The 288,358-nt window shown below is 41.6% G+C and overlaps 1 protein-coding gene across 2 annotated transcripts; it reads left to right on the plus strand.

Moving 5' to 3' along the window:
- The first annotated feature begins 39,693 nt into the window (after positions 1 to 39,693).
- On the plus strand, positions 39,694 to 242,022 carry LOC126354582 (cationic amino acid transporter 4). 2 transcript variants are annotated; one of them, XM_050004328.1, is made up of 10 exons: positions 39,720 to 39,819; positions 57,326 to 57,400; positions 149,609 to 149,760; positions 172,145 to 172,393; positions 184,723 to 185,094; positions 188,672 to 189,003; positions 196,783 to 197,028; positions 211,555 to 211,780; positions 218,476 to 218,637; positions 238,509 to 242,022. In XM_050004328.1, the coding sequence occupies exons 2-10, from the start codon at positions 57,390 to 57,392 to the stop codon at positions 238,742 to 238,744; spliced, it is 1,986 nt and encodes a 661-aa protein (XP_049860285.1). In that variant the 5' UTR covers positions 39,720 to 39,819; positions 57,326 to 57,389; the 3' UTR covers positions 238,745 to 242,022. The 2 variants fall into 2 exon arrangements, with proteins under 2 accessions (XP_049860287.1, XP_049860285.1); XM_050004330.1 differs by lacking the exon at positions 57,326 to 57,400 and having other exon boundaries at positions 39,694 to 39,819.
- The last annotated feature ends 46,336 nt before the right edge of the window (positions 242,023 to 288,358 follow it).

The following is a 288,358-nucleotide window of genomic DNA, read 5'->3' on the forward strand; positions in this document are numbered from 1 at the left end:
TTGATTAGGAGGCTAGTTGAGGGCCTGCAGCCAACTTGTTTTTGTGCTAGACACACTGGACCAACTCAGAGCTATATTCTGGTGCGCGATTTCTTGTGACAGCAGGAGCACTCTTGTGGTTATCCCACGCACCCTGTCTGCAAATCTGTACGTCAGTCTGGTGATTCGACCTGTTGTGCTGCCATCCATGAACAGCATTTCAGGGTGTGTTTTCCAAAGCTCGCCCACACACCACTGTTGTAACACAATATTCTCTACAGAGGGTCGACATGTTGCCTCGACCTGCTACATCACCAGATATGTGTGCAATCGAGCACTTATGGGACAACATCGGACACCAACTCGAACGTAATCCACAACCAGCTTTAACGTTCCCTGAATTGACCGACCAAGCGCAACAGACAAGGAACTCCATCTCACAAACTGACATCCGACACCTGTACCACACAACTCATGCGTGCTTTTGCCTGCATTTAGCATTATGGCAGTTACATCGTTTATTAATGTACCAGCGTTTCATACCTTCAGTGGCTTATCTCGTGCTTACATTCACCTGTGATCTTGTAATGTTAATCACTTCGTTACTCTACATTAATTATTTCTTGGTCTTGTGATTTTTTTCCGTCAGGGTATGAATGAAAAACACGGATGTGTCTTTCACAGCGTTTAGCCAAATATGATCCCCCATACGTTTGTTTTCAATGTTTGGCTACATTAAGCATACATATCAGTTTCATTTCAACACACAAAGCGGTGGTTAAACAGTGAATATTCTGTGTGGTATAGAGAGACACATCAGTTGGTTGCTGGGTATACACGGCAATACTTATGTGGCACCCTCTCTGCAACTTTACATTTTCAGTTGAGTTATGAGTTCTGATTATTCTGTTGTCGATTTTCTACTGTGATTTAATTCATTGTCGAATTGTCGCTTATATCTGCATTTTTCTCATATTACAGTATGTACATGACCACTGTGTTAAAAATGTCATACAGAACAAATACCACACACATAATAATACGTATGCTTCTTGATGGTATGCACAATACGTCTGAACTCTTGAGGGAATCAGGTAAAGCTGCTAGAAAACACGAAAATGGATGGTGGACGCCAGATGTGCAGTGTACGAGAAGTTGAGAATTTGAGTTGGGTATAAAGCGTGTCCAGATAGCCGAAATGATTAAGGAGGTCGTTCACGTAAAGCAGGAAATTCGGGTTCGAGTCGTGGTCCGGAACACGTTTTCACTAGTCGCCACTGAATTTAATTCAGTGCCCAGGGTGCGCCTGAGATTTGTATTTCTCTTAAATGAAAGATGATATATGTCTTACACAGAAATGTTATATTAAATTAGGAGAAACATTCTTATCTGTCTAGACACCGTTCTCCACAATACCATCAAATGTAGATATTGACGGTTTTAGTCTGCTATCAATAAACAAATTTGTTCCACAAATTTTACTGTGAAAAAGGGAAGAGCTCGAATTAAAAAAAGAGGAAACTGGAGTATACGGCTGAAAATGCGCCGTAAAGGAGTAATATAAACTGCAGTTGGTAGAAGAAGAAGAAGAAGCAAGGTTCACGTATGGCTTTAAACACAATGTTTGAAAAAATCTGGTTATAAGTGAAGAATATAAGATACCTGCGTATAGTATTAAAAGCAACCGTGAGTAGCCTTACGTTGGAGTGTTCGCCGACAAGACGGATTCGAGCACCGTTACTGCGTTAAAGGAAGCACAAAAAATCTGTCTATAAAGCCTCGCTCCTGTTTTTTGGATCAGCTTAATAAGGATGCTTACATTGTATCTAAATGTGGGTAATTGAACGTTGTACACCTAGCATCAGAACAGCCGTTCGTGGAATTTAAAGCTGATGGAATAACTACATTTTATGCACACTGTTTTGCGAAAGTTGTAAACTTTAAGTCCTATGCAGAAATTCCACAAGATACTCTAGGAGGAGAGATGTCAGTGTGCACAGGAGGAGATGTGGAACGCTTTAACATTGACATGCAGGGAATAAGAGGCAAAATTAAAATACCCAAATGCTCTCGCCTTGAAGAATTGTAGGAAGAAACGAAGCTAACCGTTAGAGCTACAAAACAGATATCTTCAGGAAAAAAATTAGATACGTTTTGAATTCGAGAACATACTTTTTTTGTAGTTGTCAGATCATCGGCTGGAGAATGAATTAGAGCATTCCAATGTATAGTTAATTGTAAGTTAAAAATTAAAGCAGATATTATTAAAACCACACCAAGAAAAAATAAAGAAAGAGGTGATTTCTGTGCGTAAATACTTATGCAGAATTTAATAAAGATGTTGTACAAGAATATTTGTTTTTGTGTTCTCTGTGTCGCCAAAATTCCTAAAAGAAGACTGCTATTTACGATTATCTATGTATAGAGGGGAGGGAGGCTGGAAGAAGCTGTTGCAAGTGCCAAGCAAGGTTTATGTACAGCGTGTCCAAGTTCCAGTTTCAAAACGCTGCGGAAGGGAACCACTGCGCAGAATGACGTCAAATCCGAACAGCATATTATTGACACAGGAGGGAACGTCACGGAACAAAAAGAATTAGCGAAGATTTGATCAATAAATGGCGCTGTAAGCGATATAACGTGCACACCTACAGATGCGCGGCACACAGATTGCGGCGGGGTGTGGTCGTCGTCTGCATTCTTTCTTTCACTTATCGAAAGCCCACGTACCTCGATATGCTTCTTTCCGACGTCCCTTCAGTCTGTAGTAGCAGATACATGCTAGGCAGTGTAAAGCACCGTTGATGAAACCTCTACCTAATACGTACCACACAGGGGCCGCGTAACTCGAGTTGAAAGTCAGTTCCTGAAAGTTCAATTTTAAAAAATCGGGCGTTCGGAGGATGCAGTCTACTTGCAGAGAGCATTTAAAATTAGATCGAATCTGCTTTTACTCATATGGAAACACATGAAATGGCTATCAAGTCCGTATTTACTATGGTAATACTCTATCATTCAAAGTTAACTGTCTGTACAACATAGTTTCACTCGATAAGCAGCCAGAGTTTTTGCAAGTCCAACCCGACAAATTTTTATGTTCTAACAGTCACAGACCCACAACTATTCGCGAGTTAAACATTTGGTCGCTTCAGTAGTCTTCTTACTAAGAAGTGCTCACCAAAGTATTCCGTACAGAGCACTAAGTATGCGACAAGAAATTGTTACTACGACCAGAAAGTTCACACGCTCATAAATCTCCACTGTTTAATTTAGAAACACCAAACTTTCATTAAAATGTTCGTAACTGCAGTCGCTTCAGTCACGACACTATCTAATCGAAATGAACTCACTAGGTCTTCATCTTAAAGACTATTTTTTACGGAGCTGTCTAACATGGTGTTATCCGTAGGCCAGTTACCAAGCGACTCTCTCGAACTACTCTATTCATTGCCCACTCCACTACTTGGTGCAGGAACAGCTTAATTCTGATTGGCTGTTGATCTAAACGACCAATCAGAATGTTCCTTCCAGATCATTCTCGGAGTGAAACTTGCCTTATTCAATCACTAATCTGATAGTAATTATCGTCATTAAAACTTCAATTTCTTGTATATTGTTTAATCACAATAAACGAAGTGCAAAATATCCTCCAAATTAACAAATAAACATATTCCGCCTCAAAATTTCATTCTGGCTGCTTTCATACAAAAGCAAGCTTATACCGACGTACGTCATCTGAATTGTGGTTGCACCATAACTTTCCCACGGTTCGTTTGTACAAGGATTTACATAAAACGACATAAGTTTTAACGTATGTCCCACATACACTTTCTGACTCATGCTCATGCACTCATACAGGAGAATTATAAGCAAATAATAATTCTGAGCGATTTTTGTATTACGTAATGTAAAATAACTAAAGTTTTGAAAGTAAAATACTAATTAATTCATTTTATGCACTGATAAATTTGTAATGACTTCAATTGATAGTGGAAGTCGATTTGTTATTGTTCCTAACTGGGTTTTAAAACATAAGCGTCAGTTTTAGGACTTTTAGGTAATTTTCATTATCTCTGGAACTATAAGAAATAAAAATCTGAAATTCTGACAGCATCATTCCATTAAGAACAAAAGGCTGCGTACCAAATTTGAACAAAATCGAATAATAACTAAAATGGGTTTCGATTCGTAGAGGGTATGAATCTTCGTACCGACTGCAACGAATGTCATCCATCTCGTAATAACTTGCTGCGTTACACACCCCCTACGAACCCAAAATTATTTTTAAGTGCATTTAAGGTTCATATAATGGCAATGTTATTACTAAATTCTTTAACTGAACCAACAAATTTAACTATGGGATTTCTAATGAAAATTGTTCCTACTTTCCAATTTTTTTTCCAAATGAACGAAATATCAAAATTACGTTAGTTTTTACAATGTTACATCAGATTTCAAAGGCCTGGACTTCATAGCGAATAACAAAATTGATTTACAAAATTTCCTTTTTTCCTTTAGAAATGATAATTTTATACAAAATGCCGCATTTTAACATTTACCAAAAAAATTATTAATCAAACCATTTACATTAGTAAATGTTCAAGTTTTCCTCGAAATTAAACTTTTCTTTGAAGAATTACTTTACAACCTTTTATATCGTTTTGAAATAAATTAAACGCTTCACAGTCGCTATGTTAGCATTCGTGAAACCTAATATATTATTTTAACAGCTTTGGGGAGCGTCCTTTTATAAATTAAAAAAAAAGAACGCTGATTTTCTGTAGCAGCACTGGGGTACAACAATTTACTTTTTCACATTTACACTTGGGTTGATTTAAAGGCACTTCACTGTGATACAGTGTCTAGTCCACAGGCCTCGACCTGGTTTCTTATAGTCTCTTATTAGGTTTTCCAACATGCAAAATATAGTACATCTAAGCCATCATTTTTAATTTCTCAACCCTAACTTTACACATACACACACATCATTCTTTGTATTTTTTCTCAAATTTAAAGAAAAAACTTTGTGAGAGAATTCCTAAGCAAGTTCCTGCCGAAAGTAATACTCATTCCTATGTAAGCAAGCTAGAAATTTATAAACATTTTCTTCATTAACTTTTCTTTCCAGAAAAAATATTTACTTTACAATCACTATTAAAATCTCATTACTTTACATAAAATAAGCTATTGTACACATATTATGCAGAATTACTGGAAAGATTGAAAATATTTACGCCAGCTTATGTGGCTCTCAGAAACAGATCAGATACATAATCTATTTACTTAATTCTACCAAAAACATCTTCCAACAATTATTCTACATGTTCCGAAAATTGCTTAGACATCACTTATTACAGAGTCACATTACATTATTCCTTTCAGTATCCCTTTTTCCATCACTTTCATTCCATGTTCTTGTTAGCTTTTTGTCATCATTTAATTTCAAAAATGTCTTTCTTTAACCCGTTCTCTTATTTTCTGATGGCATCTATTCTCTATGTACATTTTATATACATTATTTACTACGATAGGGAATAAGGAAGGAAAATAGCAAAAAAGTTCTGAATGATGATGAGTTAGGTTGACAATATGAAATGGAAAGGAAATAACATTGGCAACAACTCAGGATGCCTGGTGTTCGTCAAACACCTGATGACGGTAACAATGTGCGTCCCCTGACACCTGTTAATTACTACTGTCCCCATCATCCTTATGTATGTCAGGTTCATGTAACAAATCTTGCACTACATCCCGTCTATTGAATCCTACACCTTCTGTGGAAATTACGCATGTATTCACTAGGTCTTCGTCCTCTTTAACTGTGGCAGCTTTAATTAATCTGTTCACTGCTGGCAAATCAAAACGCTTCTCCAAATACTCTCTTTCTTTAATAATAATATCAAATTCTACAACCCTTCCTATCGTGTTGTCAGAATTATCAAAATAACGCCTCACTTCCTCCACTTCTGTTTCTTCTTTGTCATTATCAGAAACTACTCCTTCTAACCTACGTAAAACTTCTCTACATGCTTGAAAAATTGCATCTTCTTCTTCTCCTCTGACAAAACATGTCGAGAATTTTTGTATCAAAAGTTAGGCACACCTGACTTAGGGCCTTGTATTACTTTTTATTCCATGCTGACATGTATATCACCTTTTGTCAACAATGATCTAGCAGTTTCATTAATGCAGCCTTAATGATATGCATGTATTTATAACTGCTGTTGGAATTTACTTATCTTTAGGTAAAAATGCCTTGCTTATGAGCATTGGTAGCTTTGAGGATTTGATCATAATTTTCAAGATCTCAAGTTGTGTAACGTTTTTCAGGGTTTTATTTTAAACAATACTTTACATAATCCTATCATTCCTGGGCATTTTACATTGCGAATTATTAAATCATCTCCATCAACATGTGTGAGAAAATCACCAATTATCCATACTTTTGCTGTTGGTTCAAGTCTGATGCCGTTGCATTTTGTCCAATAGTTCGACAAAAAAGATACCGCTGATAGTGGCTGTGTCTTCTTCATCTCCATCTTATATGTTGTACTCATTTTCATCATATCATCGTAATAACCATCACCATCATCATCTTCTTCTTCTCCAATCCCTCTGCCTTCTTCTTTCATAAATACATTGCTTTTAACATCTTCATGCTTCTTCTTTCTGAATAGCTGCCCCAGTCTCTGTAGAAGTTGAGAAACGAGTTCAAATACATTTTCCAGTAAAGAGTTCGGAGCTCCAGCTTGTCTTTTCTGCTGCAATGTCTGCAGACATTCCTTCGAAATTTCAGTACCTGACTCTTAAGACTGCTCTTTCGTTCAGTCGATCTGAGAGACATGTTGGCAGCTACAATGCTCAATCAAAGCTCAGACGATTATAAGCAAACGTCTCAACTTGCACAACTCACAGCGTTAGACAGTGGCCATTGGTCGTTAGGTGTTACTGGGTACTAAATAATATTCTAATTCTAGATCGATGTCAGCTTCTGCTATTTGCAAATGGTGCTGGTGTAAAAAGTGTGGGAGACGACATAGAAAGTGCAATAAATTCGTATACTTCCACTTTGTGTGACAGTCGAAGTTTTAACTGTGAATTTTTTAAATAATAGAATTAGTGTTTTTTATATATTGTTTTTTGCCTTTCATGCCTTCAGTAATACGTAAAAACGATGAGGCAGGTGTGTCAAGAGAGAGAGAGAGAGAGAGAGAGGGAGGGAGAGAGAGAGAGAGAGAAAGAGAAAGAGAGAGAGATCACATGTGTAGTGAGTACAGTATTTGACATATGAAATATATATATATATATATATATATATATATATATATATATATATATATATATATATATATATATGTGTGTGTGTGTGTGTGTGTGTGTGTGCGTGTGTGTGTGTGTGTGTGTGTGTGTGTGTGTGTGTGTGTGTGTGTGAGAGAGAGAGTGAGTGAGTGAGTGAGTGAGTATGCAAGAGAGAGAGAATGATTACTCTGCATGCTAGAGGTCACAGTCGCGTAAGCAGCAAAGCATTTTGATTTAAAAAATACGGAGAGATCACATATCTGCAACGACTACAGTATTTGATCTATGAAATAAAGAGATATGTGTGTACGTGTGCCATTTTATGTATGTGAGACATATCTTTTACCTTGGAGTCTTTTTCAGAATTACACCAGAAACTTTTATGTAAATAATGCCAATACTTTAATTTTATGTCAGAGGTATGTACTTGCACTTACATAATGTTAGTTGACACCTTTTAATGCGAGAAACAATGCTATATTTGACTTTCAAGTAGAGATCATTAAATTTTTTACTTCATTTAAAAATCATTTAAATTCTATGCTCAGATTGGTTGCAAACAGTAAAGGATTATAAAGCACAATTGGTCTATTTACATCATATTGGATTCTTTTCTCATTTTAATACTGCAATTTGACTGAGTGAGGATAAGGAGAATGATTGAGAGGGAGAGGGAGGGGAGAGCGTTTCTCAATTCCAGTTATTGATTGATTGATTTGATTGATAGTGACATGATGAGTTCAACGTCATTGATGTCCTGCATGACGTTCGTGATCATGTAATGCTCACAGGGTGATCTACAACGTCATTTTAAATGTCAAAGTGATATGAACAGTGTTATGATGCGAGTCGGTAACGGTTATATTCCGAGGAGCCTAATGTTACGTCCTAGCTGCTGATGATAAGCGAGTAGAAGGCAGCCAAAGGATCTGTCGCCCTAGGAATCTGGACAGGCAAGCAAAAGATTAGTTGACACAAGTGCACTTCAAATAAATATAATTTACTCAGTTTATGCAAATGAATTGCTACACTGTTGACAACGTGTGACAGACGCGGCTAACTACAAGCAGAGGCACGACACGGGCGTGCGTCTAATGAGGAGAACACTGCAAGTACCATCATCCGATTTGCCAAGAAATTCCGCTCAGAGGAAGAAGAGCCAAAATAAGTGAACACTTGTCTCGGCGTATTCGTAGATACTCGACCGCTTCTGAAAAAACGATGATCCAATTTTTAGAGGTGTTTTCCATGCATATTATGTGCATTTTACCTTGATTTATCCTCAGACGAAGTGGTTAGCATCGCGGCTTGTTAATTTTGCGCAGTCTGAATTACCTAGAGGCGCAGCTTGGACCTGTTGTCCTGACCGCGGACACGCGTGGAAGAGAAACTGTTTACACCGCAGATACTCGCGCATGTTGTGTCCGAACAGATCGCCAAGGTACATAATTTCAGAAGACTACGGTCCAATGTACGTTTGACAACGATGAAATAGTGCCAAGGCCTTTGATATAGTGCTTTTTTGAGGTAGGAAGTTGTTTTACCTACTAAGGACATAGTTAGGATACACCTATACATTGTAAGCAGAACAAAGTACGTCAAAATGACGGATGAAGCTGCATATTATCGTCGTTGCTCAAAGGCGATTCAAACTTCGACACTCTGAAGGCCATCTCAACGATGTCACAGTGTCTCCTTCTGGCTTCGAGAGTGAGAGTCATTCGGATCTTTGAACTGTCGTTTCAGGTACCAGAATCCATGGTTGTTGAATCGCTGCGACCATATGGGGCGGTACTCAGTCATATGTCTGAATGCTGGGTGAGTTTTAACACCTATTTCGTGATAATCGGTGTCTGACAGGTGCCGACCTTCCTTAAAAAACATTATTTTATCTATCTATTGTGATTTGCGATGGCCAACCGAGGACATGTTCTGGCCGCGGTGGAGAGGAACATACCCGCTCAGAGCGCGTACAACGCCGCATCATGCTACTGCCACATGGAGCAGCGTCACAGCAAGAAGTTCCAAAGCAATTGCCGTTTCCGTACTCCTAGGTGGCCCGCCGGGGGGTGTTGCCGAGTTCGGAGCGTGATGCGGACGTGTTGATTCAAAAGCGGACCGAGTTAGTGGAGCAAGGAGGTGACAGGGAGGATGACCTTACACATTCCTCGCGGCAGATGACGAAGGAACCTTCCGCAGTCTCACAAGTAACACGCAGCTTGAAAGTGGAGGTCGAAATGAGGCGACAGCAACTGTTTTTATCTTTGATGTGAATCCTGCAAGTGAGCCGTCACAAGTGGATGTGCCGACCCTAGTACCTCGTCAGCTTATCTGTCCAGTCACATGTGTCATCTCAACCACAAACGCCCTCTGCTGCATTTTCATGTAACTGCCGGGATGCAGTCACTGAGTCCTCCATTGGCACCACCAGGTCCATCAGCATCAGTGAAGAGAGACCATCTCAAAGGCAGGGCATCGGGTCACCATCTGAAGGAATCCTGTCAACAACAGAGATTCAGCACAGTTTGTTGTGTGGGTTGCCTACATCGGGGGCAAGCATACATTCAGGAGAAAACCTATTGCTCTTTTTATTGACAGGACCATAACCTATTCTTCTCCTAAGAGGATTATGACCACCTGGGAATAATACGTACTTTTGATTGAAAGGCCCTTAACCTGTTGTTCCACCTCTCTCTCCTCCTCTAAATCCCCCAGGAAACTTCCAACCTTCCACCCTACCCATCGCTGACACAGGTACACTTTCAGCCCTGAGCTATTCGAACAGACCCCTCTCACATCTTCAATTTGATTGACTACTTAATTAAATTGCTCAATTAATCAATCCCTCCCCCAATGCTAAACCCCCCAACTTCCCTTCCAGTCCCCCTCCGCTTCCTGGAAATTGATGGTTCTGTGCTGAAGAGGAAGGATCTCGCAACAGGAAATTCAATAACATAACAGAAGTTATATTACATATTTATAAAAAATTCTGTTTGCAAAGGTTGGCTCTCTCTTGTTCATCATTCTCTAATGTTTGGGAGGATGCAGATTTTGTAAAATACATTGAAATGAATTAATTAAATCGGTCGTTTTTTCTTATCCCAAATACATAAGGAAGTATGTAATTATACTGTTAAAAACCTTGTGATTGCTAAACATGCACCCACTACTGTCCCCTCTGCACTGGCCTGCACCCAATGCTGCCCAGCGTACATGCAGCCTCCTCGGGGTCCTGCAAAGTGACACATCTGTCTGTGGCCATGCCAGGCTCCTGTCCAAGAGTGCCTGGTTGGTCACCGTGTCTGACAGACCGGATGTCACACTGATCTCCAAAGAACCGCACCAGAGAAATTCCTGTCACAACAAGTTCCCCTGCAGGAAGCCAATGCCTGCAAGAACTCCTTCCAAGACAAATGCCTGACTTAGAATGGATTCTGACGTGGACTCTAAGCTGCTGTCTATGCTGGGTCTCATGACAAGAAATTCAATTATATAGCATAGTATATATCCTGTTTATTTATAAAATTCGATTACCAGGGGCTCGAACTCACTTTCATTTGGTGGGAATAGCTCACATCTAGCAGCTACATGATATAATTATGTAATTACACTGCTGCAGATTAGAAGTGTTATAGTGTTTGTAACGCATTCTATCTCAATGCCATGTCAGAGGTTCTGTGATACATCCACTAGGTTATAGATGAGGGAGGATGAAAGTTGATTGAGAATAATCATGTACAGTAAATGGTGTGCTATGCGACACATCACTAGATTGAGGTCATAAGGTTCTGTGACACATCCACTAGGTTGTAGATGAGGGAGGATGATGTTTGATTGAGAATAATCACGTACAGTAGATGGTGTGCTGTACGACACGTCACTAGATTGAGGTCATAAGAAATGCAAGAAATGTACAAGATACCCTGGCTTTCCAGATCTATGGTGTTACGCTTTCCGGTAGATATGCTGTTTGCGATTTGGAATCAAGTCTTTCAATCCAGCCATGTACCTGCATTGGATCCTATGGAGATGTCTTTTACTTATTACTGCCACTGGTGAATCATATTCGTTACACTCTCAGGTCTCGAAACGAATCACCCTTTCCGAACCTCTCTGCTACAGTAAAATTCCAACTTGGTATTTGATAGTTGCTATGAATATTGTAACTGCTCCACAGACTCTGTCCCGCCATCCCTGCAGCTTCGTGCATGTGATTATTCCAATTTAAATCAGAACTGAGCAGAGGTCAGAGAGTGGTTTATCTACCACCTTCTCCGAACCGTGTAGAAACAGGGTGAGCTAAGTTTATGTGACACGACCACTTGGTGGAAATGGGAATATGTTGTCATACCTCTGCCTACCGTGTAAGATCTATAATGTCAGCGCCACAGAAATTTCTCCTGCAATATGATGTAGTATAAAAGACGGTGCAAGTACTGTAGGAGGAGGGCCACATCCGTAAGGCTATCAGTTGCAAGAGAAGGTCCCCATGTCCCTGTGATGACGTTTAAAACATTGCTTATTTCTGCTGCAACATGATCAAGCAGTGTATCACAGCTTTGTACAACGCCATACATTTTGTTTTTTCCACAACGACTTCGGGTCTATGTCAGGTTTTAAACTGACATTAACATGTTTTGAGCCATTGATTCCAACTGAAAACTGGACATCGCGAGGTGTAAAACGTGTTGCTGCTGCTCCCACAAAACACATAGTGGATGATTCAAATAAGAGACAATCACAGTATAAGGAAACTGGAAGAGGTTTGCGGTGTTGTGGAGCATTTCCAAAGAGGTGTCCTAAGGTTATTGATGACCTCTACATTTAAACTCAAGTTTCATAATGATGGGATAGCAGATGGCTCGATGTTCTCTTTCGACTGACTCCTTACACTGAAGTCATGTACGTGATCACTGTTTCAATGCTAGTGATCCCCGGAAGGCGTTGCCTCTCTCCACCAATACTCTTTCTCCATCTCAAAAAAGTGGTGTCAGTCAATCATTATATGATAATCAACCACATACCTGTGGACAGGTGGGATGGAAAAGATACTGCCGTTGTAATTTACAAGCTTCAGATTTGATAGTGCGATTAATTTTATTAATTTTACCAGTGATTTTTCCATAATATCAACGCTGACGAATGACATGGCACCATACTTCCCAGTTTCTATATCGTCAATAAACCTAGCCCTCCGCTACTATGCGATGACCATATACTAGACTGCGAATGTAGAATTAATTTGCGAACATATACACCACAGTATACCAGATGGTGATCTATATATTCCTAGCACTTCGATGATAGTGCTTAATTTATGATTACGACTGTCCATCTTGCCCTATATGTATGGGAGTCACAGAGCATTCTCGCATTCTTAGGATAAATTTAGAGATTGAAAGATCTCACATTGTGTTTGACCAGTCCCCCCTGCAATACTGTTGAATCTGCAGATAGCTAGAAGTGGACCACATCTTGTGAAGGAACAGAGCGAGCCGAGTCTGTAACCGCTGTTCCGCGCTAATCTCACTTATGTTGTCCGCCCAAGTGCACAATATCTCTTCAGATGTGAGCATGTCGAGGAGGTTAGCACCCGTTATCGATGTATGGTAGAAAATATGAAAGTGTTGTGATGGAATAGCAGATGGTTAAGAAGAAGAAATGAGTGGCTTTAATTCATGATAGAGCTCCAGACGGATCTAGATCTAAGCATTTAATGTAAATCAACTCTGCTATGAATTCTACAGTATTGTTCTAGTGTATGGGATCAGTACAAAGAAGGTATTGGTAAGAGAGAACATAAACATATGCACTCCTAAGGCTACACCATTCTGCACTTAAAACATGCTATAATATTACAACGGCGCAGATTCCGACCTATTAGACATGTAGAATGCAACGCTGTTACTATTCTAATGTAAGAAATATATTTCCAGCACATGACGTACACCCTCCTTGCAAGTTTCTCTACGATAAACTATGGTGACAAACAGTAAAATCAAAAAACCACTTCCTTAAAACATCGATTCTTTGTGATACATATCAATATAGACTTCCAGAGGTGTATAGCGCCTAGTGCCAATAATCGTTAGGAACGGAGGATACCTCTTACAAGGGAAGAGAGAAACACGTAGCAACGGTGTTTGTCAAGTGAAATTACATTTCATGTTGCCACTAACTCCGTAAACATGATATCTGTCAAGCAGATGTACAGAGGGGATTGCAGTACGTCACAAACACCTGTCGCTAACTTACAATCGCCGTAGTTGTGAAATCAAAGACTCGGTTTTATGACAAGATGCAGCAGGAGAATGGAGCACATCAAATAAATCTTCGTTCGAGGAATGTGCCGAAACAGGATGGAAATGTTGCAACATCATCATCACACATGAGATGGGATGCATCTGATGCCTCAGAGAGGTTTTCTGTTAACGGTCGCAAGTACATAGTGGTCTAAGTCAAACACAATCAGAACATGGAATTGTATAAAGTCGAGCGAATGTTATGCCACAGAACTGATACACTCTGACAGGACAACGGAAAAAATGGTTAAATGAGCTTCAGAAACATCCCCTTCTCTCTCTAAACGGCATAATCAGTCTACCATTAAATCATACCTCGTTTCGACTGTGTCTCAATCGATCCCTCCAACAACTTTGTCATCCTTCAATGCAGACGCAAATAAGTTTAGAGGCAGATGGTTCACTTTTGTCCTGGAAAGCATAAAAGACTGCAATGATCTTGTATGTATAGCTATTACCTCAACAGAAATACAGTAGAATGTTGCCATAGAGCAACAGTTTGCTAGCTGAGACCACAAGGTTGTGATTGGCGGAGAGTACAGAGGACCATATCGTAAATACTGTTTGTTAGGGTTCAAAACACCTAATCGGTCCTGCACAGGGTGAAACACACGATCCATTCTGTAGTTGTATATTGCTTTGTATAAGAACACACAGCGTCTTGCAGCCTGCCGACCTGCAACACGAGGGAGAAATGCGAGGAACTGCAACAGTACGTGCGTGTCTTCTGCTTGGCGCAGGACAACTCTTGTGTGTTCCAGCAAGATGAAGACACGCATGTACTCCAGCATTTCGGTGTATTTGTTCCTCAATTTATGCGTATTTTCCTCAGTTCTTTCGTAACTTTACGCCACATATGGCGACGCCATCTTCCCACGCCCGGGTTCCAGGGTTCCATTCCCGGCGGGGTCAGGGATTTTCTCTGCCTCGTGATGACTGGGTGTTGTGTGATGTCCTTAGGTTTAAGCAGTTCTAAGTTCTAGGGGACTGATGACCATAGATGTTAAGTCCCATAGTGCTCAGAGCCATTTGAACCATTTTTTTGGCGACGCCATCACGACGTCACTTCGCTCCACGTCTTCTAAAATTGCCTGTAAATGTGGTACTATAGCCATCAACACCTAGCACAAATGATCTATTTTCTGATTGGACGGTAGAGTATAGCACTGTACTCGAACGTCGTTGTATAACATTTGCTCTGTTTTCTGTATGTCTGTGTACCACCGATCGTTCAGGGAGGAAGGCGTAGTGGCTTCAAGTCTACTGGCGGCTTCATTTGGTCACAAAGAGGGAAGGTTGAGGTATTTCCCGAGAGACAGGAAGTGTGTCTAGGATTAGCATCTGACCGAGCACGCACCCCAACCAGTGTCTCGGGGCCTGGTAAAAGACGCTTGTTGCAGGCCGGCAGACTGCGAGACGCTAGGTGTCATTAGCTAAAGAGCGTTGGGTTACGAACTACAGTGTCTGCAATATACAGCTACTGAATGGATCGCATGTTTGACCCTGTGCAAGACTGAGCAGGTGTTTTAAACCCTAACAAACAGTATATACAATGTGGTTCTCTGCATTGAAATATGGCAGAATGTGGATGGAGTGATTGGTTGAGGCAGAGTGGAAACGAGGCATTATTTAATGTCAGACTGATGACGCCATTTAGAGAGAGAAGGGAATGTTTCTGCAGGCCATTAAACCATTTTTTCCATTGTTCTGTCAGGTAGCATCACTTGTCTGCCATAACCTGCATGCGACTTGCGTACAACTGCGTGTTCTGTGTGTGTGTGTGTGTGTGTGTGTGTGTGTGTGTGTGTGTGTGTGTGTGTGTGTGTATCTTACATCACCAACTACTTGCGATCGTTAACAGAAGATCTCTCTGAGACAGCAAAGGACTTCCATGTCATGTATAGTGGTGATGATGATGATGATGATGATGACGATGATGCTTATGATGATAATGGTGATGATCAAACATGCCCATCCTGTTTCAACCCTTTCCTCTGGACAAACGAAGATTTATGTAATGTGCATCTTAGTATAAAATCGAGTCTTCGCTTTCATAACTTTCGTGACTGCAAGTCAGCGACAGCTGCTTATGATGTACTGCAATCCCCAGTATACATCTGCTAGACACGTGTCCTGTTTACGGAGATAGTGGCAGCATGACATGTAATTTCACATGTCAAACACCGCTGCTATGCGTATCTCTCTTTTCTTGTAAGAGGCTTCTTCTTTTACTAACGATTATTTTTTTATATGACTGATGAGAGCACAGCATAATTTATGAACTGTGATCAGTTGCGAAAACTGGGCGCTATACACCTTTGGAAGGCTGTATTGTGCATCTTCCCATCCATCCACAGGTATTTTGTTGGTTATCAGATAATGATTGACTGACACCACTTTCTTGAGATGGAGAAAGAGTATTTATTGGTGGAGAGGCAACGCCTTCCGGGGATCACTAGCATTGAGACAGTGATCACGTACATGACTTCAGTATAAGGAATCAGTCGAAAGAGAACCATCTGCTATTCCATCACTGTGAAACATGAGTTTAAATGTAGAGGTCATCAATAACCTTAGGACACATCTTTGGAAATGCTCCACAACGCCGCAAACCTCTTCCAGTTTCCTTATACTGTGACTGTCTCTTATTTGAATCATCCACTATGTGTTTTGTGGGAGCAGCAGCAACACGTTTTACACCTTGCGATGTCCAGTTTTCAGTTGGAATCAATGGCTCAAAACATGTTAATGCCAGTTTAGAACCTGACATAAGCCTCGAAGTCGTTGTGGAAAAAACAAAATGTATGGCGTTGTACAAAGCTGTGATACACTGCTTGACCATGTTGCAGCATAAAAAAGCAATGTTTTAAGCGTCATCACAGGGACATGGGAACCTTCTCTTGCAACTGATAGCCTTACGGATGTGGCCCTCCTCCTACAGTACAGGCGACGGTACTATACACTGGTCTGTGCAGGGGACTGCGTGGATAAATACCTGTATATTTAATGGGTGTCGGCACATATGCTCGATGCCAGCACACAGGCAGTCTTTGATTCCGATATATGTATCGAGTTCTCTGTTGGAGGAAGTTAGTGGAGCTTTTGTAGTTTTTTTATTCTCAGTTACGAGGTACATGATGGAGAGAATGTTTGGATGACAGACGCCAATGGACCCTGAGAGGCGCAGATGTGTTTTGGACTGCAGTACCTGTATGTAGTTTGGAGACTCACTGCAATGAAGTACCAAATCTTCGTCCTTCTCCCAATTCCCGTAACTACTTGCACCGTCTTTTATATTACATCATATTGCAGGAGAAATTTCTGTGGCGCTGACATTATAGATCTTACACGGTAGGCAGAGGTATGACAACATATTCCCATTTCCACCAAGTGGTCGTGTCACATAAACTTAGCTCACCCTGTTTCTACACGGTTCGGAGAAGGTGGTAGATAAACCACTCTCTGACCTCTGCTCAGTTCTGATTTAAATTGGAATAATCACATGCACGAAGCTGCAGGGATGGCGGGACAGAGTCTGTGGAGCAGTTACAATATTCATAGCAACTATCAAATACCAAGTTGGAATTTTACTGTAGCAGAGAGGTTCGGAAAGGGTGATTCGTTTCGAGACCTGAGAGTGTAACGAATATAATTCACCAGTGGCAGTAGGTACTGGGAGATGAAGCAGCTTGCACAGGATAGAGTAGCATGGAGAGCTGCATCAAACCAGTCTCAGGACTGAAGACAACAACAACAACAGTGGCAGTAATCAGTAAAAGACATCTCCATAGGATCCAATGCAGGTACATGGCTGGATTGAAAGACTTGATTCCAAATCGCAAACAGCATATCTTGTACATTTCTTGCATTTCTTATGACCTCAATCTAGTGACGTGTCGTACAGCACACCATCTACTGTACGTGATTATTCTCAATCAAACATCATCCTCCCTCATCTACAACCTAGTGGATGTGTCACAGAACCTTATGACCTCAATCTAGTGATGTGTTGCATGGCACACCATCTACTGTACATGATTATTCTCAATCAACCATCATCCTCCCTCATATATACCGCGCGGCTGCTACGGTCGCAGGTTCGAATCCTGCCTAAGGCATGGATGAGTGTGATGTCCTTAGGTTAGTTAGGTTTAAGTAGTTATAAGTTCTAGGGGACTGATGACCACTGATGTTAAGTCCCATAGTGCTCAGAGCCATTTGATCCATTTGAACCCTCATCTATAACCTAGTGGATGTATCATAGAACCTTGTGATCTCAATCTAGTTATGCGTTGCATAGCACCCCATCTACTGTACATAATTATTCTCAATCAAACATCATCCTTCCTCATCTATAACCTAGTTTATGTATCACAGAACCTCTGACATGGCATTGAGATAGAATGCGTTACAGGCACTATAACTGTGTTCGAGCCCCTGGTAATAGAATTTCATAAATAAACAGGATATATACTATGCTATATAATTGAATTTCTTGTTATGAAATCCAGCACAGACATTAGCTTAGAGTCCACGTCGGAATCCATTCGCAGTCAGGCCTTTGCCTTGGAAGCAGTTCTTGCAGTCATTGGTTTTCTGCAGGGACACTTGTTTTGACAGGAATTTCTCTGGTGCTTTTCTTTGGGGATTAGTGTGAGATCTGGTCTGTCAGTCACGGTATGGCTACTGATGGATGCGTCGATTTTCAGGATCCCAAGTAGGCTGCATGTGCATTGGGCAAGCCAGCATTAGGTGCAGGTCAGCGGACAGGGGACTGTGGAAGGTGCATGCTTCGCAATCGAAAGATTTTTGACAGGGTAATTAAATGTTTCCTTATGTCATCGGGATGAGAAAAATCGATCGATTTAATTAATTCTTTTCAATGTATTTTACAAAACGTGCATCTTCCCAAACAGCAGAGAATGATTAGCAAGAAAGATCCAACCTCTGGAAACTGAATGTTTTACAAATTAATAATATACCTTCACCAGCTTCGACATAATCGTGAATACGAAAAGTGATCCAATACTGTCAAATGTTCTTTATTCCAGTCTTTGATTACAATATCTATTCTTTTGGTGATGGCCGTTTTCAGTACGTAATGACCATCCTCAGGTCTACAATACAAAAACATATACACCTAGTGGGCAGTGTGTCTTTCAACACAATGAAGCATAATGTATCACAATTTACTATACATATACTGTATTGTGATACGTTATGCTGTATTGTGTTTTGTAGATCTGAGGATGGTCATTACGGACTGAAACTGGTCATCGTCAAAAGAATTGATATTGTGATCAAAGACAGGAATAAAGAACATTTTCTATACCTTCTGCTATGTAGTTGTATTTCCTGTCGTGAGATCCTTTCTCTCCATCCCAGAGCCATCAATTTCCAGGTAGGGGAGGGGGGATGGAAAGGAAGGGTTGATCGTTTAGCAGAGGGGGAGTGGTTAATTAATTTAACAATTTAATGAAGTAGTAAATCAAATTGGTAAAGTGAGAGTGTGCTGTTCGAATAGCTCATGGTTAAAAGTGTACTTGTATCATTGAGGAGGAGGGTGGGGAGTTGGAAGTTTCCCGAGGGATTGGGTTGAGGAGGGGGAGGGGGAACAATAGATAATGGACCTGTCAATTGAAAGGGTGTATTGTCCCCAGAGGGTCATAATCCTCTCAGCAGAACAAAAGGGTAACGACCTGTCAATCAAAAGAGAGCAATAGGTTTGTCCCTGAATGTATGATTGCTCCTGACATAGGCAACCTGTACTAACAAACTGCACTGATTCTCTATTTGTCCCACTACTGACGTCGAAAGGATTCCTTCAGATGGTGATCGCATGTCCTGCCTTTCAGACGGGTCCTCTTGGCTCACACTGATGGACACAGTGATGCCAATGGAGAATTCAGTTACTGTATCCTAGCAATTACGTCGAAATGTGGCAGAGAGCGTTTGTGGTTTGGATGACAAATGTGACTGGACAGAGCAAACTGACGAGATAATGGGGTTGGATCCCTACTTACGACAGCTCACTTACAGGATTCACATCAAGGACAAAAACTATGGAGGCAAGCCCATTGGTGGGCAACACTCTGAGCATGAATAGTTGACTACTGCCTTTGGAGTTTGCAATGGTATGACAAGAGCAGGACAACGGCTACAGATTATGCACATGACGTGGGGACAGTGAACATGATTACCATACGATCACTTGCAATGTTGCAACTTTTCCTGGACATCATCTACACCACAGATGAGGATACTTTTCTGTTGCAGGAAACTTGCAGTGCTGCCCTTCGTGATGTGTGTGGTTAAAACGCTTCCCTAGCACCGACTCCAGACGTAGGACGTGGCACGGCGATCTTGATCTGGGAAGGGATTCTGGTGCGTGACCTTGGTTGTCTCCCTTCCTCCCGGGGTTTGGCGATGACCGTGAATGGTATTAGTATTGTCAACAACTATGCATCCTCCAGATGTGACGGTCGACAGTCGCGTGTGCAGTTCTGTTTGGAGGTGATTGCGTCCCTATTCCATGACAGATATGATCACATCTTGGCAGGAAGGGATTTTAATTGTGTTCTCACGCCGAAGGATCAAATCCCGAATTTTAAGTCCTGCTATGCACTGCCCACGATCTGCCGGGATATGATACTAATGGACACATGGGAAAAGATCCATGGGCAGCGTGAGCGCTACACTTTTTTTACTAACCAGCTGGTTGGATCAGATTTATGTTTCTGACGGATTACGAGATCACATGTTGGATGCTAAACGTTGACCTGCAGTTTTTACGGATCATCTTGCATATTCCAGCACATTAACCCTACGGCAACAGATGAAGTGGAGCCGTAGTTCGTGGAAATTTAATTCATCCTTATTGATGGATCCGGAATGTCGCCTGCGGATCGAAGAAGCGTGGCAGATATGTACACGCCGTCTCCCAATGAACCATAGGGTTCTGTCAAGGTGGCTGCAATGTGCAAAACCGGCTATACGAAGGGCTCTAATAACTTACGGAAAGGAAAAAGCGAGATGGCTCAAAGATACTCTTGAATATTACTACATAGTGCTTCGTGACCTGTGCTTCAGGGCTCCATCGCCTGGGCATCAATCGGAAGTCCATCGCTTTCAGGCTTCCTTTTTATCGATCACGAGACGTCGATGGAGGGACTTTCGATTCATGCTCGGTGCTTGAACAACGTCGGTGGGGAACATATTTCCATACATCATATGTCCAGAGGTCGTGCACATAATCGCCAGTCGTTGGTCACAGAGCTCCATGATGGGAATGATCGGCCCTTGATATCATAACAGGACATTGCTGCTGGCTTTCTGGAGCATTACCGCCTTGTTTTCGGTAGGACGTCGACGGACGATCGGATGGGAAAAGTCATATTGCGACAGATACATATGGAGTTGGATGGTTCAGATGCAACGGCGTTATTGGAATCCGTAGCGGAAGATGACGTAACGATGGCACTCAAGAAGGGTGCGGTGGACAAATCCCCTAGGCCAAATGGGTTGACAGTCGAATTTTATCACGAATTTGCAGATCTAGTGTTGCTGGTGTATAATGAGTTTTTCTGCCCAGACACGGACGTCCCGTCGCAATTCATGGCGGGAATGTTTATAACAGTACCGAAAGCGGCAGGGAGTGACAGCTCCCACCAATTTCGACCTCTTACAATGCCCAATACTGACTACAAAATCTTTGCGCGAATGTTGACGGAAAGGCTCGAGACTGTAATACCCAAGACATCACCATCAGACCAAGCTTGTCTAAGAGTTTGGAGCAACATCCACTCTGCCCTTGGTGAATACCGTTATATCATTCCGATGGTGGAAGCATGTCGCATGCGAGCGGCCTTCATATCAGTGGATTTTGATCATGCCTTTGACAGGATCCAAAAAAAATGGCTCTGAGCACTATGGGTCTTAACATCTTAGGTCATCAGTCCCCTAGAACTTATAACTACTTAAACCTAACTAATCTAAGGACATCACACACATCCATGCCCGAGGCAGGATTCGAACCTGCGACCGTAGCAGTCGCGCGGCTCCGGACTGAGCGCCTAGAACCGCGAGACCACCGTGGCCGGCTTGACAGGATCAACCATGCTTTCCTTGGCTCGGCCATGCAAGCATGGCGATACCCCAGACTTCATTACCGTCCTCATGCGCCTCATTCACGGCGCTCCTTCACTGGTGAGAGCCAATGACAGGAAGTAGCCATGATTCCTGTTTACGGCTCAGTTAGCCAAGTATGTCGTTTGTCGATAGTACTGTTTGCAATAACACTCGAACCACTGATGCAGACTCTTCGACGGGCCCTTACAGGCATCCGGCTCCGTGCTAGTTCCTTCCCGAGTTGCGCATATGCCGACGACTTTATGACCCGATCGGAGAACGAAGTACGTAAGATGATTGCTCTTCTTACTACATATGGTGTGGTGGAGGGTAGTAGCGTCAATACGAATAAAACCAAGATATGCACATCGGATGGTGGCTGGACGCTCTGCACAGTCCTTTTACGATGGTGGACATTACGCAATACTTAGTGGTTTTCTTCACCCGATCGCTAAGGCAATCAGCGGTGGTGAGCTACCAGGGCCTGCTCCAGCACGTCCGACTGCGCATACACAACGGTTCGCTCCGAACGCTCGACCTGCTCCAAAGATTGGAATATACAAATGTTCGTCTTGCCTCACGACTGCCACACCAGGCACAGGTATTGCTAATGCCACATGCTACTCCTGACAGGTTAATGGCGGCTTTTTGATGCCATATCGGCCGAGGGACGCTGTTTAAGGTCAAATGGGAAACTTTAACTCTCCGACATCATTCTGGAGGACTTAATCTCACGAATGTGCGTAGCAAAACTTTCGCTATATATCTGCGAGCGACGGTACGGACCTGGAACCGACGCTCACAGTCATCAGGTCGGCGATCCTGGAGGTTCTTCTTCCTCCGTCCGACGAACCGCCGATGGTGGTAGGCACAATATCACCTTCTTCTTCCCACGTCACACAATTCTTCATTGATTTTAGTTATGTTCAGTTACAAACGATCCCTATCATCCGTGAGATGTATCGGTACTTGAGGCGTCATCATGGCGACAATGTTATCGAACTTTAATACCCAACGAGGGATTGGCGGCAGATTTGCCGAGCTGTCTATACCCCAGGGCAGGGATATCTTCTTGTTACACATTTATCAACTTGTAATGTCTCTTGCAGCGGTCTCTCCGCGATATTTTAGAAATTTTATAAATTATATAACTCAGTACATATCTCGAAATATCTCTTCTTATCTTAGCGATTATCAATGCAAAGTACTTTCAAGCCCAGTTATTCCTTGGAGCGCCCATTTACTCCATGCAATAGCTTCTTTGCTATCTATGTTTTCTCTTTTAAAAAAGAATGAAGGAATTCTTGCCGATTAGTCGTGAAAGAAGGAGGATGTATATGTATGTACTGTTGAGCTAGTAGCCATCTTGATGAGATTCTGTATGAGAAGGAATTTAATACATGAACTAAACTAAAGTAAGTGTGTTCGCGTATTATTTAACTGATTATTATTGACAGAGTCTGCTTACTACGCTGTGTTGTACGGGATCAGTGGGGAACGTCTGATTTACACTGGACGAACTTGCCGTTTTGTATGCTCAAGATATCCAGCTACTTCAAATAAATAGGCTAACACGGTCTTACCAGCAGATCTCCGGTCTTCCACATGTGATCACCGAAAGTTAATAATTATTACAAATGTTTCCAGGAGATCGACTGACAATTTTCGTTTCACCGAAACTTCGAAATTGCTTCACTGCCTTATGGAATTTAAGTTAAGCTCGATTTAATCAGGATAGAACAGTATTAAACTGTGTGAATGTGATAAGTCTGCTTTGTGAATGAAAATTCCCTTAACATACACATGTTTTTACTATCCTGATCAGTGAAGCTAAATCAGGCCGGTATGAGAGAGGTTTTTAAATTTTAGATTCCACAAAAAATATTAAAAACTGCAAGAGAGTCATACGCGTACGTCTGTACGATATTCACATGGTGGATTTCCGACTCTGCCTGATATGCGGCAAACAGGACACCGACGAACATTGGCTGCAGTGTGGTGAGAGGACGGATTTTTGGCGACTGATGCAATGAATGAGGGAACTCGAACGCACCGGTGACTCCGCGGTCACGACGGACGCTTTATTCTTCACAGAAAACGTCGACAATCCGTTGTACTGCAAGACACGCACCGCACTACGTGCTCCCGCGGATCAAGATATCCGGTATGGTTTATACGCTCTATCTACAAGAAAAACATGTGATCATTCAACGTCGCTCTAAACATAAAAATCACTTTGCGAACTTTCTAGGCATGACTGTAGGGAGCGGTAGGGAGTTCCAGGTTTGCTTAGTTTCACATGCTAGGATATTCCTCCTAGTGGAGTGACGTGGATGTCACTCCGGGCCGCCGGCCGCGGTGGTCTCGCGGTTCTAGGCGCTCACTCCGGAACCGTGCGAGTTCTACGGTCGCAGGTTCGAATCCTGCCTCGGGCATGGATGTGTGTGATGTCCTTAGGTTAGTTAGGTTTAAGTAGTTCTAAGTTCTCGTCGACTGATGACCACAGATGTTAAATCGCATGGTGCTCAGAACCATTTGAACTCCGGGCCTTCTTTTCTTTCTTTTCTTTTTAAGACGTGACTGGTTTTCCTTTTTTTCCTAGGATATAAAAATTAAAATGAAAATAAATAACTAAAAAATAATTTAAATAAAGGTACAATGTATCCTTCCCGCTGCCTCTTCTCCGTTATCCTGTCGGGAGACGAGGACACCGAGTCCAGGCCTCCAAGTACGACATTTGCCCACTCGCCCCCCGAGCATTCCTTCCCCCCCCCCCCCTCCCCCTTCAAAAAATAGGTTAGTGTCGCGGCTTGTTAATTTTGCGTCCCGTGTACGAAACCCGATTACTGTTTCTGTGTTGCTGTTTTATTTTATTCGTTTCATTTTTTTACTCATGTCCATGGAAGGTTACTTCATGAATGTTTCTTATCAAATTAGAGGATATATTAACTGTGAAACTGAAACTGAATTTCTCATTAAGTACCGCATATTTATTGTATAATACACTATGCGATCAAAAGTATCCGGACACCTGGCTGAAAACGACATACAAGTTCGTGGCCCATCCCCGAATTGCTCTTCAACAGTGGGAAGCAATAAGGTTCTTAAAACTTCAATGTAGGCCTGTGCTGTGATAATGCCACGCAAAACAACAAGGGGTACAAGCCCCCTCCACGAATAACACGCCTCCGAATGTCACTGTTGGCACTACACAAGTTGGTAGATGACGTTCACCGGGCATTCGTCATAGCCACACCCTACCATCGGATCGCCACATTGTGTACCGTGATTCGTCACTCCAAACAATGTTTTCCCACTGTTCAATCGTCCAATGTTTACGCTCCTTACAACAAGCAAGGCTTCGTTTGCCATTTACCGGAGTAATGTGTGGCTTATGAGCAGCCGCTAGACTGTGAAATCCAAATTTTCTCACCTCCTGCCCATCTTTCATAATACTTGGAGTGGATCCTGATGCAGTTTGGAATTCCTGTGTGATGGTCTGGATTGATGTCTGCCTGTTATGCATTACGACCCTCTTCAAGTGTTGGCGGTCTCTGTCAGTCAACAGACGAGGTCGGCCTGTACGCTTTTGTGCTGTATATGCCCTATCGCATCGGAAACAGTAGCCCTGCGGATGTTTAGGAGGTGAAAATCTCGCTTACAGACGTATGACACACGTGACACCCAATCACCTGACCACTTTCGAAGTCCGTGAGTTCCGCGGAGCGCCCCATTCTGCTCACACGATGTCTTCGTATAAATCTCATCATCACTTTTGAAGGCTAAATAAATATTACAAAATAATGTGTTACAGAAAATAAATATTGCAAAATATGTGTTTACAATAAATAATAGTCAGGATTACAAATGTACACTACTGGCGATGAAAATTGCTACACAACGAAGATGTGCTGCAGACGCGAAATTTAACCGACAGGAAGAAGATGCTGTGATATGCAAATGATTAGCTTTTCAGAGCATTCACACAAGGTTGTTGCTGGTGGCGACACCTACAACGTGCTGACATGAGGAGAGTGTCCGACCGAGTTCTCATACACAAACAGCAGTTGACCGGCGTTGCTGGTGAAACGTTGTTGTGATGCCTCTTGTAAGGAGGAGAAATACGTACCATCACGTTTCCGACTTTGATAAAGGTCGGATTGTAGCCCATCGAGATTGCGGTTTATCGTATCGCGACATTGCTGTTCGCGTTGGTCGAGATCCAATGACTGTTAGCAGAATATGGAATCGGTGGGTTCAGGAGGGTAATACGGAACGCCGTGCTGGATCCCAACGGCCTTGTATCACTAGCGGTCGAGATGACAGCCATCTTATCCGCGTGGCTGTAACGGATCGTTCAGCCACGTCTCCATCAACAGATGGGGACGTTCGCAAGACAACAACCATCTGCATGAACAGTTCGACGCCGTTTGTAGCAGCATGGATTATCAGCTCGGAGACCATGGCTGCAGTTACCCTTGCCGCTGCATCTCAGACAGGAGCGCTTGGGATGGTATACTCAAAGACGAACCTGGGTGCATGAATGGCAAAATGTCATTTTTTCGTATGAATCCAGGTTCTGTTTACGGCATCATGATGGTCGCATCCGTGCTTGGCGATATCGCACTGAACGCACATTGGAAGCGTGTATTCGTCATCGCCTTGCTGGCGTATTACCCGGCGTAATGGTATGGGGTGCCATTGGTTACACGTCTCGGTCACCTCTTGTTCGTATTGACAGAACTTTGAACAGTGGACTTTACATTTCAGATGTCTTACGACCCGTGGCTCTACCCTTCATTCGATCCCTGCGAAACTCTACATTTGAGCAGGATAATGCACGACCGCTTTTTGCATGTCCGGTACCGGCCTTTCAGGATACAGAAAATGTTCGACTGCTGCCCTGGCCAGCACATTCTCCAGATCTCTCACCAATTGAAAACGTCTGATCAATGGTGACCGAGCAACTGGCTCGTCACAACACGTCAGTCACTACTCTTGATGAACTGTGGTATCGTGTTGAAGCTGCATGGGCAGCTGTACCTGTGCACGCCATCTTCGCTCTGTTTGACTCAATGCCCAGGCGTATCAAGGCCGTTATTACGGCCAGAGGTGGTTGTTCTGGGTACTGATTTCTCAGGATCTACTGACCCAAATTGAGTGAAAATGTAATAACATGACGGTTATAGTATAATATATTTGTCCAATGAATACCCGTTTATCAACTGCATTTCTTCTTGTAAGAACTTTAATGGCCAGAAGTGTAGATTTGTGCATATTTTTGAAGTTAACAATACAAGAAATTCTGAACACTTTAATTCGGGAACTCTTCTATCATATAAAATGACGTTGAAATAGGAACTACCTTAAAGTTTTTTTTTGTTTTTTTAATCAGAGCTCATCTTCTACCAAACACTTAATTCTTGAATGGAGGACGTTAAGACTCTTAGAGCCAGTGAAATGGACTCCTTTCTGTGCCTTACATAGATTTGCCTGTTCAAAGTGGATGTCATGTTTTCTTCTAGTTTCATGACTATAATTCTCACTATACAGTTTAAAAACGGATTTTCCTTTCCTTGTGAAGCACATAAAAGAGAATATATATTTCGCAATGGATGTAAGGATTCCTAGTTTCTTAAAAAGATTCCTGCATATGGCTCTAGGATGGACTCAAAAGTGATACTTATGGATCTTTTTTGTGCACACAGTACATTTTTAGCCAGTGACTGATTTTCCCAAAATATAATTCCATATGTCATAACGGCGTGAAAATAACCATAATAGGCTGACTTCATGGTTTCCATACTTCGGTAAGAAGAAACAATGCGCAATACGTAAGTATCTGAACTCAATCTTTTGCATAGATCCAGGATGTAGTTTAACCAATTCAGTTTGCTTTCAATATGCAAGCCTAGGTATTTTGAGGTACCCACCCTGGTTATCACTTGATCACCTGTTTTTACTACTATTACTTCATCTCTGAAAGCTGTGTGGAACTGAGGCCATTAATGTTAAACCAGTTCACTGTTTCACTTAAAACCTTATTTGCTTTTTCCTCAAGTTTATCTAGTGAATTATCAGTAACTAGTGTAGTGTCATCAGCAAAAATGGTGCATCTACAATATTCCATACAGATAGGCAGATCATTCATAAAGATAATAAAAAGTAGGGGCCCTAGAACTGAGCCTTGGGGCACTCCACATATGATGGTACCCCATTCTGAAGATAATGGTACTCCATTTGGACTATCCACTACAACTTTCTGTTTCCTGTTTGACAGGTATGAGTCAAGCAATTTCCCTGATGAACTACTTATACCGACATGCACAGCTTTTTATAAAAGAATCTGGTGACTGATATAGTCAAGCGCTTTTGTTAGGTCACAAAAAATTCCAACAAACTTTAGTTTTTTGTTGATAGATTTCAAGACTTTGTCATCAATTGCAGATATTGCATCAGCTGTTGACAAACCTTTCTGAATCCAAACTGACTTTCGCTGAGGATATTTTAATCTTGAGATACTTAACTATCCTAGCATGCAATATTTTCTCTAAAACCTCTGAAAAACTTGTCACTGGTGATATTGGCCGATAGTTAGCAGCATCCAGCTTATCTCCCTTCTTGTACAGCGGTTTTACAACTGCATAATTAAGCCTCTCAGGAACTATTCCTTGCTTAAGTGATGCATCAAAAATGAGGCAAAGACTTTACTTACATGGCTGCAGCAGACTTTAATAATTTTTTAGGAATATTGACAATTCCAGTATAGTTTTTACTTTTCAGGGATTTAATAAGTCTTTCAGTTTCTTGAACAGTGGCTGTTGTTACCTTCATGTGTTGTACTGAGCTAGGTATTCTAGCTTTCAAAAGATTGATGGTTTGGTTCATGGAGCCTCGCATACCTATTTTTTCTCTTACTGTTAAATATGTTTTTTAATATGTCTGCAACTATATTTGTATTGCTAACAAGATGACCCTCACTTTTTATTTGGGTATTTCCACTACAAACTGCATTTTTCTTTGTTTCCTTCTTTACAAAATTCCAAATAGTTTTTACTTTATTGCTCGATTAAGCAATTTCTGCCATCAAGCACATGTACTTTGCTGCTTGTACATCTACATCTACATTTATACTCCGCAAGCCACCCAACAGTGTGTGGCGGAGGGCACTTTACGTGCCAGTGTCATTACCTCCCTTTTCTGTTCCAGTCCCGTATGGTTCGCCAGAAGAACGACTGCCGGAAAGCCTCCGTGCGCGCTCGAATCTCTCTAATTTTACATTCGTGAACTCCTCTGGAGGTATAAGTAGGGGGAAGCAATATATTCGATACCTCATCCAGAAACGCACCCTCTCGAAACCTGGCTAGCAAGCTACACCGCGATGCAGAGCGCCTCTCTTGCAGCGTCTGCCACTTGAGTTTGCTAAACATCACCGTAACGCTATCATGGTTACCAAATAACCCTGTGACGAAACGCGCCTCTCTTCTTTGGATCTTCTCTATCTCCTCCGTCAATCCGATCTGGTACGGATCCCACACTGATGAGCATATACTCAAGTATAGGTCGAACGAGTGTTTTGTAAGGCACCTCCTTTGTTGATGGACTACATTTTCTAAGGACTCTCCCAATGACTCTCAACCTGGTACCCGCCTTACCAACAATTAATTTTATATGATCATTCCACTTCAAATCGTTCTGCACTCATATTACCAGATATTTTGCAGAAGTAACTGCTACCAGTGTTTGTTCCGCTATCATATAATCATACAATAAAGGATCCTTTTTTCTATGTATTTTCAATACATTACATTTGTCTACGTTAAGGGTCAGATGCCACTCCCAACACCAAGTGTCTATCCGCTGCAGATCTTCCTGCATTTCGCTACAATTTTCTAATGCTGCAACTTCTCTGTATACTACATCATCATCCGCGAAAAGCTGCATGGAACTTCCGACACTATCTACTAGGTCATTTATATATATAGTGAAAAGCAATGGTCCCATTACACCACTGTGGCACGCCAGAGGTTACTTTAACGCCTGTAGACCCGTGGTCTAGGGGTAGCGTCTTTGATTCATAATTAATAAACGTCACGGGTTCGATCCCCACCACTGCCTAAATTTTGATAAATAATCAGCATTGGCGGCCGAAGACTTCCGGCATAAGGAGTCAGCCTCATTTCTGCCAACGGCCTTGTCAAAGAGGGCGGAGGAGCGGATAGAGGTTCAGGGCACTCTCTTGTCTTAGGGGTGGGAAATTGCTCCTAAAGGCGGAAGAATCAGCAATGATCAACGACATGAGGATGCAGAAGGCAATGGAAACCACTGCATAAAAGACACGTAACGTGTATCCACAGGACATGTGGCCTGTAGTTGAAGAAGTGTCATGATGATCTCTCCATTGGCAAAAGATTCCGGAATAGTCCCCCATTCGGATCTCCGGGAGGGGACTGCCAAGGGGGAGGTTACCATGAGAAAAAGATTGAATAATCAACGAAAGGATAATGTTCTACGACTCGGGGCGTGGAATGTCAGAAGCTTGAACGTGGTAGGGAAACTAGAAAATCTGAAAAGGGAAATGCAAAGGCTCAATCTAGATATAGTAGGGGTCAGTGAAGTGAAGTGGAAGGAAGACAAGGATTTCTGGTCAGATGAGTATCGGGTAATATCAGCAGCAGCAGAAAATGGTATAACAGGTGTAGGATTTGTTATGCAGAGGAAGGTAGGGCAGAGGGTGTGTTACTGTGAACAGTCCAGTGACCGGGTTGTTCTAATCAGAAGCCACAGCAGACCAACACCGACAACGATAGTTCAGGTATACATGCCGACGTCGCAAGCTGAAGATGAACAGATAGAGAAAGTGTATGAGCATATTGAAAAGGTAATGCAGTATGTAAAGGGGGACGAAAATCTAATAGTCATGGGCGACTGGAATGCAGTTGTAGGGGAAGGAGTAGAAGAAAAGGTTACAGGAGAATATGGGCTTGGGACAAGGAGTGAAAGAGGAGAAAGAGTAATTGAGTTCTGTAACAAGTTTCAGCTAGTAATAGCGAATACCCTGTTCAAGAGTCACAAGAGGAGGAGGTATACTTGGAAAAGGCCGGGAGATACGGGAAGATTTCAATTAGATTACATCATGGTCAGACAGAGATTCCGAAATCAGATATTGGATTGTAAGGCGTACCCAGGAGCATATATAGACTCAGATCACAATATAGTAGTGATGAAGAGTAGGCTGAAGTTCAAGACATTAGTCAGGAAGAATCAATACGCTAAGAAGTGGGATACGGAAGTTTTAAGGAATGACGAGATACGTTTGAAGTTCTCTAACGCTATAGATACAGCAATAAGGAATAGCGCAGTAGGCAACACAGTTGAAGAAGAATGGACATCTCTAAAAAGGGCCATCACAGAAGTTGGGAAGGAAAACATAGGTACAAAGAAGGTAGCTGCGAAGAAACCATGGGTAACAGAAGAAATACTTCAGTTGATTGATGAAAGGAGGAAGTACAAAAATGTTCCGGAAAAATCAGGAATACAGAAATACAAGTCGCTGAGGAATGAAATAAATAGGAAGTGCAGGGGAGCTGAGGCGAAATGGCTGCAGGGAAAATGTGAAAACATCGAAAAAGATATGATTGTGGGAAGGACAGACTCAGCATACAGGAAAGTCAAAACAACCTTTGGTGACATTAAAAGCAACGGAGGTAACATTAAGAGTGCAACGGGAATTCCACTGTTAAATGCAGAGGAGAGAAGAGATAGGTGGAAAGAATACAATGGACGCCTCTATGAGGGGGAAGATTTGTCTGATGTGATAAAGAAGAAACAGGAGTCGATTTAGAAGAGATAGGGGATCCAGTATTAGAATCGGAATTTAAAAGAGCTTTGGAGGACTTACAGTCAAATAAGGCAGAAGGGATAGATAACATTCCACCAGAATTTCTAAAATCATTAGGGGAAATGGCAACAAAACGACTATTCACGTTGGTGTGTAGAATATATGAGTCTGACGACATACCATCTGACTTTCGGAAAGGCATCATCCACACAATTCCGAAGACGGCAAGAGCTGAAAAGTGCGAGAACTATCGCACAATCAGCTTAACAGCTCATGCATCGAAGCTGCTTACAAGAATAATATACAGAAGAATGGAAAAGAAAATTGATAATGCGCTAGGTGACGATCAGTTTGGCTTCAGGAAAAGTAAAGGCACGAGAGAGGCAATTCTGACGTTACGGCTACTAATGGAAGCAAGGCTAAAGAAAAATAAAGACACGTTCATAGGATTTGTCGACCTGGAAAAAGCGTTCGACAATATAAAATGGTGCAAGCTGATCGAGGTTCTTAAAAAAGTAGGGGTAAGCTATAGGGAGAGACGGGTCATATAGAATATGTACAACAACCAAGAGGGAATAATAAGAGTGGACGATCAAGACCGAAGTGCTCGTATTAAGAAAGGAGTAAGACAAGGCTGTAGCCTTTCGCCCCTACTCTTCAATCACTACATCGAGGAAGCAATGATGGAAATAAAAGAAAGGTTCAGGAGTGGAATTAAAATACAAGGTGAAAGGATATCAATGATACGATTCGCTGATGACATTGCTACCCTGAGTGAAAGTGAAGAAGAAATAAATGATCTGCTGAACGGAATGAACAGTCTAATGAGTACACAGTATGGTCTGAGAGTAAATCGGAGAAAGACGAAGGTAATGAGAAGTAGTAGAAATGAGAACAGCGAGAAACTTAACATCAGGATTGATGGTCACGAAGTCGATGAAGTTAAGGAATTCTGCTACCTAGGCAGTAAAATAACCAATGACGGACGGAGCAAGGAGGACATCAAAAGCAGACTCACAATGGCAAAAAAGGCATTTCTGGCCAAGAGAAGTCTACTAATATCAAATACCGGCCTTAATTTGAGGAAGAAATTTCTGAGGATGTGCGTCTGGAGTACAGCATTGTATGGTGGTGAAACATGGACTGTGGGAAAACCGGAACAGAAGAGAATCGAAGCATTTGAGCTGTGGTGCTACAGACGAATGTTGAAAATTAGGTGGACTGATAAGGTAAGGAATGAGGAGGTTCTACGCAGAATCGGAGAGGAAAGGAATATGTGGAAAACACTGATAAGGAGAAGGGACAGGATGATAGTACATCTGCTAAGACATGAGGGAAAGACTTCCATGGTAGTAGAGGGAGCTGTAGAGGGAAAAACTTGTAGAGGAAGACAGAGATTAGAATACGTCAAGCAAATAATTGAGGACGTAGGTTGCAAGTGCTACTCTGAGATGAAGAGGTTAGCACAGGAAAGTAATTCGTGGCGGGCCGCATCAAACCAGTCAGTAGACTGATGACCAAAAAACAACATGCTGTGTTCTGTTTGCTAAAAACTCTTCAATCCAGCCACACGGCTGGTCTGATATTCCGTATGCTCTTACTTTGTTTATCAGGCGACAGTGCGGAACTGCATTGAACGCCTTCCGGAAGTCAAGAAAAACGGCATCTACCTGTGAGCCTGTATCTAATATTTTCTGGGTCTCATGAACAAATAAAGCGAGTTGGGTCTCACACAATCGCTATTTCCGGAATCCATGTTGATTCCTACAGAGTAGATTCTGGGTTTCCAAAAACGAGATGATACTCGAGCAAAAAACATGTTCTAAAATTCTACAACAGATCGTCGTCAGAGATATGGGTCTATAGTTTCACGCATCTGCTCGACGACCCTTCTTGAAGACTGGGACTATCTGTGCTCTTTTCCAATCATTTGGAACCTTCCGTTCCTCTAGAGACTTGCGGTACACGGCTGTTAGAAGGGGGGCAAGTTCTTTCGCGTACTCTGTGTAGAATTGAATTGGTATCCCGTCAGGTCCAGTGGACTTTCCTCTGTTGAGTGATTCCAGTTGCTTTTCTATTCCTTGGACACTTATTTCGATGTCAGCCATTTTTTCGTTTGTGCGAGGATTTAGAGAAGGAGCTGCAGTGCGGTCTTCCTCTGTGAAACAGCTTTGGAAAAAGGTGTTTAATATTTCAGTTTTATGCATGTCATCCTCTGTTTCAATGCCATCATCATCCCGGAGTGTCTGGATATGCTGTTTCGAACCACTTACTGATTTAACGTAAGACTAGAACTTCCTAGGATTTTCTGTCAAGTCGGTACATAGAATTTTACTTTCGAATTCACTGAACGCTTCACGCATAGCCCTCCTTACGCTAACTTTGACATCGTTTAGCTTCTGTTTGTCTGAGAGGTTTTGGCTGCGTGTAAACCTGGAGTGAAACTCTCTTTGCTTTCGCAGTAGTTTCCTGACTTATTCAGAACTTTATTGTCGAGTTTCTAGTGCATACTCCTACAGAGATCATTTAATGTCTTGGCTGCTTCTTCTTCTACAACAAATTTTGATGCCTTTAGGAATCCAAGGCTTGTTTCCAGATTTTAACAAATTTTCTGTCACCGACTTTTTTTGGAAAGGTTTCTTCAGAAAGACTTGTAACTTCACTGATAAATATATTAAATTTTGAGTTAACAATAATTGCAGCATATACAGGGGACCACTAGCTGTAATTTGCTGATTAAAGCTTTCAATGGTATGTGCATTTACAATCCTAAAGTTTTTCCAAATGAAATTTTCTTTCCTGTGTACATTTATTTGGTTTAGAGTGAGGAATAGCCCTATATGATCAGAGAGACCTTTTATAATATTTTTCACAGTTAAATTATTGTACATATCCTTATCTACAGATACATTATCTATTAAAGTGCTAGAGCCGGTTGTTACTCTAGTTGGAGTGTCCACCACTGGTACTAAATTGTAACAGTCCATTAGGTGTTCTAGGTTCGTTTTGTTTCCATTTTCTGTTAAAAAATCCACATAGAACTCACCCATAACAATGGTTAATTTAGTTTTCCTACATAAGTGGGTCAGAAGCGATTCTATTTGTCTCAGAAATACATTCAGATTTCCAGCAGGTGCCCTGTAAATAGTCGGTACAATAACTGTTGCACTTTCTGCTGTTACCTCGATGCCACACACCTCAAAATGCTGTTCATCACAGTATTTGCTTAAATCTAGAGATTTATACGCAACATTGTTTTTTTACAAATACTGCAAATCCACCTTTTCTCACAATAGATCTACAGTAATGTGCAGCGAAACAATAGTTCTTAATTTGTAGCATGCGGATTCCACTCATAGCATGATGTCCTGAGAAACGAAGTATATCAGGCTCACTTTCACACTTGTCTTTTAAATTTATTAACAACTGGTCTATTTTATTGTTGAGACTACATATATTTTGGTGGAATAAAGAACCCCCCCGCGCATTTGCAATTTGCACGATGTTTGCTAGGAATTTCTCCAGTGCACTAGTTGATAGTAGTGCTTGAGGTGTGGAAGACTCATACTGAACGCAAGAGAGAGATGTTTCACGCAGCTTGGAATCCTTTTCTCTAGTGTTATTCACCATAAAAACACTGGGTTTGCTTTCTGTTGCGTGTAGGAGGGCCAGCAGTTTCTGCTGCATTTGTTGATGTTTCAGATGTTGGTCCTGCAACTGACGATTCTGCTGCTTTTGATAATGCTACTTCTTCTGCTGCTGAGACTGACTGGTCCCATACCGGCACATGGAATTTTGCTGTTCGCTCTCTATCTCTTCGCAGTGATTTCATTTATCATTTTACACACAAAGTTTTTTTTTTTCCTTCGTAACTAAGATGCATTTCATATTTGGCATGCTGGCATCTGTCCAATTTACGTATATCAAGGGAGATACATTTTCCAAACAATGAACACATTTGTTTTATTTTAATGTTAGTTTTTCGAATTTCTTTACTGACACACGAGTGATACATTAGATCTTATCTGTGTGGTAAAGTTGCAACTAGTATATTTCGTTGTTTTTGCGTTTCAGGAACTGTTTTAGTTCCATTAGGCAGTTATTTGCTTCGTTTTCTGCAATGTAATTTGCATCCGCTACACGAACGACATAGTCATTTTTTCCCGACATTTTATCGTGTAAGTCGACGCCAGTAATATTTTTCGTTGTTGCTCCTGGCTTCACAATACCTTTTGCGTCGTATTTTTTGTGTTCTTTGAAATGTCTCATCATGTTTTTGCCGTGACTCTCCGTTATAAATAATACACTACTTTCGTGTTTGCACTGTTGTACGTTTTTGTTGATATTGTCTTTCTCATTCGTCCCATTACTACGTGCAAAAGATGGCATGCTCAATTTCTCACCGTCACTGTTTGCCTTAATGCTGAACGTAGAGCCTGTATCACCATTCTGTTGATAAGGTTTGTTTAAAAGTTCATCTTCCCTTACCGATGTTAGGCCTAAATCTACCTCTTCACTCACGGAAAGAACATGAAATTTGTTTTTAACCGCCAACTGTTCGGTGTTTTCATTCCCTGACGATTTTTTCGTCTTTACATCTCTGTTTTTATATGATATTTTCGTCCAGTTGTTAGAGTTTTTTGCGGAAGAGTCATGGACTTTTGTTTGACTAATGGCTCACTTATTTCTTTTGGAAGTTTAGACATCTCACTACTCAATTCACTGATGATTTGCTGAAGGCTGGAAATACGATCATTTAGCTTCATAATTTCATCTCTACAATTTACACATGCTGTATTTTTACCGACATTATTTTCGTTTATCTCAAGAATACTGCTCACTTGTACACACAACGTCTCCGCCATCTTCTGTACACTTGCTGCTTCCTAGGGATATCAAATTTTGCCTCCCCCAGTATTCTCCTGACATAAGGACCAATGACTTCTTGGACTTTCCTCAATAAAGAAACCAAAGCTTGGGAGATGATTTTCGTGATGAAATATTTCCTGAATAGCCACAATGCAATCTTCCGCGAGGAAGGCGTCCACTAAGTGATCCATCGTTCGAGTAACCGGAATTTCCCTATAGACGGTGCTAGCCGTCAGTGTAGGACCCGTGAGACAGCGTCTGCAGCGCCATCTGCTTCTTGTAACGGGTGACGAATGTAAACACACAGTAATCCAAGTTCCATACATCGGTATCTGTTTCAAACCCGTAAACATGTCAAATTTTGTGCCTACGAACTGCGATTTGCGGGGAGCATTGGTTATTTGTTATCATTTGAAGATAACTGCTGCAGAATCGCGTCGAATGCTTGTCGAAGCTTTCGGCGAAAATGTTCTTGGGGAATCACGGTGTTTCGTGTGGGTCATAAAATTCAAAAGTGTTGATTTTTAACGTGAGAAGCGACGAGTGCCGGAAACCACCGAAAAAGTTCGAATACAACGAATTGCAGGCCTTACTAGATGAATATGATACTCAAACTCAACAGGAACTCGCGAAATAATAGAATGTGACGCAGAAAGCCGTTTCTCTTCGGTTGAAAGCTATGAGAAATGTGCAAAAAGTAGGAAAATAGGGTTACGAATGAACTAAATGAAACACAGCAAGCAAACCGAAAGAGCTCTTGTGAAATGGTGCTCGCCAGATACAAAAGAAAGTCGTTTCTCCATCGAATAGTGATAGTTGATGAAAAATGGATATATTTTGAGAATCCTAAGCGTCGTAAATCATGGATGAATCTAGACAAACCATCGACATCCACTGGACCAAATCGCTTTGTAAAGAAGACAATGCTCTGTGTTTGGTGGAATCAGAAGGGTGTCATCTATTATGAGCTGCTAAAACCTGGTGAAACCGTTATCACTGATCGCTAACGACGGCAAAGGATCTGTTTAAATCGAACATTACGTGAAAAACGACGGGAATATGGGAAACGCAACACAAAATCTTATTGCTCCTTGATAACGCCCCATCACACACAGCAAAATGGGTCAGGGAAACGATCGAGGCGTTCAGTTGTGAAATACTGAGGTATGCGGCTTATTCTCCAGAGTTGGCTCCGTCCGATTATCATCTATTTGCATCACTGAGACACGCTCTCGCTGAACAACGCTTCAATTCTTACGAAAATTTACGAAAATGGCTGGTTGAATGGTTCGCTTCAAAGAAGAACTATTTTTTTTGGCGAGGCGTCCTTAGCCTGTCGGAGAGAAATATATAAATACAGTATTAAAACTGCTACAGCAAGAAGAAATGCAGATGATAAACAGGTATTCATTGTACAAATATATTATACTAGAACTGACATGTGGTTACATTTTCACGCAATTTGGGTGCATAGGTCCTGAGAAACCAGTAACCAGAACAACCACCTCTGGCCGTAATAACGGCCTTGATACGCCTGGGCATTGAGGCGAACAGAGCTTGGATGGCGCGTACAGGTACAGCTGCCCATGCAGCTTCAACACGATACCACAGTTCATCAAGAGTAGTGACTGACGTGTTGTGACGAGCCAGTCGCTCGACCACCATTGACCAGACGTTTTCAATTGGTGAGAGATCTGGAGAATGTGCTGACCAGGGTAGCAGTCGAACATTTTCTGTATCCAGAAGGGCTCGTAGAGGCGTACAGGACCTGCAACATGCGGTCGTGCATTATCCTGCTGAAATGTAGAGTTTCGCAGGGATCGAATGAAGGGTAGAGCCATCTTTAATGTAACGTCCACTGTTCAAAGTATGGCGATGACGAATACACGCTTCCAATGTGCGTTCAGTGCGATGTCGCCAAACACGGATGCGACCATGAATTGCTGTAAACAGAACCTGGATTCATACGAAAAAATGACGTTTTACCATTCGTGCACCCAGGTTCGTCGTTGAGTACACCATCGCAGGCGCTCCTGTCTGAGATGCAGCGTCAAGCGTAACCGCAGCCATGGTCTCCGAGCTGACAGTCCATGTTGCTGCAAATGTCGTCGAACTGTTCGTGCAGATGGTTGTTGTCTTGCAAACGTCCCCACCTGTTGACTCAGGGATCGTGACTTGGCTGCGCGATCCGTTACAGCCATGCGGATGAGATGCCTGTCATCTCGACTGCTAGTGATACGAGGCCGTCTGGATCCAGCACGGCGTTCCGTATTACCCTCCTGAACCCACCGATTCTATACTCTGCTAACAGTTCAAATGGTTCAAATGGCTGTAAGCACTATGGGACTTAACATCTGAGGTCATCAGTCCCCTTGACTTAGAAACTACTTAAACCTAACTAACCTAAGAACATCACACACATCCATGCCCGAGGCAGGATTCGAACCTGCGATCGTAGCAGGGCTGAAGCGCCTGCTAACAGTCATTGGATCTCGACCAACGCGAGCAGCAATGTCGCGATACGATAAACCGCAATCTCGGTAGGCTACAATCCGATCTTTATCAAAGTGGGAAACGTGATGGTACGCATTTCTCCTCCATACACGAGGCATCACAATAGCATTTGACCAGGCAACGCCGGTCAACTGCTGTTTGTATATGAGAAATCGGTTGGAAACTTTCCTCATGTCAGCACGTTGTAGGTGTCGCCACCAGCGCCAACCTTGTGTGAATGCTCTGAAAAGCTCATCATTTGTATATCACAGCACCTTCTTCCTGTCGGTTAAATTTCGCTTCTGTAGCACGTCATCTTCGTGGTGTAGTAATTTTAATGGCCAGTAGTGTAGCAATGGAGATTGTTCTAAATAAAATATTGTTTACCAGTTTCAGATAATAGACGTGTAATTATTGCAACCAAATTTCGGTTTCGTATTTCTACACCTGGCATTTGGAGAAGGACTAACAGTAAGTTTGATAGTTGCAGCCTGATTTTTCGAGGTGATAATTAAAGCTTTGTGGGTACCCCTCGTTATTTTGACCCTAGAGCTTGGAAAATCCCATATTTCCTTCCTTTAGGGAATCCAGTGTATAGACGTACTGAGGGCTGTTAATGAAGGTACAGATTCGGCCAGGGTGGGGACTAGGGGTTTCGATGTGGTGCTGAATTTCAGGTTGCGTCAGAGGGCCGTGTGGGCGTGTGTCGGGGGCGGGCAGGTGCCGCTGCTGGCGGCGTGGGCGTGGGGCCGGCAGAGGGCGCGGGGCGCGTGCGCGGTGTCCCGGCGCACCTGTCGTGTCCTCCGGCAGCCGGGCATCATTGATCCGCCCAGCTGGGAGCACCCGGGCCTGCGCGCTCAGCCCAGTGCCGCCGCCTCTTCCGAAGACGCCGCACGCAGCGCCAGCTCCCAGGTAAGGCTGCCTTTCCTCGCACCATTTCCCACCTCGCCGTGCGCACCTTTTCACCACCCGACGCACACTATACGCCTCCCTGTCACAACCTAGTGTAATACGTAAACATTTCTTCTGAAAATTTGGAACTCCGAAAGGAACTGCGCGATTATCCCGTTGTTCGCCCCACTAATAATCTTCCATTTATTTTCCACCTTCCCATATCCTTCCCAATTTTCACATTTAGAAAACGATACATCTGAATGACACCCTGGGAGTGCACTAGGCACTCTGAAGTCTCCTCTAAATCGTTTACAGTTGTACCATATGGTTGCTCTCCTAATGTCTCAGACGATGTTTTCGATTACGCCAGCTGTGACAGTTGCAATTTAATCGAAACTCACATAATGTATTGTCGCCAGCCAAGGTTCTGTTTGTTATTTGGACTGGCACAATCGTAGAAGTTGTGGCTTTGCGATGAAGACACCTGTTGCGAGCAGCAATGTGGCGATGGACTCGCTTTAAATTTGTCGATTTAATGTTATGGACGAGGGAGGGCCTGGGTCGCAACGAATACTCTGTCGGAAACGATACTATTTTCTACGTGACTGATTTCGTTATGGGGAACACAACCCGTACTCTTACTACTTTCCTTCCATACACTTGTGTTTGTTCTAATTTTTTGCAATGGTTTTTGAAGCAACTACGCTTCATTATCAGGGACATGAGTACTGTTAATTCTCATATACCACCGCAAGTATATCCTATTAACCTATCTCAACATCCTACCCCTAGTGTGTTAAATAGAGGATGTCTCTACTAAGAGTCACCAGGCGCATTTTCTCTGCTGTTTCGGCAGATATCAGCAATTTCATGTTTGCAACGTGTGGTAGAAGTCAGCACAAACAGTTACAACTTAACACGTATTTCATGAAACGTCTAACGTCAATAGAAAGCGCCTGTTTGTTTCGCGTTACAAAGAAAATGATTTTTTAAATGGTATTTTAGCTGCCTATTCGACAGTTAACTACGGTATTCCTTTTATCGATGTGTGTTAACAGTGGCAATAAAATACAAAGAATGACCAGTCCTGCAGCAGCGAAGGCACCGCCCTGGCCTGCACTGATTGCTACCGCCATGCAGAAGCGCTGCTCAGTCGCTATTGGCGTACTGGCTATTCTTCGTGTGTTACTGTTCCCGTTAATATAAATCGATAAAACGAATATTCAATAGACTAAGTGGGGATCGCACGTAAAATACCACTTCAAAAATCGTTTTGTTTGTAATGGGAAACAAAGCGACGCTTTCGGTCGACGCTGGACGCTGGACATGATGAGCAGGATTTGTTTGGGTTGACTCCAGCTACATGTTGTAGAAACAGTATTGCAGACATCTACCGAAAAACCACAGGAAATGCGCCTGACGACCCATAGGAAAGACACTCGGCGTAATACTCTTATAGTTACCACACTTTTGCACGCATTAACACTGTATACATGCGGTAGTATATCACGGCGATAACAGTGATAAAGTGCCTGTATATGAAAATGCAGTTGCTTCGAAATCGACTGAAAGTAAATTGAAACAATAAACACAGTTGAGTGGAAGAAAAGCGGTAAGAGAATAACCTTTGTTCTCTATAACAAAATATTTCACAGCTGACGTCTTTTCAGTGCTAAGGAAGCAACAAGACTATTAATATCCTTCTCATATACATGCAAAATTATTGGTTCATCATCATTGCCGGTATCCATCTGTTAGCCAACATTCGTCCAGTAACTCAGGCTTACTGTTTCCCAGTAATACAGTGGTATAAGCTGCAGCCTTTCTTTCCTTCACAACAAATTGGCAGGCAATTGATATCCATATGCTGTGCGCTGTGCAATGGAATTAAGCCATTGTTTTTTCGGTAACTGTGTCCCATTTAGAGTCCGAAGTTTGACTTTTGGTTCAAGGGGTGCCTGCAATCTTCCCGTGTAACTGTGCGCAAGCGTGGCCCCCTGCCACGTCACCTTGCAGCTCGACTACCCTTCAGAAAGCAAGGTGTCCACATTTTCGAAAAACAAGGCCAGGCTCAGAATTTCATTGATTTGTAAATTGATTTAATAATAATATTCATTAAAAACTTGGTTTCAGATAAAGCACAGTTTCTAAAGAAGTTTTAAAAATTTTTTGGTAGCCAACTCCTTCTAATCTCTAGACGAATAACTTAACAGGGACTGTTAGACCAGCTTAAGTAAATATGTCTGTTAGATTTCAGTTTCGATAGCATTTGCACACAGCTGTCAAGATTAGGTGTTTTGTGTATGATAAATTTGTTAAAAGTGCGTAACTATGTTTCGTTCTGGTAGTGTATTAATTCTGTAAATATTCATAGTTCCAGTTTATTGTAATGTATTCACGTATCTTGACAATCTCCTGATGAATAATCATTGAAGTGAGTATTATAGTCAAATGTTATATGCCGGACTGAGATTTTCACTCTGCAGCGGAGTGTGCGCTGATATGAAACTTCCCGGCAGATTAAAACTGTGTGCCGGACCGAGATACGAACTCGGGACCTTTCATTTTGGCAGTTGAGTGCTCTACCATCGGAGCTACCCAAGCATGACAAGTACGAGACGAGGTACTGGCTTAAGTAAAGCTGTGAGGAGGGCGCGTGAGTCGTGCTTGGGTAGCTCAAATGGTAGAGCACTTGCCCGCGAACGGCAAAGGTCCCGAGTTCGAGTCTCGGTCCGGCACACAATTTTAATCTGCCAGGGAGTTTCATATCAACGCACACTCCGCTGCAGACTGAAAATCTCAGTCTGGAAACATCCCCCAGGCCGTGGCTAAGCCGTGTCTCCACAATATCCTTTCTTCCAGGAGTGCTAGTTCTGCGAGGTTTGCGGGAGAGCTTCTGTGAAGTTTGGAAAGTAGAAGACGAGGTACTGGCTTAAGTAAATCTGTGAGGACGGGGTGTGAGTCGTGATTGGGTAGCTCAGATGGTAGAGCACTTGCCCGCGAAAGGCAAAGGTCCCGAGTTCGATTCTCGGTCCGGCACAGTTTTAATCTGCCAGGAAGTTTCAAATGTTATATGCTCTTTATGTTATAATTTCTGACATCTTCCACAGCGAGGAGGTCTATGGGACAGAAGTTGACTCTAATCTATTTGAAGCGTCTTCGAGCCCGAGGGTGACGTCACATAGTGCCAAGCTTTTGCACCACTACAGAGGAAGGTTGGAGGCATCCTTGAGCCGAATTTCTAACTTCTGACTCGAAATGGGACACGGTTAAGGGGTTTCGAAACATTTATCGTTTAATTCCGCTGCACAATGTAATTACAGTTCTAATACTAAAACTGATTGCACTAGCAAACCCTTAGCTATAGCTCTAATGATTGGAGGATCATCCGAAAGATTATTTCATCGAAGTGACGGGCAGCGGATCAATTTACATGTTATTCATAACTGATTAATGTTAACATATTATTTTTAGTCCTGTTCATACATTCGTGCAACAACACTTAAAATCCAGATCTTTTTTCAAGAAGAGGCAACCAGTTGTGAAATAAAAATTCCGCAGTGGAGCAGTGGGAGCTGTCCAGAAGAAATGATTTTGAATTAGATTTAAAACTTGCTTCCCTGTCTGTCAGGCATTTTATGTTACTGACAAAAGATCAAAAACGTTTTGTTGCTGCATATTGAACTCTTCTTTGAGCCACTGACAGCTTCAGTGGTGGGTAATAAAGGTAATTTTGTTTCCTCTGGTGTATGGGCATCATTATTCTTCTCAAATTGAAATGGATTATTTACGACGAATTTCATTAGCGAATATATCTATTGTGATGCTGCAGCTAAAATGTGTAACTCCTTGAAGAGGTACCTACATGACGACTGGGGTTCGTGGTTATAGGCTATATTCCTGTATAATGCCATTTGTTTTTTTCCATTGGTAGTGACAACATATGCGCAGAGACTTCCGTTATAGTCATGAATTGACTTATCTACAACTGGCAGGAAATGATGGTACGCAGTGAAATTTTCTCGTCATAATCGGGGACAAAAATATAACTGGACCGAAGACTGTGTACAGAATTTTGCGACGGAGTAATCAAAACATCAAGAGAAATTTTAGAAAAACAATATGAAACGAAGCACAACGCGAGAAATATTTTCAACGGAAAGATATCCTGCAGAAAATCGGAAAAAATCACGTCAGTAAGTTGTGCACGTAGGAATTGAAACAGATATTTCGTCAGGGACTGTCCGTAACTATCTCGTATGTTTTGTATTTTTTGTTATTAATATGTCATTAGCCAGAGTATTTCATTTTCTTCTTTTAGTCCAAAGCGCTTCGGAGATAAATCACCAGTAAAGTCCGTGAGACCTGTGTTGCAGCTCTGAAAAGCGGCGAACTGAAGGAGGTGTTTCTGTTGTGAAATGAAATGGCACCGCAGACGATCACTCCGTGTTGTCGGGCCATATTCCGGCTGACATTCAGGTTGGTATCCCACCGTTATCCAGGATATTTCCAGACACGTTTTCGCTGGTCGTCGTGGCTCAGTTCGAAGCGCGACATCACTCAAGGCCCGTCAACCGGGGGTGATACTGGCGGGGGGGGGGGGGGGGGGGGGGTTGCCATTTCATTTCACAGCACAGCAAGGTAGCAAATTGTATGCCGGATCGGAACACAGGTTCTTTGCCTCCACGGGGAATTGCTCTACCGACTTTCCTTTTTTTTAAATCATTTGGCCGAATAATTAAAGTAAGTTAGTCCAAGATCAATTTAAAAAAAAGAGATTCTTTGCTTGGTGGCAAAAAGGATCAATGCATTTGTTCTACCTCTTGTATAAGGGAACTGAACAGTAAATTAAAACCAAATGCATCGCCCAGGAATCGAACCTGGGTCGGCTACCAAGTTTGAGGAGCACAGTCTGCTGGAGGAGTCAAGGTGGGCAGGGGTCGAATTCCGAGGCTGGCCACGATGTCCCCTTCATCCTACGACCGAAGCGCACTGTCACATTTTTTGTTTTTTTATATAATAATCAACAAATACAAGGGAGCCATACGCCAAAAATTATGACGATAGTGTGAACGAAAAAGGGCCGTCTTGCCCACTGAGATCACCTTATCGAAGCGGGCGGCCAGTAAAAGGGGGTCACCAATTAATGGGCATCACCAGTCGTCAAACGTCGGAGTGTCTGGGGCCACTGCACACAGTCAGGGCATTTCAGTTACCGTATGCGAATCGTGGAAACATCACGTCTGCAAGTCAACTTGTTCTCACACCTGGGCGGTGGGTCCGTAAATGACCACCTCAAATAGTTAACAAAAGGATTCCGGTATTGCGTTCTGTTCAGTAAGACCGTGAACTCGTCCATCATGTATTGCCACAAATCGAAGACTTCCTCTTCGCCGTCGCGGTACGTATAGTATATCGCCATTCCTTGTACCCATCTGTCCGCATTCATCCGGGTTATCGGGAAACAGACGACGTTGGGATGAAAGAAGTCCATGAGCACAATCGAAACATGGGGGCGGCGTAGGAGGAAAGCCAGTATCTGGCGGATCAGTTTACAGCACTCGCGTGCGAGACCACAGTTCAATCTGTGTTCGTCCATGTATACCATCGCGCAGCGGGGGCACATGGGATCGTCATTTAGGGGCACGGCATGTAGCCTTCGTCAGGTCGGAAATTTCTCGTTAATGACCATTTAACACGTCGACCGCACAGGAAAGGCGCGTGGATGGCTCGCCATACCCGCATCCAGCTGACCGTGCGTGACGTCGTACAATGTCGTTAGCCGGATTCCAGCCTTGGAGAACACTATAGTAAATCTTTGCTGTCTGATTCTTCCTCTCCGGTATAACTCCCAACATATAGCTGTGTTCAGGGAAAAACGTCCTACTATGCGATGGCGAGGCCGATAAATGTCCAACAGGTACTGGTGGGCACAGCGTGTGTGGAGCCACCTCTGCTATCAGGCTGCCATGAAGACTGTCTGTTGGAGGAAGCCAGAGTCGCCGCATTGAGCGAAGGTTCAGAACCAGTGCTTTGTGCTTAATATGGGTCCAACACCTCCTTTATGGAAGGGTAAAGAAAGAGTAACAAAACGGATCTTAAAAACTGCACCAGCGTTCACCACTTGTCCGAACATTGCCTGCATCCTGGAAGCCATCATATCTGTCGTCGATAACACGTGATCTAAGGATAGCGTCTTTGATTCATAATCGAAACGTCCTCAGTCCCGGTTTCAAAATTCTGCTCCACTTAAATTTTGATTAATAATCAGCATTGGCGGCCGAAGAATTCCGGCATAAGAAGTCACCCTCATTCTGCTAAAGGCCTTGTCAAAAAGGGGGAGCCGCGGACAGAGGTTCGGGACACCCTTGCCCTTGGGGTGGGAAACCGCCCCTAAAGGCGGAAGAATCAGCAATGATCAACGGCATGAGGATGCAGAAGACACTGGAAACCACTGCATTGAACACACATAACGTGTATCCACAGGACATGTGGCCTGTAATGGAATAAGTATCAGGATGGTCTCTCCACTGGCAAAAGATTCCGGAATATTTCACCATTCGGATCTCTGGGAGGGGACTGCAAAGCGGAGGTGACCATGAGAAAAAGATTGAATAATCAACGAAAGGATAACGATCTACGAGTCGTGGTGTCAAATGTCAGAAGTTTGAACGTGGTAGAGAAACTAGAAAATCTGAAAAGGGAAATGCAAAGGCTCTATCTAGATATAGTAGGAGTCCGTGAAGCGAAACAGAAAGAAGACAAGGAATTTTGGTCAGATGAGTATAGGGTTATATCAACAGCAGCGAAAAATGGTATAACGGGAATAGGAAGGTAGGGCAGAGACTGTGTTACTGTGAACAGTTCTGTGACAGGGTTATTCTTATCAGAATTGACAGCAAACCAACACCGACAACGATAGTTCAGGTATACATACCAACATCGCAAGATCAAGGTGAAGAGATAGAGAAAGTATATGAGGATATTGAAATGGTAACACAATACGAAAAAGGAGATGAAAATCTAATAGTTATAGGGGACTGGAATGCAATTGTAGGGGAAGGAGTCGAAGATAATGTTACAGGAGTGTATAGGCTTGGGACAATGAATGGGAGATGAGAAAGCTCAGTGAGTTCGGTAATAAATTTCAGCTAGTAATAGCAAATACTTTGTTCAGGAATCACAAGAGGAGGTGGTATACTTGGAAAATGCCGGTTGCTACGGGTTCAGTTACATTACCTCATGGTCAGACAGAGATTCGGAAATCAGACTCTGGATTGTAAGGCGTACCCAGGAGCAGATGTCGACTCAGATCACAACGTAGTAGTGATGAAGAATAAGCTGAATTTTAAGAGATTAGTCAGGAAGAATCAGTACGCAAAGCAGTGGGATACGGAAGTACTAAGGAATGACGAAATACGCTTGAAGTTCTCTAAGGTAATAAAGCAATAAAGAATAGCTCAGTAGGCAGTACAGTTGAAGAGGAATGGACATCTCTAAAATGGGTTATCACAAAAGCTGAAAAGAAAAACATAGGTACAAAGAAGATAACTGCGAAGAAACCATGGATAACAGAAGAAATACTTCGGCTGATCGACGAAAGAGAGAAATACGAAAATGTTCAGAGTAATTCAGGAATACAGAAATACATGTCGCTGAGGAATGAAATAAATAGGAGGTGCAGGAAAGCTAGGACTATATGGATCAATGAAAATGTGAAGAAATCGAAAAAGAAATTATTGTCGGAAGGACTGGCTCAGCACATAGGAAACTCAAGACAATCTTCGGTGAAATTAAAAGCATTAAGAGTACAACCGGAATTCCATTGTTATATGCAGAGGAGAGAACGGATAGGTGGAAAAAGTATATTGAAGGCCTCTTTGTGGGCGAAGACTTGTCTGATGTGATAAAAGAAGAAGAAGAAGAAGAAGAAGGTGTCGATTTAGAAGAAACAGGGGATTCAGCATTAGAATCAGAATTTAAGAGAGCTTTGGAGGACTTAAGATCAAATAAAGCAGAAGGGATCGATAACTTTCAACCAGAATTTCTGAAATAATTAGGGGAAGTGGCAATGAAACGACTATTTACGCTAGTGTGTAGTGTGTGTATGAGTCTGGCAATATACCGTCTGACTTACGGAAAGCATCATCCACACAATTCCGAAGACTGCAAGACCTGACAAGAATTATGGCACAATCAGCTTAACAGCTCATGCATCCGAGTTGCTGACAAGAATAATATACAGAAGAATGGAAAAGAAAATGAGGATGTGTTAGGTGACGATTAGTTTGGAATAAGCATAGGTAAAGGCATCAGAGAGGCAATCCTGATGTTGCGGTTGATAATGGACGCAAGACTAAAGAAAAATCCGGACACGTTCAAAGGATTTGTCGACCTAGAAAAAATGTTCGACAATGTAAAATGGTGCAAGATGTTCGAAATTCTCAGAAAAACACGTGTAAACTATAGTGAGAGGCGGGTAATATACAATATGTACAAGAACCATAAGGGTGAACGACCAAGAACGAAATGCTCGGATCAAAAAGGTTGTAAAACAAGGATGAAGTCTTTCGCCCCTACTGTACAATCTGTATATCGAAGAAGCAATGATGGAAATAAAAGGAAAGTTCAGGAGTGAAATTAAAATTCAAGGTGAAAGGGTATCAATGATACGATTCGCTAATGACATTGCTATCCTGAGTGAAAGTGAAGAAGAATTACGAGATCTGCTGAACGGAATGGACATTCTAATGATTACAGAATATGTATTGAGAGTAAACAGAAGAAAGACGAAAGTAATGAGAAGCAGCAGGAATGAGATCAGCGAGAAACTTAACATCAGGATTGATGATCACGAAGTAGATGAAGTTAAGGAGTTCTGCTACTTAGGCAGTAAAATAACGAGTGACGGACGGAGCAGTGAGGACATCAAAAGCAGACTAGCACTGGCAAAAAGGGCATTCCTGACCAAGGGAAGTCAACTAGTATTACACATGGGCTTTAATTTGAGGAAGAAATTTCTGATAATATACGTTTGGAGCACAGTATTGTATGGTAGTGAAACATGGGAAACTGTGGGAAAACCAGCAGAAAAGAATCGAAGCATGTGAGACGTGATGCTAGAGACGAATGCTGAAAACTAGGTGGACTGGTAAGGTAAGGAATAAGGAGGTTCTGTGCAGGACTATGTGGAAAACACTGACAAGGAGAAGGGACAAGATGAAGGACATCTGTTAAGACATCAGGGACTTCCATGGTACTAGATGGAGTTGTAGAGAACAAAAACTGTAGAGGAAGACAGAGATTGGAATACATCCAGCTGATGATTGACGACGTAGGTTGCAAGTGCTACTCTGAGGTAAAGAGGTTGGCACAGGGGAGAAATTTGTGGCGGGTGGAATCAAACCAATTAGAAGCCTGATTCCTCAAAAAAGAAAATCAAGTTGAGAGGCCATGTACACATTGACGTACTGAGCTCCTTGCAAAATGTAAGTTTGTTGAGGCGCGCCTATGAGCGGAGGTATCGCAAGAGCTTATTTTATGTAAAGGCCGTCGTACGTTGTATTTGTCGATAGAGCAATATCCCCAAACTTTTGTGCATTGGGAGCTTTGTCAGGGGTACATCCAGTTGTGCAGGCATGCCCTGTCCCACCTTGCTTCGTCCCACCTCCATGTAGCGTGATTTCCGTAGGTTGAATACACTGCCTACCACCGTCCCCTACTGTTGGAGACAGGAAAGCGCCCTTCGTATTTTGTCACCAGTCCGCACTAAGAACATCACATCATCAGATTACACGCCACATCGAAAGGTCACGGAGCTTAGGCTAAGACCTTCCAAGCGTCTCCACAGTCCGTGAAGTGCTGGTTCGAGGGCCATGGCGAATAATGTGGCAGAAAGAGGACAGCCCTGACTGACGACACTGGACTCGCATTCGGGAGGACGACGGTTCAATCCCGCGTCCGACCGTCCTGATTTAGGTTTTCCGTGATTTCCCTAAATCGCTCCAGGCAAATGCCGGGATGGTTTCCTTCAAAGGGCACGGCCGACTTCCTTCCCCGTCCTTCCCTAGTCCGATGAGACCGATGACCTCGCTGTCTGGTCTCCTTTCCCAAAACAACAACAACGCCTGACTGACGAACCTGTTGAAACGGACGGACCGACAGCCGTTTATCATAATCCTCGTGATCGCCCAAGGGACCAAACCTAGCACAGCAGATATCGCCACGCACGGGATACCGATGTGTTCCATAACTGCACGCAGTAACCATGCTCGACGCGATCGAAAGCATGGTCAAAATCCAGCGCCGTGGAGACGGCAAGTTTGCATCAGCGCCACGACGTCTCTACAGGTGCTCGCAGTCGTAAGTACATTAGTGTTCCTCCGAGGCAGTTTTGATCAGTGTGAATGGCCGCCATTACCATTGATGTGAGCCTCTCAAGGAGGATGCGTGCCAACAATTTGTAGTCGTTGTTTAGCGTTGTCAGTGGTCGAAACTCAAGTGGGCGATAGCATCCTTTAGGTTTGGTCACCAGAGTCAAGAGGCCCTCTGTGAATTCAGATGCACTTAAAAATCGGGGTTCAGGAGTTCTCTATACATCCTGACCCACATTGGGCTCATAAGATCAAAAAACCTTTTGTAAAATTCTAGAAGGAGTCCGTCAGGGTCTGCAGTTTTATTGGAAGCACAGAGCAACATAGCCTCTCCTAGCACTTCCAAAGTCACCTCCGACAAGAGCGTAGCATCATCGTGTGGCTTCCGAGAGAGGGTAGGTCGGTTAGGACTTCCCTGACTACCACTACCACTCTCTCTTGTATATGACTGTGTGAACGCTCGGACTATATCCATTAGCATTTCAGCTCGTCGTCCATCCTCCGTCTCGACCTCCGTAATTAGCTTCCTCTTGCGTCTTCTCCTGTCTCGAATGAAATGGTGGAGGGAAGGTCGTTCTCCATTAACATCATTGGTTGTTCTCGACCGCACATCCGCGAGACGTACCGCGGTGATACGTAGCAATTGTGCCTTGACGTGGTGTTCTGCTGATTGTCGTTCCGGCGACGGCAATTGCACAGCCAATTTGCAGAGCGCAGTGTAGTAGAAATTAGTGGTAGCAGTATACCAGCGCGCTCTATCTCGTCCGTAGCTGGCTAATGTTCGGCACAAGGCGGGTTTGACACACCGTAACCATTAACGAAGTGTGGAACCGTAGGCGGGTAATCGCCGTTGGCATCTGCTCCAAATGGACTCAGCTTCGCGTCTGCAATTTACCACAGCAAGAAGGGCCACCATATTGAGGCGCCACGGACCCCTACATCGTCGGACGCATTGGCGGGGGAGGGTGAGAGTACACACATCTCAGCGTCGACAGCTGCCGATCGCAGGCCGCGTGTGACGTAAACACGATCTAAACGGCTCGCTGAGTGACTGGTGTAGTAGGTGTATGCCTTTCGGTCTCCGTGTTGTATGACCCATGTCTCTGACAAAGCCAAGTCCTTTATAAGGGCCTGAAGCGCCAAGCAGGACGTGCAGTGAGGCATCTGATAGGATGGTCTGAGCACACAATTGAAATCTCCTCCTAATGCCAAGTGGTCGGCATTGTCCTGGGAGAGCAGTGCTATGTCTTCGTCATAAAAGGTGCTGCGTTCTCTCCTTCTGTCAGTGCCTGAAGGAGCATACAGGTTCACCAGACGAACTGTACCAACCGTGAGTGTGATCCCTCAGGGCGACGATAAATGGGATAATCCCTTCCCCGAAAAGAGTCTACAGCTCGTGGTCGTGCGGTAGCGTTCTTGCTTCCCACGTCCGGGTTCCCGGGTTCGATTCCCGGCGGGGTCAGGGATTTTCTCTGCATCGTGATGACTGGGTGTTGTGTGATGTCCTTAGGTTAGTTACGTTTAAGTAGTTCTAAGTTCTAGGGAACTGATGACCATAGATGTTGTCCCATAGTGCTCAGAGCCATTTGAACCCTGAAAAGAATAGTCGTATCTCCTCCGCCCACATCTGAAAGCATAGCGTAATCTTCGTATCCGTAGGTATGGACACAGAGTCCTGATCGGACTTCTTGAAGGAAAACAACATCCAGATCCGCAGCTCGTTATGTACGTAATGTGTCTTGCAGCATACATGTTTTGAGAGCAGAAGTAACGACGTTGACATTGATCGTGGCGAGGTGGTATGCGTGATCCATCAAGTCACGGGGGCTGTCCTTGGTATTACAGTTGGGCAGTAGTCGCGGTGTGGAGTGTCTTCAGGATGAAGAAATAGGAAGCGGCGGGTGTAAGTCATGCCGGCCTAGGCGGCTGTCGCCGTCAACGTAGACCCTGCCAACGGCATCGGTGTATCGTCAGGGTTCTGAAACGCATGCTGCACCTCCATCTCCTGCGGCCAGTCCCCCAGGGAGGTTTTTAACTCTGGATCCTGAGAGGAATACGTATAGTGGGTGCATCCTTGGGGGTGGGGCTTCGGTGAACTCCCACATCCCCACAGTGCTCGGTCCCGCCGGTAGCCGGGGAAGACTTTTTTTTCACTTGCTGCCCTGATTTTACGACCCACCATAGAATTGCTTAAGGTGGGTCTTTATTTACCACTTAGCCGCTGCGATCGGTATATGGGCGCTGGTATGGCTGAACCTGGGAAGACATCGAGACATGTGTTGCGTTAGGATCGGCCGAGTCGGATCGGTGTATCGGCTGACGCATCTCGTCATTCTTCGTTGCTACCTCAGGCCGTTTACTGCCTCTGTCGTCCATGCACCATTTCTCACGGCGCTTCGGCGATTTCTGTTTACGCTGTCTCGCCTCTGTATCCGGCGCAGGGCAGGTGGTGGACGCGCCATTCTGTTCAACTTCCACATCACCGTCGGTTTGTCATTGTAGCGGTGGAACTGGGCCCGACGAGAGGGCGACAGAAGCATCGGTGCGAGAAGACGCTGGAGGCTCCGCAGGAACCGTCGCAGGGGCCTCCAAGGCTTGAACCAATATAGAAGGGTCGTCGTAGACAGTTGGCGTCTTCCGTCTCGCCCCCGCAACATACGTAATCGTCAATGAGGTCACTCTCGACGGTCGAATATGATCGTCTGAGGGCGTCTGCACGAGACATCGTTGCAGGTATTCCTTACATACGTGGTCTACCTGTCCACATCCAGAGCTGGCCTCGGCTGTTCGTCGTAAATAATTATCTCCCGGCAACCAGCGATCGTGAGATACGAAGGTATAAAGCCCCGGAATTCAGTACCGATCTGTCGCTCCCCGTTAAGGACAGCGTAAGTTTGGAAGGTCTTATATTTTTTGGCCGTATGGCCAAGGACTGTGCCATATGGTCAAGAGTAATGGTGACCAAATCTGCTGGAACTTCAAATGGTAGCTCAAACATGAACACATTTTGCATTCCCAGTCCAGTACGTTCAATTGCTACCACACCCACGTTTCCGTCAGAGTGGCAGAATCTGTAACCTCCCGACGAAAGTCTGAGAAGTTTGTCACAGACCTCATCGTCAGTGAACTTACGATATACAACGCTGGAGATAACAGACAAGTGGATACCCAGCAGCTCTTTCGGGTCAACATGTATCACGTCTCGAAAAATCTCTGTACTTCGTGGGCCTTGGGTCTAGAGTACGTTGCGTCAAATTGCAGCTTGATAACTGCTTTGCGATACGAAAGAGCCATCGAATGTCAGAACCGTAACTATGACACTGAACACTAGCGCGGTGGCACGGTTAACAACAACAGACCCGGAAACGTGACACGGAATGGCCGGGACATACCGCACCGCTCCACAGCCTAAGGCCGACTACCGACTGACCTATCCAAACAAAACTCACGACTCCCTCCTCACAAGTTTACCTTCCGAACTTCACAGAAGCTCTCCTGCACATTTGCAAGACTAGCGCGCCTGCTAGAAAGGATACTGCGGGAGCATGACTTTCGCAAAGAATCTTCTGTGAATTTTGGAATGTAGGAGACGAGATACTGGTGGAAGTAAAGCCCAAAGAAGTGGTCGTCAGTCGTGCTCAGGTAGCTCAGTCGTTAGAACAATTACCTACATAAGACATTGGTCCCGAGTTCGAGTCTCGATCCGGTGTACAGTTTTAATCTCCCATGAAGTTTCATATCAGCGCACTTTCCGCTACACAGTGAAAATTTCACTCAGAAAACCTTCTCGCTCTAGTCTTGCTAAGATCGCAGGAGTTCTCTGGAGTTTGGAAGGCAGGAGAAGAGGTACTGGCGGAAGGAAAGCAGTGAGGGCGTTGGCAGCCGATCAGCGCGGAAGTTCCGTATTTCCCCCAACGGAGAGCGCTTGCTAATTTTGTTCATCTCCTGCGGCTGTTACTTGCGCGCCGTCCAGTACTCCAGAGCAATGGCGAACAGATTCCGTAAACCAACACCCCGTTTCACGTGCTGCACTGACAGTGCAAGACCAAAGACGCTCGACGTAGAGCGCTTCCTGAGTGATGTAGCCAAAATCCCGGCGAACGACATAGTGGACATCCACTTACCAGTACTGAACAGCACAGCGTATGTAAAAATAATCTGTGTAGCGACTTGTCGTAAGATCCTTCGGAACGCGCAGCCGGTGACGGTCGACCATGCAGGTTAAGGCACTCGGACAACTCGGGTCTTTGAACTGCCTTTCGAACTCCCAGAAGCCGACGTCATGGACGCCTCCCGTCCTGTTCGCGGCTGTGTATCCGAATGGTGGGTACAATTTCGAACATACTCGGTCCTCAAAGACGTACGCCAGATAACCATAGGCTTCCATTAACATGTGCTATCTAACCTCCACAAACGCGGCTGCCACGCGGTGGTCATTTACGACGACCAATTCCGGACTGTAACAATGCGTGAATGGAGAGTAGGTTCGTCGACAACAGCAGCTGAATACACGAGAGACTTTACGTATCCCCACAGGTGGAAGTCCAGTTCAAGTGAACGGGGTGACCAAGCAGTCAGTCCACCGCTGCCTGTCCTGCACTCAGTGAAACGTGCGTTCAGGTGCCTCGGGGCAAACAGACTGAAATGTGCGGGAGCACCACCGTACATGACATACAGCTATTGATGGGACGCAAATAGCTGTCCTCTAAGTACTCAGGCAATGCAGTACACAAGAAATCTGTGAAGACTGTCCAGTAAGTCTCCTGGAAGGACGTAGGGTCCCAACAAGCAATCGTCAACAATGGCTGCCCATATGTTAATGAAGAACCTCTGTTGGTGAGACGAATGGCTACTTGATAGCTACATAGGGATTTGTATCCGCCCAGGTGTGCTCGTTGTGAAATATGCATAATAAAAGACATAAAAATAAGAGACATTCAGTCCAAAATTAAAGTTATCACAACCATAGAACCATTTAAATTAAGAAGTTTCTTGTGAATATCGCTTCATCTATGAATAAGACAACAGCTGCGAAATTGGGTATTAGAACACATTGCTGCAGGAACCACTGGTGAAACGTTACTCTTGGAGGTTAATCCGCAGGAGACAAGGCTTCTACACGATGCAAATAGTATGGATACAGCACGTTTTCACGTAAACGTCTCCAGATGTGATGTTCGGCATATTCCTCTGCAAGTCTGACCGCCTTGTGCTGATTCCAGGAGTTTCCCCCAAAGCGTTGAGTAGGTTTCCTCACCCTATGCTCCCTCACCTCGTGGTCTAGTGGTTAGCGTTTCTGCCTCTGGTCCCGTGTTCGATTCCTGGACGAGTTTGAGATGTTCTCTGAACAAGGAACTGGGTGTTTGTGCTGTCCTCATCATTTCATTATCATCATCCTCATTCGTGACGGTGGCTAGACTGGACTGTGCAAAAAACTGGACTGTGTAAAATTTGGGATTTTCTCCCGGCGCTGACGACCGTGCAGTTGAGCGCCCCAGAATCGAACATTGTCATCATCATCATCCTGTGCTGTTGTACGTCTTGGCCGACTCCCCCCCGCCTGGCGGACGTTAGGAAGTGTCGCATTCACAGAGGCGGCGATGAATTCCTTCAAATATCTTTCTGTCTGGAAATCTTTCTAAATGGTAGCATCCTGGTACAAGAGACGTGCGTCCCATGCATTGCCATCCACAAAACCGTTCATGTAATGCATGGTTGCGAGCTCTTGGTCGGTGTACGTTTCCGCAGTGCAAACCACCCCTACACAATTTTACTGATGGCTACGGGTACATTTAACGTTCCTCTTGCTTACGAGTTACTTCAGAGCAAATACACACCACTATTACTAACTACAGATATGCTAACAGCTACGTATCTAACTGGCTGTCACTATACTTCCTCTGCGCATGCTGCAGATATTCAGACCCATGTCACCCTGATTAACGATTTGATCCTTATGTAAAATTGTAACCAGCGTCGTACCTATTTCTCCTGCAAACAGTACTTTTCAGCATACACTAGGTAACAGTAACATACTCTAATAAGTCGGTAATTATGCAGTTCCAGACCCATGTGGATTATATAGCCTTTTTTTTCTTCTTGTTATATGAGTAATCCATTCGTGAAGTTTTACCGTCGTGTTTTAAAATACCCTGTACAATTCTAGTACCCCTCTAAGAAGATGACATGTACAATTCTGAGGCGTAACGTCCAGTCCGTATCGTCGGTGACGAACAACAATGTTTATAAAGCTTTTTTTGTCACCTGAAAAATGGTACAGCACAGTTTTTTGATAAACTCTTTACATTTCCTTTTAAATTCGTTTTCTGCTTATTTACATTCAATAGCTATGAGTACAACATAACCGTAAATAATGAAGCATCGCCAACACCGAGCTGCTGAAGAAGGCCGGAGGACAGCATCAGCGAGACCTTGCCAAGGGAACAACCTCCATGTAAATGGAGATGGGTATTGGGTTGCCTTGAATCCCTGTTGCCCAGTAATTGTCATTCTTTCTTCTTCTTTTCCCCTTCCGTTTTGGTCAATTAAGAACTACATGACAATTTCAGTTCCTTCTCACTTGTTCTTTTCTTTACCTCCTTCAGTATTCTTTAATCTTTTCAGACCCTTTCACTCCAGTCCTCTTGATGCTTTTGCCTTATGATTCATCTAAATTTAACACTTTTCTTCTGAAAATACCTTTTCTGCTGTGTCTTCCGCTTTTATGTTGTGTATTTCGAAATCTTTAACTTCTGTGATCCTACTTGTCATTATTTGTTCCCAGAGCTTTGTCAGCCTATTGTCATTCATCGTATATAAATGTAAAAAACATCAATCTTCTTTTCCTTATTGTTTCTGCTATTTTTTTTCTACACTTCGATGTATCTCATTACAGCTTCTTAGTTTGCAGACTTCTGTGATCTTTATTGGACCAATAACTTTGCTCGTGCTTCTTCTCTCCAATATTTCTTGCTTGTCTAAGTTAAAATAATTCAGTGCCACGCATTCCTATGTGTATTGGCATGCTGATTTCACAACCAAGTTGTAATGTCTCCTGGATGCCTGAAGTTTTTGACCTTTCTATTTGACCAATGTCTGAAAAAACTTTGTTACATTTTATATATTAGCGATAAATTTGCTTTTTTTTTCAGAGATTATTGAACGTGGTCTACTGACTATCTGTTCTAAGAGATTGACTTGCACTTCTGCATCCTCATGATTTATAGGTAATATAGAAAAAGTCATTTTGAATGTCAGATAGTTTGCTTCAATATTCTCTTTCTTTCTTCCAAGTTTTACTGATAATACTTGATATTCCTTTAATTTCTTGATATTTTTCATAGCTTTAATTGCTTTTGTAATGTTTTCAGTGTTTGGTGTCATATCTCCTTTATTCTCACAAAATCTGAAAATTCTAATTTATAACTTGAGTCATGGCAGTTTAACGGTTTATGAAAATATTTTGAAAGTAATGAAAATATTTTCCAAGTAATTCACAATTTTACGTATTATTTATGCCAGTGTTACCTCTTTCTGCGACTGCTTTTTGAAGCAAATTCTTAGTGACTGCAAGGCCTTTCGTTTGTTACATTACCCGAATTTTTTGTCAGTTCTTGGAAGAACAGGACAAAAAATATTACATAGGAAACACTATCCTAATGTTCTGATTAAATAATTGTGCAAAGTGTTGCATTATTTTTGTGAAGTTTTCTTGCGTCTCATCAAGCTGTCATTTTTCAAACAATGTTTTGATTCTCTGTGTTATTCTAAATATTTCTTTTCTTTGTTTTTGAAACTGCTCGTAGTTTTCAGTGTTTCTCGAACTATTCCATTTTTCTATTTCTATGATTTTCTTTTTGTTTCTGCCTAATCGAAGTGTAGAGTTCTCTGTAGTATTGATTTTACTTCTATGTGCCAGATGATATAATGCTGTTCTAATTTTTTTCTTTGGTATTTGTGGGTTCGAGTCGCCTAACTGTGTGATTTTACATTTTTCGGTTCGCACAAGATCTCAGAATAATTCTTCTTTTCTAGACTCTTCCTACTGCCTTTCTTTATTGGTGCATGACACTTAAGGAATGTGCATGCCTTTCTTTTCTTTTTTCATTTAACTGTGAGAAGAGATATTTTTAAGATCTAGTTTAATATATGTTATACTATCTATTATCTCTTCTTGAAAGTTAAGAGCCTTACCTAATAACACCATTCCTTTCATAATCTGATACTGGTTTATCTTAAAAAATTCTGTTATTTTGAGTATGCCGTAAGTTTTCTTCTATGAATCTGATTTCCTATATTGCTAAAATCAGGATTTCATTATTAAGCAAAGGTATTAGCTCCTTCTGTTTGTCAGTCTTTAGCAAAGAATTTACGTTCCTTTTTACATTTAAATCTCGAGTGATCCCGAGGGTATTCCGACTCACCCTGAGTGCACATATCAGGAATTGTTTTTGTTTTTTACTTATCTATTTTCAAGAGGAGTTCAACTGCACATATAGTTCAATCCACTTTACTCACAACATAACCAGAGAAGGAATTGTTTTATTTTACTGAGAGTACGCTACGTGCAATAAAAATAGACCGCCTCCGCTGGGACAGAAGTATGCTGAGATCTGACATCAGACAGAACACGGTCAAGTTCTTCGGCGTCATCGAATTGATTGTTTCCATCAGTTACAGGTAAGTGTTCGATAACCTTGCTGTCAGTGGATTGCGTTATATGTAGCTAACTGCTAGAAGAACCTACACTATAAGAAAGAAATAAAGAAAGAAAAAGAAAAACCGCAACGTGAAGGAATGATCCGAATGGGGCGGAAATCGGTACAAATCTGTCGAATTGGCGCGTTGGATCGTCAAAATACCGAGATGGTGAGTCGCGGGTCCTGCCCGTAATATTTCCAATGTTTTCAATTGGGTAGAAATTTGGCAAGGACGCAGACAAATAGTAGAAACTTTCGCCTTGTGCGGGCGTGCTTAAACTTGCTGAAATGTAAGTCCAATATGGTTTGCCATGAAGGGCAACAAAACAGGGTGTCGACGTACCGTTGTGCTATAAGGGTGACGCGGATGACAACTGAAAGGATCCTGCTGTGAAAATAAATTACACACCAGAACGTCACACCTGGTTGTCGGGCGTTGCGGCGGGCGATCGTCAGGTTGGTACTCCACTGCTGTCCGGTGAGTCTCCAGTCGCGCCTTCGGAGTACAACTGTCGTCAGTGATGAGCCCCGCTTCGAATTGAGCCCCGATGACCAGCGAAGGCAGGTCTAGAGACGTCCTGGACAGCAGTGGGATACCGACTTGACTCGCCCGCTGTACGGCCCGACTCTGGGGTGCCAATTCTTTTCATAGTAGGATGCTTTTGGTTGTCTTCAGCCTAGAATCTCATTGACTGGGGTAGAATTGTCTTCAGTGATGAGTCCCGCTTCGAACTGAATTCCGATGACCAGCGAGGGCGTGTGTGGAGACTTCCTGGACAAATACTCGCCCTCTCTACGTCCCGACAACCATGAGTCATGGATGGTCTGGGGTCAAATTTTGTTTCATAACAGGACCCCTTTAGCTACTGACCGCGGCGCACCTGCAGCACAGCGGTATATCGATGATATTCTACTCCTCGTTTTGTTGCCCTTCGTGGCAAGCCATAGTGGGTCTACATTTCAGCATGATAATGCTCACCCATACACAGCGAGAATGCCTATTGATTGCCAAAACCTTCTGTGGCCAGAAGGGTCACCCAATCTCTCCTCAAGTGGGGGCGTTGGGCTCGCTATGGACAGGGCCCTCGAACCTGCATCAGCTTTTGAGGATCTAAGGCGTCACGGAGTTTGGCAGGACTATGCTTCAGGAGTGCATCCAACAACTGTCAATCAGTACCACGCTGTATGGCTGCTTGCATTGGGGATGGAGCTGGGCAGTCGCGCTGTAGAGTTGCTAAATTTGAGACGCAGTTTCTCTTGAATGTATCATCCAATTTGTCTGATAATTTCATTTGACTGAGGGCTTTTACGACCAACAGATATGTGGTGAGGTTTGTAGCTATACAATTTTGCTAGCAACAATGTACGACTGCGAGAAAGACAATGCTACAACTCTCAACATTTCGTTTGTCATACGGTGCGATTTCTGATTGTAATCATAAGAGTATGTAACAGTTTGTTTAACCAAAGTGAGTTACCTTCACAATAATTTTCATGTGTAAAAAATAATTACTTCATCCGACTGAGTTCAAACTTTGAACAGTTGCTGTTGCTTTCTCCGTGAAAATAGCATGCCTCCTAAACTCGCTTCGATCGGTAGATGTACCGGTCAGGCACGAAAGAGAAGGAAGTGGCGATTGCCAAGCAAGCAACGATCAGGTCGTCTGCAGTTTGCTCAGTCACGTGCATCAGAATCGGAAGACCAACCCACAACAAAAAATTCATCTGATCGTTTACGAGCAGCTCGATGGCGTACTTTGGAGTTTGGAATCAGAAGGGCAACGCGCAGCAAAAGATGTAGCTGACAGTTTACAAGACATTGGAATCAGCATCTCGACCTCGACCTTCAGTGCATGTTGACTCAGTTCTTTCTGCGTTCCAGTACAGTATATATTACGTGTCTAGTCCGCACACAAGTGTAAACAGCGGCGCCATCGATAAAGTGTGTGCGCATTGTGGTGCACGGATGTTCTACATTGAAACACCATGGAGAAATTTCCGACTTTGCGTACATCATCTGAACCTCGGTCGTCATTGCTTTCTGGCGACTCTGCCGATTTCCTCAGCACGTTAGCAAATACAGTTTGACGATTTTATTGATATCGCTTGGAGCTGACAAATTATTCACAGACGAATATATGACAGTTTTTAAAATTCGAGGCCACCTTTGTCATTGCGTATGAGCTCTTCTTCCAGTTCCTGGCGATGAACATAAATTTCTACAAAATTACTTCATGCGCGACGATAATGCGCAAGTTTATGAGCCATGCGATAAGATTCCAGGCACCAGACGTCATATATTATCTACTTTGCAAACTTCTTTGCACCGACACAGCGTCCTGATAAAATTTTACAAATGCCACCAGATAATTATGCAATCTATATAAAAGCCAACGAAACACCAATTGCCGGCCGAAGTTGCCGTGCGGTTCTAGGCGCTGCAGTCTGGAACCGGGAGACCGCTACGGTCGCAGGTTTGAATCCTGCCTCGGGCATCGATGTGTGTGATGGCCTTAGGTTAGTTAGGTTTAACTAGTTCTAAGTTCTAGAGGACTAATGACCTCAGAAATTGAGTCCTATAGTGCTCAGAGCCATTTGAACCAAAACACCAATTGCGCAGTATATCAGACGCTACAATGCATCTACCATCAATGAAATAAATTTTATGAATGGACAAGAACGCGATAAACATGATATAGCTCTACAGTGGCGTTATAACAGACACCGATGTTACTTTGCGTTGCAGTTTCCCATAATATTTTGGGATGGGGTGGACTGTTATCACTCTGATAATATGCAGACTACCCCAACTACAGGTAAGTGCATTCATTATGATTGCAGATATTTCATCACATAACACAAAAAGCTATCACTACACAGTTCCGCACATCTGATTTCCATTTTTCTAATCACTTCCTTTGTTTTTCCTTCTTACAGGTCACGAACTTAATAAATAAAAAAGGATCAGTAATGAATTATTAACAATACCGCTTACCGATACGTCAAAACGGAACAAATCATATTCCGCAATGTCAACTGTTTCACCAATACGTGGGAGATAAATGTGCAAAAACTGAACGTGTCCTCTTTATTCGATTAAATAAAAAAATCATTGTGTCCAGAGTCGTACATTCACTTCGAGGTGCGACTGCAACCGACGCAAAGATCAACTACACTGGTAAAGTGGTGATACTTTCATCGACGTTCACTGGCAGTCCGCGACACGTGAATATGCGTGAGACGCCGTCACATACGTGCGTTCATATGGACGTACCGACTTACTCATCACATTTACATGCAATCCAGCATAGGATAAGATAGAATAGTGTCTATTTCCAGGCCAAGCCCCATCTGATCGACACTATTTGACTGCACGCGTTTTTAAATAGTATCTCATTAAACTAATGGATTTAATTAGTAAAACTCTGTGCTGGATGTATTCCGCGGTCTTCGATATTGTCATCAAACATATGGTGCATGAAGTTTGTGGTGCTATGAACCCACAACCACCATTCATGGCAGCAAACAAATACAAGAATAAGTAGTCAAGAGAATTGAGTCATGTAACTCGTATTGCTGGTAAAGAGTATCCTCAAGACAGCCGCCACGAACCAGACGATAGAGGTCGCACAGCTATAACCAGAAAGAGAAATACCGGTATTGAAACTGACGACAGAAAGGTTGTACCATATTCACCTTTGTTGTCAAAAACATTGAAAGCGCATATAAATGTGGAATACTGCAATTCAGTTAAATCAATAAACTGCGCATGCAAATACGTGAACAAGGACGGCGATATGTCGGTATTCAGTTTCGATAATTCCGGCGCATGCACAGACGAAGTTAATGTCAAACCGGTCGATACATCAGCAGCAACGAGGCAATGTCGCTCATTCTTAGTTCCCCCATTCACAGTCGGCACATAAATGTTTCCTATCTTACTGATCACCTCGAAAATAAACAAAGCGTATATTTCGCAGAAGAGAACACACGTAGTGTTCCTGCTGTACCAGGGCACACAGTTCTGACTGCGTGTTTTACGCTGTGCCAAAAAGATGTATCTGTCAAAACATTAATTTGTGCAGAGGTGCTGAAGTACCACGCATGAAAAACTACGCTAAAACGTTTCAGCGACGTAAGCAAGACAGGCTGTCAGAACCTATATTCCACTGACGCACTGGGGTGTATTTACGTAGTACATCCAAATAATACCGAATACCACTACTTGAGAATGTTCCTGATTAACGTGAAGAGTCAAGTTTCATTTGCAAATTTTACGGCGTAGAATGTCATATACACAGGGGAGCTTCCAGAATCTTTAACTTACTCGAAAGAGATGAATATTGGGAATCGCTGCACGGAATAAGTGTGCTTTGTCCAATGTTGTGCATTGTTTTAGATTCTTTGTAAATTGGCAAACACTGTTAGAGCAAGAAACAGAGAATTTTCTTGTTTTGCTTATTTTGTATTAATGAAAACTGTTGCTTTAGTTTGAGGCATTCGGTTTAGTAACGCAGACACTAACAGTTTATAATTTATACTGTATGAATGAATACCACACCTGAGGATGCAAGACAGAGATCTTCACATTGCAACAATGTTAGGAAAAGCAAGTAGGAGGGCGAATGAGTGCAGTCAGGCAGAAATTAAAGGTTGAGTGGCACGAACTAGGAGAAGACTGCTAGTTAGTGTGTTGAGGAAGTGCTGAAGATAGATCAAATGTTATAAAAAAATTAATGATTAGGAAGATTAGTATGAACAATCGTTGCAATTGACAGACGTCATTACAATAATTCCAGTTCACAGAAGGCGATTAAGGAGGAATGGAGCACAGTTTCGAGAGTGTAATCTGAACTACACAGTGAGAGCGAAATATGACGAAATTGTACATGAAGTCTCTACATGCAGAAAAGCCTTCATGGCAATACATGTAATAACAAGGTGATGATTAATAGCTGTTCAAAAATTTATGAAGTTGTGCGTGTCTCCACGTGATTAAAGGGGTAAACACAGGAAAAGGCCTTGAAAAACTGAGTAAGAACTAGGAAGGAAAGTTTATGATCACACTGATCACTGAAGGGTAGATCTAGTCACCACAGCAATGAAAAGACCAAGTAGTTGTACCCCAGAGAGGAACTCTCGGTGGAAAAAAAAAATGCGTGAAATGTTCCAGGAAATTACCCGAATTTTGACATTTCACATGAAACGTTCAGAGCACTATAGCTTTTGGATGTCCGAGGAGTGATACATGCTCAACCTGCGATAAATATAATGCTGAGATGAAACTGCTGAATGTAAGATTCTCTGAAAATTTAGATAGTGATATGAAAAAACAAGTCTTGAAAGAAATTGATAAGATTACCATTTACTATCCTCCCCCCATGAACCATGGACCTTGCCGTTGGTGGGGAGGCTTGCGTGCCTCAGCGATACAGATAGCCGTACCGTAGGTGCAACCACAACGGAGGGGTATCTGTTGAGAGGCCAGACAAACGTGTGGTTCCTGAAGAGGGGCAGCAGCCTTTTCAGTAGTTGCAAGGGCAACAGTCTGGATGATTGACTGATCTGGCCTTGTAACACTAACGAAAACGGCCTTGCTGTGCTGGTACTGCGAACGGCTGAAAGCAAGGGGAAACTACGGCCGTAATTTTTCCCAGGGCATGCAGCTTTACTGAATGGTTAAATGATGATGGCATCCTCTTGGGTAAAATATTTCGGAGGTAAAATAGTCCCCCATTCGGGCCTCCGGGCGGGGACTACTCAAGAGGATGTCGTTATTAGGAGAAAGAAAACTGGCGTTCTACGGATCGGAGCGTGGAATGTCAGATCCCTTAATCGGGAGGTAGGCTAGAAAATTTAAAAAGGGAAATGGATAGGTTAAAGTTAGATATAGTGGAAATTAGTGAAGTTCGGTGGCAGGAGGAACAAGACTCCTGGTCAGGTGACTACAGGGTTATAAACACAAAATCAAATAGGGTTAACTCAGGAGTAGGTTTAATAATGAATAGGAAAATAGGAATGCGGGTAAGCTACTACAAACAGCATAGTGAACGCATTATTGTTGCCAAGATAGATACGAAGCCCACACCTACTACAGTAGTACAAGTTTATATGCTAACTAGCTCTGCAGATGACGAAGAAATTGAAGAAATCTATGATGAAATAAAAGAAATTATTCAGATAGTGAAGGGTGACGAAAATTTAATAGTCATGGGTGACTGGAATTCGGCACTAGGAAAAGGGAGAGAAGGAACCGTAGTAGGTGAATATGGATTGGGGCTAAGAAATGAAAGAGGAAACTGCCTGGTAGAATTTTGCACAGAGCACAACTTAATCATAGCTAACACTTGGTTTAAGAATCATGAAAGAAGGTTGTATACATGGAAGAAACCTGGAGATACTAAAAGGTATCAGATAGATTATATAATGGTAAGACAGAGATTTAGGAACCAGGTTTTAAATTGTAAGACATTTCCAGGTGCAGATGTGGACTCTTGGTTATGAACTGAATAAACTGCAAAAAGGTGGGAATTTAAGGAGATGGGAGCTGGATAAACTGAAAGAACCAGAGGTTGTACAGAGTTTCAGGGAGAGCGTAAGGGAACAATTGACAGGAATGGGGGAAACAAATACAGTAGAAGAAGAATGGTAGCTTTGAGGGATGAAGTAGTGAAGACAGCAAATAATCAAGTAGGTAAAAAGACGAGGGCTAGTAGAAATCCTTGGGTAACAAAAGAAATATTGAATTTAATTGATGAAAGGAGAAAATATAAAAATGCAGTAAATGAAGCAGGCAAAAAGGAATACAAACGTCTCAAAAATGAGATCGTCAGGAAGTGCAAAATGACAAAGCAGGGATGGCTAGAGGACAAATGTAAGGATGTAGAGGCTTATCTCACTAGGGGTAAGATAGATACTGCCTACAGGAATATTAAAGAGACCTTTGGAGATAAGAGAACCACTTGTAGAGCTCAGATGGAAACCCAGTTCTAAGCAAAGAAGGGAAGGCAGAAAGGTGGAAGGAGTATATAGAGGGTCTATACAAGGGCGATGTACCTGAGGACAATATTATGGAAATGTAAGAGGATGCGGATGAAGATGAAATGGGAGATACGATACTGAGTGAAGAGTTTGACAGAGCACTGAAACACCTGCGTCGAAACAAGGCCTCCGGAGTAGACAACATTCCATTGGAGCTACTGACGGCCTTGGGAGAGCCAGTCATGACAAAACTCTACCATCTGGTGAACAAGATGTATGAAACAGGCGAAATACCCGCAGACTTCAAGAAGATATCATAATTGCAATCCCGAAGAAAGCAGGTGTTGACAGATGTGAAAATTACGCAACTATCAGTTTAATAAGCCACAGCTGCAAAATATTAACACGAATTCTTTACAGACGAATGAAAAAACTGGTAGAAGCCGACCTCGGGGAAGATCAGATTGGATTCCGTAGAAATGTTGGAACACGTGAGGCAATACTGACCTTACGACTTATCTTAGGAGAAAGGTTAAGGAAAGGCAAACCTACGTTTCTAGCATTTGTAGACTTAGAGAAAGTGTTTGACAATGTTGACTGGAATACTCTCTTTCAAATTCTGAAGGTGGCAGGGGTAAAATACAGGGAGCGAAAGGCTATTTACAATTTGTACAGAAACCAGATAGCAGTTATAAGAGTCGAGGGAAATGAAAGGGAAGCAGTTGTTGGGAAGGGAGTGAGGCAGGGGAACTTGCTGTTCCAACAGGACAATGCACGTCCGCATGTATCCCGTGCCACCCAACGTGGTCTTGAAGGTGTAAGTCAACTACCCTGGCCAGCAATATCTCCGGATCTGTCCCCCATTGAGCATGTTTGGGACTGGATGAAGCGTCGTCTCAAGCGGTCTGCACGTCCAGCACGAACTCTGGTCCAACTGAGGCGCCAGGTGGAAATGGCATGGCAAGCCGTTCCACAGGACTACATCCAGCTTCTCTACGATCGTCTCCATGGGAGAATAGCAGCCTGCATTGCTGCGAAAGGTGGATATACACTGTACTAGTGCCGACATTGTGCATGCTCTGTTGCCTGTGTCTATGTGCCTGTGGTTCTGTCAGTGTGATCATGTGATTTATCTGACCCCAGGAATGTGTCAATAAAGTTTCCCCTTCCTGGGACAATGAATTCACGGTGTTCTTATTTCAATTTCCAGGAGTGTAGATTAAGAAATGAGACACTTAAAGTAGTAAAGGAGTTTTGCTATTTGGGGAGCAAAATAACTGATGATGGTCGAAGTAGAGAGGATATAAAATGTAGATTGGCAATCGGAAGGAAAGCGTTTCTTAAGAAGAGATATTTGTTAACGTCGATTATAGATTAGAGTGTCAGGAAGTCGTTTCTGAAAGTATTTGTATGGAGTGTAGCCATGTATGGAAGTGAAACATGGACGATAAATAGTTTGGACAAGAAGAGAATAGAAGCTTTCGAAATGTGGTACCACAGAAGAATGCTGAAGATTAGATGTGTAGATCACATAACTAATGAGGAAGTATTGAATCGGATTGGGGAGAAGAGAAGTTTTGGAGGGCAGCGTGGAGGGTAAAAATCGTAGAGGGAGACCAAGAGATGAATACACTAAGCAGATTCAGAAGGATGTAGGTTGCAGTAGATACTGGGAGATGAAGAAGCTTGCACAGGATAGAGTAGTATGGAGAGCTGCATCAAACCAGTCTCAGGACTAAAGAGCACAACAACAACAAACCATTTACTATAAGGAAAGTCAAAGCTGAATTATTTCATTCCAGAAACAGAAGCCCTCGTTTAAGAGGCTGAGTGTCTAATGAAAGACAAGGAATCTGCATGGCCTACCACAAAACTTTATGCTTAGCAAGCACTACCATAAGAACTAGTGACGTCTATTACAAACGGCAGTTATCTGTTTATTCTTTCAGTATTCATCAGCTTTCAAATGCAGGTTTAGTGTTCTACACTTACACTGCAGTCCAATGAAGCTCTTTCCTTTTTAAGTCACTTTATGGCAGAATTATTGGCCAAGAAAGTCAAACATCTTGAAGTTTTTTATGATTCGCATTCAGACCAGAACAAGTATTACACTGTTCTAATATACCTTAATTGCCTTGTGGGTGAACTGAACCTTTTAGAGACAGCAAAACAACCTTCCCTATTAGGGGACACTCCTTGATCGAGTGTGAGAAGAATATGGGACTTATTAACACAGAAGTTCCGAAGACTGTGTACGAATCTTGGTTGAAGCTCTGTATAAACCTTGCTGTGGTGGTCACTCAAGTTTAGACAGGAAATTGGGAATCATTAATTTTATGAAGGAGGAGTATTTGAGAGCGATATTCATCACAAAAAAGTTTTCGTGGCCTCATTCAGAGAAAACTTGTAATGGAGTTTGGACTTCATCGGTGGTGAGAGCTTCAAGGTGGCTTCCAGAGTAGTAACCTGGAGAATACGAGTGCAACTCGTGCTCACAAAGGTAAAATATAAAAAGTAATAAAATATTACTTTAGAATAATTGTCTGTAATACTAATACTAATACTACTACTACTACTACTAATAATAATAATAATTTCCTTTACAGGTCCTCTGGCGATATCGAAAGAAAAGTACTAGGACCTCCAGGTTTTGAGAACTATTGGGGACCAGAGGCAAGAGTATTTTACACAAACCTTTTACAACAGCTGAGAAGTGAATGTTGGGACAAAGTGATATACTTTATTCTTATTACCACTTTATCACATGACGTTATAATAGCAAACACAATTTCTTTTTAAATAGAACTATCTGTATAGTTTCAGACATTTGTATTCTTACACATCATATTCAACAAAAATTGCAGTTTTTCTTTCAATATCTTTTATTCCACTACACAATAGTAACAAGCTTTTCCCTTGTAACGGATGGCGTTACTTTAAATATTATGCCAATAAAACTACAATTTAATATAAAGGTAGGCTTCCGCGGCCATTGTCACATTCAATAAAAATTTTCTACGTTTGTGACCGGATTGTCAATGCTGATACTGCGGTCACAAACCCAGAAAATTTTTGTTGAATGATACAATTTAATACTTACAGCATGTCCTTCCAAATGACTTTAGTATTCATAAATTTTATTAATTAATACCGATGAATGTCGGTTTCAAAGTTTAAGATTGCTCTCCTGACCAGTCTGATTATGTGGACAAAACATGCTCTTTTCCTGTGCTCTTCATATTCTTAATCATCAGTAATAAAACACTCGTTCAACTTGAAGTGGTTGCACCACAACTTCCTTGTATGACCATTATGATCGAGATTATTTGACAGAACAACAGTTCAATGCTGATGACTTGCGTGCAATTGTCGTAACAAATGAACAACTCTTACTTTCATATCAAAAATTGATCTACTAAACCATTACAGTGCGGAGGCCAGTGGTAGAGGCTGTCTATTTTTTCTTGATGTGGCCGGCGGCACATGATAAATATTCCTCATCAGTTCGCTGTTAGCTAAAACTCGCTCTCAAAATGGAATTGCTTCTGCTCTTGGGTCATCAGATAATGCAGCTACATTATTGGATTGCGGCCTGACTGCGCACTCGGTGCTCATATTGCTTTTGAATATACAGTTTACGGAAACTCATACAGGGTGTATTTCAAAAGATTCTGGCATGGCGAATAACAAACACATTGTCGGGATGAAAGTACTAAGGCACACAGAAAATCACTTGTAGAACATGATCAAACTTTTCGGGATTTACTTGGAAATGCACACAGGTTTAGTGGAGTTCTCATTTTATAAGCAGGAGATTTCCGACAAACTGTACCAATTATACCAAAATAAACACCAACTAATGAACTCAAGGCATGCCTCAAAGCATCACGTCTTTGGCAACACGTGTATAAATCCACATTAAAGATCAATACGCACATACATCTACAGCGGAATGTGCCAGCCATATTTTCGAAACAGCTATTGGACATTTGTCAGTGGAAAAGTTCCAGTTGATACCGCCGTAAAAAATCTATTCCATTTCCATCGATTTTTTGTCACTGTTTCATCGAAGAACTAATGAGAAAGTTGTCTCAGAAATTGCTACAAATTACAAAAATATTCAATGGCTTTGCGAACGTACTATTGTCGCATAAAAAACCCAGACGTCAATGCAGTCAAGTACTCGACCCACGGACACAGTGCGGCCGAGCCAGTCTCCTACAAACCGGCTGACAGCATCACGACTGCTGGCGTATTTTAAACTATCCAACAGAGTTTTTCAATTCGCTGCATCTTCCTGCTTTCCCACCACATACACTGCCACTCGAAATCGGGGCACCAATAATTCTTTTTCGCGACTTTAATCCACTTCGACTGTGCAATGAAACCGGGGTCGCAGTCCAAAACTATTTATGCCAGACGTCATTGAGGACACAATTCTGAATGGCAAGTTAAACGCAGAAAACGTGCTAGTTACGCGTATTCCTATCATTCCTACCGACATGGCATTTTGTTTAAAACGACTACAGTTCCCCGTTCGCCTAGCATTCTGAATGACCAACAAACTACAAGGATAATCGTTTCAAGTGTCTGGATGAAATCTGGAAAAACTTATGCTGTTAATATGGGCGGTTCCATGTTGCATGCTCACGAGTGGAACAGCCGATAAATTTGTTTTCTCAGGAGACAGAAAGACCAAAAAAGTACGGTATGTCCCAAAACACTTGAATAAACTTATTCGCATGTACACAACGATGAAAACATCATTCTTTCATTTATTTTCTACAAAATGAGTATATAAGTGTCTGCTTCGTGTAAGTGAGTATACTTCCAATAAACTACAAAAAATTTAAAGAGGCATTGCAACGAATGTCGGACATACCTAGTATTTCATACAATTATTGAGCAAATTTAAAAATGTGAAACGTTGCCATAATATGATCGTTGTACCACTGGGGTATATGGAGCAAGATCTGGGTGAATAACGTGCAGAACGACACTTTTAAACATTTATTAATAAAGAACATACATTTGATAAAATGAAAATGATTTCTTAAATGAACTTTATCTCTTCATAGATCACACCGAAATTTTTACATTTATAAAAAAAAAACAAAAAAACGTGATACAACGATACGACTAGTTAAGGATTTTCAAAATGAAATGATAAACAGATTTCGAAAGAGATAAAAGATTTTAAGAATGAGCCACAATTTAGCAAACTAAGAAAATAGATTTGGTTAGTAAAATAATCTGAAGCAACCCTGTTCAATGGCACATCGAAAGCAGTATAGAAAATCGTACTATCATACGAGAACAAATGGTGCTAGGACCTAGTCGTAGCACGTCCACAGAACAGCAGATTCAATGCGTAATTCCCACATGGCCATCATAACAGATTACATAGGACACTATATGTTGTTACCTGAAAAACAACAGATATTAGCATTCGTCAAACAACCATTAGATTCGGTATCGTACTAGTCTGGACCTGTTCCTGTTATTCCGACACGCCACTAAACTAGATATACTGTCTACATTACAAGAAGTTCTTTAATATTATGGTTATGTGCAATAAGATGCATACGAACTCACCTTAGCCAGTTTACATTTTTAATAAACCTGAGAACAAAATAATTCACAATTATATCCATGAAGTTACTGCGGGAGTGCATTTATCTTCTAAAAGATCTCAAGACTCAATCACAATATTCAAACAGGTAAATGTAAGTGCCAGAACATTAAAAGAGTATTCAAACAGTAACAATCAAAAAACACCGTTTAAAATACAATTCTTAGTGAATCCACTAAACATCAAGCTAATGTAGTTTTAATGACTTATTAGAGCTGACTACTTTTACATTAATACCAACTACACACAGTGACAAATACAAGCCCCACCGTCTAACTGATAACATGACCCATGAAAAAAAGAGGCGCCGCCTGTGAGCATTGTATCAATGATTGTTTAACGGAACACTAAAATTCGTCAAAGTTCAAATGCAGTTACTGAAGTCATGATATGGTGAAGACAGCACTCAAGTAAAATTTAGGTAAGTTAAGCATTCTCGGTTTCAGAGGAAACATACTGACATATTTAATGTTGCATGTTCTGCCATGGCTCAATAAGGAAACAACTCCCCTCCTGGCAGTTTATCTGTGCCGATGTAATCCACCACGGTGTAGTAGTTAATTCCACTTCACTCAAGACTGGTCACAGTGCCGACTCTGATACCAATGGTGCTGAACTACTAATTACTGGGAGCGCATGCAGGTCCGAGCACATATACAAGACACTTCCTGTAGCCACCCCTGGTAACCAGGGACCACATTAACAAGTGCTCGCCAAACCGCCTTCTCACTTCACTCGCCGGGAAGCTTGCGGAACGAGCTACAGGTGGCACCGCGGCCGCAAGCCAATGATTCTCACCGCAACTCGGTTGTTAACCACGGGCGGCATTTCAACAAGAGGTATTCACTAACCGCGGGGAAATATGCTCCTGACAATCAAACAGTATTTGAGGGTGAGAGGACTTGGTAACTTGCTACAGGCTTTACATGTATTATCACCATCCGAAAGATGTGGCGCAGTGGTTAGCACACTGGACTCGCATTTGGGAGGACGACGGTTCAAACCCCCGTCCGGCTATCGTGATTTAGGTTTTTCGTGATTCCCTTACTTGCTTCGGCAAATTCCGGCATTGTTGCTTCGAAAAGGCACGGCCGACTTCCATCCATAATCCGCTGAGACCGGTGACCTCGCTGTTTGGTCCCGTCCCCTAAGTCAACAAACCAACCAACATAGCATCCACTCCTTACGAAACATTTTCTTGCTCACACTCCCCACAAAATGAAGGAAGGGAAAAGCTTATGCTTACTACGTTTCCACTATTTACTCAGCAGAGCTGCCGCATCGTGCATGGCGTTTTAGTTTGTTACTTCTTAACTGCTAATTCTACTCGCAACACGTTTTGCAGATAGTATCCTCAAATACCACAGAAAATACCTGCAAAGTTATATCATTGTACAGCACATAGTTAAGGATATATTACGTTATAAACATTGAGATGCATGAAAAACTAGCTTCTCCAGAAAACAGATTACTCAGACCACACACATTCAGTGTTTGATGACGAGGGCACTTAGCGACTTAAGATAAACTCAAAAGTTTTCTAAAGCTTTTTCGCTTACATAACGTCAAAAATTTAACACATTAACTCATTTGTAAGGTATTCAGAAGACTGAAGTTGTTGTCTGTACGGTAGTTCCATTCCTCAAAGAACTGGGAGTTTACTGGTTAACAGGTAAGCGTGGTGAAAATGGAAGGTTACACTTTGCAAAATATTTTATTCAAATGCATTGCTTTTTTGTGTTGTTCTTAAAATGTGCTTGGGACAACAGTACATTTTCAGGTGGACAAACTTTCGAAATTACAGTAGTTACAATTTTCAACAACAGATGGCGCTGCAAGTGATGTCAAAGATATAGAAGACAACGCAGTCTGTGGGTGCGCCATTCTGTACGTCGTCTTTCTGCTGTGTGTGTGTGCTGTTCACAACGTGCAAGTGTGCTGTGGACAACATGGTTTATTCCTTAGAACAGAGGATTTTTCTGGTGGTGGAATTCCACCGCCTAGAACACAGTGTTGTTGCAACAAGAGGAAGTTTTCAACGGAGGTTTAATGTAACCAAAGGACCGAAAAGCCATACAAAAAAGGATCTGTTTGAAAAATTTCAACAGACTGGGAAAGTGACGGATGAACGTGCTGGAAAGGTAGGGCGACCTCGTACGGCAACCACAGAGGGTGCTTTGGGCTATCCGAAACACACAGGAGGCGGCGTAGATTGGCCTCCCTATTCGCCAGACATGAACCCCTGTGACTTCTTTCTGTGGGGACACTTGAAAGACCAGGTGTACCGCCAGAATCCAGAAACAATTGAACAGCTGAAGCAGTACATCTCATCTGCATGTGAAGCCGTCCCGCCAGACACGTTGTCAAAGGTTTCGGGTAATTTCATTCAGAGACTACGCCATATTATTGCTACGCATGGTGGATATGTGGAAAATACCGTACTATAGAGTTTCCCAGACCGCAGCGCCATCTGCTGTTCTCAATTGTAACTACTGTAATTTCGAAAGTTTGTCTACCTGAAAATGTACTGTTGTCCCAAACATATTGCAACAAACGGTGTATTTCTATCGCTGCTCGTTTAGTTTGTATTGCCGTTTAAAATATACCGGTCATTTTTGAAACACCCTGTACATCCATGCCCGAGGCAGGATTCGAACCTGCGACCGTAGCGGTCGCTCGGTTCCAGACTGAAGCGCCTAGAACCGCTCGGCCACTTCAGCGGGCCCACGTGGTTTGCAGGCGAACTCGTCTCGCCATATTTGGAGCGCATTTCCATCCAGAAAACAAATTCCTTGAAGGTTGTTCGATAGAGAGCTGAAAAGACGACAATCTGAAGGCGCAAAATCAGATGAATAAGGTGGATGCACAGTGACTCTAGTACAGAGCTTTTGTCGGTTTAGCGTTATGGCGGACGTTATCGTAGATAGCATTGGCAGATTTTCTCACACGGAGTTGCTGCCTTGTTTGGCCTCAACACAGAGACACAAGTTCTCGTCACCAGTTACAATACAGGATAGAAATGGTCGATGTTGTCCTCGAGCCAACTGAAGGCAAGTAAGCAGAGATGCGTGCCAACCCGGCTAGCCGCGCTGTCTACCGTTCTGCTTCCCGAGCGGGAAAGCGTGCCGCTGCCCGGCACGAATCCGCCCGGCGGATTACTGCCGATGTTCGGTGTGCCGGCCAGCCTGTGGATGGTTCTTAAGGCGGTTTCCCATCTACCTCGGCGAATGCGGGCTGGTTCCCCTTATTCCGCCTCAGTTACACTGTGTCGGCGATTGGCGATTGCTGCGCAAACACCGTTTCCACGTACGCGTACACCCTAATTACTCTACCACTCAAACATTTGGTGTTACACTCATCTGGTATGAGACGTTGCCGGGGATCCACTCGGGACCGAACCGCACAATAATCCTGGGTTCTTTGCGGGGCGGTGGTGGGGTGGGTGGACTGCTGTGGCCTGTTGTGGGGTTGTGAACCATTGAGGATTACAGCGGGACGAAGCCTCTCCGTTGTTTCTAGGTCCCCGGTTCAATACATAAATAAATACATACATACATACATACAAGCAGAGATGCACATAGGGCCACCCGCAAATATTTGCGATTCTTGGTACCCACATAGCAGATTTTTGAACCTTCTACACTGCATGCAAATGGTGGAATGATCACAGTTCATCAGATTTGTCAGTTTTTGAATGCACTGACTTGGATCATTGTGGATTAATGCACTTAAACGATTTTCATCAAACCCCGAAGGTCTTCCTGAACGTAGAGGGACAGTAACGTCAAAGTAAATTTTTTAAAACGAGAAAACCATTTTCTTGACGTGCTCTGTCCAGTGGCATTATCCCAACACACGGCGCAAACGTTCCTGGTTGCTTCTGCTGGCGTCACACCTCTACTGAACTCAAACAGAAGAGTAAGTCGGGAATGCTTCGGTTTCTCCACAATGCAATCCATTTTCTAGCTTCCACAGCTCCGCCCACTATCTCCAACTGACAAAACGACAATAGGCAAACTCAAATGGCAACAGTGAACTACAAATAAAATATGACTATCGACAAATAAACCCATAAAACTAAAATACCCACATGCAAAACAAAAACGGTACGAACTTATGCACTGACCTAATAATACCAAGACATGTCCAGTATCCTTGTAAAAGAGATCTACTCATGGTTTAAACTACTACTGCTACTACTACTATTGCACTTTTACTCAGGTGATGAGATCTGGGGTCTTATATACATCGCCGCGCGGGATTAGCCGAGCGGTCTTAGGCGCTGCAGTCATGGACTGTGCTGCTGGTCCCGGCGGAGGTTCGAGTCCTCCCTCGGGCATGCGTGTGTGTATTTGTCCTTAGGATAATTTAGGCTCTGGCTCTGAGCACTATGAGACTCAACTGCTGTGGTCATCAGTCCCCTAGAACTTAGAACTACTTAAACGTAACTAACCTAAAGACATCACACACACCCATGCCCGAGGCAGGATTCGAACCTGATACCGTAGCAGTCGCACGGTTCTGGACTGCGCGCCTAGAACCGCGAGACCACAGCGGCCGGCGATAATTTAGGTTAAGTAGTGTGTAAGCTTAGGGAATGATGACCTTAGCAGTTAAGTCCCATAAGATTTCACACCCATTTTTTTTTCTTATATACATCAAAATACCATCTGCTAATGTCACTGCTTTTGCATCGGAGAGGAAAGAAATGACAATAACATCCTCTTAATGAAGGGAAACATATTTGAGGTCAAATGGCAATATCAGCTTCCCCATTTCAAGCATTTATTCGGTAACAATTAAACCGTTTTATAAGATTCTCTACATCATACGTATTCAACGCCACCAGTTTCTGCTGCAGCCATACGGTGAAACGTATTGCATTAGAGCTTGGAGGAGATTTAGGATACGAAAAGACTTGTTTTTATTCATTGAGAAGCAAAGTTTGTTCAATACATACCCAACATATGCTTATTGCTTCAAACAAATAGTGAAACTGAGTCTTAAAAATCATATTAAAAGCATCAACAAGCACTGAGATCTACCCAGGAAGCTTATATTTTTGGATTGATGTCGTCTTAGTGTTAGAGTAAATCGTTAGCAGTCACAATGGTTACGGTCGTTTCAGACGTATAAGTGTGTAGTATGGGCAACTATAATAATTTTTTGAGATTCTTTTATTTATTCATGGATCGATATGGAAATGAAAGGCACGGAAGTGCACGTAACCAGTTCGTCTACAGAGACAAGAAGGAGGCGCCACGTTTTGTTTTTTACCGTTGTCGCCTACACTCTAATTAGCGATTGATTTGCAGACATCTTCCAGGTTTTACGCAGCATCCCTATTCACTCTGATATCGACAATGACTGCGCAAGATACCAAAAGCGGTAGGAAACTGCACTGTATGACTGCTCAAGACTCTTGATTTTTTTCTTTACGTAGCATAGTTTCGATCAGTGGGAAGAATTGGCTAGCCTCTAATGTTATACACTCCTGGAAATTGAAATAAGAACACCGTGAATTCATTGTCCCAGGAAGGGGAAACTTTATTGACACATTCCTGGGGTCAGATACATCACATGATCACACTGACAGAACCACAGGCACATAGACACAGGCAACAGAGCATGCACAATGTCGGCACTAGTACAGTGTATATCCACCTTTCGCAGCAATGCAGGCTGCTATTCTCCCATGGAGACGATCGTAGAGATGCTGGATGTAGTTCTGTGGAACGGCTTGCCATGCCATTTCCACCTGGCGCACAATTGGACCAGCGTTCGTGCTGGACGTGCAGACCGCGTGAGACGACGCTTCATCCAGTCCAGGGTAGTTGACTTACACCTTCAAGACCACGTTGGGTGGCACGGGATACATGCAGACATGCATTGTCTTGTTGGAACAGCAAGTTCCCTTGCCGGTCTAGGAATGGTAGAACGATGGGTTCGATGACGGTTTGGATGTACCATGCACTATTCAGTGTCCCCTCGACGATCACCAGAGGTGTACGGCCAGAGTAGGAGATCACTCCCCACACCATGATGCCGGGTGTTGGCCCTGTGTGCCTCGGTCGTATGCAGTCCTGATTGTGGCGCTTACCTGCACGGCGCCAAACACGCATACGACCATCATTGGCACCAAGGCAGAAGCGACTCTCATCGCTGAAGACGACACGTCTCCATTCGTCCCTCCATTCACGCCTGTCGCGACACCACTGGAGGCGGGCTGCACGATGTTGGGGCGTGAGCGGAAGACGGCCTAACGGTGTGCGGGACCGTAGTCCAGCTTCATGGAGACGGTTGCGAATGGTCCTCGCCGATACCCCAGGAGCAACAGTGTCCCTAATTTGCTGGGAAGTGGCGGTGCGGTCCCCTACGGCACTGCGTAGGATCCTACGGTCTTGGCGTGCATCCGTGCGTCGCTGCGGTCCGGTCCCAGGTCGACGGGCACGTGCACCTACCGCCGACCACTGGCGACAACATAGATGTACTGTGGAGACCTCACGCCCCACGTGTTGAGCAATTCGGCGGTACGTGCACCCGGCCTCCCGCATGCCCACTATACGCCCTCGCTCAAAGTCCGTCAACTGCACATACGGTTCACGTCCACGCTGTCGCGGCATACTACCAGTGTTAAAGACTGCGATGGAGCTCCGTATGCCACGGCAAACTGGCTGACACTGAAGGCGGCGGTGCACAAATGCTGCGCAGCTAGCGCCATTCGACGGCCAACACCGCGGTTCCTGGTGTGTCCGCTGTGCCGTGCGTGTGATCATTGCTTGTACAGCCCTCTCGCAGTGTCCGGAGCAAGTATGGTGGGTCTGACACACCGGTGTCAATGTGTTCTTTTTCCATTTCCAGGAGTGTAGTATGTTAGTTGCACGTACAGTGATTTAGAGAAGTAAAATGCTACTCAAAACTTAAAGATGACCTAGGTAAAACAACATAAGATATTAGCTGCCTGGTGGAGATGAATGAAAGTGCAGGAGCGTGTTGTCAGAGGCCTCACATTCGAGCACAGGAAGTTGGATGTCACGAGGCATGAGGTAAATATGATTAATGCCTCTCACAAGGCAGGCCCCACAGCACGAGGCAGTTGAGGCAACGAGAAAAGACAGCGTGTGTCAGCCGGCGAGCAGTCACGGTGCACTGTGGTGGTGTTCTTCATTAAGACACAGTCCAGGAACAACGTTTCGTGTCTTCACATGGAAAAGAATCATCACAAGAAAATCGAAGTGTGACGAGCGTAGCCCAGGAGCTCGGTATTGCTCACAGCACTGTTTCAGGCGCGTGGCGAGCGTTCCGAACCACAGGCATTGCTTGAGGTGGTCCACCACTGTCAACTATAGCAACAGATGGTCGCCATACTCTGCAACAGCTCAGAAGGGATCCGTGTCAGCCGCACGGACTGACCACGCGGTTTGAGGCGATATGTCACGGACTGCGCGGCGCCTCCGGCCAGAGGTTCGAATCCTTCCTCGGGCATGGCTGTGTGTGCTGTTCTTAGCATAAGTTAGTTTAAGCAGTGTGTAAGTCTAGAGACCGATGAGCCCAGCAGTTTGATCCCTTAGGAATTCACACACATTTGAACATTTGATACACGTCAAACAGCGGGTGCAGTTGTAGCCACATGTAACAGGACATCAAGAAACGCATTCTCACGGTACACAGTGGCACGGTGACTGCGTGCGGATGGTCTCTTTGCCAGACGACCAGTATGCTGTGTTCCGTTAACACCCACATATCGACGGCACCGCCTGTGACGGTGCAAAGAGCATAGGAGCTCTTCTCGGATGAGAGTAGATTCAGTCTGAGTAGTGATTTTGGACGTATCCTAATATGGTGAGAGGTCGGAACACTTAATGTGCCCAGGGACGTTGTCGTACGTGATCCTTTTGATTGTTTAGGTGTTGTGGTGTACGGAGGCATAATGCTGCCAGGGCGTACTGAGTTCCAAATTTTTTTAAACACAGTGCACTCAGGGGTCAATGTTACTGTGATAATGTGCTTCTCCCCAACGCGCGTCACCTCGAGAATGCTTTCGGTTCTAATTTCATTTTTATGGATGATAATAGGCGACCACGTCTAACAGCACAGAGGGAGGGCCTCTTGGAACGAGAATAGATTAACTTGCCAGTTCTCCCGACTTAATCTCATCGATCAGAAGTTGTTTGCGTTGGGGAGACGTACATAGCACTCGCACAAGTACCAACGACCTTACTGCTGTTGGCAACCACACAGGTGGTCGAATGGAACACCCTACCAGAAGAATACGTACCAACTTTGTAGCCATCATGGAAGCACGTTACATTGCTTGCAAACCTGTCCATCGTAATCACACACACTATTAATAACCATGTCCCGCCTATTGTAATGTCCAAGAGACCATCATAAATCACGGTGACTTCAATGTAATTACTGTATTTGAATAGAAGTGTCATTTGTGCTTGTCTCATTGCGTAATTCTTTCAGTTACCTTATGTACTATACTGTATCATTGACCTTGATACGAATGGGCCTGTTTGCGTCGAGCTATGTTACTAGCAGCAACACATCATGCGCGAGTAAGTTTCAACTTTGCGTTTTGCCCACTACAATAACCTGAATCCATCCCGTGGGGTATCCTACCGAACAATGCCATATATTTTCCTGTGGTGACAGTTCTGCAAAGGAAATTTATCACGAAAGGCACACCTACAAACTCCATTGGCCTATTTATTTATTTCTTTTTATACAAAGAGAAATAAGATTTTTTAGCTGAAGCAACTGATCCGTAGTTACAGTGATTAAACGACGCTCCGAACGGGAACTTCCGGTTGCGGAAGGTTCTTCTACAGTCAACATTGCTGCAGTGACAACACGTTCTCATCACAATTCTGTTACGTACTACAATTTCCCACATTACTAATAGCCCCCCCCCCCCCCCCGCTCCCGCCCCTCCTTGCTCCTTGTGAACTTGTATTTCTCCTTCAGCAACTTTTCTCAAGGACAGTGACAATTTGCTGAAGAACAACTCATGTTTCATATAGGTGTCCATTAATGTTCGACCAAACAGCAGGTTAAAGTTTTTGTTAAAAAAGTGGATTTCACATCACGAGCGAACGAACACAGAATGAATTTTGTTCACATCTACTCTAGCACACAAACACTTTTCATCATGGGAACCATAATGGCTGAACTTAGTTGGAAACGATTCAACATGATCATTGATCTGAGAGCAGCTTTCTGAGATTTTCCTTCATTTATCCTACGGTTCAACGTCATTGAGCTGCACCTCTTTCAACCGCCACACCGTCTTTACTGTCGCACCGCGGAATGATGTAAATGCTACTACGACATATGTAGTTTCCCACATATTTCAGCGAGCTACTCCACGAAAATACCTTGGTCATCTAGTGTTGAACGAATTGCTGGTGTTGACGAAGTCCGCTGTTTTTTCACCGCTACATGCTGACCAGTCAGGACCTGTTGCTTTTCCTGGAACGTGGCAACTCTCCAATTTTCTAATTCTTGGCCCTTTACTTTGAATGGACGACAAACTTCGTCTATATTTTTTATTGTGTCATCTAATGTTCGTTGCCACACACAACAGCTTCTCAACACTATCTTTGAACGTTTACGATAATCCGAATTCACTGTTAAAATCGCGTCCTAAGTTAATACGCCTATAAAGTCTCGTGCCAACAGGCTACATAAATAGGTCCTCTACGTACTACCAGTGATGATATCGATGCTGATTGGCTGAAAGCTCAGCATGCCATTTTTCTAGCTGTTTTAGGTGCACTGTACGGATTATTGTAGAACGAATTTAATGTTCCGAATAGCTATTCTGTGGCATAATTATTTGCAGTTAGAACTATAACAAGTCTTGATGCATTTCTGCACGTTCTTTGTCGGTTCTTTAAAAATACTTAAACACTGATGAAATAATCATGTTGTGAACAGTTTCTGCGGCGATAATTTTTGCAGTGATTTTTCGCAACAATTTTTATGGACCGAGTTGTGACCGAACGTCATTTACTGAATGCAACTAATATAGTTTACGTAATTACTAAGGACAGCCAACAACAATATTAGGCTATTCCAATATTGTCTGTAAAAGTCGAAATTAAGGAGGCTTTATGATGCTCACAACTGCGATAAGTGAATAAAGATTCAAACAGTGAGCAGTGAAATGTAACATTATTGCGGCGTACGATTTGTATGCTGTTAGTAGAAAAACAAAAAGAAAGGCACATTTTTGCAACCAAATGAGTCCATTCTGGTTCTAGGATTTTAGTAGTAGGTCTACATACGAGGTCTGCTCAAAAAATTCCGGAACTTTGTGCTTTTACTTATTGCGCATGGTCTCGTTGGAAATATTCTCCTCCACAAATGATACTCAGGTCTTAACACCGTTTCCACTTGCGGTAGCAATCTTGGTAGGCCTCTTGCTGGATCGGACGATGCGCCGCCTGCGAATTTTGTTTTATCTCGTCTATCGTTGCAAATCTTCGTCCTTTCAACGCGATTTTTAGCTCTGGGAATAAAAGAATGCAGCAGGAGCCAGGTCTGGAGTGCACGGAGATGAAGCAGCACAGTGATCTCGTTTTTCGCACAATAGGCACGTACCAACAGGGATGAACGTGCGGGTGCATTATCGTATGCAACAGTCATCAATTGTCTTGCCACATTTCAGACCGATCCTTCCTCACATTTTCTCGCAGGTTTTGCAACACATCCCCTAGTACCATCGATTAATAGTTTGTCCCTGTGCAGAAATTCATGATGAACTAATTCTTCGACAGACGTCGAAGGGCGTCCTAAACGAGGGTTATCTTTAACTTCCGTCCAGCTATTTTTAAACCGTGTGAACCATTCGCAACACCGAATACGGCTTAAGCACTCATCACCGTGGGCTTCTTGCACCATTTTATGTGTCTCTGCACAGGCTTTCTTAAGTTCCTCGCAAAATTTAAAGGAGACACGTTGTTCCTTTAATTCTGACATCTCGAAATTCACATACTATGCGACAAAACGTTCTAATCCATACAGCATAGAACAAAAATGAGACTTCCAGCAAATACACATTAGAGGCGTGTGCGGGGGTGCATTTCGCTCCAACACACCATCGGCGCTGGAATTTTCTGAACAGACCTCGTACATAGGCCTAGTTAAAAATATTTCTCCTTCCGGGCATAAGACACTCTACCTACTAAATAAACACTGCCGTATTTCAGCGTTGATGTTAGTGGTAAAGGTAAGTGGCGGAGTATAAATAGAAAGGCCCAGGTTTATTTTTCAGTGGGTATCGCAGTAATTCATTATTTCTTCCTTCTGATAATTATTTATTAATGTGAATAATTTTCTTTGTGACTTTTGTGATTGTTGTGATACATCAAATTTATAGAGAGAACAATTTTCGTTTATAGCCTGATTTTTTTCTGTTTTCGTTCATATTTACAAGGTAAATTCTTGTTTATGGAAAACTAAGAGTAAAGAGTATGAAACTGTGACAACGGGTACTCCGCTTTTGTGTGTGACGTGGATAATAACGTACCCGCTAGGCATTGCTACTGCTGACCGGAGCTGCAGCCACGTGCGTCACTAACACGATAGTTCATGCGGCCATCGTAGTTTTCTATCGAATTACAGCTTAGAGACGAGGCACTAGACTAGCGTGGTTTCTATACTCACTGTGTGTATAGACCCCCAGACAAGTTCATTAGTGCTGTAGATGTAGAGTGTGCTATGAAAACTTTCAGACTCAAGAGGTTGCTGCAGTCACCGATCCAGATAAAATCTACAGCAGTATATCCAGAAAGGAATTTGCAAAGGAAGGATGCGTTTAACGTCCTGTCGACGACACGATCGGTTAGTGTTGGCGCACAATCTCGGATCAGGGGTGGATAAGGAAAGCCTTGTTCTTTTCAGAGGAATCAACCATATATTTTCCTCAAGTGATTTAAGGAAACCATGATAAAACCACATCTCGCTGGCCGAACCGAAATTTGAACTGCCGTCCATCTGGATAGCAGGCATATATGTTAATCATTGTACCACTTTGCTCGATTCCTCTTCATCTGTATCATTCCAGGAAAGATCTATAGTCCGTATTCCCTAATTTTTTATTGTATGTGTGTGAAATTCGAGCTCTGCTTCCTCGCTTACGAACACAATGCGTCAAGTGTTTAACCACCACATCATCTCATTTGGTGTGTGTACAAAGTGTAGAGAGAAATTTGCAAGCGTCAGGATTTGGAAAGGGAGTTATTGGGAAAGTGGGAAACTGGATGTAAAGCAACACTTCAGACAAAAATTTTAAAACTGGCAAGATATGGTGTAAAGGAAGATAGGAAAATCAAGCTCTACGAACAAGCAAAAAATATTTGGTGAAGGTTACAGTTTGAGGAAGTAAGTAGCTGGAATGGAATGTTACTTACGCGACTTAACCGAAAGAAGAAGATACCCGTAGGAATAACTAGACAGGTGCTAAATTCCTCATAGCTGCTTTTTTTTTAATGAAAAAAACCGGATGAGCGGGCACTGTGAGCTTCTGACCTTTCTCCCATCAGAGCACGTTCCAGCTGCATCACAAATTGCCTCGGCGAAGCAGCTGCGCATACGCCGTTGAGATAAAAATAGCCACGCCAGGAGCGGTCGATATCAGACGCTCCATTCAGTGATACGCCGCCACCGATCAATGCAACGCTCTCTCCAGTGACCTATGCACGTCCCCACACAACTGCCCGGCCAGGAATAAACGCTACTAATTAACAGAATAATATTAGCGTTTATTTCGGAGCAGAAGCAACGCAGTATATATACAAGCACTATTCGAAGGTTTGTGAAGTACAGCTATTTGAAATTGCATTGAAAAGGCAGAGGCGATTTATTCAAGTATAACATGCGGGCTAACGCTGTCAAGGGCCACGCAACAACACTGCCCAGTTCTTTGGGGGGAAATCAGACGTTATCAATTGTTGATTGAAAATAATAATTCAGTTTATGGTCATGTGTTCATGATTATGCACAATCTTTCAAGCACTGCGAATGATATATCATTGAAACAAAACTGTGTGTATTTTCGAGCGTTTGAAGAATTCTTTCGTCATAATTGTACGATCTTAAACCAAATATTGCAAACTGCAAATAAGACTTATTTGCTTATCTGTTCCCCCTTGTCTGCTGCGCACTATTTCGAACTTGCGCCACACTGTTGTCGACAGAAACTGTTTGCTTTACATTTTTTAACTCGTCTGAGCCATCCGTGAATTACGTTGCTTGCGTTTTTGCTGTGCTGTTGTCGTCTGCTATTTCTGTTGTTCTTGATGAAGTTTAGCAGCTGTTTTCTTGTTAGTACCTTGAACATTTCTGTAAGTCCAGTATTCATGAATTTTCCTGCTGAACTCTAGTTTTCGTTCCTCTGATTTTGTGGTCTCATTGCGTTTAACTTCTGCAAAGGATGTTAAGAAGGATCTGGATTCAATAGCTAAATGGTAGTCATCCCTGTCAGTTATTAAGCCTTGCCTAATATGAAGTTTTGAAGGTTTTTCTCTTTATTCTTGTTTCATACGGATCCAGTGGCTTTACCCTTGATTACTTTGAAGATCTTACAGGAAAGAGTATGGGGTCCATTTTGCACAGGTCAGTCGTATTCTCCTGATGGCATCGGTGAGGTTTCCTCGGTGTTGGCAGAGTTCATGATTAGGTTTGTACCATCGTCTTCCGTTTCCTAGGGTCCTTGCTGCCACTGCTTCTAGCAGGAATTTCCTTTCTTGTAATTCGAGGCTTCTTAGTGTCGTCTTCTTGGTTAGGGATTAGCGTTCTGCTGCGTAGAGGGTTGACGTTCTCACTAATGTGTTATAGAGTTTTAATCTGATAATCATCGTTAAATATTTTGAGGCGTACATTTTTCTGCAAGCACAGTATGTTCTACCTAGTTTGAGTTTCCTTTGTTCGAGAGCTACTTTCACTGCGATGATCTGAAATCCATTTTCAAGGGTACTTCACGGTTTTGGCCCTCTGCATATGCTTGGGAACACTGATTCTCATCGTTATCGAGGCGTCTTTAATATTGGTTATGAATTTGGGCTTTCCCAAACTGATCAACAGCATGTTTTTCTCTTTTATTAAATTCAGTGGTTGGAGTTGCGTGGAAGTTTCTTACATGTTATTTGACAGTAACTTCACGTCATCAGCAAAGGCATTCGTACGTTGTCTGCTTTGATCCTCATCCTTAAAGGGGTGTTCGCTGGTGCAGATCTGGTCCATTCCCTGTTGAGTTTTTCCAGGACACACTTAAACAATATACGAGTACGTGACGTTGCCTGACATCTGTACTGACCGAGAGTTGTCCTCCAAACTTTACTTTGCATTTGGTGTCGTGCAGGGTAGCCTATACCAACCTATTAATTTTTACGTTGAGTCCTCGGTCTCTTAGTATTCAAAGAAGAGTGGTTCCATCCACGAAGTATACGAAAGTAGCTACCGGCTGCCTGGCTCTTCTTGGTCTTCTTGAGATTTTGTATTTGCTCAGTACAGAATCTCGACGCTCTGAAACTTCCTTGATACTCCTGTAACTCATTGACTTTCTCTCTCGGTACGTTTCGTTCGAGGATCTTGGAAAAGGTATCCTGTGTGACTGCAAGGAGCGATATTCCATCGTAGTTACCGGGGTCTGTTTTACTACCTTTTTTTGTTAATTGAGTGGGTAACGACTGAATTCCAGTCGTCTGGCAGTATCTCGCTAGGTCATATGCTTGGGATTCTAATACGCTAATACGGTGTTTACATTAAAATGGGTACATATTACCGGACAGGACCCTCGCAACTCATCAGTACTGCAGGACTGTGCGACCTTGAACCGGCTCTGGGGAAAGCTGCAGCGTAATTAAACTAACAGACCGCTACTTGTTTGTGAATCTTAAAACTGTTTGATACCTACTTCTAGTAGTGTAGCACACGGGCGACTGGACAACCACAATACATTACTTCGAAGGATAGACAACAGAAAAACACAACTGACAATATTTTTTCTTAGCCATCTGGTGTGGAACTAATCGTCGGTACCTGTATTTCGTGGCCTTACATCGAAACTTTTGAGCCTACCTGCGAACCTGCAAAAACCGAGTCACTGTTTCTCGTTTTGTCTACCGTACTTACCGAATTTATTACAGAATATTGATTAATCCACTTTTGGCATTGTCATGAAAAGGAATCACACCGTCTAAGTCGAAAATTTTAACGAAAAATTGCATTACTGAAATCTTGCTGAATAAAATATTTTATTAGTGTTGCTGAAACACTTATAAGGGTTGAAAAGTGCATACTGAGGTTTATATGATTATTTAACTTCTGTTATTGTTACTCTTCAATCTGAGGACTAGTGTGATGCAGCTCTCCATGCTAGTTTGTCTTGTGTAACTCTCTTCACCTCTACATAAATAGTGCAACTGACATCCAATTGAATCAGCGTGTTGTATTCCAAGTATTGCTGTTCCTCTGCAACTTTAACCACCCACGTCCCACTCTTCCTTCGATTACCAAATCAAATATTCCTTGCTGTGTCAAACATGTCCTATCAACCTGTCTCATCTTTTCGTCCCGTTGTGCCATCCCTCTTGTCATAGCCCAACGTGGGAAAGTAGATAACAAATTTATTGATAAAGCATAAAAGCTTCTCTTCTCCCTCTTTGGAGCTTTATTACGGAAACACGAGAAATGTTTCTCAATCATTTCTCTGCCTAGAATTGGTTGAGACTGGTAAATCCGGTGGACTGTCAGCCATAGACGACTGAATCAAAGTTACTAAAGTCACAGTTAATGTCTCAAAAAAGAGCACTAACTGTCTCTGAGTGCAGGAACACTACGACGCACCATAATACGAAAGTGCTGAAGGTCCATTGTCGTAGAGGCCAGGTCACATGTAGGATGATGAAGACTGCGGACAGCTCCACGTAGCATCGGAGGAGAAGATCCGACAGCGGTAGCGTGAGTGGCGTTGGACAGCAGGCCGCTAAAGATTCCAGGAGATAGATTGCGGCAGAGTGAGCGTAAAGCCCAGCGGACTTGGCCGTGGAGAGTTCGATGTGAACTGCCGCTCCGTGATTGTGTGCCAGCATACCACGGGTAAGGTGCGAGCTACTTGCTGGCAAGTGACATGCGGTGTTGAAATAGTGCCCGCAGTAGCAGCGCTGCGGCTGTGCATGCGTGCGCTGCCATTGGCGACCCTGGCGCCTCTCGGGTGACAGTTGCTGAAACTCTGTGAGCAACAGACCAGCCAGTTTGATTGCTGTCTGGGATATTTACTAATAAGCGAAGCAAGTGGTGGTCGGTGACGGGATTGCAGGCGAGTAAACTGGCTGCAGAAGATGACGCCTGATGCTTGCACGCCTGTGGGATGTGGGTGTGCGACTGGTTACTTTCTAGCAAGCGATACAGATGCAGATACAGAGCCTCCAATTTTCTATTACAAGGTAGTAGAATGGTAACACGCTGGATTCGTATTTGGGTGGGTGGTGTTCAAATCTCTTCTTAGCAATCCATATTTAGTTGTCCATGGCTTCCTCTGTTGTGTAGCTGTCCACTGCAGTGGACAACTGTTAATTCGAGTTTGTAATCAGTCCTGAAGTTGAAAAATCCATGCAGTCCACTCCAGTGGAAACTCCCTACTGATGCTGTGCCCTGCGTGCATTTTCAGCCTCAGGACTGATTAAGAAAGCGAAAGGAGTGACATTAACAGCTACATAACAGGGTTAAGGTAAATGTTGGGACATTTTCTTTAAAAAAAAAAAAAAAAAAAAAAACACGCCCGATTTTCTTTCCTATCGCTCTCTAAAGACTGTCATTGAGTGTACATTAAACCCTAATCTTTTTTCCTCCCTTCCTTCCCACAATCCTACACAATACCTCTTTATTACTCATCTTATACTTCAGTTGATCGATGAAAGAAAAGATACGAAAATGTTCAGGGCAATTTGGGTATTCAGAAATACAACTCGCGGAGGAGTGAAGTAAATAGGAAGTTCAAGGAAGCTAAGACGGAATGGCTGTATGAAAAATGTTAAAAAAATCGAAAAAGAATTATTGTTGTAAGGACTGATTCAGCATATAGGAAAGTCAAAAATTAAGCAAGGGTGGTAAAATTTGTGAGTGCAATGGGAATTCCACTGTTAAAAGCAGAGGGGGGAGATTTGTCTGATGTGATAGAAGAAGAAGAAGCAGTAATTGATTTAGAAGAGATAGGGGATCCAGTATTAGAATCAGAATTTAAGGGAGCTTTGGAGGACTTAAGATCAAATGAGGCAGAAGTGACGGATAACATTCCATCAGAATTTCTAAATCTAAATTTAAATTTCTAAAATCATTGGGGGAAGTTGCAACGAAACGACTATTCACCTTGGTGTGTAGAATGAATGAGTCTGGCGACATACCATCTGACTTCCAGAAAAATATCACCCACTCTATTCCCAAGTCTGTAAGAGCTGACAAGTGTGAATATTATCGCACAACCAGTATCACAACTCGTGCATCCAAGTTGCTTACAAGAATAATGTACAGAAGAATGGAAAATAAAATCGAGAGTGTGTTAAATGACGACTAGTTTGGCTTTAGGGAAGGTAAAGGTACCAGTGAGATAAGTTCTGGCGTTGCAGTTGATAATGGAATTAAGACTATAGACAATTCAAGACACGTACATAAGATTTGTCGACCTGGAAAAAAAGTTAGACAATGTAAAATGATGCAAGATGTTGGGAATTTTGAGAAAAGTTGTGGTAAGCTATAGGGAGAGACGGTTAATATACAATATGTACAGGAGCCAAGAGGGAACAATAAGAGTGGACGACCAAGAATGAAGTGCTCGGATTAAAAAGTGTGAAAGACACTGGTGTTTTCTTTCTCCCCTAATGTTCACTCTGTACATGGAAGAAGCAATGATGGAAATAAAAGAAAGGTTCAAGAGTGGTATTAAAATTGAAGGTGAAAGGATATCATTGATCGATTCTCTGATGACATTGCTATCCTGAGTGAAAGTGAAGAAGAATTACATGATCTTCTGAATGGAGTGAACAGTCTAATGACTACAGAATATGGACTGAGAGTAAATCGAAGAAAGACGAAGGTAACGAGAAGTAGCAGAAACGAAAACAGAGAGAAACTTAACATCAGGATTGATGGTCACGAAGTCGATGAAGTTAAGGAATTCTACTGCCTAGGCAGTAAAATAACCAATAACGGACGGAGCAAGAAGAACATCAAAAGCAGGCTAGCACTGGCAAAAAGGGCATTCCTGGCCGAGAAAATTCTACTAGTATCAAACATAGGCTTTAATTTGAGGAAGAAATTTCTGAGAATACACGTTTGGAGCACAGCATTGTATGGTAGTGAAACATGGAGTGCGGGAAAACCGTAACATAAGAGAATCGAAGCACGTGGTGGTGCTAGAGATTGAAACGTCCCCTTTGTAAAATTTATACAAGACTGTGCTTAAACTGACACACAATATTTTTAGCGCAACACAACCTGACTTTCAATAATCCCTACAAAAGAATGGCCCTGACTGACATTAACCTATATGTTTCACAAATCACTTACCTCACAAAAATCTTCGTTACTCGAACTACTGCAATACAGCGAGCACCACTACTGCCAGCTAACTAAAAGATTCAAACTACGGAAGTCACAAACTACTGACAGGCACAGTTAGCAAATGAAAGATTTTAATAGAGAACAAACAATGTATTTACCTTTATAGTCATAATATATATATCAGTTTATGACACCAATTCTTACAAATTTCAAAACTCCGCCATCTCTCTCCCCACGTCCACCACTGCTGGCGGCTCACCTCCAACTGCCAAACGCTACGCGCTGTTAGCATCCAGCTGCCGCTGCTCAACACTACAATGGCAGACAACAATGCAAACTAAACACAGACTGCGCACAGCACAGCCAGTGATTTTTCATACCGAGCGCTAAGCGGCGTTATCAATAAGAAAACCTAAACAGTCTACCTACATAGCCCCCATGCTCCCCACAAAAAATTTTTACAAATTGTTTTGGGCAGTGGCCAATAATGATTTGATAAAATTTTTCATAATTACTATAACAAAGATATCAAATGCACACACTTATTGATACAATGTTGGTCAGAAGCTAAAATTCTCTTACAGTCCATAAAGACAGTCCTGATCGTTCATCACAGTAAAATTGCAGTGTTTTTCTCAAAGTCTGAGTAGTAAAAGAAAATGCACACGGAAGTAGTGGATTTCCATGCAGTCTTGAAGAAGTAGTGTTGTCCTTCCAACGGAAAGACAGTGCTGACTCTTGACATGCAGACAGGTAATGGGCCACAACAGAGCAAACCCACAGCAGAGTCAGTCGAAGTTTTGAAGAATATTGGTAGGTAGGTCGTCACAGAGTAGACCCATTGTAGTCCTGGTAGGGATTACGGTATTGGTGGGCCACCAGATGTGCAGACCCACTGCAGTCCTTGTAGAAATAATGGTATTGGTGAGTCATCAAAGGTGTAGACCCACTTCAGTCCTTGTAGAGATAGCCAGCAGCCATCTGTTGCGACGGTGCAGGTGCACAATCACCATTGAAGAGTCTTGCGGATAATATAGCAAGTCCATAACCACCACTCGTGCACTCACAAAAATTGTTTTTGAAATGTCCTAAGAACCAGCAATGCTGTTATCCAGTCCCTTACTGAATTATTAACACACGTGCAAACACTATCAGTCCCTACTTCTCACATATTGTCCATATACTATGACCAACAGAAACGTGTGCAGTGAAATGTAATTTACAAGTTACTTAATTTGATGAGCTGGTGTCAATTACAATTTTATAACATAAGAATACAATAACAAAGGTACAAAATACATCTTTAAAGAACATAACAATGAAGATAACATTTGCAGTAGTACAGGCTTTACAAAAGAATCGAAATAGCAAATACATCAGTGTTACAAAAATTACGACATAAGTACATACATAAAAGATCAGAATAACTTTTGAAACATCAACTTCACACATGAGCATTGGAACAAAACAGAATAAATAATGTGTAAACATCTTTACGAAGTAAATAACATGTTATTGATGCAAATTATATTTGAGGATAACAGTATTCCTCATCATAGTGAATGTAGCTTAGTATTATAAGAGAAAAAATTCTATGAAACAGTACACAGAGACAGGAAGAAAACAAATACACAAGGGTACACAAACATATAGTGGGATACACAAAAGGAAAGGACAGGGTTTGTTTTCAGGGTAACATTTGGTACTGCAGTTCAACCCAAAACTTCATTCTGTAGATCTTTCGTCGTATCTCATCATTTGTTTCCTCCAAAAAAAATCCTATCCAAGCATGCTTTCTGTATTCTGTTCACATCCTCTTTCAAAAATAGTGTTTCTCCCCTGTACACTACATTTTTGGCCAAACCATTTTCTTATAGCTTCTCAATGCTTTTCTTCCAATTCATCATAGTTAGATTCTTATATAGTCTACCCCCTCTTAAGCTAACTTAAATCTACTGAGCTCAGATGCTAAACTAAAGGACGAAGGCAAAGCAGCAGCACAAAACAAATTAATACAAACAGCAATGTCCCAAAAAAATGGAAATTGGTAAAGCAATTGCAATATTACAACTAACATAAGGTGCTGTGCAGCAAACAAGAGAAACAAATCCCTAGTAAAACTGGCTTAACAGAGTAATACGAAGTCAAATTCAGTAACATTACGCCTGCCACACAGCAGCAGCAAATGCAATAGCTTATAACTAAACAGGACAAAGCTCATCAGAAAAAATATTACAGTAAAGACAACAATGCAGAAAAGGAAAATGTCTATTCACATATTAATATCTATGTCATTAAAGTGGTGCACTACAAGAAGTTATCCTACCATAAAAATTACCAAGTACTTGAAAAGAAAATAATGAATGCAGTTCCTGTGAAGGGGAGTCTTTTTGTGCTCCTTCGTTTTCTTAAGTACATCGTAAAGTTATTATTTACTGCATCTGTAGGCATAAAATAACTATATTAGTACATCTATTAAATTGTGTTTTAACCAATGCTGCAGTGCAGATAGAAACTAGATATTAAACAAAATGAGTAAATAAATATATAAAGCAATCCATATGGCATTTCTCTCAACTAGCAAGACAATAGCCGTGTAATGTTTCTCATCGTTTCATTAGGCATTTTAGTAAATATCATAAATTAAGAGCTCCACAGTATAATCATATGTTTTCAGGTTTGAGCGTGTCGTATTTGCGACGCTTTCTACAAAGAAATGTCAATAGAACAAACTGTATTTGCCTCAATAGTGATCAAAAGTCATAATGTATAGAGCAGTTCGAATGTTGAAAATTAGGTGGACTGATATAGTAAGGAATGAAGAGGTTCTGCGCAGAGTCAGAGAGTTGAGGGATATGTGGAAAACACTGACAAGGTGAAGGGACAGGATGATAAGACATCTGTTAAGACGTCAGGGCAGTGACATAATATTCTGCAGCTGAATACTCATGTGGAATTGTAGCATTGCATAGTGCATCTGCATTTGTACCCCAGTAGTTCTCCGCTGTTTCATTTAGTAATTTTGCTATTGGTTCAATCTTCTGCCACATGTTTGGGCAGTGGACGTTAAATTTTTAGAACGTAATTACGGGAAACTACGATCCCATTATTTTCATTGCGATAGGGCCTGCATATGCGACGATTTTCTTTTTGAATGATTTCGCGTTGTCTTCAACTGCATTGTCTTTATTTCACATACGATTGTGCAGTATCGATCTTTGGCCGTTGTCAAGTATCTAAAACGGAAGCATTGTACATTGGGTACATTAGTTACACTTGTGCTTTTAATATAGAAATAAGTCATATCTGTAGATATATTACGCGCATTATAATTTACTTTAGGGACGACTCTTTAGTGGTATATTTGCACCATGTACGTCCTTGCTCTTGCGACTGCATGGTCATAAAATAAATATCATTGACAACAGAGGCATATGTTGGTTAATTAACAAATTTCTATAAGCTAATTATAATCTTCCAAGTGTTAAGTTCGTTAAAACTTCGACCTTATATATGAGAGCTTTACAACAACTGCTCTTAAGTAACGTGCTCCTAACAATGCGAAAACCCTTTTATAAATTATTTTATGACCGTTACATGCAGTCATAGGAACAATTACGCACATGGCATAATATACCACTAAAGGTGTAGTCCATAAAGTAAGTTACAATGCGACTAGCTATAATACGCCTATTGTATCTACAGATATGTTAAAATATGTTAAAATCGGATATATTAAAATCACGAGTGTCACTAATGTATCCAATGTATAGTGCTTTCATTTTGAAAATGGCGTAAGTTCGGAATTGTACAATCGTACATGAAATAAAAAGAGTGGCAGCTGAAGACACCACGAAATGATTCAGAAAAACTAAGATCCCTTCAGAAAGAATGTGTTATCTATTATGTGCCTCTTTATTATGTATATGGAATGTGGTAACTTCTATTTTGCTTGGATCTGGCGAAAGTCTCCATTTGAAAAAGTACTTATTCAGAATTAAACGTCACTTGAAAGAGCACACTCAAAATGTTTGGTATCCTTTTCTCGCATATTAACGTAATGTTATCCGGGTACTAGATTTTCTTTGACTTAACTGCTGTCATGTCTTGGACATACAAATTAAATAGTACGAGAGGCAGGACTGACCCTTGCCGCAGACAATTGTTCAGTTTTCACCATCTCGTGGCTTTTCCTTTCAGGAAATCTGAATAAACCGTCGATCACAGCACATACTGAGTACACGTATTAGTTTTTAACATGAAATTACATCAATAAACTCCGTATTGCTGTCAGGCCTAAAAACGCTGCTGCTGATTTGTGTCAGAAATTCAGATTAAACCAATGTTGTAAGTGTCAGCACTCGACAGCAGCAACTCCGAATTATTGCGAAGCCGGTCTGCTCGACTGGGATGATTTTATCAATGGCTCCCCTCTCTGGTGATTTATGGTCATACTCAGCAGAGAGACAGGTCGGTAGCTGCCTTCTCTATCTATTTTCAAAATGCAATTGCTTTTACATTATTGTTATTGTTGTGGTCTTCAGTCCTGAGATTGGTTGGATGCAGCTCTCCATGCTACTCTATCCTGTGCAAGCATCTTCATCTCCCAGTACCTGCTGCAACTTACATCCTTCTGAATCTGCTTAGTGTAGTCATCTCTTGGTCTCCCACTACGATTTTTACCCTCCACGCTGCCCTCCAATACTAAATTGGTGATTCCTTGATGCCTCAGAACATGTTCTACCAACCGATCCCTTCTTCTGGTCAAGTTGTGCCACAAACTTCTCTTCTCCCCAATGCTATTCAATAGTTACTCATTAGTTATGTCATCTACCCATCTAATCTTCAGCATTCTTCTGTAGCACCACATTTCGAAAGCTTCTATTCTTTTCTTGTCCAAACTATTTATCGTCCATGTTTCACTTCCATACATGGCTACACTCCATACAAATACTTTCAGGAATGACTTCCTGACACTTAAACGTATACTCGATGTTAACAAATTTCTCTTCTTCAGAAACGTCCTTTCCATTGCCAGTCTACTTCGACCATCATCAGTTATTTTGCTCCCCCAAATAGCAAAACTCCTTTACTACTTTAAGTGTCTCATTTCCTAATCTAATTCCCTCAGCAGCACCAGACTTAATTCGACTACATTCCATTATCCTCGTTTTGCTTTTGTTGATGTTCATCTTATATCCTCCTTTCAAGACACTATCCATTCCATTCAACTGCTCTTCCAAGTCCTTTGCTGTCTCTGACAGAATTACGATATTATCGGCGAACCTCAACATTTTTATTTCTTCTCCATGGGTTTTAATACCTACTCCGAATTTTTCTTTTGTTTCCTTCACTGCTTGCTCAATATACAGATTGAATAACATCGGGGAGAGACTACAACCCTGTCTCACTCCCTTCCCAACAACTGCTTCCCTTTCATGTCCCTCGACTCTTATAACTGCCATCTGGTTTCTGTACAAATTGTAAATAGCCTTTCGCTCCCTGTATTTTACCCCTGCCACCTTCAGAATTTGAAAGAGAGTATTCCAGTCAACATTGTCAAACACTTTCTCTAAGTCTACAAATGCTAGAAACGTAGGTTTGCCCTTCCTTAATCTAGCTTCTAAGGTAAGTTGTAGGGACAGTATTGCCTCACGTGTTCCAACATTTCTACGGAATCCAAACTGATCTTCCCCGAGGTCGGCTTCTACTAGTTTTTCCATTCGTCTGTAGAGAATTCGTGTTAGTATTTTGCAGCTGTGACTTATTAAACTGATAGTTCGGTAATTTTTACATCTGTCAACACCTGCTTTCTTTGGGATTTTAATTACATTCTTATCATCTCGGTATCTTCCCAACGTGCAGTACGAAGGAACAGATTACAAACATTTATTGCTTCCAAAGTACAGAAAGATAGAAACAAAATTCGAAAGTTCCTGGAAAGAGAAAAGTTCAAATTTTTATACATTCGATGTGAGCACCGTGTGTCACACGACAAATATCGAAACGGTGACTCATTTCCTGCCACACACGAAGCATCTGATCTCTCGTTACCGAATTCACAAGTTCAGCTACACGATGTCGCTGACTTTCAGGAGTGTGAGGCACAGGGGCGATAAAAGCGCGGTCTTTTACCTAGCCCAACAGATGAAAGTCATGATGTGTGAGGTCTGGGACGTTTGACTGGAAGACAAGGAGCACAAGATGAACTTCATCGCCTGTGGTCTTCTAGGTCTCCAGACCTCAAGCATTGTGACTTTTATCTTTAGGGCTGCGAAAAAGACCGCGTTTTTGTCCCCACCTGTGCCTGACACTCTTGAAAGTCTACGACACAGCTTTTTTGAACCTGTGAATTCGATAACGAGAGACCAGATGCTTCGCGTGTGGCAGTAAATGAGCCACCGTTTTGATATTTGTCGTGTCAAAGACGGTGTTTGCATTAAATGCATAAAAATTTAAACTTTTCTCTTTTCACAAACGTTGGAACTGTGTTTTTATCTTTTGTGGTTTGAAAGCAATAAATGTTTGAAACCTTTCCTTCGTTTTGAATAGGCCTATGAGACAAGGTGAAGTGCGCATGTAAATTCTGATACAGTTGCTTCTAGCCTAACGCAAGTTTCGCAATCGAAACTGGGTAAGAATCGTAAACGAACTGTGCAGAAACAGCAGTATGCAAATAGATCTTGTTTGCAGCCTCTCCGTCACTATGCACACGTGACTGTGACGTAACCAATCTCATGGCGCTCTGAAGACTCAAAAAGCTGCTGGACCGCCGATTTTATATTCGGAATTCCTTAAAGCTGAAAGCCACCCCCCCCCCCCCCCCGCCCCCTCCCTCGACGAAACAAGAATCCTTCAATGACATACTACACAAAGGGAAGATACAAAGATGTTTAAGAATGTAAGAGCAATCGCATTTTGAAAATAGATAGAGAAGGCAGCTATCGACCTGTCTCTCTGCTTAGTATGGCTATAAATCACCAGAGAGGCTAATTCTCAGTTGCACCCGAGCAGCATTGATAAAATCATCCCTGTCGAGCAGACGCTTCCTAATAATTTGGAGTTGCTGCTGTCGAGTGCTCAAACAACATTGGTTTACTCTGAATTGCAGAAAGACCTTAAATTGGGAGCAGCTTTTTTAGATCTGACGGCAGCAAGGAGAGAAGATCTAGCGCTAAAAGTTCGTTGATGTAATTTCATGTTAAAAACTATCACGTGTTCTCGGTAAGCGCTCTGATCGACGTTTTATTCAGATTTCCTGGATGGAAAAGCTACGAGATGGTGAAAACTGAACAATTGTCTGCGGCAAGGGTCAGTCCTGCCTCTCGCACTACTTAATTTGTATGTCCACGACTTGAGAGTAGTTAAATCAAAGAAAATCCAGTACCCGGATAACATGGTGTTACTCGTAATATGCCAGAAAACAATACCAAGCATTTTGAGAGTACGCTCCCAAGTGACGTTTAATGTTGAATAAGTACTTTTGCAAATGGAGACTTTCGCCAGATCCAAGCAAAATATTCACAATAAAGAGGCACATAATAGATAACTCGTGCTTCTGAAGAGATCGTAGTTTTTTGAATAATTTCGTGATGCCCTCAGCTGCCACTCTATTTATTTCGTGCACTATTGTACAATTTCGGACTTAGGCCATTTTAAAAACGGAAGCATTATACATTGGATACATTAGTGACACTTGTGATTTTAACATATTTCAACATAGCTGTAGATATAGTAAGCGTATCATAATTAGACTCATTGTGATTTGCTTTATGGACGATTCTTTAATGGTATACTATGCCATTTGCGTCCTTGCCCCTATGACTTCATGAACGGGTCACGAAATGTTTTACAAGACATTCTGAATCAACATCAAGTCTCCACGTAAGGTCCCAGGCTTTGCTGGTGGAATAAGTAACGTTCAATCCAACTATTATGATACTGATAATATGTACACCACATCACATTATGGCGTCAATCCAGTTATGTACAGACGTCGAGATCCATCTGGTATAATCTTTCTGTGATTAGACTTTAGGGCACTCACAAATCCATTCATGTTATATAAATAGAGCTTTGTGTGAACATATGTATGTTCATTATCTGCTCCTAAGCCACCGGACCTATTTCAACGAACCTTGGTACATACATCGCTTACCGTGTGGAAAGAATCGCAGCGGAGTGATAACCAGTTATCTATCAAAGGGTTAGTGGTGAAAAAGAAGTGTAGCCCACGAAGGGTAAATTCCGAGACTTTATTCACATGGTATTTGAAAATTTGGGCACTTATTGTCTTAATACGAAGATTACACATAAGTTCAAACCTTTCCGAAACATTTTTCACTGACAACTCCACAAAACGATGAAGGGGAAATAATGCTTTGCAGACAGGATTCACATATGCAACTCAATGTACTTACAAAACTACGAGTATATCATTCTGCGACACATAGTTAGGAGATATCACGTCGTAAACATTGAGCTGCGTGCAAGTGAAATTGCAGAATGAAATCTACTAGAGATACAAGCGAAATATGTGTACAAGTATGTGTGAAATATGTTAAATATAATAAAATAAATCTGAAATTTGAGTACGCGGGCGAAGCCGCGGATAAAACTTTTCTCTTAAGTCCCTAGATCGATATCAACCAAACTTGGAACTCATGTTACTTACAATATGGAAAGAAATAGTGTGGGACACGAACCAGCAACATCCTATTGGGGTGGAACGTGATGCTATAGAGAGAGAATGGAATGAGGAAGAGGTGGACAGACAGAGAGCGGGAAGTAGGAGAGGGACACAAAAATGTGGCAGGAAGAGGCGGACAGAGGGAGGGGGAAATGGACAGAGAAAGGGAAGGAGATGGACAAAGGAAGGAAAGAGGAGGGGATGGACAGAGGCGAAAGGTAGAGATGGACTGAGAGTGGGAGATTGACAGAGAGAGGGCGAGGAGGAAACGGACAGAGAGAGGCGGCAGGAGGAGGTGGGCGAATAGAACTGGAATACATATATTTCCGAGGAACGCCGGTTACTCAGCTTCTATCATAACTGGATGGTTCTGGGAGACCCACTGAACAATATCATCAAATCCCTTCTTAAACTGATCGCTGCAGGTTAAAAGTTCCCCGGAGATTGTGGGACTTTGGCGACACGGGGAATTATTAAATTGTGCTGGATAAAATTTCATGGCATATTAAAGCTGTGTGCCGGACCGAGACTCTACCTCTGGAGCTTTTCCTTTCACGGGTAAGTGCTCTGCCAACTGAGCACTACTCACGAACTGTCCTCACAGCTTTACTTCCGCCGTTACCTCACCTCTCACCTTCCAAAATACGCAGAAGTTCTTCAGCAAAACTTGCGATACTAGCAGCCTACTCCTGGATGAAATGATATTGCGAAGACGTGGCTTCACCAAAGCCTGGGTTATGTTCCCAGAGTGAATTTTTCACTCTGCAGCGGAGAGCCCATTGGTATGAAACTTCCTGGCAGAATAAAAAAAAAAGACTGACGTCCCGAATTCGAATCTCGATCCGGCACAAGTTTGAATCAGCCAGGAAATTTCATACCAGTGCACACTCCGCTGTAGAGCAGAAATTTCATTCTGGAAACATCCTCCACGTCGTGATTAAGCCATATCTTCGTATTATCCTTTCTTCCAGGACTGCTTGTCCTGCAAGTTTTGCGCAAGAACTTCTGTGAAGGAGATGGGTTATTGGCGGAAGCAAAGCAGTGAGGGTGGGTCATAAGTTGTGTTTGGATAGCTCAGTTGGTAGAACACTCTCTGGTGATACGCAAATGTCCCGAGTTCAGTCGGGGGTACAGTTATGTGCAGGAAGCTCCGCTGCAGAGTGAAAAATTCAGTCTCTATACTGGATGATTTTCTTATACGTTCGGCATGACGACGCAGGGCATCAACAACTGTATATAATAATTTGAATAAAATTTCAGTACCAGCTGCAATTTCATTTTACGCACAAACACTCCGGCATCTAAGATCTCTATTAAGTGTGACTCAAGTGTCGCTAGTCCCTTGATGGACGATGATGAGGACTACACACAAAACAGGAAAATAATTTGTTTCTGCTGCAGATCTAAATGTACCTACGCAGTTGTCACTGAAGATGAGGTGAAGATTGTTCACTTCTGTCCATTCCTTAAGGCCGACTCCATTTTTGTCTTCTTCCCCATACCCCAATAATAGGTATGGTTGTCAAACTCCCCCATTATACTTGTACGGCTATGGCTATGGCGGTAAAACTCACAACATATATGTATACTACAGACTTATTGAAAGACCTTATTAAGTAAGTGCCCAGAATATTCCCAGAGTTTTGTAGATACTAATCTCAGTGAAGTAGCAAGCTCATCTTCTAGGTCAAATATATCTACTGATCTGTCTTCAAGGATTACTTTTAAATCTGTACGTTGTGTCTTGACATGTATAGCAGTTTCATACAGCTCATCATTAACTGTGCTGACAGTGCAAGCTTTGTCGGAAAGTAATGTCACTAAGTCCATAAAAACTAATCTATTGATTAGAACAATATAAAACGTAAAAGTTCTTTTAAATAAGGTTAGTTAGGTTTAATTAGTTCTAAGTTCTAGGGGACTGATGACCTCAGATGTTAAGTCCCATAGTGCTCAGAGCCATTTGAACCAAGACCCTCCTGCATCAATATATTTTTGCCAGTGAGATTTCCAAGCGTTACAGCCATCGTGAAAGACCTGGGTTGGAATGTCCTTTAGTTAGGGCACACATGGCAGAAGTTTTCAAGCTGTCCTTTTAAGAGCGTCTTGAGCCGGAAAACAAAAAGAGGCCTGTCGGAGCGAGGACGGGTTTGGAAGGGCAGGGACAGTGTTGCTACGTCCGTTTTGACCTGATAATCGCTCACCAAGAAGCGCTGAAGTTGGGTGCACTGTTGTGCTGAAGATTCCAGCAAGGAGTGATGTTTGTGCAGCTTTTTCAGAAGTTCCACATAAAAGACGGCAGGTAAAAACTGTAGGTGGACGATGCCACTAGCATTGAAAAATACAGTGAGCACTGCTTCGCTTTGGATCTGCTCACGCTTGCCTTCCTGGGGAGGGGTTTGCAAGGTGCGCCACTCGGAGTTACGTCTCTTCATCTCTGGGTCGTCTTCGAGAACTCACCACTCATTCCCTGTTATATAACAGTGCCCAAAAAGGTAGCATCACTTCTACAAAACCCAAGAAGTTATTCAAAAATCAATTCTCGGTTGAACTTGCGGTCGTCTATCAAAATTTTCGGGACCAATGTTGCACACACCTTCTTCACCTGCAACTATTTGTTTAAAGTCTCATGGACAATGGTTTTGAATACATACAAAGTCAGAAATATCAGATCAACAACCATTTTACGTTCTGTGTTCAAATGTTCACGCACACTAATCACACTGACTTTCGAAGTCGAAGGCCGTCCAGACCGAATTTCGTCGTCCTCATCTCGGCGTTTCAAAACTATCTTGCGCCACCAAAACGCAAGCCGCTTTGACATTAATTCCAAAATCACGTTAGTTAGGTTTAATTAGTTCTAAGTTCTAGGGAACTGATGACCACATATGTTAAGTCCCATAGTGCTCAGAGCCATTTGTACCATTCTTTTCGGAAACTCATTGGGTCTGCTGGCAATGAACGGATCCGAATTCATCGATTTAGTCAATATAGAGATAGGAATTAACTAGTTCCAAGGCTGTTATAGTATCATTGATATTTCTGCTTAACAGATACGTCAGAACAATGATTGTAAACTATTTTAGAAGTCAGTAACAGAGGAGACTTTGAAGTATTTCTTGCACAAATTCAGATTGTCGTCTAGGAAATGTGCAAGGTAAGATAGTGCTCTTGAAGATAATAAGAGGTGAAATGCAATTACGATGCCTGACAAAAAAAGAAAAGAAAAGAATACTGAACAAAGTCAAGACTAGTGTTGCATTAGGTACGTGACAAGCTTTCAGTGAATTCGAAAGCTAACTCCTACCTGATAAATTGTGAAAATAAACTAAAAAGTTTAGTTCCACATAATTAGTATGCCTCCTAATGCTCGTTGACCCCAAGGGCACCGAAAAGAAACCGTTGGGATACACTTCTGTCCATATGTTCATATAAGCCTTGTTGCTCCTATCCTCTCAGGAATTACACTCTTGGAAATGGAAAAAAGAACACATTGACACCGTTGTGTCAGACCCACCATACTTGCTCCGGACACTGCGAGAGGACTGTACAAGCAATGATCACACGCACGCCACAGCGGACACTCCAGGAACCGCGGTGTTGGCTGTCGAATGGCGCTAGCTGCGCAGCATTTGTGCACCGCCGCCGTCAGTGTCAGCCAGTTTGCCGTGGCATACGGAGCTCCATCGCAGTCTTTAACACCGGTAGCATGCCGCGACAGCGTGGACGTGAATCGTATGTGCAGTTGACGGACTTTGAGAGAGGGCGTATAGTGGGCATGCGGGAGGCCGGGTGGACGTACCGCCGAATTGCTCAACACGTGGGGCGTGAGGTCTCCACAGTACATCGATGTTGTCGCCAGTGGTCGGCGGAAGGTGCACGTGCCCGTCCACCTGGGACCGGACCGCAGCGACGCACGGATGCACGCCAAGACCGTAGGATCCTACGCAGTGCCGTAGGGGACCGCACCGCCACTTCCCAGCAAATTAGGGACACTGTTGCTCCTGGGGTATCGGCGAGGACCATTCGCAACCGTCTTCATGAAGCTGGGCTACGGTCCCGCACACCGTTAGGCCGTCTTCCGCTCACGCCCCAACATCGTGCAGCCCGCCTACAGTAGTGTCGCGACAGGCGTGAATGGAGGGACGAATGGAGACGTGTCGTCTTCAGCGATGAGAATCGCTTCTGCCTTGGTGCCAATGATGGTCGTATGCGTGTTTGGCGCCGTGCAGGTGAGCGCCACAATCAGGACTGCATACGACCGAGGCACACACGGCCAACACCCGGCATCATGGTGTGGGGAGCGATCTCCTACACTGGCCGTACACCTCTGGTGATCGTCGAGGGGACACTGAATAGTGCACGGTACATCCAAACCGTCATCGAACCCATCGTTCTATCATTCCTAGACCGGCAAGGGAACTTGCTGTTCCAACAGGACAATGCACGTCCGCATGTATTCCGTGCCACCCAACGTGGTCTTGAAGGTGTAAGTCAACTACCCTGGCCAGCAAGATCTCCGGATCTGTCCCCCATTGAGCATGTTTGGGACTGGATGAAGCGTCGTCTCACGCGGTCTGCACGTCCAGCACGAACGCTGGTCCAACTGAGGCGCCAGGTGGAAATGGCATGGCAAGCCGTTCCACAGGATTACATCTAGCATCTCTACGATCGTCTCCATGGGAGAATAGTAGCCTGCATTGCTGCGAAAGGTGGATATACACTGTACTAGTGCCGACATTGTGCATGCTCTGTTGCCTGTGTCTATGTGCCTGTGGTTCTGTCAGTGTGATCATGTGATGTATCTGACCCCAGGAATGTGTCAATAAAGTTTCCCCTTCCTGGTACAATGAATTCACTGTGTTCTTATTTCAATTTCCAGGAGTGTATTTCCCTACAGTCCCCATTTAGCAAACTTACCTGTATATTGCTCAATACACTCCTGGAAATGGAAAAAAGAACACATTGACACCGGTGTGTTAGACCCACCATACTTGCTCCGGACACTGCGAGAGGGCTGTACAAGCAATGATCACACGCACGGCAGAGCGACACACCAGGAACGGCGCTGTTGGCCGTCGAATGGCGCTAGCTGCGCTGCATTTGTGCACCGCCGCCGTCAGTGTCAGCCAGTTTGCCATGGCATACGGAGCTCCATCGCAGTCTTTAACACTGGTAGCATGCCGCGATAGCGTGGACGTGAACCGTATGTGCAGTTGACGGACTTTGAGCGAGGGCGTATAGTGGGCATGCGGGAGGCCGGGTGGACGTACCGCCGAATTGCTCAACACGTGGGGCGTGAGGTCTCCACAGTACATCGATGTTGTCGCCAGTGGTCGGCGGAAGGTGCACGTGCCCGTCGACCTGGGACCGGACCGCAGCGACGTACGGATGCACGCCAAGACCGTAGGATCCTACGCAGTGCCGTAGGGGACCGCACCGCCACTTCCCAGCAAATTAGGGACACTGTTGCTTCTGGGGTATCGGCGAGGACCATTCGCAACCGTCTCCATGAAGCTGGGCTACGGTCCCGCACACCGTTAGGCCGTCTTCCGCTCACGCCCCAACATCGTGCAGCCCGCCTCCAGTGGTGTCGCGACAGGCGTGAATGGAGGGACGAATGGAGACGTGTCGTCTTCAGCGATGAGAATCGCTTCTGCCTTGGTGCCAATGATGGTCGTATGCGTGTTTGGCGCCGTGCAGGTGAGCGCCACAATCAGGACTGCATACAACCAAGGCACACAGGGCCAACACCCGGCATCATGGTGTGGGGAGCGATCTCCTACACTGGCCGTACACCTCTGGTGATCGTCGAGGGGACACTGAATAGTGCACGGTACATCCAAACCGTCATCGAACCCATCGTTCTACCATTCCTAGACCGGCAAGGGAACTTGCTGTTCCAACAGGACAATGCACGTCCGCATATATCCCGTGCCACCCAACGTGCTCTATAAGGTGTAAGTCAACTACCCTGGCCAGCAAGATCTCCGGATCTGTCCCCCATTGAGCATGTTTGAGACTGGATGAAGCGTCGTCTCACGCAGTCTGCACGTCGAGCACGAACGCTGATCCAACTGAGGCGCCAGGTGGAAATGGCATGGCAAGCTGTTCCACAGGACTACATCCAGCATCTCTACGATCGTCTCCATGGGAGAATAGCAGCCTGCATTGCTGCGAAAGGTGGATGTACACTGTACTAGTGCCGACATTGTGCATGCTCTGTTGCCTGTGTCTATGTGCGTGTGGTTCTGTCAGTGTGATCATGTGATGTATCTGACCCCAGGAATGTGTCAATAAAGTTTCCCCTTCCTGGGACAATGAATTCACGGTGTTCTTATTTCAATTTCCAGGAGTGTACCTATCAGAAGATTGTTTCAAAAATTCGTGTTGCACTAATTGTGTAACACACTCATGTTTTCACGTAATGAAGAGGCTTTTCATGTTACTGATGAGAATTTTCCACAATTCCAAAATCGACTGTTCTGCAAGTACTGCGATAAACGCAACCATGCTTCACCAGAAAAAAGATCAATTGGGGTTCAACATCCCTATCACATTCAGACTACAATAGTCAGTTGTAGTACTGACGTCGAACAGTTGTCCCTGAATTGGTCAGTAAATGCACTACCGTTATTCTGTAAAGTTTCAGTGGGAGAAAGAATCCCTTGAGTGCTAGGTTTCAAGTTCAGTCTTTAGTAAGGCTCATTTGAAAGTTACGTCAGGGATAATATTAACTGCTAAAGACTCACCATGTGCGCCACGAGGGCGACGGGGAATAAGTGTCCGGGAGGTGCAGAGATCAAACTTCTCTGGGATGTATCTATTACAGTTCGCAGAATGGACGTCGTCGACATTCAAAAAATGTTGAAAAAAACCGTTAACTTGTACCATGAACACCGAATGAAAAATAGGGCGCCACAGTAATCAGAAAGGTTTGCACCGTCAAGATCGAAGGCGAACTGCTTGGGAGGTACAAACCGTGCAGAACGTTCAGCTAGGTATCCACTCTTAAAGAATGCATATAGCATCGTATTGGTATAACGGGGAGATGCGAATTGATCGAATGTGATGATATGTAACTGAATGCGAAACAGTTCTTCGTGAAGTTTATCGTAAAACTGGCTATCCTTTAAGGCATAGATGTAGATAGCGCGATAATATGTTTTATAGGAACGGAAAAAACAAACATCCAGAGGCTGAATTTGTTCTATGGTTCCAGGTTGTATTAACTCTAATGTCACACACTTTTCAAAAGGGATAGTTTGATCTAAAGGAGTATGATTTATTTACACTGACCAGGAATCGAGCAAAAGCGTGTTATTTTGACCAGCTACTGGCCAAAAGCATTGCTCATACTGTAATTGTAGTTATTTACACCCACTTTCCCACTCTTGCTTGTGTGACGAAAATATTCTGTACTGTTCTTGCAAGATCACCCACACGAGAAAAAATCGTTGGGGACAGAGCACCTCTAATTTCTCGAAGCAGAATAAATAACTTTCCAGCCAATTTAACATCCATATTAACAGTCTGCATAATTGTATACAAACGCGTTATGGCATTGATATTGGTTGATCATGATACAACTCTTTCGGTACCTCTAATTCCAGGGTTACTTTCAGGTGCATTTTCTCTTCCAATCCCTACTGATCGGCGTTGAAAAAAAATTCCTTATTGAACGATGGGATAAGTTTATTTATCTTATCTACAAATATTCGTGCTGATTCTGCAGTTTGCTGTGCATCGTCAGGTTGACTCTTGGTTTGAAATTTCGTTATCTTACGTTTTGCAGTTCCGTTGCATTCTTTGTAATTATGTAAATATCTCTTGCTTTCCTTGAAATCATTATAGTCTATGTCGCGCGCAGTTTGATGTGCATAACGTAGTAGGTCAGAATCATGCACATCCTGTAAGTCGTATCGAGCATCATTGAAACGCGCAAACAACAGTTTTTGCAATAAGTGTGCCTTGTCCTCTCTTGAATATCCGTAGTTTGTATTAAGCCCTAAGCGTCGTATTGCTGTGGACGTACTCGAAATCTGTTCATAATAGTTTTTGCTATGCAGTGGACGATCTTCCATGTACGTACTTATGTTCAGTACGCCTCTCTCGACGATTGCTTTTTACTACGTTCCACTGGAGACGGGATTTATGGCTCGCTCTCTAACTAGGATAATGAACTACACTCTCGACACCTGTTTCGATGTCACTTTCACGTGTTAAGCATGTATCATCAACACTGTATTCCTCATGTGCATTGTTTGCACGGTCGGACTCATACGACACCGCTCATTCCACTGACTCACTTTGCAGAAATGCTTATGTTTCATCTGTCACTTCTTTCTCACTCTGCGAAAATCGTTTGGATCCTTTCTGATGAAATATCAACTTCGGAAAGTGTTGTTAAAGATAGGTTTGTCGAAGATATAACGCAATGTTTGCTTTTTTTTATTGTTGGCACTGCTCTGCTTTGTTTCAACATCACTAGCACAGTAGCACTGTTGTGAGTTACTCGTCGATTGAGCAGTTCAGCTACACTCCGTAGCCCCATGCTGTGCACACCACTACATGCCTCCAATCCCGTCCCCTATTGTCATTAGGATCCAATATTGTGGTAGAATGGCAGACAATATATGGGGCGTTGAATGCCGTAAACATAAATGGCCTTTTGAGACCTCGGACCGAAGAGGTTCTTTGTGAGTACGTGCACAGGATGTGGTCAGCTACTGCTGACACACCAGTATGAAGTGCTACAAGGTGCTCCAAACTCCTCAGACTACTCGGCAAGGCCGCTCCTTACGCGGTAGTTTGGCTAAAGGCTATACGCCACGCGCCATTGTCCGAGGAACGGCCCGAAAGGTATGCGACTTTCGTAGACTGCCTTCCCACAGCATCCGCTCGGCGTAGTGCTTGCATCGTACGAGAGTCACACTATCCTTGGATCCTGCTATGAAAACCAATGGCAACCGAGACAATCACACGTAGTTGTCGGACCGTGTGGTGGGCGACACTCAGCTTGGTATTCCACCACTGTCGTTGGGGTCTCCAGCCACGTCTTCGACTTGGAATCTCGTTGATAGAAGTAGAATTGTCTTCAGTGATGAGTTGCACTTCGAAATGAGTTCAGATGACCAGCGAAGGTGTCTGGAGACACCACAGTTGCGTTCCAGCCTGACTGTCGCTCGCCCTACAGCCCGAAAACAAGGAACGATAATCTGGGGTACCATTTCTTTTCATAGTAGAAAACCCTTGGTTGCCATCCGCGGCAGCCTTACAGCGCAACGGTACGTCCACGATATTCTACGCCCCGTTTTGTCGCCCTTGATGACAATCTATCTTCGACTTACATTTCAGCAAGATAATGCCCACCCACACTGCTTGTGTTTGTGCTTGTCAAACTCTGCCTTGGCAGCCCGCACATGGAGAGTTCAACTGTGAATTTACATTCAAAACCTTTCTTTTTTAAGAATTTGCTTTATTTACTAGCGATTCATCAAGAACATTAACACATTTAATCACACTATGTAAGCGTGGAAGTAGTTGCCAGTGGGTAACTGATGAAAACAATCAAATTTCTTTCAACAAATTGAAATTTTATTCCTAAAAGCCTCTTTTTTAAAAACAGATTTAAAATTCTAATCAAAAAGCGCCCTCTAAATATCAAGTTACAATTTATTCAGAAGCAGAAAGAACAAATTTTTGACTGTATGAGCTTTCGGGCTGAGAACCTTGCCGCTCCCTTTTGACACGGCTGCTCACAACAACCTCTGAAAGACTACACTGGTGCATATCTGCAACACACCATATTACTTTAAACTAAAACTTTTAACAACTCACACAAGCACATAGACTATGCACCCTGCAGGAGGGATGAAATGGTACAAAACACTAAAATTAAAAGATTAACTTACCACCATAAGTGCAACTTGATTTAAAAAAGAATCTTACGGTGGAAGGGCGGCAACTTTATATACTAAAATGGCCATTTAAATAAAAACCCATGAAATGCAATCTTACATAAAATATACAAGGTTGGCCAAACATGCTCTACATTACACATATACCGCCTCTTAAGATGATATGCAAGATAAAATCATATTTCAGGAATTCGACCGTTACACTTCAAGCAATAAATTCGTTAACACCGAATCCGACAAACATGACAGAGGCAGCTATTAACGTATTGAAGACCTACAGACAGACACTAACTGCCTAACAAATGCGGATGGGAGACAGACGAGCAAGCTGGGGACGAGAGACTGACCAAGAAGAGAAGTAGAATTTAACAGGTACATGAAACAACATATCACGAGTCACTTCTAATAAACTGCGGTTTCTCGAGAAGACCTGGCGCAGCACCGCCCTAAACGCCCTCCCGAACCGTCCGCTGCCAGCCGCTTCAACGGACGCGTGAAGGCGCGCCGATCTCCCTTCTCACGGCGTCACAGCTTGCGCCGGCCAGATCGATGTCATGGGTTGACTCTGAAAAAAAATTGTACATGACTGTGCTTAAACTGACACACAATATTTTTTAGCGCAACGCAATCTGACTTTCAATAATCCCTACAAGAGAATGGCCCTGACTAAATTAACCTACACGTTTCACAAATCACTTACCTCACAAAAATCTTCGTTATGCTAACTACTGCAATTCAGCGAGTGCCACTACTGCCATATAAATAAAAGATTAGAACTACTGAAGGCACTAACTACTGATAGGCATAGTTAGCAAAAGAAAGATTTTGGTAGAGAACAAACAATGTATTTACCTTAATAGTGTTCAAAAGTCATAATATATATATATATCAGTCCACGATACCCAATATTACAAATTAACTCTTTCTGATAGACACACGTCCAGATCGTCCGCTCTCAAAATTCCGCTGTCTCTCTCCCCACATCCACCACTGCTGGCGGCTCACCTCCAACTGCCCAACACTACAATAGTAAATTCCAACAGTGCCACCCAGCCACAGACACTACAATAGTAAATTCCAACAGTGCCACCCAGCCACAGACTGCACACAGCACAGCCAGTGATTTTCATACAGAGTGCTACGTGGCGGTGGCGTTACCAATATAAGAACCTAAACAGCCTACTTACAACTCCTGTTGCTCTCGTGTCGGCCGCGAAGCCTCTACCCTCCGCTATACGGCGCGGACCACTGGACTGCCGGCCGAAGTGGCCGAGTGGTTCTGGGCGCTACAGTCTGGAGCAGCGCGGCCGCTGCGGTCGCAGGTTCGAATCCTGCCTCGGGCATGGATGTGTGTGATGTCCTTAGGAACATTAGGTTTAAGTAGTTCTAAGTTCTAGGGGACTGATGACTACAGTAGTTAAGTCCCATAGTGCTCAGAGCCATTTGAAGCCACTGCACTGACGTGGTGACGTCATATGCGCCGACGCTCAAGACGGACAAGTCATCTTGTGTCCCAGTGCGCTAGCGACCAACCGAGCGATCCAACAGCCAATGACCATTGCCAGAACAAACTCGACCAGACTGGCGGCCTAACACATACTAGCACTCCGGACGACAGACAGACACTGACTGCCCCACACTGTCCCGGCTGACCAACTGACTAGACTCCCCAGGCTAGCGAGCTCACAACGCCCCTTAAATGCACGTGAACAGGCTGCCTTTCCCACCAGAGGGAGACACCAAAGCTGCGATTGCCACAGCGGCGCCACCGCCAGAAACGGAAGGCCACTGCTTCACACAACGCGCTGCGGCGCGCTCTTCAAAACAGCAATTTTTAAGACGGCTCAAGAGTGTTTCTGCTGCTTGTCTTTGAGCTTGTCGAACTCTTCCGTGGCCAGCAAGGTACCCGGATATCTCTCCAGTTGATAAAGTGTGGAGCATTGTGGCCAGGACTCTCCAACAAGGTCGGGATTTAGACGATCTAACGCCCGAATTCGACCGAATTTGGCATGTTATCCCTCAGGAGGACATTCAAAAATTCCATCAATCAGCACCAAGCAAAATAACTGCTTACGTAAGGGCCAGAAGTGGACAAACGTGTTGTTGGCTGGCACAATTTGCAAAGCTTAATTTCTCGGATAAATCACCTAATTTTTCTGAATTTATCTGTTCATGTACATCACATTTAACGATATCCGTCTCATTCAGATAATTCCTTCGTGGCGCGCCTTTTTTCAGAGGTGGTATAAGGACAGTCAAATGAAAACCGGACTGATGGGAAAAAAAGTAAACTGTTCATTATTTTTAAAAATAATAGACAGTGCCTTCGTCGCAAAATATTTGAGTTTGCCTACGTAATCATGATAGTACCTAGACGTGCAGCTCTTCGAAGCAAATCAAATCCCAAGAATGTCTTTCTTCAGGGCTCAGAAAATATGGAAATCATATGTAGGGAGACTGGGACCGTACAGAGGGTGTGTAAGACCCGTCCACATGTTGCCAAGGTTGTTTCGAGTATGTTCCAGACGTTTAGGTGGGAAGTTCGTACGCATCCCCCATGTAGTTCTGATTTCTCCTTATTTTTGTGCCCTGATTATGGAAATTCGTGGCTGTCGGTTTGCTACGAACGAAGAAGTCCACACCCGCGTAAAATCATGGTTCCATAGGAAACCGCGAATATTTTTCAGATGAAGGCACTGACCGTCTTGTCTCGCACTGGGACAAATGTGTTAACAGTTACGGCGATTACTTTTGAAATAATAAACGGTATATCTACTTTTTCCCATATGTCCCGTTTTCATTTGACTGTCCCTTATGCTTGTAAGCACGTTTATCGGAAATTCATCCAGTTGTTTGAGGCGAAATGCCAATGGAATGGTGAACCCTACGTTGCTAGGAAACTGCTAGGAATTTGTGGAAACTAATTCAAATTCGCAATTTTAAGTGTCAAGGTGTGAAAAAATTAGAACATTGTGCGAGGCAGTTCCAGATATCTCAAAGACTGGATGCTGAAATGTTGGAGGATGAAGGAACTCGTCCATGTCATTACACGTAACACCGGCGGCCAGAAGACCGCATTCGACGAGTACAGTTTTGTGAATGTAGACCCTTTGTCTCTGTCGAATGCCTTCTCCCAATCGCTAAAACTAATATATATTCCATATTCACTTTATATTTTCCCGTCATTCATGGTGCGCCATTTGACTCACCATACAGTTGCAGGTGTTTAGTACTTTGGTCTAGCCGTGGGTGATAGAGCAATCACTAGAAGTGTAATTCGGGAGCAGTAGTCCCGTTTCTCTAGCTGTTGTCTTTGCGAGAGCGAACCACCTGGATTGTGATCATTAACAACAGCGCTGGATGTCGTGGCTTTTGCGGAAGCTGTGTATGAATACTGCCGATATTCACAGGCTATTGGTGGCAGTGTGTGGAGAGCGTGAACTGTCACGAAAAGTGCTCTTGCGACACGACATCGCTCGTCTCCACACGTGGCGGAAAATCACAGCGGCCATCGCTGAAATGAATTTCACATACTGCCACACACACCGCATTTTTCCTGATTTGGCCCTTTCCGATTACCACCTATTCGGGCTATAAAGAAACCTCTGCTAGGACATAATTCCTGACTTCCACGAATTGCCAGCCGCTGTCCTGCGGTGGGTGCGACTGATTCCTGAAAATTGGTTCGAGGAGAGCTTATAAACGTTAGAGAGGCCAAATCAGGAGAATGCAGCGGGTGCAGCAGTAGCTGGAACCCCGCTTTAGCTGTGGCAGGCGTGGCTTTCCGACGACCGTTGTTATGTTGCAAGAGCACCTCTCCGTGAACGTGCGCACTCTGCACACGCTACCACCAGTCGCCCATGAATATCTACAGTGTTTATACCGTGCTTCCACAGAAGCCACGTCGTCCAACGCTGTTCTCGATGATCACACTCCATGCTGTTCACTCGCGTAGTGATAGCCGTAGGGAAAAAGAGCTGTACTATGCACGGATTACACTTCCTGCCAGCGATGGTTAGACAAAAGTACTCTGTACTTGCAACTATAATGATGAATCAAATGGCACACCATGACTGATGGAAAAAATAATGTGTATAATCAGTATGGAACGCCCCTCGTATCATTCTGCTCCCTCCCAACCGCCTCCCTCCCCAATCGCTCTGATGAAATCAATTGCACATCTTGTTCCTTTACGCTTTAGGAACCCTAAATGGTCTACCCCAGCATTTTCCTCAATTTTATTTTCAGTTATCATTAATATGCCTCTTAATCAATAACCTGAATACACACTATTAATGTTCTTAAGCCACTGTTAGACAACTTAACGTTAACTGACGGTGGCCTAAGAAGCCAAAAGGTGGTTCATAACAAACTTTTAATATTATCGTGAAACATTTATTATCAAGTCTATGTTCCTCAAAGAACCAACGAAAGATTCCACAAGTATTAATATGCCTCTAGTTACGGCATTTGTAACTTGACTGATAAAACTAATTGGCCTACAGTCTTTGCATTCTTTTGTGTTCTACTTTTTACGTGAGTATTCTAGAATGGTTTAAAGTCGTCTTGGGCCAAATTCTTGGGTCGTGCTACGTCAGTCAATCTGCCTATTTAATTTGGACCTGATAATTTCAGCCCTCAGGTGATATTGTTTTACAAACCAATGCTTCTTTTCCCTGAGCCTCTGAATTGCATTCTTTATTTCCTGGTCCAATATCTTAGGACCTCGCTCTTCTTCATTCGATTTTCCTTCATTTTCAAAAAAAAAAAAGAAAAAAACTAGTCTGGTATTCTTCACGTTCACACTGTATAAATCTTCCACATAATCCATCCAAGCGTTCTTCTCCACTTCTGTTCATACTCTCTTCCTCCCAAGCTTATTTTAACATTCCTTGTTTGCTTACTTTTATTACTTTTGGTTAAAGTTTTCACTGTTCTGTCCATTTCTTTCAATTTTCCTTTTTTTGCCAATTCTTCTAATTAGTCACATCGTTGTCTCATCCAGTACTCTCTAGCCTGATCAGTTAACTTTCGTAGTTCATTGTTCGTAGGACATCTGCTAAGACAGCCACGAGAAGTTAATAGGACAACTGAATGGGGGGAACAGGAAGTCATCAAAAGCAAAACAATCTTACTTCGATAAAAGATCTCTACTACAAACAAATTCTGATGTGGAAATGGAAATTATTATCTATAACTGTAAGTCCCAAACACAGGGATATTTGGAAGTGTGGAACATCGCAAAGAAAGGAAAGAAGAATCTCTTGGCACTGAAATGTAGTGTTATTGAACCCTGTTAAGAATTGTGTACAAAGTGAAAGATATTGTGAAGAGAGGGTGTAAAATAAGTACATTGATAATTCTTACGGTCAAAGTTAGAGGGGGTTAGAGAAAGCGGGAGCGGAGTCATGGTACGTCTGCTACGACAGTCAGGAGAAGTTAGCAATGTTGACACAATAAGGATCAGTAATGGAAGTTATGGGGGAAGCCATAGATATGAAAGTTCCATAAAATTTTGGGAGAACTACCGCATGTCATTCCGTAATTTCATGAAACGGTATATAAGTCGGGAAAGTTTAGCAAACGTAAAAACAGATCTCGAAGGAAGTTCGATGTAGCAGTGAACAGAGACAAGGATAGTAAGGGATGGCGCTACGAGTTTAACTACATTAAAAAAAAGTTATTCATCTTTATAATAAACGGTGGACATTAAAAACGTTGTTTTCTGCCACATACTAAGACTTCAATTTTCTATTTTCAATAAAACTGCCAATGCAATCCTACACAACACTTATTTACTAATCAGCTTGTAATTTATTTGTTGTATTCTAGAACTATTTTTATTTTTTATTTACACGTCAAGTTACGTCGGATCAAATTGAGGAGCAAATCTCCAAGGTCATGAAACTTGTCAGTACGTGAAATTACAACGTAAAAGTAATAACAGGTAAACATAAAATGTTTATGAACCCGGAAATAGTCAAGCTGCAAGTTTAAGTAGACGCAATCAAAAATACAACACAAGAATCAGCTTAATTTTTCAAGGAACTCCTCGTCAGAATAGGAGGATTGACCCATGAGGAAACTCTTCAGTTTCGATTCGAAAGCACTTGCATTACTGCTAAGACTTTTGAATTCTTGTTGCAGCTTACTGAAAATGGATGCAGCAGTATACTACAAACCTTTCTGCGCAAGAGTTAAGGAGGTCCGATCCAAATGCAGGTTTCATTTCTGCCGAGTAGTAACTAGTTTGCAACATTTCACCCTTTCTGTGGAATAGAGGCAAAAGGAACATCAAATTTTAAGAAACGTAACGGTGTAGATGGGTGTCCTTATTACCGCCTTGACTATTAATACTAAATGTATCTTAAATACGCAATCGCAGTTTCATTCTGGACCTGAGCAAATAGATATATAAGTCTCCCTGTGCTTAAAAATTCATATATTTCGTTCTGTAAGAAGCTACAAGATTGATTAAATTACTAAGCATAGTTTTCCGTCAAATTTACTTGTAAAACAGCGCAAATATTTCTTTGTAAGTTGTGTACGCCCCTGCGCTTATCAATTCTGCAACAGATAATACCGACTACTTGTATTCGAGTGTGGAAAGCATTCATGACATTTCCGATATTATTATGAACTGCTGAAAATATATAGGAGAACGATAGAAATGCAGCCCTTTGTGCAAAGCCACATTAAAGCAATCCCTCTCTGCATTCCAATATAAGAATTTAATATCGCCTTTCATATCGGCCATCCGTTCGCGACGTTATAGGATGACATTCAAGGAAGTGCAGCCCCGTAAAGAATCTCGATGGTGTTTTGTGACGTCTTATTTCCTGCATCTCAAACCTGGCGGTAACGTCTATGCCACGACGGTGCAACACTAGAAATATTATCTATAGGACGAGCGAGGCTCTGAGAAATTTATTATGCCATACTTCTAAAACCAAATGAAATTCGTTTATATTTGATAGCTAGTTTGTAATGTTTAGTGAGTCGATTTATTTGTTGTTTGTTCGATTTGCTCTAATAGTTTGTCAATTACCGTCATTGAAAGGTTTTGTGTGCAGCGGAACATGAATTTGACTACAGAACATTTCTGAGCTACGATTTTTTTTACGATTTTAAATCGACATTAAAGCGTACTTTTTCTGAAGAATCCCATCCAAGGCATCAATTTATAATTGGATCAACGAATCCAAAAGATATCGGTTTTTTCTTAGAGGTGAATCTTGTTGGGGAGCCCAAGAAGTGCTGTTACCGATGAAAATATTACCGGTGTTCCAGCAAAGCTTAAAAAGATCCACAGACGTCTTAGGACTTTATTCGCGCGATGTTGAGCGTTGAAACTGGTTAAATCCATAACACATTACATCAAAACTTAGAAGCGAGAAAAAACTTTGTTGTCAATGGATTCCACATAATCTTGACTCTCGATCAAAAACAACAACGCACTGATTGGTGCAGAAAAGCTCTGGAAAAATTCCACGGAAGCACTTAAAATTGGGTTCCGTATATTGTTACTGGTAATGAAACATATACTTAAGATCTGTGAAGTCAGATCAGTCGGCTCAGTGGGGCTTTCGAACAGAACGCAAGCCTAGAAGAGTCCGACAAATCCACATTGCTGGTAAGAAAATGATTGCTAGATTTTTTCTAAAACGGATCATATTACTACTATATCCTCAGACGATAGACATAACGTTACCGCGATTAATATACATTGTCTGTTTACTGCAATTTTTTGAAAAAGTTCGTGAAATATGCCCAAGAGGAAAGATAATTTTACATAAGGAGAACGCATATTGGCACTCTGCAAAATTAACAAAGGCCAGAACAATTGACCCAGCACTATACAGCCCCGACCTAGCATTTTGTGATTTCTTTTTGTTTCCAAAAATTGAAGATACAATTAATGTAAGCACTTTTTAAGTACCGGGTTTCTGAATTACCTCAGCAAGAACGGCAATATTGCTTTAAGGACTGGTTTCGTGAATGCAAAAATGTATTGATGTTAAAGGGGGATATTTTGAAAAACAATAAAAATCATTTAATTTTTGAAACTAATCCTTGTTTGATTTTCTAAAAAAAATTGTGTCGCCTTCGTATACTCTAAAAGTCACGTACGAGTGTGGTGCAGTGGTAAGACACTGGTCTCGTACTCCTCCTCCATTTCTTGGTTTTTCGAAATCACCTTAAGTGAACGCCGCAATGATTCTATCAAATAGGCGTCGGCTGAGTATTTTTCTCGTTATCTGCGCCCAGACTGAGTACCGTACAGCTCCATATCTAACAACGAGACCACACTGTCGACCAGACGTTACACCCCAGCCTTCCTTCCCTGGTTTTGCTTCGCACTGTGAATCAGTGTGGTTCAGGTGCAAATAGTTTTCGTTGGTTGCGTTCCACAGCATTAATAAATCGTAGAAATAACCTATTGTAACACGTGAAGCTAATGAATAATTAATTTTTAATTATATGACCGGTTTTTGTCAGAGTCCATTTTCCAGTTCCCGTTGTACAACGTTATAGATACAGGACAAGTTTCACGAAAAAAGGATATGTGCAGTAAGATATACACAATACTAACAGTTTTTATTAATAGGTCCCATATATCTCACACAACAGTTCCTAAAATGGATCATTTGAAATTATATTTTACTACGCAGGGAATATATAAAGACTACGTAAAATGAAATGACAAATAATTGTTATTATGAGCAGTTTTTATGTTTGTAATACAATATAACGAAAATATTAAGTATATATATTATTTTACAGTTCAGGTTGTTCAATTAAAGGGATATTTGGATGTGAAAATATTTCAGTCTCTTCCATGAGATCCACATATCTACTTCTCTCTGTTTTGTGCAGATTAGTAGCACTGTTCTCAGTTTTGTTTACCACATGTTCTTCGTCCCTTAAATGTATAACGAATACCTAATTTTCAACCTATTTGCCCAATGTAAAATTTATTGCAAGAAAGCTTTCCTGTATCCACAACTTTGTACAACATATGGGGGAAAATGATCGAAACCGGTCGTACAGTTAAAAATAAATTATTCAACAGCTGCACGTGTTACAATTTGTCATTTCTAAATAATTTATGGGTATTTTGATACAAGGGACCCGTGTTCTCATACAGCATGTTACAGAGCAATAAGTAAATTATGATTTATTCCACTTGTTGCCCAATTAACCTTTATTTATGGGCAACATAACAATGAAAAATACAGTAGTATGCCATCACCAAAACGATCAACACAGACGGCGGAGTAATACAGACAGATGAAAAGGTACTAAGATGTGGCTGCCGTCGCTGCGGGAACAGCTCGGCATAGCATCGCTGTGCCGCTATTCCTTTGCAAAAGGGATGAAGATCCCGTCGACAGCTAGGTCATTACAGACGCAGCAGAAGCTCGAATTACGGAAGGATTATGAAGGAAATGTGCAGTGCCCTTTCCAAGGAACCGTCCCGCCATTTTCCTTAACCAAGCTAGGGAAATCACGGAATACTTAAAGCTGAATGGTCGGACGGAGATTTGAACCTCCACCCTCCCGAACACGAGTCCAGTGTGCTAAACACGGCGCCATCTCTCTCTCTCTCTCTTTTTCCAATTTTTTCAGTAAACCAATGTACAAGGTATAGATCGACCAAATATTTATCCATAAACCTATAGTCTACATACTGCAGTGTTCCGCCGTAAATATACAGTTAACACGGCTGGAAAAACAGATCCGAGACAGGACAGTATGAATATAAACGGAAGGGCGAAGAGTAATGCAGCCATTACTGTTGTCGACAACTAACGTGAGTGAGTGGAACAAGTTCCTTTTCCAAACAAGACACACTGCGAAAACTATCGACATTTGCGCTCTTGTGCAGGTGTTTTCAGTGCAATGCAAATACGCAGAAGAAATCTGTAACAGTCCAACAGAACCCACAGACCCGCTATATCAATACAAAATTTTATCGGTGGCGTTCTGATTCACCCTTTTATTAGACACAATCTTTTATTTTCAAATCAATCACACATCTACAGAGCCTATCGACAAGTAATAATTAACGTACGTAGGGACTTCAGAAAATAAGTTACACATGTCGACCCAAGCTAAGACCATTGTGCAACCTGAGTGGTGCACTGTTACGAGGGCTATTCGCAGAGTAAGGAACGATAGGTCGCCAAATGGAAACCACAGTAAAAATCAAAACTGTTTTATTTGCAACGGTTACCCACACCTTCCAGCTACTTCCCTACACAGTCGCCTCTCAGACTTATACATCCGCCGTAGCGCTGTACCAACTTTTCAATTCCCTCGTTATAGAAGAGAGCCGCCAGTGCTTTACGACAATTTTCTACTCAGGACTGCAGCTAGTTGTCTGTGTCAAAATATTGTCTTCATAGCCAGCGGTTCATTTGAGCAGAGATGAACCTCAGGGGTAGCCAATTATGAGCTGTATTGTGGATGATCAAACACTTCCCATCGATAACGCTGCAGGAGCATCTTCATTGCCCCTGCAGAGTGCCTCCGAGAATTGTCGTGTAGAACGAACCTCATGATAGTTATGTTATGTGGATTGCATAGCTTCAGGCGAAATCTTTCGCCAGGCCCTCATACTTGGCGGGAGACGCTAATTTCTAGCCATCTTTGGGTTCTCACAGTGAGCTCAGAACTGAAAAGACTGACATGGTGCGATCGACGGGCGTACTAGACACAGTGCCCAACGCATCTGTACAAAGCTTCATCAGATTTTCACTGTATTTTCCATTTCGCGACCGATTGTTCCTAACTTTCCGAATAACCCTCGTACAAGACAGAACATGTGATGGGTTTCCTGCAGACACAATCCTACTATGATATGGATAACAGGTGAATCACAATGTGCAAGTGTAATGGTGTGGTAACTGGAAATGTACTCTTAAGTTGAAATAATCAGGACAGTATGATCCTTGCCGGCAATATAATTAACAAGTAAATTGCACACAGATTCATCACTAAATTCTGGTGATATTCAAGGTATGCCAGAAATGTTGCGACGACTTCGAAGGGCTGTAGAGGATGTCTTGAGGAACAAATCGAGGATAGGGACTAGTGTATCAAAACGTCATCCAATAAAGCTACAGAGCATCGAAATTAAAGGCGCCGGCGCCTGCCATTAGGCAACCCCTTCGGCAGCAAACGTGATTTCGTATGCTGACGGACGTAGACGGAACGTCTCACAACGTTGCATCTTGTACAGTGATCTGGACCGATTACCACGATCGCCAGTGGAGAAGATAGCGCTAGCTGCTGCGTAAACAACCTGTCTCGTATGAATGCGATGCTCTGTTGCCCCAGTAGATTATGGTTTCAGACACAGATATCTATTTGCATTTTATTTTTCTCCTGTATACAGAAAAACAATGGATATCTTAGAAGGTTCCAGGAGAAAAATAAACTGCAGATGGAAGCTCGTATTGCATTCATTGGAGACAAAATCGTTCAACGCAATAGCTAGCTGTAACTTCTCTACTGACGATCGTGGCAATCAGTCGAGGTCACTGAACAAGAAACAACGTTGCGAGACGTTCCGTTTACTTTCCGTCAACGTACAATATCACGTTTGCTGCCGAAGGTGTGGCATAGTCGCAGGTGTCTGCTCCTATAACTTCGACGCTCTGTAGCGCCGTTGGATGACGTTTCTGGACACGGGTTCCTATCCTCGATTTATTCCTTAAGACATCCTCTACAACCCTTCGACATATGTCGCAATTTTTCTGGTACAGCTTGTATAAAAACTTACAAAACCTACAACACAGTTGTCGACACCGCCATTCACAGATTGTGTTAGAGAATCCATAAACGAGAGAAAAGCTATATAAAAAGGTACAACTGTTAAGTATTTGCGTCAGCGACTTAATCTAATGTTATAGAAACATAGATCCAATGCATCTAACATATTTTGCAATGAAAAACAATTTTAACTTGTTACAGTGAAATCTATGTTGTCGGTTAAACCTTTCTAACTTAACTTCCTCATGAAAGGTTGCAGAAATAACCTAAATCCTGACCAGGGTCGACCGTTTATGCGAAATCCCCCCCTTGCTATTAAAAAGGGTGAGAAATGATGCTACTTAGTTACCTATCTAGATCTCTGCCCAAGGAACCACGCTGATTAGACTGTGTGCAACCGAGTAATAAACTCTAATTCTTAGACCATCACTGGATCAGTTGGGACAGGATAATTACAAAGTTTCATTCATTATACGCAGTGATGGCAAACTGTGAAACGAAAGTCACAGGTAAGGTAAATTCCTGTGTTTATTAGCACAAACTGATTTTTTACGACATTGTCAAGTAATTTAGTAAAACTTACTCAAGAGGTAACGACAATAATAATAAACATAAAAAAGATAAAACTGATGGGACCTACTGCTGGCAAAATCCAGAAAGAATCCAATTCTCTAAGATGTTAAATTCTAACTGACCCAAATACGCGACCTGACATCATGCTTGGAAAACAAGAGAAGTAACTGGGCGACAGTGGCAACCCCAGCGGCCGGGTAAAACATAACTGTGACATTATCCCAGGTTATTAAATTCAGTGCGACATAAACATCTCGTGCTACCAATAAATCTCACCTTCATAGTTACGTGAATTTCACGGCTGCGGGTGTTGCCACGGCTCACCTCATGTGTGCATCGCTGCTGCATCGTCCCCTGACGAAGTCTTAACCAGAAATCTGCTGGGCGAAATCTCCGCTAACCGAGAAGTGCCCCAGCTATGTGCGCAACGCGAAGTGTCTCTGTCGGTTATAAACCGTGAAGTGGCGCTGTTGCAGACGGAGGCAATCAGAGCCTAAAGTCACTCTACCCAGAGCAGAATCCGAAGTGTCGAATAAGCGCAGAGCGCTTCAGTTCTGCGGACGTTTCCCGCACTTCCAGCAGCAATTACCAATCATAAAAGTACCATTTTTGTCCCAAAAATCAAAACATTAAGCAGGCACCTCTGCACTGCCACCAACGTAGGAACAATGCGGCCCTCCCACTCAAGTTTACTGAACCACCCCTTCCTAAAAATTCTGTTTAAAAGTTTTACGTCATTACACTCCAATCAATCTTCATGTCACATTTTTCAGTGCGCTGTTTTCTATCGTTGGAAAGCTGGGAAAAATATTTTCTGGGTACCGGGAAGGCAGCCTTCCTTTAGAAGGATTTCGTGATTGGTAACTCCCCCACAACATGTTGTGTTTAGGATGCCAACTCGCGGTGTTATAAGGAAATTATAGGTATAGTAAGCCAAAACACTACTGTATTCAAAGACTACTTATTAAGATGTTATTTTCTGTGCTATAAGCTTATTTAGGCTCAATGGCCATTGTCTAATGCTCTGAGCACTACGGGACTTAACATCTGTGATCATTAGTCCCCTAGAACTTAGAACTACTTAAACCTAACAAACCTAAGGACATCACACACATCCATGCCCGAGGCAGGATTCGAACCTGCGACCGTACCAGTCGCGCGGTTCCGGACTGAGCGCCTAGAACCGCTAGACCACCGCGGCCGGCTGGCTATTGTCAAGCTGTCTGCTAGCATATAGGGTTGTTGATACATCTATATACACCTCTTCGTAACTAATAACAATTTTGTATGTATCTGTTGTAGTAACCTAACCTACTTACGTCCATAACATATCGTTAAGCTGTCGCTGTCTAATACCTCGTATTGCTGAGTGGTAGGTGCTTCTAATTGCGGTGAGGGCGAGGCTACGTTTGAGGTGCATTGAGACTGATTTAGGCATCCAGCACTTGCCTACATCTACAGCTACATTCTGCAAGTCACCTTTTGACGCCTGGTGGAGTGATCTTTTGGTACCAGTGACATTTCCTTCCTTTCCTCTTGCATATTCTAATGGTGCATGGGAAAAAGTACACTGCCCGTAAGTCGTTGCATGATTTTGTCTTTGTGGTTATTATTCGAGTTACGCTTCACGTTAATAACGCAAATGTTTCCTGTGTGTATCTCTAGTTCATTCGGTTTCGATGGGACGTTAAAGTTAATCCCTCATTTCTTCCTTCAATCCCAGAAAGATAGTGGTTTACAGAGAGACTATGCACACACTGTGAATCGTTCGGTTAGAATGCTATGAACGAAGGACAGAAACTTTACCACTGGACATCATACAGTTCAGCTACTGGATTCCTGATATCCATTAACACTGCTCGACAGTACAAAAATGCTTGCATTTCATTGCCATCCACTACGAAGCGGGAGGGGGGGGGGGGGTTTATACTGAAAGCTTGTAGGTAATTAAAGTATAATGAGCGTAGTCGTCGACAATGTTACTCTATATTTTTGTGATGCAGTTCGTATAAACATTTGTGTACGTTTACATCATCTGGAGTTACCTGAAAGTGTGTCGTCGACATATAAGACCTCTTTCTTTCGACGAAATGTGACGCCTTCGGATATTTCAAACTGCGTTACGGAGAAAAAAAAATCCACACGATGTAATATTAGGTAAATAGAATAGGCGGTGTAGTACTCGAATTTCCTCCTTCTGTTGGGAGGTGTAGCAGTGTCTCTTACTTCGGGAGCTGTTGCGCAGTTTTTGACTTCCAGTACTGTCAAAGCCAAGATAAAACCACTTGACGCAAGCGGAATGCCCCGAATCACTCGGGTGTCTCTGAACGCTGGGTGTCCAGAACAAGGGCGTACAGATGTTTGTTACTTCTAAAGGACGAGGTGATCACTTTCTTCTGACAAATCCGATTCCTTTTCTCGTTGCATACAGCAGACAACGGTCTGACGTTCAGCTTCGGCTTCAAGCCCGTATAACCATGTCACGTTATCAATCAATGTGGTTTCGCCTTCAGCTGTGTCCTCTGTCGAATGGTTCGCTAAACATCCTTGTTTCTGGATTTCTGCTGCTTTCTTAGTGAATGTGATTCACCCCACCTGCATTGCTTGCCAAGTTTTTAAAGTTGATGTACAGTTGTTCGTCATGCAGTGGATCCCCCTCTTAGTCTTTGCATGTGGTACATGCAGGCCGCAGTAATTTTTCTTGAAGCATTACTGTTACTGCAAAAATCGCGTGGATGTGAAATGACTCGTTCAACATAATTAGCATTTATCGGGCAAATGATCCGTGGAAAATGAAACTAAGTAACTAAAAGCCACCCCCTTCTAAACTAGACTGATGGAAAAATTATAGTGTTACTCTAATATGACTCTGAGAGAACGCTACTCCAATACGTCTATGCCTGTGATATATGTTGATCAAAATTTCATCCTTATGCGAGCTTATTTTTACTATAGAAAAAAAATAATCATTTGCACACATGAAGAATATTCTGAGTACAATTTGGATATTGCTTTGAATGTTAGGTTGATGCATAAGTTCGTTGTGTTTTTGGTTTGCACGTTGGTATTACGCTTACTATTTATCGATTGTCGTTTTTTATTTGTAGGTCACTGAAGGTATTTGAGTTCACATATCGCCATTTTGCCATTTGTAGATAGTGAGTGATATTGGTGTGCTAAATGGGGAACTCGGAACATTCCCGACATATTTTTCTGTTTGAGTTCGGTAGAGGGTGCCAGCAATTTGACGTTACTAAATCTCTATGTTCTGGAAGACTTTCGGGGGCTTTGATGAGGATCGTTGAAACGCATTAATCCACAATAATCCACGTCAGTGTGATCCCTGTAACAAGAAATGGTGCCTTTATCTAACATTAGGAAAAGGAGTGGTTGACCCTAACCAAACCAGCAACTGCACGTATAAAGACATGTCTGCATCCACAAAATATAATGCTATGCATCTGGTGGACAGCGCTGGTGGGCTTCTCCGAGGTGTAACCACCTCTGCTGACATTTTTTGTCAAAAACGAAGACGTCCTGCAGCCGCAAGCCAAGAAGAGTGTGTGAAGTGATGCTACCTCCACATAATGCCACCCGCGTTCTGGAAGTCTGACAAAAAAACCTACGCTATTCACTTGAACTTGCGTCCTCACATTTTCACTTTTTTGGATTTCTGTTTAACACCCTCCAAGGAACTTCCTTTCCGGATGAAAGTGCTCTGCGAATATGGCTCACCGAGTTCTTTGCCTCAGAACCACATGATTTCTACAATGGCGGAATCGAAAACTTATCACATCATTGTCAAACTGTTGTAAATAGTGAAGGAGGATATACTGTTAATGACTAAAGTCTCTGTTACGTGTATCTGCTGCGTTTTGTGGAGAAGCGCCTATTCCACCGGCCACCTGCAGAACAGATCCGTCAGCCGCACCCCGGGCCAATTAGGGGCCAGCCAGTCTGCCGTCATGCAGGAGCCAGGTTACGCCGGCAGGCGCCACGAGGCGTCAGATAAGCCGCTAGAGGTCGTCACTTAAACGTGTTTATTACGCATAGCCACGCGACTGAAAATAGTATGCAGAGTATTCCGCCGCGGGAAGCCCATTTGAGGCCACAAGCAGAGCACAGGAGGAGGCCTTCGTCAAGGAAGCCGCTGGGAAAGGCCCCGAGGGCAACAGCTTTTCCACTGTCAGGAAGACGTTCGCAGTCCAGCACCAGCCACACCACCGAGTCGTCCCTCTCTGTTAACCGCAAGGCTTCGGGCCCTTACCAGTCGATGTTTAGCCTAAGATGCTGTATCATCTGTTTGAGCTTGTAATTAATACTGATCGATAAGTTTGCCTACACTGAACTTCAATTCCTCTCACGCATTGCCAACATTGGCTATCAATGATTGGTGTTTACGCACAGAAATAGTAACTGACCTACGTGTCAGTATCCAGGATTATGTTGACAGCTGTCTGTCTAATTTCAGTTGGTTTAAGTACTTTTCAATATTGGCTTTCCATCAGAACTAACTAGTTGACGTATTAACTGTTACTGTTGTCATAATTAGCATTCTGCCGAGAGTTGTTCTGCTGTCTGGGCTTTAGCCAGAAATTATTTGTTCTTGTAATTCAGCCTTCAGCCCAATTATTGTTTCTTAATTAAGCCTTCAGGGTGCAAGTCATCACCACTGGAAAAAAACTCATGTTTGTTTGCAGGCAATAAACTTTGTTTTTTTACATCTTTAGAATTTTTTCCCACTGACCGCAGACATAACAGGGTGACGAGGACCGTCATACTTTTGCAGTGAGGCCTACTTGTGTTGTTTGACACTGATAGACAGAGTGCGTGTGTTTAGTGTTTGCTTTCTCGCTTTGGAGTTTTGCGTGTTTATTCACAATGTCTGAACCTATCTATGGATGTATCCCTCCAGGCTGCGCCGCTGCTCCAACCGAATCAACTCACCATGGATCAGATGCTGCAGGCCAATCAAGTCCAGAGGGGACGCTCAGAAGTCCTCTGCCGGATATCTCCAACTGTCTGATTCGGATCGACACATTGGTGAAGAATATCTGGACGGTGCCGCCGCCTTTCTGGCAGTTTGTTAGGAAAACTGAACCTTGAGCGAATTAGGTTGTGCACATAGAAGAACATTTCATTGTACATGACAGCAGCGCGCATACCATTAGGCATATGCAGGTCCCGACATCTAACATCTTCTGCAATAGCTCCGTCTGGAGCGCCGCATGCCATTCCCTACAAGGAGTTGAACGCAAACCTCTCAGACTATTTCGATTCTCAGGTCCATGTGGCAGCTGCAGAGCACCAATTCTTTAGCTGTCATAAGGCTTACAGGCAGGGAGTGGATCGCTCGCCTTAATTTTTCCCAAGGACTGCTGGTTATTTTGTGCCAGCTCCGATAGAAGCAGTCACATGCACCTCCTTATGTTCACCACATGATTCTAATGCATGGACCAGATGATAGCCTATGCACAGTTTTGATGAAGTTAAAGGATCAATCATTAGACATTTGTCTTTCTATGATACAGGCATTTGAACAGTCATTGAGGTCGACTACCTCCATCCAAGATACTTCGTCAGTCTATGCTGCCCAGCCATCACGTCAATCTTACAAACCATCTTGTCTGACTCCTGGGTCGGAAGCCATCATCACACCCAAGTAACTTTCAGCTAGTCGCTGCCCCAAACCCTTGCCATCTTGTCAGAAAACATTGGGGTAGTTAGCATCAATGTCTGTTTATAATAGAAAGTCAAGTGTCTGATGATGGGTCCTTTAATTTAATCAAATCTGTGCATAGGCTATCATGTGGCCCCTGTATGGAAATCATGTCGTTAACGTAAGGAGCTGCATATGACTACTTAAATCCGTCCGAGATCCTTCATCAGTCTTTGTTGCCCAGCCGGCATGTCGATCTTACAAACCCTCACACCCGACTCCAAGGTTAGAGGCCACCATCACTGGCAAGTAATTTTCAGTTAGTATGTGCCCCCACCCCTTACTATCTTGTCAGAACTGTTTCTTTCAGCACCCACGCCACCATTGTCCCCACAGGCGGATCAAGTGTAATGCCTGTGTTATGGGAGGACATAAAGTGGAAGTGTGTCGGTCGTCCATTAAAATGGTGGTGGAAGCTACTAGCCTTGAGCCTTCTGCTTACTAAACATGAGGACAAGTCTGACAGTTTCTCGGTTGTTTCCTGTGTAGCCGCCTTTCCCCATTCCTGCAAGGCGACTGAACTCAATTTAGGGATTAATGAAGTCCGCGGTGAGTTTCAGATCAGTACGGGGTCGCTATTATGGGTTTCGAAGTGTGGGTGAATCACCATAAGTATACGATATACCTCTCTGTCGTTGTAGTAATGATATTCCCCTGGTTTGTCACCAGTTTTGAGCCTCTATTCAGTGTTACTCTACTGTGCTGTGAGCACGCATGCTGGTCATTAACTCCTCTGGGACAAATAACTTGCTGGGGTGGCCCTTTCAAATTCCTTACGCTGGAAGTGCAAGACCACATCCTCACCGTCAGGGCGATAACTGATCATTTGTAGCCGGCCGGTGTGGCCGAGCGGTTCTAGGCGCTACAGTCTAGAACCGTGCGACAGCTACGGTCGCAGGTTCGGATCCTGCCTCGGGCATGGATATGTATGCTGTCCTTAGGTTAGTTAGTTTTAAGTTATTATAAGCTCTAGGGGACTGATGACCTTGGAAGTTAAGTCCCATAGTGCTCAGAGCCATTTTTTTGATCATTTGCAAATTCACAAATTGATTACCCACTTCAACTCTACTTTTGACTGGCCTGCGACACGTATTGCAGGTTTGAAGCCTATATCACCCTACCCTCTACGGCTACCCCCAAGTTTTGTAAGCCTGCAATGCCCATTCGCACTTACGGATACGTTGCACCTTGATCTGCAGCACTTACAGGAGGAGAACACTAATAGTCTATGGGGCCCCCCGAATGCCATTGTCGAGGATCCCAAAGGAGCGTTGCGGATCTGTGGGTATTTTAAGGACAAAATTAACTAACAATCGATGGTAGATACCTGCCCAGTCCCCAAAGTCAAGGATTTCCTCTCACGTTTGTCTGGTGGGCGACTATTTGCCAAAATAGATCAGTTGCCTTTGGATGAGTAATCCCGACGACTTTTGGTAATCAACACTGCTTTCGATCTCATTCAGTATTAAAGTCTTCCTTTTGGCACTGGAAGTGCGCTGGCTATTTTTCAGGGGCATCTGGAACAGTTCAGAAGGGAGATTCGTAGATTAGGAAACTACCTCGATGACATACTTGTAGCAGGTAAGACTGTACAGGATCTGGCATACAACCTGTTTTCTCTCTCTTCATGGTGCGCAGCAAGATATCAGGTTTAATAAAGATAACAGTTCTTTTTTCTTCCACGTCGGACACGTCTTCAGTGCCGCAAGGATCCGCAGCTTGTCACAATATGTCAAGGCTGTCCAGCACCTACTCCCTTCTTCTGACAATAGCCAACTGAAATCCATTATTACCATAAGTTCCTTCCAAAGGCAGCTGCCATTGTCGATCCCTTACAGAGACTGCTCTGTAAGACTGCGAAATAGCTTTGGTGGCCAGGTTGCAATAAGGCTTTCCCCACTCGTTTGGCGGCATATGATCCACTTGGACCGTTGAGCCTGGCAGCAGATGCATCAGACTAAAGAATAAGGGCAGTTCTGTCCCAAATCATGGATGGCATGCAGCACCCTATCGCCTTTGATTACAAAACCCTGTCGCTAGTGCAAAGAAATTGCAGCCAAGTGGGGAAAAAGGCCTTGTCCTCATTCTTGGAATTGAGAAGTTTCACAGCTATGTCTATGGTCGCCCATTCACTCTCTTCGTCGATCATAAATCTCTCCTGCCTCTCTTTAAATTATCTGTTTTAGTGCCCACAAACACAGCGTATCATACTGATAATGTATGCGACCGTACAACGCCAACAGATGTGTCGTCACCCCAGCTGTTAAGTCCGGACCACCCCCCAATGTCTAATGTGAAAAACGATGAGTATGACGACCGGAGTCCGCCCATTGTCTCTGTGAAGGAGGATGAGAACTGAGAGTTTGTGACACCGATACCAATATGCTTGTACATCTGGATGGTGGAGCTGTTTCCTGTCGGCTGGCCACTCAATCTGCGCCTGACGTGGTACCTCACACAGAACTTGATCCTCCACAATGTTTCAGGCCACGTGCTGAGGCGTAGCGCCTCTACATTCTACATATTTATATGCGACATTACAGAGATGATCAGATGTGCAATATGAGTCACGCACAGGACAAGTTTGTTTCCGGTCCTGTTTGTTTCATTTTCTAATTGTTTATTAATTACTACTATACTTGTGCTTAGCAATGTGAGTGAATGAAGCTATGAATGTGAAATCTTTTTTATGTAAAGTTTTTATACTACACTGTAAGCAATTGATCACATGAGGAAGTTCCAAGAATGATGAGCGTGTTATTCATTCCGGGAATTGGTTATAACATGTTTAGTCAGTTTGTGCTACTGGGGAAATGAGATAATGATTCTGGAAAACTAGTTCTGTTAAGAGAGAAATTATTTCATATTTATGGGTTTTCTAAATTTATTTATGGCACTTTACTCTTCTGATTCAGTGACAAATTTTGATTCATTCTGTATACAAGCATAGTATTCAGCAGACTGGATGCTGCTTTCTGATTGGCTGTTTCTCTGCCAATCAGAAATTAGCGTATTCGAGCGTTTTTTGGGGAACTAGAAATTTCTTTTGTGTAGAGAGAGCAGAGTTGGGGCTTGGACATCATAGTCATCAGACCTATTGATATATACTCTTTTGAAAATTATTTATATTGTGATATCTTGGTACCAAAATGTTTGAGAAGTGCCGTAAAGTGTGGGAGAGAGTTCGACTTCATTCACAGGGTGATATTCAGAACTTTATGAAGAATACTCAGTATTGTAGAATCCTTAGTATAATTTCGTTTATTGAAACTGAACTACACTTCTCAAACTATATAGAAAACAAATAACATGTAGATTCATCAAGAGCGGTGGTGATGTTCGTCGGAGCTGGTCCTAGCTCGACGAGAAACTGGCTGTACTCCTGCTGCGCAGGTCTTATAAAGCCGGTGGAGGCCAGCGGAGTACTCCAACTTTCCCTATATCTGTGAGGCGACCTCTGCAGAAAAAAAAGGTTCGCATTAGTCTCTAGCAAGTTCTGTTTGTTTTCAAGAATTGGTTTCCTCTTGGTTACGCCTGCAAGTGCTTGTGTATGTTATATGGTGCACAGGAGTGTCTTGAGTGTAGTCTGCCGGGCAGGGGCCGTCTGTGACAGACGTAACGCTATAGATGGCATTTAAAATAAGTAAATTCCTCGTTGCGGCTTGCTTAATCGCAAACATGAACATTGTGTTAGGTGAGACTGTTATAGCAACATTTGTGCCGTACGCAATGACTTTTTCACCAAACTCCTGTATAGTGTTTTTGTCAAGCTACCAGAACGCGGGCGGACATTATGTAGAGGTAGCATCATTTTATATAGTCTTCTTGGCTTGCGACAAAAAATGTCAGCAGAGGTGGTTACACCTCGGAGAAGCTCACCAGCGCTGTCCACCAGATGCATAGCATTATATTTTGTGGATGCAGACATGTCTTTATACGTGCAGTTGCTGGTTTGGTTAGGGTCAACCATTCCTTTTCCTAATGTTAGATAAAGGCACCATTTCTTGTTACAGAGAGCACACTGACGTGGATTATTCTGGATTAATGCGTTTCAACGATCCTCATCAAACCCCCCGAAAGTCTTCCAGAACATAGAGATTTAGTAACGTCAAAACCATCCTCCTTACAACGAGAAAACCATTTTATTGCCGTGCTCTGCCCAGTCACATTATCCACATACGCGATGCAAATGATTCTGGCTACCTTCATTGCTGTCACCCTCTACCGAACTCAAACAGGAAAATATGTCGGGAATGTTCTGACTTCTCCATTTAGCACACCAATTCCACTCACTATCTCCAAATGACAAAATGGCAATATGTAAACTCAAATAACTTCAGTAAACTACAAATAAATACGACAATCGATCAATAGTAACCGGAATACCAACGTGCAAAACAAAAACGCAACGAACTTATGCATCAACCTAATATCAAAAGATATCCAAATTGTACTCAGAATATTCTTCATGTGTTCGAATGTTTTTTTTTCTATAGTGAATATACTGAAAATAAGGTCGCATAAGGATGAAATTTTAATCAACATATATCACAGGCATGGACATATTGGAGTAGCCTTCTCTCAAAGTCATCATAGAGTAACACTCTACATTTCCATCAGTCTAGTATAGAAGGGAGCGGCTTATAGTTACTTAGTTTCATTTTCCACGGATCACTTGCACGATAAATGCTAATTATGTTGAACGAGTCATTTCACATCCACGCGATTTTTGCAGTAACAGTAATGTTTCAAGAAAAATTACTGCGGCCAGCATGTACGACATGCACAGACTAAGAGTAACCTAAATGTGGGATCCACTGCATTACGAACAACTGTACATCAACATTCAAAACTTGGCAAGCAATACAGGTGTGGTGAATCACATTCACTAAGAAAGTAGTAGAAATCCAGAAACAAGGATGTTTAGCGAACCATTCGACAGAGGACACAGCTGAAGGCGTAACCACATTGATTGATAACGTGACATGGTTATACGGGCTTGAAGCCGAAGCTGAACGTCAGACCGTTGTCTGCTGTATGCACGGAGGAGGCCTGTCATTCAACGAGAAAAGGAATCGGATTTGTCAGAAGAAAGTGATCACCTCGTCCTTTAGAAGTAACAAACATCTGTACGCCCTTGTTCTGGACACCCAGCGTTCAGAGATACCCGAGTGACTCGGGGCATTCCGCTTGCGTCAAGTGGTTTTATCTTGGCTTTGACAGTACTGGAAGTCAAAAACTGCGCAACAGCTCCCGAAGTAAGAGACACTGCTACACCTCCCAACAGAAGGAGGAAATTCGAGTACTACACCGCCTATTCTATTTACCTAATATTACATCGTGTGGATTTTTTTTTCTCCGTAATGCAGTTTGAAATATCCGAAGGCGTCACATTTCGTCGAAAGAAAGAGGTCTTATATGTCGACGACACACTTTCAGGTAACTCCAGATGATGTAAACGTACACAAATGTTTATACGAACTGCATCACAAAAAATATAGAGTAACATTGTCGACGACTACGCTCATTATACTTTAATTACCTACAAGCTTTCAGCATAAACCCCCCCCCCCCTCCCGCTTCGTAGTGGATGGCAATGAAATGCAAGCATTTTTGTACTGTCGAGCAGTGTTAATGGATATCAGGAATCCAGTAGCTGAATTGTATGTTGTCCAACGGCAAATATTCTGTCATTCGTTCATAGCATTCTAACCGAACGATTCACACAGTGTGCATAGTTTGTCTGTAAACAACTATATACCTGCGATTGAAGGAAGAAATGAGGGATTAACTTTAACGTCCCATTGAAACCGAATGAATTAGAGATAGACACAGGAAACATTTGCGTTATTAACATGAAGCATATCTCGAACAATAATCACAAAGACCAAATTTTGCAACGGCTTACGGGCAGTATACTTTTTTCCCATGCACCGTTAGTGAATGGAAGAGGAAAGGAAAGAAATGTCAGTGGAACCAGAAGAGCACTCGACCAGGCGTCGAAAGGCGACTTGCAGAGTGTAGCTGTAGATGTGGGTAAGTGCTGGGTGCCTATGGTAAAGCAGCCTCAATGCAGCCCAAGTTGTATCCTTACATTTAATGCAATTAGAAGCACCTACCACACCTCTAGCGCGTTCGAGAAATTTTACCCAACGTTTCTGTTATAGCGTAAGTGATTTGCTTGGAATTTATATCGTTTTCCCTCATTTCTGACTTCGTCCTGAATTGCTTGCTATTTTATTTCTCTCTTCCTCTTTCATGCTTTCAGCACAAAATTGAGTATCAGCGATACTATCCGTTACGTATGCCCAACACCCGAGTTATTCCCTTACGAAACATTCTGACCCGTTGGTAAAGGACCCACGCCGTTTGTCTCTTTCCCTTTGTTCCCGTAATTTCCCCAGCGAGCGATTATTTTTCTCGAGCGTTACAGATTCAGTAGCAGCTGCCGCACAGCCTCGTGACCTGTGAAACGAACTGTGGGTTGCAGTGTCTTGTATTGGCACAATATATTTCCTAATTCCGAATCCAGAACATTCGAGTTGTACTCTCTACAATGTAGTACTGATAGTAGCAGTTAATGCCGAGTTACGTCAGGAATGTGGTCAAAATGCGAAATGACGTCCAACTTTCCCATTTATTTGCTGACAGAATTTAAAAATTACATAATCATCACGTATAAGGCGTTAGGAGTGTGTTAAGTAATGAACTATTTTGGTTGGTAGCAACCATTGGTGGTTTCTATTGCAAATCCAAGAAATTTCGATGCCTGTTTGACGCTAGTGACTTATACATTTTGCAGTTCTTTATGTATGTGTAAACACACCTCCGATAACGCAAGCATGTGCGGTGGCGCTCGACGGAAGATAAGCGGGTTCGAATCCTGGTTGTGGATGAAATTTTCACTACCAGTATTTGGCCGGCAAGGGTGGCGTAAAGTGTCTGATCACCACTCTTTGGGCGAATGCACTGGATTAAATTACCAGCCCCTTCACAGTGTTTCACGAAGCGAGGTCAGGTGGTACTGTTGATGGCGTCCGCCTCCGTAACGCAGCGGCAGCGTTACCGCCTACCACGCAAGGGGGCCCGCGATCGATTGCCGGCAGGGGACTGCGTGTTGTGTGTCCTTTGTCATCATTTTCATCATCATTGACACGCAAGTCGCCGAAGTGGCGTCAACTAAAAAGACTTGCAATACGGCGGCCGAACCCCGAAGTTGATATCCTGGAGCCAGCCGTTGTGGCCGAGCGGTTCTAGGCGCTTCAGTCCGGAACCGCGCTGCTGCTACGGTCGTAGGTTCGATTCCTGCTTCGGGCGTGGATGTGTATGACGCCATGAGGTTAGTTAGGATTAAGTAGTTGTAAGTCTTGAGGATTGATTACTTCAGATGTTAAGTCCCATAGTGCTGGATTGATGACCTCAGATGTTAAGTCCCATAGTGCTTAGAGCCATTTAAACCATTTGGATATCCCGGCCAATAAATGCCACACGATCATTACATTTCATTACTGTTGCTGGCGCTTCTTCCGTAGGATGGGGACGTTAGTGTGGTGCTTTTCGAGAGGAATAGGATATGTGCCGGCGACGGCTTTCCGCCCTCTCTCTTCCTTTCATCCCTAACAAAACAAACCCACCACTACACTGCACAGGTACTCATTACAGCCACCCACAAACATACACACATGACACTCCGTAACAGGTCTGAGGCAGTCAACGGCAAATAAACTTACGCGGGCCTTGACATGAGCGGCGGTGCAGGATTCCTGCATGAGCTCCGCCTACGTTGATCCCTGAGTGTTGGATTACTTCTATCCATCTACCATCATTCTACCCTAGGGCACGTTTTCGCAAGTGGTTCTCCGTACAATCCTTGTCATTTGCTATCCTCTTCGTTTACTCGTAACTCTTTTCTATCCTCACGCTATCCATCACCTGATATCTTCTGCGTTCTCTTCTTCTTCCATTCACCGTTTCTTTATTTCATCCACCAGTAAATAATCTCTTCTCATCCAAACTCTCTAGCAATTGTGTTTCCTGTTCCTTATTACCTTCAAATTTCCTCTCTCTCTCCCTACTCGTCTAAACACCTCATTTCTCACTTTGTCAACCCATTTTATCCCTACTATTCTCCTCCAAATCCACGTCTCAAATGCTTCTATTCTTCTTTCTTCCACTTTACTCAGTATACGTGTCTTAGCTATGAATAACGCACCGCACCGTATAAAGCACTTCGCCTTTCTCAGATCCCTGTCCATCTACCGGCATAGAAGCCTCCTCTTGCTATTAAATGCCTCCTTGGTAACTGGGATCCGCTATATCTATGAATGTATAAGAAGCAAGCTGCGCCGTGCTTAAAATGTAGGCTCCCTATAACTGGCTCTGTTATCTGGATCCAAAAGCATACCATCTCCAAACAACAACACATCCAACAAGGCAGTATCACGTTCAAATTGACCTTCGAGTGGAGGACAGGTTCCACTTCTGTGAACACCTAGTCTTTAAAAATAAGTCCACAGGCAATTCTTTAAACTTTCCCACTTGTCGTTTTGTTTCTCTGCGTGCTCAGAGAATCAAATAGTTTTCGACTGTGTTATTAATTCCTGCTGGTTATTCAAGAACTTAAGACGTTTTATTACACATTAAATGGAAGGACTCGATCCATCGACAAGCTTTCAGATGTGTGTTGCTCTGTGGCTTAGCGGGAAATTGCACAGGATTTTTTCTGTCACTTATCGCTTCTTGCACTTCCAAGAATGACTTGTTACGGTGACTTGCACTGTGCTTCGGAGTCCGCGTTGAACTGCAGGTCCCTCAGCTACTGTTTGGTTAGGTCAGTCAGAGTTTAGGAGGAATGCAACGGTACACCACTTCGGACACAACAGTGCCATGTATAGCGCTGTGGTGTCCAAACCAACTTTCGGATTCAGGACAGCTTTAATAGGAGGTTAAAAGCAAATACGTTCTGACTAAACCGCGGTACAATTAGTGCAGTGTCGAATGCCAACAAAACTTTTACTGTCAGTCGCCATTCCGTAAAGACAATGTTAAGAACTAAGTACGCCCGAAAACGTATTGAAGTCAAAGACATCTAGAGTATGTCATCGATTTTTACGCTGCAAAAACACATTCGCTATCAGTTTGCGCCGTTGTTTACTACAACTGAAGTTGGTTCAAATGGCTCTGAGCACTATGGGACTTAACATCTGAGGTCATCAGTCCCCTGGAACTTAGAACTACTTAAACCTAACTAACCTAAGGACATCACACACATCCATGCCCGAGGCAGGATTCGAACCTGCGACCATAGCTGTCGCGCGGTTCCAGACTGAAGCGCCTAGGACCGCTCGGTCATACCGGCCGGTGAACTGAAGTTCACAGCTCCTTTGAATTACGTATGATTCCAACAGAAAACCTTTTCATCTAGTAAGCTGTAGAGCTCGAAGTGGTGCATGTCTCTTAGCACATTTCTGGAAGTTTATTCCAACAATAAGCAGTTGTCCACATGTAAAGAATTCTCAGTTCTTGTTCTCCGCGTAAAAGATAAACGTCATTGTACTGCCCCTTCCAATTAAAAATGTCCTTCAGTTCTTAATCCTACCAATTCGTTCACTAACCCTGTACTAGTGAAATGCATATTGTGGCTGAGGGCAGCTTCACATACCAGGGCTATTTGCTGACGTTTTGGTACAACAAACACTTAAGTTTTCAGCCGCACATAACGGAACAGTTCGCTCCGTTTATTACCCCAGTTACATTTATACTTGTATTACACTGAGAATCGCCGCCCGGGGTAGCCGCGTTGTCTACGGCACCTTGCCACGGTTCGCACGGCCCCCACCGACAGATGTTCGAGACCTCCCTCGGCCCTGGGTGGTGTTGTCCTTAGCGTAAGTTAGTTTAAGTTAGATTAGGTAGTGTGTATGCCTAGGGACCTATGACCTCAGCAGTTTGGTCCCATAGGAACTTAACCGCCAAATTTACATTGAGAATCCGTAGAGAATAGTGGAAATTCATGCGTCATGTCTGAAAAGTGAACATTAAAACTGAATCGTATTCGTTATTGGCAAAATTGCTCACTGAACATGAGGGCAACGTATGTCAGTTAGCTGCTTTGATAGAGCATAACACATTTATGGAGTAAAAGCAGTTTTCAAAGCTAGCTAGTTCCCGCTAAAGTCAATTACTTCGGGCAACGGAATGGCATTACTATCGGATTATTCCACGTAACGGGTCAGTGTAAAAGCAAGCTATTCACTTGAAAATATCCATAGATATACCGAAGTTTCCAGGAAACTCAATCGAGTGACATATAGAGTATTAAACTTGTTTAATTATTGAATCTTCTTCCAATAGATATACCTCGACGTATCTCGCAGTTTCATTACTTAGCATAGTCTTCGGACGACATGGAATGCTCATGAATAAAATGATTGGACTTGAACTGATGCGGTGCAGGGTATGTGATCTAGAGTAGTGTAGTCTTATTGGTTGCTGTCGAACGAAACTCATCGCACTGAAATGTCTGAGTATTTGTGGGAAAACCTTCAAAGCTGTTACGTTTCCTTTAAGAGGATAACTCCATAGGGACGTTTCAGTTCATTTAACAAAGTTAAGTATTTTTATCTATATTTAGTTTCGTTTTTCTGTGATGCTCCACGTTCTCTATGTTGTCAATAGAATGAACCGTATATCTAATATAATCTACAGAAAAACCATGCATAAGATATCTTTGACATTTAGTAAGATCTTAAACTGTCAGGTGATGGAGGAAAGTGATCTTATGCCTGTTTAAAGCTTTTTTTTTAATATTACAAAATCTTTTAGTTGTCTTGGTTGCAAAAAACTTGTTACATCACATCTGATTACTAGTCACGGTGGCTAAACAACCATCTTCAGATCTGAAAAACAACTAGAAACAATTAATTACCGGCTGGTCCCGGTGGAGGTCCGAGTCCTCCCTCGGGCATGGTGTGTGTGTTTGTCCTTAGGAAAATTTAGGTTACATAGTGTGTACGCTTAGGGACTGATAACCTTAGCAGTTAAGTCCCATAAGATTTCACACATTTGAACATTCGAACAAATTACCTTAGGCTAAATTGCCTTTAATAAGCCTGAAGAACGTACATATTTCAAAATACTAAAGGCACATAACTCACGATAAAGACTTTTTGTCTACGTACACTGTACGCTAGAACGTCAAGATTTTGTAGAATTATTTTAAAAGTTATAAGAAAATGCTTTACTTTTGTTGCTCAGTAACATGCATGAATCCGAACTTAAATCTCGTTTACCGCCCGAGCTGCGTGAAATGCGGCGTACCGGAAAACGTAACATCTGTCAGGAAGTTCGTTGGTTCGCCTCCATCGCTGAAAGCTAATGTAGTGACGTGATTCGAGCTCAACTTTCAGTTCCTGAAGAACCAACAACTTGTTTACGCACAGACGCTACTTCCTCCGCAGCTCCGTGCAGACAGTCGCTCGTGACATTTGCGGACCCCGAGAGGACCGGCAAACGACCTTCCTTGGGCCTCGGATCAATGTCTGCCGGCCATTCTGTGCCTCCTCCTCAGAGAGAGCTGACCGGCGTCCTCTCCCTTTCTTCTTTGTGGTGTTCGCATCTGAATATCTTTCCTGTAATTCTTTCTTCCTCTTTGTTTCAGCCATTGCCTCGAGTTCCATCAAATGTTCATCCCTTCTGTACATTTACATTTGTATTACACAATTTGTGAACACTACAGAATTAGCAGCTACCATATCTCCCGAGCTACTAAGGAAAAAGAAATTTAAGATTTAACATCCAGTCCACGACAAAGTCATTAGACACGGAGAAGATATTCGCACTGGGAGTGAAAATCGGCAGTGTCGTTTTCAACAGAACTGTCCCGGTATTTGCCACAGATTATTTAGGGAAATCACGGAAAACCTAAATCTGGTTGGCTGAGTTGGAATCTGAACAGCGATCGTCGTCGCATCCCTCCCCCCCCCCCCCCCCCATCCGAATATGAGTGTAGTGTCTTAGCACTGCAATACCGTGCACATTTCCCCTGTCCCTACTTCACTCCACGAAAGAACAAGTGTCTGCCTTCCTCTGTGAAATTCTCTATGTTTTTCTACCATCCTGGCTTATACATTATACTGTGTTCGATGAAGTAATTCAGGAGATAGACAAAAATTATGGGAATTCGTACACAACACATTGTTGTCGTTGCGGTCTTCAGTCGTGAGACTCGTTTGATGCAGCTCTCCATGCTACTGTATCCTGTGCAAGCTTCTTCATCTCCCAGTGCCTACTACAACCTACATCCTTCTGAATCTGCTTAGTGTATTCATCTCATGGTCTCCCTCTACGATTTTTACCCTCCGCGCTGCCCTCCAATACTAAACTGCTGATCCCTTGATGCGTCAAAATATGTCCTACCAACCGATTCCTTCTTCTAGTCAAGTTGTGCCACAAATTTCTCTTCTCCCCAGTTCTATTCAATACCTCCTCATTAGTTATGTGATCTACCCTCCTAATCTTCAGCATCCTTCTGTAGCACCACATTTCGAAAGCTTCTATTCTCTCTTTGTTTAAACTATTTATTGTCCACGTTTCGCTTTCGTACATGGCTACACTTCATACAAATACTTTCAGAAAAGACTTCATGACACTTAAATCTATGCTTGATGTTAACAAATTTCTCTTCTTCAGAAACGCTTTCCTTGCCATTACCAGTCTACATTTTATATCCTGTCTACTTCGACCATCATCAGTTATTTTGCTCACCAAACAGAAAAACTCATTTACTACTTTAAGCCTCTCATTTCCTAATCCAATTCCCTCAGCAGCACCCAATTTAATTCGACTACATTCCATTATACTCGTTTTTCTTTTGTTGTTCATCTTATACCCTTCTTTCAAGGCATTTTCCATTCCGTTCAAGTGCTCTTCCAAGTCCTTTGCTGTCTCTGACAGAATTACAATGTCATCGGCGAACCTCAAAGTTTTTATTTCTTCTCCATGGATTTTAATACTAACTCCGAATTTTTCTTTTGTTTCCTTCGCTGCTTGCTCAATATACAGATTGATGCCTAATACTGTAAACCGTTGCCAGACAAAGCAGCTTCCTTTCGGCTCTGAATGGACGTCAACTCGGCCCGAAGCTGTGAACAGTGTGAAACAAGACTCATCCGAACAAATGATTTTCTTCTATTGCTTCGTAGTCCAGGATTTATGACTTCGACACCAAGTTTTCCTGTTACGGGCGTTTTCGTCACTGATGAGTGGTTTTGGAATTCCAGCTCAGTTCGCACTTCTCAGATTATGGAGCTTCCTTCGCCTTGTTTTGGCCCTGCCTGGATTCATTGACTATTACAGCTGTAGTTCTCTTATCCTGCGTCATAATCGTCTTCACTGTAGTCGAATTAAGTCGGGAGATGCTGAGGGAATTAGATTAGGAAATGAGACACTTAAAGTAGTAAAGGAGTTTTGCTATTTGGGGAGCAAAATAACTGATGATGGTCGAAGTAGAGAGGATATAAAATGTAGACTGGCAGTGTCAAGGAAAGCGTTTCTGAAGAAGAGAAATTTGTTAACATCGAGTATAGATTTAAGTGTCAGGAAGGCATTTCTGAAAGTATTTGTATGGAGTGTAGCCATGTATGGAAGTGAAACATGGACGATAAATAGTTTGGACAAGAAGAGAATAGAAGCTTTCGAAATGTGGTGCTACAGAAGAATGCTGAAGATTAGATGGATAGATCACATAACTAATGAGGAAGTATTGAATGGGATTGGGGAGAAGAGAAGCTTGTGGCACAACTTGACCAGAAGAAGGGATCGGTCGGTGGGACATGTTCTGAGGCACCAAGGGATCACCAATTTAGTATTGGAGGGCAGCGTGGAGGGTAAAAATCGTAGAGGGAGACCAAGAGATGACTACACTAAGCAGATTCAGAAGGATGTAGGTTGCAGTAGGTACTGGGAGATGAAGAAGCTTGCACAAGATGGAGTAGCATGGAGAGCTGCATCAAACCAGTCTCAGGACTGAAGACCACAACAACAACAATCTTCTTCATTTATTGTCCGTCACGATCACTCAACACTATTTCGTCCGCGTTGTGACATAGCGGGAGATGTTACTTTCCCTTTTCCTTCGTGGGATATGATGCCTCGTGAAGCACTAAACACTTTGGCTATCTTCGAGATGCACCCACCATGTGAGCACCAAAAATTTTCCCGTGTTCGAATTCATTTAGTTCTGACATAATGTACTCACAACTACACAGGATACTGTTATGACTACAAGTGACACTTGGAACGTTTAAGGATATTGAACAAGTGCCGTTAGAGGTCAAATACAACAGCGCAACCTGCAGCGTTGCCTAGCACCTGAATTTGTGTTCAAGCATGCGTTTCTCGTAGTTTTCCATATTCTTGTCCAACCACCATACGTTTTTGCCTCTTTCTTGGGCGCCCTCTCTCGTTGTCGTAAAACTCCTTGTGATGCACAACGCCACTCTTGCTGCGTCTCACATTGGTGGTAGTTGTTTGTTTCCGTGACGGTCCAGTACAAATTTAAAATACGCATAGCTCTTCTTTGAATATTTTCTGATTCATCCAACAATTCAACTTGTATGAGGCTCTAGACTGAAGAGCAGTATGTAAAAATCGGCCAGACTAGGTCCAAAATTTTTCCTTGTGAATGAATTAAGCTTTGTTAGCATTCTTAGTATTGCAAGGGGGATTCCCCTGATAGACGCAAAGGAGAGAGCGGTTTGGCGGAAAGGATACGTTGAAGGCTTGTGCGATGACAGGGCGCTGTCTGACGACCTGAGAGAAGAAGAAATTGGAGTCAGTATAGAAGACATAGGGGATGCCACGTTACAGTGAAAGTTTAACAGAGTTTCGGTTATCGAAGCGGAAAACATAGACAACATTTGTTTCTAAACGCAAAAATCATAGGCGGAAGTAGAGAGGAAACTATTATTCACGTGTTTTCTATGATATAACATCAGATTTATGGAAACACATCATTCACAAATCAGATATCAAAGGCAGATAAATGAGAAAATTGTCGCATAATCAGCTTAACAACTTATGCATCAAAGTTGCTAAGAGGAATGATATATAGAAGAATGGGAAGTAAAATTTAGGATGTGCTAGATGACGATGAGCTTTGCTTTGTAAAGGTAAAGACACCAGAGAGGCATTCCTGACGTTGCGCTTGATAATGGAGACAAGACTGAAATAAAATCAAGACACGTTAATAGGATTTGTTAACCCAGAAAAAGCGTTCGCGAGTTTAAATTGGTGCAAGGTGTTCGAAATTATCGGGAAAATAGGTATAAGCTCTAAGAAAAGACGGGTAATATACAATATGTACAAGAACCAAGAGGAAACGAGAAGACTGCGATACCAAGAGTCAAGTGTTTCGATTAAACTGTATAAGATAGGATTGTAGTCTTTCACCCGTACTCTTCAATCTATATATATCGAACATGCAGTGGCGGAAACCAAAAGTTCAAAAGTGGGTTTAAAATTCAGGGCGAAAGGAAATCAACGATAAGATTCGGTGACTAAATTGCTTTTCTCACTGAAAGGGAGGTAGAATTTCAGCATCTGTTGAACGTAATGAACAGTCTGATGAGGGCACGCGATGGACTGAAAGTAAACCAAAGAAAGACGAATTGTAATGAGGAGTAACGAAAATGAAATTAGTCACAAATTTGACAACAAAATTGGAGACCTCTAAATAAACGAAGTTAAGAATTCTTGTTACCTTGGAAGTAAAATAATTTATTACGGACTAAGTAAGGATGATATAAAAAGAAACTAACACAGGCAAAGAGAGCACTGCTGCCCAAGAGAAGCCTGTTGGTATCAGACATAGGCCTTAATTTGAGAAAGAAATTTCCGAGAACGTACATTTGGAGCACAGCACTCTATGGAAGCCAATCATGAACTGTGGCGAAAGCGGAACAGAAGAGAATCGAAGCGTTTGGGGCATGGTGCATACTTGTAGAAAGGTGTTGAAAATTAGGTGGACGGATAAGGTAGGGAATGAGGAGACTGTCTGTAGAATCGAAGAGGAAATGGAAGTGTGGAAAATATTGACAAGAAAGATAAATAGAGGACATGTGTTACCAAATCTCTATGGTACTAGAGGCAGCCGTAGAGGTTAGAAATTGTATGGAAAGGCAGAGATTGGAATTCATCCAACAACTGAGGACGTTGAGAGCAAGAACTACTCCGACACGAAAAGACTACCACAGGCTAGGATTTTGCTGAGAGCTACAGCAAACTAATGATAAGACTGGTGAAAAACTAAATTATTAAAAAAGATAATTCTTCCAGTAAATGCCTTCTCATGGACTAGGTTTCTACGGTCGCCCGTGAATGTCTGGATGGATATACTTAGTTGCTAAAAGGATGTGACTGGTGCTAATGATCTGTCAGCGAATGTATACGAAAAAACTTTAATATAATTACCCACATTAGGTTACATATTGACGTGTTAAGGGTCAATTGCAAATGTTGGGCTCAAACGTTGCTGGTACTCAACAGCAAGTCTTTCTGTAATTCGCAGCAAATCGACGAAGGTAACAAGTATTGGCTGGCTGTTCAAAGGCAATTCTCCATACATCATATACTCCGGAGAAAATTTTTCGCACTTCTATGACTGCTTTCCCGCTTCCGTAGCCGAGTTCGTTATAGTAAGCTAATGTTTTGGCACTTGACTCGAAGGTTTGTATGCTTCAGGCAAAAAAAAACTGTTAAGTTATGTATGTTAACCGAGACGGTGAAGCGTGTACTGTTTTTTACTGGAAATGTATACAGATTGAAACATTGGAAAGCTCTTGGAAAGACGAGTTCACGCATATAATGCTTGTTAATGCTGGTGTAGAAACTGTTCGCAAAAGAAGCCTAGATCGTTTGATGTCAAATAGTGTATAACATGACTAGTTTTGACAGTAAGTATCTGTCATCCTTGACGTACTAAGTACACTCTTCAGTTATGATAATACACCTACATTGCAAAAATATTCGAGGAATGAGCTAAAGTTGAAAGGTAAGGCTGTTGGTGTATCCTATTGCGCTATAAATAATGCCAAGAGCGGCTCTGTAGCAGGCTCTGTCGTTGTGTCGAGATTTTCCACTGTTTACTCCTCTCCACAAAAACGTTTCACTTAGACCTCAGAAAGTATACACACACGAAATAATTTTCTTATGCCCGTTTTGATTCTCTAGAAGTCAGCTTATAGTTCCATTTACAACAGTCAGAAACCACCCTCTATCTTTGTCGTAAGAAGTAAGGTCAAAAGGAATGTGTTTCATCTCAATAGCTATGGCTATCTTCTTGCTGTATAACAATGGAGCCTTCGATAACACCTGCTAGTGTTTACACCGCAATAGCGTATTTCAGATATCTTGCCTTTCAATTTTAGAGCATTGTCTTATATTTTTGGCCGCGCTTAGTGGCCCCGCGGTTAGAGGCGCTATATCACTAACTGGGAGGCCCCTCCCGCCAGAGACTCGAGTCCTCTCTCGAGCATGGGTGGGTGTTGTTCTTAGCATAAGTTAGTATAGGTAGTGTGTAAGTTTTTTTTATACTTTTGCTAGTCTGTGCTAGTTCTGACCTTTACACGTCGCCCAGAGTAAGTAACATAGCTCGACGAAACATTGTCCATACATATAAAGAACTGCTACCACATACACTGAAGAGCCAAAGAAACTGTTACATCTGCCTCATATCGTACAGGGCTCCCGTGAGCATGCAGAAATGACCCAACAAGGCGTGGCAACTCGACAGAAGTCTGAAATACTGCTGGAGGGAAGTGACACCATGAATCCTGCAGGGCTGCCCATAAATCCATAAGAGTATGACGGGGTGGAGACCTCTTCTGAACAGCACATTGCAAGGCATCCCATATATGCTCAAAAATGTTCATGTCTGAGGAGTTTGGTGGCCAGCGGAAGTGTTTAAGCTCAGACGAATGTTCCTGGAACCACTCTGTAGAATTTCTGGACGTGTGAGGTATGGTATTGTCCTGCTGGAATAGCCCAAGTCCATTGGAATGTACAATTGACATAAATGGATGCAGGTGATCATACGGGATGGTTACGTACGTGTCACTTGTCAGAGTCGTATCTAGACGTATCAGGCGTCTCATATCACTCCAGCTGCATACGCCCCACTTCATTACAGAACATCCACCAGTTTTAACAGTCTCCAGCGAAGATGCAGGGTCCAAGGATTCATGAGGCCGTCTCCATGACCGTACACCTCCATCCGCTCAATACAGTTTGAAACGAGACTCGTCCGATCAGGCAACATGTTTCCAGCCATCAACAATCCAATGTCGGTGTTGACGGGCCCAGGCGAGGCGTAAAGCCTGTGTCGTGCAGTCATGAAGGGTACACGAGTGGGCCTTTGACTCCGAAAGCCCATATCGGTGATGTTTCGTTGAAAGGTTCGCACCCTGATACTTGTTGATGGCCCAGCATTCAAATCTGCAGAAATTTAAGGAAGCGTTGCACTTCTGTCACGCTGAACGATTGTCTTCACTTGTCGTTGATCCCGTTCTTGCAGGATCTTTCTCCGGCAACATCAATGTCGGAAATTTGATGTTTTACCGGATTCCTGATATTCACAGTACGCTCGTGAAATGGTCGTACGGGAAAATCCCATCTTCATCGTTACCTCGGAGATGCTGTGTCCCATTGCTCGTCCGCTAACTGTAACACCACGTTCAATCTCACTTAAAAATTAATAACCTACTAGCAGCAATGACCGATCTAGCAACTGCGCCAAGACACTTGTTGTCTTATATAGGCGCTGCCGACAGCAGCGCCATATGGCTTCAAATGGCTCCATGCGACTTAACTTCTGAGGTCATCAGTCCCCTAGAACTTAGAACTACTTAAACCTAACCAACCTAAGGACATCACACACGTCCATGCCCGAGGCAGGATTCGAACCTGTGACCGTAGCGGCCGCGCGGTTCCAGACTGTAGCGCCTAGAGCTGCTCGGCCACTCCGGCCGGCAGCAGCGCCATACTCTGCCTGTTTACATGTCTGTGTATTTGAATAGGAATGCCTATATCAGCTTCTTTGGCGCTTCAGTGTTGTACAGAAGGTAAATGAAAGAAATAGGCTCTAAAGTCCGGTCCACACGCAACGATCTGTCTGCGCAGACATCGGCGCAGATGTCTGTACATGCAAAAGATCGTTGCAAATGTGGTGTGTTCACACGACATAAACCCCAATCTACTACTCGCCCGCCATCTGTCGATGTAGAAAAGAAATATCAGTGGCAAGCGACTACGCTCCCCGTAAACGTCAAAAATTTAATTCAGTTATTTTGAAATATAGAAATGGAGGAAGTTCTGTTGTGGTCTGTGTTCGCAACTTGTGTTGCAAAAAACATTCAGACCAACCGCAGGAAACAGAGAAAGCGGTCAAAATAGTGTAGGCAGTGACTGTTAAAGCGAAAGCAGTTTTCTCACGTACATTTACTGCGAGAGTTGCAGGGTGAACCTGTTTTGTTTTACATTATCTCGTGTTATATTTCCTGGCACATTGACACTCCAATTTCATCTTCAATTGTACTCCTGCTTGGTCTTGGCGTTTCTTGATCACTAAGAAAGCCAAGCAGATCAAAATACCATAAGGTTGGCTGGTATACTTGATTTACTCTTACACCAGATCTTCTAGATTTCTGAACTTTGGATAACTCTTTGCGGTAAACAGTTCGCTGACAGACTTAATTTGCTTGACTTGCCTTCATGAACTCATCCTTCAGGACAGCGCAAATAGCTTCACATGTGTTGGGTATTATTTTACTCAACGCTTGTTTCGATATTGCAGTCGAAAATTCCAAATCCTTGTAGCTCCTTCCTGTTGCTAGGAATCTTAATGTTAGCGCCAACCGTTCATGAGGAGAAACTGCCCTTCTCATACAAGTATTTTTTCTCATAATATGACGAGTTACAAGCTTTAAGAGATAATTATAAGTTTCGACATCCATCCGCAAATAATTTCTCCAGTTCGCAACAAATTTATTTTTTTAATTACATTTCTCTGTTTGCCGAGGCGTCAACTTCCCGCAATTTTTCAATTAGAGCATTGTATGCTGTTGTCTTTTTGTCTCGGTCACTATATTCTTTACTTTTAATCTTCCATAAACATGAGTGGTTTCTATATATTTCAATGAATTCACTTTCAATCTCTCGAGGACACTGACGAGTATCAGCCATTTTAATGCTCTGTGCGCACAAATACAAACACTAGACTAAGCAAACAGCTGTTTCGCGCCAAATTTGCGGCGATCTCCTGTCCACACTCTCCAACTTGTCTGCGCAGATGTGGTTTGAACCCACAGATTTGAGAGGTTTCGCTCAAACCTCCAACTCCAACTTCCAGGTCTGCACACACCTCAGGTTGGTGCAAATCTTCTGTCCACACGCAACGATCTGTCTGCGCAGATGTGATGTGCGCAGACATCTGCGCAGACAGGGCGTTGCGTGTGGACGGGGCTTAAGGCGAACAGAAATTACACCTTTACTCGCCGCGCGGATTATCTGCGCGGTCTCTGGCGTCTTGTCACAGTTCGCAAGGCTCCCTTCCGTCGGAGGTTCGAGTCCTCCCTCGGGCATGGGGGTATGTGTTGTCCTTAGCGTAAGTTAGTTTAAGTTAGATTAAGTAGCGTGTAAGCCTAGGGACTGACGACCTCAGCAGTTTGCTCCCACAGAAAGTCACCACACCTTTACTGGATATTGCAAAACGAGGCACATAGTTCTTAACAGGGGCCTCGTCACCACAGACAGTAATGCATGCACTGCTACGAGCTCCCATGATGGCCACAAGGTCAGTAAGGATTTCTTGAGAGAGTGTATCCGTTTCCTCCACCAAGGCGGTTGACAACTGCTACGTGGTGGCTGCTGCATGCCGACATGCTACGATACATCTCATCAAAGCGCCCCACATGTGATCGATGCGATTTGAGTCGGGGAAACGGGCGGATCATCATCCTGTCGCTCCAAGATCTCCTCGACCTGTGCTATTCACTGCGTCGCACATTGTCATCCATACAAAGAAAATCAGGGCACCCCTGAGAAGATCCACATGGGAAAGCAGCACCGTGTCACAATAGCGCTGACCGGCTAGTGTGCCGTGCTCAAAGACTTGTAGGTCAATAAGCCCTGTGGGGGGACGTCCAGCATTGTCGAACATCATAGTTTTGGTGGTCCAGGTATTATGATTTGGAGATGCCCGTACTAACTGCATACATTTTTCAACACGGTATATTCACTGGTCAAAGTCGTTGCGACGCTGTACTCCTTACCAACGTGCGTCCTTTCAGGGGTGCACGCGACCCTGCTTTCTTATTTGTGGATGACTATGCACGACCACATCGGATAGCGCAGGTGGAGAAGTTCCTGGAATGAGACGATATTCGGCGAATGGACTGGACTACCCTTCAGCCCGAGTTAAAGTCTACTGAGCACGTGTGGGATGTGTTGATCACTTGCTGTAATGTCCAGGGGGCCAACATAAATCACTGTGACTTCAGTGTAATTATTGTCTCTGAGCAGAAGTATTAAGAAGTATTATTTCTCTTCGTCTCATTGCACGTTTGTTTCAGTTATCTTCTGCACTCAGTTCTATGTATGGTCCAAGTTTCGTCGAGCTATATTACTTGGGAGTCATACATCATGCGATAGTTACTTTTGTCGTTACGTTTTGCATACGAGTGTAAAATATTTGCTTATATTATATTCTGGTTTCTTTGTCTCAGAGTTCTGTCTGTCTTAAACAGCTATTTGTGTCTTCTAAACGTTATTTTTAGTTATTTGCATGGTAATGCAACCATCTCTGGTATGTGGTTGTCGAGACAGTATTTGGCGCACAGCCTTTGGTAGTCACCCGTGGGACGACCATTAGGTGCCCTTGCTGCTCGCAGCAGGTCAATGCTCTAATGTCTTCAGGTTGGACGTTCTGTGTCTTTGATCAGCAAGGTGCACTGGTAGTCGCTCGCGGCAGTCATTTTGCCCCGTGCTGAAAACCCAACGCAAGGAGTACAAAGGGGCAGCTTCTTTATTGTACTTAAATGGCAAGATTTGGGAACTGTATCGTCACATCGTGGACATACGAGACGAAGTAGTGATGAAAACAAATAAAACAGTTATTTTGCGCCAGTACTGTTAAACAGAATTAATGTCATTTTTCCGTTTTCCTTTTGTTCCTTAGTTGCCTCAAAATTCATGGGGGTGTGTTCCGTCTTTGCAACTAAATGAAAGGCAATTTGTTTTTCGCCGTATACGTTCGCTGCCATTATTAATGAATCGTCTTCAGAGGCCTGTAATACATGTTTGTATTATGTGTTAGTTACAAGTACGGTACTATGCAACGCCTTCTCACGTTCTTCTCTTGTTTTTCAGGCTAGAATCAACTTTTGCAGCTCAATTTTCGTGAGGTTAAATTATCATTTGGTTTTACTTACTTGCTAGTTCATGTGTGTGGTTCTGGATATGTGTTTTCTCGGTCCCCATACTCCAGATGACTAATTTACGGTGTTTTTTCTTCGTCCAAATTTATTACAACACTTCCCTTGCACTTTTCATTCTGCGTTGAAAGTGTGTTTGATTACAGTGTGCAGTGTTGCCGACTGTCGCTGTGTATTATCTTCTGTCTTTTGTTTGTTTGTGTGAATTTTTATATATATGGGGGAAGGGTACTAAGGTGATGCTTTTCAATTTTAAAATTTCTAATGTTCTTTGCAGCAGCTGAAGCTCACTAGAGAAGAGATATTAGAGACGTGGGACGACACTGCATTGCACACCTCATGTATGTCTGAAAACTAAAATGTGCTTTACACGCGTTTGCCTACAGGCCAAGGAAGATGCCGAGCACGCGGAAGATGATCCTGCAGCACGTGATGACTGACGTGAGCACCAAGATGAACCGCACCAAGAAAATGGGCATGGACGTGCTGGAGACGCCGCTCAACCGCTGCCTCTCCACGCTGGACATCACCCTCCTGGGTGAGTACCGCTCAACTTGCCGCCACCCGAGTCTTAGGCTCATATAATTCGTAAAAAACAAATAGCAAAAACCCATTCCAGAACATACGATTATGGATGCTCCCATCTCCTCCGCATACGTGATTAACCTTTCACTCTATCTGAAGAGATTTTTCTTTTTACTTCTGAGATAGGTGTTTTTAATGAGGCAAAAATAAATCTCCAACAAAGATACAAGTAAATATTGTCTTTACGCTCAACAGTAACCAATAAAGCACTGGCAAAGTAATGTATCATGTTACATATCGAACACGAAGCAGGAATTAGCAAACGTCATAGTATTTCGAAAGTGCTGGCCGATTAAATCTGTGTGCCAGATAGAGATTCGAACTTGCGACCCTTGCCTGTCACTGGTGAATACTCTAAATACTGAGCTAGCTTTTATTTTTTTGTTATATTTTTCTTTTCTTTCTGTTTTTGTAGTACTCGCAGCAGGTTTTTATTATTTTTGACCAATATTAAATGAAAAAAGAACAACCAAAACATCCTCTGACTCATCTTAATGCTTGTTCTGGTGTACGTAATTCCGCATTCAGAACATCAAATACACAACGTCAGCACTCGAAAATAATGACATTTGAATAAGTATTTTACCATTTCCTGAACAAAATATTCTTACTGTACATTCCTTCAAATATCTTCTGCAAAAATAAGACCAAGTATCAAAAAATCTTGTATTTTCCACGCAACCTGCCTCCTAAACATTTAACTGATGGCTCCAACAAAGGCACCAATACACAACAAGCTACTTTGAGACCAGTACTCCATTGTCTTTCATATACAAAATGAACAAGTCTGTACAATTTATGTTTACAGTTCAGTTATTGTTCTTAAAATTGCTTTTATGAAATACCCCACTCCAGTTTTGGCATGCCTGTAATCCAACTGCATGCAGCTATGGAGCGTTCCCTACTGAACACTTTCGCTGTTCGCAAAACTGGAATTCGATAATAGAAAAAGGAAGAGGAGAAAAAATTGTGAGTGAACATGGACTTGGGGAAAGGAATGAAAGAGGAAGCCGGATGGTACATTTCTACACAGAGCATAATTTAATCATCGCTGACATTTCGCTTAAGAATCATCAAAGAAGGTTGTGTAGGTGGAAGGGACCTGGGGACACTGGAAGGTTTCAGACTGATTATATAGTGGTAGGACAGAGATTTCGGAAGCAGATTTTAAACTGTGAGACATTTCCAGAGGCAGATGTCGACTCTGACCACAATTAATTGGTTACGAACTGTATGTAAATACTGAAAAAATTGCAAAAAGTTAGAAAATTAAGGAGTTTGGACCTAGATAAGATGAAAGAACGAGAGATTGTTGAGAGTTTCAAAGAGAGCATTAGGCAACGATTGACTAGAACGAGGGAAAGGAGTATAGGAGAAGACGAATTGGTCGCTTAGAGAGACCAAATAGTGGCGACAGAAGCGAATCCAATAGGTAAAATAAAAGGCCTAGTAGAAATCCATGGATATCACAGGAGATACTGAATTTAATTTATGAAAGGCTAAAATATTGCACGGAGTGACCGCGCGGTTAGAGGCGCCCTGTCACTGATTGCGCGGTCCCTCCCGCCGGATGTTCGAGTCCTCCCTCGGACATTGGTGTATGTGTTGCTCTTAGCAGAAGCTGGATTAAGTTAATTTAAGGAGTGTGTAAGTCTAGGGACCGATGACCTCAGCAGCTTGGTCCCTTAGGAATTCACACACATTTGAACAGTTGATGAAATACACTCATTCTCATAAATTAAGGATAATGCTTATACAAGGTGAAACAACGCTCTGGTGGGCGGTTTGCGGGTTTAAATCACCTCGGGTTATGACCATGCGGTGCATTTGACCTGCGGTCATGTCACAGTGGCGCTGGCAGCAGTCCAAATATGCAGAGGTGTGTTGGTGCTTGTAATAGTACGGTGCAGCGAGTAAGTGTGCAGACGTTTTCAGACCTGCTAATAGTGACTTTGTGTTGAAATGGCTCAAAGAACACGTATGGATGACGTTATGAGGGATAGAATACTAGGGCGACTGGAGGCTGGTCAAATACAGCAGGTCGTAGCACGGGCCCTCTGTGTGCCACAAACCGTGATTTCAAGATTATGGCAACGATTCCAGCAGACAGAAAACGTGTCCAAGCGCTACAGTACGGGACGTCCACGGTGTACAACACTACAAGAAGATCGATATCTCACCATCAGTGCTCGCAGACGGCCACGGAGTACTGGAGGTAGCCTTGCTCGGGACCTTACCGCAGCCACTGGAACAGTTGTCTCCAGACAGTCTACAGACGACTGAACAGACATGGTTTATTCGCCCGGAGACTTGCAAGGTGCATTCCACTGACCCCTCGTCACAGGATACCCCGTAAAGACTGGTGTCAAGAACACAGTACATGGTCATTGGAACCGTTGTCCCACGTGATGTTCACGGACGAGTCCAGGTATAGTCTGAACAGTGATTCTCGCCGGGTTTTCATCTGGCGTGAACCAGGAACCAGATACCAACCCCTTAATGTCCTTGAAAGGGACCTGTGGTTTGATGGTGTGGGGTGGGATTATGATTGGTGCACGTACACCCCTGCATATCTTTGACAGAGGAACTATAACAGATCAAGTGTATCGGGACGTCATTTTGTACCAGTATGTCGACCTTTTCAGGGGTTCAGTGGGTCCCACCTTCCTCCTGGTGGATGATAAGCACAGTCCCACCGAGCTGTCATCGTGGAGGAGTACCTTGAAAAATAAGATATCAGGCAAGTGCAGTGGCCTGCCTGTTCTCCAGACCTAAACCCCATCGAACATGTCTGGGATGCTCTCGGTCGACGTATCGCTGCACGTCTTCAAACCCATAGAACACTTTAGGAGCTCCGACAGGCACTGGTGCAAGAATGGAAGGCTACACCCCAGCAGCTGCTCGACCACCTGGTCCAGAGTATTCCAACCCATTGTGCGGCCTGTGTACGTGTGCATGGTGATCATATACCATATTGAAGTCGGGGTATATGCGCAGGAAACAATGGCGTTTCGTATCACAGGTGTTTCGCTACGGTTTTCTCAAATTATTACCAATACCGTGGACTTACAGAACTGTGTCGTGTGTGTTCCCTATGTACATATGCTGTTAGCGCCAATTTTGCCACGTTGTGTGGCACCACATTCTGCAGTTATCCTTAATTTATGAGCATGAGTGTATAAATGTCGCCTTGAAACTGGCGAAAGGGAATACGAATGTCTGAAATACGAGATCGACAGGAAGTGCAAAACGGCTACGGAAGAATGGCTAGGGGACAAATATAAGGATTTGCAAGGATGTTTCAGTAGGGGAAAGGTAGATAATGCATACTGGAAAATTAAAGAGGCCTTCGGAGAAAAGAGTAGCAGCTGTATGAATATCAAGAGCTCGAATGGAAAACCAGTCCTAGGCAAAAATGAGAAAGCTGAAATGTGGAAGGATTATACAGGGTGGTCCATTGATAGTGACCGGGCCAAATAAGCATCAAACGAAAAGACTACAAAGAACGAAACTTGTCTTGTTTGAAGGGGGAAATCATATGGCGCTATGGTTGGCCCGCTAGATGGCGCTGCCATGCGTCAAACTTGTATCAGTTGCGGTTCTTTAAATAGGAACCCCCATTTTTATTACATATTCGTGTAGTACGTAAAAAAATATGAATGTTTTAGTTGGATCACTTTTTTTCGCTTGGTGATAGATGACACTGTAATAGTCACAAACGCATAAGTACTTGGTATCACGTAACATTCCGCCAGTGCTGACGGTATTTGCTTCGTGATGCATTACCCGTGTTAAAATGGACCGTTCACCAATTGCGGAGAAGGTCGATATCGTGTTGATGTATGGATATTGTGATCAAAATGCCCAACGGGCGTGTGCTATGAATGCTGCTCGGTATCCTGGACGACATCATCCAAGTGTCCGTACCGTTCGCAGGATAGTTACGTTATTTAAGGAAACAGGAAAAGTTCAGCAACATGGAAACGTCAACCACAACCGTCAACAAATGATAATGCCCGAGTAGGTGAGTTAGTTGCTGTCGCGGCTAATCCGCACATCAGTAGCAGACAAATTGCGCGAAAATCGGTAATCTCAAAAACGTCGGTGTTGAGAATGCTACATCAACATCGATTGCACCCGTACCAAATTTCTATGCACCAGGAACTGTATGGCGACGACTTTGAACGTCGTGTACAGTTCTGCCACTGGGCACAAGAGAAACTACTGGACGATGACAGATTTTTTGCACGCGTTCTATTTAGCGACGAAGCGTCATTCATCAACAACGGTAAGGTAAACCGGCATAATATGCACTCACTATTGGGCAACGGAAAATCCACGATGGCTGCAAGTGGAACATCAGCTACCTTGGCGGGTTAATGTATGATGAGGCATTATGGGAGGAAGGGTAATTGGCCCCCATTTAATCGATGGCAATCTAAATGGTGCAATGAATGCTGCCTTTCTACGTAATGTTCTACCGATGTTACTACAAGATGTTTCACTGCATGACAGAATGGCCATGTACTTCCAACATGACGGACGCTCGGCACAATAGCTCGCGTGCGGTTGAAGCGGTACTGAATAGCATATTTCATGACAGGTGGATTGGCCCGCACGTTCACCGGATCTGACGTCCCCGGATTTCTTTATGTGGGGAAAGTTGAAGGATATTTGCTATCGTGATCCACCGACAACGCTTGACTACAAGCGTCAGCACATTGTCAATGTATGTGCGAACATTACGGAAGGCGAACTACTCGCTGTTGAGAGAAATGTCGTTACACGTATTGCCAAATGCATTGAGGTTGAAGGACATCATTTTGAACATTCGTTGCATTAATGTAGTATTTACAGGTAATCATGCTGTAACAGAATGCGTTCTCAGAAATGATAAGTTCACAAAGGTACATGTATCACATTGGAACAACCGAACTAAAATGTTCAAACGTACCTGCGTTATGTATTTTAATTTTAAAAACTTACCTGTTACCAATTGTTCGTCTAAAATTGTGAGCCATATGTTTGTGACTATTACAGCGGCATCTATCACAAAGCGAAAAAAGTGGTACTACTAAAACATTCATATTTCTTTACGTACTACACGAATATGTAATAAAAAATGGGGGTTTATATTATAAAAAACGCAATTGATATCCGTTTGACCTATGGCAGCGCCATCTAGCAGGCCAGCAATAGCGCCATCTCGTGTCCCCCTTCAAGCTAGACAAGTTTCGTTCTTTGCAGTTTTTTCGTTTGACGCTTATTTCGTGAAATATTTGGCCCAGTCACGATTAATGGACGACCCTGGATAGAAGGTCTACAGAAGGAAGATGAAGTCAAATGGTTCAACTGGCTCTGAGCACTATGGGACTTAACATCTGAGGTCATCAGTCCCCTAGAACTTAGAACTACTTAAACCTAACTAACCTAAGGACATCACACACATCAATGCCCAAGACAGGATTCGAACCTGCGAGCGTAACGGTCGCACGGTTCCAGACTCAAACGCCGAGAACCGCTCGGCCACAACGGCCGGCAAGATGAAGTGAGTATTACAGAAATTGAAGAGGACCTAGATGAAGATGAGATGAGATATGATACTGCGAGATTAACTTGACAGAGTACAGAGAAACCTGAGTCGAAACAAGGCCCCAGGAACAGAACTACTGACAGCCTTGGGAGAGCCAGCTGTGACAAAACTCTTCCATCAGGAGCAGAGAATGTATGAGACAGGTGAAATATCCTCACACTTCAAGAATAATGTAACAATTCCAAAGACACACAGTTGCTGACAGATGTGAATATTACCAAACTATCAGTCTAATAAGTCATGGTTGCGAAATACTAGAATTCCTTACAGAAAAATGGATAAACTGGTATAAGCCGCCCTCGGGAAATATCGTTTGTATTCCGAAGATGTAGGAATACGCAAGGCATTATTGACCCTTCCACTCATATTAGAAGATAGGTTAAGGAAACGCAAACCTGCGTTTATAGCATTCAGAGACTTGGAAAAAGTATTTGACAATGTTCACTGAAATTCTCTGTTTGATATTCTGAAGGTAGCAGTAGTAAAATACAGGGAGCAAAAGGCTGTCTGCAACTTGTACAGTACACAGAGGAGCATGAAAGGGCCGGCCGCGTTGGTCTAGCGGTTCTAGGCGCTCACTCCGGAACCGCGCGACTGCTACAGTCGCAGGTTCGAATCCTGCCTCGGGCATGAATGTGTGTGATGTCCCTAGGTTAGTTAGGTTTAAGTAGTTCTAAGTTCTAGGGGACTGATGACCACAGATGTTAAGTCCCATAGTGCTCAGAGCCATTTGGACCAAGCATGAAAGAAAAGCAGTGATTGAGAACGGACTGAGACACTGTTGTAGCCTATCCCCGACATTATTCAATCTGTATATTCTGCAAACAGTAAAGGAAATCAAAGAAAAAATTTGAAGTAGGCGTTAAAGTTCAGGGAGAAGAAATAAAAACTTTGAGGTTTGCCGACGACATTATAATTCTGCCAGAGACAGCAAAGGACCAGGAAGAGAAGTCGAACAGAATGGCAACAGTCTTGGAAAAAGGATATAAGATAAAACCTAAATAAGGATAATGGGATGTAGTCGAATTAAATCAGATGCTGATTACAAAACGAGACACTAAAAGTAGTAAGTGAGTTTTTCCGTATGCGCAGCAAAATAACTGTTGATGCCAGAAACAGGCAATGGCAATAAAAGCACTTCTGACGAAGCGAAATTTGTTAATATAGAATATAGATTTAAGTATCTGGAAGTCTTTCCTGAAGATATTTTAAGTGTAGCCATGTGTGGACTGAAACATGGGCGACAGACAAGTTAGAGAATGAGAGAACAAAGAATTTTAAAACATGGTGACATAGAAGAGTATTGAAGATTAGTCTGTCACGTAACTAATAAGAATGTACTCAATAGAACTGGGGAGACAAGAAGTTTGTGGCATAACTTGACCAAACGAAGGTATCAGTTGATAGGACACATTCTGAGACATTAAGGGGTCACCAGTTTAGTGTTGCAGGGAAGTGTGGAGGGTAAAAGTCTTAGTGGGGGATGAAGAGGTGAATACAGTAAGCAGATTTAGAAGGATATACACTGGAGCGCCAAAGAAACTGGTATAGACACTGCTGCTACAATGGCAGGTTATCAACATTTAAGTGAGTTTGAATGTGGTGTTATAGTCGGCGCACGAGCGATGGGTCACAGCATCTCCGAGGTAGCGATGAAGAGCGGATTTTCCCGTACGGCCATTTCGCGAGTGTACATTGAATATTAGGAATCCCACAAAACATCAAATCTCCGACATCGAATCTCCAACATCACTGCAGAATGGGTCCAATGGCGACTGAAGAGAATCTTTCATTGTGACTGAAAGAAAGGATGTTCCAAGAAAAGATGTTCCAAGGATGTTCCAAGAGCCAACAATTCTTTTTCTTTCAACCTTCACCCTAAAACCTCAGCTGCCTCATTGTTGAGGGCCTCATAAATATCATAATTGTCATCATCATCACAGCCTGGAGACAACTGATCATCATCTAAAATATTTTCAAGTGTAACTGGAGGACAAAGTACAGGTAAATGAATCCCATGAGGAACAGGTCACATAGCTGAAGGAATGGTGGGATACAATACCTCCTTTATATTTTTCAAATTAAAACCTAGCACACAGAAAGAGCAAAAAAAACAGTCTTCACTGTAAGTTTTTGGCTCTCTCCAAATCATAGGTATTACAAAACAAAATAACTTCCGTTTACCTTGAAACCATTGTCTCAGTTCTTCTACACACAGAGAACACACTTCGTGAGGAGCCCATGATGTGTCCTGATCGCCCAGTTTCGTACCAAAGTAGCCGAAGTATACCTTATTGACAAAATCAGGACTGTTTCTCTGTTGCTTTTTAGCAGTGTAAGCCCCAAAAATATGGCATAAACAATCAGAAGAGTTCACACAACATATAGAAGCCATTATAAACACAAAACTAAATATTACTTCAACGAAGAAACAATGGAAGTCTGCTCTGTAGAGTAGTTACATCCACACTGGCATAGCTTGACCTTGCAGTGGAGAGCAAACAGCAGGTGGAAGGGGAAGGAGGAAGAGTGGAAGGGGTACTGACACAGCATACTGGCAGCAAATAGAGCACCAACTGGATTCTACCAGTTTTACTGTACAGTTTTTTAACAAAAGAAATGCTGTCTCATGATGGCAACCTAAATTTAGATTGATTACATTTGCAGTTAACTTATTAGGCTAAAAAGGTTATATTTTAAAATTATTATTTAGATTTTACCGGAATGTTATAGTTTGTATGATGTTAAAAACACCATAAAAGCAAAAATTCAGTGTGTGATTAGTGGGTAAAGAAAGGTTGTTGGAATTTTCTTTGCTGTATTCAGCACGACATATATCATAAGAATCACTATAAAATTTGAAGCAATTTTTTTTATCGCACACCTGTTCAATCTGTGATGAGCGAGTTTAACTGTTCTCCACAGTTTAGATCGAGGCGATGGTTCTCTCCACTGCAGTCCGTTGAAATAGGCACCAGTTGGCAGCTCAGCTACAGCGATCGAACGAATTGGTGCAGTGGTTAAATGAGTAGGCTCCTACTGGGGATGAACTGAGTCCCTATCCCTGCTTGGCGTTTCTGTTTTATATGGTACACATGCTGTGCTGTGGGCGATCGAAGTGGTCGAAAGTGAACACACTTCACACGCCGCGATCGCAGTTTAGACACTTCTATTGTTCCAAGATGATTGGTTTCGACAGCCTTATGCTGCCATCATCTGATCTTCTGGAACTTCCTTCACGTAATGTAACATGTACTGTAGTGGAATTTAACATGACAAGTTTATAGCTACGTCCAGAAGATCAGATGATGGCAGCGTAAGACTATCTTTACCGGTCATCTTGGAGCAATAAAAAGTGTCTAAATTGCGATCGCGGCATACGAAATGTGTTCGTTTTCTGTTTTAGGTTTATCGCACTCCCTCCTAAGAAGTTCAGCTGAATGCTCGGATGGTTCTTTCGTCAAGGCATCAGGCGATTTTCTTACTGCCTATGTTTTACACCCGCAGAAAACTTTGTAAGTACCAGAAGGACCTAGTATGTAACCTAAAACTTCCCCAGTCATCTACGTGTATGTAACCGCCATAAGGATGTCTAAAGGGCGTGACTACATAGCCTCCGAAGACATTAAGCTGGTCAGGGAACGTCGTGGAAGGAGGCAAACCGAATGGACGCGTGTTTTGTTTTCTGGCGAGCCTGTCACAATCCACTCGGGTGCACGTGTAGACTTCCAAGACGCAGGAGTACTCTCCCCTTTAAATTATTCAATTTTACTTGGAATTGTACGCCTGCTTAAGGCATACGACAAGTTCGTCTTTCGTGCGAACTTTCGTTAAAGTTTTCGAGTTTCCCACAAATTAAAACTGCGTACTGGATCGGAACTTGAATTCGTGCCGTTGTCTCCGCTTTAATGAATTCAATTCCGCTAGTAGCTTCTTCTACTCTCCAAACTCCAAAAAAGCTCTCATGTACGCTTTGTTCAGCTAGCACTACTGGGAGAAAGAAAGTAGAAACAGGAGGAAGTAGTTTACAAAACCCTCGTTTGAACTAGTTTTGAGTGTTTCTCTGGGATGCTTAGCAGACAGTGTCAACTGAGGGGATGTAGATGACTGAAAGAAATTCATAGCGTTCCTTCTCGCCTTCGTTTATTAGGCGTGAGTGCGGCACGGAGGTGCGAGGTGCACCTTAAATTACAAAGGCAGACGCTACAAGAGAACCGCTATGTATAATGGAGAAGGTTATCATTATAATTCTGAGAGCGTTCATTCCAAGAGGAACAAAGCAATACATTTCTTCCGCCTAGAGGCTTCTGTTGCTACGGTATTCAGTCCGAATACTGGTTAGACACAGCTCTTCACACCAGTTTAGGTCTCTGAATAACTACTAAAACCTACAGCCATCTGGACCTGCTTACAATAGTCAAGCATTGGTATCCCTCTCCAATGTACTCCAATGTAACCCCCCCCCCCCCTCCAAACACACATATATACACTTCCATCCGTCACAGAATTGACGATTTCTTGATGAGTCATGTGTATCCCATCAATATTTTAGTTAAGTTCTACAACAATTTTCTCACCAGTTCAAATTAGCACCTCCTCATTTGTTACCCCATCAATCCATTTAATCTTAAACATTCTTCCGTAGCACCGAGTTTCAAAAGCTTTAACTTTCTTCTCTTCTGCACTCTTTGTCGTTCACGTTCCCCTTCAGGATTAGGCTGTACTCCAGACAAACATTTAGAAAAGATTTTTTGACACATTTATATTCAGTGTTAACAAAATTATCTTATTCAGAAATTCTTTACTTGCTATGCCTGTCTACATTTTATATCCTCTCTGCTTCAGCCACCAATAGTTGTTTTTCTGCTCAAACAGCAAAACTCGTTTGCTACTCCTAGCATCTCATTTCCTAATCTAATTCCTTCAGCACCACTTGATTTAATTCCATTATATTCCATTACACCTGTTTTAATTTTGTTGTTGTCGTCTCACAAAATCTTTTCAAAAGACTGTCCACTCCGCTCAACTTCTTTCCCAAGTTCTTCACCGTCGGTGACAGAATTATAATGTCATCGGCAAACTTCAAGAAGTTTTTTATTATTATTTCTTGTTCCTGAACCTTAACACGCTTCTGAGTTTTCTACTTACTACTTGCTCAATGTATAGATTAAATAACATCGGCGATGCGCTACATCGCTGCCTCACTCCTTTCTCAATCAACTTCCCTTTCACATCATTCAGCTACAGTAGTCTGGTTTTTGTACAAGTTGTAAATAACCTTTCACTCCTTTTATTTTATCTTGCTACCTTCAAAATTTCAAAGAACACTTTCCAGTCAACAAAGTCAAAAACGTTTTCTAAATCTACCTATGCTATAAACTTAGATTTACCTGCAGCTTATATTCGAAGTTGGAGGGACAGTGTTGGCTTGTTCCTACACTTCTCCGGAACGCAAACTGATTTTCCTGGAGGTCAGCATGTACGATCATGTTCAGAAAAAACATAACACCTTGAACGACATGTAAATTAGTTTGTTCTGTAGAAACGATTAGCATTTCAGTCACCTCGGTTCTGGATGTGTCCTGCTGCCTAGTAGGCACAGGGTCCACCATGGGCTCTGGTATGTTGTTCCATGTGTGAGGGCACCGATGCATATAAGGCGCGAATGGCGTCCTGTGGTATAGCCAACCATGCTGCATTCACCTGATTCCAAAATTCATCAGTGGGTCACAGCACTGCCCCCCGTCGTTTCACCACATCCTACACATTTTCGATTGGCGGCAAGCCTGGTGATATGACGGGGCAGGGCAAAAGGCTGACATCCTGTGACAGCAAGAAGGCATGCGTTCGTGCCAGCAACATTTGGTCGTGCGTTGGCTTGCATCCAGGGCGCAGTACAGGAAGGCTATGGCTACGGGTCGCAGGATGTCGTTCACGTAGGTCACACTAGTCACAATGACCTGGACACACACCAACTGTGATTTGTTGCTGTACCAAGTAACATCCCACACCGCCAGGTCTCGAGTTGGCGCTGTATGTCTCGTGATAATGCAGTCACTGTGATGCCACGCCCACTGTCTGCGGCGAACCAAAATGCGGCCATCATTTTCAAACAAGCAGAACCTGGAATCGTCCGAAAACTCTTTCTAATGTCATTCCTGTCCCCTGTGACTTCGTTTCATACACCGTATTTTGCACATTCATCAAAGGTAGGCGGGGAAGTAAACGACCCGCACGTACTCGGCCAGAGCCGAGGACTCATATCTAGCCTGCAATGCCATTAGGATGAGGTGTCGATATTCTCGGCGGGTGGTCTGGGTGGTGCGACCTTACCCATCTCGTCGTGTTCTGCGGCGCAGCCTTCCGTGAACCATTCTGCACACCCCGTTGTGCTGCTGAAGCGCTTGGTCCTACACGAGCAGCAATTTCCCGAAGGGATGCATGACATTATCTCATGCCAATAATGCGCCCTGTTTCAAATTCACTGATTTGACAGTACGGTTTGCGCATGTGTCTGTGAGGCATCCTGCACGTCTGCTCAAGTCACACTGATCCATTACCTTCGGTTTACAGCTACAACGAGAACCGCAGGCATGTTTTACCGATAAGTGATGTTGCGCCGCGATGTCGATGTTGATCTTGAACCCGCTATCCGACATCGTTCAAAGACTAATCAGTTTTGCGGAATATGCTAATGTACTTATCCTGTGAATATGAACGTCCTATCTCTAGTCTTTCAAGGTGTTCTGTTTATTCTGAACATGAGCGTACCAATCTTTTCTCTGTTCTGTAGATAATTCAGATGAGCATTTTGCAACCATGATTTATTCAGCTGAAGGTTCAGTAATATTAACACCTGTCGGTCGTGCCTTCCTTGGACTTGTAACTACTATATGCTTTTTGAAATCTGAGAGTATTTCGCCCGTTTCATATATCTTACACGCCAAGCAGGAAGTCGTATGTTTTGTTCTCTCAATAATATGAATAATTATGAGAGAATGTTCTCTACTCCAGACGACCTGCTCCCTGTGAAATTCTTTTCGCAGTGTTATGTCTTATGTCTCGTCTTCATCTGCTTCCTCTTCTTTTTTTAATTCTTCAAGTTTGTTTCCCTTCTATAGACTTCCATATATTTTTCCACTTGCAGCCTACTCTTCTTTGCTTAGTAAGGGCTTCCATCTGAAGCTCTTCATATTGATACAGCTGCTTCTCTTTCCTCCAGTTTTTTCTGTTCATTCTCATACACATGTCTTGCGAAATGACCATCTCTGTGAAATTAGAGAAATTCGAGCTCATACGGAGACTAGCCCACAGTCGTTTTTCATTGAAGAAACAAGCACACACCGTAATGGGGCTTTAGGAGTATGTATGTAGATGGTAGATGTTGATATGTGTCGTGAACGGGTAGCCATAGAAGTAGCGCATTTCCTAGAACTAGAATTTCATTTTCGATGTGTGTCATATAGATTGTCCATCCAGGAACATACTTTAAGGTTCCTGTTTATTCTGACTTTCCAGTGCTCTATAGTGGAACGTCTGCTGTCTGCCTTCTACATCCTGGAGAGTCGCTTTGCGTCCTCTGAAATGTGGCGCACTCGAAGTGAAGAGGTTGTTCTGGAGGCGTCGAGGTCTTCGCCTCTTTTTTTTTTTTTTAGATAGAATTGCTGATACAGCTATTAATAGACAAGCAGATTTTTTTTTTTTGACGTAAGCTTATGACGGAAAAGGAAGGTTAGAGTTTAGAATTCGCCGATATTTTGATCGTTATTGATGGACTAGTGTCTTATGTCAGAAAGATAGTGCGTGGAGCAGCCGCGTGCTTGAAGAGGCTGTCCTGGCATCAGCTTACTGTGGTTTAGAAAATCCACTGAAAACTGAAAATCATGTGACTGGATGAGACTTCAAACGCGCACTTCCCAAACTCACAGTCTTATCCGTGGTGTCTCTTTGGTCTGTTTGCAGCCTTATCAGTTCCAGGCTCGCGATAATGTTGAGAAAAGCAATAACTTTCAAGGGAGACGTATCACGGAAAGAGAATATATTGATAATACTATTTTTAGCTTAATTTCATTCATCACAATAAATGTTTTTCAAATGCTACGACTGTCTGATTAATGATTTAAATAATAAAACACTGCACCGATTAGTTTTTTTGTGCAAAGCGAGACTCGTTCCAGGACTTTATTCCTATTTCAGTTGCTAGTATTTACGTAAATATTGCATCTGATGTCTTGCTTTTGTGTTATTGCGCTTCTCTTAGCCCTCTGTAGTCATTTTTTTTAATTTACTGCAATAGGAAACTATAAACCCTGGAAATTTTTAGACACTAATAATTAGAAAATGCTATTTCTTGTGTATCTACTTACAGGTATTGAATCTCCTTCAGTAAACTATCACTCACAAAGTTTATTTACGTCAAATCAAAACATAATACAATGACATTAAGACTGTACTGCTTCCCAATGAGATTGGATACAGGCAGTGGTGTTCCATTTAAGTAGATTATAATATTTACTGCTAAATGTCACTTGTAACATCTGGTCACTAAGGTCAATGACTAAATTAACAGTTATGCTTCACATTCTGTTTTTGTATTATTTTGTTGCAAATACTGAGAGAAATGAATGAAAGAGTAACCGTGCTTATGAATTTACTATAGTTATTATGAACAGGAGAAACATTTTAAGAAATTAATTGATTCACTATCTAGCTTCTCACTAAGAATTTTTCCCCCTGGCCTTTTGTGGTGTACGAATATTTCCAAATCCTCCTTTAAATCCACTGTGCGCTGCACATACATTGGATTTAATGAAGGAATTCTAAAATGAATAACCATAAAAAGATGAGTGCATGACATGAAAAGCAGAACAACACGCACACAGATTCACATACAATAGCCGGCCGCAGTGGCCTAGCGGTTTTAGGCGCTACAGTTTGAAACCGCGCAACCGCTACGGTCGCAGGTTCGAATCCTGCCTCGGGCATAGATGTGTATGATGTCCTTAGGTTAGTTAGGTTTAAGTAGTTCTAAGTTCTAGGGGACTGATGACCTCAGAAGTTAAGTCCCATAGTGCTCAGAGCCATTTCAACCACATACAATACTAACGTAAATACATTACTGGCCATTAAAATTGCTACACCAAGAAGAAGTGCAGTGATAAACGGGTATTCATTGGACAAATATATTATCCTAGAACTGACATGTGATTACATTTTCACGCAATTTGGGCGCATAGATCCTGACAAATCAGTATCCAGAACAACCACCTCTGGCAGTTATAACGGTTTTGATACACCTGGGCATTGAGTCATACAGAGCTTGGATGGCATGTACAGGTACAGCTGCCCATGCAGCTTCAACACGATACCACAGTTCATCAAGAGTAGTGACTGGCCACCAGACGTTTTCAATTGGTGAGAGACCTGGAGAATGTGATGGCCAGGGCAGCAGGTGAACATTTTCTGTATCCAGAAAGGCCCGTACAAGACCTGCAACATGCGGTCGTGCATTATCCTGCTGAAATGTAGGGTTTCGTAGGTATCGAATGAAATGTAACGTCCACTATTCAAAGTGCCGTCAATGCGAACAAGAGGTGACCGAGACGTGTAACCAATGGCACCCCATACCATTACGCCGGGTTATACGCTAGTATGGCGATGACGAATACACGCTTCCAATGTGCGTTCGCCGCGATGTCGCCAAACACGGATGCGACCATCATGATGCTGTAAACAGAACCTGGATTAATCCGAAAAAATGACGTTTTGCCATTCGTGCACCCAGGTTCGTCGTCGAGTACACCATCGCAGGCGCACCTGTATGTGATGCAGCGTCAAGGGTAATCGCAGCTATGGTCTCTGAGCTGATAGTCCATGCTGCTGCAAACGTCATCGAACTGTTCGTGCAGATGGTTGTTGTCTTGCAAACGTACCCATCTGTTGACTCAGGGATGGAGACGTGGCTGCACGATCCGTTACAGCCATGCGGATAAGGTGCCTGTCATCTCGACTGCTAGTGATACGAGGCCGTTGGGATCCAGCACGGCATTCCGTATTACCCTGCTGAACCTACCGATTCCATTCATTGGATCTGGACCAACGCGAGCAGCAATGTCGCGATACGATAAACCGCAATCGCAATAGGCTACAATCCGACCTTTATCAAAGTCAAAAACGTGATGGTAAGCATTTCTATTTCTCTTCCTTAAACGAGGCATCACAACAACGTTTCATCAGGCAACGCCGGTTAACTGCTGTTTGTGTATGAGAAATCGGTTGTAAACTTTCCTCATGTCAGCACGTTGTAGGTGTCGTCACTGGCGCCAACCCTGTGTGAATGCTCTGAAAAGCTAATCATTTGCATATCACAGCATCTTCTTCCTGCCGATTAAACTTGGCGTCTGTAGCACGTCATCTTCGTGGTGTAGCAATTTTAATGGCCAGTAGTGTAGTTGCACTTGAAAATGAGAATAAATTTCTGAACCCTGACGTGCAATGCATGGTTGGTTGATTGAAGGAGGGAGGAGGGGAGAGGAGATCAAACAGCGAGAATTTCTTCAACGTTATCGAACAGATAGGGAACAATTTCGGAAAAGGACTGTTACACTTGATGAAACCAGGACATAGGATTCTGAGCCAGAACTGAAGTCGCAGTCGTCTCAATGGAAAAGTTCCGAATACGCATCCGAACAAATTCCACCGCCAACCATCAAAGATGAAACTGATGATTTTTCAGTATGACATGAATGGTGTCATAACTGGAAAATAGTGCCTCGGGGGTGTCTATAAAAGGTGCTTACTACAAACTGTTTCTGCAGAAATTTTTGCCCCAGAAAATTCGCCATAGAAGGTCTGATATGATTCCATCTGGTGTCCTAATTTTTCACGATGATGCAAGACCGCATATTGCCTACGAGTGATAAAAATGCTCGACAAATATGGATGGGAAACGCTTCTTCAGCCACCACGCAGTCCTGATACAAGCTCACGAGACTTCGGCTTGTTTCTCAAATTGGGGGAACAATTCTTCTAAAAGCGTTTTGATACAGTTGATGAAGCTGCCAGTGAGGTGACCTAAGTAATAGACAGCTCAAAAATGAATGTGCCCTATCTAGAATGCACAAGTTTCCAAAACTTCAGAAGTTGTCATAAGCAAGAATGTAGATTATTTTGAAGACTTGTACAGGTATTTTGTAAAATAAATTATTTCTTTCAGTTTTATCTTACAGTGTGCAGAACTTCTGAAATGACTCTCCTATGATCAGTTTTGGTTATATTTCAAATCATCTTAGTGAATTGCAGTTGGAAAACCACAATAGAACCTTCCTGAAATATTCATACGCTTACGCACTCTTATCAGCTTGCTGCAACATTTTGTTTCGGTTCTTCTACGGGCCGTGGTGCGGGATTTCAGTGTGTAGCAGAGCTGCGGACGTGTAACTTACCTACTAACAAGCAAGAAATTAACTACGTTATTATATTTTTTGACGCAATAATTACAAGTAACGTATGTGGCGATGTGGTCTTCAGGCTTAAGAATCACTAAGAATCACAACGCTCGTTACCTGTATTTCTAGAACCATTGTAATACAGGTTTCCACTTCATTATCATTCGTGCTTATAGTCATATGCGGATTCAAAGAGGGGGCGGGGGTGATGATATACTACTACCCTGCCACAAACAACACACGCAGAAATTTTTCTTCAAGTGTTAGTATTTTTAGGTATTTCAGTGTCGAAGTTTCTCAGCTAACATTTGGAAAATTAAGTGAAATGAACACTAAGAGTTTCGAAAATGACAAGGAATTGTACAATATTATGACCTATGTTTAACACGGGATACTTACCACTGTCTTTTATTAAGCCCAGTCTACGTAGGTTGCCACGCAGCCTGACCGCCAGCAAAATACATCTCAGCGAGGTAAACGCCGACAGTGCCAGCTGCGAGCAACAAAAGTGACACAGTTGTGAGTCCACAATCAGAGCCCGTAAACCACAGGGAGTTCAGTAAACTAAAAATGACTTTCTAGAACGAAAGCGGAAATGACTGGAGGATACAGCACCCCCACCCCAACTATTCACATTCCCACATACCTACAGTCTGCACAACTATGTTCAATGAACCACTGATAATGGTGAATGAACACTTTGATTGTATGTAATATAAACATGACATTGCAAAAGCTGTGCGAATTTATTGCTATCATAGTTCCTAAATCAACTGCATACCACACGAACTTCTCAAATTTTCTGACAAAGCCTTTGCAAACGACGTACTATTTCCCTGCAGTGGAACTTCATATAAGTTAAACTAAAGCGATGTAGAGTAGATTCTGCCTGTTTCCGCCTATACCGTAGCGCCTAAACAGATTCCTTGTTTCGCTTGTGTCATGTGAGTCGTTGTATTATTCGCATCATTGTTTGTGTCTCTGCGTCTCGTGTTTGCGAGTTAATTTTGAGGCGGCGTTGTCTTGCGTCGTAGTGTCGTCCACGGCTCCCACGCGCACCCCACGTACAGGTACAGTCAGTTTTAGTTTTGCCAAGCCCACGCGGAATGTGCGGCCAGATTCATTAGAAATTCATGATTGGCTTGTAGATACGATCAAGGTAACTTCAGAACAGGTCCTCATGGCTTCCTTCGATTCTGAATCTTATGTATTTTATGTCGAGTTTCTAGACCCGCTTCAGGTTGACAGGCTCCTTTGCGGCACGGACAACGAGTTCCTTTCACCCATCGTGATGGTTCTGATTGTATGGTTTGGAATATACGAATGTCAGTGTGTTTAACCTTCGGCCAGGAATTGATGACAGTTTCTTCAAGACCGTCCTGCTTCCGTTTGGATGCATACGGGATACACCGCTGGAACGCTGGTCCGCTCAACATCGTATACAACATCCGTGGACATGGTGGTAAAATGGAATATCCTCACCTCATTTGCAGGTATATGGATACCGGGTGTGAGACGTGGAACACATGCTCAAGGATACTTCAACACAGTAAAGACAAGGCAATCATTACCACTCAAACAAAAACTCTGGCTTGTAATTTGCAACAGATTTCATTTAACAATTGCATGACAACAGCAAACTGCTGTTACCGCAGAGTAATATACATAATTGCCCTAGAATTTGAAACATTACTAAACAGACAAAATGTGTACGGGCGTCAAAGCCCACCCCAAACAATAAATGGTTTAGTGAAAAAAACTTCCACAGAAGCAGGAAACCTTTTGAGATATAACAGCAGAAACAACTCACAATTTCTGTTTCTGAGTAAGATATCGAAAACCCAGTTGAACGAAGGGCGTCTTTCAGGTATTATAAAGTTTCAGTGACAAGTAATGGCACATCAGAGGTGTGCGGAAACTACAACCCAGGTCGAGCCTGAATGAAAACTGAAAGAGACGGTGAAGAAGGAAAGACGGACGCCTCGGCGTCACCACGCACGAATAATAAAACACTCAACTTAAATTCCGAAGGACTGGAGTCTACTGATAATCACAGCGACCGCGCTATCGGTTACGATTCAAATTGGCCGCTGCCAAAGAGTCCCCTAGTTAAACGGCCAGCTATACGGACGACGCTCACTGCTCATTATTCAAACAACAACGTAAAACCACACAGCCACTGGGCCGTATCCAGAATAACACAATCCTTACAATACAAAATAGGAATACGGCCATAAGGGCGCCACAAGCCATTCACATTCAGAATTATCCACTTTATCATTAATAATATGTGCAGACAGGTTTATTACGGCCAGAGCAGGAAGTGATAATATACTCAGATATACAAGAAGCTGGTCATAGAGCTGGTAACTTAACTCATAACATAACCCCAGAGCCGATTAATTCTATTATATGCATTCCATAAACACACACTAAAGAATTACAATACGACAGGAATCTAGCACACAATAAATTTTTCATCATTAAGCCCGTGCTTGTTTACCTCTGAACACATTACCTAAATACCAACAGACTGCCAGAAAATCGAACCTGTGGTTATTTCGGAGTGCACAGACACGCACTTAGATATACACTTCTTTTCCATATCTCAAGTGCGTCCAGGGGAGGCAAACCTCATTCACACAGGTAACCACTGTTCAATGAGTTGTGCACCAGTGGTCAATACGAAACAGATAACATGGGCGTCCAAACGCCGGGAGATACATTAAGTGCAAAGAGCACAAATTCAATATACATATATACAGTAGGACTTTAAGAACCTCAGTAATTCCCACCGTTTGATTCTCTAGCGTATCCGGTTGCAGACTGATACATTCCAGAGCCACTTTCACATGTTCGCATCAGTTAGCAGCACAGACGAGACCATCGCACTCTCCCTGGACGCAGTACACACTCGCCGACCGCACGCACGCCTCCGTCCGCTGTCCCACTGCCCACACGACAGAAAGAGGCAGAGCATGCACAATGAGCGACCGCCGACAACCAGCGTGCACACCGGAGCGCCAACCAATCGACCAAAACCAGCCTTCTCCCCACAGCGTTGTGTGCTTTAATTGCCGAAAAGCACCAAAGAGGAAAACAGCGACCATGCGATACAGAGTCGATCGCAGAGATATTAAATGAATACAGAGAAGCGACTAGCGCCAACGTCGCAACGTATCAGGGTGCATATAATTTACACAGGCCAAATAGGGACCTGTTCCATATGTAATGAGCGTAGACAACTCCGCACAAAATGCCAGCGACGAGTGACGGTTTTAAAGTCCACTTATGAACATCGAAAAAGGATAACTCAAGCGGACCTCGTCCCCGAAGTCAGAGGCATTGTGCCTAACCAAGTTCCTAAAGAGCAACGTAAGACTTTGCTTGATGGATCTTGTGAATTTCCATCGTTAACTTCGCGTAGAGTTGGGTTGATTTAGGGGAAGACACAAACAACGAAGTTATCGGTCTCGTCAGATTAAGGAAGGAACCATCCCTCCATTTGCTTGAAGCAATTTAGAGAAATGACGGTAAACCTAAATCAGGATGGCCGGACGCGAGTTTGAACCGTCATCGTCCCCAATGCGAGTCCAGTGTGATAACCACTGCGCCACCTCGCTCGGTTACCATAACGTTTTCGCTCATTACAGTAAATATTTGTCTAGGTCATCGGAGGTGACATTGCTTCAGCAATCAAAGTACGATGCCATGGGATAATTTGATATTTAAAAAAGGCGGTACCACACATAATATCTATACACTGTGTTATTCACAGACAACATTTGGTAGCAAAAAACCTTAACGATCGCCCTCATAGCTCTTTTAAGTACGTAATTCTGAGGTGAGAAGCGGTGCACTCAATGATAGATTTTTACAGAAGCTGTGTGATGAGAACGACAAAGATATCAGTCGTTTGCTCCTGCGCACAGAGCTTCCTTGGCTGTCAAAGGGTACCTGCCTAAAATGATTTCATAGCCTCTTTGATGCAGTTACGACGTTTATTGAAAACTAAGCTCAACCGTTGATGGATAATTTACTGGTATTCAAGAGTGACACAGCTTATTTGATCGATGTATACAGTAAATTTAATGAAACTAATCTACAGCTGACTTGAATTTGAACAGAGCAAGGACAGTTATTTCTGTTTTTGTGTCAAAGAGTCCCTTGTACAGAAGACATAGTTTGAGTCGAAAACAGTTTCATCTGTTTTCAAATCTTTCTACAGTAGAAACAAATGATGATTCCATTTTAGTGTTTTGTGAGCACTTGAAAGCACTTGAAAGCACTTAAAGAAGATTTTATGAGAAGACTCACCATCAAAAGACCGTTCCAGGTTGTGTGGTGGAATCTTTCTCTAACTCACAAACATCAGAATTAACCTTGCAGGAAGAGCTGACACAACTTTCAACACGTGAAAAGTTAAAGTTAAAATTCAGAAATGGATACCAAGGACTCTGGCTTCAAAGGCAAATTCGTATATTGTATTCAGGTTTATTGCCTGCAGCAAAGAAGTATTTCATTACATTCCCACATTCGTGTTTAACGGAAAGAGGTTTTAGCATGGTTAAGAAGATAGTTATCAAGAAAAGGAACGGACTACTAATCGTAGAGAGCGGCAGTTTAAAATTTCTGATGACAAAAATGACAGCAAATATTGAAAAATTGGTGTCATTATAGCAAGTTCACTCTTCTCACTAACATTATTTTTAAATAGACATTTGTCAATAAACCTCTGCGAATGACACCAATATTATTAACATCTTTTAATGAAGTAATTTAAAAAATACATCCCTTTTGCAGTTCGTACTGCATTACCTGTAAGATGAAAATTGCGAACCATCTGGAATTTAAAAAATACATCCCTTTTGCAGTTCGTACTGCATTACCTGTAAGATGAAAATTGCGAACCATCTGGAATTTGAATACGAATGCCTGCCTACCTTCAAATTCATCAACTGGAGCCTAACTCACGACAGTTCACAATTTAATCTTCCATTACTTATCTCCACAGTTTCCCAGATTTCTGGAAGACTTCGTCTTGGATGAAGACTGTAGCGATCGAAATATTGTTTTAAAAGTGTGTTATGTTTAAAGCTCGTTGGAAAATTCTGTGTTATTTATCTGTAGATCGAGACTGTTTCTGATTTCTTTTCCACGAAAAAAGGGGTGGGGCGCTGAGTAATGTTTTCTTCGAAAGGACGGCGGTGGGCCGGAAAAGACTGAGAACCTACGGTCTAGGTGATTGAGGGCAGTACTGCGTGCTGTGCCTCTCGAATGTGTGTGTCGGTGTGCAGGAGTGGGGCACATGGTGGGCGCGGGCATCTACGTGATGATCGGGCCGGTGGCGCGCGACATCGCGGGCCCCGGCATCGTGCTGTCCTTCATGCTGGCCGGCCTCACCTCGCTGCTCGCGGCCCTGTGCTACGCAGAGTTCGGCACGCGGATCCCCAAGGCGGGCTCCGCCTACGTCTACACCTACATCAGCATCGGCGAGTTCTGGGCCTTCATCATCGGCTGGAACATCATCCTCGAGCACATGATAGGTTCGTCTCGACGCAGTATCTTACTGTCATTTAGTCACATATCGTTACTCTCCGTAGCATTAATAAAGACCTAAAAATAGATTTTAAGTTGCATTGGTATCTAGTTTTCCTGCAACGATGTTTGAAATGAATGACTGATTCATCTACTCAACGAATTTAAACTGACCTGTACAAGCCTCTTCATCTTTCCATAATTACTGAAATCTGCATTCGTTTGAACCTGCTCTCTGTAATCAATCCATGGTCTCCTTCCATAATCCCTATGCCTCCCTACCCTACTTGTGGTGTGCGTACTGTAAGACCTTCGGTACACACACCATCAGATTATTTGACTTGGCGCTCTAACGAAGTAGACGAATGTCAGCAATATGTCTCGTGGTCTTATCGTTTATCTACTGCCGTTAGGTCAGTCGATAGAAATGCCACTTGCACGCTTAGAGTAGCAGATTGACGGTCACCAACTTTAAACAGAACTTGATTAATTTTCACACACATTTATTAAAATAATAAAAAGCATAGACATTATGTAACTTGATTCTGGATGCTGTTTACAATTGACAATCTGAAGTTCCTTTGGTCTTGGTACGTTAATCTTATTCTCACATATCTCTGATACTTGAGAAAGTGTCTATACATTTATCTTCATGGCTATGTACAGGAATGTGATAATCTTATTAGGTGCAGACGGAAACTTGACTATAGACTGGTACAGACTAATGCATACTGATACAGACTGGTGCAGACAAATGCTGACTAATGCAACTGACTAATCGGAGGTCTGTACACTCGTTATAATACCTCATGCGTTGATGTATCACCGCGCGAGTGAGATCCGCTAGGAGAAAAGGTTCTAAGTTAGCAGCAATCTCATTGCCTGCGTTACATTTTAATACGCAGATCGGCGGAAGCAGAATTTGGTCCGTCTCTAAGGCAGCGCCATCTCGTAGTGCGGAGACTGACGAGCGATGCGCCTGCGCTGTTGTGCTTAGTGAGGCGCGCTCTAGTGGGAAAGTTGTGTACGCGCTGACTACGCGGAACTATGTACACAACACTACTCTTCTCTCCATTACCAAATTAGTGATACCTTGATGTCTTAGGACATGTCCTGTGAACCGATTACCTATTGTGGTCAAATTGTACGATAAATTTCTTTCTTCCTCAGTTGCAGTCAGTCCCTCCTCATTGGTTATGCCATCTACCATTCCAAATTTCAGCATCCTCCTGTAGCGCTACGTTTCAAACCCCTCTGTTCATGGATTATCCGTTATGAGGCTGCTGCATGCAGTACCATGAATGTCGCCAAATCTTCTGCAATCAGACGAGGCCTCCAGCAAGTTGAAGTGGCACCCCTACAATTAGTGCAGACATTCATACACGCAGCCACGACGAATTTCCGTCGTCTGTTACAACGACGTCTGCCGGAATCTCCTGTGTCCCAGAACACACCTCAAAATATTTAATTCCTTAATTCTTAGGTAGCATCAAAATTTGTCCACGTAGATTAAGTGCTTTCTCTGACGCCGACTGGGCGCATCCCTCAGGCGGCTCTTGGCTACTATCCTACAGCTGGTTCCATTTTTAAAGTCCGTTATGAGACACTTAGCCTACCCCAATGAGATCGTGGTCCCAGGATCGTCTCTGTATGCAAGCAGCTGCCTTATATATGAGCACTATGAGAAAATGATGGACCAGACGCAGCACATCCCTAATACGCAGCTTGCTTGTGGTCGTCCTGCTTGCGTCCACCGCACCGCCGTTGTCTGTCGGCCACATCGCGCCTCATTGTCTCACTTTTCAACCATTTTCGTCAACTAAAGTTATACAGATACCAGCTTCCCAGGTACTCATCCACGCAGGACCAAGGATTTTTACAATCTATTATTGCGCCGTATTCCTCGTAACATCTTGGATATCAGATATTCCCTCCATCCAGTGACCCACACTGTAGAGTACCATACTCCATTTCTTACTCCCTATGACTGTCTGGGCAATCTGGTATCACATAGTCAACAGGAAATTTGCTACGTAACAGCGACTGCACGACATGGGTTTGTCCAATTCCACTCTTTGTCTCCTTTGCCAGCAACTCAACATTGTGACCACCATATGACCTGTGCCTCTCCACACGACGTCTGGCGATTCATGACTGCCTGCTACATCCAAGTGCCACTGCATTCGATCGAACCGCAATTTTTCCTGTAACTGGAGGAGTCATATTTTGCCGCCGGGAAATATCATGCCATTACTTGGATTAAGGGGTAGGTGGTCAGTTACCTATTTCGCTAGGGACCAAAATCTCGCCTCGACTTCTGTATCTATCTACAAACAGGCCATGCAGCGCTTTGAGCACATGCCACTTTACCGAGGAGTCTTTGTTAGACCTCCATCGGGTACACCGGGAGCTGAAAGCACCTATTCCCACCCGGGCGGTTTCTGAGTTTCAGCTGCCTGTGGTCCATTCTACCCCCGACCTCTGCGGATGGGAGAACACGCCATAAATGCGCGTAATTTTTTGTGCCCCGTCTTTTGCTCTTATTTTTCCCTAGTAGGTGACGTCTGTTTCACATAATTTCATAATAAGAGTAAAAATTAGAAAGTAAATAAATAAATAAGAAGCAAAGCCTTCCACTTCTGTTGATCCCCATGTCTCTCACTTTTCTGTGCTCTAGAGGGTCGGTGGCGGTGAGAGGGATACTGTTGCCACGTCACGGAATTCGAACCATTCCTGAAAAAAAAAAGGCCAATTAAGGCAACCACTTGTGTAAATCATGAAATCCGGGTTTGAGTCCCGGTCCCCGCCATTCTCTTATACAGTTTTGCGAATACATTTCATGTGCTTTTACTCTACCGAGCCTCCTTCACGTGGAGTAGATGACTGCATTCTGTGCAAAACACACTACACACACACGCAGTAGAGCGCGTTAACCCTGCCGCCTCCCAGGCGCATTTCCTACCCATAAGGATGCCTAGCATCGCTGGCAAATATGAATGAACAATTTGTCTGTAGCAAAAATTCTTCCCCACGACATGATCTATCACAGCTCGATATCTCGTGCAGAGATTTTGAACAATATGTACATATGAAATAAAAGAGTATTTTATTTTCTATTTCATGTTTCACATTTTTGTACCAAATTTTAATTTATTGTGAATATTTACATTTTAATTCGATCTAGTGATTACAGGTGAAACTAGGCTCATGTTCAGCTAAAACAGAACGCCCTGGACGACTAGAGATAGCACTTTCATATTCGCAGGACACGTGCCTTAGTATGTTCTGCACAAATGATCAGTACTTCAGTTACCTTCGTTCAGCACGTGTCCTGCTGCCTAGTACGCACAGGGACCACCATGAGCCCTGATAATTTGATCCACTTGTGACGGTATCGACGCATGTAAGGCGCGAATGGCGTCCCGTGGTATAGCCACCCATACTGCATTCACCTCGTCACAAAGTACATCTGAGGTGGTTGGCATTGGGTCACAACAGTGCACCAGTCATTTCACCTTAGCTTAAACATTTTTGATTGGTGACAAGCCCAGTGATGTAGCGGACCTGGGCAAAAGGTTAACATCCTATGACACCAATAACGCATATGTAGCCTACGTGCGGCAACATACGGTCGTACATTGGCTTGCTGAACAATGGCGTCTAGGGTGTTGTGTAGGAAGGGTATGGCTGCGGGTTGCAGGACGTCATTCACGTAGGTCACACTCGCCGCAGTGCCGTGGACAAACACTAACTGTGATTTCTAGTTGTACCCAACAGCATCCCATACCATAAAGTCTTTAATTGGCGCTGTATGTCTTGTGCGAATGCAGTCACTATGATGCCGCTCCCCCTGTATGCATTGAATCAAAATGGAGCCATGATTTTCATAAAAACAGAACCTGAATTTGTCCGAAAAGACTATCTGATGCCACTCCTGTCCGCAGTGACGTCATTCTATACAGCATTGCCGTCTAACCTGTTCCTGCACATTCGTCAAAGGCAAGCGCAGAAGTAGGTGATGCGCACGTAACCCATGACATAATAAATGGTGACGGACTGTCACCCCTGATAGTGTACGATGTGTTCCACTGTTCCACTGTTGAGCCAGAACCGAGGAGGACGCAGATCTGTTCTGCAGCGCCATTCGTATGAGATGTCGATCTTCTCGGCGGCTGGTCTGTGTGGTGCGACCTGACCCATGAACCATTGCGCACACCCGTTGCACTGCCGAAAAACTTCGTCCCACACGAACAGTAATTACCCAGATGGATGCATCACATTCTCTCATGCTAATAATGAGGCCCTCTTTCAAACTGAATCATTTGACGGTGCGGTTCGCGCATATGTCTGCGAGGCATCCCGCACATCTGCTTAAGTCACACTCATCCATTACATCCGGTTTATAGTGACAACTAGAGCCGCAGCAACATTTTAGCGGTAGGTGGCGTTGCGCCGCCATATCGATGGTGACCTTGACCCCGTTTGTCGACATGGTTCAAATGCTAATCATTTCTGCAGAACATGCGAATGTACGTGTCCTGTGAATATGAACGTCCTGTCTCTACTCTTTCAAGGTGTTCTGGTTTTTTCATTTTTTTAAACATGAGTGTTTTTTTCAATATTTGTTAATTACCTTTTCGATTTGATAATAAATATAGAATTGAAATGAAAGTAAAAAAAGCTGCCCTTAGCAAGAATAGACCCTGTACCATCACGAAAAAGACTAGAATATTAGGCATAAGCCGGCCACGGTGGTCTAGCGGTTCTAGGCGCTCAGTCCGGAACCGCGCAACTGCTACAGTCTCAGGTTCGAATCCTGCCTCGGGCATGGATGTGTGTGATGTCCTTAGGTTAGTTAGGTTTAATTAGTTCTAAGTTCTAGGGGACTGATGACCTCAGATGTTAAGTCCCATAGTGCTCAGAGCCATTTGAACCATTTTTTTAGGCATACAGTCACATGCTGATCTGTTAATACCTCGAATCTTTTTACTTAACAGCCCATGGAGATCTTTAAAGTCGATTTTTTTCAGTGTTTGTGTACGTACTGATTTAGCAAAATCATATCTCGGCTCTGTACATCAAATCACGTTTTTATGAAGGATATCGAAGATGACCAATTTGTAGGTTCTCCCTGCTAATACAATTTTTTAACTCTATCTATACAGGGTGTATCATAGTTGATAACGTAAATGCATACAGTTGAAAGTACACAGTACTAGAAGCAAACGAATGTTTGCGAGATAATTGCGACTTGACAGTATTTAAAATTCATCCCAGTTTGGAAAAGGTAACAATACTGTGCAACATTAAGAAAAGTTATTAGAGATAATTTGGTAGAAGCGCAGTTGTTTTGAATGAAGACATCAACAGTTACATGGCTGTAGTCATAAGTAAAGGAAGTGTTCAAAACGCTGTCCTTGTGCTCGAATGCAAGCCCTTACCCGTCGCCACAAAGAGTTTTGCGAGATAATTGCGACTTGACAGTATTTAAAATTCATCCCAGTTTGTAAAAGGTAACAATACTGTGCAACATTAAGAAAAGTTATTAGAGATAATTTGGTAGAAGCGCAGTTGTTTTGAATGAAGACATCAACAGTTACATGGCTGTAGTCATAAGTAAAGGAAGTGTTCAAAACGCCGTCCTTGTGCTCGAATGCAAGCCCTTACCCGTCGCCACAAAGAGTTTCGTATCCTTTTAAATACGCCTGGATCATTTCAGAATTCTTGACAATCTCTGAGAAGTCTCTGCTCCAAGTTTTCAACCATGGTAACTGGAGTGGTGTACACTACACCATTAAGATGACCCGAAACACAGAAATATGGGGGGTTAAGATCAGGTGTTCTTGGAGACCACAGTGCAGGTTCTCCTCGCCCCTTCCACCTTTGGCCATATCAACGCTTTAGACGTCGTCTCACTGCTGCAGGCATATTCCACATCTTCGGGCGTTGCTCTAACGTAACATCCTCAAGCAACCCTGAACAATGTGACCGCAGAAACCGAAGGTAATTCCGTCCAGTGATTTTTTTTTTTTTTTGTTAAACATGTACGGTCCAATTAGACGATCACCTAGTACCCATAACCATGCTTTCACTGCGAAAGGTCACTGGGGTTGAAAATCATGCGTAGCATATGGGTTGGGGCATAAATGACTCAAAATGTGAGAATTGTGATAATTAAACACACTATTACGTGTGAAACCTGCTTCATCTGTAATTAAAATGTTATTGTAAAACGTAGGGTTGCTACAGCTTGTTGTCACATGCGCTGACTGAACGTTTGCTTTCTTCACTAACATACTGAAGATTTGGAGATGGTTCAGGTACATAGCACAGTAATGCATTTTTCTGCAAACACTGCTATGGCTCATTACAGGGATTTGTGCAGCACGTCTGCTTGTCGGGACTCCTGAAGAATGATCGACTGTTCCCAGCTCCACATTTTCAATCACAGATGGAATTCGTGCAGGCCTACCCGCTCCCAAAGCAAGTACAAAGCTCCCAGTTTCTCGGATGTACTGCTGCACCCTTATAAAGATTTGATACTCAGGGTGACTTTGGGCAGGGTATATTTCTTGGTACAAGCATGCAGCCTCCCGTGCATTGCTTACCACATGTGACATGCTTATCCTGTAACTCCTCATTACTGTAATGTACCATGTTAGCAGCAACATCCCTAGAACACGGCTGACACTCCGCGAACATCTGATAGGAGTGGCACTCTGACTGTATACTGGTACTGTCGTATCCGGTTTGTTTACAGCTCTGGCATGTCGAATATGTAAACAAATATCACGTCAATCAACAACATGCAGTGTCTACACAGAATCAATCACATCAATAGTGTTTAAATGGAAGTTCCGCCATTTGTCTTTATAGATTCTTTATTCTATTGCTCAACGATGATTTCAGCCTTTGGCCACTTTCGCGTACCACACTGAAAAGATATCTATATAAAGAATGCTTAAAAACACAATGGACCAGAAAGTAGGTAATATTATGTAAATACAATGTAGGATCAAATATTTTAAATTTTTTTAGAAGTTACTGAAATTATGTTACGTACACTTTAAACATGATCAAACTCCTGGAAACGAAGTCATCGTCGAGATACATTAAACTTGATTATGTCGCAGTATAGAAGTGAGAACATACAAAGTCTCTGGCAGAGATTGGAGAAAAACAGTTGTTATATGTGAAGGCACCATTATTTGTCGAATTAAGTCAAGTAATGGAAGCCAAAGATGAACGTCGTATGCTGTCAATTTATGTGGCGTAATCTATGGCTGAAGCGATTGAAGTGTTTCATGCCACAGACCAGAGTTACATAAATTGGGTAAGGTTCATATATCTTTGCACGGTCGTTCTAAGTTGTGAATATGTAATGTAAGCAAATGTGGTTATACCGAAAAATGCGAGAATGGTAGGAAGGGACTGTTATATGTCATATACTATACTCAATATGAAATGTATTACGAAAATACATAATTAAGCTGATCATGCTTAACGTGTAAGAAATGTTTGATACTACATTATATTTGCGTATGTTACCACTTTCTGATCTATTACATTTTTCATGCATTCAGTATACATATATCTTTTCATTGTGCCACTTGAAAATGGCCAAAGGCCGAAATCATGATTGTCGAGTAGAATAAACAGTCTATACAGTCAAATGGCGGAAATGTCGTTTAAGCAGTATTATATGACTGTGGCCCTAAGCTGTGAAAAGATTATCATGTCAGCAGTGGCTGGCAACCACAAGGTCGTAGTTATGCCACAAACAGTTTCTTTTTTTGTGACCTACGTTTATCGAGATTTTTTTGCTTCTACCATCGTGTACTTTCAGCTGTATGCGTTTACATCTTTAATTATGATTCATCCTGTATACAGGATGTTCCTAAAAGGTATGGCCAAACTTTCAGGAAGCATTCCTCACACTCAAAGAAAGAAAATATGTTTTGTGGACATGTGTCCGGAAACGCTTACTTTCCATGTTAGGGCTCATTTTATTACTTTTCTTCAAATCACATTAATCATGGAATGGAAACACACAGCAATAGAACGTACCAGCGTGACTTCAAACACTTTGTTATAGGAAATGTTCAAAATGTCCTCCGTTTTCGAGAATACATGCATCCACCCTCTGTTGCATGGAATCCCTGATGCGCTGATGCAGCCCTGGAGAATGGCGTATTGTATCACAGCCGTCCACAATACTAGCACGAAGAGTCTCTACATTTGGTACCGGGGTTGCGTAGATAAGAGCTTACAAATGCCCCCATATATGAAAGTCAAGAGGGTTGAGGTCAGGAGAGCGTGGATGCCATGGAATTGGTCCGCCTCTAGCAATCCATCGGTCACCGAATCTGTTGTTCAGAAGCGTACAAACACTCAGACCACATGTTGTGTCGTACTTGTAAAGGCACATGTTCTAGCAGCACAGGTAGAGTATCCCGTTTGAAATCATGATAACGTGCTCCATTGAGCATAGGTGGAAGAACATGGGGCCCAGTCAAGACATCACCAACAATGCCTGCCCAAACGTTCACAGAAAATCTGTGTTGATGACCTGATTGCACAATTTCGTGCGGATTCTCGTCAGCCCACACATGTCGATTGTGAAATTTACAATTTGATCACGTTGGAATGAAGCCTCATCCGTAAAGAGAACATTTGCGCTGAAATGAGGATTGACACATTGTCGGATGAACCATTCGCAGAAGTGTACCCGTGGAGGCCAATCAGCTGCTGATAGTGCCTGCACACGCTGTACATGGTACGGAAACAACTGGTTCTCCTGTAGCACTCTCCACACAGCGACGCGGTCAACGTTACCTTGTACAGCAGCAACTTCTCTGACGCTGACATTAGGGTTATCGTCAACTGCACGAAGAATAGCCTCCTCCATTGCAGGTGTCCTCGTCGTTCTAGGTCTTCCCCCGTCGCGACTCATAGGCTGGAATGTTCCGTGCTCCCTAAGACGCCGATCAATTGCTTCGAACGTTTTCCTGTCGGGACACCTTTGTTCTGGAAATCTGTCTCGATGCAAACGTACCGCGCCAAGGATATTGCCCCGTGCTAATCCATCAGTGGCGTAGCGTGGTTATAAAAGTTGGGGAGACTCTGCAGTTATTATAAGGAGACAAAATAGTACAATAAACAATAATTTTAACAAATCAAACAAAATGCATCAAATAAAACAACAACAACAGCTACTACTACCACTACCACTGCCACTGATAATAATAATAATAATAACTAACATGTTCAAGAAACGATGACAAATTTGTAGAATTCCTGCAGCAAGAGAAGAAGCACTCATATTTTCTTGTACACAAGTGCAATGCGCCTGTCTTTTCTTTCTACGAATACGTCTATAACTCGGTCTACAAAGATCTGATCACTGGATAGCTCTCCAAGTGTTTTCTATTGCTAACGTGCTCAAACACGACAGCCGGATGTTGGACATTGAATTCCTTAAATATTTCTTCACTCGTTTAAGAGCACTCATGCTTCGTTCATTGCTTGCTGTAGTTGCGGATAGGGTCAAAATCAAACGCAAGAACTTCGTTGTTTCTTCATAAACGGAGTCCAAATAATTGTTGACAATGAACTTTAAGAGGATTCTTGGAGATAAGTGTTTTTTCTCATCAGCGTTTATGTCACACAGTTCATTTTCAAGTTGTTCTTGTTTGAAAAAAGGGTACTGTTCTAATAATTGAAGAAGTTTCAACTTTGGGAATTCTTTTTGATAGTTCGGGAAACAGTTTTCGTTCAAATGTTCAAAAAGATTGAATTTCGGGAAAGGCTTCTGAACAATTTGCCCTGAGAGATGTCTTTTGACTGTCACAGAATGATAAGTTGCCATTAAAACACAAGCTGCATTTAATGCATTCATCAAGGAATGTTTCCATTCTTAATTGTCGTCAGTTTCTCAAAACAGTTCTTATTTCGTCGTGGCAAGCAGTTATACTGACAGATTTTGACTGAAGAACATTAAAGAGATGATCAAAGCACCCTCGGTAGAAGCAAAGCAAGTAGACAAACGTAGGATCATCCATCCGTCGTTTCATTCCCACAGCACAGCTCAAAGATTCTGGATCCCACTGAGAGTCTATATCATCAAATATATAATTAAAATCACTATATAGTCCTGAGAAATGACTAGATGTTCTTGAAACTGCTCTGGAACGAAAGCTCCAGCTAGTGTTGCTTGCATGTGGCAGTTGAAATCCTTTCCCAGTTAGCAATACAGTTCGTTTTGATGAGTTGCTGAAAAACGAATGGAATGCAGTGAGATCACCTACAAACATGCGTACTTGTCGTATAATTTTTGAGGCATGTAACAGAACCAAATTCAGTTGGTGTGCGTAACAATGAATAAACAGCACATAGGGACAGAACTGCTTCACCAGTTGTGGTAGTCGTGTTTCTCTGCCCGCAATTACTGAAGCGCCATCATATGTTTGATTAAACACTTTTCCTTCCACACTCCATTCTTTCAAGACTGCATGAATAATGTTTCACAAACCTTCAGCAGTTTTGTCTCCAGAAATATCGTAAAATCCAACGAATCTTTCATCAATTTTGTCTGCAATAAAGTACCTGAATGTTATATTCATTTGACTCTTGCATGACACATTTAATGTTTCATCAGCCTGAATCGAAATGAAATTGCAATTCTGAATTTCATATTTTACATTCTCATTAACTACCAAAATTATCATTCTACTACATCGTTCTGTATATCTGGAGAAGTTACTTTGAAGGTTGAAGATGATGACAGATGGTCTCGGATTAACTGCTCTCCTTGAGCTAGTAAGTCCAACAATTCCAGATAGTTACCTTTGTTGCTGGAGGATTCGTCTTCTCGATGGCCACGAAAGGCTAGTTCCTGTTTACAAAGAAATACAATTGCCTGAATAAGACGAGCCAATACTCTCCTGCTGGATGCAGCTTGTTTGTTGTGTTTTATCGCTGTCAGACGAGCGGCTTCAGAAAGGGCGTGCTCCATTCTGCTTTTGCCCAATAACTGAAATGATTCTTTGTTCTGCAGGTGAATTTTGATATCCGATGTTTTTATGCTTTCCTGTCAAAGTTCTTTATTGTACAGATGCCCTCATTGCATTATTGCTTTTCACCACTGAACAGAAAACACATATAACAATATAATCTGTTATTAACTGCATTCGCAGTCAGCCAAGCATACTTTTCGTAACAGTCTGTCTGAAAAGTGCGTTTTTGTTTGGCTTCACTCAAAACTACACTGAGTGTAGGAGTAGGTCGTTTGTCCTTCAATCCGTACTTTTCTTCAAACGTTAATGTAGAAAAAGGCGTTTTTAATAAAAATTCTATAAGGTGTTCAGTTGCTCGCTCACTCACGTTGGCGACCCAACGAAAACATGCACTAAAATCACGCCAGAATGACTATGAACACAAACCGCGCGACTGATCACTTCCGTGTTAACAAGCCAGCATAGAAGCGGCAGACACTTCCCGATACCTGCTAGCAAGTGCAGCGCACCGGCCTTCGTGGTAGAGGGGAAGTGGAGGGGCGCAGGCGCACACATCCAGGTAAGGGAAGGGAGGCAGAGACTGGGAGCAGTCGAGTCTCAAGCAGGCAGATACACCAATACTCAGGGTGCGGCGTGGGCTACAAAACTATGTCTTCGCACATTTAGAGCTCTTCGTAGGAAGTTGTTTATATTTTTGTCATGAATTACTATTGCATCTTTTTTAAGCAGGGAAACAGGGGAGACTATGTCTCAGAAGTCTCCCCTCACGCTACGCCACTGTAATCCATACATCAAATGGGCATCTACCAACTCCGCATTTGTAAATATTGCACTGACTGCAAAACAACGTTCGTGATGAACACTAACCTGCTGATGCTACGTACTGATGTGCTTGATGCTAGTACTGTAGAGCAATGAGTCGCATATCAACACAAGCATCGAAGTCAACATTACCTTCCTTCAATTGGGCCAGCTGGCGGTGAATCGAGGAAGTACAGTACATACTGACGAAACTAAAATGAGCTCTAACATGGAAATTAAGCATTTCCACGTAAGATCTTTTCTTTATTTGTGTGTGAGGAATGTTTCCTGAAAGTTTGGCCGTACCTTTTTGTAACACCTTGTATTTTAGAATCGTTTGGGTGAAGAGCAGCAGCAAGGCTGCCGCAAGCCTGTTCCTCCACCCCTCCCTACTCCCCCCTCTCCTTGGGGGATGGAGGGGGGGGGATGGAGGCAGTAGCCTGTTAGTGTTCCGCGCCGCCCTCCTGGCCGCTGCTGCCGCTCCGCCGCGTGACGTGTTCTGAGTGTGCGTGTGCGAGCAGGGGCGGCGTCGGTGGCGCGCGCCTGGTCGGGCTACGTGGACTCGCTGTCGGGGCGTGCCATCAGCAACGCCACGCTGGCGCTGACGGGCGGCATGCACGAGCCGCTGCTCGCGCCCTACCCGGACTTCCTGGCCGCCGCCGTCTGCGTCGCGTTCGCCGCGCTGCTCGCCGCCGGCGTCAAGGGCTCGGCGCTCGTCAACAGCCTGCTCACCGTCGTCAACCTGGCCGTCATGGCCGTGATCGTCGTCGTCGGCTTCTGGTACGCCCGCTTCGAGAACTGGGTAATGGGCGGCTTCCTGCCCTACGGCCTGGCTGGCGTCACCACAGGCGCTGCTACGCTCTTCTACGCGTTCGTCGGATTCGACAGCATCGGTAAGCCGTGATGCAGCAACCGGTTATGCAGCTGCACAGTTGAAAATTAGGATGGAGATTGGGAGCTTACAAGGGAACCTCCCCATCGCACCCCCCTCAGATTTACTTATAAGTTGGCGCAGTGGATAGGCCTTGAAAAACTGAACACAGATCAATCGAGAAAACAGGAAGAAGTTGTGTGGAACTATGAAAAAAAAAAAATAATAAGCAAACTATACAAACTGAGTAGTCCATGCGCAAGATAGGCAACATCAAGGACAGTGTGAGATCGGGAGCGCAATGGTCCCGTGGTTGGCGTGAGCAGCTGCGGAAAGAGCGGTCCTTGGTTTAAATCTTCCCTCGGGTGAAAAGTTTAGCTTCTTTATTTTCGCAAGGTTATGATCTGTCCGTTCGTGCAAGGACGTCTCTGTTCACTGTAATAAGTTTAGTGCCTGTGTTTTGCGACCGCACCGCAAAACCGTGGGAACCGAAAACATTTGATCGTAAGGTCATAGGTCAACCGATTCCTCCACAGGAAAACATGTCTGATATATTCTATACGACACTGGTGACGGCATGTGCGTCACATGACAGGAATATGTTGTCGACCCACCTAACTTGTACACTTGGCGAATGGGTAAAAAGATTCTTCTACCTTGCCCAATTTAGGTTTTCTTCTGGATGTGATAATCACTCCCAAAAACGTGATGAAAACATAAGAGTTTCTGACATAAACTGCAACAAATGAATGCAACAGTTTCACAGTAGCACAGTTTTCCCCGTGCTCTGTCAAAACATATGTTTTTAACGTTTTCAAACTTTTCCGTGGGTAGACCGTCAACTCCTGTATATGTCCAAGCAAATCTGAACATGTCCTGGAATTTTGGAGAGCGAAGTTCAATTTGTGTGAGTGCCTGAACTTTGATAATTGTCTGGAAATAAAAAATTAATCTTTTCACTCGAGGGAAGATTTGAACCAAGGACCGCTCCTTCCGCAGCTGCTCACACCAGCCACGGGACCACGGCGCTCCTGAGCTCAAACTGTCCTTGATGTTGCCTATCTTGGGCATGGACTACTCAGTTTGTAACTTTTGCTTACTTTTTTCATAGTTCCACACAACTTCTTCCTGTTTTCTGGATTGATCTGTGTTCAGTTTTTCAAGGCCTATCCACTGTGCCAACTTATAACTAAATCTGAGGGGGGTGCGATGGGGAAATTCCCTTGTTAGAAGTCCCTGGTTTTGTATGGGAAACTTCACAGTATATGACGTGTGTTCAGTAAATAAGGCAACACATTTTTTTCTGAAAGTGTTTAGGTTTTACACTGTATTATTTCCCACTCTTTTGGATAGAAAACCATATTTTTCATCATAATCTCCGATCAACGCCATCGCCATCGTACTGGGAGGGCCTGTATATCTATATGGTTCCACTCACTGGTTGACGTCGGAGCCAACGTCTTGCAGTCTCAATAAAATCACCGTCATCCCCGTACTGCTTCCTGTGGAGTGCATCCAAACATATGGAAGTCAGAAGGCGTGAGATCCGGGCTGCAGGGCGGATGAGGGAAAACAGTCCAATCAAGTTTTGTCAGCTCCCCTCGTTTCTTCAATTTACAGAGGTTAGCACAATACACTTCAGCGCTGACTGTTGCATCGTGAGGGAGGATGTCAAACCGAATAATTCATTCAGAGTCCCAGAAAACCGTCGACATGACTTTACCGGCTGAGAGTGCAGTTCTGAACTTTTTCTTCAGAGGAGAGTTTGATGTGGCGCCATTTTGTGTGTTTCCGTTTTGTTGCCGATTCGAAGGCATGAAGCCATGTTTCATTTCTTGTGACTTGCTTCCACCTGCTGATTTTTTTGATTTTGACTTAGAGCATTGACTTGTCCATTGTGAGCAAACATAGTGCAATGGTGGAATGACGGCAGTTTATCATATTTGCAGTTCTTGTGTACAGTGACATGGGTCTTCTACATTAACGCGTTTAGACGATCTTCATCAAACTCCAAAGATCTTCCTCAATGTAGAGAGTTACTCATGTCAAAACGATCCTCCTTAAAAAGAGAAACACCATTTTCTTGCAGTGCTCTGTCCAGTGGCATTATTCCCAAGCACAGTGCAAAAGTTTCTGGGTGCTCCGCAGCTGTCTACTAAACTCATAGAATAGAATATGCCGCACACGTTCCGGATTTCTCCACGTGAAATTCCATTTTCAAACGTCCACGCCTCCAATCACTAGCTACAAATGAGGAAAATGACAACATGTAAACTCAAATAGCAAGTGTGAACTACAAATAAAAAATGACAATCGATAAAGAAACCCATAGCAAACGTAATACCAACATGCAAAACAAAAACGCCGTGAACTTACGGACCAACCTAGCAATAGACACTATGTGATCAAAAGTATCTGGACACCTGGCTGAAAATGACTTACAAGTTCGTGGCGCCCTCCATCGGTAATCCTGGAATTCAATGTCGCGTTGGCCCATCCTTAGCCTTGCTGACAGCTTCCACTCTCGCAGGCATACGTTCAATCAGGTGGTGGAAGGTTTCTTGGGGAATGGCAGCCCAATCCTCACGGAGTGCTGCACTGAGGAGAGGTATCGATGTCGGTAGGTGAGGCCTGTCACGAGGTCGGCGTTCCAAACCATCCCAAAGCTTTTCTATAGAATTCACTCAGGACTCTGTGTGCAGGCCAGTCCATTACAGGGATGTTATTGTCGTGCAACCACTCTGCCGCAGGCTGTGCATTATGAACTTGTGCTCGATCGTTTTTAAAGATGCAATTACCATCCCCGATAGCTCATCAGTGATGAGAAGCAAGAAGGTGCTTAAAACATCAATGTAGGCCTGTGCTGTGATAGCACACCATAACACCACCACCTCCGAATTTTACTATTAGCACTACACACGCTAGCAGATGACGTTGACTGGGCATTCATCATACCACACCCTGCCATTGGATCGCCACATTGTGTACTGTCACTCCACACTGTTCAATCGTCCAATGTTTACACTCCTTACACCAAGCGAGGCGTCGTTAGGCATTTACTGGCGTGATGTATGGCTTACGAGCAGACGCTAGACCACGAAATCCAAGTTTTCTCACCTCCTGCCTAACTGTAATAGTACTTGCGGTGGAACCTGATGCAATTTAGAGATCCTGTATGACGGTCTGAATAGTCGTCTGCCTATTACACATTACAATCCTCTTCAACTGTTGGCGGTCTCTGTCAGACGAGGTCGGGTTGTATGCTTTTGTGCTGTACGTGTCTGTTCATATCAGAAACAGTAGACCTAGGGATATTTAGGGGGTGAAAATCTCGCTTGCAAACGTATGACACAAGTGATACCCAATCACCTGGCCACGTTCGAAGTCCGTGAGTTGCGCAGAGCGTCCCATTCTGCTCTCTCTCGATGTCTCTGATATGGAGTACCCGGCAGTAGGTGGCAGCACAATGCACCTAATATGAAAAACGTATGTTTTAGGGGTATCTGTATACTTTTGATCACACAGTGTAGGTTCCCCAGGAGCTCAGATTGTGACTGTGTAGCTTCGGGAATGGTAACGCGGTAGGACTGTGCCCGCAGCGACGTCGGGCGAGGAGGCGATGGACCCGAGCGTGTCGATCCCGAAGGCGACGATCGTGTCGATGTCGGTGGTGACGCTGAGCTACGTGCTGGTGAGCGCGGCGCTGACCATGGTGCAGCCCTTCTCGAGCATCGTGCCGGACGCGGCGCTGCCCGAGGCGTTCGCGAGCCTGGGCCTGCCCTGGGTGCGCTGGGCCGTGGCCCTGGGCGCGCTGTCCGGCATGACCACCACGCTGTTCGGCTCGCTGTTCGCGCTGCCGCGCTGCATGTACGCCATGGCCGCTGACGGGCTGCTCTTCTCCTGCCTCGGCCGCATCAACCAGCGGACGCAGGTGAGCGCCGCCTATTATACTCACTGCAGCACCACGGTCTCCTCACTCCTAGCTGTACAAAACTAGCTGACGATGGCCCGTGGGCGTCTGCAGATATTTTCCCACGAGAAGTAAGTTTCTAAAATTGCGATCTTTTTTACAAAGCTGATTCATTGAGTTTCACAAGGTATCACGCCCTAAGAACGAAATTTGACAGGAAGCACACCAAACTTATTGCACGTGAAACTACAGATTGGTGTCCAGTCAGTGTTTTTAGGATAGACTGCTCTGATGCCACATTAACCCATTACTGGCAATTGTCCCTTTTTTGGGACGCGTAAATTTTACATATTTCTACTAAGCAATGCAGCTTTTAGCCTTTATTGTTGCACCTGTAGGCTAAACTAACTGCTATAATGCCTGTAAATGTAAAATAAATAACTTTCTTCTAAGTACTTCATGTCAGGAAAATTATAAACTTGCTGATTTTTTGTTCTCGCACTTGGCAGCACTGTATGTCTGGTGGTAGTTCCTGGATTCCTGGACAACAGTGAGCTGTGATTTAGTTGTCCGAACGTGTTTGTTATGAACGTATGGATATCCGTGTAAGATTACGTATACTTCAGATTTTTTCAAGTAACTGCAATATCGACATATTTTATGCGTCCCAATAATGGGACAATGGCATGTTACACTATCATATGGGTGCTGTTCAGAAAGTTATGATCCTCTTCTTTCACCTCGTCATTGGAGCTGAATCACTTTCCGGCCAAATGTTCTTTTAACCTAGGGAACAGGTGATAGTCACTAGTCTCCAAGTCAGGACTATAGGGTGGGTGGGTGATTATGTTCCACTGAGACTGTTGCAGGAGAGCAACGGTTTGCCGAGCGATGTGTGGGCAAGCGTTGTCATGGAGAATGTGTACGCCGTTGCTCAACATTCCTCTTCTCCGGTTCTCAATAGCCCGTTTGAGTTTTCTCAGAGTCTCACAGTACCTGTCAGCGTTAATTGTGGTCCTAGTGGGCATAAAGTCGAACAACAATACTCCTTTCCGATCCCAAAAAATGGTTGTCATGACTTTACCGGCAGACTGCAAACTCTCTACACAACTTACAAACATTTTTGACATCCATGAACAACTCACCTTACACTTCCGTCAATTGGCGATGGATTTCAATCGGCGCAGTGCCATTTGCGTTCAAAAACCGAATAACTGCGCGCAAATCGCACTTGGCGGTAACATCCAACGGGAGCTCCATTCTCAACGGCTGCCAAGCCAAGACTAAGCGCCTCAGCGTGCGCATCGTTGCACACAGCGCGTGGAGCACTCTTCATAACAGTGTGTCCAACTGCCACACAGAGTTCTGTATTTATAAAAAAATAGGAGACCTTACTTTTGGGGTTACCCTCGTATAAAAGGGCAGTGCATTGGCGGAGCTGTCATTTATACTGAGGTGATTCGCGTGGAAAGGTTTCTGACGCGATTATGGCCGCACGATGGGAATGAACAGACTCTGCACACGGAATGGTAGTTGAAGCTAGAGGCATGGAACATTCAGTATCGGAAACCGTTGGAGAATTCAATATTTCGAGATCCACAGTGTCAAGTGTGTGGCAAGAATGCCATGTTTCACCCATTACCTCTCACCACAGACAACGCAGTGACAGAGGACCTTCCCTTAATGGCCGAGAGCAATGGCGGTTTCATTGAGTTGTCAGTGCTAACAAACAGGCAATACTGTACGAAATAATCGCAGAAATCAATGTGGGACGCACGACGAACGTATCCGTTAGGACAGTGCGGGAAATTTGGCGTCAATAGGCTATGGCAGCAGACGACCAACACGAATGCCTTTGCTAACGCCACGACATCACCCGTACTGGCTCGCCTGGGATTGTAAACACTTCGGTTGGAACCTAGACGACTGAGAAACAGTGGCCTGGTCAGATGAGTCCCGATTGCAGTTGATAAGAGCTGATGGTAGGTTTTGAGTGTGGTGGAAACCCCATGAAGCCATGGACCAAAGCTTACACTGTGTAAGCTGCTGGTGGCTCCATAATGGTGTGGACTGTGTTTCCGTGGAATGGGTTGCCTCCTCTGGTCCAACTGAATCCCAGAGCTTTTAAAAACTGCAACATGAAGTCTCTGCCCGTATATTACCACAGCCAGAAAAAAGCACGGATGGATGGCAAGTTGTTCAAAGAATGGCTTCACAGCCAGTTTGTTCCCTCTGTTCGATGATTTTCTAAGGGAAGTCATTTGTGTCTCCGTGCAATCCTTTTGATTGATGACGCGCCATCTCACCCCAGCACCAAGGATTTATGTGATGGAGAAATTGTGGCAAAGTTCTTGCCACTGAATATTGCACAACTTCCACAGCCGATGGACCAGGGTGTACTGCAAACATTAAACCTGATTTACAGAAAATATTTTTTAAGAATGCTGATCCGAGATGATAGCATTCCTTTAGAGGACAAAATAAAAAAAGACCAATGTGAAGTATGTTGTTTATTGGGCCGCTGAGGCATGGCAGAATATTTCAGAAAATACTCTGAGAAAATCGTGGAGTAAACTGTGGACATCTCCTGAATTTCAAGACAACCTAGCTGAAAATGAAGAGGAAAATCTACTACAAATGATAGAGACAATCCATGGATGTGAAGAAGATAGTGAAGGAGACATAGATGAGTGGATGGCAGCGTATGGGGCATGTGTGGAGAACCTCACTGACGCTGATTTAATTGCTGCTGTTACTCAAGACCAGGAAGAAGTGGACTGCTGTGGCGGAAGTGACAATGAGCCTGAAAGTGACAAAGGAGAGCTGGTGCCACACAGTAACATAGCAGAAGCCCTTGACCTCGTGCTACATTCTTTGGAGCAACAGCCCAACGCTACACCTGCTGACTAGATGTTTATGAGACGATAGCGCAACTATGCATCATATAAAAGACTGTCTTCACTATGCCAAAAAACAATGACTGAGTTTTTGTCATCTAAAAAGTAGGGATAAAATATCTGGTGTATTTTAGTAATTTTGACAGCTCTACTTTCATTGTTATGCACTGTTTAAACCTAATGTTTTCTTGGCAATTTTTCTAACACATGTTTACTGTACTGTGTAAATTAAAATAGTGTGTTTGTACAGCAGTTTACCGCACAGTTATCCATACTTGGACCAACATTTTTCATGTTCGGATTAACCGAATGTTCAGATTACCTGGGTTTGGATTAGCGAGACTCTACTGTATTTGTTTTGCCGATATGAATTAATGGAGCTAGTAAAGTTTGAAGAATAACCAGTAGACCTCAAATTAAATCCAGCAGTGAGAGCACAGCCTTGGCCTGTGCTCACTGCTACTGTCAGGCACGCAGCGCTATTGAGGCGCTGTTGTACTTCACTTTATTCTTCAAGTTTTACTGTCCCTGTTAATACATATCGACGAAACAAATACCGCAATAAACTAAACTTGGACCGCGCTGTTGAATGGGCACGTAAAATTTCACTTTAAAAATTATTTTGTTTGTATCAGGCAACAAACCAATGCTCTCTGTCACGTGAAAGAAACAATGAGCTCTATTTGTTTGGTCTGACGCCAGTTACACAATGCAAAAGTGTCAACATCTGCCGAAGCACCAGAGACAATATACCTGATGACTCCTAGGAGAGCCAACGGCCTTGCCACAGTGGTAACACCACTTCTCATCAGATCACAAAGTTAAGCATTTTCGGGCTGGGCTAGCAGAGCTTGAGAGCTGTTGGCAAGTGGGATGCCCTCAGCCCTTGTGACATAAATTGAGGAGCTACTTGATTCACATGTAGCTGCTCTGGTCTCATAAACTGACATACGGCTGGAAGAGTGTTCTGCTGACCATGTGCCCTTCTGTATCTGCATCCAGTGACACCTAAGGGCTGAAGATGACACAGTGGCCAGTCAGTACCATTGGGCCTTCATAGCCTGTTTGGGCAGAGTTTTTAGACTCTTAGGAGAGACGCACTCTATCAAGGGGAAAAGTTGCTAGCAAAAATTTCGAAAAGTGCTTACTTCAGATGTTTTACGATACTCTATTGTAAATTTAGATGGACAAGGGCTTTTTTTCTTAATGACAGAGTACAGGTCTTCTGTTAAAATTATCTATGAGGAAAACAATGGCGTGCTGTCAAAATGTGTGGTTTAATTTTCTTTGTCAGAGTTAAAACTGTGATAGCAGGACATATAAACCATTAGACAAATTGTTTCTCACATATATATTCTCTCTCGTTATGTATAACTTAAAACAAAAATTGTATACACAACAATGTGGTAGCCATTAGTTTTACAGTAAAAAGGGAAATTGTACTTATGGCTTACCAGCTTATGATTAGAATATTACTACTGAATTTCAATTGACAAAACTTTGTAGTATTACTCAGTCACAGATTAAAACAATGTGAACTACTGTGACTGAAGCTACTACTGTCACAGGGCAGCTGGAGAGATCTCTCTCCCTCTCTCTCTCATACTTTGCATACCAATGACCCCAATCAATTCAAGGTTTCATGTGCAATAACAACAAGGCTTAAAGTCAGAGAAAGGGTGAAGAGAAGGTGGACAGAGAATGATGGGGAAGGAAATGAATATAGAGATGGGGAAGGAAGAGATGGACAGAAAAAGGAAGAAAGAGATGGCCAGAGAGGGGGGGGGGGAGTGGAGATGGACAGATAGAGGGGAATGAGATGATGCTCAGAGAGAGTGTGGGAAGGAGAAAGAAATGGACAAAGAGTGCGGGTAGGACGAGGAGGACAGAGGAAGGGGGGGGGGGAGGGGGGGGGGGTTAGGATTATAGTCAATTTCCATACATATTTAACAACTGTGAAGCATTGCCAGGTTCACTACCATACCATTTTCTAAGATGAATAATTGGTTTAATGGAATGAGCAGCCTACACCAATGTAATTCTAAAGCTCACTGATTTTTCTTTATGTAGTATATGGTACACAGATGTGAATGCCTTTCTTTGTATCTACTCTATTACACAGCTTACACAGCTACTGTAAGGCTTTCATCATGTGTTTTGAGGCAAATGAAAATGAGATGGCAACAGAGGTGAAATTCCTCAAGTGAGTGCCTAAATAATAATTCGGAATAGTTTATGAGAAAAAATATGAACAAAATTATATCTAAAACAAAAGCTAAACAGAAAGAGTTATGTCACAGTCAGGGCACGTGTAAAATATCACATGCAGTAAGAATACTAGGTAAATCAGTTTCAGCTGAAATGCAGTTTACAGAGTCACAATATAAGACACAAAAATGATTTTCATGTAGACTTTGCCTCCTTGTACAGGGTTCAAATGAAGTTACATATTCTGCTGAGGAAGATATTCAAAAAGCCCTCTCTTATACAAAGCATCAAATTGGGAATCTCAGCCAATCCAATGAAAATTAAAAACATACATTAGACACTCGACAAATTATCTGAATACAAATATTGAAAAGTTCTGTTAGCTACCTGGAAAGTAATAGTGTCAATTGTAGAGCTGCATAGCTTTTGGTACTTACTTTAAAGAGAACTCATATTCTTTGAAAAATATCATGTGAAACCCAACTCACCCCACTTGCCTTCGAGCAAGGCAACCAGGTAGATGCAATGTTTCTTGATTTCTGGAAGCATTTGACTCAGTACCTCACCTACACTTATTGTCAAAAGTATGGTCATATGGGGTATCAAGTAAAATTTGTGACTGGGTTGAGGACTCTCTGATAGGGAGGACACAACATGTTACCTTGTATGGAGAGTCACTGTCAGATGTAGAAGTAACTTTGGGAGTGCCCCAAGGAAGTGTGTTGGAACCCTTGCTGTTCATGTTGTATGTTAATAACCTTGCAGGCAATATTAATAATAAAATCAGGCTTTTTGCAAAGGATACAGTTATCTATAATGAAGTACTATCTGAAAGAAGCTGCATAAATATTCAGTCAGATCTTGATAAGATATCAACATGGTGCAGAGATTGGGAACTTGCTCCAAATGTTCAGAAATGGAAAAAAATTTGCACTACACAAAACAAAAACAAACAAAACCTAGTATCCTCTGACTATAATATCAATGAGCCTTTGTTGTAATTGCTCAATTCATGCAAATATCTGGGTGTAACACTTTGTAGGGATATAAAATGGAATGCTCATGTTGTTTCAGTCTTGGGTAAAGCAGGTGGTAGATGTCAACTTATTGGCACAATACTGAACATATACAGAGATGGGCAGCACAAATGGTCACAGGTCAGTTTAATCTGTGGGAGAGTGTCACAGAGATACTGAAGGAACTGAACTGGCAGACTCTTGAAGACACGTATAAACTATCCTTTGAAACCTGGTCAATTTTGACTTAATATTTGTGACTGAGGGCTTATTTGTTCTAATATAATTCTGACACAGTCACTGAACCTTAGCAGCTATGTTCAACCTTTTATGTTTCTTACCTGCCCAGGCATCTAAGGCTGCTTAAAATCTAATTCTGAAGACGACGCCCATAGTAGCATCAAAACCTGGTCGATTTTGACTTAATATTTGTGACCGAGGGCTTATTTGTTCTAATATCCTGAGAAAGTCTATTAACAAAGTTTCAAGAACTTTAAATGATTTCTCTAGGGATAATACTACAACCCTCTATGTATTACTTACACAGGGATCTGGAGGATAAGATTAGAACAATTTCTGCATGCACAGAGGCATTCAGACAATCATTCTTCCCACACTCCACATGTGTATGGAACGGGAAGAAACCTTTATAACTGGTACGATGGGACATGCCCTCTGCCATGCATCTCACAGTTGTTTCCAGAGTATAGATGTAGATGGAGAACAGCATTAAGCAGTACAGAAACAGTTTTCTACTATTACTTTTACCCCAATGAACTTCCCCGTTGTCATGTTTATGAGCCTGTGTCAGCTATGGCCTCATGTGAGGTGACTGACTTGAAATGTTCATTGCATGCAGTTCCTGTTACAATGTTCTCTTGCTGACAGGTTGAAAGGGACTTTCATTCACTGCCTGCAGCAATTCCAGTCAGATTTGGAAGCAATTGCGATTCACAAGCTGTGAACTGCTACCCCAATCCCTCTCAGTCATGATCTTTTTCCAGTCACAATTCTGACATTGTGTTTTGGTCCACATGTGTTACACCACTGCTTATAGACATGTTGAACAGTCTATCATGAAACACCAACAAACCCAGCAACTTCATGGTCACAAGTACATCCAAACATCATTGATCCTTTCTGCCACTCTGTCACTTACCTGTGTTTACGTACAATGTCCACTTGAAACATGAATATCTGACTGATAGCTACTGCCTTATGCTCACATAGAGACAGTGCATGTGCAGTTGAGCTTGTGACTTGACTGCTGCACTATCTGTAAAAATGAACATTTAACAACCTGCCCATTTGTTCTCAACTGTGACCACCTCCAAACTGCCAATGGCCCTGCATCACAGTTTGACCAGTAAACAATAAGTCAACATGATTTGACCAACTTGGCTAGTCCAGTTCTTTCCCCTCACTTACAAAGTATTGACACCTGTTCTCAAACATGTTCTGTCTGCTATGAATAGGTGACATGATGAATTCTAACACCATTGGGTTGTATACTATAAGACAGTTATAAACTACACTAATGGTGGTAACAATATATTCAATGTTCACATTAATTCATTTGTTTTATGCCTATTTATTTCTGTCATTATCATTTTCTTTAATTTATACTAGCCAGAGAGATTATAGTTACACAAAAAATATCAAGTCTCTCTCTGTTTCAGGTTCCCATAATTAATTTAGCCATATCAGGTATATGCACTGGACTCATTGCTGCATTATTTGACTTAAAGAAACTTGTTGAATTCATGTCCATTGGTACACTGCTGGCCTACACCATTGTGAGTGCATCAGTAATTGTTCTTCGCTATCGACCACCTACTCCTGAGGAAACTGCTGTCTTGGGGCTGGAAATACCATCAGATGACAGCTCACAATCCAGTTTTGATCTGAGCTGGCCACAAGCTGAGGTAAAATCTACATGCACAAGATACATTGATAATTTATGGAAGTTGTCTTGTACTTATTAGCATAGTAAATTTAATTTAGATATAAGTTGCAGATAAGAACTGTCCCAGACCATGACTCAAAACCCCATCACAGCATTTTATGAATACTGTTTATTCAGTTTCGCCAATTGCAAGAGATAGTTATAGAGAGAATATTTAAGATGGCTTGTAAGGCAAATTCAAGTGGCTCGACTGAAGAGCACCATCACTAAAAATAGTAATCTGTGTTTGAGTGTAAATCTAGAATTAAAATTTAATCTAGCACAAAGTTCAGTCCATATCATGATTTAGATTTTGCTACACATCATATGATAGAGAAAAATTTCTATCTTTACTACATTGTTGTCAACTTGTAACAGTTCTATGATTACCACATTGATACAGTTAACTTCTAATAGCATTGTAATTGTAATTGTTTATTTATTTATTTATTCTTTGCCCATGGACTCCACCTGAAAATCCAGCTGAGAGTATTGAGTGTGTCATACAATAGGCTATTGTATTGTAAGTTTGTTTATCCTGTAGGTCATACAATGTGTGCAGAGAAGCACATGATGATATATATACAATGTGTGCAGAGAAGCATATGGTGCTATAGGAAAAGTCAAAAATGGAGACATGGTTAAAATAATTTTGACAGTGATTTTATTATGACACAAATGTTCATATAATACATGTGTGCCAAGAAACAGAAAGGGTATAGGTGGATATGTTGTGAAAGGTTCAGAATTGCACACTATTTCTAAATAAGATCACATTATTAAAGGAAAGACACAGATAAGTAAATAACATGGAAATTCAAAAGGACCATATACATTTAAAAATCCATTACCAAAACAGTAAATTTGTAACACTTCTGTATTAAGGCGTTCAGGTTTACACACAAGGTACAGAACAAGGACAGAACAAATTTTTATGTTTGAGGATATTCATCTTTACTATGACAACACTTCTGCAATAAATACTTAATGGACAGCAGTTTTAAATTTTGAAGTGTCTTTTATTGTTTTAATGTTATTAGGTAGCTTACTGTACAGTCTGTTTCCTGTTTGCAATGGTCTATTCTGCTTTGGTATTTAGTATTTAGTATGTTGAACATGTGTATCCTATTTTCTCCTTGTGTTAAACAGATGGATACTCTGGTTAGTCAATACAAGACTGTTGCTAGTTTCTAAGACTTTCCTAAAAAATACTATTACTTGTATGGCAAGTGTTATACTTATAACATAGAAAACACCATTTACTTTCACTATGTAATATTTTTATTGGCACAAGATAAATCAAAACACAAAGAAATAGTTTTCGGCAATCACGGTAATAGTCATGACGAATGTCTCACACCAACTAGTCAATAACCAAAGTAAGTAAAACGAAGTAGAAAAAATCAAAGATATTAATATTTTCTGGTAGTTCTGCCACACTTGTAAGATATATAGGGGTGGTAGTGGAAGGATATGAAGTTTCTTAAATAAGGGCTTCAATGAGCTTCTTGTGGCAGCATTTTCTATGGTTCTTACAATTCTCTGTTGGGTTATAAAACAACTTTTGCTGGTAGGTGCATTTCCCTAAAATATTATTCCATATCACAGCAAAGATTCTGCCTGAGTGAATTATACATTTAACAAGTCAGGCTTCAATATCTGTACGAAAGTACTTTACGGCCTCGTAAATGGCTTAAAGTTCACGATCAAATGCGGACCACTTTCTTTGCATTTCGGTGAGCTTTTTTGAAAAGAAATGCAGGGGTGTAGTACCTGTTGGTAAGGTCTGTTGCAAAACTGCCCCAATGGCATTATCACTAGCGTCTGTGGTTATTGTCAGGGAGGCGTCAGGGTGAGACAGGGTTCACTAAGGCGTACTTAAGCGAGTCGAAGGCTCGCTGCATGGTCTGATCCCATTCTATGTGTCTGTCACCTGTGGTATTCTTTCTCTTTAAGGTCTCAGTGAGAGGGGCTTGAAGAGATGCCGCAGGTGGAATGTGGAGTCTAAAAAAATTTACCATTCCAAGGTATCTACATAACTCTTTATAGGTTTGAGGGAGGGGAAGGTCAAGTATTTGTTGTACTCTATCTGAGGTGGGATGAATGCCCTCATTATTGACCAAATGTCCCAGGAAAATAACTTCTGGCTTCTCCAGTTGGGATTTGTCATGATTAATCTCAACTCCGTGTTGTGCCAATCTATCAAAATCCTGTTGGAGGTGTTGTTGGTGTTCCTCGGCAGTTGTGGAGAAAATAATAATGTCGTCTAGATAGGAATAGCACAAATTAAGGCCATGTAGAATGGTGTCAATGAATCTTTGACAGGTCTGGGCGGCATTCTTCAATCCATAAGGCATAAACAAATATTCATATAGTCCAAATGGGGTGATGATAGCGGTTTTGGGGATGTCTTCAGGGTGTATCGGAATCTGATGGTATGTCTTTTTGCAGTCTAACACAGAGAAAAAATTGGCACCAAACATGGATTGTGAAAAATCATGGAGGTATGGGACAGGGTAGTTATCAAGCATTGTTCTGGCGTTCAGACACCTATAGTCTCCACAGAGTCGAAAGGAATTGTCCTTTTTGGGAATGACATATATTGGGGAAGACTACGCACTGTCCGAGAGGCAGACTATACCCAAGCGTAAAAGTTCATTAATACATTCTTTGGCAGCAGTAAGTTTTTTTGCATTGAGGCATCGGGGGCGAGAACAGACAGGTGGTCCCTCAGTTGTGTTAAGCCTGTGACAGACGCCCATAGTAATGGCCTTGATTTTGTGAATAGGTGTGGACGAAATACATGGAGGAACACAGGAAGGAGCAATGTTATCATCGGTGAGCGGTAAGTATGAAAGGGAACTAACCTGAAATATGTTATCATTGAATGGTAGTTCAGTGAAAGCTGCAGTGTTGTCCGCGGAGCTGCACTGTGCGACAGCCGGGGGGGTTCCATTGACTATAGTGTTACTGCACAAAGGAATCATTGTGCGCGCAGGCACAGTGTCACCTGTAACAGCTGTCGCCTCTGTGTTTTGATGAAAGGTGGACGGTGAAGCGCAGGGTGGGGGGGTTTCTGGGCAGTTTGCCATCTTCGCTGTCCGGGTCGTGGCAGGCGCTGCTGTGGCTGTGTATAAACTGCGGTGTGGTATGCAGGTCCCATGTAGATTCATGCATGTTATTATTTTTAATCTTGATCTCCACTCTAAACCCACGCAATTCACCAGTCAGGACATCACAACATTGAAGTTGCTTTGAATTGTCTTCGGACAGTGGGTTGATTTCAAGGCGTTGCGTAACTAAGTTCACTACAGCAGCTTTGACCTCTTCAGATAGAACAGAAACTGTCTCTTTGTCTTGTTGACAGGAGGTGTTCGAGCTGCATTCTGTCGATGTGGATGGGGAAAATCTCGCTGAAATTTTTTTGTTTAAAATCCCCTGAGCAGAGGGCAGGTGTAATTAAGACCAAAGAAAAGTTATGAGCAGTTAAGAAGTCCAGTCCTGGCTCATCAATTTCTACTAACGAAAATGTCCATTCATAATTATGTGTATCATCGAAGTAAATGCGAAGTTGTGTTACACCATAAACCTTTAATGAGGAATTGTTGGCTGCTCTGATTTGGTGACGTGAATGCGTGATTCTAGAAGTGACCATTGAACGTGGAATGATGCTCACATCGGCACCAGTGCCCACTAAAAACCATTTCTGAGAAGCTATATCCTGTATATACAAATGTCCAAGAAAGTAATTCAGAAGTACTAGCCTGTGATCTGTTAGGCGACTTGACGTCACAGTGCATCTATAGTGGCCCGCCGTGCATGTTTGGGCGCATTGCACAGGGTGAGCGGCAATTCCTGGCTGTATTACCGTAAATGGAGTGATGCCAGCAGAGAGGATAATCTTGCTGATCCTGTGTTGTTACCGGGTGAAGGACATTACTTGAAGCTGTGGTATGGGATGGTGGAGGACGATGTGGAATCGGGTGTTCAGCCAGTGTACTCTGTCTGTTGTTTTGGAAAGATCGGCCTCTGCCACACGGGGAGGTGTAATATCAAGGGGGGCACATGTAGATAACTTTCTTCTGTTGGTTATCTTATATGTGGTGTCGGCCAGCAATAATTTCGCTTGTAGAGGTTCCTGATCGTGTGATAGGAGCTGCAGTTGGATAGCTTGCGGCAGCTTTGCAACCCAGAAAGAAAGTAAAGCTTCATCTGGCATAGTTTTGCTATCAAAGACTGCTCTGATACATCGCCACAGTTGTGAAGGAGTTGAGTCTTTGAGATGTACATCTTGCAGTATGTATAAAACAGACTCTTGCGTAGTCTTAGCTAGACGTTCGCAGATCTGTAGTTTTGCCAGTGCGTAGCAATTTGCGGGGGCCGCCGAGAGCACTAAGTCCTGTACCCACTCAGTGTGGTCCTCTAGGGCATTAATAAGCGCAATAAATTTAGCACTGTCTGAATCAATGTTTAGGGTGGTGAATATAGTCTCTGCCAAAATAAACCACGTATGCGGATTGTCCATCGTGAACCTTGGTAACTTAGGAAATTTCTCACTCTTGTGTTGTGGACGTAACAAATTTGATAGCACAGCGGACATGGGTGGCAGAGTGTTTATGAAGCTGTCACTCGCGGCGTTCACGGCGACTGGTTTAAATACGGTTGGCGCGGGAGGTGCGGCAGGCGCAGCAGGGGCTGCGGAAACAATCGGGGCGGGACGACTGTCCAACCAGTAATTGTTGTCACTGAAATTTGTACCCATCTGCTTTTATAGTGAGTCTTGTAGCGGGTGGGGGGGGGGGGGGGAGAATGTGTCCAAAACCAATTTATCAGCAATATATGGGGAGCTCCAAGTGATCTGTGGGCTCAAAAAGTGTGTGAGGTTCATAGTGTTGGGGCACTGTTGCACACTGCATGTCACAGGAGGTTGTACATACGATACACTGTGAGTCACAAATTTAGGCATAGCACTCATGATTGGTTTGTTATAGATGGACGTAGAAAAAGATTTCATAGCAGGTGACATCACTGACAATGTTGAAAGAGTCCACAATGGCATTGTTGAGAAAACTTCACGGATTGTACTTATCTTCCAATTTTATCCCAGTTGTTGGTGGCGTTGTGCATAGGAAACTGTGGAAAGGCAGTGTAGAGGCACCATTAGTATCATGTTGTAGTCTGAAATGAGCGGAAGGTGAGTGATGTGGAGATGTCGAAGTAAATGGCCACATTGTCGAATAGCACGTATGTTTCACATCGGAGGTCACCAGTATGGCGAGTGTTATACTTATAACATAGAAAACACCATTTACTTTCACTATGTAATATTTTTATTGACACAAGATAAATCAAAACACAAAGAAATAGTTTTCGGCAATCCCGGTAACAGTCATGACGAATGTCTCACACCAACTAGTCAACAACCAAAGTAAAACGAAGTACCAAAAAATCAAAGATATTAATATTTTCTGGCAGTTCTGCCACACTTGTAAGATATATAGGAGTGGTAGTGGAAGGATATGATGTTTCCTAAATAAGGGCTTCCATGAGCTTCTTGTGCCAGCATTTTCTATAGTTCTTACAATTCTCTGTTGGGATATAAAACAACTTTTGCTGGTAGGTGCATTTCCCCAAAAGATTATGCCATATCACAGCAAAGATTCTGCCTGAGTGAATTATACATTTTTCAGTGCCTCTTTTGATGTGCAACTGGAAGGAATTTTGATAGTATAACAAATGGTATTCAATTTATTTGTAATGTATTTTGCATGTTGGATACATCTTAGATCTTCTGGGATCCATATTCCAAGAAATTTTGTAGAGCTTACATTTTCAAGAGCTCTGGTAAACAACTCTATGTCTCATGTTAGTGGGCATTTATTTTACACTGTGTGTAAGTGCACTGTAACTGTTTTTTCTATGTTTATTATTAAATTGTTTACAAAAAGCCAGTCTGTAATATGGGTGGTACACTTTTTAATCTCATGCAGTAGTTCTTCTCTGGTATCTTCTTTTATTATCACATTTATGTCATCTGTGAATCTTATGTAATTGTTGTGTGGACTGGTCAGTTCCAAGTCATTTGGTACACCATACTTAATGCTCTGCTTTTCTGAGCAGTAGGACTTTAACTTGTTCGCTTCTTGGATAGCAAGCTCAACTACTTGCTTTCTGTTTTGGAGATATTATTTGATCCATTCACAGGCTGGGCCCCTAATACCTACAGATTCAAGTTTCTTAAGTAAGATGTTGTGATTGATGACATCGAATAGTTTAAAGAGGTCTAGAAATATAGCTGAGATATGCTCTTTGCTGTCTATTGCATTTGATGCTTCATTTAGGAATGCAAAAATAACAGTCTCAGTAGATTTAGATTTTTGGAATGCATGTTGTCTATTTTAGAAGTAATTACTTTTTCTTTGAAACTGATTAGTCTTTTACAATAGAGTTTTTCAATTATTTTGGAAAACTTCGATAGTAATGAAATAGACCTGTAGTTTGATACTTCTGTTTTTATCCCTTACTTGAATAGAGTTATTACTTTTGCTGCCTTCAATTTTTCTGGGACACCCCTACTGATAGAGAACAGTTACAAATATTGACAACTGGTATGACTATGAGGGGAGCACATTTCTTCAAAACATAGTCTGGGATATTGTCAATACCAACAGAGAATTTGGGCTTCAGCTCTTTGATTATAGCAAATATTTCCTTTTCATTGGTCGGGTATAGAGAAATAGATTTATTATTTTTAGTACATCTGGAATGATTTCTGAGATTACACTGTAAATTTTGATTTATAGGATGTTCACCTATCCCTATAAAGTAGGAATTATATTTATTTGCAATTTTTGTAGATTCAGTTATTACAGCTGACTTCTCCATTACACAGTTAATATTATGGAAATCTGTCTGTTCTACTGCAGTTTCCTTCCTTACAATATTCCATATGGCTTTCATCTTATTGGTGGAATTTTTTTAAAGTGTATGTCATTTGCCATTATCTTTGCTTGTTTAGCAACATTTTTGGAGATCTTTATACAGGTTTTGTAATAAGTATCAAATTCTGGTGACGTGAGCTTTATTTGAGGATACCAGAATCCCAGAAGTGATCCATTCATTTTTTGTTTTTCTTGTGTATATTTTTCTCTGTGCTGGAGGAAAGCACAATTCAAAATAGTAGGAAAAATTACTGATAAAGTTATTATATTTTCCATCTGTGTGTTTGCAGCTATAAGTCTCTAACCAGTTTTCTTTCCTCGGGTAATGGAGAAAGTGTTTTATATTTTTATTACTGTGTTCTCTACTGGAGGTAACTGCAGCTCATTTTCTGTACTGAAAGAGAGTTTTTGAGCTGTGTGGTCCAAAAGCCCGTGTTTAGTGTTTCTATTTTATAGTTCATTTCTGCGTTTACAAACATCTGATCAGTGGTGGTAGATGGAGTCTTTGTGACATGAGTTGCTGTTTCTGTAAGAGATTTCATGTTAAATGTTTGCAAGTTATTCAGTAATTCATTCTTGTCTTTGGTGCCCTTTGCAAACTCAATATTAAAATCACCATATAGAATAACTCTTATGTTTCTTTGTGTTAGCCTGTTAAGTAAATATTCCAAACTTTTTAGGAAAGTATTTATGTCACCAGTTGGAGCTCTGTATAAACAAATAATGACTAGTTTAGCATCCACTACCCCAACTCTTGACAGCTCTATATCTTTTTCCTTCATTGTGTCAACCGTAAATTTTTATATTTACAAAGTTTATATTGTTTCTTATGAATATACAACTGCCACCACATTTAAGAATTTTTCTTCAGAAATAACCACGTAGCACAAAGTTAGGTAGGGACATAATATGTAACTTGTCCTCCTCAAGCCAGTGTTCTGTGAGACACAATAAAGAGGTACTTTTTCATTCATTTTCTAAGAGGATTTGTATTTCACTTATTTTACTAGTTAGTGATTGCACATTTTGATGAAAAAGAACCAAGTCCATATTTTTCTGTTTTATCTGTGAGTTTAGAAATAAGATGTTTCTCTGACTTATCTGTCAGTTGGCAGGCTGATTTTTCAAATTTGTATTTTGTCATTGGCTTAAGCTGTGCTGTACTGCTGCTCCAGTTATTGTTTGGTTCTGCTACTGCTACTGTTGTTGCTGCTGCTGCTGCTGTTGCTGCTAAAGCTTCTGATGATGGTGTTGCTGGTGTATCACTTATTGCTGGTATTTGGCCCATTTGCGGTGTTCACTTGCATTAACAAAATCTCACATTTGTCTTGGCAGGTTGCAGCTTTACTGACAGCACATTCCCATTTGAGTCTCCAGGTAACACACACTACTTGTCCTTGAGACATATGACTCCTGTACTATAACATTGCACATCTGAGATTTTATTTACTACATCTAAAATTTTTGTTATTATAACATTTCTTCCAAGTTTATTTAGATTTCTTCTTCCGTATCCAGATGCACCAATTATATCTTCCCTTCCCAGTAATTAGCAACGTAGGTTGCTTTATCATTGACTTTCAAAATATCGTCTTTAGTGCATGTTATATCTGGGCAAATCAATAGGTGGTCCAAGTCCTGTATTGCTCCACATTCACACTTATCACTATCACTGTAGCCCCATTTAAATAGGTTTGATTTGCACCAAGTTACTCCATTGCACATGCGGTTTAATGACCTCCAAGTTGAAATCCTGCATAACCCCCCTCACGTAGTTCCATTGTGGAGTGTGGTACCATTTCTTCCCATAGAGATAGCTGCCATGCGACGGCCTTGGTGGCAAGCTCTTCAGTAATTTCAATGAAACTCCTGTGGGATTTCTGCTGGACACGTTGTTTTCGGCGTATATGAATAGGGTGTCAAGGATCATTCTTTTGTTTTGATCTCTTGATCTCGGGGGCTACTTGTCTGCGGATAGCAGGTGGTGCTATGCCTATGATGGGATAAATTTTGTCTTTGGGAATTGGTTTGAGTCAACCTGTGGCAATACGTACAGTTTTGTTTATGGTGACGTCAACTTGCTTAGTGTGAGCAGAGTTTCTCCAAACTGGCACCAGATATTCCACTGCTGAGATACTCAGCACCAGACCCGTGGTGCGCAAAATGTGTGGTTGAGCTCCCCACGATGAACCTGTTGGATTCTGCAGTATATTGTTCCTGGCAGAGACCTTTTTTTTAGTGTTGTCACAGTGCTGCTTAAAAGTAAGTGCTCTGTCCAATGTTACTCCCAGGTATTTTGGGCTGTTTGTATGCTTCAGCTCTCCCCTTGCCACGTGACTCGGAGTTTCCGTTTGGCTTGTTTGTTCCTAAGATGGAAGGCAGATACTTCAGATTTACTAGAATTTGGTTTGAGACTATTGCCTTCATAATAGGTAGCAAGTTCTGATAAGGCTACAGTGAGATTCTCCTCCACTTGTTCAAAGGTTTTATCCTGTGTGGCCACTGCTGCATCATTAGCATAAATGAACGTTCATGTCTGGTGGCTGATGGAAAGGTCATTCGTATAGGTGTTAAATAATATTGGAGCCAAGACACTATCCTGTGCAAGTCCATTTTTCTGTGTCCTCCATTGGCTGTTTCTAGATTGTAAGGTTACATAGTAGCGTCTGTTCTGTAGCATGCATTGCATGAACATAGAAAGGGTGTAGTCCTTAGTGACATTATACACTTTCTGGGTAAGCAGCTTATGACTAACTTTGTCATATGCAGCACTGAGATCCAGGAATGCAACCCCAGTTACTTCTCCTAGCCATCTTCGATGTACTGTGTGAGATTAAGGATTTGGCCACAGCATGATTTTCCTGGTCGAAATCCAGCTTGTTCATTAATGAGGGCTTTGTCCACATAATCAGCTATGCGTTTGAGGATCATTCACTCCAGCACTTTAAATAGATGACAAAGCAGTTAGACAGGTCAGAAGGTTTTAGCTTCAGCTGGGTCTTTCCCTGGTTTTAGTAATGCAACAATCTGGGCTTTCCTCCACAGTTTAGGAATTTGCATTGTTATGATACAGTTATTCATTAGCTCTAGGATCCATGCTTGTACTCTCGGTCCAAAATGTTTAATTTCCTCAGATCTCAGATTGTCAAGGCCAGCAGCCTATTGTTTTTCAAATTGTTGATGGCGTCTTGCAGCTCCTGAATGAAGAACGGGCAAGCTAGGAAGCTAATCTCCTCATTCAATTTCCTTTTGATTTTGTCATTCCTGATCTTTCTCTTAGTTTTTCCGTTCATGAGCAGTTGGTGAGCTATCTGACCAGGTGTAACTTCACTGTAATTTGGTTGTGGTTCTGTTGGGTCGGTACTGAGACTTTTGAGCAGTTTCCATGCCTTCCTACTGCTGTGCTTCATGTCTGTCTCTTGTAGGAGGTTGCACCACTTTTTCTTTCTCACTTCAGAGATACCAGACATCAGTACCTTATCTGCCTGGATCGTTTTCTCTGAGAAGGGGTCCTTATTGTAAAGTTCTTCATACTTTTTCAGATCTTCCTTGCTCCTACCATTGAGTCCAGCAATATACTGAGTGCGGCACCCTCTAGGTATACACCGTCGAGAGATTTTCTTGACGAGGTCTATAAAAGTTTCATATGATTGTACTTCTGGTTTAATTTCCAAGATCTCCTTATCAAGGGCGTCTGTGAAGAGTTCCAAATGAGCTGTTTTGAAGTTGAAGTGTCTCTTAAAGGGCATTACATCTGTTTTGATTACTGCTGCTAGGCAGCAAGATATGGCTCTGTGTTGCAATCTTGGAATTGGGTCCTTGATTTGCTTTTCAGTTTGCAGGGATACCTTCTCAGAGAAAAAGATGTTATCTGGATTATATCCTCATTTCCATCTTCCGCTGTTAAATGATGCAGGCAACTTTGGGTCGTGTATCAATTTCAGTTTAGCCTGGTCTGCCCAGATCTCCAGCATTTCACCATCGTCATTTGTCTCTTTATAGCCCCATGTGAGACTGTGACAGTTAAAATCTCCTAGTACAACTTTAATGTTTTTTGAATGGAAATTTGCAGGCTCCATAAATTTGAACCTCACACTGGGTGGTTTGTACATGGATGTTTCAGTACATAAATGTAGCTCAATAGTTGAAATTTCTATATTTTCTTTGCAGGTCAAAGCACAGGAGCATATGTCTAACTTTGGTTTCACAAATATAGCACTTCCGTACCTTTCATGTGGTCTCTCAATAACTAATTTCATGCCCTGTATTTTTGGTCTATGGCTAGTTGGTGCTGTGTGTTTCTTGTAACACTAAAACATCACAGTTGTTTCGTTTGCACATGTCAGATAATAAAATTTCTTTATTTACAGATAAGCCTTCAATATTGCAGGAAGTTGTCATTAGTGATGGTCTTGATAAAGGCCTTTTCTGGGGCTCTTCGGAGAGCTGTTTTGACATCTTTGGTTTTGATGCCCTGGTGTTCGCAGGATTGGCCGACCAGGTCATTTCCAGTGGACGCCCAATTGTTTGTTGTTCGTGTGGTGAACACAATCTTCGTGGAGGCTCCTGCAGATGAACAAATGCATGTGTTGTGCTACTAGTATAATGCACACAAATATGATGTTGCGGATGGTAGATGGAACAGTCCAAATGAACATAGGAGATTTTCATACACTAATTTATTATAAGTAGAAGAATTATTTAGATCTGACAGATCTGCATGCCATTTTAGAACAATGCCCTTACACTTGCCACAGTGCTAATTTACATTTCTCAATTCAGACACTTTTTAAGGATGCAATGAGTTGTAGAATCCAGTGAGCACCAACAGAGTGAAATGCGGCTACTGTACAGAAAAGGAAACTGACAAGTCATAAAATTATACCCCAGGAAACTTAGACAACAGTGCAGAAAATGTTATTAAAACATTGCATAATTCCCTCATATTCAAAACCTTCTATTATGTAAGGAACCTAAATCTCTCAGATGGTGTACAGGGGCAATAGCTGAGATATTGATCACATAACTAATGAGGAAGTGTTGAACAGGTTTGGGGAGAAGAGAAGTTTGTGGCACAACTTGACCAGAAGAAGGGATCGGTTGGTAGGACATGTTCTGAGGCATCAAGGAATCACCAATTTAGTATTGGAGGGCAGTGTGGAGGGCAAAAATCGTAGAGGGAGACCAAGAGATGAATACACTAAGCAGATTCAGAAGGATGTAGGTTGCAGTAGGTACTGGGAGATGAAGAAGCTTGCACAGGATAGAGTAGCATGGAGAGATGCATCACACCAGTCTCTGGACTGAAGACCACAACAACAACAACAGCTGAGATATTGTCGTTAAATGATTCATTGTTTCAGTAATGGTGTATCTTATTGTGTTTATAAAATTGGAAATTGCAGGCAAAATTATATAGATCCCAATTATCAATAATTTAACACACAAATTGATAGGAAAAGGGCAAATATTTCTAAGAAGAAAATGGCTATAGCAGTTTCTGTCACTGGTTGTTGTGTCTTCTTATTTATTTATTTATTTTTCAATTTGTTTTGGCCTACTAGGGACCATGGGGCTATCAATGGTGGTTGTATTTGTTAATGGCATCAGCAGCAGGACACATGAGATTTACTGCAACTGGCATCCAACTTAAAACCCAGCAATGAAGCAGTTACTCTATAAATCTGAAATGAGAACTTAAAGCCATTGTTGGCAATCACAGGAGTAGGCTACCATGGAGATCATGCCCCGACTAGAGGACATCATGGCCTAACAGTTGATGGAAGCTCTTCTTCACTGCCATCAGAAGATACTTCCACTTTAAGTAGGAAGTGAGTTTCTGAGCAAGTCAAATTCCAGCACCATAGCAGGTGTCTTCATCATGTTGACACATATTCTGGCTGTATAGGAAACCACTTTGTGATCAACCTGAAGAATCCAGAGGAGATAGAATAACAGCTTTGCTACCTTGATACCAACCAAAACCTAAAGCAGATGCCTTCAATTGTGCCCCACTACACTGTAGCTACCATCAATAACACCTCTGCACTAGTTACTATCTGGAGGTATAGAAAGACAAAAATCTGCAGTTGCCAGTGGGTTATTGACCATCTGATAAATTATACCTGCACAAACTATTGTTGCATGTGCAAGCAGAACACATTGTCCCCTCCAAGCAGCTTCTATTTCAGTACAGGTGCTCCACAACATGAAATCTTTAGCTGGATGAAGAGACAATGGACATAACAAATAAGTAGGAGCTTTTACAGACTGTCTACCTGTCACCTCTAACACTTTTGACAGTATGTGACACATTGGCTTTCTCTGCATAATTTTTAATTAGGGGTTGCAATGCCCAGCCACATTCATGGAAGTCCATTGTGATGGAGCAGAACTGCACACTATCTCGCACATTGGACACTCAGCTATAACTCGTCAGATCTAAGAACTGCAGGGGGAGGTACTGGGTTACTTCAAGAAGCTCTTCTTACTGATAAAACAAACATCGATGTAATTGAAACACATTGGCAGCATCCTTTTCATGCTACTGCTCCATACCAACTTAGAATATGCTGCCATAGTGTGGAGAAATGCAGAGCGTGCCATTTACCTCTTTCAAACAAATGTAAATTTTGTAAATCTTTAGAATTATTTTGATAAATTGTTCTCCATAGTACAGGATATGTTTACATGAAAATGATAGCTGGATAAAGTTTGACCATGTGTGGGTTATGTCTTGTTATCTTACCTGAAATGAATAATTTTTAATATAATATATGTTACTTGTTATACTGCCATGTCTTTAATGGTCTTACAACAAATAATATGTTAAGCAATGAGAAAATCTTGTTTTGGAGTATTCTTTTTTTACATGTGGAATATAGAAAGTAGTGACCCTTTGTTCAATGTGACTGGTCAGCCTTTTTTTTTTTTTTTTTTTTTTTTTTTTTTTTTTTTTTTTTTTTTTTTTGTAAGAGAAATCAAAATTTATTGAAAAATTCTCAACATATGTTGTCAGTGGCAACAAAGAATCAAAACTGTTCAGCAGCAGCTCTCATATCAAATGAGAGAAATCAAAATCAGAGTACAATGCAGAAAAATGACGTGATGGCTCTGAGCACTATGCGACTTAACTTCTGAGGTCATCAGTCGGGGAGAACTTAGAACTAATTAAACCTAGCTAACCTAAGGACATCACACACATCCATGACCAAGGCAGGATTTGAACCTGCAACTGTAGCGGCCGCTCGGTTTCGAACTGTAGAGCCTAGAACTACACGGCCACTCCGGCCGGCTGATGTAATTCCTCCCCCACCCCCAGCCTCCTCATATGTACATATGTTTGAAGGATAAAACTTAACTTTTTAATGCATGTTCACTACTTGGCACTTCTTCTACTTTGTCAGTGCTGCACTTTCTTCTCCTTTTATGTAGTAGAAGCTGCCAGAATTGAACAATGTGCACTAGTTTTATGAAGGTTTCAAGTTCTGATTCTTTCTAAAATATACAGTATGTACTCAATTACTTTTATCCTATGTGGTAGAATATCAATCACTCTGTTTCAGATGTTGGAGCTGGTGTCAGCAGGGCACCTTAAGTCCAGTTGCAATTGGATGAGGCCATTGGTCGGTGGCTGTTCCCCAGGCAGTGCTGTGTCAGGAGCAATCTTTGTGTTCATTTGCCTCAGTGTAGCATTTGCTGTACAAGTTCAACTTTGTGAGAATGAGCTTCGTGCAGGAGTTTGGTGGGCTGTTCTGATGACTTCCTTCTTGTTTTTCTGCCTCTGTGGATGTGAGTTGCATCTCTTGTATACTACACTGCACAATATTTAAATGACAACTACACTTTCTATACATAGCAATGTCAGTATGCTTGCCACAGCTGAAGCATTCTACTTTAAATTTAGTATGTGTATGAAAACTGATATTTCCATTGGAGCAGAACAATCTACCGTATATCACACAGAATTTACAAATTTGTAAGACATGTGAGCCATGTGTGCTCATCTTGTAGTTGAAAATGAGAATTTGATTTTTTCCCTGTTAGATGTACTAGATGACTGTGCTGGCGATTAAGCTTTCCACTCATCATCTTTGTCTGCCACACTCATTGCACATTGTATACTAATTGATCAAAAGAATCAAGACCTCCCCCCCCCCCCCCCCCCCCCCCATGTAATGTAGGACTAACCACCAGATGTTATGAGAGGCAGATCCAGCAGTATAAAAGGAGTTGGGGAGTATTGTATTATCAGCAGAGAACCAATAACAGCAGACTGGGTCATTCAGGGGAGCTCAGAGGTTTTGGACATGAACTAGTCGTTGGATGTCATCTGGGTAATAAATCCACCAGGGACATTTTAACTCTTGTAAAGATTCCATATTGACTGTTGGTGATGTGACTGTGAAGTGACACCACAAAGGTATAAACCACAGCTGAATGAAGATCAAGCAGACCTCATGTACTGGCAGACAAGGACTGTCAAGCATTGTAGAGGGTTGTTGTAAAAACAAAATCACATGAGGTCAGCCAGAGGAATCCTTGGAAAAGTTCAAAATGCTACCAGCAGTCTGACTAGCACAATGACTGTTAGCAGGAATTAAAAGGAATGGTTGTGCAGCTCCTCTTGCCACACATATCTGTAGTCAGTGCTAAGCAAGTAGGCAGTGCTGTGTCAGGAGCAATCTTTGTGTTCCTTTGCCTCAGTGTAGCATTTGCTGTACAAGTTCAACTTTGTGAGAATGAGCTTCGTGCAGGAGTTTGGTGGGCTGTTCTGATGACTTCCTTCTTGTTTTTCTGCCTCTGTGGATGTGAGTTGCATCTCTTGTATACTACACTGCACAATATTTAAATGACAACTACACTTTCTATACATAGCAATGTCAGTATGCTTGCCACAGCTGAAGCATTCTACTTTAAATTTAGTATGTGTATGAAAACTGATATTTCCATTGGAGCAGAACAATCTACCGTATATCACACAGAATTTACAAATTTGTAAGACATGTGAGCCATGTGTGCTCATCTTGTAGTTGAAAATGAGAATTTGATTTTTTCCCTGTTAGATGTACTAGATGACTGTGCTGGCGATTAAGCTTTCCACTCATCATCTTTGTCTGCCACACTCATTGTACATTGTATACTAATTGATCAAAAGAATCAAGACCTCCCCCCCCCCCCCCCCCCCCATGTAATGTAGGACTAACCACCAGATGTTATGAGAGGCAGATCCAGCAGTATAAAAGGAGTTGGGGAGTATTGTATTATCAGCAGAGAACCAATAACAGCAGACTGGGTCATTCAGGGGAGCTCAGAGGTTTTGGACATGAACTAGTCGTTGGATGTCATCTGGGTAATAAATCCACCAGGGACATTTTAACTCTTGTAAAGATTCCATATTGACTGTTGGTGACGTGACTGTGAAGTGACACCACAAAGGTATAAACCACAGCTGAATGAAGATCAAGCAGACCTCATGTACTGGCAGACAAGGACTGTCAAGCATTGTAGAGGGTTGTTGTAAAAACAAAATCACATGAGGTCAGCCAGAGGAATCCTTGGAAAAGTTCAAAATGCTACCAGCAGTCTGACTAGCACAATGACTGTTAGCAGGAATTAAAAGGAATGGTTGTGCAGCTCCTCTTGCCACACATATCTGTAGTCAGTGCTAAGCAAGTTTGAGATGCCATAAAGAGTAACACCACTGGATAGTAGATGACTGGACACAAATGACATGAGTGCTGAATCATGCTATACTCTGTGACAATCTCGTGGGAGGAAATGTGTTGCAGTAGAGGAGAGATTTTTGTGGTTAGGATGTGGTCCCCTCTGCCAAACACTTGGGTGTGACTTGCAGAGGAATGATATGGATGTAGATGTAGATTGTGCTTAAGAAAATGCTAGATGAGGAATGATATGAACACATATTATAGCAGTGTGTACTGTGTACAATAGAGCAATATTTATGAGATGATGATTGTATCAGCATGAAGTGCATCCAGTCATAAAGCAATATCTGAGAGATAATGGTTTGTGGACAATAACATTCCTGACATAGACTGACCTTCTCTGAGTCCCAACCTGAATTCCACCTTTGGGATGAGTTGGAATGTTGACTTTACTCTGGATCCTAGGGGTCCAACATCACTACTTTCTCTTATTCCAGATCTTGAGGAAAAATGGGCTTGCATTCTTCCACAAATATTCAGACGCCTCACATTCTGCATTATCTTCTCTCTAGTCCTAAAACTGAACCCTTATGGGGTCATTTTTAGTTTGAAAACTAGAAATGTGTCATGGAGCTGTGTCTGGAGAGCAAGGAGCTTGACATACAAATGGAATTCCATTTTTTTACCATGAAAAACTGGACTAACTGTGATGAATGAGTTGAAGCATTGATGTGATGCAGAGGTGAGTGTTACTCCTTTGAGAGGTATTTTAAGTGTTCCCAGCAGAGTTAAAGCTGTTATAAAGGTGAAGAAAGGTGGACACACCTCATACAAATGTCCACTAAGAAGTGTGTGGAGCCACTTGATCACACAGTGTACCTCATTATTAGCCAGGAAAAAAATATTTTAAATGACAAGTTAGAACTCTAATTCATGAAGGAAGGAAGAAAGACTGGGATTTAATACATAGTCATTGATGAGGCAACCAGAGATGAGTTAGATGTACAGATTGGACAGTATGTGGGAGAAATTAGCTGTGTCCTTTTCAAATTAACCATCTTGGCATTATCTGAAGTGATTAAGGATAACAACAAAAATCCTAAATGTGAGATCTCATTCAAACTAGGCCACTTGGAACACCATATATTTGCCCTACATTTCTGTCTACAGTGGGAAACCGTTTTGAAAGTTGTTCCCTGGAAATACCTTCATGTCTAAAACCACATTGTGCATTATCTCCTCTCTAGTCCTAAAACTGAAACCTTATGGGGTCATTTTTAGTTTGAAAACTAGAAATGTGTCAAGGAGACGTGTCTGGAGAGCAAGGATCTTGACATACAAATGGAATTCCATTTTTTTACCATGAAAAACTGGACTAACTGTGATGAATGAGTTGGAGCATTGATGTGATGCAGAGGTGAGTCTTACTCCTTTGAGAGGTATTTTTTGCCAAACTGCAACATAAAATCATTAGAGAACTCCTTGATAATACATTTTGTTATCGTTTGTCTTACCAGTGCATATTCATATTGTATAGTTCCATGGGTTTTAGAGAACACACTCAGCTTTGTTTTAGTCTTTCATTACATCTATTATAGCTTTTCTGGCCTTCAAGAAAAGAAACTCATAGATTGTATTTTCTGTACCTGTGAGTCCAGCCCACGTACACACTCTTGTGAAAGATTAGAATTATTATAGTTTTCAGAAACTCTGTGAATTTTTAAATTCTGAAGTAAAAATCATGTACAAAATCTTGGATTATTTGAACCTCTTAAACAATATCTTGTGTGGTCGTATGTGAGTTATTGTTACTAGATTGTGTACCTTCTCAATAAAACCTGCAGTACAAGCAATTTACAAGTTCCACCTCAAGTTGTAACAATGTTGCCTTTTTATCTAGTTGACTGAAGATGTAACTCTTTCTACATATTTTTTGCCCTTTGTACTTTGGCAACCATTCATCACTGAAACAGTTCAACATGAATGTCCTCAAAGAAATCAAATCTATTTGTTGATAATAGTTCCAATATAATTTCATCAAGAGCTGTCTTCATAGATCTATTTTCTAGGTAATTTTTGATGAAACCATTTAGTATTGGATTGTTTGTTGGATGATTAAAGTCGCCTCCAATGATGATGGTGTGAATGAACAATATATTTACTAGCTATCTCAGGTTTTCTGTAGGCCTAATGTTTTCTGTTACATTTGGGGATGAGTCTGATTGTTAACAGAAGAATCCAGTTATGAAGTTGTATCCATCCTTGATATTGTGTCTTGCCCACATAACCTTGTAAGCAACTTCAGTAAACATCCTGAAGGATTTGAGTTTCTTGCTTACAGTTGGTGAATGTATCACTTCCATTTCTTATCAGCCTTCCCTTTTGATATACATTTAAATTCACCAAAAATAACTCACTGCTATCACTTTCAGGTTTTAGCCCATTTTCTGTATCTGGTATTACATGAGTTCCATTGTCTTTTTAGGAGCACTTCAAAACCTCGTTAAACAGTTGACCAAAAGGCTTTTAATAGTTCCAGCTTTACAGCACATACTTTGTACTTTACACTAACACCATTTTGGGTTCTCATACAGCTCTCACTATATAGACTGGATGGAGGTACACTTAATCTAAAAACCTCTGGTGTGTACTCCACACAGAGTCAGCTGCCTGGGTATCAGCCTTGCATGTAAAGTTTACCGCTGACCCTCTTAGGAGGACAATGGTGCAAGGCTAGCAAGTAGCAGCAGTCTAACATGTCACAGAATCTTTAAAGTCTCTGTTTGAAACCAACCAACTGACTCAAAACCAGGGGTCACAATCAGTTCTGGGTACAATATAAGACTGTTAGCTTCCTAGAAATATGAAGAGGCTAGTGTTCTCAGTCATCTCTGCCAGTCACTAGAATGATCCAAGTATGACCTCAGAGGTCACACGATGTACATCATTTTTTCCTAAGTGTGCACAACCTACTGTTTGTTGCAACTTGTTTTCTCAATGGCTGGAAAAGTCTCTTTAACATGTAGACTGAAGTGTCCAGGCATACATACTGAGTACCTATGGTGATGTTGTTCACTTGAATTGCTGACAGTCAGCAGACCCCTACCCTCTTGTGCTTTCTTTCCCTGGACACAGGACACAGCAAGTGCCCCAGTAGGTGAAGTGCATCTCACTGACTCAGTTTCAGTTTCATTGGGAGACAACATCTCAAATTTGTTGGTTGCGAATATGAGTGAAATGCCTCGAGTTCAGTCACTGTATAAAGTTCTCATATTACTGTCCTTGAAATCTAACAGTCATATTAATATGTAAATCATGTGCACAGTAATCATCATTGTGAATAACACAGTTCACAGTCTGACCCTATTTTTACAGTTAGCATTATTGAAGTTTGACATAGTCCATGATACTAATTACACATTCACTACCCAATTAATCATTTAAAACCCTCATTGGGTTACTGAATAAACTCCTGGACATGAAATTTAGATGAACTCTAGAACATTCCTGACCTACGATGTACGCTACTATGCATTGTCTGTAGGACATTTCCTCATATCAATGAACTTATGTCTTGCTCCATTCAAACTCATTGTAGACTGATTTAAAATGGCTTCCAACATGCCTCTCGTATAGGTTTATAATAAGTACTTCTGAATTTAGATATTGTTGTTTTTTGAATTTTCATAAATTATAATTAAAGATTTACACTTTGAGTTACTGAATATGAGGGAAATTTGTTTTAAAAAAGACTTTTAGATACAGGAATCATTTCTGTTAAATCACACTAGCTGCTTTGACAAAATATGGGATTCTATTTCAGTAACAATGTTTTACTTAGTAAGTTAATTACTCTGTAATTAAATGAGTGCAAATGTTGCTAAAACATTTTCGTCTTTGACTGGAGGGATACATTGTTATTTATACATCTTTCTCGTCTACTTTATCAGGAAATTAGTAATCAGGTTAATACTTAAATATGAACAATCACAACAAAAACTGAAATTACTGATGTTTTGTACTTAACACAGTTTTTAGGCAACCTAGCTAGCTCATTAACTCCTGATAACCATAGGAATGTAGTAGATAATGAAGTTAAGTTGACTAGGCCCTGGGTCAATATTTGAGATCTTTAGGTGACATCACAAAATTTGAACAAAGAAATTGTAATAATTTCTGGGAGAAGAAAAGCATAACAGCCGGAAGGAATCCATCAGCTTTGTTACAAGTAGGGCTGAATTATGACCAGTGCAATGTTTTATTTAACAGCAAACAACTAACTTTAAACTAAGCTTGTATTTAGTATAAAAGTTTGTTGGTTACTTCTTCATCAAACAGCAGAGCAGCCTGTCTTTCACTATTTGAAATTGTTGTTGTGTTTGCAGTTTCAACAGTTAACAGATATCATATTTCTGTCTGTCTAAATATGGTTTGTTATATTAGTTTTAATTTTTTTATTTAAGTTTCCAAAGAATTTTCCAATATTAATCAAGAGAAATAAGAGCATATTATCTCCTTAAAGTTCCACAAATGGTCTGCCAGAGAGCTGTTTGGCTCAGAGGAGTGTTTTAGGGAGCTTCTGTACCAGGTCTTTGATACCTCTATTTATAGAATTTGCCATAAGGATACCAAGAGTCTACTTTAAGATGACCAACAATTCCTCTTTAAAAAGCCTACACTCTTCCCAGGAACTAATACCTAAATCCTATCTCACCAAAACCATACACTCCCACCTTCTTCAAAAGTTCCAAATCCTCCCAAAGCCTTGCATAGTTGTCCTTTCAAAAGACTGTATATGATATCTTATTACTGTTGCAGGTGTTTTGGTTATGGGCTCTCATCAACAAAATACATTAGGTCTGCGTTTCAAGGTGCCCTACGTTCCTATAATACCATCACTGAGTATTTTCTTCAACATTGCTCTCATGGTGAATCTTCCTTCACTTACCTGGGTACGATTTGTAGTGTGGATGGCAGTAGGTGAGTTATGACTTACTATGGATTACTTTTGAATTTAAACTAATGGAATGTTTTACAGTGTGGGTGTTGATGCTATTGTTATGGTTTTCACAACAATATGGAAGAATAAATTGCTACTCAACACACAGAAGAAGCATTGAGTCACAGACAGTCACAGTGAAACAGAAAGCTAGAAATTATCAGCTTTCAAACTAGGTCCTTCTTTGAGAAGTAGGAAATTTATGGACAACAACTCACACACACATGACCACTCTCTCTGACACTAAGGCCTGACTACAATTGTGACTGTGTCTGGTGTTAGCAGCAATGTAGCATGGTTGGGCACTGGGAATAAGGAAGAGGGGTGGTTGGGGAGGGAGAGGGTTAGCAACATAACAGTTGGGGAAGATTCTGGTGCTATCTGTGGAAGCATGCAGGGATGTGGTAGGGACAGGATATGGCTGCTACGTACAACATCTAGAGGCTTAAGAAAGATTAGTAGAGGAAAGAACTGTTTAGATGTGCTGGCAGCATAGAAGGTATGCGTAGTACTGGAATGGGAACAGGGAGGGTTACAGACAGGTAGATCACAGGGACTAATGAATGTCGAGGCCAGGAGCATTATGGAAATGAAGGATACATTGTACGGAGATTTCCCGCCTATACAATTTAGAAAATTTGGTGTTGGTTGGAAGGATAAAGATGGCACAGGCTGTGTCATAAAACTGAAGCACATCATGTTGTGAGGCATGTTTAGCAACTGTGTGATCCAGCTGACCCTTAGTCACAGTTTTGTGGTGGCCATTCATGTGTGCCGACTGCTTTTTAGTTGTCATGCCTTATAGATTGCAGCACTGTGGTTGATAAATCAAGTGGCTGCTTGCACAGGTGGCCCTGCCTGTAATGGGATAGGAGATATCAGTGACAGGACTTTAATAGGTGCTAATGGGAGGATGTATGGGGCAGGTCTTGCATCTGAGTGTATTTCAGGGATGTATGCCATGAGACAGGAGGCTTGGAGCAGGAGTGGATATTCATACCTTGGGAGGGTAGCGAAATACCACTATGTAAGGGGTGGGGAGGATAGTGCAGAGGATATTTCTAATTTCAGAGCACAATCCTGGTGGAGCATATGGTTCAGTTGCTCCAGTACTTTGTAGTACTGTGTCACAAGAGAAATGTTACTTTGTGGCTGGACAGTTGGTATGTGAAGGGTAGCAAGGGACTGGTGAGACAAGGCATGGGAGATATGTTTGTGGACAGGGCTGAGAGGATAATTTAGGTCTGTGAAGGTGTCAGTGAGACCCTTGGAATATTTGGATATGAACTGCTTACCACTGCAGGTGCAATGACTATGGGTGGCTAACCTATATGGAACAGACTTCTTGATATGGAATGGGTGGCAGCTGTCAAAGTGGAAGTATAGATTCAAGTTCATGGTTGGTAGGTTTGTTGTCAACAGAGGTAGCCATCCTCAAGGTGGAGGTCAACATTGAAGAAAGTAACTAGTTGGGATGACGGGAACCAGCAAAGCAAATTCAGGAGAAAATATTGAGCTTCTGAGGAATGTGAGTATGTGTCCTCACCCTCTGTTCAGATCATGAAATGACACCAATGAATTCCAACCAAGTGAGAATTTGGTATTCTGGGTGGTTAGTAAAGGTTCTCCCAGATGGCCCATGAATAGGTTAGCATAGGACAGTGTCATGTGGGTGCCCATTGCTGTACCAGGCCAGTCCTAGGTCGTGGGTTTAAAGGAGAAGTAATTATAGGTGACCAGGAAGGATGTGTAGGTTTGGAGTCAGTCAGGCATTGGAAAAGGCAGTGCTCAATAAAGGCTAGATGTTGAGCATTGAGGATGTTAGTGTAGATGTAGAGGGAGGTTGTGTCAAGAATAACAAACAGGAAGTGTGCAGAGTTGCTGAAGGAAATGCTTGATGTCTTTTACACATGAGAGTAGCTTACAGTTAATATGCTGAAGGTGTTGGTCCACAGGGCAGAGATTCTCTCTTTGGGGGCACAGTAACCAGGTGCAATGATGCATTCTGGGTGGTTGTTGGGTTTATAAATTTAAGAAGCATGTAGGTGATAAGGACGTGGGGAGTGATGGGGATGAGAGACAGAGGGAGAGAGAGAGGGAGAGACTTAAGGGAAAGGTTTTGGAATGAACCTAAGGATTTGAGGAGGGACTGGAGAACCTGCTGGATTTCAGGAAGGGGGCTACTGTGGTAATTCCTGTGATTCATAGGCACAGTAGTGGATTCTTTGTTGGCAGGTAAGAATATAAGGCTGGCATCAGTTTTAGATGGTGAGTTGTAGTCCTCTTTGCAAATGCGAGGTTGGTTTCCATGTTGAGGGATTTTGAGAATTACTGTGAAGCAGGATTAAAGGTTATAAAATTCTGGAAAGTTAGCATGGAGCAATTTGGGGGCAGCAGAGATGAGTCATGGTTGAACGAAGGAGGAAGTTGAGTCAGGCAGGACTCAATATTGGTTTCAGATTGAGTCTATGACAGTGATGAAAAATGTCTCTGCTGTAGATGACAGAAGATAGAGAGAAGGTCTTTAACAAGCCCAGCACAACTGAATTTGGGAGTGCAATGAAAGATAATGTGTTTGGAATGGACTAATACTTCTGTGGGACTGAGACTTTTTGAGGAGAGATTCATGACTGTTTTATGGGTCTGTTTAGGTTCTGGGTTCTAAAGGGTGATGGGAGGCAGTTTCTGAGGGTGTGTTAAATGTAGCAGGTCTGCATGACAGGGTTTGGCAGCTTTTGGGGATGCAGGGGAAGTTTGATGGAGGCTCTTGTGGTGCGGTGGAGAGTGGTAGAAGGTGATGTGACTGGACAGTTTCTTGAGGTGATATTATGCATGCTGCTCTAGATTCTGGAGGGCAAGTGTTTCCATCTGGGAGATGAGACTCAGGAATTTAGGACTGCAGTCCAGGAGAATTTTATAGCTGGAGCACTGGCATCTTCCCACACTTCTCTCCTGCCATCCTGCACTCTCCCTATCCCATGCCTCTTCCATACGCCCTCTTTCCACCACAATTAGATTGCTGTTCCCATCAGGTACATAATACAATCATAATCATATCTGAGTGCCCTGACACAGTGGACATATGTATATGAGTTGTTGTGTGAATGTGAAGAGTAGCAGTCTATCCTTTCTGTATTGTTATTATTCAGTTCTGGACTTTCCACTGTTTGTAATTGTTTTTATTTCTTTATATTAAAGATATTTGAGAATAACATGTAAATTTCACTACTTTCTGTTGTTTCCTTTTCCTCCAGTTTTGTGTAATCAAGTCACAATATCACAATTCCCTCTCTTTTGAGACATTTGATCTAAATATCCATTCTATTAGGGAATTGCATTTATAACACTTTCTTCTTTAACCCTATATTTTTGTTATTTCTTCCCATTTTAAAGAGTATCATTTTATTTTAATTTCAAGAACCCATTTAGCACTGTCTTATTGTTCTGTGGGTACTAATCTGCTTTCTAAGACTGTCATTCACAAGTATGAATATCTAAAAAAAACTTTGTATTCTGTGTATTATTCCAACTGTGTTTTTATGTTTTTTTTTTATATTTTGCCACTATTTTTAAATGTTCAAATTGCTGTGGTAACTAACTGATTTCATATTCCCTTCCTAAATCTTCCTTCTAATGTCTCTGCTTTATCTAATTTATCACTGAGTGCTGTTGTTTGTTACCAACAAGCATTTCACAGTCAATGGTGTTGTATAGGTCTACCAATTTTTGCATTTTAGACACACTTTTTGTTGAAAATATTGTTGGGTATGATGTTCTATGCACGGTTAGCATTTCGTGAATCTTTTCAGATGGGGCATTTCTTTTTTTTCTTTTTTTACTGTGTTTGTTACTTATCTCTCTATGTATCCTTTTCCATTAAGCTGATATCTAAAATAAGTCCTTTCTAGTGGTATTCACTTCCAGAGATTCATTTATACTAATTCAGCTAGGAGATTTTTAGAGATTATTGCAAAGTCATATCTAAATATCAGGCAGTTTATTTCATTATATATTTTCTATTTTTCTAACTTTATTGCTGATAGTGTAATTCCTTATAGAGAATATCATACATGTGCCAATACTTTCAAAAGTATGTATGTAAGCATTATGCAGATTAGACAAGCAAATTTAATGTTTATCCTTAGATTACTTTAATATGTGAATGGGTTGAGGAATCTCTCTCTCTCTCTCTCTCTCTCTCTCTCTCTCTCTCTCTCTCTCTCTGTCTCTCTCTCTGTCTCTCTCTCTCTCTCTTTCTCTCTATTACTTTTTTTTAAAAAAGCTACAGATGTCATTTACAATAAAGAATCGGGTGTTCAATTTTGTGTTAATAGCTTGTGGCCATCCCTCAGGCAGGTGCACTGAGTATAGATTACCCACTAGGTGGTCCTGTCGCATACATTCTATGCGTATGCAGGCTATATGGCCACCCCAGCCTGCATGCACTTGGTCCATTCAGCACTTTTGCATAGGCTGCCTAACTGCCCCTGGGTCAGCTGTTTGTCCACATCTGCCCACCTGCGTCTTATGGCATCTGGCTGCCCAGTTGCAGACATTTGATCTCAAACAAACATCAGATATATAATGGACTGACAACAATGATGGTTGTCCATGTTTGCAATTATGGATACATTTAATGTATTCCATAATGGCTGTAGCTGCCACAGTGCCTGTTCCTTTGGACATGCATGCATGGTTAAAAAACATGCATTGTACTTCTGAACACCACAGGCACTGCAATATAATATTTACCTGCTGACACCGGGCAAGTGACTTTCAATTAAAATGTCTCCTCTGTGTGGGAATATACAAAATGGATCTATGAGTGCAGGTTGTACACATATGGAATTTTGGGTTTGGATGTGAACCATGCTCAGATAGCATAATGGTAAGGCAACCATTCACAATAAGCAGGAAAGTTGGGTTCAGGTCCCAGTCCGGCAAAAATTTTCATTGTTGTTATTCCTTTATACAGCTGCAAATACATTTCATGTATTATAGAACTGTTTTTCCTACTCGTCTTGTAGAGGGTTGCCTACTTTTATTTATATCTTCGTTTCTTGTCCTTGTTATTCCTTTATACAGCTGCAAATACATTTCATGTATTATAGAACTGTTTTTCCTACTAGTCTTGTAGAGGGTTGCCTACTTTTATTTATATCTTCGTTTCTTGTCCTTGGTGTTGATGTACCAGCTGAAAAAATAGGAGTTGGATGTGCAACTACTGTCTATAGTAAATGATGCAGCCGACAGATGCACAATTGCATTTCATAGTCTTTTACTACCACCTTTCACAACCTCCCAATAATACACACTTAAGTATGGCCAGTGCACTATTTTTCTAACTTCCTATAAGCCTCATTAATAGTTAGCAGGTGAACTATCCACATTCTGCTACAATAGTTTACTGTTGAAGATCTACAAGCAGTAAAAGCCTAACCACAATATTCACAGCTCTTCAAGAATAGAAAGGTACATATGGAGCAGCCACTGTCACTGTTACAACACACGGCCTAATTGTCTAACACTTACTACATCGCTAAGTTGATGCATTGTTGTCATTCTAACCAACACAGGTTCCTTGTTTGTAACTCAGTCATAGACTGGCTGTCTCGTGACCAAAAATCAGGTCCTTATACATCATAGCAATATTAGATACTGAAACTACACCTTGTTTAAAGTTAAATTTACAGAAATAACAATTAAAACCTAACTCATTAAATTAAATGAATACATCGAAAAATTCCATCTTTTTAATAGTTTCTCCTACTACAAGGGTTAAGCCAAAATATTTGTTTTAATCATGAACTTAACAAATATCATTATGTAAACAATACTTTTGACTAAACTGTTAATTACTTTGGAAATAACTAAGGGCTGGTTTTGCTAACATGTCTCCAACTAGAGCTAAATAGATACTTTAAGAATACAAGCATTTCAGCTTCCAAGTGTTTACAGTTAGTACAGAATTTATGTTTGTATATCTAAAAACAACGATGATGTACTTACCAAACGAAAGTGTTGGTATGTTGATAGACACACAAACAAACACAAACACAATTTTTTTCCCCCTTATACATAGGTTTGGTGGTTGTGCTGCGCCAAAACACGTTAAAGGGTGGAGAAATTTGGGAAAATTTCGAAAAAACTGTGTGTAAATGAATTAAAAGGAGTGGTTTTGTGGTGGCAGATTATGAAAATGAGGCTAACAATTGTCTGACGAAGAAAAAATGACGTTATAACCTGTGGGAAGTGGTTAAAAATGATCAATGATGTGGGAAAAACGGAAATGGAAATCCAAAGTGAAAGTTGTTAGAACTAGCCAAAATGGTTGTTTAATAGGAGAAAGGAACTGTTTGTGTACTGGGAACAGTGGATTTTACAGCAGCGGTATTGTTGAAAGTGGAAAAAAAAGAAAATTTTTTTTGGTTATGGATTGGAAGTGGGTTACGTATTATTGGGTAAATATAGGCAGGATAAAATTGTATGGTAGATTACGGTAAAAAGGAGAAGGTGAATACAAAGTGAAACTACTTGCACAAACAGAAAGAGAAAGTAAGATGACATAAAAGATTTCGAAATGCAACAGAGACAATAACAAACGCAATTGTTGGGTTCAAATTAATGATATGAATATAATAGAGGAAAACATTCCACATGGGAAAAATATATCTAAAAACAAAGATGATGTACTTACCAAATGAAAGTGTTGGTATGTTGATAGACACACAAACAAACACAAACACACACACAAAATTCAAGCTTTCGCAACCCATGGTTGGTTCATCAGGAAAGAAACACCAACAGAATGTTACTTATGAAACAATTACTGATTTCACCCTCTAACGAAAGATGCTAACTAGTAATAACCAAAATATATTAGAAAATCAATTACCTATATAAAAACTAGGCACAAAGTTAGATATGGAGTTCTTTACGTTAAAACTGAGGGCCAACCATTCTCTTTTATGAAAATGCAGATTATACTCATGTATGTTAATAGTAATTATTTAAAAGTGAAAAAATGAATTTCAGCAGGCAGATGGCAAAAAAAGAGGGGAAGTAAAAATATCCCAGTTTGCTTCGTCACATCACCCCCTCATTGTATTGACCAGATAGACATTGCAAATAGCTCACTGGGCAATTCAATGACCACAAGTGACCCCAGACAGTGGGCTAAAAATCTACACAAAAAATATTAGATAAGAAAATGTATCAAAACTATGACAAATATGTGTTTTCAAATTTATACTTATGTTAACTGACCATACAAAAATCTGCATACAAAATAATTACATACAGTGTACAATATCACAAAATATCTACAAGTTATACTTTCAACAAAAAACTGGGCATCTTGATCATAAGCGATGTCCTTCTGGGTAAATAGAGATTACATTTTAAGATACATATTATTTTATACAAATCCTGTCTTGCTAAACAAAATACATCCTCAAGGGTTGAAAGTTTAAACAGCACATTGCAGTTCATGTTTAGACAAACATTTCCCTTGCTCAATGTTCAGTACTTTTTGTATCCAATTTCACACTTTTAATGAGCTTTAACACACTTTCTCACCAAGCTGTCCAAGCCTTCAAGAGGTCCATGTGGCAGTTAGCAAGGACATGCACTGATATCAGTTCCCTTGGAGGTGGTTCTCCTACACCAAAGTACATTAAAATATTATACAAAGTAGCCTACTTTAGTACACTTACTTTCACTTCTAACTTAAGTCTAAAATACATATAACACTAATGGCAAATGATAGTCATTACATCATATATAAATACATTATATAGTTCTCATAACATTACAATAATTAGCTTTAAAATTGACTATAGTACAAAAGGTGGTGACTATAAAAATTTATAATCAATTTGCACAGAACACTACAAAACATTACTCTAAGTCATAATTGTCTGAAACTGGTTAAACTCAAAAGATTGGGATCTCCTTTCCATTTGCAAAATAGCAAAAACTCAAGATGTGCAATAGCATAGATTTACTATTCATTACATTATGAAAAAAAGCATAGAATCACCATCACGTAACTTAATTACTACTCAAATCAGAATTAAGGGGATGAAAGTTCTACCAAATCATAGCTCGACTTGTCTACTCAACTCTTAGTATTACTCTCATTCAACCAGAAAATTAAATTCTCACAAAAATCACAAAATGTTACCAAACAGTCAACATATTCACATCAGCCTAGCATCACAGTTATCAGTTAATCAACAAATTTACTCTTCTTCATCCCAGTATTCCACAGAATACAAATATAAGTTTTCAGATAACCTGTACATCCAACGATGCAGCATCATATGACTTGTAAATATTGCTCTTTCTGTTAATCTCTCATTCCAGCTACTGTGTCATGAATTGCACAATATGAACAATACCCGATGTTGCCTAATTTAAAAATAGATCATCACTACAGTTACATCACATTTGTTTGTAAACAGTTATCTTTCCCATTACTCAATCTTGTCTGTCACCTCAATTACTTTACTTACATTTCTTACCTTGTTAGCTAGTGGAGAACATTCCCAAAAAATATCCATAATGTAGAGACAGCTCCCTAAGCATTAAGATCCTAACATTATTCATTATTTTATTATTTCATTATTGTTTCGTTATCTAATAAATAAATACCTACGCTGCTTATCTAATGCAAAACTGACTCTACTGAAAAACACTCCACAGCAACAGTTCCTTATGCTAAGGCAAACTTAATTCTCATTAATGATCAGACAAAATTATCATTAGAAAAACTGTTACTTCACTGTATTCCATCAAACTGCTTAAGATTCTAGCCTGAAGGTTGATATACACACAAACCTTACTTACTGTTTCCGCACACATTACTCCAGGCAACTATGTCTAAAGTTGGAATTCCTTAATGTTAGAAAAGGTTATACCATGACAAACTTTTATAGTTAGATTGTTATCTCCATATCCTGATTGCACTTAACACAAACACTTCTATTATACCACAATTAACATTTATACCTAGTATTCAAGATGGTTTATACTGCATATTGTCTCTGTTACTACACCAATGAGCTGATTATTTCAGATGTTAATTATAGTCCACATGTGCTGACACTTTTCATTTTCAGTTTACCTTATCTCTTTGTCTGACATAAATTATTTTTACCATGGTACCAATTTATTTTCTTCCATCCTCTTATGAATCCATCACATATAACTAATGCAACATAAGACTCTTTGCCTTTAAATATGTCTGCTTGTGTCTGTGTATGTGCGGATGGATATGTGTGTGTGTGCGAGTGTACACCTGTCCTTTTTTTCCCCTAAGGGAAGTCTTTCCGCTCCCGGGATTGGAATGACTCCTTACCCTCTCCCTTAAAACCCACATCCTTTCGTCTTTCCCTCTCCTTCCTGAAGATGATGATGTAAATAAAATAGAAAGAAACTTCCCCATGGGAAAAATATATTAAAAACAAAGATTCCAAGACTTACCAAGCGGGAAAGCGCCGGCAGACAGGCACATGAACAAAACACACACACAGAATTACGAGCTTTCGCAACTGGCAGTTGCTTCATCAGGAAAGAGGGAAGGAGAGGGAAAAATGAAAGGATGTGGGTTTTAAGGGAGAGGGTAAGGAGTCATTCCAATCCCGGGAGCGGAAAGACTTCCCTTAGGGGAAAAAAAGGACAGGTGTACACTCGCACACACACACACATATCCATCCGCACATACACAGACACAAGCAGACATATATATATGCACACAGATAACACTAGAGAATCCTTCTCTACAATCTTTCTATATTACTACACAAAATTATATGAAAGTCAAAGATAGTGTTTCTGATTTACTTATAAACTACAGATGGGATAGGAGAAGAGTTTGACTGCTGCCTCAGGAAACATGAAAAATGAGACAGACGAGGGTGGGGAGTAAGCATTATTGCCACATAATGAATCAAACACAGAATGTTGAACCCTGTACTTGTTATTTGCATGGAAAATTAGTCTCAAATATTACATCAATGCTCAGATTTTGAATCACCAACAAATTGCATTCCAACAGCTGTCCTGCCAATTCCATAGTTAATAGCACCTCTTGTTTCACACTGTTTAATTTCTTACCAGTAGCACCAACAATTTTTATTCTAGAAACATGGATCACTACTATACCCTCTGGGTTTTTAATAGATTCAAAAAAAGCCTGTGAAATGCCAATCAAATCACTACCACTGGCCAGTAAACACTTGACATGTATATATTGTATACTTGCTGTTATTACAGGTTGGCACACTTCCTTTTTACTTACCATGTGATCTTCTTCATACAACAAATCCTCATTAATCCTTTCTTAACTTAACACTTTGCCCTCATTATTAACTATAGATTCAAATACCCCATTCTCATCATTACTGGATTCGCCATTTCTATCATCATTATACTTACAGTCAGTATTAGTCACTTTTTCACTTATACTATGCTTTAGATTTGGTACCTCTTCCATTTTTTTCTCTGTTTCAGTCAATTTTGAATCTACAGTTTTATTTAATTTTTCCAGTTTTTCCTCTACTGATAATGCACACTTGGTTTCTACCTCAGTTTCTGAATCGTTTCTAATGTGATTGATTTGTTTCCCAAGTTTAACCCTATTTTCAGCACATTGTTTCTTGAAAACCTCCATGTTCATACTGTTGTCATCACAAAGCTCCTTCCTTTCTTCCACACATTTACAACCCTATGCTAATTTCTCATAAGATAATCACAATCTTTAATTACCATACCAAATATCTTATTTAATTCTGAAAGATTAGGATTAACTACCTTAACTTCCTTTTTAATTTCTTTCTTCAGTTTATCTTTTGAGCTAACGATGTCAGTTCTAATGCTATCATTTTTCTTTTCCAGCCTATTAGTATCTTCTTTCATACTACTTTCCATCTTATCCATGTCTTCTTTCATACTCATATTACTCAAACAATTCAAGCTACTCACAATTTGCCTTAAAATTGCTCTCAAATTTTCATCTGCCATAAACGTTTGCCCTTGCTGACTTTCGCTATTAGGTTCCTCCTCCCTGTCCTTAACAATCTCATGTACTTCAGTACTGTTTTCGTCCATTCCACTCACCTCACTATACGCTGTAGATGATACTTTTATAATTTCATCTACAATAGTACTTTCATCCCCATCATTCAAAGTTACATTCTTGTCTGATTTATAGGTACTAGTGTCTACAGAACTAGTCTCCTGTTACCCTTGTCTCCCATCATGTCTTGTTCATTAAGGTCACTCATTATGTATCACTTAATACAAAAACAGCTTTTGCAATGAATTACTTTGTTTTTAATCACTTGTCTGCTGCTGCTCTGCTGTGGTTCTCATGGTGTCATCTGGGTCTGCACGGCTATGGCCAATTATAATTCTCTTGGCAAGACATCTTGCTTATCTCCTTGTCAGCCTTGTCCACTTGCATGCTGATTGGCTGCTCCTATACTCAGTGGCTGCTTCCTTAGAATTCACTCGCTGATTGGCTGCTGCACCTTCTTCATTTGGAAACCCCAGTGCTGATTGACTGTATCATCTATTCCATTTAAATTCCTGCAAACTGCTCAAGTTCACACTTCACTGTCACAGTTTGTGAGTTCTAGTTTACTGTGCTCACATACAATAATCCTCATGTTGGGGTACCACATGTAGGGGTTTGCCTACTTCTATTTATTTCTTCATTTCTCATCCTCGGTGTCAATGTACTGGCTGAAAAAATATGGGTTGGATGTGCAACTACTGTCTAAAGTAAATGATGTAACTGGCAGATGAAGCTACCACTTTTCACAACCCCCCAATAATACACAGTTATATATGGCCAGTGCACTATTGTTCTAACTTCCTATAAGCCTCATTAAAGTTAGCAGATGAACCATTCACATACTGCTACAATAGTTTACTGTTGAAGATCTACGAGCTGTAAAAGCCTAACCACAAAGTTCACAGTCCTTGAAGAATAGAAAGGTATGTATGGAGCAGACACTGCCACACACAGCCTAATTGTGTAACTCTTATTACACTGTTAAGTTGATGCATTGTTGTCATTCTAACCAGCACAGGTTCCTCGTCTGAAACTCGGCCATGGACTGACTCTCTCATGAGCAAAAATCTGTACCTTATATATCATCATGATAATAAGTACTGAAACTACACACTGCTTAAATTTAAATTTACAGAAATGACAGTTAAAACTTAACTCATTAAATCAAATTAATACATTGAACAATTCCATCTTTTAACAGTTTCTTCTACTACAAGGGTTAAAGAAAATTATTTGTTTTAATTGTGAAATTAACAAAACTATTAATTACTTTGGAATTAATTGAGAGCTGGTTTTCCTAACATAATAGATACTTTAAGAATGCTAGCATTTCATCTTCCAAATGTTTACAATTAGTACAGAATTTATATTTGTTTACACATCAACAACAGAATGTAACTTACAAAACAATTACTGATTTCGCACTATAATGAAAGATACTAACTAGTAATGGTCAAAATATATTAGAAAATCAATTAAATATATAAAACTAGGCACAAAGTTAGATCTGGTGTTCTTTACTTTAAAACTGAGTGCCAACCTTTCTCTTTTATGAAAATGCAGATTATACTCAAGTATGTTAATAGTAATTATTTAAAAGTGAAAAAATGAGTTTAAGGAGGCAGATGGCAAAACAAGAGGGGAAGTAAAAATATCCCAGCTTGCTTCATCACAATCTGAGCTGACTTTCATTTTTCTACATTTAGAGCTAGCTGCAATTCATCACACTAATTAGAAATTCTAGGTCATCCTCTGTTGTCCTATAGTCATCAGTAATGAAGCTTTCCTGTATATGACAGGATCATCAGCAAACTGTTGCAGAGTGCTGCTCACCCTGTCCATCAGATCATTTATGTATATAGAGGACGATAGCAGTTTTATCACACTTCCCAGGGGCACTCTGATGATACCTTTAGCTCTGGTGCAAACTCACCATTGAGGACAAGATATTGAGTTCTATTACTTAAGAAGCCTTTGAGCCATTCACATGTGTGGGTACCTATTCCATGTGCTGGTACCTTCATCAATAGTTTAACAGTCTGCAGGGAGTTCCATGTCAAATGATTTTCAGAAATCCAAGGATATGGACTCTGCCTGTTGCCCTTCATCCATAGTTTCCAATACATCATGTGAGAAAAGGGAAGCCCAGTTTCGCATGATCAGTCCTTTCTAAAACCATGCTGATCTGTGGATAGAAGCAGTAAATTTATTGTATTCAAACTCAGAATATGTTCAAGAATACTGCAGCAAACTTATGTTAAGGATATTGATTTCTAATTTTTCAGATTTGTTCTTCTATCCTGTGTACAGGAGTCATTGCACTTTTTTCCAGTTGCTTGGGACTTTGGGTTGGGAAATAGATTTGTGATAAACACAAGCAAAGTAAAGGCCCAGTACTGTAGAATATTCTTTGTATAACTGAACAGTGATTCCATCTGGACTTGGTAACTCACTTGTTTTCAACTCTTTCCATTGTTTCTTTATGCCATGGATGCTTCTTTTTTAATGATTTTGGGGAGTTTATTAAAGAACCTTTTGCCTGCTTCTTCAGGGGCAGTCATGGACAGTTTTAGATTTCTGTTTATCATGTAGTAATTTTCATTTCCTCTTGTACCGTGTTTGTGTACATCTTTATTCAGGAGGTGTTTATCACTTGACCTTACCGCCATTATGCTTTGGTATATGTACAGTGAATATACTGTCATAATATTATAGTGTACAAAAGCTTGCCTAAGGTCTGTCTTGGTGGTATTTTTGCAATGCATCTCACTGCCCTTTTCTGAATTGTGAATATTCTTTTTAAGTAGCCAGCTTGTGCACTTCCCCATATATGAACTGAATAAGACAAATGCCTGTCTCTGCACTCATACAAGCAATAAGGTTAGGCATGTTTGTAGCTATAAGTTCTAAAACTTAGCTAGTCAAGGTGATTTTTAGAAAACACATTAAAAAGTACTTCACTAGACTGTCTGTTCATAACTCTAAGTTATGGAGGAAGTTAATTTTTGTCCAGAAAATGGAGCTTTGCTTTGTACCCTATGCAGGAATAGGAAATCTACATGAGAATACTTTTATATCTTTTATGTCAGTCTTGTATGACACAGATAATTTTGATGTGTTTTTTATCATTTTCTTATTAGTATTACAGAAGTCTAATGCATCGTAAAGTAAGTGTAAGAATTCCAAGATACTGCAGGAGGTCTCTGCAAGAAATCACGCTGCCTATTCCCCATAATACTCTTGGTGATTATTTTTGCACAATAAATAAACTATTGAGGTTAGCTGATTTGCCCCAGAAGATTATTCTGCTAGATGTAAGGGAATCAATGAATGCAAAATGTGAAAAAACATTACTTCCAGAAGTCATTGTGGAAATAGACAGTTTTCAGTACAAAGCAGTCTAAGCTGAGTACTTCTTCAGTGTATCAAATGGCTCTGAGCACTATGGGACTTAACATCTTAGGTCATCAGTCCTCTAGAACTTAGAACTATTAAACCTAACCAACCTAAGGACATCACACACATCCATGCCCAAGGCAGGATTTGAACCTGCGACCGTAGCAGTCCCGCGGTTCTGGACTGAAAGACCTAGAACCGCACGGCCACCACAGCCAGCTCAGTTTATCAATACACTCATTTAATTTGATCTTGTACATCTGGATGTCAGTGTTTATCATCTAATGATCAATATCATGTAAAGAACTTGTAAATCAATGTAATCATTTTGTAATTGCAAAGTTGTTTTTTTAACATTAATGTGAACCAGTACGATTGATGTGAAGTTGACAACAGAAATAATTGCACATCTGTTGGATACTGTCATCTGCTCATTCCAAGAAGGAGTATTTCCTGATCAACCTAAATTAATTAAACGAGTGCCTGTATACAAAAAGGGGAAAAGATACCAATCCTAACAATTACAGACCAGTATATTTAGTATCTGGCTCCTCCACAATATTAGAAATGCTTATGCTAAACAGACTAGGTGCTTACCTGGAAAAGAATGGTGTAATAACTTCAGAGTAGCACAGGTGCCAGAAATGGAAATCAATGAAAACAGAAGTTGAATCATTAACAGAATTTCTTGTACAGACCTTGGAGAACAGGATTGCAATTTCTGGAGTTTTTCTTGGCCTATCCAAGGTGCTTGACACAATTAATCTTTCAATCCTAGTAAAGAAATTAGAGAATACTAGTCTTCGCGGACGTGCAGCAGACTGGGTTACATCATATCTCAGCAACAGGAAGTAATATGAAGTCATGAACAACTTATACAGACCAGAAGTTAGGAGCATTATGTATATCATACTCAAGGATTTGTAATGGGGCTTGTCCTCTTCAATTTCTTTGTAAATAATACAAATGCATGTGAAAATAAAGATACTATATGCAGATACTATGACTATGCTCAATGTTTCCTACACTTTCATATCAGTCGACAATGCAATATAATGGCTAACAGAAATTTAGTTAATAATTAATTTAAAAAATTTGTACACAATTTTCAACAATGAACAAAAAGGAGAGAAATTGGGTGTTTCCTAAATGAAAAAGGACTGGAAGAAGCAACTTCAGTTCAGTTTTTAGATATAATGATAGACAGTGAGCTAAATTGGAGCCAGAAGATAAACACTGTTTCCAATAAGTTAAGAACAGTGTTATTTGTATTGAAACAGCTGGGTCAGTATTCTTATCAAGACCTTTTGTGCACTGCCTATCATGGACTTTTTGAACCATATATGCAATATGGAATCACAGCATGGGGAAACTAAACCATGACAGGAATGAACTACAGAAGAAAGCCATTTGAATTAGATTGAAGAACGAGCAGAAACAATATTATAGAAATTGTTTCAATGATCTTAATAGTTTGACATTTACATCACTGTATATATTTTAGACGATTGAAACTGCGATACAATATCCCTCAAAACTGGTGACCAATGACTTTATTTGTCTCCATACTGCAAGGAACAGAAACCAATTGCAGCACTTTCCTCATAAACTTCAAATTTCCGAAAAAGGAGCTAAATACTCTGGAATCAAGTTAATAAAAGATTTCCAAGAGAATTACAAAACCACAAAATTGATAAGATTTTCCATGAAACCCCAAAAAAGTTTGTAATGGAAGAAAAATTCTATAGCACGGCTGCGTACATGAGCTGACAGTGAGCAAAAAGTTACCTGTGAGAGGTGAGTTCTTTTTACTTGATGCTACATTAAGAGAAACTAGCATTAGAAATTGATGTTAGAAAATGAACTATACTTAGAATCACTGATGCAAATTTTCTATCTCTTTTCTCTACATGTAAACTGAAGTCACCACCAAAAGGTTTTGGTTTATAATCTGTTAACAATTTGTACATATTGTCTGAGTTACAATGAATTGAAGTTCAGTTGTGAAAACAATGTCACTCCCACCTACTGAACAGTGCCCATAATTTGAGAGAGCAGCAATGCTTTGAGTTAGCAGAAAGCATGACCACATTTAAATCTGGTTGATGGTTTATTTGTAGAGCATTTGGCTAGTAAGTGAAAGGTTTCAGAATCAAATCCCGGCTAGATCAACTTTTTTTTTTTTTCCCCCACTCTGCCTTTTAACCTAGTATTCATCTCTTGATGATGTGGAGATTTGCCAGAAAGAAGATGTGACTCAGATTCCACTTTACACTGCTACTTTCCTTTTTCCAATTTGATAACTAGTTAGGAGAATGCAAGTCACCTTACTGACATCCAACTGATTGCAATCATTTCAGAACAACTCTGAGGTGAAAAAACATGCAAGTCCAAAGCCTATGCTTTTCAACTATTTGTGCACATAGTAAAACATAGCATGGAATGCATGCAGCTTCACTTCATTTATATAAAGTAAGTTTTGCAGCAACATATCACATGACCTAACTTTAGGCTTCTTGCTTTCCTTGAGTCAAACATAGATGTGAACATGAGTCTCTGCCTATTGAGCTGAAAGGTACTATTTGTTTCGACACTTTCAAACTATAGAGATGACTGGTAAAAAATTTCCACTTGAAGAAAAGAGATTTGAGTCTTTTAAAAATCACAAAGACATGGGCATTATCTTGATTGGAATTTGGAAATTTATTGTGGAGGAATTGTGAATCATGGTTTATTTGTCTCATAATATACATAATCTAAATCATTTGATTCAGATAAGGAGACACATCAAAACTGTGGTAAAATTTCACCATAAACACAGAACAACTAATGTTCATAAACAGCATAATAATAATAATAATAATACAATTTTGTTACATAAGCATAAAATAAAATCTAACACTTAATTACCCCATGCTCAGGTTATCATTTCATCTTCTATTAATTCTCCTATTGAATAGTAGCATTTCTCCCACAGTATCTGCTGTAGCCTTATTTTTTAAAATTTCTGGCTTCATATTAAAAATGTTCTTTCCCATTAATTTGTTATATATTGTCATTCCCATATATTGTGGAGTCCATGCATATAATTTTCACTGGTGTGGGGATAGCATAAAATTTTGTTTATTTCTTGTGTTGTATATGAGGTTAAAATGATTCTCATCAAATAATTTTTGTCTGCTATGTAGGAATATTATAATTTCATAAATTTATATGGAGGGAACAGATAGGATTTGTAGTTTCCAAAATAATGAGCAACAATACCCTGTTTGCTGTGCAGTTCACATGTATCTGACAATTTTCTTTTGCATTTCCAGTATTCAAGATACATAACCTGAACTCCTCCAGAAAATTATCCCATATCTAATAACAGATTAAAAATAACTATGATAAGCAATTTTTTGTGTACTTTTGTCAGTGGAATTTGCTAGTGTTTGCATTGCAAATGCAAAAATGTGTAGTTTATTTGATAGGAAGTCAATATGTATATTCCAGATTAAGTTCTTGTCCACATTTAGTCCCAGGAATTTGATCATGTCAAGAGAAGGTGATTGTTATGTTATATTTTAAGTTCCATACATTTTGATTGTACAAGATTTCAAAATACTTCTGCAGATGGTTCAGGGATCATTTTGAAATATGACCACAATGTCAGACTGCCAATATCTGCTTCCCTCAGATTACCTGTCACAATTTACACTCTTAATTCACAGCAAATTCTTTGAACAACAGGTAGTGAGTTACTTAACTCTGAAGTATCACCATAAATATGATCAATAATTAAAAGATAACCATCTCATCATCAGGCTGTGATGTGAGACAATTTGAAATAATCAAATATTTTTAACCAACAGTTTCTCTGCAATTGTTTGAGAACAACTGCATAGTAAAAAAAAACATGTGAATCCAAAATACATAATGTTTTACCTTTTATGCTTCAAGCAAAACTTTTTCTGGGAAAATATTTCTGTGCTTCACTTACATGCAACACATTCGTTCAGATGACACCAGTTTCAGCTTTCTGCTTTTCCTTGAATCAAATCTGTAAGTGGACACACTACTTAACATAGTTCAGCAAAGAGGTCTACCATAAAGAGTCCATGACAAAGAACTGTGGCCCTAAACCTCAATTATGCATCATAACTAAGCTTCACACTAAGAGGAGTGCTGTAACATGAGCTAAACATGTAAATCATACAGTTTTTTTTTTATTTTTTTCTTTCAATTGTGCCATGTCAGTCAGACCTCAATACCTATTGAATCACTCATACATGTATGCCAACACTTCAGATACAATACTGTCATTGGTTGTGAACTTAGTACTTACATCACAATGTCCCCTCATCATTGCCATGAGATGTCACTCCAAATGCCAATTCAGTATGGAATACATACCAGTCATGTCTCCACACAACTTCCCTAGCATGTGCTGCTTATATCCATTTCATGGTTATATGAAAATAATTATGTTCACTTACTTAATCTTGTTCTCTAAATTTTATTTGTGGTCCCCAACAAAATACACTATGACAGTCGAGTCATAACTTAATGCTACCCATGTGAAAATGGGCTGGGTCATTAGTATAAGATAATATTATGTCACAAAACTGTATGTTTCTTAATTCTGGTACTGTAAGTCATAATGTATTGTAAATCATTGTGCATTATGTAATCTTATGTGTACTATATGTATTTACGGTGTAAGCTACCACATGTATACATTTGTCTAGATTGTAAGCATAATCAGGTGTCTTACAAGTACATAGCTGTGCAAAAGGTAATTTATGGGAACCATAAAACCACAATCATAACCCATTTGATTGATGTGAACTCATTATGAACCTGCTTAGTTGCTGTATTCACTGTGTTTGCTCTTTCTGAAAGCTGTCCATGGACAATAGCTAAGCCATTTCCCACAACATCCAATGCCTCAGAAGTTTTAGTCCAGCACATTAGTGGTCTACAAAAAAGCCTTTGTTGAGATTACAAAGCAAGAGGTGCTGAAAGACAGAAGCCATGAAAGTAGAAAATGCATAACTGGAAGAGAGGAAAATAAGCAATTTGAACAACAGGGTTTTGACCTGTGTGTGTGTGTGTGTGTGTGTGTGTGTGTGTGTGTGTGTGTGTGTGTGTGTGTGTGTGTTTTTGTGTGAACACTTCCAACTTATAGCTGTATAATAATTTATATTTTTGGAACAAGTTGTCTGTTCCTGTGGATAAAAGTTTATTTAAAAATGGAAACCCATTCTTATTTGTTCTTGTCCTTGATTTTTTGCCTGATATTGAGTTTTAACCTTTCAGTTTAGATTATTAATGTGTCTCTACTTGTGAACAAACAGTGCTGGCTCTTAGATTAATGATTTATTCACATTTCAGGTCTACTGGTCTATTTTCTTTATGGCATTCATCACAGCAAAGAAAGTGATCATGCCAGCTCATATTCAATCCTGATGACTTCATCAGAAGCTGGTAAGATAAAATGGGGCTCTACATATAACACACAGCAAATCAATCCAGTGGTACTATCACAAATTAAAATTGCCCCAAGTGCAAAAGATATTACTACCGATGAAAAGAAGCCTATAGTGGCTCAGGAAGAAGTGCCAAAGTAATTATATTGATACTCAATGATGCTTTCATGGGAATGGGAAACAGAAAGCAGCATAGAATTCTTTAATGTTTCCAGTGTGATATATTTTAAAAATGTGTTATTGTTATTGTTGGAAGCCCAATCTGACTCCTAAATGTTGTTTAAAATTAGTCATTATATAACAAGGAAAAGTACATAATATATACATTACAGTTAAGTTTTTAGACATGTGTGTTATAGATTAACAAATTGACAATATTTACACAAAATCAGTTATGGGGAATGTACACTGGTGTCCAAAATTAAAACAACAAATGGAAAAGTTGCAAGGTTGTGTTTATTTCCCCAAAAAACAGTACAAACAGCTGATAGGAAATTAGAAACAGTGTAAAAAGTACAGAATGTGAACAACTGCAACCTACTTAACAGCAGATGAGAATTTTCTTCATTTTTTCTAACTTAACAGATTTGCACACACATTGCAACAACTGGTTAACATGCTCATCGTGGTGTGTGACCACCTCTGGCAGCAATAAAAGCCTGACAGCAATGGAGCATGTTGTGAGTAATGTCATCAGTGGCATGTTGAGGCAATAATGCCCATTATTCCTGCAGAGTCACTCTTAAGTCTTGAAGAGTGGTTGGTGGATGTTGATGTGATGCAACCTGTGTCCCTAGTGTATCCCAGACATGCTCTATGGGATTCAAATTGGGAAAGGGAGCAGACAAAGCCATGAGTACAGATCTTCCATTTCCAAGAAAACATCAACCACTGATTCCCTATGAGTTCAAGCAGTATTGTCCATCAATATGAAGTCTGGGTGCACAGCACCTCACAACAACTATACATGAGATCCTAAGACTTGTCATGGTACCTGACAGCAGCTAAACCTTTCCAATTCACCCATACAATTTCATGAAGAGGTGTTTGATTGGTGATTCTCCTAGATATCAGGCTCTTTCCACAATGTTTGGGTCTCAAAATCATATTCCACATTCCCTTCAGCTGTGAATCCCTCAAGAATTGCTCTCCATACTAAACTGGGACTTGTCTGTACATAGCACACATCAGCCTACTTCTCAACTGTCCAGGTGGGATGTTGACAACTCCAATCTAGAAGACATGTTAAATGCACACATGCAGCAGGTCTCTGACTAAATGTCACTCTGTTGAGGCCTTATTTACATTGTTTTCCTCGATACAACATGTCCAGTGGATGCTACAAGGTCTAATGCCAGTTGCTGTACAGTACTAAGGCAGTATTGTCTTGTCCTTACCACCAAATAACAATACTCTCTGTCTGATGTCACACATGGCTGGCCCTGCCCTAGTCTCAGGGATACAGTTTCAGTCTCTATAAGCTGTTGCCACATCCAAGAAACAACAGAATGATTCACGTTAAGTCGTCAGGCCCCATGAGTTAGTGACTGCCCTGCTTCCATTCTTCCTACGGCCTTCCACTGCGGAGAGCCTGGTGGGCATCTTCTCTGTGTCATACTGCACTCTCTGTGACTGTGCACATAGTAATTGTGGCTCTGACAGTACCTGGCAAACACTACTCCATTCAATAGGTGCCATTGTTGGTATCATTTTCCATTGACCAAATGCTACCTTCTGGGCAGAACACAGTCGTACAGACATCTATTGACAGTTTGTATGATTACATCATGAATTAGACTCAGGATGGGAAAATAGTGGTTTGTTGTTTTAATTTTGGACATTGGTGTATATTTCTATTATAACCATAACAAATCATTCAGCTTAGTATCTGAAATGAATTGGTGTTGACTGTAACTATAGTAGTCACCTTTTTTAAAATAACAAAAGTATATTGAAGGTATACAAATAATCACTTTGCAATTCTGTGTTTAGTTGCAGACTGAAGGTTATACGTGACAGTGGTACATCTTAAAACACAGCTTTTATTCATGTTTGCACAGCACCACAGATAGCTACTGAATGTGATAGTATATAATTTGACTGATATAGGCCACAAGGGTACACCTAACATAAACTATAATGACAGGATAAAATAAAGAGGGGATACAAAAAGTCATTTCAAGATACAAATATAGACAAGCACAAAAGGAAGGATAGTCAGTGTTATCCTCTCCCTACTGTCTTAGTAATGTAATAACACTGTTTATTTTATTTCCTTCCAATTTTGTCTATTAAAGTATTGGTGACATATGTACCTTCTTATTTTCTTTCCCAACTATTGCTTAGTGAGTATTAGAGAAAAGGCTCTAAATAATTCAAATTTAAAGATTTTTTTGTCTTTCCTTACTCCACTACTCTTCTGTCAATAGTCCCAAGTTTTACTTCATTGAATGTGTAGATGTATCAGTGAAATGCATGATCAACATATGCTCAAAGTGTGTAGTATAATGTAAAATACATAAATAAACAAGGACAAATATTTTGTATTTGAAAGATAAATTGTGTTGTATTTTTTATTTGTAATAAGGAATTAATTGCTCCTTCAGTAGAGTCCCTGAATTACAGCAAAGAATGGTACAATCTAGGCATCAGCAGGTGAAATGATTAGCAAAGAAAATAGATCACCAAATGACAATGTTACGCACTCTTCCAATAACTGTTCTTGGATGCAAAAACACACAAATGATTTAAAAATGTAATAAGAGGGTGAAGAAAAAATGACAGGCTGAATGATTACAGGTGGACAGAATTACCTAATAAACTGATTTCAGAGGTACTGAAGAGATACCCAAAATGAAAAATGCACATGTTTTGAATAGAAAGAGGACAGGACCACACTGCATAAATTCACATAAGTGTGGCAAGACTATGATACTAAACACCAGGAAACAAACTCCTGCTACACATAGTGACACAATGATGGTAATAAAGAGAGGATACAATCCAGGGGAATTATAAATGTCATTGAACTTCGGGGACCAAAAGATAATCTGTACAACCCTTGAGATTTCCAGTATTTTCAACAGCATGTTTTAGGACAAATGAATTAGAAAGACAGACTTATTAGACAAGTATAAATGAATATTATAAGTCACAGCATAATTTCCTGCAATTTCAGGAGCCCAGAAAATTTAATGGATGTTGGACGTACATTTCATTAAAAGAGGAACAGAATCTTCTATGTAAAACAGAAGCGTAAATTAATGCATGAGACAATATAAATGAAGGTGTCCTCGGCCTTGTAAGTTACCAACTTGGTTCTGCCATCTCTATCTCATAAGTCTCATGGGACTTCTGATTCAGTCTTCTTCCTGTGATTATTAATTATGATGAACTGTTATTAAATGATGTACAAAAAACTTTGAAATTTGTTTTAATTTCTCTTCACATTTATCATAAAACATTTAAGTTTTATGATCAGCTTCTAAAATAATTAAGCATCTATATTTTAGCACTTGTCAGAAAGCTACATAAACTTAAAGATTTTTCAAATATTTCACAAACAGCAATAATTAATCAAATAGCAGTATGTATATGAGACTCACATAGTACAGATACACTTTGATCATCCAACCGTATCTTAGAAGTTCACTTTTTTGGTACATGGCACTGTCTGACTAACATGATTGATTGATAATTATATGATTTTACATGTACAGTCCTGTGCGCTGATTGACCTGTTCATAGGCATGTGATATTACAAATTACAAAATGGTAGAACACCAAGCTATTCTATTTTAGATATTAAAATAAAAGACAAGAAAATTAATAGAGACAAAGATTCAATAGGAAGTGAAGTAAGTATGTTTAATGGAAAAATAGCAAAATTATCAGTAGGCCTACTATTTCATGAGACAGCAGTTTTAATGTGTATGGAGAGTCCCATATTTCACCAAAATGTTTCAAAAAAGTGAAATTCTCAAACTGGAACAATTAACAAACTAACATGTTATCTAAATATAAGAAATGGAAATAGAAAAAATTAGGCCTACAAAACAATGGCACTGGGTTTAGGAAAGAATTACATTTTGAGATTGGAACATTCTAGAACACAACAATCTTCAGTATGAGTAACTAATGAAATAAAGCATAAAGTCAGTGTAAGAAATTAAATATTTGTTGAAAAGGGAAGAATGAGGGCTTTTAAATAAGGCAGGTCAATCCTGAAATAAACAATTTTTAGCATCATTGAATTTTTTCATTGACATGGTTTGCAAGTATCATGAACATTCCTTTAATGTTCCCATAAGAACTAAATGCATTGTTGTCATAAGCAATAATTAAATTATACAGTGATTAACACAGTTTAATGAAATATTGCATGAATAAGAAATTAGTTATTTCATGTAACTGTTATATATACACCATTAATGTAAAGATGCCAGAAAAAACAATATTAGAATCACAAGTGGCATAAGAACAAGTAGGATAATTCCACCTTGCTCTGTTGTAACCTGATGGTTGGAGTGACTGCTTCAGTGCTGTGCTAGGATGGATCCTATTGAAGGCGGTATTCTTGATTTCTCAAGAACTTTAAACTGACTTACCCAGCCTGTTTTATGGAGACTTACAGTTTATCATGGACTGCAAACCACTGTGTAACTTGGCATCTTTTATGGTACAAAACGAGTGACAGAGGTAAAAGAAGTGATCTGTGACATAAAAAAAATCCCAAGACCAACTGAGAATTCAAATTTTAACCTTTGTATTGATTGTCTAACACTTCCTCACGTTGCTACAAAAAGACAAAAGATAGACCTGTAAATAAATTACATTCAAAGTATTATAAATCTACAAAGTTATTATCTTATTTGCCATCAATGTAATACCAGAACAATTAAATGAAAGCACTTAGCAATACAAAGATTATTTTTATGATCCAGGTCATACAACCCAATGAATATTATACTGACCAACTCTCTTGATACTGTGTCTCACACCAATAATATATAAGACAGTAGTTTTCTTGGGGCACAGTTAATATCTGTAGTTTTTTTCAGTGCATAGTTAATTAACAGTGTACTTTATAAAAAAATATTTACTACAAAAGTGGGGAATTTTTTGCCAGCTGCTGAAAAAGAAACAAATTAACCTGGGTTGAAACTCACACAAGCTGAAAAAAATGTAGATGAATTTCAAGCTTTTACAATTTTATAAAATTATATTATCAAAAATGAAGGAAAAGAAACTTTGCTGAGGTGGGGGCTATTCACTTCAAACTCTGACTAAGGAGAGGTGTAAGGTTCAGGAGCTAACAGCAAGAAACAATAGATTAACAGCCCAGGCTCAAATTTTGAAAGTACCCTTCAGTGTTATATATAACACCTCCAAGAATAGCAGAACATATTGTTTGAAGGTCACCAAGGACAGCAACACTATAATTTTACAGCTTAACTTTAACTTTTGTAAAGAATTTTTCACCAGCATCATTAGAAGCAACACTTCAGCCAGAATGAACAGCCAGACACAATATTTCAACACTGAAAAAACCTATTGTTCTCCTAAAATGTGTGCTATGGGACAAAACATTTGGAACTTGTGCATCTCTTTCATCATGCATATCTCCTGAATTTTGTCTCCCAGCACCAATGCTAGCAAGCTGCGGAGATCAAAACTGGCTCTCTTCGACATTCATTCAACGTGTTCTGTAGTTTCCATCATGGAAGGCTTCAGGGATGTGGAACTAGACAAGATACACACTGGCAAGAAATAAGCAACAACTTAATCTATACACTGCATTAACTATAAACTATCTCTATATTGCTTTATATTACTGTAGCTTAGGCCAGTGCAATGTAATCTAATAAATTAGATGGAGAGTTTCTACTTTTAAAAAAAGAAAAAAGCCTGCTGCTTCATGTTGAATCATATTCTAGTAATGTTAGCTGAAGGTGCCTATAGTTATACATATCTGTATTTGATTTCTCAGTGCTCACAATAAAGCTCTCAACAAGCATACAAAGAGGTAATCCAACAGCAATTGCTAAAAAAAAAAGTAGATTCAACCATCTTTAGTGACAAATAAAAAGGCAATCATAGCTTATCTGCCTGATAAAAAAACTGTCAGTTTATAGAAATAAAACTTGTTGTTGGTTCTGTGTTGTAGCATTGTCTCCAAAAAAAAAAAAAAAAATCACGGCCCTCTGGTTCTGAGTTGAGGGGAAAGACTGAGCCGGAGACTTTGGAGGTTCTGTAACAAGCTACACTGCAACTTCCTGAACTTTCACCACTGTAGAGTCCCCCCTAAACGGGTCAGGTGTGCATTACACATCAAAGGCTGCTACCCTTTTATTTATTATTACTAAAATCCTACACTTTAACTGCTAAAGCATTTGCAACAGAGTTCCAATGTTTGAAGTGCTTCTGAAAAGCAGTGATGCTCAAATAATACTAGGTACAGAGAGCTGATTAAAACCTGAAATTGTTAGCAGTGAGATTTCTTGGGAAAATTTAATTGTATATTGCAAGGATAGACTAGGAGGAAATGGAGGTGGTGTATTTATTGCCGTAGATAAGAACCTCAAATCCATCAAGACAGAAATTGAAAATGCATATGAGATTGTTTGGGCAAGACACAATATTGGGGATGGAAATAAAATGGTAACTGAATCCTTCTATTGCCCACCAGACTTGTCTCCTGATGTAACCAAAAAATTAAGAGAAAACCTCAGTTCGCTTATATGTAAGTTCCCCAATTGTGCTGTAATCATATGTGGATACTTTAATCATCCAACAATCAACTGGGAAAATTACAGTTTTGTTAGTGGTGTGTGTGATAAGACATCCTGTGAAACATTACTAAATGTCTTCCCTGAAAACTACCTGGAGCAGATAGTTTGAAACCCCAATCACGATGGAAATACAGTAGAAAGTTGATTGTCCGAACGTTGGTCAACCTAACCACCGCTTAACCGAACTGTGTACTGGCTCGCACCTGTTACTCTCCCACCCTACCATCCATCATCCCCCTCACTCCCAGACCAAGTTTCCCACAGTAGTCGTCACACTGGGCCACCGCTGGCAGAACATAGCTTCTAATAGGGCCTTCACAAGGCGCTGCTGACCTGCCAAGCCCAGTCGCTGTGTTTCAACAATCGGTACACTTCTGTCAGCTTGGCACTGGCAGTAGAAGTATCAAAGCTGTACCCAGCAACAGCAGCGCCAGCTTAGAGTTGAGACGTGCCGCTCTGCACAGTTTGAAGGATTGCGCGCCCCCAAGAAGAGCTTCTCATGGTGCAAACAGTCACCTTCTGTTCTATGTTACAACCACTTGTGTGCTGCTTCATGAAGAAGTGAACTTGATGACACAAAATGCTTAAACGTAAATGTGTTGTCCTTTCTATGAGGGACAAGTACGAGATTATTAAAAGGTTAGAAGAAGGTGAATCTGCCACCACTTTATCCAATTTTAATTTTGTATACTGTGTGTATTGTTCATGCAAAATGCGTATGTAATATGTATATTTTTTTGTTTAATAAACTGTGCTACATACTATATATTCCTACTGAATTGCCTTTGTATGTTACTTTGTAATACTAAAAGAGATGCCTGTTTTATGAACAAATTTACTGTACAGTACTTCTTTTTGGCAAATAAACATGTACAATTCGCTTATCCGAACAAACCAGTTTTCCAAACACCCATGTCCCCCAATTACTTTGGATAATCAATGCTCTACTGTACATTGAATCTAATGGCAACACACAGATCTCACCTACTTGTGGATATTCACATCAAAATCGGTATCAGTGACCATGTCAAGGTAGTGGCAACAATGATTACCAAAGTACAAAGGAGAGTTAAAACAATCAGTAAGATATATATGAACAGTAACTAGATAAACTATCAGTAGCGTCATATCTCAATAAGGAACTTGAAAATTTCAGCACAAGGCAGGAGCCTGTGGAGAAACTATGGCTCACATTTGAAAGAATAGTTTATGATGCACTGGATAGATATGTACCCAGCAGAACAGTTCATAATGGGAAGGGCCCTCCTGTCAATGTAAAGAAACTTTTAAATTAAAGAGACTACTGCATAATAGGTGTAAGACAAAGAGTAGGGCTATGGATAGAGAGATGCTGAATGAAATGCATTTGGCTGTCAAGAAAGCAATGTGTGAAGCCTTCTGTAGCAGAATATTGTCAAATGATCTTTCACAACAGCCAAACAAATTCTGGTCATATAAAGAGGCTGTTACTGGCACCAAAGTTTGTGTCCAGACCCTAGTGAATCAGACAGCAATTGAAACTGAGGTTAACAATGCAAAAACTGAAATGTTTGATTCTGTTTTTAAATGTTCCTTTACAAAAGAAAACCCCAGAGAATTGCCCCAATTTAATCCTTGTACCACTGAAAAGGTAAGTGAAATCAGTGTTATTGTCAATAGTGTTGAGAAAAAGCTGAAACCATTAAAATTGAACAACGCTCCGGGGCTCAGTGGAATACCTATGAAATTCTAAGATGAGTACATGCTCTGTGCAGATGCAGGAGGAGCTGGGTGCAGTACACCAACAGCTGAACGTGCTTTTGATTATGGTCAGTCACCTTGAGGCTGATGCCTCGAGGTGTAGCGGTGTCAGAGAATCTGGGTTGTCACACGGGACACCTCAAGTGTCACTTGTTTTGCCCATAGGCTCTGCTTCTGAGCTCCTCCTAGTGTACCTCAGTGATGCAGTGGATCTGCCCTCACAGCAGGGTGAGCAGTAGGTGGTAATGCATTTGCATTGCTTGAGGCGGAGGTCCAATGCGGAGACTGGCCACCTGGCCTTATTCATTCACCCTGTATGTGGACAGGCGGCCATTCCTACAGCAGGTCCAAGCAGGCTCCCAGGGGGAATGGTTTAAGAGTTATTGGAAGCTCCAACATTAGAGAGATAGTGCTCAGGGCTGGAAAGAAACCCAGTGAGCACTCGGTATGTCTGCCATGGGGGCTCATCTGTGATGTGGAAGTGGGCTTGCCTGCAGCTATCGAGCCTGCAGGGTGTAGTCATCTGCAAATTGTAGCTCATGTCAGCACCAACAATGCCTTTTACATGGGTTCTGAGGCCATCCTCAGTTCATACAAGTAGCTGTCAGAATTGGTGAAGATTGCTGGCCTTGCATGCAGGGTGCAAGTACAGCTCGCAATTTGCAGCGTTGTTCCCAGAGTTGCTGTTCATGTTGTATTTTAATTACCTTGCGTACAATATTTATTATAACCTCAGACTGTTTGCAGGTGATGCTGTTATCTACAATGACTACCGTCTGAAAGAGGCTGCACAAATATTCAGTCAGATCATGATAGGATTTCAAAGCGGTGCAAAGATGGCAATTTGCTTTAAATGTTCAGAGATGTAAAGCTGTGCATTTCAAAAACAAAAAACCATAGTAAAAATATTATCTTATGACTGTATTGTCAATGAGTCACAGTTGTAATCAGCCAGGTCATACAAGTATCTTGGTGTAAAGCTCTGTAGGGATGTGAAATGGAATGATCACATAGACCCATTCTAGAATTTTGATCAACTATGTGGGACCCATATCAGATAGGACTAACAGAGGGTATTGAGTGTATACAGAGAAGGGCAGCACAAATGGTCACAGGTTTGTTGGACAGGTGGAAAAGTGTTACATAGGTGCTGAAGAAAGTGAACTGGGAGTCTCTTGAAGAAAGATATAAACTATCCTGAGAAAGTCTATTAACAAAGCTTCAAAAACTGGCTTTAAATGACGATCCTATGAATATACTACAACCTGCAATGTATTGCTCACAAGGGGATCATGAGGACAAGACTAGAATAATTACAGTATGCACAAAGGCATTCAAACAATCATCCTTCCCGGGCTCGGTATGCAAATGGAACACTAATAACTGGTACAATACTACTCTGTCCTACATAAGCATCTTTATCTCCAAATAACTATTGAAAGCTACATCCACTAGAATCTGCTTCCTGTATTCAACTTCTGGTCCTCCTCTACAATTTTTATCCTACACACTTCCTTCAATAATAAACTGATGATTCTTTGAAAACGTTTATCAACTGATGCTTCTTCTAGTGAAGTTTTGCCACAAATTTCTTTTCTCCCCAATTCCATTCAGTACTTCCTCATTATGTAGATGATCTACCTCTCTGATCTTCAGCATTCTTCTGTAGTACCACATTTCAAAAGCTTATTTTCTCTTCATGTCTAAACTGCTTGTTGTCCACATTTCACTTGCATTCAAGGCTATTCTCCTGATGAATACCTCCAGAAAAGACTTCCCAGCACTTACATTTGTACTTGATGTTAACAAATTTCTCTTCTTGAGAAATGCTTTTCTTGTCGTTGCCAACTACATTTTATATATTCTCTGCTTCAGCCATCATCAGTTATTTTACTGCCCAAATAGAAAAACTCATCAACTACTTTTACTGCCTCATTTCTTAATATAATTTCCTCAGCATCACCTGTTTTAATTTGAGCATTCCATTACCTTGGTTTTGCTTTTGTTGATGTTCATCTTATATCATCCTTTCAAGACAATGTCCATGCCATTCAACTGCTCATCCAAGTTCTTTGCTGGCTGTAACAGAACTGCAGAGTCAATGGAAAACCTTAAAGCTTTTATTTCTTCTTCCTGAACTTTAATTCTCTTTCCAAATTGATCTTGTGATTAATTTACTGCTTATTCTATGTAGAGATTGAACAATATTGGTGACAGGTTACAACCCTGTATCACTTCCTTCTCAACTAATGCTTCCCTTTAACATCCTCTGACTCTTTATAAATGCCGTGTATTTACCCCTACTGTTTCCTGAATTCCAGAGTATTTTCCAGTCAACATTGTCAAAAGATTTCTCTAAGTCTACAAATGCTGTAAATGTATGTTTGCCTATCTTCTCGTACAAGTCATAGGATCAGCATTGCCTTTTGTATTGCCTTCTGCATTTCTGAGCCAAAATGGATGTTCCCTGAAGTCAGTTTCTACCAGTGTTTTGATTCTTCTGCAAATAATCTGTGTCAGTATTTTGCAGCCATGACTTTTTGATCTGATAGTTTGTTAATATCCACACCTGTTAGCGGCCACTTTCATTGGAAATGGAATTATTTCATTGTTCCTGAAATATGAAGGTATTTTCCCTGTCTTATACATCTTGCTCATTAAGTAGAAGAAGTTTGTAATGGGTTGCTTTTGAAATCCATAGTTCTGTGGGAATATTGTCTACTCCAGGAACTTTGTTTGGACTTAGGTCCATCAGCACTCTGTCAAATTCTTCATACAGTACCCTATCTCCCATCTCAACTTCATCTCCTTCCACTTCACTCTCTATAATATTGCCTTCAAGTTCATTTCTCTTGAACAATCTCTCCACATGTTCCTTCCATCTTTCAGCTTTCCATTTTTTGCTTAGTACTGGCTTTCCATCTGGCCTCTTGATATTTAAATATCTATTTCTCTTTTCTCCAAAGGTCTCTTTAATCTCCTTAACTGCAATCTCTATCTTTTCCCTTGTTATATGTGCTTCTAAAGACCTGCATTTGTCCTATGGGCATTGCTGCTTAGTCATTTTGCACTGCCTCATTTGCTACATTTTTATATTTTCTACTTTCATCAGTCAATTGTAATACCTCCTGTGATACTCAATGATTTCTATTAGGCCTTTACTATTTGCCTATTTGATCCTCTGCTGCCTTTGTAATTTCGTCTCTCAAAATTACCCATTCCTCTTATCCATGTATACAACATTCCGTCATGATTCTTAAACCAAGTATTAGCAACCATTAAATCACATAAATTACATGCTGTGCAAAATTTTACCAGGCACATTCCCCTCTCATCCCTTTTTCTCAATCCATATTCTTGTACTGTTTTTCATCCTCTTTCTTTCCCTACTACTGAATTCCAGTCCACCATCACACTTATTTTTTCCTCTCCCTTAACTATATAAATAATTTCTTTTATCTCATCATACATTCTTTCAATCTCTTCTCCATCTGTGGAGTTAGTTGGCACTTAAACTTGTCTCCTTGTGGTGTATTTTGAGTTTGTGCTTGTCTTCATTGTGATAATGCATTTGTTACACTGCTTGTAGTAGCTTACTTGCACTCCTGTTTTCTTATCCATTATCAGATTTACTCCTGCATTACCTCTACTTAATTTTGTATTTATAACTCTGTACTCGCCTGATCAGAAGTCCTGTTCATCCTGCTACAGAACTTCTCTAATTTTCATTCCATTTAACTTCAAGCCTATCCATTTCCTTTTTTAAGTCTTATGACCCATCTACCCAATTAAGGGATATAACATAATACACTCCAATCCATAAAATGCCAGCTTTATCTTCCCTAATCACAATATCCTCCTGAGTAATCCCCACATGGAGAACCAAATGGGGTAATGTTTTACCTCAAGTATACCTTTGAGGATAGCAGCATCATTTAACCATACAGTATAGTTGCCTGTGCTCAGGAAAAGTAACAGCTGCAGTTTTTCCTTTCTTTCAGCTGTTTGCAGTATAGTACGGCCATGATGGCTAATGTTACAAGAGCAGATCAATCAACCAGACTAGTGTCCTGCAACTATAGAAAAGGCTACTGCCCCTCTTCAGGAGCCACATTTGTCTGGCCTCTTCACAAATACTCCTCCATTACTGTTGCCCCCACAGTATGGCCATCTGTATCATTGATGTATGCTGGCTATTGTAATTTTGGACAATATCTTTTTTTTCATATGGGGTTTCTGTCTCAATTATTGCAGATTATGGAACACAGTGTACAGCCATAGACTCCAAGATATTCCTACAGTCAACCAGAACAAAATTTTGGAAATCCAGAATACCATATCATCTAGAAACTATTCAAGCAGAATATTACTCTCTGTCTCATGTCTGCAATTCAAGAATCTTTACAAGCAAATTTAAGTACATTTCTTCAGCAATACAGAAAAGTCACACACACTACAATGAGATGATCACTTGCTCATTTGTTTATTGGATGCAGCACACAGATCAGAATAGACCTAGTCCAACCTACTTCCGTATGTACAAAGATGATGGAAAAACAAGAAACCACATTCACTTATTCATTAGAAGAATTTCATCCTAAGAAAGTGGTCTGTTTTCTGTCAAACAATCCATGTATTGATCCGAGATGGAGTCATCAAATGTTTAGGTGATCTTTACTGTGAGATCGGTTGTGAAAGCAACTGAATGAATAGAGGTGTTGAGCAAATTTATGACAATGCTGAATGTAATGGGGAGAAGCAACCTGAGACTGCTATATCACAGGAGAAGAAGTGACCTAAGGCCCTCTTATCACAGGTAAAGAATAAATCTTGTTGAGCTCATTTCTGTGGCAACAACTTCAACTGGGTTACATATACACTCTTCACTTCAACATATATACATTTTAAAATGTCCATGGATGGCTAAATAAATAAATAAAAACCACCTTTACTTCTAGTCTCATCTACATCTTCAAAATCAGTAAATGTGTCTTGTCAATATTTGAAACTACTCCAGTGGAGAGGCAGCAAGTTAGGCCACCTCACACAACTCCTTCACCAACAAGATTTTACCACAATGAATCCAGCCCATTCATGACTTACAGTCATCAATGAGACTGTGACATTTGTCCACTTTAATTCTTCGTTGATTGTCCTCAGTGCTGATGTACTTCGTCGTGATACTGGCTGAAAAAATAGTGGGTGGAAGTGCAGTACTGTCTACTGTAAATAATGTAGCCTACAGATGCACAGTTGCATTTCACAGTTGTTTACTTCCACTGTTCACAACCCCTCAATAACACACAGTTGTAGGGCCAGTTCAATATTGTTTAACTTTCGATAAGCTTCATTAATAGGTTGCAGGCAAACATCCACATACTGCTACAATAGTTTACTGTTGAACATCTGCGAGCATCAAAAGCCTATCCACACAGTTCACAGTTATTGTAGAATGATATGGTACATATTGAACAGACTCTATCATTGTTTTACATGAGGCCTAGTTGTGTTCCACTTATTTCACAGTTAATTTGATGCATTATTGTTGATCTAACCAATACAGGTTCCTCGTTTGAAACTCGGCCATGGACTAACTGACTTGGGACCAAACACCAGGTCCTTATATATCCTCACAACAGTAGGTGCTGAAACTTCACATTGTTTGAAGTTTAATTTACAGAAATTACAACTAAAACTTAACTCATTAAATTAACTGAATACAATGAAAACTTCTGTCTTATAACACTTTCTTCTGCTGCAAGAGTTAGGCTGGATTATTTGTTTATATCATGAAATTAACAAATATTGTTACACAAACAATACTTTTGACAAAACTGTTAATTACTTTGGAATTAATTAAGGGCTGGATCTGCTAACACATTTTCAAATAGAGTCACATAGATCCTTTAGGAATACTATTAGTTGTTCCTCCATATGTTTATAATTAGTACAGAAGTTATATTTGTTTATACGTCAACAATAGAATTTAAGTTATGAAACAGTTACTGATTTCACCCTATAACAAAAGTTACTAATTAGGAATAATCAAAATAAATTATAAAATCAATCACACACATGCAACTAAGCACAAAGTTAGATTTGGTGTTACATTCTTCAACACTGAGGGTCAACCTTTCTCTGTTATTGAAATGCAGATTAAACTCACGTATGTTAATGATAATTAGTTAAAACTGTAAAAAAATGAATTTAAGGAGGCAGATGGCAAAACAAGAGGGGAAGTAAAAAATATCCCAACTTTCTTTGTCACAAGACCTTGTTATCCTCCTCTGTGTGAGATGATTAGCTCGTATTTTTCAAAGAGACCTTCTTTTATCTTCAGTCAGTAAGAGGGAAAGAGTGTCGGGTATACAATTTAAGTTTGGTACTAACTTTCTGACTGTTGTGTAGATATTTCTCTGACTGTTCTTTTCTTTTTTAATATATCTGACTGTGTAAGCTATGCTGATCATTTTAGTTGAGAATAAGTGTGTGTTCTAAATGCAGTGAGTTCTAATTACTTCAAGTAGTGTTCTAATTTATTACTGCAAGTGCAGCAATAAATAAAATTAATTATAAACATAACACTGAATAATTTCCCAGAATACTCCTGAATAAAGGAAATTATTCTAACAGTTATGAGAGATGAAAATTTAATTTTGATGGGGCACTCACATTCCGTAGTAGGAGTAGGAAGAGAAGGAAAAATATTAGTAGAACATGGCCTGGGAGAAACAAATGAAAGAGAAAGCTACATGGTAAAATTTTGCACAGATCACAGTTTAATCATTGCTAACATTTGTTTTAAGGATCATGAAATGAGATTGAACATGTGCAAAAGACCTGGGAACACTGGAAAGATTTCAGACTGATTATATAATGGTAAGACTGATATTTCAAAACCACATTTCAAACTATTAAATGTTTTCAAGGGCAGATTAGAACTCTGTGCATAATTTATTGGTTATGAACAGCAAATTAAAATTGAAGAAACAGCAAAAAGGTGGGAAATAAAGGAGTTGGGGTCTGGATAAATTGAAAGAACCGCAGGTTATTGAGAGTTTCAGACAGAGCATTAGGCAAAGTTGAACTGAAACAGGAGAAAGGAATACAATAAAAGGCAAATGAGGTAGCTTCAAGAAATTGAAGGAGAAAATATAAAACTGTAGCAAATGAAGCAGACAAAAGCGAATACATATGGCTAAAAATGTAAGCGACAGAAAATACAATATGGCAGAATAGGAAGGGCTAGGAAAAATAGAAGGCTGTAGAAGCAAGCATAACTAGGGGCAAGATAGGTCCCACCTAAAGGAAATTTAATGTGACCTTTGGAGAAATAAGAAGCAGCTGTACGAAAATCAAGAGCTTAGTGGCAAGTCAGTACTGAGCAAGGAAGGAATGGCTGAAAGATGGAAGGAATATAAAGAGAGTTTACATAAGGGAAAAAAACTGGAGGACAATGTTATAGAAATGTTATGAAATTAAATAAATTAAATTGGAGACATGAAACTGTAAGAAGAATTTGACAGCGCACTAAAATACCCAAGTTGAAAAGGGGCCCCTGGAATTGATGACATTCTGTCGGAACTACTGGTACCCTTATGAGTCCCGGTCATGAGAAGACTATTCCATCTGATGTGTAAGATGTATGAGACAGATGAAATACCATCAGACTTCAAGACAAATATAATAATTCCAGTAACAAAGAAGGATGATGCTTACAAGTGTGAGCACTGCTGAACTATCAGTTTAGTAAGTTACAATTACAAAATATCAGCACAAATCATTTATATAAGAATGGAAAACTAGATAGGAGTCAATGTCAGGGATGATCATTTGGATTCCTGGGAAATTTAGGAACAAACAAGGCAATACTGATCATACAACTTATCCTAGAAGATAGGTTTAAGGTAGGCAAATCTATGTATATATGATTTGCAGATTTAGAGAAAGCTTTTGAAAGTGTTGAGCAGATTTGAAGGTAGCAAGGATAAAATACAGAGAGTGAAAAATTATTTACAATTTGTACAAAAATCAGACTGCATGTATAAGAGTAAACGAGATGAAAGGGAAACTGTAGTTGATATGGGAATGAGGCAGATTTGCAGCCTAACCCCAGTGTTATTAAAAGTGTACACTGAGCAACCTGTCGAGGAAACCAGGAGGAATTTGGAAAGGGAACTGAAGTTCAGAGGAAAGAAATAAAAACCTTGAGGTTTGCTGATAACATTTTAATTTTGTCAGAGACATCAAAGGACTTGGAAGAGCAGTTGAACGGAATGGGCAGTGTCTTGAAAAGAGCTCATAAGATGAACATTAAAAAGTAAAACTAGGGTAATGGAATACAGCTGAATTAAATAAGGCAACACTGAGTGAACGAAATTATGAGAGTAGAAAGTAAAAGTAATAGATGAGTTTTGCTATTTGGGCAGTAAAATAACTGATTATGACAGAAACAGAGAGCATAACAAACACTATCTGGTTACAGCCATTTTTGAAAAAGAAGAATCTGTTAACATCTAATATCAGTTTAAGTGTTCAGAAGATTTTTCTGGTGGTGTTTGCCTGGGGAATGGCCTTGTATGGAGGTGAGACATGGATAATAAGCTGTTCAGATAAGAAGAAAATAGGAGGTTTCAAAATGTGAAGCTCAAATAACAAATGAGGAAGCACTGAATCAAATTGGGGAGAAAGAAATTCATGGTGCAATTCGAATTAAAGAAAGAATTGGTTGATAGGACACACACACACAGAAAGAATCAGTTTGGTAATGGAAGGAGGGATGGGAGGTAAAAACTGTAAGTGAAAACTTAGACTTGACTACAGTGATCAGCTTCAGATGGATTCAGGTTGCAGTAGAGATGAAGAGACTTCACAGCATGGAGAACTGTATCAAATTGGTCTTTGGACTGAAGACCACAACAACAACATTCCTTCTTAAATCTGTACTCATAAATGCCTTTAAGCTATCTGTGCTGTGGGACAGGTGTTAAATGAATCTGAATATTGGAAAAAGGGGGAGGGGTGTTAGAAGATATATAACCTCTTGAATCGAAACAGCAGGTGACTGGAAAGGAAAATATTGCTTAACTTAGTGGACCCGCAGTTATCAATTGAGAGAGTACTAGAAGCAGAATTACAAAAGCTGGAAATTTGTTATTGATAAAAATTGAAGCATGCAACACAAGCAAACAGGTCACTCCTCAAGTGAAGAAAACCTATTTGGAGTACTGGGTGCAATGAATGAGCTGAACAAGGAAGACAGGGAGAAGGGAAGTTTAAGACAAGGATAGGGGTAGCAAGTGAAATGGTAAGAACATGGGATTAGAGAGACACTGATCAAGTGCAGGCAGGTGAAATAGTGTGGTTGTTCATGGTGAAAAAATAAGGGGCAGTAGACCATAACAGAGTGGATGGACAGCTCTGAGTGTATAATGAGGAGGCATATTTATACTCTCTTAGAATTATGATTTAGAGTGGGGGGGGGGGGGGGGAGTTATGCAGTGAAGAGGAATAGAGGCAGGTGTGGAAGGGGCCCAACAGAGCTTCTAAATATCACGAAGTAAAACTGAAGAGTAATTATTCAACTGGTATTGATGATATTCCAGATTATATTATGAAAATAACAGCAAGACAGATACTCTCTCCTTTCTTAGACATATTAATTCATCTTCTGAAATTTTCCCGGCGTATTTGTTCTTCTAATAATTTCCGGGTATGCAGCCGGATCCCGTCGACATTCTGCCACGATATTTCGGCCCAGAGACGTCCGGCCATCATCAGGTGAGTACACAACTACTGAAGAGCCCAGGTGCAGTCGCGGTATTTATACCGATTCTCGCGCACGTGTTGACATGCGCGGCATAGCCGAGTTGTACGTGCTGCCCTCGGTGGTGAAAGTAAAAGATCATCTAGTCATTGAGTATCGAATGACGCTGTCTATTCCGCTGTGAATGTATAATTTTAATAACAGGATTCCAAGTTTTATCCAGTTGAAAGCCGTTGTCACGATTTATAAGATTATCGGCAAGACGTATTTCCACTGATTCCTTGATTACGGAATCCCAAAATCCGGAAACCGGAGCTAAAATTTTTGTTCCATTGTATTCCATTGAATGTCCCAATGAAATACAGTGCTCTGCTACTGCCGATTTTGACGGTTGCCGCAGACGGGTGTATCTTTCATGTTCTGTACATCGTTCATGGACAGTTCTTGTCGTCTGGCCAATATATGCAGAGCCACATTCACAGGGAATTTTGTAGACGCCTGCTTTCTTCAGTTGTAAATCGTCTTTAACGGATCCAACCAGGTCCCGGTTCTTTGCTGGTGGACGGAAGATAACCTTGATTTTATTCTTCTTCAGTAGTCGGCCTATTTTCGACGACACATTCCCGGCGTATGGAAGAAACGCAGTTGATTTAAAGTCGTCATCAGCGTCCTCAGTGCGCTGCTTCTTGTTATGACAGTTGCGCATGGCCTTTCTTATTTGGCGTGAAGTGTAGCCATTCTCTTTAAAAACCTTCTCCAAGTGTTGTAATTCTGCGTGGAGGTTTTCATCGTCCGATATTACATGCGCTCGATGTATTAAGGTACTGAGAACACCGGCTGTTTGTGCTGGGTGGTGGCAGCTTGACGCCTGGAGATACAGATCTGTGTGAGTCGGTTTCCTGTACACAGAATGTCCTAATGACCCATCATTTTTACGGCATACTAGCACGTCTAGAAATGGTAAAGTGCCATCTATTTCAGTCTCCATCGTGAATTTGATGTTCTCATGTAAAGAGTTTAAATGATGAAGGAATTTCTCCAGTTCCCGTCTGCCATGAGGCCATACAACAAAAGTATCATCTACGTACCGCCAGAAGACCGTAGGCTTTAAGACAGCAGACTCAAGTGCTTTCTCCTCAAAGTCCTCCATAAAGAGATTAGCTACCACAGGGGACAAAGGGCTCCCCATGGCGACGCCGTCTGTTTGTTCAAAGAATTCGTCATTGAATAGAAAGTACGTTGAGGAGAGTATATGTTCAAACAAGGCCGTCATTTCTGCACTGAATAAGTTACCAATAAGATGTAACGATTCCATTAAAGGCACTTTGGTAAACAGTGAGACCACATCAAAGCTGACTAATAAATCCGAGCTGCTAAGCTTAACTTCCTTCAAGCGACTGACAAAATCCTCGGAATTACGTATATGGTGGCAACACTTACCCACATACGGCTTTAGTAGTGAGGCCAGATATTTTGCTGTAGAATAGGTGGCAGCACCAATATTACTCACTATTAATCGTAGTGGGGCACCATCCTTGTGTATCTTGGGAAGACCGTAGAGTCTTGGTGGTACTGCATTGTGTGGTCTCAATCTCTTGATAATTTGTTCAGGTAGAGAACAGTCGTTCAAAAGGGTAGCAGTTTTCCTTGATATTCGGCTTGTTGGGTCCTTTTCAATTCTGCGGTACGTGGAATCATTTAGCTGACAATATATCTTCTCGTTGTAAGCTTCCCTTGTCAGAAGAACTGTGGCGTTACCCTTATCCGCAGGCAGTACGACTGTGCTAGTATCTTCTCTGAGGCTGCGGAGAGCAGCTCTTTCAGCTGGCGAGATGTTACTCCGTTGTGGCGCACATTTCAGCAACGTTCGGCAAGATTCACGTCGAATTTCGTCTGCATTATCCGCAGGGAGACGTCTAATGGCTTCCTCAATGGAACTGATGAAATCCGTTAAAGGCAGTGAAACAGGAGTAGGGGCGAAGTTTAAACCTTTCGCAAGCACTGACATCGTCGCATCGTCAAATGATTTCTCCGTAAGGTTCACCACGGATCGTCCAGAGATAGCTTCTTGCGGCTTTCTTGTTACGAGTTGGCTAAACTTCGCACTTTGCCTGTTCGTACTGTTCCTGTGAGCCCAGTCTGCCTTGGCCCAGGATACACCGTCAATCCAGTCCCAGCTAAGGGAAGAACATCTTGCTGCAATCTTCAGATGTAAATAATATAAATTCCTGGCAACAGTGTCTAACTCACGACGCGTATAACGGATTCGTTCTCTTAATAAAGCCAGACTCGCCTTGCGTTTTATATTGTTGGCGGCCACACTATTAATAAAATGAACAATTCTGGCGAAAGTTGGAATCAAGTTATTGTTTCTACATTTCAGTAAAAAATTTAGTGAACACAGCAACCTGGCTCTTTTCTCACGTAATTTATCCAGTACGTGGATATCCTGAACCATCTCCTCCCCGTAAAGGTATTTGATGTGTCTTCTGAAATTTTCCCGGCGTATTTGTTCTTCTAATAATTTCCGGGTATGCAGCCGGATCCCGTCGACATTCTGCCACGATATTTCGGCCCAGAGACGTCCGGCCATCATCAGGTGAGCACACAACTACTGAAGAGCACAGGTGCAGTCGCGGTATTTATACCGATTCTCGCGCACGTGTTGACATGCGCGGCATAGCCGAGTTGTACGTGCTGCCCTCGGTGGTGAAAGTAAAAGATCATCTAGTCATTGAGTATCGAATGACGCTGTCTATTCCGCTGTGAATGTATAATTTTAATAACAGGATTCCAAGTTTTATCCAGTTGAAAGCCGTTGTCACGATTTATAAGATTATCGGCAAGACGTATTTCCACTGATTCCTTGATTACGGAATCCCAAAATCCGGAAACCGGAGCTAAAATTTTTGTTCCATTGTATTCCATTGAATGTCCCAATGAAATACAGTGCTCTGCTACTGCCGATTTTGACGGTTGCCGCAGACGGGTGTATCTTTCATGTTCTGTACATCGTTCATGGACAGTTCTTGTCGTCTGGCCAATATATGCAGAGCCACATTCACAGGGAATTTTGTAGACGCCTGCTTTCTTCAGTTGTAAATCGTCTTTAACGGATCCAACCAGGTCCCGGTTCTTTGCTGGTGGACGGAAGATAACCTTGATTTTATTCTTCTTCAGTAGTCGGCCTATTTTCGACGACACATTCCCGGCGTATGGAAGAAACGCAGTTGATTTAAAGTCGTCATCAGCGTCCTCAGTGCGCTGCTTCTTGTTATGACAGTTGCGCATGGCCTTTCTTATTTGGCGTGAAGTGTAGCCATTCTCTTTAAAAACCTTCTCCAAGTGTTGTAATTCTGCGTGGAGGTTTTCATCGTCCGATATTACATGCGCTCGATGTATTAAGGTACTGAGAACACCGGCTGTTTGTGCTGGGTGGTGGCAGCTTGACGCCTGGAGATACAGATCTGTGTGAGTCGGTTTCCTGTACACAGAATGTCCTAATGACCCATCATTTTTACGGCATACTAGCACGTCTAGAAATGGTAAAGTGCCATCTATTTCAGTCTCCATCGTGAATTTGATGTTCTCATGTAAAGAGTTTAAATGATGAAGGAATTTCTCCAGTTCCTGTCTGCCATGAGGCCATACAACAAAAGTATCATCTACGTACCGCCAGAAGACCGTAGGCTTTAAGACAGCAGACTCAAGTGCTTTCTCCTCAAAGTCCTCCATAAAGAGATTAGCTACCACAGGGGACAAAGGGCTCCCCATGGCGACGCCGTCTGTTTGTTCAAAGAATTCGTCATTGAATAGAAAGTACGTTGAGGAGAGTATATGTTCAAACAAGGCCGTCATTTCTGCACTGAATAAGTTACCAATAAGATGTAACGATTCCATTAAAGGCACTTTGGTAAACAGTGAGACCACATCAAAGCTGACTAATAAATCCGAGCTGCTAAGCTTAACTTCCTTCAAGCGACTGACAAAATCCTCGGAATTACGTATATGGTGGCAACACTTACCCACATACGGCTTTAGTAGTGAGGCCAGATATTTTGCTGTAGAATAGGTGGCAGCACCAATATTACTCACTATTAATCGTAGTGGGGCACCATCCTTGTGTATCTTGGGAAGACCGTAGAGTCTTGGTGGTACTGCATTGTGTGGTCTCAATCTCTTGATAATTTGTTCAGGTAGAGAACAGTCGTTCAAAAGGGTAGCAGTTTTCCTTGATATTCGGCTTGTTGGGTCCTTTTCAATTCTGCGGTACGTGGAATCATTTAGCTGACAATATATCTTCTCGTTGTAAGCTTCCCTTGTCAGAAGAACTGTGGCGTTACCCTTATCCGCAGGCAGTACGACTGTGCTAGTATCTTCTCTGAGGCTGCGGAGAGCAGCTCTTTCAGCTGGCGAGATGTTACTCCGTTGTGGCGCACATTTCAGCAACGTTCGGCAAGATTCACGTCGAATTTCGTCTGCATTATCCGCAGGGAGACGTCTAATGGCTTCCTCAATGGAACTGATGAAATCCGTTAAAGGCAGTGAAACAGGAGTAGGGGCGAAGTTTAAACCTTTCGCAAGCACTGACATCGTCGCATCGTCAAATGATTTCTCCGTAAGGTTCACCACGGATCGTCCAGAGATAGCTTCTTGCGGCTTTCTTGTTACGAGTTGGCTAAACTTCGCACTTTGCCTGTTCGTACTGTTCCTGTGAGCCCAGTCTGCCTTGGCCCAGGATACACCGTCAATCCAGTCCCAGCTAAGGGAAGAACATCTTGCTGCAATCTTCAGATGTAAATAATATAAATTCCTGGCAACAGTGTCTAACTCACGACGCGTATAACGGATTCGTTCTCTTAATAAAGCCAGACTCGCCTTGCGTTTTATATTGTTGGCGGCCACACTATTAATAAAATGAACAATTCTGGCGAAAGTTGGAATCAAGTTATTGTTTCTACATTTCAGTAAAAAATTTAGTGAACACAGCAACCTGGCTCTTTTCTCACGTAATTTATCCAGTACGTGGATATCCTGAACCATCTCCTCCCCGTAAAGGTATTTGATGTGTCTTCTGAAATTTTCCCGGCGTATTTGTTCTTCTAATAATTTCCGGGTATGCAGCCGGATCCCGTCGACATTCTGCCACGATATTTCGGCCCAGAGACGTCCGGCCATCATCAGGTGAGCACACAACTACTGAAGAGCACAGGTGCAGTCGCGGTATTTATACCGATTCTCGCGCACGTGTTGACATGCGCGGCATAGCCGAGTTGTACGTGCTGCCCTCGGTGGTGAAAGTAAAAGATCATCTAGTCATTGAGTATCGAATGACGCTGTCTATTCCGCTGTGAATGTATAATTTTAATAACAGGATTCCAAGTTTTATCCAGTTGAAAGCCGTTGTCACGATTTATAAGATTATCGGCAAGACGTATTTCCACTGATTCCTTGATTACGGAATCCCAAAATCCGGAAACCGGAGCTAAAATTTTTGTTCCATTGTATTCCATTGAATGTCCCAATGAAATACAGTGCTCTGCTACTGCCGATTTTGACGGTTGCCGCAGACGGGTGTATCTTTCATGTTCTGTACATCGTTCATGGACAGTTCTTGTCGTCTGGCCAATATATGCAGAGCCACATTCACAGGGAATTTTGTAGACGCCTGCTTTCTTCAGTTGTAAATCGTCTTTAACGGATCCAACCAGGTCCCGGTTCTTTGCTGGTGGACGGAAGATAACCTTGATTTTATTCTTCTTCAGTAGTCGGCCTATTTTCGACGACACATTCCCGGCGTATGGAAGAAACGCAGTTGATTTAAAGTCGTCATCAGCGTCCTCAGTGCGCTGCTTCTTGTTATGACAGTTGCGCATGGCCTTTCTTATTTGGCGTGAAGTGTAGCCATTCTCTTTAAAAACCTTCTCCAAGTGTTGTAATTCTGCGTGGAGGTTTTCATCGTCCGATATTACATGCGCTCGATGTATTAAGGTACTGAGAACACCGGCTGTTTGTGCTGGGTGGTGGCAGCTTGACGCCTGGAGATACAGATCTGTGTGAGTCGGTTTCCTGTACACAGAATGTCCTAATGACCCATCATTTTTACGGCATACTAGCACGTCTAGAAATGGTAAAGTGCCATCTATTTCAGTCTCCATCGTGAATTTGATGTTCTCATGTAAAGAGTTTAAATGATGAAGGAATTTCTCCAGTTCCTGTCTGCCATGAGGCCATACAACAAAAGTATCATCTACGTACCGCCAGAAGACCGTAGGCTTTAAGACAGCAGACTCAAGTGCTTTCTCCTCAAAGTCCTCCATAAAGAGATTAGCTACCACAGGGGACAAAGGGCTCCCCATGGCGACGCCGTCTGTTTGTTCAAAGAATTCGTCATTGAATAGAAAGTACGTTGAGGAGAGTATATGTTCAAACAAGGCCGTCATTTCTGCACTGAATAAGTTACCAATAAGATGTAACGATTCCATTAAAGGCACTTTGGTAAACAGTGAGACCACATCAAAGCTGACTAATAAATCCGAGCTGCTAAGCTTAACTTCCTTCAAGCGACTGACAAAATCCTCGGAATTACGTATATGGTGGCAACACTTACCCACATACGGCTTTAGTAGTGAGGCCAGATATTTTGCTGTAGAATAGGTGGCAGCACCAATATTACTCACTATTAATCGTAGTGGGGCACCATCCTTGTGTATCTTGGGAAGACCGTAGAGTCTTGGTGGTACTGCATTGTGTGGTCTCAATCTCTTGATAATTTGTTCAGGTAGAGAACAGTCGTTCAAAAGGGTAGCAGTTTTCCTTGATATTCGGCTTGTTGGGTCCTTTTCAATTCTGCGGTACGTGGAATCATTTAGCTGACAATATATCTTCTCGTTGTAGGCTTCCCTTGTCAGAAGAACTGTGGCGTTACCCTTATCCGCAGGCAGTACGACTGTGCTAGTATCTTCTCTGAGGCTGCGGAGAGCAGCTCTTTCAGCTGGCGAGATGTTACTCCGTTGTGGCGCACATTTCAGCAACGTTCGGCAAGATTCACGTCGAATTTCGTCTGCATTATCCGCAGGGAGACGTCTAATGGCTTCCTCAATGGAACTGATGAAATCCGTTAAATCCATTTCTAGACGTGCTAGTATGCCGTAAAAATGATGGGTCATTAGGACATTCTGTGTACAGGAAACCGACTCACACAGATCTGTATCTCCAGGCGTCAAGCTGCCACCACCCAGCACAAACAGCCGGTGTTCTCAGTACCTTAATACATCGAGCGCATGTAATATCGGACGATGAAAACCTCCACGCAGAATTACAACACTTGGAGAAGGTTTTTAAAGAGAATGGCTACACTTCACGCCAAATAAGAAAGGCCATGCGCAACTGTCATAACAAGAAGCAGCGCACTGAGGACGCTGATGACGACTTTAAATCAACTGCGTTTCTTCCATACGCCGGGAATGTGTCGTCGAAAATAGGCCGACTACTGAAGAAGAATAAAATCAAGGTTATCTTCCGTCCACCAGCAAAGAACCGGGACCTGGTTGGATCCGTTAAAGACGATTTACAACTGAAGAAAGCAGGCGTCTACAAAATTCCCTGTGAATGTGGCTCTGCATATATTGGCCAGACGACAAGAACTGTCCATGAACGATGTACAGAACATGAAAGATACACCCGTCTGCGGCAACCGTCAAAATCGGCAGTAGCAGAGCACTGTATTTCATTGGGACATTCAATGGAATACAATGGAACAAAAATTTTAGCTCCGGTTTCCGGATTTTGGGATTCCGTAATCAAGGAATCAGTGGAAATACGTCTTGCCGATAATCTTATAAATAGTGACAACGGCTTTCAACTGGATAAAACTTGGAATCCTGTTATTAAAATTATACATTCACAGCGGAATAGACAGCGTCATTCGATACTCAATGACTAGATGATCTTTTACTTTCACCACCGAGGGCAGCACGTACAACTCGGCTATGCCGCGCATGTCAACACGTGCGCGAGAATCGGTATAAATACCGCGACTGCACCTGGGCTCTTCAGTAGTTGTGTACTCACCTGATGATGGCCGGACGTCTCTGGGCCGAAATATCGTGGCAGAATGTCGACGGGATCCGGCTGCATACCCGGAAATTATTAGAAAAAAAAAAGATATTAATTCATCGTTATCATGTGGTGTCTTCCTACAGCAACTGAAAAAGGCAAAAGTAGTACCCATTTTAAAAAAAATGATCAGCAATGTATGGGTAACCATAGGCTTGTGTCACTACTGTCAGGGTTTTCAACAATTATTGAAAAAGTGTTCCTTTCACAATTAACTAGATTCTTCAAGAAGAAGAATATTATTTCTGGATGTCAACATGCCTTCAGATCACAGTAATCAACTGAAACAGTGACTTTCAGCCTGATAAACCATGTCATAAATGCAGTGGACAACCACAGCGAAATCTCACATTTCTTCTTGGATGTAATGAAAGCTTTTGATGTGATTGATCATTATGTGCTCCTGAGAAAGCTTGAATGGTATGGTGTAAGAGGTGTGCCAAATCAGTGGATTAAATCATATCATGAATATTGCTCTCAGGTCACTGAAATTAAGAAGATGGAAGGACATGAACTCCAGGTACACCTTTCAGAACCATGTGGACTAAGTCATGATGTTCAACAGGGCTCTATTTTAGATCCCATTCTTTTTTCGGTATACATTCCCCATCACAAGTTAGGGATTCTGAATCATTACTGTTTGCAGAGGACACCAGTCTATTGATTGAAGGAAATGAAGAAGAAAATCTAACCACATCTGCCAAAGATATTGTAAAAGAAGTATCTGAATGGTTTACCAGAAACAGGCTAATGGTTAATCCCCGTAAAACAATACTCATGAATTTCCACATAGAGCAAAATAAAAATGTGACACAACCCATAACATGCATAGACAACCAAAATATTAGTGCTGTCACTGAAACTAAATTTCTTGGGATTCATATCCAGGAAAATCTTAAATAGAGAACTCATATCACATCCCTAAATTCAAAATTAGTAAAAATGAGCTATGTAGTAAGGTTTCTTTGCAACAATACTAGTGCAGAAACAGTTAGCACTGTATACTTTGTTCATGTACATTCAGTGCTGATGTACAGTATCATTTTCTGTGGAAATGCACACAAGCCCATGATAGTTTTCAGGAAACAAAAGGCAATTATAAGAATAATGAAAGAAACAAGCGAGTAACAGAAGATCAAGCAAACCATTCTTTAAAAATCTAAAGATCTTACCCCTTCAATGCATTTATATACTGGAAATAGTCATGCATGTCAAAAAAGTATACTGCGAAAAGAAAACCTTTTTCCTCAAAACAAGTGTCCATGATTACAGTATCAGGTCAGACAGTGAAATATAGGCTCAAACAGTCCACAGGTGTACTCCCAGTCAATAGTGTCCAATGGGCACAATATTTCGGCGATCAGACATGTCACCATTATCAAGTGCGCTGATGAACTGAGTTCCTGAGGGCGGACGGCCATCTTAAATGCCCTCCACTTGCAAGGCATTCGCTCTGCGCCCCGCACCCGCACGTCAGTAGTCGGTGAGATGCTGGCGTCGGCGTCTGTGGTGACATCGGTCTAACTGCATCGTCCACCCTAGTCGCTCATTCATTTCCTTTGCTGAGCATCTTCTTAATTAGACTCAATGCTGTTTCCCATGCCCTGCTGAGGTTGTATCCACAATATCGGTTGATAAATCCAGCCCTGGTATGAATTTTGTTAGCTTCTCTACTGACACTGTCCCAGAATTTAGACGCCTGTGCCAAGACCCTGGTATGTTGGTAGTCCATTTTGTGATTTTCAGACAAACAGTGCTCTGCAACTGCCGACTTGTTGGGGTACCAAAGTCAAGTGTGCCTCTGATGTTCTTGGCAATGATCTTCGATGGTGCCCACTGTCTGTCCAATATAATTCTTAACACATTGACACAGAATCTCGTATATGCCAGCTTTCCACAAACCAAGTTCGTCTTTGACACTTCCCAATAACGCTTGCATTTTATTTGGTGGACAAAAGACAGTTCCTGCTTGGTGTTTCCTCAATATTTGTCCTATTTTCCTCTAATAGTGTGCCAGTATATGGTATATAGGCAGTGCCTATCTCTTTCTGCATGACTTCTTCCATCTCCAAATGCTGTACTGTAGAGGAGGGACGGAGAGTGAGTGTGATCTGTCATTCCGAGTACCCATTTTTCTGGAATACAGTTTTGAGGTGTTCCAGCTCTTGGGGCAGATTCTCTGCATCAGAGATGTTGTGCACCCTGTACATCAGTGTTTTTAGCACCCCATTCCTCTGTGTAGGGTGGGGGCAGCTATCCACTTGCAAATACAGGTCGGTGTGCGTTTTCTTCCTGTATAACCTGTGGCACAGGATGCCATTCACTCTTCTTTTGACCATGATGTCTAGAAATTTCATAGAATTCTTCATTAAAGAGAAAATATGAGGACATCAGAAAATGCTTGAAAATGTCAGTTGTATTCTCGCCAAATTTCTGTGCAAATAAGATCAACTGACTCTTGAAGAGGCACCCTTGTGAATAATGAAACAACGTCAAAACTCACCAGGATATCTGAGTCTTTCAGCTTGAAGTTGTTGAGGTGTTTTACGAAACTCACATAATTACGGACGTGTTGAGGGCATTTACCCACCCACGTAAGGGCTTAGTAATTCTGCCAGGAATTTGGCCAGCAAATATGTAGGTGCCCTAATGTTGCTGACAATTGGGTGTAACAACACCCCTTCCTTGTGGACTATAGGGAGTCCAAAAAGTCTTGTCAGTACAGGTCCTTGATGAGTCAATTTTCTGGCGACACCCCCTGCTAAATCTGCATACTTGAGAAGAGCTCTAGGCTTATTCACTGCCTTCTTTGTGGGGTCAGTGTTGATCTTCCTGTAAGATTCGTCATTTAGTAGGCTCTGCATCTTCTCAATGTAGTCCTTATGGAAAAGAACAGCCATAGCACTGCCTTTGTCAGCTGGTAAGACAACAATCTCAGGGCTCTGTCTCAGGTCTCGGATGGCTGCCCTCTCCCTGCTGGTAATATTCAACTTGATCGTTTTAGTTCTTGTCAGCACACAGCAGGTTTCCCAGCATACTTCTTCAGTTGGTAGTCACGCAGCAACCTGTTCAACTGCACTGACAATGTCTGCTACCGGCATGAACCAAGGTGTGGGAGCAAAATTAAGTCCCTTCTCCAGAACAGAAACTGCATCCCTAGTCAGCTCAATGTCCGTGAGATTGATTACCATCTTGCATGGAGCCTCCGGTGATGGTTTGTCAGAGAGACAAGAGAATTTATATATCTGATGTCCCGAGGTCTTCTTACGTGCAGGAGTAGCGGTCAATTCAGTCCCAGGTCCCGGAATTAAAATGATTGGCTAGTTGCAGATGTAATTTAAGTTGTTCCTGGGTGTTGTACTCAAGGCTGCGTCTGGTAAAGTGTACCCTCTCATGAACAAAGGTGACGCTAGGATGCTTCATAATTCTCTTAGCTGCTGCAGAATCGATGTGATGCATGACCTTAGCAAAGTTTGGCACAACCTGCTCGGCACAACATCTATTCAGAAAAGCAAGAGCACTCAGCAAACGGCTCCTTCGGTGGCGCAGCTTGTCGACTTTCTTCATGCTGCAATACATCTCCTCCCCGTAGAAGTATATGATGTGATTCTTCAGTTTCTCCCAACGTATTTCTTGCTCGAACAGTCCACATGTGTGCTGCCGGTCCATAGTGTCCAACAGGCACAATATTTCGGCGATCGGACATGACGCCATCATCAGGTGCACTGACGAACTGAGCTCCTGAGGGTGGGCAGCCATCTTAAATCCCCTACCCTCGTGAGGCGTTCTCATCACGGTCCACGTCCGTGCATCATCGGTCGGTGAGACGCTGGCATCGGCGTCTGTGGTGGTGTCGGTGTAATTGCCTCATCCGCTCTAGTCGCCTGTTCGTTTCCTTTGATGAGCATCTTTTTAATTAGACTCAATGCTGGTTCCCAGCACATGGAATACTTCGAGGAGGAAGCTTGGTGTCATCCAAATGGAAATCTACTTGTTTTCTACATTATGTGGATGATACGTTTGTGATCTGGCCCCATGAAAGGGTCAAGCTCCTTGACTTCCTTATACACCTGAGCTCCATACATCTGAAGATCAAATTCACTATGGAGACTGAAGCAGAAGCAGAAGGAAGATTACCATTCCTGGACATCATGGTCAAAAGATGAGTGGATGGCATCCTGTGCCACAGGGTATACAGGAAGAAAACGCACACCAACCTGTATTTGCAAGCAGATAGCTGCCACCACCCTGCGCAGAGGAATGGGGTGCTAAAAACACCGGTCTGCAGAACGTTCACCATCTCTGATGCAGAGAGTCTGCCCCAAGAGCTGGAATACCTCAAAACTGTATTCCGGAAAAATCGGTACTCGGAATGGCAGATCATATGCGCTCTCCAACCCACCTCTACAGTACAGCGTGTGGAGACGGAAGAAGTCACAGAAGAAGAGATAGCCACTGCCTATATACCACATGCTGGTGCTCTATTGGGGGAATATAGGACAAATATTGAGGAAACACCGAGTAGGAACTATCTTTTGTTCACCAACTAAAACACAAGCATTATTGGGAAGTGTCAAAGATGATCTCAGTTTTTGGAAGGCCGGCATATACCAGAGCTCGTGTCAATGTGGGAAGACTTTGGACAGACAGTGTGCACCATCAAAGATAATTGCCGAGAACATCAGAGGCACACTCGACTTGGGTACCCCAATAAGTCGGCAGTCACAGAGCACTGTTTGTCTGAAAATCAAGAAATGGACTACCAACATACCAGGGTCTTGGCACAGTGATCTAAATACTGGGACAGCATCATTAGAGAGACTATAAAAATTTGTACCAGGGATATAGTCATCAACTGAGATTGCGGCTACTACCTCAGCAGGGCATGGGAACCAGCACTGAGTCTAATTAAAAAGATGTTCAGCAAAGGAAACAAATGGGTGACTAGGGTGGACGATGCAATTACACCGACGCCACCACAGACGCCAATGCCAGCTTCTCACTGACCACTGATGCCTGGGCGTGGACCGCGGAGAGAACGCCTCGCAAGGGGAGGGGATTTAGAATGGCCACCTGCCCTCAGGAGCTCTGATCATCAGCGCACCTGACAATGGCAACATGTCTGATCACCAAAATATTGTGCCCGTTGGACACTATGGACCGGCAGTACACCGGTGGACTCTTTGAGCAAGAAACACGCTGGGAGAAACTGAAGAATCACAGTGATATACATGTTAGTCATTGTAATACCACATTATGCTAAAAAGGTGTATATCAAGCAGGAACAAAACTACACAACAGATTAGCAAGACATATAAAATCTCTTCCTGAACTACAGGGCTTTAGTCTGTGACAGCCTACCTTCTGATAAACTGTTACTATTCAATCTCACAGTATCTTATTGATGAAATTATTTAATTGTAAATAAAACAGAAAGAAACTTCCACATGGGAAAAATATAATAAAAACAAAGATTCCAAGACTTACCAAGCGGGAAAGCGCCGGCAGACAGGCACATGAACAAAACACACAAACACACACACAGAATTACGAGCTTTCGCAACTGGCAGTTGCTTCGTCAGGAAGGAAGTAAGGAGAGGGAAAAATGAAAGGATGTGGGTTTTAAGGGAGAGGGTAAGGAGTCATTCCAATCCCGGGATTCTCTAGTGTTATCTGTGTGCATATATATATGTCTGCTTGTGTCTGTGTATGTGCGGATGGATATGTGTGTGTGTGTGCGAGTGTACACCTGTCCTTTTTTTCCCCTAAGGGAAGTCTTTCCGCTCCCGGGATTGGAATGACTCCTTACCCTCTCCCTTAAAACCCACATCCTTTCATTTTTCCCTCTCCTTCCTTCCTTCCTGACGAAGCAACTGCCAGTTGCGAAAGCTCGTAATTCTGTGTGTGTGTTTGTGTGTTTTGTTCATGTGCCTGTCTGCCGGCGCTTTCCCGCTTGGTAAGTCTTGGAATCTTTGTTTTTATTATAAATTATTTAATTGGATAGATAAAAAATCTACTCACCAAGCAACGGCAGAACATACACATAAAAGACTGTTGTGATTAGCGAGCTTGCTGAGCCAGTGGCCCCTTCTTCAGGCAGAAGGGTTGAAGGGGAAGGAAGAAGGATGAAGGAAAAGGACTGGAGAGGTCTAGGAAAAGGGGTAGATTTTGGGAAAGTCACAAGGAACTGCGTAATTCTTATAGATGAGAAAAACTCCAGTTCATATGAGGACCTATCCTCATTCTAAGTAAAATGCCACACAATATCTATAAAGTGCACAACAGTGTTAATATCTGTGGCCTAAGTACTATCACTACTGGTGATATATCATAATTAGTTGTCACAGCATCAAAATGCAACCTGGTGCAAAACCTAATGGCAGACAACATAGTAAGTGAATAATGCCATGCAAAGAATACTCAAAAATACCTTCAGAACACATGTTATATACCAAATCAAAGAAAAAAGATTTGGCTTGGTGTCCCTTACATCATTCTAAATGCAGGCAATATAAGAGTGGGACAGACAAGGATCTCAAATCCATATTAACTACTGTCAGTTCTCCAAAATCTCAGCTGACAATATCATACTATTTCCCTGGGGTATCCCACTAACAACCTATCTATAAAATGATGCGACACTCATCGGTGAAGATAAAATGATGCCAATCCTGAGCAGACCATTTGGCATGTTGCTGGGCCCATCTGTACTGTGCTGCATGGTGTCGTGGTTGCAAAGATGCACCTCACCATGGACATGGGGAGTGAAGTTGCACATCATGTAGCCTATTGTGCACAGTTTGAGTCATAACACGACGTCCTGTGGCTGCACAAAAAGCATTATTCAACATGGTGGTGTTGCTGTCAGGTTTCCTCTGAGCCATATTCCATAGGTAGCGGTCATCCACTGCAGTAGTAGCCCTTGGGCAGCCTGAGTGAGGCAACTCATTGACAGTTTCTGTTTCTCTGTATTTCCTCAATGGCCAAACAACATTGCTCTCGTTCACCCCAAGACTCAGGGACACTTCCCTTGTTGAGAGCTCTTCCTGGCATAAACTAAAAATGCGGACACAATCAAACCACAGTATTGACTGTCTAGGCATGGTTAAACTACAGACAACATGAGATGTGTACCTCCTACCTGGTGAAATGACTGGAACTGATCAGCTGTCGGAACCCCTCTGTCTAATAGGCGCTGCTCATGCATGGTTGTTTACATCTTTTGGAGGGTTTAGTGACATCTCTGAACAGTTAAAAGGACTGTGTCTGTGATACAATATCCACAGTCAATGTCTCCCTTCAGGAGTTCTGGGAACCGGGGTGATGCAAAACTTTTTTTGATGTGTGTATAAACTAATCATGGAGTGGAACAACACTACTGAAAACACTGAAAGTGATGGAACAACTCAAGTCAATGACAGGATGTGCTGGTCAAGCCTGAATATGTCAGGAGTGTCAAGCCACTTGTGGGCCACAACAGTAGTCCATAAACTCAAAAATCATAACAGTCATAAGGTCGACCTCAATCAGAAATGCATAAATTTTATGATGTTCTTACAAGATACATATTTTATGATGTTTAAGGATTTATGATGATGGTAGTTATGAGTTTTGAGTTTATGGACTATTGTTAAAGGCCGCAAGTGACTTGAGATACCTAGAAAATTTATGCTTGTACCAAGACACCCTTTCGTCACCTTGGGTTTCTCCATCACTTGCAATGAGTAATATTGTTCCAATCCATGATTAGTCTATAATATGATGCCATTTAATAACTCCTTTTTTGCTCACAATTGCTGCCCCCTGTTGCGAACAAGTATGTTACCTAATCAGTACGCTTATACTTTGGTGTTTTGTTTGTCTTTACAAATTTACCTATATTTTAGCTTTGTCCATTGCACATTAGCTATCATTATACAACTTACTATGTGTCAGTTCCTATGTGAATGAGTTCTTCATTTTATAGATAGGTTGTTAAAGTAACACCTTTTACTCCCAGGGAAACAGTGATACATTGTCAGCTGAGATTTCGCAGGACTCCCCTTATTTGAGGTCCTTGTTTGTTTCACTCTTGTATTGCACACCTGTTAAGTGATGTACAGGAAACCAAGCCACGTATTTTTTCTTTGATTTTGTGGCTAATGTATGTTTTCAAGGTGTCTTTTTTTAGCTTTCTTCACATGTTTTTTTGCATTTTGTTATTCACTTAATATGTTGTCTGCCACTGGGTTTTGCATAAAGTTGCATTTTTGCTGCCGTGACAACTAATTATAATATTTGACCAGCAGTGATAGTACTTAGTCTGCAGATATGTACACTGTTGCATGCTTTAATTTTATATACAGGGTGTTTGAAGAAGAACTTCCTACTTTTAAATATAAATTTAATGGGGTAATTAATGAAAATTTACATCAATGAGTACATATCATGAAAGAGAATTCCTTCAAGTTTTGTTTAATGTTAGTAGACGTCAATGTGGGACCCATTTGTTGCCCTGCACATGTTGAGACGATATTTCACTTTGTGCCACGTATTCACCAACATTTCAGGTGTAACTGTCCCAACCACCATGACAATTTGTTCCCGTAAATGATTGATGTCTCTGATTTTTTCACTGTACACAACATTTTTTATGTGATCCCAAAATAAAATGTCTAGTGGTTAAGTCTGGGCTTTGTGGTGGCCAAGGTATTGGGCCAGCCCTGCCTATCCACCTTCCTGGAAAGCGAGTGTCACGAGCTGCATGCACATGGTTACTGCAATGAGGTGGAGTGCCATCTTGTTGGAAAAACACAAGTCCCTGTCCCGGCTCAGTATCATCCATTTGGGAAATGACGTACCCTGTCAACATGTCATAGTAAATGTCTCAGTTTATTGTTTTTTCTACAAAAATGAAATGACCAATGACATGATCTTTCATCAAACTACACCAGACTTTAACTTTGGGAGAGTCACGTTGATGCTGAATAATGTTGCACTGTTATAACTGACTCAGTTTTCACAAGCCAAATAACACACTGCAATTTCTGTTGTGGAGTACACATTGTTGCAGAATTGCACTGCACTGCATGCATGGCTGGACTGAACTGAGGGAACAGAGGCAAAAAACAGTACTTGTGCCATCTCAAGGTCAAGCAGACCTGCCAACTGCAGAGGAACCAAACTTGGGGAGTTGATGAATCAAACACCACAAATTAGTGTATGTCACTTTGTATATGTTCTAGGACACATTAAAAACTAGAGAGTTATTTTTCAAACACACTGTATGCATTCTCTTATAACACTGTGATGTTATAATAGTTTCAATGCTAACCAGTATGTACACATATTCTATTTTGTTGTGTTGTGTGTACACAGGGATTATCTTAACATTGCTACTTGCATTTGTAGTTTTTAAGTATCTTTATTATCACCTGTCACTTTCTGTAAAGCTTGCTGTGGTACAACTTGACATACGCTACATGTATACTCTTTTTTTATATTATTATTATGCAGGGGCCTGAAGATGGTATATTGAATTGCCAAAACTGGTAGCAAAAATAAAATATCTTCTCAATTTGCATGGCAGTTTGGCAAATGTCTTTGTTAAATAAAAGCCATATATTTAGCTGAAGCAACTTTGGAAATGTTTATAAAACTTAAAATTTGGGTTGTCATGTGGTGATTTGAGTCCTGCCCTCTTGACTCTTGAGCAATAGGGCAATGTCTTAAGTACTACACAGTCTCAGTCAGTAGTAGATATACATGCCAAATGTTACTTACAGGAATATTAGATCATGTGGTGCTACCTATACTTAATAAGTGCTCAATCACATGCTGAAAATAGGTTTGAACAGTTTGATTAATGTGAAGAACAGAAGGGAAAGGATCAGTTACTGTAGATGATCTGTCAATATACAGAAAACAGAGAACAGAATAAACAGAAAGTAAATGAGTTATAACTCCAAGGAGTAAGTAATAAACATCAACACAGCACTCCAAGTGGCAGCCACAAACTTGGTGTTTGATGCCATTCATATGACACTGCACAGTCACTCTACACACTTGTCTGGATGATGAGAATGAAGCTAATGTGTGTGACCACGTAGTCGACTTGTGTAGCAGTCACTGCAGGAGCCCCCTTGGTGAAAGTGAAGCATGGAATATCTTCACTGAATCAGACCAAGGAGTGGGCATGTCGTCCGGGGGCAGGTGGTGCATGTAGATTCTGTCAACTTATTGTGACAGCAGGGTTGGAAGTCAAGGAGTTGTATCTGCCTGGATTGCAGCAGGTGGGAGACACCCCTTTGAAAATGTAAGCAGGCTTCACTCTGGTAAGAGACATGTTGGCCTGTTTTCCATTCACTATAATGACCATCATGTGTTTGTATCCTTGATGGATGCATTGGGGTCCATATAAGGTAGTTTCAGTGCTGGCTTGACGCTGTCTGTATATAACATGAAGTGTGAACAGCTGTCAAGGTTATTGTGCACAAAAGTTGTTGGACAGCCTTGCCTGTAGGCCTTCGTGGGTTTGATGTGGTACATGTTCCCTTAACTTGTGAAGCAACTCCAGTTGGTCATCCATTTCTGACATTAGGTTGGCTTCAGCTAACTCCTCTAACAGGTGCAAAGTCTTACTACAAATCAATTCTGCTGCGAAGGGCTCTGTACCTTATTTGTATGTAGCTTGTAGGCCCAGCAGTACTATGGGCAGTACATGTTCAAGATGTCTCATGGAAAATTAGTGCAGCCTTCAGTGTCCTATGCCAAAGTTCCACCATGTTCTTGCTAGCCCAATGATAACTGGCAGCCTTGTGATGGACATAGCCATAAAACTTTGTCAAATGCGTGAACAAGTCTCAATCATACTGTTGGCCTGTGTGGGTAATGATATGGGGAAGGCAGTTGAACCTCAACAGCCAGGTTGGTGTGAAAGTGGTGGCTGGTGGTTCTGCAGAGCTGTTGCCTGTAGGCACTGTCTCAGCCCATCGAGTATATCTATCAATCATTGTGAATATATAAAGTTGGCCATCCAATGGAGGAAATGGTCCCACCACATCAAGATGAATGTATGTGAAGTGCAAAGTAGAATCTGGGAACTCTCCAACCAGGGAATGAAAGTGGCGAGTGATTTTGTAAAGCTGGCAATCCCAACAAGTTCTTGTCCACTCACAACAGTCTTTTCCTATCTTGCATGAACCACTGAGATACTAGCTCGAATATCAGTCAAACTCTAGGGTGATAAAGATTATGTAAGGCCTCGAACACTAGCCTATGTAATGCAACAAAAGGGCATGAGCTGCCTTGTGACATCTCTCAATACGATTTCATGATATCACCAAGCAAATCAACAAGCTGTAACTTTAGTGCTGCACTGTCATAATGGAATATCGTGTGCAGCTTACGATCTTCTTGTTGCATTTTGGCAAGTGCCATCATGTTCACAGGCTTGAGATACTGGCTACTCTACAGAGAGAAAGTCCATAATCATATTTGTGATGCCCGATTGGTGAATGTCTGTACCGAACTGTCTAAAGAAATCCAATTTGTTGTACTATCACAGAGAACAAGTACTCCTTTTTATTCCCTTAAATCATATGTTAAGGGCTTGTGGTCAGTGTATATCATGAACTCTCTTGCCTCAACCTGTGGTCAGTACTTGATTGGTTGATATATGGCTAAAAGTTCCTGATTGTATGTGCTCCATCATTGATGGGAAGGCACTAGCTTGTGCAAAAAATAAGTCAGTGGCTGCCACACTTTGTCCATCCATTGCTGGAGGACAGCACCAATGGCTAACTAACTGGTGTCCACCACTAATGCCATTGCGGTTTGAAGCTAGGGGTGCATGAGCAGGGCTGCTTGTGCTAGGCTCTTTTTGGTCATTTCCAAAGCATCATTCATCTCCTTGGTCCACTGCACAAGAGCCTTACTCTTAGCCGTGGGACTAGCCAGTGCTGCATTCAATGGTGCCTTTTGTTCTACAGTGCATGTTAAATGCTGGCACTAAAAATTGAGCTTTTCTATGTATTTACATAGCTTCTTTATTGCAGACAGCTTAGATAGCTGCAATATGGCCTCAATCTTCTTAGTGAGTGGTAATGAGCCTGCTGAAGACATTCAGTGATCAAAGAATTTGACTTCAGATTGTCTAAACACAAATTTCACCACATCCAACACCATGCTGCACTTTTCAAAACGCTCAAAAACTTCTCTCAGGTGCTTTTAGTGTTGAACATTGGACATTGACTACACTATCACATTATCCAAATAGGCCAAACAAAATGTCAACCTGCACAAGACAGTTTGATGAACCGCTGCCAGGTTTGTGCAGTATTATGTAGGCCAAAAACCATAAAGTCGCTCTCATAAAACCCAAATGGCATAATAATTGTGGTCTTAGTTATGTCCTCTGAATCTGGGTATATGCCTTCATGCAGTCTCTGACACTGTATGCATTGGCTCTGTGCAGCATGTAGTTATAATCTCTTAATAGTGGCACTGGGTAGCAATCAGGCATGATTTGTGAGTTAGGCATTCCATCACCTCCTCCCTTTTTGGGTACTAAATGCAGTGCAGATGCCCATGGGTTACTGAAAGGTTGTATGATGCCTTCTCACAACACAGTGTTGAATTCAGCAAGAGCAATGGCAAAGTGTCCTGGAGCCAACCTTCTCAAGGGTCCATCCATGGCTTTTATGTAGTGCACAGCATCGTGCAAGACTTGCTGTGGTACAGCTGGAGGTCTCATTAAGGTCTAGAACACATGAAGCATTGGGCAGTACTCCTCATCTGCAACCTCTGTGGCATTGATGTTGAACATTTTGGCATCATGATATCCAGTGGCCATAAGTCCAGTACTATTGTCCACTAGGCAGGCATTTGCCATGTCTGGCAGAACTAGTAGTGAGATAGGAAATCAGCATCTGTAATTGCTTCGGTCACATTTGCTGCAGTAAAATCGCATGTGAATTGATGGCCGAGTCCCAAATTCAAGTCTTCACACCCTGTGTCTTATGCTGCAGTTGTTTAGTTATTTGTGACAGACTAGTCTAATGCAGCAGGCAGTCTGAAACAGTGCAGTGACACTCTGGGAAGGTTATTTATGTTGGCCTGTGCATCTATTACATACTTCCAACTTGATAGCCTGCCAGTAATGAATACGTGCTGGGATGTAGTTGGGCAATCAGCGGCAGCTACGACCAATTTGGGTAGGTGAAGGGGCTAATGTGTTCTGTGGTACCAGCAAGTTGGTGGATCAGCATCTGATATGGACTGAGCCGAAGAATGGCTCCTAGATCGCTTATGGCTATGTCCTCTGAAGAGACTAGGACCTCCTTGTGGCATCAGCGTGTCAATGTGTGCGCTCAGTGCATCAGCTTTGGTAGACAGATCATTGTAATCTACACCTAAGATGGGAAGAGTCACAATGCACCACTACCAGACATAGTCACAGCACTAACCAGTTGTTTCAGAGATATCGCTTCTTGGATGCAATCAGCCAGTTGTGCAACAGCATCAAGAGACATCTCTGTCTGTGAAGCGATGATCCCCTTCACCTGCAGCAGCAGACAGATGCTCCATAGAATGCGCAAGAGATTGTCAGGCACTGTTTCGATGTCCCCCTTGTTGAAGAAGTGTCACAGATACTGTGGCAGTTTTCTGTCACCTATGTCTTCGTGAGTCAGCACCTGTCATACAGTCTTCCTTCGGCACTGTGACTCTACAAATAAGCTCTGTTTTCAATCTTTCATAGGCATTCCCTGCTGGTGGAGCTGTGATTGTACCCTGAATCACAGAAGTGTAGTGTTCACCTGGCTGATTCAGTATCAATGGAAATTGAGTTGTATCTGCTGTTATTCTGGCATATCAAGAGCTGGACTTGAGCTGGTCAAACTAGAGAACTGGATTATGTGGCCAAAACGGTCAGAGGTGAATGACTAGTCATGATACTGCAGGTAGTTCCATACTGTAATCAGTATTATTGTGGGACCAGTCTTCTCAGAGTTAATCATGTCATGGTCAACACTGAAGGTAATGTTAGATTGTGTCGTGCTATGTGTACTTAATATGTACTCAATCACATGCCGAGAATAGGCTTGAATAGTTTTATTAATGCAAAAAAACAGAAGAAAAAGAATCAGTTCCTACATGGGACTTGTAAGTATACAGCAAGCAGATAACGGAATAAATATAAAAGTAAATGAGTTACAACTCCAAGGAGTAGGTAATAAACATTAATACAGCACTCCAACTGGTGGACACAAACTTGGCAGTTGACGCCATTCACTTGTCACCGTACTATCACTCAACTCAGGCCACAACTGCGTCTCTGGATGGCGCAAACAAGAGCCAATGTGTGTGACCACAGCAGCCAACATGTGTAGCAATCAATTTAGCAGTCACTACCTTACTAACAATGCTCAGCATCCACAGGGACTTTCATTAGTCTTAATGTCCCTCTCCCGAGTTTGTTAACATTTAAAAACTGATAGGCCCATAATTAAGAATAAAAGTATTCTGCAACTGTAGAAGTACATTAACTCCAGTTGTAATATGATTCATTCTCAAACCTCCATGTGTGTTCTTAGCTCATTCACATTTCACTGTAGCGTGAAAGGATTTTGTCTTCCGTATCCCCTCTGTGAGTAGGAAAACATGTATCTGAAGTAGGAGAAGTGAAAGAACTTGTGGGTTCACTCAAGTAGTTCTCATAATCTGAAATAACGGATGACATATGTGGTCTGCTTATTTTTGCTAGTTTCCTAGCATTGCACTCAGTTAGTTTTATGTTTTCACATTTTTCTTAGGCTGAAGCTTCCTTTTCTTTGGACGTTTCTTTTTTGCTTCTTGTGTTGCAACTTCAGATACTAGAGTTAGTTTGAAGTCAACAGTAGGCTAACTGTAAACTTTCCTTTCGCAGATGCGCTTCCATGAGTATTTGTTTGTGTCACCATCATGGTAAGACTTGTTTTCAAAGATTGTCTTGAGAGCAACCATAAACACATTAAAAATGTAGGAGACTGAGAGGACATTTATGTCTTTGTTGCCTCAGTAATGTACATTAAGTTGTGTTTGCCTTGTTAGACTCTTTTCTCTTCCAGAAAAAAAGGGCCTTTACCTGCTCCACACTTGGTGTTTATCTGAGCAGCTCTCACTGCAATTGGTGGCAGAGAACGTAGTTTCATCAGCATAAGCAGCCACTCCGCATGGTACCTGACACATCCCTGAGTGCTACACCAAATATTCTGGCATTTAAAACATTCATGGAATTTGTGATGTATGGTCTTACCACGAGCCTAATGAATTTATCTTTCATATAATTTGCAATCTTTATTATACTTAAACATATGGTGTAGTTTTGCTGCAACGGTTTACTCTTCTATTTAGTGTGCTGTGGTGCTGGTGATCACTTGCAATGTACCATTCCACTCTCTTAACAGATTTTTGAGAACCAGCTAGATTTATGAGGCCCCTTTAGTAACAAAGGGGGAGACTTTCTCAAGCATACTTTTGGGCACTTAATAACTGTGAATACATTTTAACATGCCTTGTTTACAATAAGTTACTTTTACTCGAATGCTCTCCCAGGCTAGTTGGTGACTAAGGCATAACTGTATGAAGTGGCTGATTTGAGACAACATAGTCAGATCAAGCCAAACATGGAAATCTGCATTGTTTAATTGTTGGTCACAGATCATTTTGCTGATAACTGCTGTCAACTTTGACTAACAAAATTTCACCAATCAAGTCGACTTCAGTTGCAGTCATCATTTCATAGTCTAGTGGCACTTAAAATCAAATGATTTTGTTTTCTCATTAACAGAAGTAGGAAAGAAGTAAGCTACAAAGAATAAAAGCAAAGTGTACAAATATTAACTTAAAAATAATGTCTCTACAACATAACTACAGTTTAACTTTGAATTGTGTTTCTGAATTTTGTACTAGGTTATATTGAGCCTTTACCTGACGAAATCTGAAATAAAATTAAAAATCAAATATCTACATAAATAAAAATCTAAGAATTCATTCGTTCAAAATCTTAACTCTTCAAACCTTATTCACAAATTTCTTCAAAATTTTGACACAATGTTACATTCAAATATGTTTGTGTTCCTTTACACCTACTTTTAACTTATGCAGTATATAAATAAATATGTAATATATAAAGGGGACATATAAATAAAAATGTAAACGGTCACTTGTTCAAAATGTTGAATCTTCAAAACATTTTCACAGATTGCTTTGAAATTTTGACATAACATTGCTTTTGAGTATGCATGTTTTTATGTACCAATTATAATATATGTAATTAAATATGTAATCTGTAAATTAAAAACATTGTTACCAAAAGTCTCAAAAAGTTCTTGACAGATTTACTTAAAATTTTACATGATACTCTAATGAACATTCAGATAGACAGTAGGCTATAAATTGTTAATACATAAATATGTATGTAATACACAAAAGGAAAACATAGCAAAAAAATTTAAAAGTGTACTTGAGTGATTCATTTCAAATTTTTACATATTACTCTAATCAACGTTTGAATTCATATAGGGATTTATTTTTTAATGTATGTGATATATAAATATGTATAAAATAAACAATAGTGAAACACTGTTAACAAAAAAATCTCAAAAAGTTCCTGACCAATCTACTTCAAATTTTAAATGGTACTCTATTAAAGATTCAGACAGACATAAGCTGTATATTTTTTTAAACAACAATATACAAGTTTTCTATTAAAACTAACTGCGACAAAGAAAATGCTCTGCTGAAAAAACATGTAGTTTTGTTTTCTTTCTCACAGCCAGTTTTAACTGTGATATTGTGGCATTTAAGCCATTAGACTAATTGTTTCTCTCATTATAAATATTTTTAAACATAAGTTGTATACACAATTTGTTTTCATTCTTATATATGCTTTCATGGAAAACAGGAAAGTTGTATTTATGGCTTATCAACTTAGGATTAGAATTTGCAATAACAATAAATGAGACTGAAAGTCTTAGACGAGAGGGAAGAGGAGGTGGACAGAGCAGTGGGAGTGAATGGACATACAGACAGAGAGAGGGGCCAGGAGGAGGTGGAGAGAGGAAACGGAGGAGAATATGGACAGAGAGAGTGGGGAAGAGGTGATGTACAGAGAGAGGGGCAAGGAGGAGGAGATGAGCAGAGGGGGAAGAGCTGATGGACAGAGACATGGGAAACAGAGATTAGGATGCACCGGGTGCCCATAACTAAAGCTCCATTTCCAAAACATTGCAGAAACAGAATCACTGCTCAGAATGATGTCAAATGTCAATAGCATATTATTGACACATGGGAAAACATGGAACACAAAAAATTGAAGTGCTCTTCCTTTTGGAAACCAATTTATTCATTAAGGTCACTGTGTTAATGTAATTACTAGTAACTGACAAACAAATTGGTTTTCAAAAGAAGACTACATTACAAAATTATACATCACTTCCTGCACTGAATGATCATGCCAGGAAAAAAACAAACATTTTACCAATGGCTGCATCTTAAGGTAAATGGGGTCAGTTTAAAATGATTGATAAATCATAGTACAATGGCTGTGGTTTGAATTGCACATTGCACCATCCAAACCGTTTAGTGTGCATGACTGTGCAAGTTCCACAGTCAATAGTTGTTAGTTACTTATGTTCATCCACCATGGCAAGGTCATACAATATCAGATGAGATAAAATGATTTTTAATCATCCTGAGGCAAAAAACTGCATAAATATGAAAATGCATTGGTTTTTAATTGCTCTGGGGCCAAAAATCACAAAAAAGCAAAATAACATTAGTTTCCAATCATCAAGAGGCTGGCACAAGGCATGGTCAATATGCTGTCTGTTGTTTCCTGCGACAAGTTGAAATCAAGAAACCACAACAGATTGGAGTGTCTCAGGGGTCCCATTCAGAATGCATTATGTAATTTGCATATACAGTTCAGCTATGTTCCTAGCCGAGCAGTGAACACAACATCTTTCAGATAACCCCACAGCCAGAAGTTACACAGATTAAGGTCACATGATCTGGATGGCCAGGCTGTAGGACAATGATGACATTTCCGAAATGTCTCTGCAGCAACCACTCCACTGGCTGTTCAATGTGGGGAGGAAGGCACCTTGCACAAAAATGATTCTATCCTTACATCCGTGCTGTTGAAGGGTTGGAATGATGTTGGTGTGCAAAACACTCTCATAATGTTTACAGTGATGGTACAGGTAACAGGTCCCAGAGGACTTGTTTCCTTGAAAAATATGGACCAATGATAAATGATGCTGTCAAACTGCACCACAGTCACATTTGCAGTATGAAGTGGTATCGGTTGATAAGCAAGAAATTCCAGAATGAATGTTTGTCTTTCTGGCAGGTCAACAGGAAGCAATTACTGAACATAGGTGATTTTGTATGGATAACAACACAGGAGACTTAACAGAATTTTGTGTACTGTCCTCACAGGCATGTCCAGGTTTCTGGCAATTCCCCATGCACTGCACGTTTGCACACCACTGCCGGACCAGCTGGTTTCCTCCCTCTGCCACATTGCACTTCAAAAGAACCTGTGTTTTTGAATTTTGTTACAATTAAATATGTAATTGGCTCCAGATCTTTAGGAGACATTGCACCAATGCCTTTTTTCATACCCTTGAGTGCCCAGAACCCCTGCAGGGCTACTAACACCCAGTCACCATTCTTGTAAAAGAGCTTTACCAGCAGTGCATGATCCTTCATGGAGACAGTCATGTCAGGCATCTTGGATGCAAACTGAGGAAAAGTCATGTGTTGCGCACCTGTCAGTGTGCATATTCTGCATCAATAATATGCTGTTCAAATCCAACATCATACTGAGCAATTTCCCAGTGTTTTGAGACTGGGACTTTAATCGTGGACACTCTGTATATCCAATTCCCATAATTATTAGAAACATGTGCCTTCTCTTTTCTTTCTTTTCCATTTAACCAGACGGAGCCACAGCAACACATGCCTAGATACATCTAGTCTAAATAAAAGGCAAACTGACCACACCACGAAACAGCTACTGTCAGGTGGCCATGATCTATCAGCTGCCATACGTATTGTCTATGGTATCTGTCATAAGGATATTTAAGACACTATGTTTTGAAATCTTAGCATCTGAATAAGCCACTTGCTGTTTCACTAATGTCCTCGGCAAGTGTGATGGACTGTGTTCTTTGTGCAAGAGCCTTTAAGTGTTGACATTTATTATACTTATTTTCATTTACTTTACAGATATCTGTATAGTCTCCCTAACACGTTTCTTCATCTTTATGTAGTCTTAACGCACTTCTAAACTTTAGTGCTGTATAACAATTCAAATGTGGACAAAGGTCACCTAGACTGAAGAGTCATTGTACTTCTCAATACATGGCACTGATATAGCGTATGAGGCAAAACATCTCCCTTGCCAAATGAAAAGTCAGGTGATTGTCTTGAAATGTTTACATGGTACGACTTGGGGCTCATGATATACCTGCCATTATCAGGCAACCTGTATCTTCAGCAAGATGATGCACTACCTTACCCTTCACAAACTGTGTCTGACAGCTATGAGGAACATTCCAACGTGGAGGATACTTGTGTGGCCATCCAGGTCACTTGACCACAACCCTTTGCAGGATAACTGTGACACTATCGAGGGAGATGTGTACTTCCTGGCTCCAGCTCTCGAGAATCTCTCTAATAGGGCAAAAAGAAGCTTGCTACTTACTATTAGGTACTGATTTATGATTCAGTTGTTCTTAATTGTATATTCATGTTTTTGTTGCTCATGAGAAACAATTAATATCAGTTTCAAATTAAATGTGATACACATAATCTCATAACACATAAAACATAAAATTTGTAGGAATGCACATAGATAAAAATCTATCATGGAGATCACATATACAATATCTTGCAAATAAACTAAACAGCCTAGCATTTGCAATGAGGATATTGTACAATGTTACCAGTATGGGCAAAAGAATAGTAGTATATCACAGCTACTTTAAGTCAGTAGTAAGGTATGGAATTGTATTCTGAGATAACTCAAACCATATGTGTCAAATACTAAAACTTCAGAAAACCATCATTAGAAATAGGTACAATGTAGGGCGAAGGAAATCATGTCGCTCAGTTCTAAAATATCGAAGTATATTAAGTGTTCCCTCACTACACATATATGAGCTGATTATCTTGTACATATTAACTCTGATTTATTTGTAGCAAATCATTTTCAACATGATTACAACACTAGAAATCAAAACAATTTTATGCTGCCCACCCACTGTTTAAAATTTTATGCTCAATCTCCACATTGGGTATGAAAACTTATAACAAAGTGAAAGGAAGAGACTTGCTCAGCATCAAGTTAGAAACACTGAAAAAACCCTTATGTGAGAAACTAGTGCAGAAATGTTACTATTCAGTAAAAGAATTCATAAATGACAACCTGAAAATTTGAGCAGGAGAGAGCAAGTACTTAGGACTGTTAATTTTTAAAAGTTTGTTACTTTTGAAGAAAAATTATTAACTGCTTAATTAAGTAATTATCCAGTACTGTATATTATATTACTGATATTATAAAGAAAATTGTAAACCAGTTTTTGTGTTTTGATAAGTCTCCTGTATGTTAAGTCAATGGCTTGAAATTGCATGTTATGAGACGATAAACTTCTGTTCTACTGTTCTAAAAACTGGTTACTTTCCTTTTGAACAAATTGGTGTTGTGTAGTCTGGTTCAGTATTTTTAATAAGATTTCCAGAAACTTAAGGTGGGAAACTGAGCATTCTTGGAAAATCAAGAATTAATTTAAAATGTACCTGAGTAGCCATTCCTATTTATTGGTTGGTTGGTTGTTCGGGGAAGGAGACCAGACAGCGTGGTCATCTGTCTCATCGGATTAGGGAAGGATGGGGAAGGAAGTCGGCTGTGCCCTTTCAGAGGAACCATCTCGGCATTTGCCTGGAGTGATTTAGGGAAATCATGGAAAACCTAAATCAGGACGGCCGGACACGGGATTGATCCTATTTATTAACATAATATTTGTGTCAGATAATCATTATTAGCACACTGCAATATATTCTTGTTATGAAGTAAGTCTCTGGTCATACGTTATACAGCAAGTGTTATCTTTCAACGGTTAGTAGCATCAACCATTTTGTAATTGATATGTGTGGAGTAAAAGAATGAGCTGAGTCATACATGTGGTAAACTAGAGTCTTTTCTCCCAAGTGCAACAGTTCCATCAACTAGGGAAAACAAAACAAAAAAATTACTGTTTTAGGTATAAACTGAGGGTTGTTAATGTTCTAGATATACAGCACACTTGGTTAACAATAATGGCGGTTTGGTAGAGTGTAATGAAGGTACACCGTTTATAACAGCTTCATTTCTGTCGTACATAATATACTCTACTTATTCATAAGGTAATGGGAAGTCCTCAGTGGAGTATAATTAATGGAAGGACTGAGGGGTAACAACTCACTGTATAGGTGAGGCTTTCTGTGCTCAATAGATAAATAAGCAAGACTGAGATATTCCCTAAGCTTTGAGATGATTTCCTACTTCAGAGCTAACTAGAAGAGAATACACACATACAGCTGCATTGTCTCTACTCACTACACTTGTTTCATATCCAAGAGGGATCTCCCTTATCAAACACAGGATATTAATTCATAAAATGAATTAATAAATTAATTATCTTAATCTGAGCACAAAAGTGGCTAAAATGAATCTCATCATAGAATAGTAATACTTTGGTGACCCTGCCTGTGTGCAGCTGCGGCCGCCATAAAACTGTGTTCGGTGGACTTCCTCTGAGTATATTTCCAAATGTGTAGTTTCACAATGTGTGAAATGTATGAGTCAAAAAGTGAATTGCTTTAATATAAAAGCAATGTATGGGTGTCTTACTACTTGTGCCTTGACAGGTGTTGTTCTCTGTTGTCAGTTTATAGAATTACTTCAGAAGAAGCAGGAACAAACATAAGAGCTGCAGTCATGACTGACAGGACCATTGTATGCTTGCATTATCGCGAGATTATTGCATGAGATTAGGTTTTAATATTTTCCGTAATTCTGATATAAATATGCCATGGTTTTTGGGCGAGTAAGAATGTTTGGAAACTCTAAAGGAAGAACTGAATAACTTTGTATCTGACGGAGGCAAATCCGAGAGGGACTCTTCCAAAAAGGCACAACATTGGCTGATGAAATTGTTCCTAGAGCTCCTGTCAGCAACAGGCTTGGAGGAAAATACTTCCCTGATAAAATTTCTGCAAGTAAGGTGAAGCAGCATTGAACATGGGTTTACAAGATTTGTTTGGAGAGGATGAAACAATCTGATAACAAAGCAAGTAGGGAAGGAACTAACTAGCATTGCCTTGATCCAAAACAATTCTCTGGATGCCAGTATGTTCCAGAATTTTCCATATTTTGTATGTACAATGGCCAATTATGTGTGAAATTGCTTAAGAACTAAGCTCACACTATTTTTCTATTTCTGCAATCATTATTATAAAATTTGTAATCTATCACAGAATTAAAATGAAGATGAAAAATAAACCTTGAAGTTAAGTCTTTTTTGTGTGTGTATTGCCCTTTACGAATTTCATCAAAAATATACCAGTAACATTTTGAATAATGGCACAAATAGCTGGTTTTCTGAACAAGAAATATTTTAAGTGGCTGAACATCAAATTGTTAATTGTGTGTCCTTCAATCCATTTTCTCTCATCCTATGGCAGTTGCTGACACATAGAGTCTTATTTACATTTATATGCCATCTACTGGTGACCTGCACCTTTATACTTGTGAAGCAGCAGTGACTCACCCGCAATATGTTCTTTTAGTTTGTATTGCTCACATCAGTTGTTCTGTGTATCACTTATGTTGAACCTTCGGTATGATTCTTTTGTCTTCTTGTTATGTGTGGAGTCACAAGAAGTTAACTTCTGTTAATGTTCATTGGTTTATGAGTATAGCTATATTTCTGTTACTTTGACCTGTTTCATGTATTATTTGGTTACTACACGACTGGCGACGAGATTAATGGTACTTAAGGTTGATTATGGGCATAAAATATTGTCAATGAAACTTACTACTACCTTCTACCAAAATAGAACAATGGTAAAGGAAAACAAAAAACCAAAATCAGAAAGCATTACAGATAATCATTATTAGCACACTGCAATGTATTCTTGTTATGAAGTAAATCTCTAGTCATACGTTATACAGCAAGTGTTATCTTTCAACGGTTAGTAGCATCAATCATTTTGTAATTGATATGTATGCAGTAACAGAATGAGCTGAGGGGTATATATGGTACCTTTTCT

This window comes from Schistocerca gregaria, chromosome 3 (genome assembly GCF_023897955.1).
Source record: "Schistocerca gregaria isolate iqSchGreg1 chromosome 3, iqSchGreg1.2, whole genome shotgun sequence".
In the NCBI taxonomy this organism is placed as follows: domain Eukaryota; kingdom Metazoa; phylum Arthropoda; class Insecta; order Orthoptera; family Acrididae; genus Schistocerca; species Schistocerca gregaria.

Bases quoted from the DNA above. Each gene is read 5' to 3' on its own strand.
- LOC126354582 (XM_050004328.1), top strand. The intron at 185,095-188,671 runs GTAAGCCGTGAT...CTGTGCCCGCAG, and splicing joins CGTCGGATTCGACAGCATCG to CGACGTCGGGCGAGGAGGCG. The intron at 211,781-218,475 runs GTGAGTTGCATC...TTACTGTTGCAG, and splicing joins GTTTTTCTGCCTCTGTGGAT to GTGTTTTGGTTATGGGCTCT.